At 58.5% G+C, this 236,219-nt stretch overlaps 19 protein-coding genes across 44 annotated transcripts; 9 read left to right on the top strand and 10 right to left on the bottom strand.

The window, feature by feature from the left end:
• The first annotated feature begins 585 nt into the window (after window positions 1-585).
• On the top strand, window positions 586-14,869 carry CRTAC1 (cartilage acidic protein 1). Of its 3 annotated transcripts, XM_075107710.1 has the most exons (16): window positions 600-716; window positions 4,730-4,926; window positions 6,246-6,442; window positions 7,358-7,488; window positions 8,129-8,285; window positions 8,890-9,024; window positions 9,323-9,468; window positions 9,659-9,795; window positions 10,468-10,550; window positions 11,080-11,180; window positions 11,265-11,433; window positions 11,939-12,084; window positions 12,208-12,250; window positions 12,740-12,883; window positions 14,098-14,223; window positions 14,630-14,869. In XM_075107710.1, exons 1-16 carry the CDS (start codon window positions 672-674, stop codon window positions 14,755-14,757), a joined length of 2,085 nt encoding a protein of 694 aa, XP_074963811.1. In that variant the 5' UTR covers window positions 600-671; the 3' UTR covers window positions 14,758-14,869. The 3 variants fall into 3 exon arrangements, with proteins under 3 accessions (XP_074963813.1, XP_074963811.1, XP_074963812.1); XM_075107712.1 differs by lacking the exons at window positions 14,098-14,223; window positions 14,630-14,869 and adding an exon at window positions 13,484-13,817 and having other exon boundaries at window positions 586-716; XM_075107711.1 differs by lacking the exons at window positions 14,098-14,223; window positions 14,630-14,869 and adding an exon at window positions 13,138-13,330.
• A 191-nt stretch (window positions 14,870-15,060) lies between these two features.
• Window positions 15,061-23,239, bottom strand: GOLGA7B (golgin A7 family member B). Its single transcript, XM_075107713.1, has 5 exons — window positions 23,155-23,239; window positions 17,485-17,610; window positions 16,945-17,097; window positions 16,682-16,783; window positions 15,061-16,553 (listed from the first exon to the last, which is right to left on the bottom strand). Exons 1-5 carry the CDS (start codon window positions 23,209-23,211, stop codon window positions 16,455-16,457), a joined length of 537 nt encoding a protein of 178 aa, XP_074963814.1. The 5' UTR covers window positions 23,212-23,239; the 3' UTR covers window positions 15,061-16,454.
• A 2,287-nt stretch (window positions 23,240-25,526) lies between these two features.
• Window positions 25,527-28,593, top strand: SFRP5 (secreted frizzled related protein 5). Of its 2 annotated transcripts, XM_075107749.1 has the most exons (3): window positions 25,527-26,122; window positions 26,946-27,023; window positions 27,461-28,593. In XM_075107749.1, the coding sequence occupies exons 1-3, from the start codon at window positions 25,591-25,593 to the stop codon at window positions 27,799-27,801; spliced, it is 951 nt and encodes a 316-aa protein (XP_074963850.1). In that variant the 5' UTR covers window positions 25,527-25,590; the 3' UTR covers window positions 27,802-28,593. The 2 variants fall into 2 exon arrangements, with proteins under 2 accessions (XP_074963850.1, XP_074963852.1); XM_075107751.1 differs by lacking the exon at window positions 26,946-27,023.
• Window positions 28,594-30,988: 2,395 nt separating this feature from the next.
• Window positions 30,989-36,529, bottom strand: ZFYVE27 (zinc finger FYVE-type containing 27). Of its 2 annotated transcripts, XM_075107500.1 has the most exons (12): window positions 36,145-36,453; window positions 35,963-36,033; window positions 35,705-35,891; window positions 35,443-35,538; window positions 35,140-35,252; window positions 34,269-34,399; window positions 33,835-33,906; window positions 33,672-33,692; window positions 33,321-33,465; window positions 32,974-33,020; window positions 32,025-32,106; window positions 30,989-31,829 (listed from the first exon to the last, which is right to left on the bottom strand). In XM_075107500.1, the coding sequence occupies exons 1-12, from the start codon at window positions 36,345-36,347 to the stop codon at window positions 31,765-31,767; spliced, it is 1,233 nt and encodes a 410-aa protein (XP_074963601.1). In that variant the 5' UTR covers window positions 36,348-36,453; the 3' UTR covers window positions 30,989-31,764. The 2 variants fall into 2 exon arrangements, with proteins under 2 accessions (XP_074963601.1, XP_074963600.1); XM_075107499.1 differs by lacking the exon at window positions 33,672-33,692 and having other exon boundaries at window positions 36,145-36,529.
• A 1,289-nt stretch (window positions 36,530-37,818) lies between these two features.
• On the bottom strand, window positions 37,819-40,370 carry MARVELD1 (MARVEL domain containing 1). The gene has a single exon (XM_075108322.1). The coding sequence runs from the start codon at window positions 40,223-40,225 to the stop codon at window positions 39,695-39,697; it is 531 nt and encodes a 176-aa protein (XP_074964423.1). The 5' UTR covers window positions 40,226-40,370; the 3' UTR covers window positions 37,819-39,694.
• A 350-nt stretch (window positions 40,371-40,720) lies between these two features.
• On the top strand, window positions 40,721-41,550 carry AVPI1 (arginine vasopressin induced 1). The gene is made up of 2 exons (XM_075108323.1): window positions 40,721-41,292; window positions 41,371-41,550. Exons 1-2 carry the CDS (start codon window positions 41,027-41,029, stop codon window positions 41,426-41,428), a joined length of 324 nt encoding a protein of 107 aa, XP_074964424.1. The 5' UTR covers window positions 40,721-41,026; the 3' UTR covers window positions 41,429-41,550.
• A 151-nt stretch (window positions 41,551-41,701) lies between these two features.
• Window positions 41,702-49,558, bottom strand: PI4K2A (phosphatidylinositol 4-kinase type 2 alpha). The gene is made up of 9 exons (XM_075108321.1): window positions 49,083-49,558; window positions 46,007-46,207; window positions 45,616-45,747; window positions 45,378-45,531; window positions 44,730-44,791; window positions 44,174-44,273; window positions 43,804-43,937; window positions 43,462-43,521; window positions 41,702-43,329 (listed from the first exon to the last, which is right to left on the bottom strand). The coding sequence occupies exons 1-9, from the start codon at window positions 49,482-49,484 to the stop codon at window positions 43,168-43,170; spliced, it is 1,407 nt and encodes a 468-aa protein (XP_074964422.1). The 5' UTR covers window positions 49,485-49,558; the 3' UTR covers window positions 41,702-43,167.
• Window positions 49,559-49,835: 277 nt separating this feature from the next.
• Window positions 49,836-53,722, top strand: MORN4 (MORN repeat containing 4). Of its 8 annotated transcripts, none has more exons than XM_075107426.1 (5): window positions 49,836-49,950; window positions 51,700-51,826; window positions 51,959-52,073; window positions 52,159-52,268; window positions 52,423-53,722. In XM_075107426.1, the coding sequence occupies exons 2-5, from the start codon at window positions 51,760-51,762 to the stop codon at window positions 52,569-52,571; spliced, it is 441 nt and encodes a 146-aa protein (XP_074963527.1). In that variant the 5' UTR covers window positions 49,836-49,950; window positions 51,700-51,759; the 3' UTR covers window positions 52,572-53,722. The 8 variants fall into 8 exon arrangements, with proteins under 8 accessions (XP_074963527.1, XP_074963524.1, XP_074963525.1 ...); XM_075107423.1 differs by having other exon boundaries at window positions 49,840-49,950; window positions 51,611-51,826; XM_075107424.1 differs by having other exon boundaries at window positions 49,844-49,950; window positions 51,729-51,826.
• Window positions 53,723-53,802: 80 nt separating this feature from the next.
• HOGA1 (4-hydroxy-2-oxoglutarate aldolase 1) lies at window positions 53,803-57,329 on the bottom strand. 2 transcript variants are annotated; one of them, XM_075107419.1, is made up of 7 exons: window positions 57,032-57,328; window positions 55,809-55,937; window positions 55,605-55,732; window positions 55,357-55,491; window positions 55,089-55,185; window positions 54,804-54,937; window positions 53,803-54,235 (listed from the first exon to the last, which is right to left on the bottom strand). In XM_075107419.1, exons 1-7 carry the CDS (start codon window positions 57,258-57,260, stop codon window positions 54,086-54,088), a joined length of 1,002 nt encoding a protein of 333 aa, XP_074963520.1. In that variant the 5' UTR covers window positions 57,261-57,328; the 3' UTR covers window positions 53,803-54,085. The 2 variants fall into 2 exon arrangements, with proteins under 2 accessions (XP_074963520.1, XP_074963521.1); XM_075107420.1 differs by lacking the exon at window positions 55,357-55,491 and having other exon boundaries at window positions 57,032-57,329.
• A 682-nt stretch (window positions 57,330-58,011) lies between these two features.
• On the bottom strand, window positions 58,012-61,259 carry ANKRD2 (ankyrin repeat domain 2). 4 transcript variants are annotated; one of them, XM_075108287.1, is made up of 9 exons: window positions 60,590-60,931; window positions 60,119-60,232; window positions 59,874-60,035; window positions 59,589-59,696; window positions 59,336-59,434; window positions 59,007-59,105; window positions 58,770-58,868; window positions 58,391-58,489; window positions 58,089-58,325 (listed from the first exon to the last, which is right to left on the bottom strand). In XM_075108287.1, exons 1-9 carry the CDS (start codon window positions 60,854-60,856, stop codon window positions 58,122-58,124), a joined length of 1,251 nt encoding a protein of 416 aa, XP_074964388.1. In that variant the 5' UTR covers window positions 60,857-60,931; the 3' UTR covers window positions 58,089-58,121. The 4 variants fall into 4 exon arrangements, with proteins under 4 accessions (XP_074964386.1, XP_074964388.1, XP_074964389.1 ...); XM_075108288.1 differs by having other exon boundaries at window positions 58,107-58,302; window positions 60,590-61,259; XM_075108285.1 differs by having other exon boundaries at window positions 58,012-58,325; window positions 58,770-59,105.
• A 781-nt stretch (window positions 61,260-62,040) lies between these two features.
• On the bottom strand, window positions 62,041-67,050 carry UBTD1 (ubiquitin domain containing 1). Its single transcript, XM_075108296.1, has 3 exons — window positions 66,889-67,050; window positions 63,057-63,284; window positions 62,041-62,826 (listed from the first exon to the last, which is right to left on the bottom strand). The coding sequence occupies exons 1-3, from the start codon at window positions 66,953-66,955 to the stop codon at window positions 62,441-62,443; spliced, it is 681 nt and encodes a 226-aa protein (XP_074964397.1). The 5' UTR covers window positions 66,956-67,050; the 3' UTR covers window positions 62,041-62,440.
• Window positions 67,051-67,216: 166 nt separating this feature from the next.
• Window positions 67,217-83,165, top strand: MMS19 (MMS19 cytosolic iron-sulfur assembly component). The gene is made up of 31 exons (XM_075108284.1): window positions 67,217-67,380; window positions 71,403-71,451; window positions 72,236-72,336; window positions 73,905-73,990; window positions 74,395-74,469; window positions 75,030-75,099; window positions 75,296-75,424; window positions 75,631-75,692; window positions 75,968-76,054; window positions 76,369-76,443; window positions 76,721-76,798; window positions 77,105-77,243; window positions 77,639-77,793; window positions 78,011-78,092; window positions 78,343-78,468; window positions 78,786-78,867; window positions 79,226-79,323; window positions 79,708-79,848; window positions 80,084-80,239; window positions 80,454-80,553; window positions 80,721-80,823; window positions 80,935-81,009; window positions 81,145-81,271; window positions 81,354-81,454; window positions 81,528-81,584; window positions 81,695-81,881; window positions 81,985-82,067; window positions 82,153-82,317; window positions 82,405-82,464; window positions 82,591-82,691; window positions 82,770-83,165. The coding sequence occupies exons 1-31, from the start codon at window positions 67,272-67,274 to the stop codon at window positions 82,795-82,797; spliced, it is 3,087 nt and encodes a 1,028-aa protein (XP_074964385.1). The 5' UTR covers window positions 67,217-67,271; the 3' UTR covers window positions 82,798-83,165.
• Window positions 83,166-83,810: 645 nt separating this feature from the next.
• On the bottom strand, window positions 83,811-90,275 carry ZDHHC16 (zDHHC palmitoyltransferase 16). 6 transcript variants are annotated; one of them, XM_075108293.1, is made up of 11 exons: window positions 90,171-90,265; window positions 88,053-88,305; window positions 87,379-87,573; window positions 87,098-87,186; window positions 86,874-86,902; window positions 86,550-86,683; window positions 86,274-86,321; window positions 85,635-85,720; window positions 84,782-84,905; window positions 84,638-84,708; window positions 83,811-84,298 (listed from the first exon to the last, which is right to left on the bottom strand). In XM_075108293.1, the coding sequence occupies exons 2-11, from the start codon at window positions 88,287-88,289 to the stop codon at window positions 84,184-84,186; spliced, it is 1,128 nt and encodes a 375-aa protein (XP_074964394.1). In that variant the 5' UTR covers window positions 88,290-88,305; window positions 90,171-90,265; the 3' UTR covers window positions 83,811-84,183. The 6 variants fall into 6 exon arrangements, with proteins under 6 accessions (XP_074964394.1, XP_074964392.1, XP_074964395.1 ...); XM_075108291.1 differs by lacking the exon at window positions 84,638-84,708 and having other exon boundaries at window positions 87,379-87,492; XM_075108294.1 differs by lacking the exon at window positions 86,274-86,321.
• Window positions 90,276-90,377: 102 nt separating this feature from the next.
• EXOSC1 (exosome component 1) lies at window positions 90,378-92,528 on the top strand. The gene is made up of 8 exons (XM_075107932.1): window positions 90,378-90,499; window positions 90,654-90,769; window positions 90,914-90,988; window positions 91,542-91,630; window positions 91,828-91,861; window positions 91,984-92,034; window positions 92,132-92,216; window positions 92,324-92,528. Exons 1-8 carry the CDS (start codon window positions 90,469-90,471, stop codon window positions 92,428-92,430), a joined length of 588 nt encoding a protein of 195 aa, XP_074964033.1. The 5' UTR covers window positions 90,378-90,468; the 3' UTR covers window positions 92,431-92,528.
• Window positions 92,529-92,938: 410 nt separating this feature from the next.
• Window positions 92,939-95,869, bottom strand: PGAM1 (phosphoglycerate mutase 1). The gene is made up of 4 exons (XM_075107931.1): window positions 95,364-95,869; window positions 94,696-94,970; window positions 94,016-94,196; window positions 92,939-93,918 (listed from the first exon to the last, which is right to left on the bottom strand). The coding sequence occupies exons 1-4, from the start codon at window positions 95,500-95,502 to the stop codon at window positions 93,749-93,751; spliced, it is 765 nt and encodes a 254-aa protein (XP_074964032.1). The 5' UTR covers window positions 95,503-95,869; the 3' UTR covers window positions 92,939-93,748.
• Window positions 95,870-95,948: 79 nt separating this feature from the next.
• RRP12 (ribosomal RNA processing 12 homolog) lies at window positions 95,949-107,572 on the top strand. 2 transcript variants are annotated; one of them, XM_075107930.1, is made up of 34 exons: window positions 95,949-96,131; window positions 97,144-97,382; window positions 97,479-97,562; window positions 97,802-97,878; window positions 98,063-98,168; window positions 98,341-98,457; window positions 98,572-98,710; window positions 99,014-99,141; window positions 99,441-99,539; window positions 99,619-99,710; window positions 99,788-99,899; window positions 100,063-100,160; window positions 100,289-100,403; window positions 100,661-100,803; window positions 101,232-101,353; window positions 101,508-101,572; window positions 101,683-101,845; window positions 101,946-102,100; window positions 102,446-102,513; window positions 102,705-102,798; window positions 102,999-103,157; window positions 103,271-103,351; window positions 103,435-103,540; window positions 103,678-103,785; window positions 103,905-104,062; window positions 104,420-104,511; window positions 104,625-104,783; window positions 104,937-105,100; window positions 105,233-105,349; window positions 105,690-105,739; window positions 106,027-106,105; window positions 106,362-106,429; window positions 106,856-106,938; window positions 107,143-107,572. In XM_075107930.1, the coding sequence occupies exons 1-34, from the start codon at window positions 95,993-95,995 to the stop codon at window positions 107,243-107,245; spliced, it is 3,882 nt and encodes a 1,293-aa protein (XP_074964031.1). In that variant the 5' UTR covers window positions 95,949-95,992; the 3' UTR covers window positions 107,246-107,572. The 2 variants fall into 2 exon arrangements, with proteins under 2 accessions (XP_074964031.1, XP_074964030.1); XM_075107929.1 differs by having other exon boundaries at window positions 95,960-96,131; window positions 97,147-97,382.
• A 5,127-nt stretch (window positions 107,573-112,699) lies between these two features.
• Window positions 112,700-139,381, top strand: ARHGAP19 (Rho GTPase activating protein 19). 3 transcript variants are annotated; one of them, XM_075107399.1, is made up of 12 exons: window positions 112,700-112,734; window positions 125,556-125,821; window positions 130,159-130,239; window positions 130,583-130,792; window positions 131,383-131,609; window positions 132,096-132,182; window positions 133,143-133,208; window positions 133,930-134,118; window positions 134,832-134,927; window positions 135,525-135,617; window positions 136,096-136,234; window positions 136,647-139,381. In XM_075107399.1, the coding sequence occupies exons 1-12, from the start codon at window positions 112,715-112,717 to the stop codon at window positions 136,655-136,657; spliced, it is 1,485 nt and encodes a 494-aa protein (XP_074963500.1). In that variant the 5' UTR covers window positions 112,700-112,714; the 3' UTR covers window positions 136,658-139,381. The 3 variants fall into 3 exon arrangements, with proteins under 3 accessions (XP_074963500.1, XP_074963498.1, XP_074963499.1); XM_075107397.1 differs by having other exon boundaries at window positions 112,711-112,785; XM_075107398.1 differs by having other exon boundaries at window positions 112,711-112,785; window positions 136,096-136,164.
• Window positions 139,382-148,641: 9,260 nt separating this feature from the next.
• Window positions 148,642-212,658, top strand: SLIT1 (slit guidance ligand 1). Of its 2 annotated transcripts, XM_075107927.1 has the most exons (37): window positions 148,642-148,986; window positions 161,471-161,542; window positions 161,856-161,927; window positions 162,572-162,643; window positions 194,765-194,836; window positions 194,973-195,044; window positions 195,456-195,527; window positions 195,760-195,923; window positions 196,328-196,475; window positions 196,972-197,043; window positions 197,312-197,383; window positions 197,485-197,556; window positions 197,687-197,830; window positions 197,960-198,123; window positions 198,236-198,259; window positions 198,715-198,859; window positions 198,998-199,072; window positions 199,304-199,447; window positions 199,750-199,893; window positions 200,015-200,181; window positions 201,296-201,428; window positions 202,481-202,549; window positions 202,942-203,013; window positions 203,220-203,291; window positions 203,602-203,673; window positions 205,240-205,403; window positions 205,759-205,883; window positions 206,101-206,198; window positions 207,004-207,143; window positions 207,514-207,607; window positions 207,773-207,910; window positions 208,274-208,511; window positions 208,601-208,731; window positions 208,823-208,977; window positions 209,043-209,331; window positions 210,004-210,215; window positions 210,295-212,658. In XM_075107927.1, the coding sequence occupies exons 1-37, from the start codon at window positions 148,787-148,789 to the stop codon at window positions 210,537-210,539; spliced, it is 4,614 nt and encodes a 1,537-aa protein (XP_074964028.1). In that variant the 5' UTR covers window positions 148,642-148,786; the 3' UTR covers window positions 210,540-212,658. The 2 variants fall into 2 exon arrangements, with proteins under 2 accessions (XP_074964028.1, XP_074964029.1); XM_075107928.1 differs by lacking the exons at window positions 148,642-148,986; window positions 161,471-161,542; window positions 161,856-161,927; window positions 162,572-162,643 and adding an exon at window positions 178,744-178,927.
• A 625-nt stretch (window positions 212,659-213,283) lies between these two features.
• LOC142063813 (uncharacterized) lies at window positions 213,284-231,411 on the bottom strand. 2 transcript variants are annotated; one of them, XM_075108030.1, is made up of 3 exons: window positions 231,258-231,411; window positions 230,373-230,510; window positions 213,284-226,336 (listed from the first exon to the last, which is right to left on the bottom strand). In XM_075108030.1, exon 3 carries the CDS (start codon window positions 226,267-226,269, stop codon window positions 221,833-221,835), a length of 4,437 nt encoding a protein of 1,478 aa, XP_074964131.1. In that variant the 5' UTR covers window positions 226,270-226,336; window positions 230,373-230,510; window positions 231,258-231,411; the 3' UTR covers window positions 213,284-221,832. The 2 variants fall into 2 exon arrangements, with proteins under 2 accessions (XP_074964131.1, XP_074964132.1); XM_075108031.1 differs by lacking the exon at window positions 230,373-230,510.
• Between the last annotated feature and the right edge of the window lie 4,808 nt (window positions 231,412-236,219).

Consider the following 236,219-nt stretch of genomic DNA (forward strand, 5'->3'; position numbering starts at 1 on the left):
GAGGGTGGCAGTGGGCAGGTGGGTGACCCGCAGGGCAATGGCACAGGGAGGGTGCTGAGCCCTCGGGGAGCAGCTGGATGTTGCACTATGCGGGCTGCCCAGCTCCACTCCCTCGTCCCCTCCCATGCCCACAGTTGCACTGCTCTGTGGGGCAAACCCCCACTGCACCGAGGCTGGGGCAGATCCCTGGCTCTGCTCCCCCCACCGCTCCAACTGTCCTTGCAGGAGGCGGGGAGGCGTACCCCGAGTACCACCCACGCCCCAGCACCCACGGGGTGACCGCGGAGGGGGTGCAGCTCCTCTTCTGCCAGCCGGGAGCCCCCCACAGTCAGCCAGCTCCCCCTCCGGCTGTCCGGGAAGGGACGGCGGGGCTTCTCCCGGAGCCCCCCACTCCACCCCACCCCCGGCGGGCTCAGTGCCCAGGGCGATGCTCCGGTGGGTCACCCCGCAGCATCCCGGCCGCTGCTGCCACTGCCTCGGGGACAGTAAATCAGGGCGGTGCAGCCCCACCTCCGCGCTCTCCATTGGCAGCAGCGCCCCTCACCCTGCTCATTGGCGCCGCCGCCGCCGCCCGCCCCTACATAAGGCGCCGTTCGGCCGGGCCGGCCCGTCGGAAGCCGGGTAGCGGCGGCGGAGGCGGCGGAGGCGGCGCGGGAGGCGGGCGGTGCGGGATGCGCTCCCGCCGCCGCGGGGCTGCCGGGCAGCCCCCCGGGCCCGTGAGTAGGGGGTGGTTTAATGTTCCGTGAAGTTTTCCGGAGACTTCGGTGTGGGGAGGGGGGTGGCTTTCAACTCCGGCACGGTCACCGGTCCGGAGAGAAGTTGGTAGCGGGCGGAGCGGGGCAGGGCACGCAGCTTGCCCCCGCAGCTTGGAGGGAATGCGGGGTGGCAAGGAGGCAGGGACGGAGGTGAGGGGTGGAGATGGAAGGATGCTGCTAGGCTGGGGGGGTCGGGGCTCAGGCGGATGGGGCGGTGATGGGGGGCGTGGGCTGGGACTGGGGGACAGCCACCAGGGTGGCAAGACGCAAGAGACAGAGGGAGAGAACGGGCAGCTCCTCTTTCTAGGGACATTTGTGCTTGGTTGTGGCTGAGCCCGCGGAGGGGCTGGGGGTTGCAGATAGAGGGGTCCATCTGTGCATCTGCCTGCATGGGAAGGTGCTGGTTGTACACTGGTGGGTCTGAGTGGGAGCAAGCGGCTGCATCTGAGCCCCCCAAGGACCTGGTGTCCCTTTGGGCTGAGCTCAGAGGCTAAGGTGACTGCTCATCTCCACACTGCATTAGCTGCTGCTGGCTGAGCCCCAGCATGCCAGGTCCGGCGCTGAGGAGCCCTGCACGGGAGGGGAGAGGGATGGGACAGCCAGCAGCTGGGGGCTTTGTGCCTGTTGGAAGCATCTGTGATGGGATGCATGCACAGGCCAGGGTCTGTGAGAGGGGTGTGGGAGGGAGCAGTGCTCAGCCCGCAGCAGCAGTGAGCAGCCGGGGCAGCGGGTCCAGGGCTCGTGGGCTTTGACCGGAGCAGAGGTACTGCAGGGGCTGAGCTGCTTGGGGCTGAAGTGCTATGGAGGGTGCACTGCTGGCATCCATGGGCATCCCCACTGTGGGGAGAGGACCGCTGGGTCTGCAGGACGTCCCCTGCCTGTCCTTTACCCTGGCGGGTACGGCTGTGCCAGGCTGGGAATGGCAGGAAGGGGAATATGATGTTACTGGGGCACATCCAGTGTGATGCCACCATGTTGTCACCACTCTGGGGTGCCTTTGGGGTGTGATCAGGCCCCTGCTGCACGATGCCGTGCAACGTCGTGGTGCTGGAGGTGGCTGCGGCCTGGGATGGGGTGATGCTGCAGTAGTGGAGCATGACATCACTGGGGTGTGTGGTGTGGTGGGTGGCAGTGTCATGGTGGCATGCTGGATGGGGTGGTCACACAGAGGGAGACAGCTCCCACCCCCCACCATGATGTGGGCTGAGGGCTGGGGATGTGCGTGTGGGTACATGAGGAGGCCTGGGGAAGGCATCTCCCCACCTGTGGTGAGGGGTCCGGGGCACAACCCCCTGCCTGCCCCACAGCTCCCTTCCCAGTCCCACCCTACCCTCCTCACAGGGCATTGCCAACTGCAGCCATGTGTGGGGACAGATGAGCCCTACATGCTGCATCCCTGCTGTGGAGCCAGCACCCTGTCCCTGTGCTGCCTGGGTGCCTGTGGGACCCCCTGCCTCAATTCCCTCCTCCTGCCACCTCTACCCCTGTCTGGCTCCTTGGCTTCATGTCACCAGGCTTAGCCATGCCTTGTGACCATAGCTCCTGGAGTGACCTTGCCACCAGATGCCATAACACAAGCCAGGATGTGGCTCTGCTGGGACTAGACTGGCTGGGCTCTGCCCTGCACACTAGGAGGACCCCACAGCTGCAGACCTCAGATGGAGCTTCATGCTGGGCCCTCGGTGCTATCAGCAGCACAATGGGAACCATGAGGCCTTTCCCATCTGCCATGCAGAGCCTGGGCATCCCTCCCTCCCCTTTCCCAAAATGGCCTGGATCTGGGCCGTGTGTCCTTTTCCCCATGGCACCAAGCACCGGATCTGCTGGGAAAAGCTTTTTGTCTCCAATCAGGAACATTGTTTTTTCCTGGAAAGGCTCCATCCAGCCTGGAGGGATTGTGGCTGCAGCTGGATGAGGCTGGGAGGGGTACCTAGGGAATGGGCCAAGCTGAGGGAAGCAGGAGCTGGAGGGGAGGCAGAGCATGGGGAGCTCTGCTGGTGGCCTGGGGACAGCCACCCATCACCTGGCTATGGCCCGAGTGAGGGGGCACCACTCTGCATTGGCAGGAGCTCATGTGCAGCCCTGTACCCATATGCCCATGTGGGTGGCTCTGCCCCACGCTTGCTTTGGTGAGCCCAGTGTGGGGGTGTGGCAAACGCTCCCTCTCCCTCACTGCCTGGCACTGCAGAGTGACCCTTGGAGACCGTCCCATTCCTGCGCAACCCAATGAAACCCTGTCCCCATCACATGTGCCTTGCATGGGCTACCTGCATCAGGGAAAGACCCAGGCTCCTGCCCCTGGAGAGCTGCTCCAGACAGGACGGCAGGGTGATGGGCACAGTGCCTGAAGTCTGGCTGGGTGGTGGAGAGCAGGGCTGTCTGCGCCTAAGGGTGTGGGTCAGGCCAGGGAGGGGATGGGAGCTGCATAGAGTAGATCTTGGGACACACACACATATACATATCCAACCTTGCAGCTGGGCAGGGGAACAGATGGGATTGGAGAGGGAAGGGGAGCTGGGCCTGTGCAGTGGGATGCAGGGCTCTAGGTGTGCTGGGCAGTGGGGCTCATGGTCTTCCCTGCAGCTGGAGGACAGCCCCTTCCTGTCCAGGCAGGTGGGAAAGAAAGCTCTTTGCTTGTGGCAGGGGAATCCTGGCCCTGCTGCCCTGAAGACCATTGGGAAAATTCCCATCCCTGGGGGAGGCAGCAGCAGGCTGCTCCCACAGCCCAGTGGGCCTGCCAGGATCTAAGCCATTGGGCATCTTCCCCTCTCTAAGCCAGGCACATGTGGCACCACACAGCTGCCACAGCTTCCTTTTCTCGCTGGCAGGATCCACGGGATGGGGAGAAGGGGTGACTCTCCCCTAACCCCATGACAGTGCTGGGGGCTGTTCCTAGCTCCCTGGGAAGCAGGGGCTGCCCTGCCCAGAGGGATGGCACAGCCACATAGAGCAGCATCTGCTGCCTTGGTAGCCAGGTGCCCCAGCCATCCCTCCAGGCTGCAAGAGTGGGACAGACTGATCTTGCTCCCACTGGAGCGCTGGCATGTGGGTTCATGACCATATCCCAGCGACACACAGCTCACTGCTGGGCTTTTCCCCTCTGGAGGGGGCTGCCTGGCCTGTGGCAAGGGCTGGCCATCCTGAGTGCCACCTTACTCATCACCCGTGCTACAACCAGGTCAGAGCCAGCTCCAAAATCTCTGCAACCTTGCCAGCAGTGCTGGCAGACACTGTTCTCCGCAGTCCAGGTTAATTGAGCCTCTCTTCCCAGTCTTCTGTTCCTCCCAGCATCTCCTTCCTGTGACCACATCCCAGTGCAGATACCTTCCCCGGCCAACCTGGGAGGAGCTCACCCCACAGAGCCTCTGGGAGAAACTGTGCCAGCAGGGTGGGGAAACAGAGGCACACAGGTGTCACCTGGCAGAGTATCCCCATGTTCTCCCCATGGCCTTCCCGAGATCCAGAGGATCAGCCAGAGAGGGGATGATCTTCCCCGGTCAGGCAACTGCCTGCTTCCTCTGGCCCTGCCAAGGGAGCAGTGATTGGTATCACGGTTTGCCAGGAGCTTGGGTGCCAGCAGCCCCTTGGGGCAGGGCGAGCTGGGGCTGAGCCCAGCTTTGTCAGCACCCTGCAGCACTCCTGTTGCCTCCTGGGTCCCTCCCATGGGATGGGCTCCCATAGTCCTGCTCCTGCTCAGCCCTGCCTCCCAGCTTGCTGAGTTACGGTCCTGTCCCAAGGAAGCCTTGAGGGTGAGCTGCAGCCGGGAGGGTCTGTGCATGGGTATGCCAGAGCTGTGGCAGTGCCCAAGGGTCTCAGGGCTGGTGGGGTGGCACAGGCTAGGGCGGGTGACAAGGGGTGGAAAGAAAGTGTGCAAGGGCGGAGCGGATGCTCGGGCACTGTGGAGTGGGATGTTGGGATCCCTGCTGGCTGGTAAAGCCATCTCCTGGAGCTGATGGGCTGCAGGTCTCTCCCAGGTGCCCAGGATGCTGGCGCTGTGCCTGCTGTCCCTGGCTTGGCTCAGTGAGGGCTCCCAGCGCAGCGAGCCCATGTTTGCAGCCGTCACCCACCGCCTCCTCCCGCCCGACTACGACAGTAACCCCACGCAGCTCAACTATGGCGTGGCTGTCACCGATCTGGATGCCGATGGTGACTTCGAGATCGTGGTGGCAGGGTGAGTGTTGCACCCAGCGCCTCGGTGACTGTGGGACCTGGTAGCCCTGCAGGGCCAGGAGCTCCTCACTCCTCCATGGGCATGTGGCTGGCTGGGAATTTGTGCACAAGGGTAGTGGGGTGGGGGTCTGCATGCACCCATTTGTGTGTGTGTGTACCCACGTAGGGTGGTGATGCCAGCTGAGCACCTGTGCAGGACAATATGGGTGCTCCCACCCCATCCCCGGGGCCAGGTCCCCCCTCTGCAGGGCAGCGGCAGCTGCCCAGCGGCCGGGGTCCACCCTGCAGTGCAGAGCCAGCATGTCCCCGAGCCAGCTCAGCTCCGCTGACAGGACTCAGCACTCTCCGGAGATTCAGTTAATTGGCTGGAGGTTTTTTTTATAGCCCTTTATTGGAGTGATGGCTTGGAAGGGCTGGCAGGAGCTGGGGAGGCAGGGAGCCGTGTGCTGCGCTGCTAGCGCCCGAGCAGGGCTGGACATGGAGCAGCTGCTGCCAGCGGGTCCAGCCCTGGCCGGGGACAGTGGAGACCACGGCGCGGTCTGCATGTGTGTGCTGGCATAGCTGTGAGCAGCCAGCGCAGCGTGTCTGGCTACACACCACCATGCTCACCCCTGAGGGAGGAGGCTTGTACACGCAGGTGTGCTCACCTGGAGGGAGCCCCTCACCCCCACAGATCCCATCTGGTGGGGCTGTGGGAGCTGGGGGCACCATTGTGGCAGGCAGAGTCTGGCCCTGCTGCTGCTCTGAGCATCACCTTGGGGCAGCAAACCACAGGCAGCACTGGGGACCCTGGAGGCGCCCAGGCCGCCACTCCCAGCTGGGCCCTGCCGAGTAGCTAGACGGCGTTTTGTAAGCAGCCATGGTGCCCGTTGTGTAACTTGTTTACTGGTGCACCAGACAGGAGTGGGCAGGGAGCCACTGGGCACCATGCTGAGAGGATTTGTCTTGCGTGCTAGTTTCCCTGCCCTGGGAAAGGGCTGCAAGCAGGGACCTGTGCCCCATCCTGCCCCACTGGCTGCCCAGACCCTGTCCCTGCCCTGGCGTTGCCCTGGGGTACCCAGGCCAAGTAGACGTGGAATGCCTGACATGGGCTGGAACAGGTCCAGGCTGAGCCCTCCCCATCTGCACCTGGGAGCCAGCCCCATGTTCAGGTGCTGAGGGCAGCCCAGGGTCCCTGGCCTCCATGGTCTGTGCAGGTCTCTGCAGTGCTCATCATGGGGAAAACCTGGTGTCATACCCGGTGTCCCCTCAGGGATGGGATAGGGGCTTTCATCCTGTCCCCAAGCCACAGGGGGCCATCGCCCCTGCTCACACCTGCAGGTACAATGGCCCCAACCTGGTGCTCAAGTACGACAAGATGCAGGGACGGCTGGTGAACGTGGCAGTGGATGAGCGGAGCTCTCCATACTACGCGCTGCGGGACCGGCAGGGCAACGCCATCGGCGTGACAGCCTGCGACATCGATGGGGATGGCCGCGAGGAGATCTACTTCCTCAACACCAACAACGCCTTCTCCGGTGAGCCCTGCCAGTGGCCGTGGCCTGAGCCCTGGGTGTGGGGGGAGCTCCCGGTATGGCCACCCGCGACCTTCGGCGCGTGAGGGATGTGTGCGGGCTGGAGTTAATTTCTCAGTTGAGTGGCTCCATTGATTGATGGCAGTGCGGGTGGGACGCTGAGCCCAGCCAGCCGCCGAGTCAGCACTCCCAGCTGCCCACTGCCCTCCCGGTGGCACCCTGAGCAGGATGGCAGCTTCTCCACCATCCGCAGGGCTGTACCACCACAGGGACCCTGCACTGAAAATCCCAGCTGTGCCATGCAGTGGCTGTGCCCCTCCATGCCATGGCTCTCCTGTGGCCACTGGACCAAACCAGGTCTAATCTTACCCTGCGTGTTCTCTCCCAGATCCTGGGGTGTCTGTCGTGGGGAGGAGACCCACGTGCCCCAGTCTGGCACTAGGCAACCCTGGAACTCCCTGGGTCATGCTCCAGCCCATCTCTGCCCCGTGTCCCTCTCCACAGCCCTGACCTCCAGGCAGTGAATCTGTCTTCCTGACACTCTGAATTACCCGGGCTAGCGGTGGCTGCCGGCACACCTGTCCCTAAATCAGGCGCTGCCATCGCCGCTGTCATGGGCAGCGCGGCTCGCTGCCTGTGCCTGGCACCGAATCGATTTTTTACCTTCCCAGGGATGATCTACGGGGCTGTGCCCCATTGGGACACATTTTACCTTAATGAGTTGATTCTTCTGTGTGTCTCCTGGCAGCCCTTTAAGGGTCACGGAGGCTTTTGCAGCAGCAGCCTGGCACCATGGGGCTGCAGGGGACGGAGCAGGGGTTTGGGATGCCCCTCCCCCAGCCTTCCCTTTCCACAAGGCACCCTCCTAAGGAGGAGGTGGGATGCTGCAGCCCCCTGATCTGTGCCACCCCCCCCCAGGCATGGCCACCTACACTGACAAACTCTTCAAGCTCCGCAACGGGCGCTGGGAGGACCTCCTGAGCGATGAGGTGAACCAGGACGTGGCCAGCCGCTTCGCTGGGCGCTCCGTTGCCTGTGTGGACCGGACGGTGAGGGGGCAGGGGGCACCTCCACTCCCTTCCCACCCCCCGTGCCCCTCCAGCCCTCCCCTGCAGTGTCCTGGGGAACCTCTCCCCTCGCCTGGGCACCAGCCCCATTGCGCCCCTCACTGGGGCCGGGGCTGCCCCCCAGCAGCCCGTGGCTGTCAGGGCTGGCAGCTCCCCCGGCCGTGGGGGCTGCAGGCGCCTGTCCGCACAGTTGCCGCCAGCTGATAAACGTGCCTGTCGAGGTGATTTATGTTCCTGTCACCTGCTCTTTCTTCTTCCCCCTCCCCCAGTGGTTTGTTTCCAAATGATTATCACTAAATCAGGGTCCAGCTGCTGCATGGGACAAGAGGGGGGGTGGGGCCGAGGGGGACGGGACCTGGCACAGTGGGGATGCTGGGGGAGCGAGGTGCACCATGGCAGCACCCTGAGCCTGGGGACCACAGAGGTTCTGGAGGCAATGGGGCACGTCCACACGCCTGGGTCCTTTTCACCATGGGCATTGCAGAGCCCTTGCTCAGCACATGATAGGGGTGCCTGGTCCCATGGAACCATGAGAGCATTCAGCCCCACAGCAGGGATCCTGTGGTCCCCGTGGAGTCTGGTTTTGGGTGGGTGGGTGCTGAGGATGTGCCGCCGGCCACAGGGCTCCGGCAGGTACTCCATCTACATCGCCAACTACGCCAGTGGCAACGTGGGCCCCCACGCCCTGATCGAGATGGACGTGGCTGCCAGTGACCCTGCCCGCGGTGTTGTGGTGCTGGTGGACGTGGCTGCCCAGGCTGGTGTCAGCAAATACACAGGTATCCGGCTTCTGCGGCCCCGTGGAGGGGACTGGGCGCTGCTGGGCACGGTGAGCGTGGGACCCCGTTGCAGGCAGGGTAACGCAGGCAGTGGCCCATGCCACGCGTTAGGCTGCCTGACTGCCCCATCTAGTGGTAGCCCCACGGCCCGTGGAAGGGACCACGGATGCTCACCGAGGACCTCCGTGCCCACCATTACCTTGCCTGGCAGCCAGGCTGATCCCTCCGGAACCCGCAGCATCTGCAGGGCCGGCAGCATGGCACGGGGACATGGGCACACGAGCGTGCCCGTGCCCACCTGTGCCCCACGCTGCCCCACCACCGCAGGGACCGCTGCCATGCCCTGTCTCCCCAGTGGCAAATTGTCACTAATTAGGAGTGTTGTCACCATGGCGATGGCAGTGATTAGGGTTGGGAGTGACACAAGCGGCTGCCAGGCCCAATTAGCTCCTGATGAGAGGGACTGAAGGCAGGAGGTGGGCAAGGAAGGGGCACTGGGGGTCTTGGGAGCACTGGGTGGGCAGCACCAAGGGGGCATGGGGGGTGTGTACTCTCCTGGGGCCTGGCATCAGCTGTCCCCTCACCCCTGGGCTGCTGTCTCCAGGCGGCCGTGGGGTGGCCGTGGGCCCCATCCTGAGTGACAGTGCCTCCGACATATTCTGCGGTAATGAGAACAGCCCCAATTTCCTCTTCCACAACCGGGGTGATGGGACGTACCGAGATGTGGCAGCTGCTGTGGGTGAGTAGGGGGAGCCGGGGGGAGTACCCAGGCATCAGGGACCTCAGGGCAGGGCTGGCTCTGCCTGCCTCTGCCTGCACGGGCTGGTTGAGTACAGGGCGAGGGACAGCCCTGGGGACTCAGAGCCCCACTGGCCGTCGGGTGGCTGAGGTGCACCAGGGCATGCCTCAGTGCAGGGATGCAGCCCTGCATCGGGAGGACCCATCTGGGGGTCACAGGGCACTTCCTGGGAGGCATCCTGGCGAGACAGAGGCAGGGAGGGGGTCCTGTCTCCCCCCATCCCCTTGCGGCTCCCCAGGGCTGGATGACCCCTACCAGCACGGACGTGGCGTGGCGCTGGCTGACTTCAACCGCGATGGACGGGTGGACATCGTCTATGGCAACTGGAATGGGCCACACCGCCTCTACCTGCAGAGTGGGGCCCCTGGGCGTGTCCGATTCCGGGTGAGGGCTGGAGCTGGGACCCCCCGACTGCAGGCTTTGCCACTGAGCATCCTTGGCCGGGGGGGCCGGCTTCACCCTGATTTGGCTTTGAGCCCCAGTTCCCAGCAAGGAGAGGAACTGAAGCACCAAAGTGTGACCCAGTGTCCTGCTCTCTGTGCCTGTTGTCACCCCATCCCCATCCCTCACACAGGACATTGCCACCCCCAAGTTCTCCATGCCGTCCCCTGTCCGCACTGTCATCGCAGCTGACTTTGACAACGACCAGGAGCTGGAGGTTTTCTTCAACAACATCGCTTACCGCGGCTCCTCTGCCAATCGCCTCTTCCGGTAGGAGCCCAGCAGGTACCGGGGGGCCAGGGCAGCTGGCACCTCACTTTGGGGGGCTGAGCAGCCCTCGTGGCACAGCCAGGCTCGCAGGACTCCTCTCCAGCAGTGGCACTGCTCAGGCTCGGTTAATAAAAGGCACCGTGACTGAGCCCTTCCCAGCGTCATTACCAGCTGCTGCAATCGTGCCTGCAGCAGCCCCCAGGGTCCCCGGCACCGCTGACTAGTGGCCGCATGGAAGCTTGTTTGTGGCTGCTGTTAATCGTGGGGGTCAATTCCTCATTACTGCTGTGTGGCACCTCCTTACCTGGTGTGTGGGGTGGTGGGAGCTGGTTGTCCACATGGTGCTGACACCCGTGGTGGGTAGAGGGCAGTGGCATGGCAGGGAGTCCCTGGGGGCAGTCTCCAGTCCCAGAGGGATGCAGCAATGTTTGGAGATGGTGTTGCTGGTCCGCGGTCAAACCCACAAGAGCCAGGCTCTCATGACATCCCTGTCATGGAGTGGGGACATGAGGTGCTAACAGGCAGGGGCCAGACCTGTCCCCCACCTACCCTGCATAGCCACCAGGGCTGTCACCTCTCTACCATGCTGCTGCAGGAGGGGACAGGCACTTCCCAGCAACATGCTGGGAACTGCAGGGGCTGGCACTAATGCACCCTGTCTGTGCTCGGCAGGCTCATCCGCAGGGAGCACTCAGATCCCATCATGGAAGAGCTGAATCCAGGGGACGCGCTGGAGCCCGAGGGACGGGGCACGGGTGGGTCCCTCTGGCCCTGGCGGTGGGGCCCTATGCTGGGAGAGTGTCACAGCGCTGCCTGGCACCCTTTATGCCTGGGGATGCTGCATGCCTGGCTGAGTCACCTGCCTGCTCCCCACCAGCATCCCAGAGCCCCCATCACCCAGGAGTGATGCTTTCTCCCTCCACCCATACCCAGCTAATGGTGCCATCTACAGTTGCCCCCCAGGGCTTTGCTCTCAGGGGGCTCCTTCCTAGATGACTACTGTTCAAAGCCAACCTCTGCATTTGGGAGGGGGCCAGACAGCTCCTGTGTTCCACAGCCCTCCAGGCACTGCCTGTTCCGCTGCCTGGGGAGCTAACCCACCTGACTGCAGGGTGCTACCCATACAGGGACCTTTACACCTGCACTGGGGTCACCCATCTTCCCTGTTGCCCCTGCGTTGCCGGGAGTGCTGCTCCTGGCTGTGGGAGCCCTCGCTGGGAGCAGGGTATAGTGCTGGGAGATGTGGGGCTGGGTCCTAGGCATGACATGATCCTACCCCTGCAGGCGGTGCAGTCACAGATTTTGATGGTGATGGGATGCTGGACCTCATCCTGTCCCATGGTGAGTCCATGGCACAGCCAATCTCCATCTTCAAGAGCACCCAGGTAAGTCTAGCAGGGGGTCCTCGCATTGTCACCATCCCTTCTGCCTCTCCTTGCTCAGTCTCCCTGCTGCCTCCTCTCTTGCAGGGCATCAGCAACAACTGGCTGCGCGTCATCCCCCGCACCCGCTTCGGGGCCTTTGCACGGGGGGCCAAAGTGGTGCTGTTCACACGGCGCAGCGGGGCCCACCTGCGCATCATCGATGGCGGATCCGGGTACCTCTGCGAGATGGAGCCTGTGGCGCACTTCGGACTGGGTGAGCGGTGGGGCAAGGGGCTGCCTCCATCCCGAGCCTTCCCTGGCAGCCCCCTGGGCAGGGGCCACCTTTGCTGCCCAGGCGCCCTGCAGCATGGTAGCCATCCATGCCCATTGCCCTAGCCACAGTGAGCTCTAGGAGAGTCTGCAGGCAGGGTGCCCAGTCACTGCAGCCCTGCTGCAAGGGGCAGCTGTCCACTTCCCCACCCCCTGCCTGCTCCTTTGCCCAGCCACCGGGGCTTTCCCTGCCCATTAACCCTCCCCTGGTTCAGCATGGCTGGCAGCCAAGCCTGCAGGTGTGTCCCTCCTCACTGGCAGGACATCCCATCATCCACATGTGCACCTTTCATGCTGCATCCTTGTACCTGGGCTGTCAGCACGGGCACCTGGGCCCAGCTCAGGGAGCAAGGGGAGGCTTTGCCCCTCCATCCCTACCACACCCCTGGCCTCCTTTCAGCCCCTGTCTGGCCTGGAGACCCCCCCTCTGATGGGCTGCCCACCTGCAGGGCATGACGAAGCCAGCAGCCTGGAGGTGACCTGGCCAGATGGCCGCGTCATCGCACGAGCGGTGGCCAGCAGTGAAACCAACTCTGTCCTAGAGGTCCCCTACCCCCTGGATGCAGAGGAGCCGCTCATGCCCGCTCCACTGGAGGTAAGGGCCAAGTGTAGGAGCAGGGTGGGAGGCAGGAACGAGGGGCTGAGCTCTGCTGGCTCGGTGGCTGCCCAGGGCTGATACCTCCCCATTCCGGCGGTCTTTGCTTCTCCCCAAATGCAGTGTGGGCAGGGATTCTCCCAGCACGAGAATGGACGCTGCGTAGGTGAGTGGCTGCTGGGGGCACTGGTGTGCCTGCACTTGGGATGCTGCAGCAAGGCCCCTCGAGGGGCACAAGGGCAGCACCCTGCTACAGGGAGGTGGTGGCTGGGGAGTCAGCTGGGCATGCAGGCAGGGCTGCTGCGTGGCTCAGTGTGGGGCCTGGCTGCCTGTCCCGGACGTGGTCTGGGAATGGGGGCAGCAGCCCTGCTCTGGAGGGGGACTGTGGCATAGTGGGGAGTTGGGAGAGCACTGTGCCGAGGGCAGGAGACATGGCTGGCATGTGGCAGGCATTGCACTAGGGCTGCAAGCAATGGAGGGGCAGCAGGGATGTGGCAGGGTGGCTGTGCCATGAGCCTTCTAGGTAGAGGCATAGCTTGTGCATGGCTATGTCTGCGGGGATCATCCAGCATGTGCGGGGGCAACAGAGCAGCTGTGGCCAGCAGCCCCATGCTTCTAGCCCAGCCTTCTCACACTGAGGACCCTCTGCTTGCAGACATAGATGAGTGCACAGAGTTCCCCTTCATCTGCCCCCGGGACAAGCCCATCTGCATCAACACCTATGGCGGCTACCGCTGCCGCAGCAACAAGCGTTGCAGCCGGGGTTTTGAGCCCAACGAGGATGGCACAGCTTGTGTGGGTGAGTGATGGCTGGGATGCCCTGACCCCATGCCACTGCAGCTTGGCCAAGCCAGTGGGCAGCAGCCCCAAAGTATCACCTTGGGATACTGTTGCACCCCTGCCAAAGGCCTGGCCGTATCCTGTAACCTGCCAGGTGGATGCCCAGCTACCTGCACCCTGGCTCCTTATCTGTTCATCCTGCACCTCCCTCTCAGCTGCCACTGACTCCCCTTCTCTCTTTCTCTTTTTCTTTCTTGCTCCTTCTCTGTGCAGCTCAAGTGGCCTTTTTTGGGGGATACCCCTCTGCTGGGAGCTGGCCTGGGCCACCCCACCGTGCCCTCCTCCCTCTAGTCCTTGGACTCTGCCTTTGCCTCTATGCACTTTAACCCCTGCCCATAACATGCCAGAGCAGCCTTGGCGGAAGGACTGGCCAGCCTCTGCCTGTCTCTCTTTCTCTCTCTCTCTCTCTTTCTCCATGTCAAACTGCCCTGGAAGTTCTGGCCGTGCCCTACCGGGGCGGCCTGCGGTGGGATGGGCACGGAGCCTGGCTGTCCCTTGCACCATGTCTGGGAAAGCAGCCTTGGGGCAGCACCCCTTCACCGGCACCTCCCCGCCCCAGCGCTGCTCCTGCCACGCCGGCGCCTCCCGGGCAGTCACTTGCTCCGTCGCCTCAATACCGTACCGTGTGCCTGCTGGTTTGGCCTGCGACGTGTGTGCTTCGCCTGCCCCCTCCTTGGTGATGGGGACCCCCCTCCCCAGCCCTGGCAGAGGAGGGTCTCCCCGGCCCTGCAGGGGAAGGACCCTCGTGATCTGTTTTTTAATGTATTGACCCCACTGTTTGGAGTCGGACCCTCCTCAGTCTTCCGGAGAACTCCCCCAATAAACTATATCCTGTCTATTAGCTCGGCCCACTGAGCTGTGCAGGGCAGGGCTGTGCCCATGCTTCTGCCCACCCTGCCCTGGGGCTGCATGGGATAGTGGGCTCAGGGGTGAGGAGCCATCCCCAGGACCCCCCAGCATTCCCTGCCCGGAGGCCAGGAGCTAGCTGGAGGGTGCACAGTGGTGCTGGGCAGCTCTGCCCATCCCTGCTCCCAGTCCTGGGAGCATGGCCAGATGTGCAGCAGTGGAGGCAATGGGGCGCAGCAGGCAACTCTGCCCACGCAGCAACACCAGGGCTGTGCTGCCTTCCCGCCGCGTGCTGTAACCCTGTGCTGCTCTCTTCCCCACCACCAGACATCGACGAGTGTGCCCGGGGCTTGCACAACTGCAGCCAGCTCTGCACCAACAACCCTGGGGCACACACCTGCCACTGCCATGCAGGCTTCCGCCCCCTTGATCCTGCTGCCAGCTACTGCCTGGGTGAGTACCTGCAGGCAGCGGGGCCGGCAGCCCACGGTGCCCACCCACCTGCCACTGTCAGGGGCAGCCATGCTGCCCATGCTGCCCTGGGAGCAGGGACACTGTTTCCTGGGGTCCTTGCAGCCCTGGTCCCAGCCAACCCAAAACATGGCGGGGCAGGATGGACAGACTGTGGCTATGCAGGGGTTGATGGCGTGAGGAGGCATCTGCCACCTGACAGCCTTGGGGACAAGCAGTCACAGGACCACAGCTGCATGGCTACAGGAACTGGAGATGCTATCATGTCCCAGCTTCACCCAGCCCCAGAGCTGTCCTCCCACCATGCCCCTTCCATCCCCTTCCCTGCCTGTGCCAGGCACCCTCCCTACCATTGGTGCAGCTTTGACCCTCTCCCCTTCTTTTCCAGACATAGATGAGTGCCAGGCACAGCCTGGCCCCTGCGACCATATCTGCCACAACAGCCACGGCTCCTTCCACTGCCACTGCCACCACGGCTTCTCCCTGGGCACGGGTGGACGCTGCTGGCGCAACTAGCCTGCCCTGGCATGGCCAGATGCCCCCTGCTCACCCCCAGCCCCATGCCAGTTGCACCCGGTGCCAACTGAATAAACCCTTTCCTGCACAGGTTTCCCTGTGGGTCCCTGCCACCAGGGCCACATGACTGCTACATGGGTCTGTCCCCATCACCCCATCAACTGCCCCATCCCTCCCCCTTATTTCCCCCACACTTGCCCTCCCTGTGGGGCTCCATGCACCCCAGTGTGCTCGGAGATGCCTAGCCCACTCTATGCCCCCCACCATCACCCTGCTCAGACACAGGAGGACATGGGCTATGGGGTGGGGGATGAAGCACAGAGTTTATTGAGGAAGGTCTCCACTTAGGGGGGCCCTAGTGCGAACAGCGGGGCCGGGGCCAGGGCCACCCTGCAAACACACCATGACCAAGGCAAAGGAAGCCCCACGGGGCAGGGTCCTCCCTCCAGGACCCCGGGAGAGCAACACAGGCTCCATTCAGCCCTGCACCCAGGCAGGGACTCATCTGCCCAGGGTGCTGGATGTCACAGAGACCCTCCTATCCGCCCCCCATCTGACCCTGGCCCATGAACTCCCACACCTTGCAGGTAGGCCCAGGTGCTCCTCGGGGTCCCTGCTGCAGGCCAGGCTGAGAAATAGGGTGCTGGTGGCAGATGTGTGCAGGATGTGTGGGCAGGGGAGGGCTCAGCAGGAGGAGAGGAAGGATGCTGGTGGAGCTGCTCCACCAGGCACGATCCCTGCATTGGGGTAGGTCACGGGGCAGAGGAGGCAAGGGGCTGCCAGCAGCCAGGTGCAGCAGGCTGGGCATGGAGCCTGGCTCACCCATGCCACAGCTCAGCCTTGGCTATGCTGGGCCATGCTCCAGCCCGGGGCATGCAGCACAAGGGCAGGAGCCTGCCCAGCACTGCATCTCCCACCCTAGACACAGGGCTCAGGGCTGGGGAGCTTTCTGGGTCTGGCTGGGGATGGAACCAGTTTGGGCAGGAAGCAGAAGCAAGTGCCCAGTGTAGTGAGCAGAGCTGGAGGATGCTACTGGCAAGGATGCTGCTGCCAGATGGGTCAGGACATCCGGACAAGGCTTGGGAGAAGCAAGGGGCAGCATGTGGGGCAAGGATGGCGTGAACACATGACACCATCATGCAGATGAAGTGGCATCAGGGCTCTGGCAGCACCCTGGGCAATGGGCACGCAGTAGCTGAGCCCACCCTGCAGCACTAAGAGCAGGACACCCCAGGGAAGGTGTCCAGCAAGGGCTGGCAGTGCCCATGGGCATGGGGCTAAGCCCCCCTCCCCTTAGCACTACCTGAGGCTTTGCTAGTCCCACTGCTCCCTGATGCATGGCATGCAGGGTGCTGCCAGCTGGGGCAGCCTGCAGCAGGGCAAGCTCCTTCGCTTGGGGCAGGGCAGCAGCGCAAAGCACCCGGAGGGCTGCGGGAGCACCTTGGCACCGGTTTGGCTCAGTGAGAAGCATCTGGGATGCCCCAGCACCAGCCCATGCCTGCAGTGGGTCTAAGCAGGGGCAGAGCCACTGTGGGGTGCACAGAGCAGAGGGGGGTGGGCAGCCCCACTGGGCAGCCCCTAGCCTCCCCCTCCCACCTGCCCTGGGCTCAGAAGCGGGTGCTCTGGTAGTGCAGCCTGCGGAGCTCGGAGATGCCACTGTCCCGGCAGTACGAGTCCCTGCAGGGACTCCCTGCCAGTCACCGGCCCCCCGCCCCGCCACCACCACTGCTGGTGCTGGAGCTGCCGCTGCTGGAGCTGCCACTGCTGCACCGGTCCTCGTAGATGGAGATCTCGATCTGGGCCCTGCTAAGGATCATCAGTGGGATGTGTCAGCCGCAAATCCAATTGCCCAGCACCCACTCCTGGTGTCCACCCACCTCTCACCCTTGTCCTCCCCCCCAGCACCCTGCTGCCCAGAGGATACAACCCTCATGCCACGCTCCAGAGGGTCGGTGAGCAGCAGCCCCCGTGGCGCATAGATCTTCTCATTCTGCTCCTGGATGTACTTGGAGATCTTCTTCAGGACCTGCCAGCCCACGGAGGGACACTCAGGGCTTGCCAGCCCTGATGTCCCCCTCTGTGAGCCCTGATGCCTACTCTGGCCTCCAGCCCCCCCCACTCCCTGTGCCATCCCTGTGCCCCCCAATAGCCATGTCCATCCCCAAGCCCTCCCCTGGACCTCAGCACCTTCTCGTAGTGTGTCTCCATGCAGAGGAAGATGAAATAGGCGGTGGCACAAGCCAGGCAGCCCTCCAGGTATGAGCTGCCCCCAATCTTCTCTGCCTCGGCATAGAAGCCATTAAGGGTTTTCACTGTTTCCTCGAAGAGCTGCCGCTCAATCTAGAGCAGAAACCAGGGTGAAGATGAGTCTGGCCAGAGGCTGACCCCCTGCACTGCCCTGTCCCCATCCCAGGGGGAACTTGTGGAGCACTTAACCCTCTTCTCCCTGCTCAGCTGATGCCTCAGCTCCCTGGACCCTGCCCACCACCTGTCCATGCCAAGACCTGCTGAGCCTGCTGAGACTCTAGCTTCACCAGAGCCTCCTAGTCCCCAGGAGCACCCAAGCCCTTGCACACTGGGCAAGGTGGCTGTGATGGCATGCACCCAGCAGCATCAGCTGGGCCAGGGTCATACAAAACCCTATGGGGGCCCCATGACTTCAGACCCCTCTCCCCATTCAGCCCCCATAGGGCACCCCCCAACCTGTCAGCTTGCCAGGCTCCCTACCCGGCTCTCCAGCTCAGGGGGGAACTTCGTCTGGAACTGGCACGTGGTCCCATCACTGTAATCCCGCTGCACAAAGACCTTGGTGGCCAGGGACGCGCTTCGCCGCAGCTCCTGCAGGCTGTGCACCTGGAGGGTGGCAGGGTGAGCTGGGGGGCTGCAGCCGTGGGGTGTCGGGCATCCCTGCTGGGGGCTGGGACCCTGGGATGAATGCCATTCCCCCAGCATCAGGGCATGGGGGCTGCAGGCTTGCACACCCCGAGGCAGGGAGCCCCCAGCATGGGCTGCATCATGCCGTGAGCGCAGCTCAGCACAGGAGATGCAAGGCCAAGGGTGAGGGGAGGACAGCAGCAAGGGGAGGATGCTGTGGGATGTGGGTGAGTGTGTGTGCTTGCTGCCCCAGGCTGGTGCCTGACCTCGCCTTCACTGGCTGCTGCGTGCTTGGGTGTGTGTCACCAGAGGGCCACATCCCGCGGAGAGGGACAGCCCTCCATCCCCAGCAGCACCCAGGCAGGAGGAGGGAAGCGAGTGGAGCAGGAGCAGGAGCTGGCTGGGCAGCAGGTCTGCAGCAGTTGCACAGTGAGTGGGCAGGCTGCAGTGGGGTGGCTGCACAAAAGGGATCGGCCCAGGCCAACTGGGTTTCACTCAGCCCGTCCCTGGCAGCCCCGGGGTTCAAGGGCCCACACCAGCCCTGTGGGGTCTGGGCCGTGAGGCAGCTGTGGGGGGCTGGAGAGGAGGATGAGAGAACAGAGGGGCCAGGCTGTGCCAAGGGCAGGTATCAGAGCTTTCCCTGCGCTTCCCCTTGGGTGACATGGGGCCAACTCCCACTGTGATCCCCACAGACTCTCATCCCCTATCCCGGGTCCCACCCACAGCACCTGGGAGAGGGACCCACAGCCCCCCCCCCCCCGCACCCCCCTCAGTCCTCCGACGCACCCCACCCCAGACCCACGCTGCTCCCTCCAACAAGGGCATCCTGAACCCCCCGCCCCTCCACGCACCGCACACACACTCTGTGCTTGCAGACCACGCACCCCTCCCAGCCCCCAGCCCCACACTGACCCGCTCCCCAGGGCACCCCACGCGGGGCCCAGCCCCACGCTGCCCTCCCACCCCGGGCAGCCCAGGGGGGCTAAAGCAAGGTGTGGGAGGAGGTCCACCGCAGCCCAGCGGTGCCCGCTGCCGGGGTGGCCCCCGCCGCCCCTCCGCGCACCCACCTCCGTGGCCATGGCGCGGCGTGAGCCCGGACCGGCCCGGGCTGGCCTGTACCGGGGGCTGGCGGGGGGACACCGGCGCTGCCACCGGGGCCGTGCCGAGCGGCGCCGGGGCGGGACGGGGACACCGGCGCTGTCCGCGGTGCTGCTGTGCCGATCGGCGGAGGCGGGCCCGGTCCGCCCTGTGTGCGCAGCCGCCCGGCCCGGCACGGCCCGCCCCGAGGCGGCGGGGATGGGCGCCCCGGCGCTACCGGCACCGAGCCCCTGGAGGACGCTGGTCCTTTGCTGGGGACGGCGGTACTGGGGTCCGGTTGCCTCGGGGATGGCTCAAGGGGGCTGCGAGGTGTAGGGGGGGCTGTTGTAGGTCCCGGGGTGTCCGGCCGGCATTGCGGGTACCGGGGCCGAGGGGATGCGGCTCCCGGGTGGGGGAACTGGCTGCCAAGGAGGTGCTGCTGGAGGTAACTGGAGCGGTGACCCGCTGGGGATTCGGGGGGGGGGGGGGGGGGGGGGCGGGCGTGGGGCTGGCGCCCTGCCATACCAAGGGGCCTCGTCTGAAACTGTTTGTGAAGGAACTGCAGCTGGTGTTGCGCTCTGGAGTGGGGGCTGCAATCGCAACGTGGGCAGACATCAAAGTGGGGAGCTAACGAATACCCTGTTATCTCTGCTCATTGACAGCTCAGTTAGAGCTGGAAAAATGCCAAACGGGGGGAACAGAGGCTCTCCCGAGAGTCCAAGGAGGGGGTGCTCACAGCTGGGGCCGGGGTGAGGCAGGAGGGATGCAGTGGCTGGATGCAGGGCCCTGGCCAGGCAGGAAAGCAGGCAGCCCTTCCATCAACACCTGGGCAATGCTGAAGGCAGCACAGTGCCCTGCCAGCCCGTCTGCTCAGGGTGCTAACACAACACGGCTGGCTGCCTGCAGCACAGGGGCCCTGGTGACACGGGCAGCTCCAGCTGACTCCCACTCCCTGCCCTGAGCAGCAGCCCAGCCTTCAGGCAGAGCAAACAGAGGCAGAGCCCTGGGGTGGCTGGTGGGCAGCCCCTGTATGCTGGAGTATGGCATGGTTCATGAACAAGGGACCAAGGGATACATGCAGGCAGGGACCACAGCCAGAGGGTACATCTCCCCCCACAAACACAAAGCTATGGATCCCATAGCTTTTGGGGGTAAAACCTGCTGTTCCTGGGCTCCAGAGCAGCCCTGCCAGCCCACACCCCAGAGCAGTGGGGTACACCCAGTGCCACAGACCCAAAGGTCCCCTCGGGGGTGTGTGGGGGGGTACGTACTCTCCCACATACACCCACACATGCATGCATGCAGACACAGGCATTTGTGCATGCACTAAGATGCACACATCTCCTTGCATCTCCCCGTGCACGCCCAGGCATATGTGCACATGCTTACACACCCATGAATGTCCCTAGATGCCCCCAAGACCAGGCCCTGCATCCTGGCTCCTTCCCGTGCTGCATGTCACTGCCAAGTCAGGGCTCGCCTGCCCGCCTGGCAGAGCCCTGCCAGTTGCCATGGCAATGCTGCGCCTGCCAGGAGATGAAGTTCGCTCTCCCACGCTGCAGCTAGGGGCCGAGAGCAGCCGGGGGACCCAGATGTCCCTGCTGCCCCAGGCTCTGCCCATCGGCCTGCGCCCTGCGGTGCTGCCCCAGGGATGTCCCTTCTCTGGCTGCACCAACCCAGCCCAGGCTCTGGACCCACAGTCCTGGGCTCCAGCTGCCTCACAAGCCACAGGACCAGAGCACGTTTGGTGGGATGTCTTCATTCCATCATGGGCAGCTGCCTTCCCCCAGACATACTAGCTAGGAGTAAGCCTTGCCCAGTGGTGGGCAGGACACGGACAGCCTGAACCTGCCCCACAGCGCTCCCCATCCCCGCACAGACCCTGCCTGTGGTGCTCTGCAGCCTCCAGTATCTCTGGAGCCCACTGGGGCCTGCCAGCACCCCTCTATGCAGGATGCACCATTGTAGGCTTTACAGTTTTAACCAGGGCAGGGACAGACCCTGCTGGTTCCCAGGCACAGGGGACAGATTGCTGCCATACTGTGTCATGTCATGCCGTGCCATTGCTCCCAGCAGGGCAGGGCAGAGGTGGAGGGGGCCTGATGTAGCTGACGGGATCCCAGGCAGTAGGACCAGGGGCAGGGAGGTCTCAGAGCAGCCCCAAAGCACTGTGTGACCCTGCTGTCCCCCCAGTACTGTGCAGGGACCTGGCAGGGTGCCTGCAGCAACAGGACTCCGGCCCCTCTGCTCCATTCTCTGAACCTCGAGGGGCTATTTCTAGGCTGCCTGGCAGCAGGGGTAGGCACCACACAAACTGCTGCTGCCAGAGCTGCCTTTACTCCCCTGTCTGTGTCCTCTCCGCCCCTGCAGCGAGGGGACTCTGACCTGTCTGGCAGACAGACCCGGCAGACCTCCCCTTGCCCCCATCTCTGGCTGACCACGCAGACCCCCCACCCCTTGTCCCACCAGACATGCGTGGGATGTGCTTGGGGCCCCTACAGACAGCCCCATGCAGTCAGTATGCCCATGCCCATCATGCTGTGGCAGCCATGCCCCAGCAATGCCCCTGGTCCAGCACCTGTGCTTGGCTCCCAGGCCAGGACTGGGGGTGCCGCAGTGTGTTCCCAGGTGCACGGTGCTGCACCCTGTCCCTGCACCCTGACCCTCCCTGCAGTCCTGGCATGGTGGCTGGGGGCTGTGGAGGAGAGCTGAAGCTCTGCAAGTCGGCCAGGACCAGCCCCCGGGGCCCCATCCTGCACCTGCTGCATGCAGAGACCCCTCCCCAGCCTGTCAGGGCTGTCAGCAGCTCCGGCTCCGCTTCAAAGGATCCCCAGCAGGGCCAGGCCCTGGCAGCTGCTTCACAAGGTGCTGGAGGGGGGCTTTTATTAATAGGATGGGGGAAGCATGAGCTCACTGCCCCAGCGAGGACAACGGTGACATTTGGGAGGTGCAGAGACAGTGAGGCAGGGTGATTATCTGATAACCTTTCCTGGGAGACACCAGATGTATACACCAGTATGGTGGGGGGGTAACACGTCCCCCACACTGGGAGCTGCTGGAGAACAGCTCCAAGTGCCCCAGCCTGCACCTTTGCACAGGATGGGGAGACTGCCCCAAACTGGAACCAACCAGCCCTACAGCCTGGGCACCCTGAGGATGGGCACCCCTCTGCAGTGGCCGCAGCACCACCATGTCTGGCTGTGCCCACCCCTATGGTGGTGCCAGGACCCCATGGCACTGGGAGCCCCTGCAGAGGGTGGGGGCAGCCCCCAGCACACGCCGCAGGACTGTGCAGCAGCGGGGGGACATGCAGCACCCTCCTGCAAAGAGGTGAGCAAGGGTGGGGGGGAGATGCAGTTTTGAAGGGAGGTGCCAAGGTCCAGCTTTGGCAAAGGTGCCGGCTGGGAGCCCAATCCGTGTGAGGATTGCTCCCATGCTGGGGACAAGGCTGTGCTGGGAGCAGATGTGAGTGGCCTTTCCCAGCTCCCTGGAAGGGCAGAGGGCCAGCAGCGCTCCGGAGAGGGTCCTCCATGTCCCGGTGTCCCCATGCACACTGCCATGCTGAGAGGCAAAGGAGCTCTTCCCCAGATGTGTCCCCATGCAGGACGTGCCCCCTGCCTGCCCTGCAAAGGGGGGCCAGGGGCCAGGGCTGGGGGCCAGCAGCAAACAGGGCGTCTGTGTGCAGGCTGGCGGGAGCCGGGCAGGGCCAGGAGCCGCCAAGGGGCTGGGAGGGTGCCAGGGCAGCCTCGGCCCTGCAGCTGGGCTGGGAGCACTGCCAGCTGCATTCCTGGGGCTGCTGGGTGAGTGGGAGCATGTGTGGGTGCAGGGCAAGTGCACGGCCACCGCTGCCCCTGCCCGCTGCCCGCCCTGCTGGCCCACGCCCCACGGGCCAGACCAGTCCCAGGGTGCCCCAGCTGTGCCCCAACCTCCCTCAGCCACCCCTAGGCAGGGCCACCCCCATGGAACCATGCTGCCAGCCCCGCATTGCCCCTTGTGCTGGGGTGCTCTCACCCAGAAGCTGCCAGACACCCTGGGACACCTGTCCGTGCATGGCCAGCCCCGGCATCCTCTCCCCTCCTGAGGGTCCCTGCTTCACGGTGGCTGCAGCCCGTGCCCAGCGTGGATGCATCCCAGAAGCCAGGGGTCCCCAGGAGCCTGGGATGGGGCTGAGGCAGGAGAAAAAGCTGTGGAAGATGGGAGGATGGGAGGGAGCCTGCCCAGGCCTGGAGGATGCATCTCTGCCCACAGCAGCACCCAAACCTGCGACAGAAGAGGGATGAGAGACAACAGGAGAGGACGGGAAGAGGTGACCAGGACCCTGCTCAGCATCTCATTTCCTGGGAGCCTCCTGCTCCCATGGCTCAGATCTCTGTGCTACAGCCAGGCACAGGACCCTGGGGAGGGCCCGGGGTGGTGAGGGGGCACCCCCAGGGCATATCCTCTTACCATGCCACCCTGGCTGGCCGTCCCAGAGGTCCCCACCATGGAGGGGGCAGCCCTCATGGCCCTGCTTCCAGTCTCGCTGCCGTGACAAGTGACACAGCCGGCGACACAGCCAGCTCCCCGGAGTGACAAGCGCAAGTGTCTGTCCCACAGCCGGATGTGTGGGCACAGGACGGGGACATGGGCACCGGAGCAGCCTGCATAGACATGACACAAGGAAGGGTGCCAGCTCCAGCTGCCCTGGGGCCATCCCCCTCCCCAGGGTACAGCCCAGATCTACCTCCCTGGGCTATGTCTCCTCCCAGCCCTGCAACACCCTGGGTGGGGAAGGGTTAAGGAAGCAATTCGGGTACAGCAGGGACCCCCACAGAGCAGAGGCACAGTCTTAGCTCAGGGACAAGGCTGCCAGGACACCTGGCAGAACAGGAGCAGAGGACAGACACCCCTCTCCTGGGGCCAGCCCTGCTCCCCCCAGCATGGCCAGACTGCCAAGAGGTGAGTCAGTGGCTCTAATGAAGGCATCATGACAGACAGGGGGGCCAGACCAGCTGGCAGGGAGCCCCTTGCTCCCCTCGCTGTCCCCCAGCCCCACCAGCCCCCCCACCTTCATCTGGTGGGGTGCCAGCTGGTGCAGACCGCTTGGCACCCCCAGCACCTTCATGGGAGGAACAGTGGGTGCTGGGGGCTGGACCGGGCTGGGGGACAGTGGGCTGAGAGCCAGGAACCATGACCAAAAGCAGGACAGCACCAGTGCTGGCAGTGCCATGGGGACAGCCTGGAGACACCACACACCCGTGGGGCAAGGTGTTTTCGGCATCCGGCACGCTGCCAGCTCCATCCCACACACACAGGCTCCTTCTGCCTCCACCTCTCTGCTCTGGCTCCCAGGCTTCGCCAGCCCCAGCCCAGCTCCCATGGCAATTAGCTGAGCTCCCCAGCTGCCCTGCCCTGGCCCATCCATCACGGATTAGCTATTTTCTATCAGCTTTTATCTCCAGGCAATCTCACTTCTCCTGTGACAGCCCGATGCCTCCAGCACCCTCCCTCCTGCTACCAGGCAGCCCTGATAAAGGGTGGCTCTATCTTATCGTGCTCCCCGGCAGCTGCACATTAATGGTGCCATCTCTGGGGCTTGGCCGGGGTGGGATGAGCTCAGCCCACCCTCAGTCCAGCAGCAAGCATCCCTGAGCGATGCAGTGATGGGTGCTATGCCCGGCACAGAGGGCACGGGGAGGGCAGGCAGGCCACAGGCAAGTGCAGGGCATGCAGGTGAGGATCCCAGCACAGCCCCAAAGCAGATGGATCCCACCGGGACTGGGGAGACAGTCCTTGCTCCCAGCCCAGGGCAAAGGGCAGCTGCTATCACCTGCCTGCACCAGGCTGTTTGCTCTGTCGCCCATTAACAGAGCCACCTTATCCGGTGGGCAGGGGCCGGAGGCGGCCCAGAGCCCGTTAGGCAGGCAGAGGCATCGATCACGGGAAGGGGACGGGGTGCCCCAGATAACCCCAGCAGACAAATGGGTTTCTAATGGGGTCTTGAGCCTTTCACCCCCCCCAGCCTAGTCCATCTCCAAGGGGATGGGGGAATGTGGCCCCAGTGCTGCCCTCCCTCACCCCACTTTGGCTTCAGATCTGCCCATTCCCCAGGCACTGGCAGCGCCTGGGTGCAAGCCCTTTGCTGGGAGGTGTAACCCCAGCTATGCCTGTGTCCAGCAGACCATGGGCTGCCCGAGGTGCATGCTGGCTGGGCCATTCACGAGGAATAAGGACCCTATGCCTATGGCATCGCCTTAGCATTGATGCCACACATGGCACATGAGTGCCCCAGCTGCCCCCCCAGTGCTGCAGCATGAAGCCTTTAGGGTGTCCTGCTCCTCCATCCCCTGCATGTCAAGCACCCCCAAACCCATACCCCATGGGGCACAGGCCACCATGGGGGGGGCATAGGGTAGGAACCCAGGCCCCTGCCCCATGCCAGGGCATAGCTGCGGGGTGCCAGGCAGAATGGGGGCAGAGGGGCTGGTGAATATCGGAGGCACCTTGTGCCCACAACACAACCCCATGGGGCAGGCAAGCCAGCCCTTCCAGAGGGCACAGAACCAGCGTGGGCTGGGGGGCTGCATGCAGGGGTCTCCCTGGGGGCGAAGGGGGCATGCAGCACCATGCTCCCACCTGGCTGCCCTGGGGAGGGAGGACTGGGGCAGTGGGGCGGGAGGGCAAGCGGCAGCGGGGTGGCAGGCGGAACAAGCTGGCGTGGGGCCGGGGGGTCGGCCCCGGGGGGGCCCAGCAGTCGGAGCAGATTGGCTGCCGGTGAGGCCTCCGCAGGCTCCTTAGAAAGGGCTGCAAGCGTGGGAGGCGCTAAGGGAGCAGGCAGCGTGCCGAGCCGTGCTCCCGTCCCGCTCAGCAGGCACAGCCAACGGCAGCAGGCGGGCAGCGGCGATGCCGCGGGCGGGCAGCCCCCCGGCGGGCTGGGGCATGGCACGGCTGGCCCTAGCACTGGCGCTGGCAGGGTCCCTGGGTGGCGGGCAGCACTATGACTACTATGGCTGGCAGCCCGAAAGCCTGTCCCACGGGCGCTTCTACGGACGGGAGCCACAGTGCCTCGACATCCCGCCTGACATGCAACTCTGCCACGACGTGGGCTACAAGCGCATGCGGCTGCCCAACCTACTGGAGCATGAAACCATGGCCGAAGCCAAGCAGCAGGCCAGCAGCTGGGTGCCCCTGCTTGCCAAGCAGTGCCACACCGACACCCAGCTCTTCCTCTGCTCCCTCTTTGCCCCCGTCTGCCTTGACCGACCCGTCTACCCTTGCCGCTCTCTCTGTGAGGTGGTGCGTGACTCCTGTGCCCCTGTCATGGAGTCCTATGGCTTCCCCTGGCCTGAGATGCTGCACTGTAGCAAGTTCCCCTCCGACCATGAGCTCTGCATCGCCGTTCAGTTTGGGAACAGCAAGGCCACCCCACCGCCAGGTAAGCAGGGAGGGCACTGTGATGGGATGGGGACGCACACAGGGCACCTGCCAGCAGCATGTCCCTGTGCAGCCAGGGACCCACATGTAGGGTCCCCCTGCGGAGCCCCTGCACACCCATTTCTGCACCCCTTGAAGCAGGGCCTGGGGTGCTGGCACTGGCTAAGGACCCTCTTTCTGCAGCAGGGCATGAGTGGGCACAGTACCAGTGGCACCAGCTGCTTTGGCTGGGCACCCCTCGCTGTGTGGGGGCCCAGGCACCCTGCCTCAAGGGAAGCCAGGCACTCAGCTGCCTGCACAGAGCTGCTCTCTTGCTGCAGGGGAGAGCAGAGCAGCCACAGGAGCAGCATTGGGGGTGAATATGGGACAAGGTGGGAGCTTCTGGCGACCCATGACAGAGCTGTATCCTTTGCCTCCTGCTGGGTCCCATCCTAGCAGCAAAAAGCATCCTGCGCCTGTGGGTATCGGCCCCACACTGCAGTCGCAGGGTGTCTGTCCCCTCAGGCAGGGGAGGAGACATCACCCAAAGGCAGACCAGGGTCAGGATCAGGGCTGTGACACCCTTCAGGCTGGGGCCACCCTTGCTGATGCTGCTGTGCCCCAAAGTGTTGGCAGCTGGACAAAGGTTGTCCCCATCCCCCATCCCTCCTGGGGAGTGCTGGGACGCCAGCCAGCAAGGTGTTCTGTGTCCCCCATCACCCTGGCACAGCTGCCCAGGGAGCAGAGGGGCTGCTAGGGCTCTCCCAGCATGTCCCTGCAGAGCTGGCCCAGGTGACAGGCATCAGCAGCAGGGAGCTGTGACAGCCGCTGGTCTCTCACTGCAGTGTCCAAGATCTGCACCCAGTGTGAGATGGAGCACAAAGCAGACGGCATGATGGAGCAGATGTGCTCCAGTGACTTTGGTGAGTGCTGGAGTTCCCTTCCCAGTCCCCCCAGACAAGGGGCTGTCCTGCCCCAGCTCTGACAGCCCAGACAGGCGTTGGCCAGAGGGCATGGTTTTCCAGGGACAGCTCCAGGGGAGGCCCCCGAGCCATTCCCTTGGACAAGCCCGTGTGCATGGGAGGGGTGCACCACAGGAGAAGACATTGGTGGGGGGGCGATAGGCAGAATGGGACATTTGGGAGGATCACTGAGGGCCTCTGCTGAACCCCACCCCCAGCAGCCCCTTCCCCTTCCCAGAGTAACTTCCCCAAAGACCCTTGTTCTGGGTCCCACCCCAGGGACAGGCTGCACTCTGTCCTGCACAGGTGCCTAGCCCAGACCCTCCTGAGCAGCACCCCAGCAGTGCCCCAGGGCAGTTCCCCCCCTCCCAACTATGCCCCACGGCTGCCCCACACAGTGGTGAAGATGCGCATCAAGGAGATGACAGAGGAGAACGGGGAGCGGCGGCTGGTGGCCGCCCAGAAGAAGAAGGTGCTGAAGCTGGGCCCACTCAAGCGCAAGGACACCAAGAAGATGGTGCTGTACATGAGGAACGCGAGCACCTGCCCATGCCCCCAGCTTGACAGCCTCAGCGGCAGCTTCCTGGTAATGGGCCGCAAGGTGGGCGGCCGCCTTCTCCTTCTCGCTGTCTACCCCTGGCAGAAGCACAACAAGGAGATGAAGTTCGCTGTCAAGTTCATGTTCTCCTACCCCTGCCCTCTCTACCACCCCCTGCTCTATGGGGCTGGGCAGCACTAGGGCTCTGCCCACCCTGCCCTACACTGGGACTCCCGCACTGACCTGACGCTGTACCCCTGGCACCCTGGCTGCACCCTTGGCAACCCTGGTTGCACCCCAGGACCCCAGCTGTGCTCCCCTCAGCCCCCTGACTGTGCCCCAGGACCCTGCTCTGCACCCCTAGGATTCCCAGCTGCATTCACGGGAGCCTTGATCCACAGCCAGGGCCCCTGTCCCATCATGAGAGCCCTGCTCTGCACCCCTGGGACCCCTGTTCTGCTCCCAGGACCCCTGCCCACACCCAGGAGCTTAAGCTGCACCCAGGACCATTGCTCTGCATGCTTATGAGCCCTGGCCTGTACCAGAGAGCCTCAGCTACTATAAAGCCCTCTGCCCGGCACCCCAGGGACCCTTGCCTGCATTTAGGAACCCTCCTTGGCCCTCTTGGGACCCCTTGGCTGCACCCGAGACCCCTACCCTGCACACCTGTGTCCCCTGCCCAGCTCCCTGCTGGCATGCCCCAGACCCTCAGCCCCGCAAATCCCTACTCCAGCCCACCAAAGCTTCCCATGCCCTCACGTTGAGCTCACACCCCAGCCCTGGATTATCCCACCTTTGCAGGGACCCACCCCAGTCGAAGCAGGTCCTTCCTGCCCCACTGCCCCACAAAGTGGTCTCCTCAAGACTAAGTGCCCAGAGCAGCACGGTCCACCCCAGACCAGCCCTGCTGCATCCCTCAGACACACTCCCACTAAGGCCCAGCCTAGGCTCCCTTTACCCATCCACACCACAGTAAATTATGTTGCCTCAGAGAAGCCTGTGTCCAGCTCCCTGTGGTTCTTGGGCAACTGCCCCTTGGGCCTCCCTCAGGGACCCCAGGAAGGATGGGAGGGGGCTCCTGGTCCTGCCCACTAAGTCATGTGACCCGAGGGAGCAGGGTCACCCTGGACTCCAGCTTTAGCCCCGCTCCAGGCACCATGCCCAGAGCCCGAGGCTGGGCAGCCTGGCCAGTTTGAGGGATGAGGTTCCCAGCAGTAAGAGGCATTACTGGACACTCAGGTATCCCTGCCACTTCAGGGAGCCTGGGAAGGCAGCAAGATGAGGAGGATGAGGGGGATGGGGAGCCCTGCAGCTAGGTCTGAGGGTTTTTGCCAGAGAGGTTTCTCCCATCACCCCTGGTGGACGGATCCACAGTCTGGGAGATGGAGGGGCATGTGAGGAGCCTGGCACTTAGTGTAGTGGGTGGGGGGCAGATCCTGGGCCAGGATCCCTTCCTCCATCCCTGGGCCCCCCACCTTCACACCAGCCAGCCCTGCCCTGCTGCCAGACCTCCCACCCCACAGCATACAGCCTCCTCCCAAAAGGTTCTCTGGGGACACACACCTGCACCAGCCAGGACCCCCCCAGCAGCACCAGGGCAGCCCTCAGCTGGGCCCCTCTGACAACAGCAGGGTACTTCCCCTTGGCTTGGCTCGCCCAGCCCTGGAGCAAGGGCTGCCTCTGCTCCAGCAGCCCCCCCAGTCCCAGCAAGCATGGGGGGCAGCACGCCTGCCCCGTCCCACTCCAGCCCTATTTATCCAGCGCATGCTTGTGTTCACCCGTCCCACCGGGTGAGGGAGGCACGAAGGTGGCTGCTGTGATATTTACCCAGTGCCTGGCTGCCTGACACTGCGGCTTCTCACCAGAGCTGGCCCCGCCACAGGGGAGCCTCCCAGGACAAGAGGGGAATTGAGGCTGAAGGACACCCGCGCCCACACTCCTCCTGGCTGACGAGGCCACCGGGCACCTGCCCCACACCAGGGTGATCCCTGCTCCCTCTGCACCCCTCGGGGACAGCCTTGGATCTACTGGCCCTCCCCCACAGCCCAAAAGGGCATTTGTACCCCACTCAAGCTGGGGGGATGTGCCCCTGCCCCACAGCCGGCCAGGGACACAGGGCAGCCGGCCCCGGCCGCAGCCTGACACTGGGGGCAGGCAGTTGCTGCCCCCACCCTCCACCCTGGCTCATATGGAAAAAAACTGGGGAAAATTCAAATATTGTTAGAAGGTATGTTCCAAGAGAGGCTGCTGAGCATGCCGCAATAGGAATAAACATCATCAATTATGTCATTTTACTGTGAAACTTAAAGTACGCAAAAACCCCCAAACATCTCCCACAGCCCAAGTTTATCTGTAGCCCTCTGTATTTTGCGTCATTAGCATCTTTCCAGGGAGCATTTAGACATACATGGCCATGGCTCAACACTTCAAGTGTTTTCTCTAGAAAGACAAGTAACTTCTCTCTGCCTCCCACCATTGGCTCTCTGAACTCTACAGCTGACCCGCCCAGCCCCTGGCAGACCAGTACTCACCCCATTTCAGATACACCCCCACCCACAAACACAACCCCACAGGTCTTGGGGTGCTACACAGCTCCCTCCCCAATGTTATAGCTACTCAGGCCTCTGCATGCCAGCCCCTCCCCCCGCACACGCTGGCCTTGGAGCACACCCAGCACAACTCAGACACCCTTATCATCACTGCCAAGTCCAGCTTTTCCTCAAATTTCCATAGGGCACAGCTTGAAGAATGGATTTATAAGCCCACACCAAGAGAAGGGCTCAGGCTGCCCCATGCAAGCCCAAACACTGGTGGTGTTTACAGTCAGCAGCAAAACTCGGGCCCCCAGCACCTTCTCAGGTCAGTGGGTGTCACAGCCTGGCGGGCACTGGGCAATGCCAGGCCAAGAGCATCAGCCCCCAGAGCTGCAGCTGGCTGGCAGGGACCCAGGCCATGACCTTTCCCAACTGCACAGCAGCCAGGGTCACATTCCTGGGATAGCTGGGAGCTTTGCTGTTCATGCAGGGAAAGGTCACCCTTGTGCACACAGCAGCTGCCGGGACTGCCACCTAGGCAGGGCAGGGGAAGGAACAGCCTCAGGAGGCAGGGAGGAAGCCCAGCAGCTCCTGCCAGGGCTGAGCTCCTCCCAGGCTGCAGCCTAGCAGGATCCAGCCTTGGCACAGCCAAGGAGGGATGGCCGCACACAGCCCTGAGCAGGGGGCAAACAAGGTCCCAGCAAGACAGAAGGCAGAAACCCCAGTAAGCAAGAGGTGACAAGAGACCCACCATTTCTCTGTGACCACCTGCAGGACAGCAGGGCCAAGGCCACAGAGGAGCTGGGGTCACCTGGGACTGGGACAGCTTTCAGTGGGACAAGACAAGAGCCAGCTGAGGGTAAGAGATTTATTGGTCATTCTCTATATATGTTTATATATTAATCTGTAGTAGAAAGCAGCAGTCACTAAGTGCACAGAGCACCACCAGCACATCTCTTCTCACACTGCAGCTGGAGACCTGGTCACACAGCTCTCTTTCTTCCTCTCCACTACAGCCAAATACAGGGCACAGTAGGGGGTGGTCAGGGGAAAGATTAAACCTGCAGGCAGTGAGGCTGAGGAGTGCAGGAGTGACAAGCAGGGTCACAGCTGAGCCAGGACCAAAGACCACATCCTCCTGGGGATGCAGGCAGAGCTTTGACTTGATCCCGAAAATACAGTCACCTAGCACAGTGCTGGGAAAGGTAGGGACAGAGCCCTGAGGTTGTTCTGCCCCAGCCAGGAGGTGAAGGTAGGACCACAAGTGGGAAGGGTGGCTCCTCCATCACTAAGCCAGGCTGCAGGGCCTGGGCAAGCATGGGACAGGGCATAGTGAGTGCCAGGGAGCACCCAGGGCTTGGAGCAGCTGCCGGGGCAGCCATAGGGATGGCAGCACAGCTGTGGGCAATGCTCTGCCACAGGGACCCTGCTGGTGTGGCAGACACTGCATGGCAAAAAGGGCTGGTCTGCCCCAGCCTGGTACTGGCAGGAGGAGCAATGAGTGCAAGTGTCCTCTGGCAGGGTGATGCCACACTGGGAACCAAGTGGCCCAGCCTCCTGGCTACAAGGATGTCCACTGGCCCGGCTGTCAGGCAGTGCAGGACCCAGGAGCTAGCTGGGCCTGTTTCAGTCACTTGACGAGCACCTGGTTGCACACAGCACACACAAACACTGTCTCCCTCTGAGCCTCCGGGGCTGGAAAGAAAAGCAGGTGTCAGAGATGGTCCCCTTCCCCACAACAGGCTAGGGACCCCAGCCATGGAGCCAGTATGAGAGCTGCGCTGGGCAGGTCCTGTCTACCCTCCCCACTAGGGCTGGGGCAAATCCCCACAGCAGACAGACAGCACAGGTGGAAGCCGGAGCTCTGCCCACCTCCACATTTCCACTCACCTGTGGCTCCCATCACAGCCTTGGGAACTTTGAAGGAACAACACCTGGAGCAAAAGCTGTTCCCACAGTTACTGCAGCTCCGCTGTGGAGAGAGATGGAGATAAAACACTACTCTGGGCCCACTCCCAGCCCTCCCCAGCAAACTCCAGTGCCAGAGCACTGCTAAGAGCAGTCCCTGCTGAAGGGGAGCAGGTGCAAGCCCTGAGCCCAGACAGCAGAGGGGTCACCTGCCAAGAACACCTTGACAGGCCACCCAGGCCTAACACTGGATCCACACTGAAGCATGCTCTAACATCAGCAGCAGCCTGTGCCCAGCCTGAGAAAGCACTGGGAGCACAGGCTCCCAGAGATTTAAGGACACTATCACTTCCTATGCTGTAACCCTGGAGGGATGCAAGCTCCAGAGTGTCCCAGACATAAATCACACTAAGCCGGGAGTAAGAGGAGGGGGCAATGAGTCTGGAGAATGGGAGGCAGCAGGAAGACAGCGATGTGAGTCTGGAGAGGAGAAGAGATACATCCTTCCCAGAACTGCCCAGAGCACTGTGCACCAAGCATCATGTGTAGGGGCTCAGATAAGACAACAGGGGTGGCCTTTACTCTTCTAGCTCCCACAAGCAGACCCGTGCTCTGCCTCACTGGAAAGCTCTCAGGCCACAGGAAAAGGGCTAAACCAGGGCAAAGAGCAGGTGCCTTCTACACTAGTGCACACAGGTTTGGCCTGAGGCAGCTTCCAAAGGAGCAAATAGACAAAGGCTCCACAGCACAAGGGATCCCTGGCACCATTAGGCATGTGACAACACCCAGAACTTAGCTGAGGTCATCTGCTGCCAGGTTGTGACTGAGGCCAGCCACCCAAGCTGCCAGAGAAAGCCAGGGCGAGCCACACACATGCAACACCTCTGTCCCAGGTACAGGCAGAAAGCTGGGGTAGAAGCTGAAGACTCACCCTCTTCTTCAGCACAGAGAAGGTGGCTGCACAGCCTGTACAGCTCCCTGGAAAAAAGAGAGCAGAGGTCAGCCTCTGCTGCCTGGGACTGCAAGAGGTACAGGAACACCCCTGGCTGTTGTAAAGGCTCAGCTCACAGATGACACTGCTGCACTTTCCCATCCTTGCCCTTCCTAGGAGGGCTGGAAACATCCTCCCCATGAAGAGGGGAGGTCATTGGAAGTGTCAGCACAGCCCTAGCAGGTACCACACCACTCTGTCAACTCCCAGTTCAGTGGTTGCTGCTGGGAGCAGCACAGACCTAGCTCTGCTGAGCTCCCCCAAGCAGCACCTGCTCCCAGCCTTACCAAAGTTGTTGCTGGGGTAGCGCTTGCGCAGACGCTCAGTCAGGCGTGACACCTTGCTGCGGATCACCTCATTTTTGCTCATAAAACCGTTGTCTGGGAGGCTGAGGTCAAAATCTGCTGAGCACTGAGAGCTCTCATCATCCTCCTGCAGAGAGCAGAGCCAGCTGAGCATGAAGGGGTGGTTGGGGGTATACCTGAGGGCTGCGGGGCAGCCCACCCCAGAGGTGGGCACCCAACAAGCAGAATGCTCCACTTGACATTGCCACAAGCCACTGGCAAACCAGGCAAAGGCTGCCAGCTCCAGCTGGGACGAGATGCCCCTCTTGCACACCTTGGCATGGCAGTACTCACCATGACCAGCAGCTGGTTCTCCTTCTCCCGCAGCATGGGACAGAGAAGAGAGGCAGTACAGATGGAGTCAGAGGCACCCAGCCCCACAGCCACCCTCCTTGATCATACAGCTTGCCCACCTCAGCTGCCCTGCAGGCACAGCCCACCCCCACCAGCCTCAAACCTCAATAGCATCTTTGAACTCTTCATCAGGCTCTGCCTCCTCAGCCTCTTCCACGCTGCCAGGGGTAAGGTCCTGCAAGAGATTCATAGAGCTAGTCCTGCTGTACCTCCACCTCTGTCCAAAGGTGGGCCCACACTTCTGCAGCAGGTTACAGGACAAAGGACCAGGCCCCCAGCAGCCCCATGAGAAGACACAAATCCCAGAAGGTGAGGCAAGCCCCTGCTTCCCCAAACTACATCCTTACATGCAGCCAAAAGGACAGAGCCAAGCCCCCAGCACAGCAGGACAACCCCCAGTAACTTAAGAAAGGCTCACAGACTTCCAGCAAAGCTGGCGGCTAGGATTTTGTGGGTAGAGGGACACAGGCACAGTCAGACCAAAGGGCTGACCCTGCAGCTCCCACGTGACAACAGCCAGCCCTGCCCCTAACTCACCTCTGTACTGGTGGGTGTGGGTGTCCGATCTGGGGGGGTGGTAGCTGGCAAGGGTTCGGCAGGTTCTGGCGTCTTCTCGAGGGGTTTGGTGCCCACACACTGCTCAATCGAGGCCTTGAGCTCCATTATCACTGGTAAGAGGGGAACGCAGCTGGAGTGGGGTGGCACTTCCCTTCTCCCAACCCTGCCACACAAAAGCCAGCTGCAAGAGCCAATCTCCAGGGCTCAGGGTAGGACATGGGCACATATAACCTTCACCCATCAGGTACCCCCAGCCCTCCTCTGCTCACACATCAAAATTAGGGGCAGTAAGGGACCCCCCACCACCTGCCCCAGCTCAGGACAGGGAACAGCAGGGGTTTTAGTCATGGCTCAGTGACACAAATCTCATCCAACTCTCCTCCAGCACGTGCTGCAAAACAGGGAGCGCCTCCAGCTCTCCTCCCCTCCGACAGCATGTTTTCAAGCCTACGTCATACATTACCACAGGCACCAAGAGTATTCCAAGTCCTGCAGAGCAGGGTCAGGGACTGAGGAGGGTGGCTACACTCACGCACGGGCTGCATTGCCAGGCCCCAGTTTGCCACAGTGCAGAGGAGAGCACGAAACAGCACCCAGGCCAGGACACACATCAGGAGAGACTTTCACCTTTCACAGCTGAGCCCTAGGACCCCACCAACCAACCTGGGCTGCTGAGCACCATCCCCAGGACATTGTTGCCCTCAGAGGGGTTCGGGTCCCATGGTAGAGCCCAACACAGGACACTGGACTCACACGAGGGTGCTGGGAGAGGTCCAGGGCAGAATCCCTGGCATCAGAGGGCCTTTTCCTAGCCCATCTCATACAGGCCACTTCTGGGAAGGTCTCCTACCTTGGTAGAACTGCATGTTGCCCAGGAAGAGGGTGCTGTTGAGGATCGCCAGGACCCAGCAGAGGGGCAGTAGGTAAAGGATGCAGACAGAGCCCAGCAACACCCCATAAAACCTGGGAAGGAGCAGCAGGACACTGCGGTCAAGACAGAGCAACTCGCACCACAGCACAAGTCCCCTTCCTTCACCTGGCCCTCCACCTGCCCTCTCCAAATACCAAACACGTCAAACGCAGCTCCATGGGCCCAGCTGGGTCCCCTTCCCCGCTGAGCCCGCCACAGGGTGCCTGACCTGGTACTACTCACTGGGAAGAGACAGTGGGGTTCTCCCAGTACAGTACACGGTATACTGCCTCGCAGCTGCAGCACATCCCACTCAGGAACCCCTCCAGCTGGATCAGGCTGCCAACGAGACATCACAGTCACAAAAAGGCCCCGCTCCCCCCACTCTCCTGTGCTTTATGGTGGCTGGGCTGGCACGAACGCAGGCCCCCTGCAGCCACAGGGAAGCCTTCCCAGCTGCAGAGGCCCCAGGAGCCCCACGGCCGGGAGGGTTCCAGGGACTCACAAGCTCTTGACCTGGGCGATGGCCTCCTGCCGCGAGAGCTGCACCTTGCGCAGGTCCTCCCGGCGGACGCTGTGGTACCGCCGGCGCACCAGCTCTGGCTCCGAGGGCCGGACCCGGCACGTCTCCTGCAGGTACCCCAGCAGGGCCGGCACCGCAACCAAGAGGGAGAGCACCCAGTACCAGGCCTCTGGAAGAGACGGGACGGCATCAGCCCCAGGGAGAAGGGTCCAGGGAAGGGACCGACCCCCCCACACGCACCTTGGCCGAGGGTGAGGAGGAGGAAGTTGACGCCGAAGCAGACGAGGAGGGAGCACACAGGCCGCTGCCACCTGCGAAAAGGAGGCCGAGGGGGTGTGTGGGACGTAAGGCCCCGGTTCCGATCTCGGGTCCGGGTCCCTGTCCTGGTCTCGGGTCCCGGCCCCAGCCCAGTCCGCACCTACCGAAGGAGGGCGCGGACGCCCTCGGCGGCGTCCCGCAGCGGCTCCAGGTAGAGCTCCAGCCGCCGGTAGCTCCGCACCAGCTCCAGCAGGTCGAAAGCAGCGGCGGCGGCGGCCTTGGGTGGGGAGGGCTCGGGAGGGGCCTCACCGCCCCCCGCCGCCCCCTCAGGGCCACCCGCCGCCCCGTCCCGCTCCACGGCCTGCATGTCGGGACGGGACGGGACGGGGAGCAGGACCGGCCGGGATGCGCCCGCCGCCAAGCTCAACCCCACGCTGCTGCTCCCCTTCCGGGAAGCGGACAGGTACGCCGTGACCTCACCCGCGGCCCAGGCACACAGCCAATCAGAAGAGCCGGGATAGGTAGCGCAGGCAGAAGCCCTGCCCCTGCGCGAGTAAAGGGGCGGAAGTGGCTTCAGACCCGGAAGCGGCGGGGAGTCGGACCCGCCCCGCTCGGCCAGTGGGGCCCCGGGCTGGGACCGGTGGGTTCGGTCTAGATATGCAGCTCAGCCCTGACGTGGGGCTAATCTGAGTCCTGGCCTGTCCTGATCTGGGTCTGGTCTGGTCTGGGACAGGGCACTGATCACAGGCTGACCCTAATCTGGGACTCTGTTCCAGCCTGAGTCTGACCCTGATCCGTGTCTAATCCTGGTCAAGGGCTCAGTCCCGGTCTGGGTCTCGGCATGGCCTGCTCCCAGCCATATCGGGGCACTGTGGGCTTGTCACTGGGGGCTCTATTACTGGCGCACTGCTGTGTGGGGAGAGACCAGAGATGAGCCTCACCTCAGGGGTCCCTGGGAGGGAGCGGGGAGTTTCCCCTGGGCCCACAAGCATGGCTGGCAGCTCATCCACCACGCCCCTGCACCTCCATGCCCAGCCCAACCCGGGCTATACCGGTGCTGCCCTGCACAAAAGCCAGCCATCCTGCTCCCACCACTCCAGGCACCGCAGGCTGTCCAGTGCAGTGCCAGTCTGGGGATGCTGGGCTGCATCCAATGCCAAAGTGAGGGTGACATCCCATAATACTCCATGCAACCTTGTCAGCCCTATGCTGGCTCTTGGGCTATGAAGGCAGCACAGGGCTCAGCGCTTCTGCCAGCTGCCTGCAGCCTCCAGTGAGCAGGGCATGTGTCCCGCAGGCAGAGGGCTGGGTGGCCCCGTGACACCCCGGCTGCAGGCAGAGATCCAAGGCTGATCCCTATCCTGAGAGCACAACCCAGGGCCAGATCCAGCCCTAGGACATGCTGGTGGACCCTCTGCGGTCCCAGCAGTACCCGGGCCCCAGGACAGAGAGCCCTTTCAGCCCGGGAGTGACGAAGTCTGTAGGAATGTAGCTCTGTCCTGTCCCAGTCGCATCCCTGTGGCCTCCCCCTGCACTGCTGGGCCACGGGAGGTGCCTGCACCCAGCACCCATGTGAACACCAGGCCTGCCATGGCTATGGAGGGGGCAGTGGGGCCAGGGACAGCACCTGTCCCCAAGGGCAGGGGTTTCTGCCTCTCTACTAGGGACTGGTGGCTCTGCAGCAACCTAGAGCATGCCAGGGTGTTGTGACCACAGCCAGAGGCTCCAGGCAGGGAGGCCACAGGGTGCAGGGCTACAGAGACGCATGTGAGCTCTGTTCAGCTCAACCCCCCATCCCCAGAAGGCCCCAGCCCTGGCACAAAACCCCAGACACCCGATGAGCGCCAACATTGCTTTATTTGGAAAATGAATCCATAGGCACTGGAGAGGGGGCTGGAGGGGTACAGAACCGGCGTGACAGGCAGGGCCGCAGGAAGCCGGAGAAAGGCACTTGTGGCAGCAGAAGCCCAGCCGGGCGTCTCAGGCAACCTGGTCCAGGGGCTGCACTGGAGCAGGCCAGGGCAGGCGGTGTCAGGGACCAGCCCTGACACAGGGTAGGGACAGCACGTCCTGCTCAGGGAAGGGGTAGATGGCCCAGGGGCTGGCAGGGCCCCAAACACAAGGCAGGATCATCTGGGACAGCACCCTGCAATGGAAGCAGTGACCCAGTGCCAACCCTGGACCCCTCTGTGCCTAGGGCAGATCATGCTGCTGCTCTTCACTCCAAAAAAGGCACCAGGGAGCCTGTAGCCGGCTGCTGGGGACACACATCCCACCGATCCGACCCCATGCAGGGACTGGGGCAGACCCTCCCTTGCACTGGGCGTGACAGAGAAAACCTGCCCCCAGGCAGGGCAAGGAGGGATCCTGGCAGGGCAGCCCCGGCGTGGTGCTCCTCCAAAAAGTCCCAGTCTCTGGCTGCCAATCACTCCAGTCAGCCCCACGCAGCCCCCTCAGGGCTCAGTGGGCTGCAGAGGCTGATCCAGGGCCACCGGCATCCTCTTCTCCTGTTCCCTGAGACAGGCTGTGTCCCTGTGACGCCTGGCCCCAGCTCCCCCAGGGCTACAGCGGCAGCGGCAGCCCAGAATAGCCACGCTGCCGTGCTCACCCTTCCTCTCCGCCTCGCCACAGTCTCTGGCAGCGCAGGACCCTGAGATGGAGCCAGAGAGTCCCGAGACAAGACTTTTCTGGGACGATAATCCCAGCACTGCAGTGCCAGGCAGGACTGCACATCAGTCTCCAGCGCCACCGGCAAGGCCGTGACTGTCCCTGCAAGAGCAGCCGGGCCCCAGGGCAAGCTTGGTGGCTCTGGATGGCTCAGAGCCACAACCCTCGCTGCAGGAGGGCAGGACCCAGAACCCCGCTCCCTTCTCCCCCAGGGGCACCTGACCCCGTCCCCAGGCAGTACAAGCCCCAAGGCAGGAGGAATTTACCCTCAGCCCAGGGTCACAGGACCAGGCTCTGGCCCCACTCACACTTCCCCTTGCCCTGCAGCGATGAGAGCCTCACCGCCCTGCGTGGGCTCAGCCCCCAGGTGGGACAGGGTGTCTGGGGTGATGCTGGGTCAGGCTGTCTGGGACCTGGGTGTCCCCACACCCCCAGAGCGTGAGGGAGGGAGAGGCTGAGCCCTATGGGGTTCCGGCAAGACGGCAGACCTGTTCAGGAGGGGCCCGGGCTGGGGAAGCTGAGATCAGAGCCTCTGTTAGGAAAGTGCAGAGGCACCGTGCAGCTGTGAACGGCAGGAGGGGGCTGCCAGCAGCTTGGGGGCGTTATGCCCACCCAACCCCACTACACACCACTTTCCCCTGCTCAGCTCCCCCAGGCCAATTCTCCTCCACCCCAGGGACAGGTCAGCACCCACCTGAGCACGCAGAACCTGCAAGGCCAGGGGCAGGGTGGTTGGGAGTTCTGGGGGGGGTCCCAGAAATTGGGGTCCCTCTTAGGGACTCTCTGATTGTGTCCTTCCATTTGCAATAGGCTACATCTGTCCAGGGGTGGGCGAAGGGCCTGCGTAGCGGCTGGGTGTCCACGCTGTCATGGTGGGATGAAGGGGAAGCCATACTTCTGTCTGTTCATCCATCTGCGCAGGAGTCTCCAGAGGAAGCGTGGTGCAGTCAGCCAGGAGGGGATGGGGTGGCAGGGTCGCTTTGTCCCAAAAGCGGGGCTGCACTCTGTCCATGGGTGAGGAGAAGGGTAGCTGAGTGTCGCAGGGTCTCAGATGATGTCGCGCTGGTCCCGGCAGCGCCGTGACAGGCAGTAGAGCCCAGAGAAGAGGTACAGGCAGGCAGCGATGCCCCCGCAGACAGAGGCACCCAGGTAGGCGCTGTAGAGGCAGTGCTGGCTGTAACCTGGCAGGTTACAATAGCTTTTCTGCCCAGCCTTGTAGCCCATAATGCCGGTGGCAGCGGCGTAGAGCCCCACGCCCAGTGCCAGGTCGTGGATCAGGTTGGTGAGGAGCCAGCGGGAGCCCAGCCAGGGCACCAGCGCCCAGCGTCCCAGCAGGCTCAGCCCAAAGAGGGCCAGGGTGAGGAGCCAGACCAGGACGGCAGCGAAGAGGGCGAAGTGGGCCGCTCCCTCGTACTTGTGAGCCGCCACCGTCACCCAGAAGGCAGCGCCCAGCGCCAGCTGCCCGAGGCGCAGCAGGCCCAGCGGGCTCCGCAGGTAGGCGTGGTGGAGGCTGAGGGAACCGCGGGCCGGTGGTCCCGGGGGCGGCGGGGGCGCTGCCGGTGGAACCGTGTGGGCCATGGCGGGGGCCCCTGCCTGACGCCGGCGCGGTTCGTGCGGGACTCAGGGCCCCGGCAGACACCTCCTCTCGCAACCGCTGCCAAACATCTGGCGCACGACGGTCCTCCCCGCGCGGGGCCTCTCTCCTCTCCTCCTCGCCCCGCCCCCGCACCCTACCGGACACCCGCGGATGCCCATCCGCCGTGGGGCGGCGGCCGCCGCCGCCCTACCCGCCCGCCGCCGCGGTACCGGTGCCGCGGTACCGGCACCGACGGCGGGGCGGGACTGCAGCGGGGCACCCCGCACGACGCCCGCCAGGGCTGCCCTCGACGTCACGCGGGATTCCCCCCCTCGGTGTGACGCGGCCCTGGGGCTCCGCCCCTCGACTATGGCGTCACTCGCGCCACGTGTCGTCCCACCACCCTCTCTGAGAGGCGTTTCGGCCGCGCCCCTCGGCGCCGATTGGTCCCAGTGGCGGAAGGCGGAAGGGGATTGGCGGCGGGCGCGGGGCGTGGCGTGGCGGGTGAGTGAATGAACGACCCCGGTGTGGCTGCGGCGCAGAGCGACCCCGGCAGGGGAGCGGACCCCGGGCGGCCCCGCCCCGGCCGCCACCGCCGGGTCCCGGCGAGGGACCGACCGACGGAAAGGCGGTTTCTCGACCAGGACCAGCGCCCCGGACACTAGTGGGACGGGACCGGAGTGCTCCAGCCGACCTTTCCTCACCGGGCATCTGCGCCGCAATCCGGCGGGCGGGGGAAGCCGGGCCGCGATCTGGAGCAGAGCCTGACACCATCTTTCTGGTGTCCCGCAGTGACCGGGGCCATGGGCACACCAGCCTCGGTGGTGAGCGGCCCTCGGGTGCGGGTGGCACCTGCGACCCGCCACCGCAAACGGGGATCAGCCAACATCTTCCAGGACGTGGGGTTACCGGAGCTGCGGCGCCTGTTCCGGAGCGGCAGGGCCCAACAGCCCGAGGAGCGCGCCCTCCTCGTCTGGCGATACGCAGGGCAGCGGCGCATGGCACGGGCCTTGCGGCGGCTCCGGCACAGTGGTGGGGTGGCAGGGCTGCGGCGCTCTGGCCACCTGCGGTAGGTGCTGGCATGGGGGGGAGGGAAGCGGGGAAGCATGGCCGGGCCGCACCTCTAACACCCACCTCTTCCCCACAGGGTGACAGAGGAGCCAGAGGGCAGCCGCAGGCCTGAGGCACCCTTGGGGTCAGTGTAGCAGCACTGAGCAGCTGGGCCGTGGAGGAGCAGGGCTGGAGAGCAGGCACGAGGACAGCCAGGCTCTCCGAGGACACTAAGCATGCTGGAGAGGGTGCAACAGTTAATAAAAAGAGAACAGTGGTGGCTGCGTGAGGCTGTGGCTGCATCCCGCCAATGCCTGGCCTTCCCCCCAGGCGGCAGAGGCTCGGTCTGGGCTGTTGTACCAGACCCAGTGCAAAGGGAACTACCTTGACCCACTCTAGGGCGCTGCACAGACACAGAGGCGGCTGGCTGAAGGGCAGCTCTGTTATTCAGACAGTTGCATGGTTTAAATACATTACATACATTTCTACAGTGCGTTATAACAATATATTTTGGGGCAGTTGGAGATGCAGCTGGGCCTGGCCAAGGAGCTGGGGTCTCACCGCTGCCCACCCTGTACTTGCACAGCCAGCGCTGAGCCCCCTCCCTGCATGGGAGATAAGGGAGCCGCTCTCCACTCCTAGGCCCAAGCAGTAGAGCCCCAATCCCTATTCATTTCCCCCCACCCCTCCCCCAAAGGTGGGGTAACAGGACAGTGAGACCCAACACCGGCTTCCCCCAGCAGCAGGAGAAGCTGCAGCTCAAGGCAAGCGGATGCAGGTGGCAGCCCTGGTACTGTTTTATACAACACAAGCTCAGCAGCTTCTGGGGAGAGGGGGGCTCACTGCCTCACCCACCCCCAGCAGGCCAGTGAGATTGTCAGCACCAGGGCAACCAGGAGCCCATGCTGGCCCCCCGCTGTGCTCCCCCATCACACCTCCCACCCATGCAGTAGAAGAGCCCCCCTGGCCCTTCCCCGGCAGCCCCCTGCCCCTTGGGGGTCCCTAGGCACAGGCAAGGCTGGCACCACACTGGCTGCACAGCAGCCAGGGAGCTTGCTGGGAGCAGGGGCAAAAGCCAAGCAAGAGCAGCCATGGAGACCTGGCAGGAGGGATGGACTGGGGCAGGAGAGAGGGAGAGGGCACTCACACCCACCCTCAGCCCTCTCCAGCTGAGAGGGGGGCTCCCCCGCAGGGGTACTAAGCTACAGCCCCTCTCAGAGCCACCTGCATTTCACAAGAACAAGGCAAAACCTTTCTCCCCTCAGTGTCTGAACTTCACCCAACGCCAGCTCCATGAGTTGTCCCTCATACGTCCCCTCCTCGAGCCTCCAGCCAGAGAACAGCCGTTCATTGCGGTCCCCGCTGCACCAGCGGGAACTCCCCCTGAGGAAAGCAGCGTGCACGGGGTTGGGGCAGAGGAGGGACACTGGAGTACAGCACACCCTTGGGGAAAGGGAGGGGGTGTAACCCACTACAGGCCTTCCCAGCTTGACAGCTGGCACGGCAGGGAAGAAAAGGGCCGGTGGCTGGTGTAAAGGGGTGGACAGATCCTGGCCCATGCAGGCTGCTCATCCCAACCCCAAGCACGGGTGCTCAGAACCGCATGCAGGCCAAGGAAAGGCGGCAGGGTCAGGGTCCCCGCCATGCCACAGCTCCCAGCAGATTCCCACACCTCCCCCTGGGCTCTGCCCCAGGCAGGGCACTGAGCTCCAACGGAGCTGGGGAGGGACTGTGCCCAACCTGCCTGGCTCCTCCAGTTCAGCTGCAGGTTCCTCTAGCCACACCTGCTCGCTCCACCCAGAGGGTCGAGTCCCAGCCACAGGAGCCGGCGGTGGCCCGGCTCCTCTCGCAGTGCTAGTCCGAGGCAGCCAAGCCCTGCCTGTGGCTCCAACAGCTACCACCATGAGAAGAAAGGCTTCCGGCTCTGGAAGCTTTGCGTGTAGGACTCGCTGGCAGTGCGCTGGTGGGAGCGCGCCATTTCCACAATCACAGGTGGCATCTGAACCAGGTGCAGGGGGCTCTTCCCATCTTTCAGTGCCTGAGTCAGGTTCAGGATCTGTGTGGCACAACAGAGCAATGCCAGAGCTGCCCCACCGGAGTAATGGAGAGCATCCACCCCAGCACCCCTCCTGCCATGGGCAGGACGAAGCTCCACACCTCACCCATCTGGCTTCCCTACACATCTTACCTGGCCTCTCATGACAGCAATCTGCTTGTGAAACTGTCCCCGGTCAAAGCCAGGGTCTTTCTGCAAGAGAGCAGAGAACACAGTGGTATCCACCCGCTGCCCACACCACGCAAGGATGCCTATTCCCCAAGCAAGCCTCTCTCCTCCTGTCCCAGGGGTTTTCTGCTTCTCCCAAGCTGAATCTTCAGCTCCTGGCAGAGGGATAACCCTGCTATGCCTCAGCCCGGAAACAGTCAGGAGCTTGGCCACCTTTCTGTCCCCTGCAGCCTTGATGGGGAGCTCCCCAACACCACCACCGCATTTCTTCTTCCCAAGCCATCCTCACCCGCTCCCCCAGCTCACCTTGAAGAGTTCATATAGATCTTCCTCCAGGTCCTTGACAAAGTTGGGGTCCGAGATCTTGGGAAGAATCAGGTCCTTGATCTCCTGTGAAAATGGGATTTTGGCCTGAGGCAGCCATGCCCAGTAGAATGGATCTGTGGGAAGAAGCAGGAGACTTTAGAGCTGGGGAAGGCAAAGGATGGTAGCACATGCCCCTAGGCACACAGGGTCCAGCACCCACTTCCTAAAGCCTCAGCTGAGGCGGAACTGTCCATGAACCCAGAAGGTTTGCAGAGGGACAGCCCTAGCCCTCTCTAGCCCTTGAGGGGGATGCCCAAGCATGGAGTTGTATGGCTCGCCAGGGTGCCCTGGCACAGCCTGAGGGACTCACAGGCTCTCCAGGAGTCCGGATGTTTCAAGGGAAAGGCCAAACCATTGTCTATAGCAGCCAGCTTGATGATGGGCTCCTTCACTACCACCCAGTCACTGTCCTGGAAAGAAGCAGAGCATTTCACAAAGAGAGGACCCCCAGTAGAAACAGTCCCTCTCTTACTCCCTGCAGCCCCAGCAAAGCCAGGACCTTTGCCCTGGCTACCACAGAGGCACAGCAGCCTCTCGCCCATGGCGCAGCCCCTTGCCTACAGGGAAACACTCTGTGCTTTGGGTAAGAGGCAACAAAGCTGCTCCCCCTGCCCCAGGCCTCACCCCAAGGATGCACAGGTCTGGCAACACCAGTTTCCCACACAGAGCCCAGCTGCATCCTCACAAAGTCCCACTAGGTCACAAACCACTGACGCAGAGGGCAACGAAAGGCCCAGGAGACAAGACCAGGCATCTGCACGCTCGGAAACCCAAGCCAGCTGGGAAATGACCAGCCTGCCTGCCAGGCAGGCAGCTTGCAGGAGCAGAGCCCCCTGCAGAACCCCTGCCCAGGAAGAGACGCTCACCCGCACGCCTGCGCTGTCCAGGGGACAGTCATACTTGATGAGCCAGTTGTCGTTGCCCCGATCTGCAGGGAGATAAAGCAGCTGTGTTAGCACCAGGGCCTGTCTGCACCATGCTGGGCAGAAGATTACTCATCCTCTGACCCAGAAGTGAGACAGACCAGTTTTAGGCCCAAACTCTACTCCAGAGCCCTCGAGCTTGCTGCAGGCCTGAGAAGCCATGTCAACCCACACACAACCAGCTTTGGAGAGTAGCTCGCAAGAGAAAGGTCAGCCTGCAAGTCCCAGAGTGCTACCTCGACCCCCTTCCAGCCTGGCAGGAACTCAGAAGGCCAGTGTGAGATGGCACAGTCAGGTGATGAATTTCCAAATGTCCCTGAATCCTGACAGCTGGCAGACTTTCACCCCAGCACCGTGGTGGATCCAGATCTCTCAGAATGCAGGCCAGCAGCCAGAGCATGGCCATGGTGGTGGGCAGCCACAGCAGCTGTGCTCCACCCAGAGGCAGCTGCCACCTGGCAGCAACCAAGTGGTGCAAAGAGGGATTTTGGGTGCCAGGAAGAGATGCCAAGCCCCTGCCATCCCCCCCTTTCTCCATCTGGCAGGACATGAAGGAGCAGGCAGCATCCCACACCAGGCACCCGGTCCTACCTGTGTTCCTGATGATGTAGTCCAGCACCACCAGCCGCTCAAACTGCAGCAGCAGCTGCCGGTTGGTGTTCTCTGGGAGTGGCTCAGCTTCGAACCGCCGCAGCCAGTAGTCAGCATCCTTGTAGCCTTCCACAAAGAGCTGGAAAGAGCCCACCTGAAGGACGGAGAGGCTGCATTACAGGAGGCTGCAGAGGCCGGAGAAGTGGCAACAGGTGGGTGCAGTGGCTGACAGCCCTACCTTGGGCGGCAGACCAATGCGGTTGAAGCGCTGGCCAACTTTCGGCACCTTCTCCAGGGCCAGCCTCTTTCCTCGGGACTTCACCCTGTCGATGGCACTGTAGTTAAAGGTCTCGCTGGCCAGATACACCACCTGGGGGGACAGGAGCACAGACATCAGCAGGGGCACCTGGCAATTGTCACAGGTCTGGCTGATAAAACCAAGACACAGCATTTCCCATGGCTCTGCCCAGCACGAGGATCCCCATAGCTTGAGCAGGAACAGTCCCTGTCCAGAGCTCTCAACACAGTGACTCCAAGGTCAGCAGTGCCACAAGACAAGGCGCAAGCAGAGCTCTGCAGAAGCACACAAAAAGCTCCTTGAGACAAGATCCCAGCAGCTGTCCCCTCACCTTTGTGCGGGGAACAATGTTGAGTTCCAGCTTCTGGTCCACCAGGCTGGCGCCCGCCTCCGACAGATAGCCCTGGTTGAGGACAAGGCAGTCTCTCCCAAAGCAGCATGGGCAGCACAACTTCTGCAGCCACTTGGTCCACTTGGGGTTCAGCTGTCCGTACGGCTCCTCATTCTTGGGCTTGAAGACACCAATGATTTTCTGTGAGTGGGAGAGAAGAGGGCTGACTCAAGGCAGTTGGCAGAGTTGGGACACTCCCCGCCCCAAGCCAGCCCATGGTAGGGACACTCAGGAACAGGCCCTCACTGGGGCAATAACCAGCCCCTGGAACCAGGCAGGTGGCTCCTGGGATGCAGGCAGGCAGGGTCTGGGAGGGACCCTTCCCGGCCAGTGCCCCATCCCACAAGAGCAGAGTGCTGCCTGAAGACCTTCATACCTGGCTTATGCACCTGGAAACAACTGTCCTTGGCGCAAAAGACACCAGTGACAATGCTGTCCCGTGGTAAACATCCCTCTCCCATTGCAGTGACCTTTGGATGGCTGGGGAGAGCTACGGCTCACCACTGCTCATTATGTCCACAGAGGAGAGGGAAGGGGATAGCGATACCTGTCCTGGCTCCAAAATCCATTGAACAGAGCTGATCCCAAACTGACAAGAGGAAATGGAACCAGAACAGCTGAGCGGCTGGCGGATCCTCAAGAAGCCCAGGGCTCTGTGCTGGGGGGCCCAGCTAGAGGCAGCAGAGGGGCTGGCTCTCTGCGTACACTGTGGGCAAGAGGGCACAGGCCACTCCAAACTGGCCACCGGCTGGTACTGGCAGCACCCCCAGCCCCTCAATCCAGCCTCACACACATCGACCCAACAGCAGGGACAGCAGCACAGGTACCTCACCTACTGCAGAGGGCACAGAAGCCTTGTGCTGCACCATCACCCAGCCAGTGTTGCCAAGCCACACAGCTGGGACAAGGGCGGGGGCAGGAGCAAGGCCACCTGCCCCTGCAAGCCTGGCAGCCCCTGCTCTGGGGTGACTCAGCAGCACACGTGACCAGCCCTCATCCCCATCGCTTGTACTGGCCCCAGCCTGAGTGGGTGGCACTTCCCCAAGCCGAGCTCCTGCCATGATGTAATAGTGGGACATTAGTCCCAGCACCTCAGCAAGGGACCACAGCACAATCCCAGTCTGCCAGGGGCCAGAAGCCAGTCCAGGGCAGACAGGAGCAAGGTTTTGACCACCAGAAAGAGACAGAGGAAGGGTTTGGGGAAACAGGACCACTTCAGCCATCCCCAGATCACATGGAGGAGCCACTTCCCCTGAGCAGGCAGGAGGGCAATCTCCTTATCAGGCCCACGTGAAGGCACATGACTGCCAACATGTCCTTGGATTTTAGCCTGCAAAAGGCTTGTCGGGAGCACTGGCAGCATGGAGCCCTGTACTCTATGGAGCCAGTTCAGTAAAGCAAGGCCCAGCCAGGCAGGGACAGTGTGGGAGCAGAGGCCTAGGACCACAGTGTCCCCTTCCAGACAGGCCTGTGCCAGAGGCAGTGCTGGCAGCAAAACCAGGTCTGCCTGGCACCAGCAGCAGGGCAGAGGGAGTTGGGCCAGCCCAGAGATGCAGCCAGCAGTTGAGGTAACCACAGCCACTGGGGCTGGGGAAGTACATTCTGGCTGGGACAGCTCAGGCTCTGGCAGCCCAGAGGGAAGCAGATGCAAAAGTTTTTTCCCCAATGCCCTCATGCCCTGCCCACAACAGCAACGTGCTACACTCCCTCCTGTGTCAGCAGCAGGGAGGTTTCAGTGACCCTGGGCAGCAAGCCACAGAAACCAGACACCCACCACTTTCACCGACAGTGGGGCAATCCAGGGGGGGCAATCCTGCCAGGTGACACAGCCAGGAACACATAGACTTTGGCTCCTTGCACGCATCCTCTGCCAGCCATCACCAAGCTCCAGTCTCCTACAGCCAGGCAGCCTCCACCCTGCCACCCCCAGCTGCCCACCCCAGCCACGCCACTTCTTGTATTGGGCAACAGGAGGGATTGGGAGGGCAGCAGGGCTGTGGCAGGAGGAAGTTTGTATTGCCCCACAGCCCCCAGCTCAGCCAGGATCTGCCTGCCACAGCTCCCAGGAGCCAGGCTCCACCCGGGGCAGGAAAAGTAGGGCACACCAGAAACTGGCAAGCCTAGTCCTGCTTCCCAGAAAGCATCCCGGCATGCATGCAGCAAGGGAGTCACGGGAAGCAGCAACAGCTCAAGTAATTGGGCTGGGTGCTGCAGGTCACAAAATGAGCTGCCCTGTGCTGTGTACACATCCAGTCAGTGGTGCGGAGGTGGCTGCCACGCAGCTGAGCAGAGCTATAGAACCATAGATTGTCCTGAGTTGGAAGGCACCCACAAGGGTCATCAAGTCCAACTCCTGTCCTTACATGGGACAACCCCAAAATTCACACCATGTGTCTGAGGCCGTTGTCCAAGTGCCTCTTGAATATCATCAGCCTTGGCGCTGTGACTGCCTCCCTGGGGAGCCTGTTCCAGTGCTCCACCTCCCTCTGGGGGAACAGCCTTTTCCTAATATCCAGCCTAAACCTCCCCCGGCACATCTTCCTGCCATTCCCTCGGGTCCTAAAGGCACCTATAGGGGAGGACCTACACAGGGATCTATAGGGGAGCAGCTGTATGCTGACAACTTTGCCATGAATGTATGTGCATGCAGCCAGAGGAAACACCTCGCTCCAGTCTCGTGGGCAAAAAAACTGCTCAGCTCTAGCAGTCACAGACCTAGGGCTGGAGTCACAGCAGTCAGGAGATACTGGCCACGGTCAGGAGATGCCAACGCACAGGCCTGGGGGAGAGGGTGACCCTCCCTCCACGGACAGGAGGGCTGCAGAAGGGGCGGAAGCAGCTGCCCCACTCCTGCTGCTGGTCCCACCACGTTTCTCCCCGGAGAAGCCCAGGGCGGCTCTGGCCGCCCCTACCAGCACCCCACGGCCGGTCAACGGGGCCGGCATCACCGGCTCCCCGGGGCGCGCCCTCCTCCCGGCCACCCCGGGCGGGACACGCGGGGCCGGGGCCGGCTCACCCCCTGCGGGTCCTTGACGAAGTAGCTGCCGCTGGAGCCCTGCGAGATGCGCTCGGGGAAGATGCCGCGCTCGCTGGCCAGCTCGGCCCGCCGCACCACCTCAGCGAACTCGGGGTCCTCGGGGAAGTCGTTACGCTCCCGTTGAGCCTGGGCCTGGGCCTGGGCTTGGGCTTGGGCCTGCGCCTGGGCCTGCACCTGGGCCTGCGCCGCCGCCGCCGGGCCCCGCGCCCCGCGCTCCAGCAGCGGTTGCCGTTCGCGGTCGCGGCCGCCGGGGGAGGCGGGAGGGGATGGAGGGGGCGGCGGGAGGGCGGCGGGTGGGGGGGCGCGGACGGCTCCCCCCGGCAGCCCATAGTCGGGAGCCTGGGCCCGCTCCGGCGACACCAGCGGGCTCGTCTCGTCCATCGCCCCGGCCCCGCCGCGCCGCGCCGCGCCGCTCCGCACCACCCGCCACCGCCGCTTCCGCTGGCGTCACTGCGCCGCCACGCCCCATTAGCTGCCACGCCCCCGCCACGCCCCATTAGCTGCCACGCCCAACCGCTCCACCCCCCCCCCCCCGCCGCCATCGTCACCGCAGCGCTGCCCTTCATAAAGATGGCGGCAGGGCGGAGGCGCTGCCCTTCTGCCGACACCCCGGGAAGGGGGGAGCCTTGCCCCACACAAAGATGGCGGCCGGTGAGGGCGTGCTTGTGAGGCTAACCAATGAGCAGCCGCGTTGCTAGCGGTTGCTGTGGAGACAGCCAACGACGGGCGGGGATGGAGGCTGGGCGGCGTGGCACCGCCCGGAGGGACTGCCAGGGGAGGTGGCTGTGCCACCGCCCCACGGCGGGACCCCCGTGGGGAACGGTGCGGGCGGCGAGCGCGGAGCCAGGTGAGCGAGGGCCGCGGGTCCCCGCGCCCCCCGCACCGCCCGCACCGCCCTGGTCAGGCACCGGGCCCGCGGGCATCGCCACAGCTGCCCCGGTGGGGCGTGCGTGCACCGCCCGTGGGTGCGTGGACCCGGTGGGGCGTGCGTGCATCAGCCATGGGTGCGTGGACCCGGTGGGGCGTGCGTGCATCAGCCATGGGTGCGTGGACCCGGTGGGGCGTGTGTGCATCAGCCATGGGTGCATGGGCAGAGCAGGGTGTGCACACAACCGTGGGTCCGTGGACAGAGCGGGCGTGCATGCACCGCCCGTGGGCGCGTGGATGCAGCAGGGCGCGCGTGCATCAGCCGTGGGCGCGTGGACGCAGCAGGGCGCGCGTGCATCAGCCGTGGGCGCGTGGACGCAGCAGGGCGCGCGTGCATCAGCCGTGGGCGCGTGGACGCAGCAGGGCGCGCGTGCATCAGCCGTGGGCGCGTGGACGCAGCGGGGCGCGCGTGCATCAGCCGTGGGTGCATGGACACAGCGGGGCGTGCGTGCATCAGCCGTGGGTGCAGTCGCCACATCTGGGCACACCACCCAGGCGGCATGTGCGTGTGTCTCCCCTGTGGGCGTGGCGTGGGCAGGGTGTGCCTCCATTGCCCAGGGGTCTGTGGTCAAGCTGGGTCGTGCACCCCTCGCCCCGTGCGTGGCTCCATGCATCAGCTGTGGGTGCATAGCCTGGGCAGGTGGTGGGCTCAGAGCCAAGGTCTGCATGGCATCACCCCTGCTTGCTTGCTGAGCTCCCAGTCTCTGCTGTCAGCAGGGCGCACTGTTCAGTTGCTGCTCCGCTTGGGTGGGGGCCATTTCTCCTCGGGACACAAAGCCCTTGGAAGTTCCCTGCGGTGCTCCTGGGAGCTGTGTGTGCCCGGGTAGCATGGGTCAGCACCCCTCTCTCCAGGGGTGCGCGGCGTGGTGCAAGCAGCGATACCCCTTTTTGAAGCAAGGAGCTCCTTCCCATCACAGGCACCACCTGAGCTGCACCAGGAGGCGCTGGATGGGCAGCACCCAGCCTGCCTGTGGGGCCAGCTCCATGCCAGTGCCTTCCCCAGGTGCTAGGGAAAGCTGTGTTGTGCAGGAGCGGCTCTGGGGGTGTGCAGGGCTCTGGGGACTGCTCTCTGTCAGCAGGCAGGTTTGCAAACCCCCAGTAGCTGAGCAAGGCCCTGGAGCCCCAGGGTCCTCTCTTCACTGTCCCTCTTAGGAGGAGCGGCTGCTCCATTGCTGGGGGCAAGCCAGGTCTGCCCATCCTCCATGCTGGAGCTGGAAGCTCCACAAGCTCTCTGCTCCCTCTCCTGAAGAGCTGGCACTGAGCATAACCCAGCAAGTGTCTCCTCTCCAAATGCCTGTTTCTTCCCAGAGCCTGCCCCAGCCCCTGGACTGAGCCTGCCGTGGAGCAGGACCCCCTTGGGTCCCACCAGGGGCCTGTGCCGGAGGCAGCCAGCTCCTGCCGGGTTCCTATTCCTGCGGCTCACTTATGTTTCACAGGGCTGTGACCCCTGTGGGCCCACATCGCCCTGAGCCCTGCAGGTGGGTGGGCAGCAACCTGAACCTGCCGGCTGGGGTTTCAGGGGCAGGGCAGGGCGGCTGAGCTCCTGGGGTAACCTCCTCTTCATCTGTGGTGTGTCCCAGCAGAGCCACCCTTGGGGCAGACACCTGCCACTCCGTGAGCTGAGGGGACGTGGGGCCTCTGGGTGAGCCTGGCTCTTCCTCCCACCCAGCAGCCACCCTCCACACGTCTCCCTGCCAGCTCTCGCCCTGTGCTGCCAGAGGCTGTCACCATGACCCTCACCAAAGGCTCCTTCACCTACTCCAATGGGGAGGAGTACCGTGGCGAGTGGAAGGAAGGTGAGACGGGGCGGGAGGTGATGGCACTGCCTGTGCTGGGGGCTAAGCAGCCCCTGCGTCCCTGCCCAGCACCATGCTGGGGCAGGTCCTGCCTCCATCTGTCCAGCACTGCCTGTTCCTGCCCTCACCTAGGTCGCAGGCATGGTGTCGGGCAGCTGACGTTTGCCGACGGGACTGCTTACGTGGGGCACTTCGAGAACGGGCTCTTCCACGGCTGCGGCATGCTCACTTTCCCTGACGGCTCCAGGTGAGCATGGCACCCCCATGTCTACCCCTCCGAGCATCCCTGCTTGCTTCAGGGAACTGCTGCCTCAGGAGTTCCTCCCACGCAGGTACGAGGGGGAGTTTGTGCAGGGCAAGTTCAACGGCGTTGGCGTCTTCACCCGCTGCGACAACATGACCTTTGAGGGCGAGTTCAAAGGCGGGCGTGTGTATGGCTTTGGTGAGTGCCTGTCGGCATGGTGTGGGCAGCTGCAGCTCCGCACGGCCCCAGCTCAGCACGGCCCATCCAGCATTTCCCCCTCCATCCCCAGCCCCAGCCCCAGCATGTGCTGCGCCCTGCCCCATCACTCCCAGCCCTTCCCTCCCCATCCCAGGTCTCCTGACCTTCCCCGACGGCTCCCACGGGGTGCCCCGCAACGAGGGCTTCTTCGAGAACAACAAGCTGCTGCGGCGGGAGAAGTGCCCAGCTGTCATCCAGAGGGCCCAGGGCGCCTCCAAGTCTGCCCACAACCTGACGGCGTGACGGTGCCCCGCGCACCGCTCCCACTGCGGTGGGGACCCCCATACCGGGCATTGGCTGGCCCCGCCATCCCCAGAGCAGGGATGCAGCACTCTGGGTGTCCGCCCTGCCCTCCGCTCACCGGCCTCCCAGCCTTGGCAGAGCCAGGGGTCTGCACCAAGCCCCCTTGCTGAACCCCTGCCAGTGGGGGGACGGGGCCCCCTGCTCTCCACCCAAGTGCCCTGGGGGGGCCATGGTGCCTTCTCCCTCTGGCTGTAGCCCTGGCACCCGCCAGAGCAGCTGGGGCCCAGCCCCCTCAGGAAGGCTGCAGACCACTGGGGCAGCCAGCCTGCCGCAGGGGATGGAGCAGGGCTGTATGGGCCGGGGCTGGGCCCTGACCCCACTGCCAGGGTGCCTTGGCCATGGGCTGCTGGCCGGACCACATGCCTGCAGAGGGGCAGTTCCTTGCCTGCTTCGCTAACCTGATCCTGAGGCAGGGTGGGCACCCTGGGCACCCTGTGGCCTGCACCCACAGCTGTGGGTGACCAGCCATCCCACTGTGTTCCCTGGGTGTCCCCCCACATGCCCTGGGCAGGGTGACATGGTGCCCCTGAAGGACCCAGCCTGTTCACAGGGCCGGCCAGTGGGCTGTGTCCCCCGCACCCCTGTGCCAATCCAGACCACCCACTGCCTTGGGACATCAGCAGCAGCACCCCCACCAAGGGGGACTGGGAGACGTCCAGCCTGGCCCATGCCTGCTGCACTCTGCGGGAGGGCAGGAGCAATGGTGAGCAGGAGCAGGGTCAGCCAGATCCTGGGGTGAGGGGCACGAGCAGGGCTGTGTGGGGTGCCAGGGCTGGAGCAGGGAGCCTGGGCAGGGTGGGTGGCGACAGGGGCATGGTGAAGGGGCAGGCGGGGTGGGCAGGGAGCACAGAGCTCCCTGTCTTGGCCCCCGCACGCATCCTTCATCTCCCCGCTGCGTGCTCACCTTCACCCCTGGTGTGGTCTGGCTGGCCACGGTGCGGGGGTCCTGGCAGCCCTTGCAGCCCAGTGGTGAGCTGCAGGGGCCGTGCCCTCCTGGCCAGTCTCTGCCCGCACCGGTCCCGTGCCTTGCCGTGACCCTGCCTTGTGCTGCTGCCTGCATGGGCCTCAGCTGAGTAAACCATGTTGCCAAATGGCTAGGCTCTGTGTCCTTTTTGCCAGGAGCAGGGACCGAGTGGTGGGCTGCTTGCATGGGCAGGACTGCAGACACAGAGCGGGGGCAACAGGTTTATTCCCAGTGCACAACGTGGGGATCCATCACTTCCCAGGTTGGGACAGCAGGACCCCAGGGGCTGGTCGGGGTGCAAGGGTGGCCAGGGGTACTGTGTGTCCCCCCTACCCACTATTCCCAGGGCAGGCCTGTCCAGCAGGAAGGAGTGAGATGGATGGGTGGCTTTCTCCTGACCATGTCCCAGTATCCCTAACCAAGTCCCCAGCCACTAGGGTCACTGGCTCCCGTGCCTTACTGGTGCGGAAAGGAATGGGGGGGGGACCCCTCACAACCAGCCATTGGTGCTGAAGGTCCCCCTCAGTTCCTCTACCTGGGGGGGGCTCAGTGGGGCCAGGGGTGCGCGGCAGGGGCCCCCATAGTAGCCGAACCACTCCATGGCCTTCTTCAGCCCCGGGATCCCAAACCGGCGGGTGACCTGTGAGAGGGAGGGCGCAGGGGCTTGTTGGCTCCTGTGGAACAGGGCAGCATGCTCTGTGCGCCCTGCTCCTGCCAACCCTGCTCGTTGCTTGCCATCATTCCTGCCCTCATCTGTAAGGCTGGGCAGGAGTGGGGTGGCTGCAGCACCCCCATGAAGTCCGCACTGTGGGTGGGGGTGCAGAGCATGGCCATACAAGGGAGCATCCCTGTAGCACAGGGGGCTTTTTGCAGCAGGGATGGGCCACCCCAATGGGGTGGGGGACCTGGGGAGGAGCAGCTCTTCCCCCATTGCTGCCTATAAATAACCAGCAAGGCTCCCATGAGGGGTCAGGCAGGTGCCTGCTGCCAGCAGACATGCTGTTCCTGGCACGGCAGGGCTGGCATTTCCCACCCTACCACCTCCAGCCTGGCTCAGCTCGCTGGATGAGTGCTGTGCCACCCTGTCCCCTCTGGACCACTGTTCCACTCCCTGTAGCCCCAGGGACCTCCATCCTTTGCTGCCCCCCAGCTCTGCCGTGGCCTGGCACCCCCACCCTTAAGCATCCCAGGGGGTGCTGCCCACTCACCGCCATGTTGGGTTCGATGAGCCGGTGCTGCAGGTCACGGGCCTCCTGCCAGCGGCCCTCGCGGCACAGGCAGTCCAGCTGGCACAGTGGTGCCCCCAGGACATTGGCAAGGGCGCAGACACCCCCAGAGGCACCTGGGGACACCAGGACTTGTTGGCAGCCAGCTCAGCACACCGTGCCCTGCCAGCACCTCCCAGGCATCACTGCCCCTTGCCAGCCTCCCCCTGCCAGTGCCCCCAGGGCAGCACCCCATGCCCCAAGCTGAGCAGTGGCAGCACCACCTACCCAGGGCATAGCTCGCCAGCAGGAAGCTGGCTGATCCTGCCAGCACCTGGAAATCCTCCTGCCGTGTCTTGTGGACCATCAGTCCCATGCGGGTGATCTGGGAGAGACATGCCGTGCTGTGGGGTAGGCATCACCTTTTCCCCCCAGTGCAGGGCTCCTGCTGGCACCCACCATGTCCAGGGAAGGACTGTGAGTCCCAGCTCCCCAGTCCCTGCTTTGGGGCCAGGTTTGGTGTCAGCCATCCCTGGGACAGCCCTGCCCCACTCACGTCCCCACCGCTGTCCTTGATCCCAAGGATGTTGGGGTGCTGAGCCAGGGTGAGGACAGCTTCCAGGGGCAGGTCCAGGCCGGTGTTGGCAGGGACGCTGTAGAGCACCATGGGGATGGGGGATGCGTCAGCGACCTGCAGGCAGCCAGGCAGAGCTCAGCAGCTGGGGCGGGTTGGAGATGTGCGGGACACGCTCCCCATCCCACTGACCCAGCCAGGGATGCCAATGGGCATGGGACACAGCTCACCTCCGTGTAGTGCTGGATCAGGGCAGCGCTGGTCATGGCCCCCCGGTAGTAGCAGGGTGTCACGACAAGTGCCACGTCAGCCCCTGCCTCTGCCATGCTGACTGTCATCTCGATGGTGGCCTGGGTGGCTGGGGAGGAGGTAGAAGGGTGAAGGGTGGCCATGGGGACATCCATGGCCCCTGCGCTGCCCAGGCAGGCACTTACATTCACAGCCTGAGCCAGCCAGCAGTAGACGGTCCCTGGGCAGAGCCCGGCGCACGCACCTCACCACCTCCAGCCGCTCGTGGGGTGCCAGGTAGGGGTACTCCCCATTGGACCCCAGCACCACCAGGCCTGAAACACAAGTGTGGGGAGGGCAGGGCTCAGGCACAGGAGCAGGGTGCCCCTGGGGTGGCTCTTCCTGCCCTCTCCACACCCCACTCTTGGGTGGAAAGCAGGCACCCGGAGCAGCCCAACGCTCACATCCAGCAGGACCTTTGGGCCAGGAGGCTCCCACAGGTGTCCCGCAAAGCCCTGGACTCCCCCCGAAAGGGCACATGTGGGTATGTGCCCCCCAGGTGGCAGTGCCCACCTGCACCACGCTGAGCACCTTTACCCACCCACCCCCATGCGTGCCATGCCTGCACCCTGTGGGCTGAACACACCGCTGGCCCACCTCCATCCCCAGAAACTGCCCCACACAGCACTGCTAGAGAGGCATTTATTGGCGCCTGCAGCCAGGCTGTGCCACCCTGTCCCCAGCTGGGGCACACGGACCCCTTCCTTGGAACTCTGCTCGCACGACAGGCACAGGCAGGCCAGCTCCAGCCCAGTGCTGCCAGGCTCTGCCACAGCATCGAGGGCTCTATGATGCTAGGATGGTTGGGTGTCCCCACTATCCTCTCCCTTCCTTGCCCCTGGACACCCAGACAGCGCTCTGCAGCCCACAGTGTGCCCTCTCCTGGCCCCATCCTAGCAGCTCTGGACTCACAGCCTGGTCAGAAGAGGGGATACCCTGGGGCACATCCCTGCAACCCCAGCCTCTTTCTGTGGCCCCTCTCCTCCCATCCATCCATCCTGGGCAATCAACAGATACGCATCGCATGGTGCTGAATCTGTGTGAGTGTGCACTGGTGTGCAGACGGTAGGGGCAAGTCTGCAGCTGTGTGGAGGATGTGTGCAAGCCTGCACACCTCTGGAGCGTGCATGCAAGCATGCACCGCAGTGTGGTGGGGGCATGCAAGGACACATGCTTGTGCCCGGGCAATTCCTGCTCAAAGGGACCCAGGTGGGTCACCTGAGGGGTTGCCAGCCCCAGAGCAAAGTCCAGTTGGTGGCTGAGCACCCTTGGGAAGCCGGCAGGCTGCCTGCATGCTGCTGCACAGCCCCTGCGTCAGGCAGGGATCTGGCAGGAGCCTGCACAGAGAGGGGCAGCAGGCAGCACTTACCTCGGAAGGGGATGCTGGCGTAGCGGCAGAGATTCCCCTCCAGCTGGGCATAGTCTACCTCCTGCGTGGGTGAGAAGGGGGTGGCGAGCGGCGGGAAGATACCCCTGAGATCGAGTGTGTGCCCCGGTCCTGGGAGAGCAGTGAGCCCCCGGTGCTGCCCAGGGGCTGCCCGGCGCAGAGCTGCCAGGGCAGGCCGGAGGGGTGAGGCGAAGCGGGTACTGAGTGCCATGGTGGCTGGGTGCTGCCGCCGGCTGTGCTGCCTGCCCTGTTAAGGGGCTGTTAATGTTTGACGGGGCACGTGAGGGACCTGCAACCCAGCAGGGCAGACAACGTGGGGGTGGTACCAGCTGAGCCCAGGATGCTCTCCTCCCCTCCAGGAGCTGGCCGCAGGAGCCCAGCACCCCTCCAGGTGAGCCCAGACACCCCAGCTGCGCTTTCCCTTCTGCTTGTCAGCCCTAGCACCCATCCTTCTGCCACCTATGGGGACGGGCTGTAGGGCCAGGGAGGGACCGGGCATTGCAGGTAGTCCTGGGGCTGTGGGCAGGGTTTGCCTGCTCTGGGTGTTGGTGTAGGGTCTCCTGTAAATGGGCAAGTGGGAGCATTTCTGGGTAGGGAGCAACGAGCACTACACTCAGCAGAGGTGACCCAGACTGCGAAGGGCTGCCGTGCTCCCCCAGGGATGGCTCCATCAGGGAAGGCAGGAGAACAAGCATACTCCAACCCTGTGGAGTGGCTGCCTGGCAGGGGTACAACTGCTGCTCCCCGGCACAACCCTAGCCTCCAGCACATCATGGACCCGGGCTGAGCTGCCCTCAATGTAATTTTCCTCCCTGAGCTTGCCCAAGTGGGACTTTGAAGCACTGGAAGCAAGCAGGGCATCCCACAGCGAGGAGAACCACCCTTGAACCACTCGTGTCCTGGCCTCGTGGTACCATTGACACTCAAGTCCCGGTGCTAGCAGGCAGGGCACCTCTGTGCTGCTGGACAAACCAGTTTCCCAGATAACCCAGCTTCCCCAGCCCCATCACAACTGGTGCAGGCTGCCCAGCCCCACAGCCCCCTGGAGCCAAACGCTACTCTTTGATGGATTTTATTGACATGGACAAGTCTCAGCTGGATCTTGCTTCTTGGAGCTGAGCCTGGTCCCTGGTCCCTGCCCAGTACCATCATGCAGGGACCTCCGTCTCTCCCTGTGGTTGCTCCTTGGTCTCCAGCGCCTGGCGTGTGTCCACCTGCCACTGCTGCACCAGGTCCGTCGGGGTCTTGCCAGCCTGCAAGAGTGGGCAGAGAGAGGCTGGGGCCAGGTTGGCATGACATGGTGGGGCAGCAAATGGCCCCGGTGCTGATCCCTGCACTCACCTGGTTCTTGGCCATCATGTCAGCCCCGTGCAGGATCAGCATTTTGATGATCTTGTAGCGGCTGAGCCGCGTGGCATCATGCAGTGCTGTGTCGCCTTCCTGTGAGACACAGAGCCTGGCTGGGGGTCATGGTTCAACTCCAGGCACGGGGCACCCTGCCTGTCCCCAACACCGCTCCCCGCACACCTGCCTCCCCATGAGGACAAGGGGGACGGTGCCTGCCCCAGCCCTGGCTGTGGCTGCCAGCACCCTGGGGCAGGGATGCATGTGTGTGTCCAGGCGTGTCCCGCTGCAGGTGCTGGTAGACCCCAGAAGGGTCAGCCAAGGGAGGGGGATCAGTGTTGCCCCCCAGTGCTGGCTGCACGGCTGCAGCACTCACCCTGTCCGGAGAGTTGATGTCCACCCCACAGTGGATGAGGTGCTCCACAATGTCGAGGTGCCCAGTCCGGGTGGCCACGTGGAGGGGGGTGCTGAGCAGCTTGATGTGGGGAGGAGGTAGACACCAGAGGGGATCAGGACCTGCCCCTGCTAACCCAACACAGGGCCAGCCCTGGTCCCCTGGGGCATGCCTGTGCCCCTGGTCCAGCTCTGTGCCTGCAGGCTCTGCCCTACACACCTTGTCCTTCAGGTTGAGGTCTGCCCCGTGGTCCTGCAGCAGCTTGACAGCATCCAGGTGCCCGCCCCGGCAGGCCCAGTGCACAGCAGTGCAGTCCAGCTGGGTGCACAGAGCCACACCACATCAGGGGACACCTACACCCTGTGCCTGTTCCCCCACCCCAGCCGGTCCCTCTGCCAGGGCTGAGCCAGAAGAACCCTGGCCGTGGCCACCTCGGCGGCAGGGACAGCACTGCCCTGCTGCGGAGACCCCAACCCTGCTGTTGCTCTGGCTGTGCCATGCCTGGAGGCTCAGAGCAGCATAGAGCCAGGGGCAGGACCCAGTCTCACCCGGTCCCTGAAGTCAACGGTGGCCCCGCTGTCCAGCAGCTTCTGCAGGATGTCCGTGTGTCCCTCCAGTGAGGAGCGGTGCAGGGCAGTGCGGTGGAACTGGGGGGATGAGGAGTTGTGTTGGCAGACAGATCTATCACCCCTGGCCCAGCCTGGCCGTATCCATATCCCCAGCCCCAGCATGGTGGCGCATGGTGGCACATGGTGGCAGGGTGCAGGCGGGGGGCGGCCAGCAGCCATGGGGGGACGCTACCTCGTCACACGTGTCAGGAGAGCCACCGTCTGCCAGAAACTTCTCGATGACACGCATCTTGCCCTGGACGGCAGCTCGCAGGAAGGTCTCCGGCTCCACGGGACCCTCCTGGTGGCAGGACAGGCTCAGGGCTAGGGCATCACAGGGGACAGGGCACAACAAGGCCCTGCCCTGCTTCCCCAGGGAGGTTGCTGGCTAGAAGGGTGACCCAGGGGCTGGCCCGTGGGTGCTCCAGCCCCTGTCCCAGCAGTCCCTCTCCCACACCCCAGGACCCCCCTGACATACGATCTCCAGGGGCTCTGGTGGTGGTGGGGGCTCAGGGGTGGCTGCCCGCTCCTCCCGGCGCTGCCGGCGCTGCTTGCGGAGCTCAATGAGGCGTTGGATACTCCCCACATCGATGATCTCCCGCCGTAGGTCCACCGAGCTCTTCCTCACCCGGTCCTGGCCCTGAGGCGAAACATGCAGCACCCCATTCGTCTTCTCCACATCCAGCCACTCCCCAGCCTCCCCCAGATCCTGACCTGCCTCACCTTGACGGCCTCAAGGCCCCAGTTTCTGGGGCCACGGTGTTTCTCCTCCTCCAGCTCAGGCGTGTTCATCCGCTCCACAGCAGGCGGCTCCCGGTAGCCACCCCCTTTGAGTCGCTGCACGGGCACAGAGGGGCTGCATAGTCCTGGCTGGGCACAAAGCAGCCCCGCTGCCTCTGTCCCCAGCCTGCCATTGGAGGTGGCTCTGGCCATGGCTCACAGCTCACTGCTGAGGTCTCTGGGATGCCCAGCAGCCCCTGGGCTTGCGCTTGCCCTGCTCAGCAAGCTGGGCACCTGCCTGCTGCTCGGCAAGGGCTCCCAAGTCGGGAACCTGATGCCCCTGAGAGCCCTTGGCTACCTTGCTGCATCCCCTGGGACAGCAGGATGGGTGCCAGCTGCCTCATGCTCAGGGCCCTAAGGATGGGCATGGCACACAGCAGGTCCCTGCCACATCCCCCTGCCCTATGGACCCACCTTCTCCTCCTCCTCCTCCGCCAGCTTCTGCTCAATGAGCTCCTTGGCCCTTTGCACATCCAGCTCCATGTCTGCCTGCGGTGCGCAGCCCCTGCCGGATGCAGCCTCTCCTCCTTGCCACAATGGGCAGGGAGCGCCCAGCCCTGGTTCCTGGTGCTGCCGGCGGTTCCGCTGGCTGTGGGGCTTTATGCTGCCGTCCCCTCCGTTCCACTGCCCAAGGGCACTGACAGCTGTGACTGCTCCACATGACTGGGGCAGCTTTGCCATGAGCTCACCCTCCTGCTTTCTGGTGGCCCTGGCTCACCTCGCTGGCCCCGCACCCTCTTAAAGAGACCCACTGCCCCTCCCACGGGATGCCCAGGACCCCCGTGCCGGGAGCAGGGAGCTGGGGTGTGCACAGCCCACAGTAGCCGGTCCAGAGAGGCTCGGTGGAGTGGGGACACAGTCTGGGCTCAGCCTGTGGGTCCTGTGCCAGTGCCACCTACTCTGGGCATGTAGGATGCTTCCCATGGCTCCCATCACCTCATCCCTATGCAACCAGATGCTGCACACCCACTGGCATCACCCGAGGGTCCCTGGTACTCGGGGGGGGTGGGGGGGGTTTGCTGCCTGCCCCAAAGGGAGGCAATGGGCCCCCCGAAACCCCTCAGCCAGCAGCACATGATGCTGGGAGCCACAGCCCCTTTGCACCACTTTGGAGGATGACCTCAAGTGCGGAGCATTCTGAGCAGCCCCACCAGGGTCCCCGTGGCTGCCCAGCCTTCCCCACCACACACAGGCAGCCTAGCAGAGGGACCAGCCTCAAGTGGGGCCAGTGGGCAGAGCCAGCAGCTATTCCTGGCAGCAGGAACATTGTTCAGCCCTGCTGAGCTTCGCTCTCCCACTTTTGTAAGATGAGGCCACCGCTGCCCTGTGCTGGGACAGTTAATGCGCTGGGCACCGGACCCAGCACAGGACCTGAGGGAAGGACAGATGGAGACACCTTACCGTCATCCTCCTGGTCAGTTCCCAGCAGCACTCTTGGGTGCCCTGTCCCATGGGTGCCACAGCCTTCGGCTGCAGAAAGTCACCATTTTCACCAGGACAGGCAACAGTGGCCACAAAGGTGATCCTGGGACCAGACCCCTCTGTGTACTGTGCTGCCTGGCCCCAGGGCAGACAGAGGCTGAAACCTCCAGAGGGTAGCACCAGGAAATGGAGGTGGTGGCCCCACACCGGCAAGCAGCCAGGATGGCAATGGGATTACGGCAGCAGCACTGGGGAAAGGTCCAGGTAGGTAAACAGCCAGGGGTGGTGGGACAGGGTCAGGGTGGCACTGGGGTACAAATCTGGGGCAGCCAGGCTCTCCCTGGACACCCTGTGCCATGAGCTCACCCTCCTGCTTCATGGGAATGAACGTAGGACAGGCACAGGGACCTCCCACGGCTGCAGGTGACAGCCTCCCCCAGGGGCCAGAGGAAGGATGAGAAGGCTTTATTGATAAATACAGACTATGTACAGAGGGGAGACATCTCCACCCAGCCCAGCACCCCGGGACCTCCTGGCCAGGGGGAGACAGAGCCCAGCAGGTCACTGCCTCTCCCCGCCAGCACAGCCTGGCAGCAGGGCCCTGGCCATGTTGACCGCCCCAGAGACATTTGGTCTCGAACCTCCTGCAGCAAATGCAGCTTGTGCCCATGTCCCCAGCCAAGAGGGGCCCCCATGGTAGCACAGCCCTACGTGGACCTTCCCAGCTCAGGGGGCAGCCTCAGGGCTGCTCCGGCAGGGCTGGCACACAGCATGGGGCATCCCCACACGTGCCACTGCTCCCCAGCCCCCTGCTCTCTCCCCGCAACCAGTGCGGGGGGCAGCTCAGTTCCTGGGCGGCAGGGGCTGGTTGACAATCACTTGCACAACAAAATCTTTCTGGATCTTGGTCTCTTGCAGCCGCATGCGGTCGGTGAGCAGCTTGCCCGAGAAGAACCAGCGCTGCCAGGCCAGGTCAATGCCCTCCTGCGCCTGCAGCTGCTTCTTCAGCTGCCCAATGGTGTCGCCCATGCTGGCGCTGAGCCGCAGGTCCTTGCCGGTGGAGAGCCGCACCTTGAGGGCAAACTCCCGCCGGGTGTTGGGCAGGGGCTCAGCTGGCTCCGCCGCCTCCTCCTCACTCCGCTCCAGAATCAGGTTGACAGGAGGTGCCAAGCAGTAGACAGGAAGCTGGTATCGGTTGCCCAGCTCGTCATAGCACTCCGTCAGGGACCCTGGGGACGGCAGGGTAAGATGCTGTGGGTGGGCATCCCCATGGACCCCCCAAATGGGGATGGAGCCACCCCAGGCAGCATGGCAGAGCCCATCTTGCCCCACCCTTGGCTGGGCTGAGCTGGGTGGATAGCAGCTGGGAATCCCTCTCCTCTCCAACCTGGGACCCGATGTGCTAGGACATGGGGCACTCAGCACCCACCCCACCTGCACCCCCGGTGCCATCCCTCACCATGGGGCAGGGTGATGCTGGCTCCATCGAGGATCGCCTGGGCCAGGCTGTGGTCGTTGGCCTCCACAGCGTAGGCAGCTGCCTTCAGGGCATCCCAGATCTCCTTGCGGCCCTCAAAGGCAGGTGCCGTGTCCCAGAACTCGTCCCGCTTGCTGCGTAGCTGCCCATCCGTCATGGGGTAGTCACTCTTCCACTTGGGACGCTCCTTCTTCAGGGGCTCATTGCGGGCTGGGGAGGGGGGGATGCTCAGCCAAAGGACAGGGCTCCCCCTTGGGCCCCAAGCCCCCCACCTCCCCATCCCTGCTGGCTCCCCGGGACCCCTCGCACAGCAGTGTCTGAGAGACCTCCCTGCCCGGCACAGGACAGTCACCAATGCAGCCAGGGAGAACTTGGCTAAAGCTAGCCATGCCCAAGGTCCCACTAGCCCCATAGCAGCTGCCCTGACTCTCCCCCCCCAGGTGACATTCTTTGCCCACAGGAGGGACAAGGGCTCTTGTCCCCCTGCTAGGGGGACCAACCCCTACCCTGCAGGATGGTCATGGGGCCTCAGGGCCCTGTGAAGCAGAGCAGTATTTATAGCTTGGGGAATTAGCCAGGAAATAAGCTGGTGAAGGGAAGGGGATTACAGGGGTTGAGCTGCAGCCCTGGTGGGGCGGGCAGGACTTCTCCATCCTCTCTGCCCACCCCAAGGTGGCAGGGAGCAGCTCCAGGCAAGACAGCAGGCACACAGCATCCAAGGCATTGGGGGGCAGAGGGCAGCACCAGGGTGGGGGGCTGCCAGCCTGCAGCAGCCCCAGCAATGGGCTGAACTGAGCAGGCTCTCCATGAAACAGCCCCCAACCACCTCCCCAGGGACCCCCCCGCAGCCAACACTGCCCAGGGCACAGCAGCAGGGGTCTGAGCTGTCCCCCGTGCCAGCCCCACACCGCCCTGCCCTCCCCACACCAGACTGTGACCCCGTGGGAACAGCCCCATCCTGTTGGCCCCACGGCTGGGCCAGAAGCATGGGGCAGGAAGGAGCTGTTGTCACTCCCAGCTGAGCAGGGGACAATAAGTGACAACAGCTCCTTCCTGCCTCCCCTCTCCCTGGGGCAGCCAGCCGGCACCCTTCCTGTGGGGACGGAACATGGGGGATGTGGAGTCCCAGCCAGGCAGGAAGGATGCCGGTGCCCGCACAGCAAAGGTGATGCCACACACCCCAGCTGCTGGGCACAGCCACCACTGCCAGCTGCAGGCTGAGCCACATCCCCCAGGAGGCTTTTCCTGGACGAGTGTGTGGTTACAAGGCACTACATGACCTTCTTTTTGTACCAGTCCTGCCCCACCCTGTCCAAGACCACTGGCGCCGGCAAGGCACCTGCTTTCCCAGCAAGCGCCCAGCCCACAGCTGGACACAACATGTGGCACCCAGCCTGGCAGTCCCCATAGGGCACAGGAGCTCAGCTATGCTGAGCATCCCTGATGGGCACCATCCTGCCTGCACCCGCATCCCTGGAGGAGCGAGGGCAGCCAACTGCAGCCAGTGCTGCCGATTCAGCAGTCACGGTGCTGGGGAAGGAGGGATTTGCAGCACTGCAGGACAGAGCAAGGTCGGAGGTGGCACCTGCCCCGGGAGGGTGGTGGAGCAGCAGTCACAGCCAGCCTGAAGGACATGGCCTGGACCGTGTCTCCATGCTGCTGCAGCCACCTGGCTGGGGCATGCATCCTTACAGCCAGGACCATCATGCATGGCAGGACTCGGGGCCAGCAGTGTCCCCCCAGCTTTGCTCACGGCAAAGGGAAGAGGCTGGCCCAGGTGAGGCAGCAGGATCAGAGCCACCGGGCCTCGTTGCAGCTGCCCCATGTGGGCAGGCGTGCCTGGCAGCCTTGCCCAGGTAGGCAGGGGCTAAGCCTCGTCTATTTATTGCTGCCACCCAGCCAGGCCCCAAAGACTCTAATCACCTCTTGCCACTCTATTCCTGGCCCCTTATGCAACACTCCACCCCTGCCTGCCACGGCAGCACCGCCGGACAGGTCCGGCCGCTCGCTGCACCCGGACTCGAGCCAACAGGATCTGGCCAGCAGCCTGCCTGCCTCCTGCCCTCTGCCTGCAGTGCTCAAACCCCCAAGTGGTGCCCCGGGGCAGGGACCCCCAGGCAGAAGGCTGTGCTCCTGAGGCTCCCCTGCCCCTGGGCTCACTCCCTGCCCAGCTGGAGCCCCAGGGAGAGTTGGGCACCCCCAGCCAACGGGTTCTGGAGGCCACTTCGGCCCTGGGGGAGATGCCAGCCAGATGGTACATGACTCCGCTTCCAGCAGTGCTGGCTGGTCCCCTCTTGAGCCAGGCAGGGTTGGGATGCTGTGTGGCACCAGCATCCCCTGCTCCTCCTGCTGCGGCAAGCTGGCCACCACGCAGACAACGTTGTCACCTGCTGCAGGGAGCCCCAGCCAGGGCAGGAGCCGGCCAGACAGGCAGGCTGCTTAGCAGGGTCCCCACAGCAGCAGAGGCAGGCAGGCAGAGCACGCCTATTGTGCTGGGACCTGCTGGCCGAGGGCAGCATCCCTGTACCGCAGGTGAGGGCAGCAGCAGCCTTGCTTCATCCCCCACTACATGCTGAGTGGCTCCCAGGGGCTGGTGGCACCACACAAGTGAGGGCAGGAGGCAGCCTGGGCACCCCGACATCAGGGGCTGCTCCCCTGGGAAGCGACATGCTGTAAGAAAGCAGCAGCAGCTACAAGGGGCACCAGGAGGGGACCATGACCCATCCAAGGAGAGCCTGGCAGGGTGATGGAGTAGTGCTGATGGAGACACAGGCTCTGCCTGGCACAGGAGGGGAGCAGACGGATCCAGGCTTTGGGATCTGACCCCGCCAGCCACAGCAGCCCCGAGTTACGAGGTCACTGACACCTGGAAGAAGGCACCTGCACCCCTGGGTGCCGGAGTGTGCCAGAGTGGGGGGTGTGTCCCCAGGAGAGCAGGGCTGCCGGCTCCATAGGGGGCCATCACCCCAACCCAAGCCAGCAGGGCCGCCCCGGGGCAGGCTGGCATGCGTGGAGCCCTGCACGGTCGGGACGGCTCCCCACGGGCACAAGTGGACCCGGTAGCCACAGCACCCTGGGTGTGTTGCCGGAGCGGTGGGCACCATCCCACGGGAAAACCTCCCTCCCGCTGGCACCCCAGCTGTGGGCGAGGGCCGGGGGCACCCAGTCCCCGGGCACACGCTTCCTGCTCCTCCTCTCCCGCCGCCTACCACCGCTTTGCCATAAACACGGTAATTACTGGCTCCGATTGCACCGGGCGAGGGGAAGGTAGGCGTGATTCACCCTGCCGGCAGGTAGCTGTGCCCACCCCCGTGGCCTCCGGGACCCTGCGGGGCAGCACCCCGAGGAGGCACCGGATCCCCACACCCTCTCCCCGACGGGCCCCCGGCACCTTCCGGGCCCCCAGGGGAGCGAGGACGGGGCTGTGCCCGCCGGCAGCACCCCAGTGTACCGGCAGCACCGACCCGGGACAAAGCAGGACACGTCGTGCCGGGGGGGTGACGACTTCGCACCGGCACCGCCGAGCCCAAACCGCGGCCGCTCACCACGCTGCAGCCCCTTCGGGACACCCCCTACCTCAGGACTGCCGCCCTAGGAGGAGCCGGGGCCCGGCAGGACGCACCGTGCACCCCGATCCCGCAACGCCCGCGAAGGTACCAGGACGCCTCCTGCCCGCTCCTGGGGCCGCGCACCGGACCGGGAGCCCCGGTGCCCGGGGATCCCGAGCTACACCCCTGCACCCCCCCGGACTGCGCCGCTCTAGTGCCCGCCACTCTCATGGGTGCCGAGGCGGGACGGCCGGGACCCCGCTCACCTGCTCGCTTGCGGGGGTTGCCGGCGGCGGGCCGCTCCCGGCGCTGCCGCCCCACGCAGCCGCCCATGGCGGGGCTCAGCGACGGCGCTCGGCATGGGGCCGGGCCGGCTCCACGCTGCGCCCTACAGCGGGGCCCGGCTCTGACGGACGGGCCCGCCCCGCCGCTGGAGACACCACACCCCCCGCTCCGCCCCGGTGCGCACGTGACCACCGGCACCGGCACCGCCCACGTGCGCGCGCCCGCTCCCGCAGGGCTTTTGTCCCCTCCGCCCTACCGTACCGTGCTGTGTCTCCCCTCGCCCTGAGAGGGGCCCGCGGCGCGGCGGCTCGGCGCATGCGCACGGTGGGAGGGCCGGCGGCCGCGGCCCTGGGCGCGGGGTGTCATGGCGGCGGCCGGGGCCGGGGCAGGGGCCGGGCTTGTGGCGCTTGCCGCCGCTGTCCAGGACTTCATAGCCGGGCAGCAGGACAGCCGTGCGGTGGAGGTGGCGGCAGGTAACGGGCGGGAGCGGCTGTAGGGCGGTGCCGGGTGCGGGCATGGGCATGGCTGAGGGGCGATGGGGCGGGATGGAGGGTGCGGGGCGGAAGGTGGGGGTGTGGGGCAGGGTTTAGGGTGCAGAGTGGGGCGGGGCACAGGCCGAAGTATGGGGCAGGGTACAGGCCCGGCTGTGGGGCAGGGCATGGCATGGCAGGGCGTGGGGGTGTGGCACAGAGCGTGGCCACGGGTTGTGGGGCTGGGGCATGAGGCTGCGGCGCGGAGTGTGGCAGGGCATGGGGGAGTGGGCAGGGCCTGCAGCCGTGAGCTGGGCATGGCGTTGGAAGGGGGGGCGAGGACTAGGGAGGCGTGGGCAGCAGCTTCAGTGAGGGCCTGTAGGGGTGAGGCTGTGGCGAGTGTGGGTAGATGCGGGGCCGTTGGGAGCTGGGGTGAAGGCAGAGTTATGGGGTCTGCGGGGTGGGTCGGGGTTTCGGAGGGCTGGTCTAGAGCACGGGGTGGGATTGAGGGTGTTGGCCCACGGACTGGCCTGGAGCAGGGAACAGGGCTCCGAGGTGGGGGAAATAGCATGAGATGTGTGAGCTGACGGGAGCACGAGGCTGTGGGCCCCGGCACTGGAGGTGTGGGGCGCAGTGGGACCTGCTGTGGGGGCTACAGGGTATGACTGGCCAGGGGTTGGCCATGGCTGGGCAGCAGAGAAGGTGACAGTGGTAAGGGAGCTCCTGGCCTTGCCAAGATGCTGTGGAAAGATGACTGATGCCCTGACTTCGCTAGCCCCTGCTTCTGGGGCCCAGGCTCTGACTGCCCTCTTTGTGGTTTCTCCTCCTTTCCTGGCAGACTTGAGGCATTTGGTTTCCCTGGATAATTTGTCTTTAGGCTTGGAGCAGCGATTTGGTGACTTTGTTACTTAAGGGAATTTGCAGCTTCAGGAACGTGGCTTTTCAAGGCTAAGGCAGCACATTTTAATTCTAGGTAGTGGCTTCAGCATGTTTTGGAAGGGAGTTGAGAGAGCAGAGCAGGACTACATAGGCTACAATACAGGGAGGAGTAGCTCATAGACCTTTCCAAGACTGACGGGTTGTGAACTGATCTGTGGTATCTTGGTGATGAGATGAGCTGGCAAAACAGGAAGATAACCTGGGGGTCCATGTAATGCAGAGTGAAGAAATGCCAACAGAATTTGGAGGAATTCACTAAACTGTGACATGCGAGGTATTGCAGAAGAGCTGCACAAAGCCTCCCATATGTTTGGGATACAGGGGGGTAAAGATAGCCTTACAACTACTGTTGTCATCTGCGGCCATGTTACAGAAGTGCACTCAGAAAGCTTTGTCACTTAGGAGATTTACAAAGAGAAAAGCTGCCCGCCTCTCTCCCCTGTTCTCATCAGCCATGTGGCACTTGTCACAAACCTGCCTCAACAAGCGAGGGAGCTGGCAAGTGTCCTTTGGCCCCCCTGACCTCGTATAGAATCAGACATCAGAAAGTACTAAATTGCATCACATATCCTTGAGTGAAAGGGGAGGTTTTTCCTAACCTTGTGGCTGTTGTGCAACTGGAAGAAACGTGTTGAGCTTCTCCCATGTGTTTCTGAGTACTAAACTGAGTGTAACTTGGCAAGCAGAGGAAAGGCCACGGTCCTGTTGCAGGTAGCTCAGGCCAGCGGGTGGCAGGAGGAAGCTGAACCCATTTTTATTAAAAGATGGGGAGAGAAGGATACTGCTGTTGCAGAAACCCCATAAATGCTGTGCTCACGTTTTGAGGGTGTGGGGGAGACAAGAATGGAAAGCGTGCGGAAGGGGTTAATGTCTAGAAGGACACTGCAGGAGTCAGGAAAGGGAGCAAGTTGAATCTGGGTAGTAATGTAGCAAAGGGTAATCAGCTTGTTTCTGTATATTCTCTCAGACTACAGGAACACCAGAATAGGAAGGCAGCCCCTTCTGGTAAAGGGAGTGCTGGGATTTAGGGTGTGTTATTAACTTTGGGAACTTGCCGCTGCCAGATGTGGAGGCAGAGTTTCACAGGCTCGCCACTGTGCCTGCTGTGCTGATGAGGGAAGTCCAATTATAGCTGCGCTTGCACTTAAGCCGTGTCCTATGCAGCTCCACCTGTGAGCAGGAGGCAGCTCTCACACATCGCACTGTCAGGGCTGGCGTGGCCACTCCATTCAAGGCGAAGCCGGTCGCACCCCTGAGTCCCTGAGAACAGAGCGAGTTCTCTCGCCGCAGCTGAGCAAAAGGGCTGCTTACTGCTAACCATGGGGAGCATCAGCAGCTGGTTGTGGTTTGATCATTACACTTCAGCTCTGTCATGTTGATGAGGAAAACCAGCAGTGTTGTGTAGGTGCTGCTTTCGGTGTCTGAAAACACAGAGAGGTGAGTGCTTGGTTGTGGAGACAGTGTTTGCCTTGGACCTTCTCTGGTGGTTCAGAGGCAGGAGGGCTTTTCCTGAGCCTGCAGAGCAGGGTGTTGGTTTGCTGGGTGGGAAGGAACTCTCCTGGCAGCCCACTCCACTTTGTGCCAGCGCACAGCACCCGCTTGCTGTTGCACTGTTGTTCTTCTATGAAAAATTTTTGGCAGCACCTTATGGCTTTTGCTGAAGGCCCCCCTGTTCAGTCTGTACCTGCCAGCTCTGCGACCTGCTGGGCTCCTCTTCATCCTCACAGCTCCCTTTATCTGTCCTGTCCCTCAGCCCAGGCTCTCTCTCCCCGCTGTGCCAAGCAGGATTGGAAGCTCTCTCTCTGGACCTGGGGCTGCCTGCTGTCAGAAAACACTGTCATCCCTTCTCCCATCCCCAGAGACCCTTCTCTGATGAACAGCATGACGTAATACTGGAATTAACTGCTTAGGAAGAGCCAGTAAATGCTTGCAACAGCAGTAGGCACTAGCTGAGACAAGGCTTGGAAAGCCCCAAATGAAACCTTTGGGCTTCTGAGGGAGTAGGTACATTGTCAGTTGTGTAGGCAAGACTTCAGCAGGGCAGAGGGATGAACTGGGCCCTCGAGTGCCCAGAAGTGCTCCTGGGCAAAGAGGCAAAGGCAGTGAGGTTTGGTGTCTGGAAGGTGTCTTTTTTTGTGGAGGAAAGCTGTTTTTGTCTGAGTGGAGAGTGAGGGGCGCTGCTAGTTTCCCAGCAATGTCCCTTGCCACCCGAGCTATGGGCTAGAAGGCTGAAGGCAAGGCAGTCCCTTGCCTCCCGCCCCATGTGTGGCCACAGGGCACACACAGAGCTTTCCTGCTGGGAAGGTGTCATGTGGGTGGTGGGAGTGGAGAGCCTACCCATCTGCCAAGGCTCTTGTAGGATGTAGCAGGTCCTTACCAAAGCCTTCCAAGGAGTGACTCTTTCCCCAGTTGAGTTGCAAGAATATTGAGGCAGTAGGCGAGTGAGGCAACCTGGTAGGGTGTCTGAGTCAGAGCTGGAAATAGGCTCTGGGATTCCCAACGTTTTGTCTTCCTCTGACCACAAAGCTGCCTTTCTCCTTGCCCTCCATCTTGGAGGGGGTTTGTGCAGGTCTTGCTCAGCATAGCATGGAGCTGGCAGGGCCAAGGTGGGAGGCTGCATGAATGCTAGCATCTGGCCTGTTTGCTTGGCCAGTTCTCCCTCGGGAAACACCTGGGGAGCTGCTCTCTCTCTCCTTCTGGCTTGCTCACATTAGAGAAGTTTTTTTGGCATCTCAGCAAAGTGGAGCATAGCAAGGATGCTTCTCTTGGGAGCCACGTGTCGGTCATGGATGCAGACAGGCTGTGAGGAGAGGGTAGAGGCAAAGTGCAGGCAAGTTCACCTTGCTGCCTGCTCTGAGCTCTGATCCAGTTAAGGCAGCTAAGTCCCAGACATGTTCTCAGACAGGGCTGGAGGCAGCTCCACCAACTGCGTGAACATGGTTCCTTTCGTGCTTAGCAGGTACAAGCACCCAGCCAGCCTTTCCTGCTGTGGTGCCAGGGCCCTTCCCAGCATCTATCTCCAGTGCTGCTCCTGACTGACAGTGTGGGAGTCTCTTTGGTTCACTCTCTTTTCCTCCTTTCTCCAGGGGTGAAAGATGGAAGCTGGACTGTGCTGCAGCTTGTGGAAGCCCTTGGGTAAGAAAAGCCTTACACATGTTATACTTCAAGTAAGGGCCTTGCAGGGGAGATTCCCACAAGGAGGGACAGTGAGAAGGAAGCGTGCATCTTTGTCCAGGATGAGCTAGCTTCAGCGCTGGTAGACACACCACAGCACAGAGGCCTGCAAGGATGTTGTCCGTTTACAGCATGGTGCATGAGCAGTTCTTTTGGGAGCTGTTTGGGAAAGAACAAGGCAAAGCAGGTCTTGATGCACTCCCAGGACTGAGGAGAGGTGTTGCGGCAGGCAGCGAGCCACAGGGCACTTCTCAGTTGGGACTGTCCCCAGCAGGAGCTTCCTGAGCACACAGCTGCACATCACCATGTCACGAGTTGGCTGGTACTCAGCTTTTGCTTCTGTCTCGGAGCTGTCGTAGCCTGAGAATCAGGGAGGCTCATCTCTCCAAAGCTGGAGGCTGGGTTTGCCTCATTGTAAGAGGCTTTGCTATTTTTTGGCCCCTGTGGTCTTGAGAGCCTGAGTTTCAGGTGTGCAGCGTGGTGCAAGAGCAATTTATTTGGTCTGACTTGAGAACTTGGATTTATTGCTGCATGGCTCTCTGGCCGGGCACATGTGTGCAGCATAGTCAGGAGAAGACGAGTCTGCTCCCACCCTGGCTGCTAGTCAGGCAGAACTGGGCCACCATCCTCCTGCCCGGAGAGCAGCACCTCTTTGTTTTTATAATGTGTCTGCTCAGGATGTGCTTCCTGCTTGGGTGTCCCTGCTCACAGCAGGCCTCTTGGGCTTTCTCCCCACTTGGGCTAGGTCTTGCCTGGAGAGCACAGATCCTCGGACACGAGGGCGAGGCATCCAGCTGCTGTCACAAGTCCTGCTCCAGTGTTACTCCCTGCTCCAGGAGAAGGAAGGTAAGGGCTGCTCTGGGCCCTCAAGGTTGGGGGCAAAGCCTGTGCCACCCAGGTGTCTGTCCTTTAGTTGGCAAAGGGACTGATTTAGCACCATGACAACTTTGAACATGTATTTCAAGTCAAAGTACAAGGATAGCACAGGGCCTCATGCTGCAGCCTTTTTGCCAACCTCATCACACAATTCTGGTCACTCCCTGAACACGCCAAAGCCCTGGCGCTGCAGCTGGTGCCTCCAGCAGTGCGTGGGTGTTGCACGCCCAGGCGTGCTCAGTGCCACGTGGGACACCTTGGGGACACATCTGCATGTCAAAATCCTTCAGTGGTGATTCAGTGCAGGAAAACCATCCTTCACAAAGCGAGTGACGCTGCAGCCCTGCGGCCTGCCCGGATTAACTCTGGGGGAATCCTGGGGCCTGGGGAGGAGGGGGGGGATCAGCCTAAGGATGAGAATGGAGTGGGGAGAGGAAGATGCCCCATTCGAGGAGGCAAGGAGAATGTTTGGCTGTGTTAAGTGCCCCGTAGCAAGTGGCTGGCAGCAGGGGAAGCCAATAAGTGCTGCCAAACTTTGACACTTCTGGGGTCTCGCTGATGGGTACCTGAACCTGTCAGCAGGCTGGCAAGGCAGCGGGGCCCAGCTAGTCAGTGAAGTGGAGGAAGGGAAGGATGGAAGTAAAAGGTGCTTAGTCCTTGGCATTTGGCTCTCTGCAAGTTTCAGACTGGTGCCAGGCAGGACCAAGAGCAGCTGTGCAGCTGGAGTCAGGTGTGATGACTCTGATATGGGGACCGGGGTGCTCTGGAGGGATGGCTGGGGGTGGGGGGTGTTCAGTGGGGTAGCCTGACAGAGTTGGGGCAGCTGGGTGAGGGGAGTGAACTGGGTTAGCGACAAGTCACCAGGGGTTCTGGAGGAGGTTGGGCAGAGCCAGTGTACCAGGAGGGCACAGGGAGCTGCTGTGACACCCCCAGCTGGCCCCAGCTCCCTTCCTGTCCCTCCTCACGAAGTTCATTTCTCAAGCACTGCGTCAGGCTGCCTCCTGGGGGGGTGAGTTTCTGCAGCAGCTGTGGGCGCAGGATGCTGCTAGCCGGCTCTTCCAGTCTGCTTCCTGCTGCCACTCCCCAGGGCTGGGGTGTGCAGGCACCCGTGGCCATGACTCAGGGGCCGGGAACGTGTTGTGGAGCCAGTGCAGGGAAGCTGGAGCTCTTGCTCTGGGCCTGCGTGCCACCCCACGACATCCTCCAGCCTCGGCTGAGCAGGCATCTGCCGCTTCACTGCTGGTGTCTGCACCCACATGTCTGGACAGGCCCAGGCAAATGCCTCTCGGGTAGCTCCAGTACCTCTGCAGCAGCCGGGGTGGGTGCTGCCCCGCTGCGGTCAGAAGTGAGTTGCTCACAGGGGAGAGGGTGAAGGCATTGGAGCCAGGTGGATGCACCCAACAGTGGCAGTTAATCCCATTCACCAGTGCAAAATATGCTTGCAGTTCATCTGGCAGCTGCTTTTGGCAGAGCTGGGGCTGGCGCCCAGCAGCTGCATTTCATGGGATTCATGCACATTGGTGTCTTGTTTCTGACAGTGCTGCATCTGGTTGTGTTCTATGAGAATCGGCTGCAAGATCATCACCTCGTGATTCCCTCGGTGCTCCAGGGACTCCGAGCACTGGTGAGCTCGCGCCCCGTGGCCTGCAGTGCCAGGATGTGCTCTGTAGTGGTGCCAGGGAGGTGCAACACCTGGGCATAGGTTGGAGCAGCACATTGAGCAGGGCCTGCCTGGGCTGTCAGCTCCTGCCTGGTGGCATTGCCCTGTCTCCTCTGCTCCTGCTGTGCCCCTTGCAGAGGGGCAGGAGAGAGGGGGCTGCCTTGATTTCCTGCCCTGTGCTGGTATTGGGGCAAAGATTCCCTGGCCACCCTGGGAAGCAGCGTAGGCGGTAGTATCCTGTCCTGTGCTGTGGAGGTGGTGAGCTTTCCCCAGGGAAGGAGAGGGTCCTGCTGTACAGAAGCAGGAGCTCTGTTCTGTGTCTGCCATCATGGTTTTCTCTTCTTGCTTTTCTCTTTTCCTGTCCCCAGAGCATGTGTGAGGTGCTTTCCCCGGGGCTAGCGGTGTCTGTGCTCAAAGCTATCTTCCAGGAGGTACACGTGCAGGTGAGCAGTGTGATTTCCCATCCTCCTGTTCCCGCTCTCTGCATGTCTGGGGATGGCCCATCTGCCCTGAGGACTAAGCGCAGTCAGTAGCAGTGCAGTGTAGCACATCCTTCAGCAGCACTATAGAGCTCCTGTGGAGCTCAGAGACAGCATGTCTCACTGCAGAGCGAGAGGCAGACAACAGCTGAGGGTCCTGTTTGGCCCTTGTCCTCTCTTCTTTCGGCCCTGTTATTTCCTTTGTTCAGTTCTCCAGGCTGTGTTTAAGTGCTCCCAGCCCCCAAATTCTCCTCCAGTTTAAGGCTGTTATGCTGGCAGGGCCTTGGGCAGGATGTGTGGCCCTGGTGTGACTGTGATGGTGCATTCATGCAGTGATGGACAGTCAGCATGTGCACACTTTGCATGTGGTAGATGGGACCCGCGGGGACCCGCATGCCAGGAAGCAGCAGCTGAGCTGCTGGGGGTCCTGCCCTCTTCTCAACGGCACGTGCTGCCCCTGGGTGGTGGGTGGCAGTGCTGCCATGTGTGGAGGCTTGTTTTGAGTGCTCTGCTCCTCCCTCCAGTCCCTGCTGCAGCTGGACCGCCACACAGTCTACAGCATCATCACCAACTTCATGGGCACCAGGGAGGAAGGTGAGGAGGCAGATGCCAGAACCACTATGGGGTTGTCCAGGCTGGGAGAATGGCTTGCTTTTGCCTTTTCTGAGGGCTCTGTGGCTCTGCCTGGGGAGAACTGGAAGGGCTGTGGGGCTGGGGAAGCTGGGCTGGTTTCATACCGTGTTGGTGAGGTCTGGCATCCTGCACCCCCTCACACTCCTTCTTTCTGCAGAGCTGAAGGGCCTGGGTGCCGACTTCACCTTCGGCTTCATCCAGGTGATGGACGGGGAGAAGGATCCCCGCAACCTGCTGGTGGCCTTCCAGATCGTGCATGATCTCATTACCAAGAACTATGCCCTGGGTGAGCCTATGCCTGCAGTGCAGAGCTGATTGGGGAACATGTCACTTTTTTTTGAGCTGTTGGAGGGATGGCCCTTGAGTCTGACCAGGGCTGGGTTTGTCCCTGATGTGCTTTAGGAGCTGCAGAGCCAGCCAGTCATGGGTGCTAGGCGTGGCTGCTATGCCTCATTTGTTCAGCATCTCTGCTTATTCCTTCTCTCCCTGCAGGTCCCTTTGTGGAGGAGCTGTTTGAAGTGACGTCCTGCTACTTCCCCATTGATTTTACTCCAGTAAGTGAGTCTGCCCCATGCTGCAGTCTGTTCCTTCTGGTGTTTTCTCAGGGGTCAGGTCTCCTCCAGGGAATGGGAGGAGGGGGTGGGCAAGAGTCCTGGCTGGGCAGTGTTGAGCTGCAAGCTGTGGTACCCAGGCTGACAGACCAGGGCCAGGCTGGCTGCAGTGACTAGCATCACTGCTACCTTGCTAGAGATGAGGTGCTGCAGCCTGGCTGATGGCTGGGTTGGGAGATTTCCTGACCAGCATCCCGTTCTCTGTGCTTGCCTTCCAGCCCCCCAATGACCCTCATGGCATCCAGAGGGAAGACCTGATCCTGAGCCTCCGGGCTGTACTGGCCTCCACGCCCCAATTTGCTGAGGTAGGAAGCTCCCAAGGGGTTATTGAGTACCCTGCTGTTCCCTGAGCACAAGCTGCATTTCACAGCACTGTGGTTCCTGCTGTGGCTCTGTGGGACGTGAACAACTGGGACCAGGAGTCTGCACTAGGGCAGCTGTGTCTCCTGCTGGGGCTGGGCACGGGCAGGGTGCTGTCCCTGATACCTGGGGAAGGGGCTGCCTGTTGCAGGTGTCCATTCACCTCTGCTCTCCTGACAGAGGCTGAGCTTGCAGCCCTGCAGGGCCGTGGACAAGGTAGTGCAAAGGTGGGCCGAGTCTTAAGTACCTCTCTCTGCAGTTCCTGCTGCCTCTGCTCATTGAGAAGATGGACTCAGACCTGCAAAGTGCCAAGCTTGACTCCCTGCAGACTCTGGTAAGGAGGGATCTCCTACTCCCTTCAGCCCACAGATGGCCTATGGCAGCAGCAGCCACCCACCTCTGAGCTCTTTTCCCTGCCAGCTAGAGACTCTCCTTTGCAGAGCCACAATTTCCAGGGTCTTCGTTTGGCCTGCATCACTCTTTCCTCTTTTTCTTTCCCTTGAGTGGTATGTGCAGTTCAGCATGAGCCTGCCAGAGTGGGCAGTGTCCCTGTTTTGTATCCTCTTGGTACTGACTTCTCTCTGATGCTTTCTCCTGGCTCCCTCTTGCAGACTGCCTGCTGTGCTGTCTACGGGCAGAAGGAGCTGCAGGAGTTCCTCCCCAGCCTCTGGTCATCCCTGCGCAGGGAGGTGAGTACTGCAGGGTCCCGTACAAACGTTCCACCACAGTTGGGGTCCTGCTGAGCAGGAGCTCACAGCCAGATCAGGCAGGACCCATATGTCCTAGCAGCCCCCACCTTGGACAGTCCCAGCTGGAAAGTGTGGGAACAGGCCAGCCCTGTCAGCATGTCCCTGGGGCTGGGATGTGCCACACTCCGTGTTTGAAGCACATGGGAAGCGAGGTGGGAGCCTGAGCTCTTTAGCTTGCATTGGGAGCGTGAAGTCTGCAGTTGGGGTCAGCACAGAGCTTAGCTCATCCTGTGGCCTCTCCTGCAGGTGTTCCAGACAGCAAGTGAGAAGGTCGAGGCAGAGTGCCTGGCTGCGCTGCACGCCCTCTCTGCCTGCCTTTCCCGCTCCGTGCTCAGCTCTGACACTGAGGACCTGCTGGCTTCCTTCCTCAGCAGCATCCTGCAAGGTAGCTAGCAGAGAGAGCTACCCTGCCCCAAGCAGGCAGGCCTGCAAGCATCCTCCTAGCTACAGATCTGCCCTCCTGTTCTCTTTGAAGCCTCTTTCTTCTCTTTCTAGCTCTCACAGCTGCTGTTGATTTCTCCAAGGGAATTGGCTGCAGGGAGGGAGGAGGGGACACAGTAGGAAATGCCTATTGAATTGAGTTGCTTTCCTTTCTGCTGGGGTTGGGGTGTCCAAGGCTGTACTGTGCGCTTGGAGCTGGGGGAAGCAGCTCCGCTAGGGAGGCTGTGCAGCAGCTCAGAGCTGCGCCCCAGCTGCACGTCCCAGCTCAGATATCAGCTGCATCCCTGCACGTGAGGCAGAGGATCTGTGCTGGTGCAGCTGACACCCAGCCTATCTCAGATTGCAGGCACCATCTGTGCGAGCCAGACATGAAGCTAGTATGGCCAAGTGCCAAACTCCTGCAGGCAGCAGCGGGTGCCTCCCTCCGCGCCTACCACTGCGTCACCCGCAGCGTCCTGCCCCTGCTGCTGGAGCAGTACACCAAGCACCCGCAGGTGAGGAGCCTGCCGGGCTCTGCGGTCACAGGCAGCAGGGCTGAGTGCACCTGCTGGCTCTGCAGGGTTTGGTGGGAGCAGGGTGTCAAAGTGGATGTCCTTCCCTGGCTGTGGGTGAGGGCCCTGGGGGTGCCCTCTGGCCTCGCAGTGCTGGGCCGAGGCATAGTTGTGTCCCAGCAGTGATGGTGATCTGGGTTACGCCTTTGTGTCCCTGCAGAGCAGCCAGAGGAGGACAATCTTGGAAATGCTGCTGGGCTTCCTGGAGTTGCAGCAGAAGTGGGGAGACATGGAAGAAGAAGGTGAGGCTGGCTGGACCCTCTGGAGGCACCCACGTCCCACGGGGCTGCTGGCTCTGACCTCACCTTCCCGTATGCTGACAGAGAAGGGAAGCTCACTGACCTGTGTGGCTGCGTGTGCAACTCCCTGCCATGTCCCAGGGACCCTGCATGGTTGGGTGTCAACTGGCAGGGCCCCAGAAAGGGTCTGTCAGGTGCTGTGGTGGTGGCTGTGCAGTGACAGCAGGCAGTAACTCTGTGCCTCCCTCTCTAGATGAGAGCAGTCTGCTGTTGCTCCGAGCCCCGGTTTGCTCTGTGGTGTTCTCGGCACTGACGGATGCCAGTGTGCAGCTGCAGCTGGTTGGGATCAGGGCACTGACTGTCCTGGGCTCCCTGCAAGGTTGGTGCCTCATTTTCCTTGGGGAGGCAGAGGGAGGTTTTACCCTGTTCTGGGAGACACAGTGCCACGTGGTTGCTGGTACATCCTTGCCTGCTGCCTGTAGGTGCACAGGAACAGTGGCAGCATGTCCTACCTAGGCCATGAGCTCCAGGGACACTTGGTCTCTCTCTCTTGCTTGTTTGTGCTGGACACCTTGTACCTCTGGCATTTTGGCATGCTGCTGCATTGCTGCTAGCCTGGGCACGGGGGAAGGATGCTGGTCAGAACACTGGCATCTTTTGGCTGAGGGCAGGATTCCTCTACGGCTCTTGTTGCAGGCTTCCTGTCTCCTTCTGACCTGGAGCTGGTTGTGGATCACCTCATCCGTCTTGCTCTGTGTGAGGAGGATTCCCAGAGCAGGTGAGGGGCAGGCTGGTGCCACTTCAGACACCCATGCTCTGGGGAGAGGAACAAAGCCTGGCATTGCTGCAGAGAGTGGCTGTAGGCTGGGGGAAGGCACAGGAACTGTCTGAACTAAAAGACTGTGTGGGTGTAAGAGCAAAGGGATAAACCAGGCATATTCTGGGCTGGAAATTAGAAAGCCTGGGCCTGGTAAACTAGGGGGCTCTGCTCTGCCTGCCAGTAGGGTGAAAAAGGCAGATTGCCAAGAAACGTGTTTCTGGAGCATCTTCTGGCCCAAATCTTTGCAGCTCACATACAAGCAGCCCAGGGTTTGCAGTGCTCACATCACCCCTCCTGTTCTCTTCCTCCCTGGCAGCGAAGCAGCAATGGAGGCAGCCGGATCTCTGGCCCCCATCTACCCAAAGGTTTTCTCTGGATGCATGGTACCCAGGCTTGAGGCAGAGCTGCAGTCAGGTGAGGCTGGCGGCCTTGGGGAAGGGAGTGATATCTGGGTTTGGGGTGAAGCCTGTTCCATCCCTGTTTGACTCCTACCAGGCAGTGGGGCTGTACCACGTGGCATAGGTTGGTGGCTCTTCTTCTTGGGGGATTACTGCCATAGGCACTGTGGTGCTGGCACAGGGAAGGCTATACCTGGTGCTGGAAACCAGCCTGTGCAGCATGCATCACCCTTGCGGTGAGGAGCTGCCCGGCCACAGAGCAGGCAGAGTGCCTTTACCCTGGCACGGGCTGGTTCTGCTTTCCTGCATCTGCCCTGGCAGGGTCTGGGCCCTGAATGCCCTTGGGTGAGGGGGACCTGGGGTCACCCCAGCACCCCTCTGAGGTGTGTTTTCTCTTCAGCGTGGGAGGAGGAGAGCTCCCGCGACCACTGTTCCCTGCGGCAGCGCTGCCTGCAGGCCCTGGCAGCCGTGTCCATCCACAGCAGCATTGTCCAGGAGACCGTGCCTGTCCTGCTGCAGTACCTCCGGAAGGTGCAGAAAGGTAACGCAGCCCACAATGGGTAGCTCCACGGAGCGTGTCTGGGCAGGAGCTGCCTCTGTTACCAGGGATGGCTGGGGGAGACTGGGGGTGGCAGTGGGGCAAGGAGTCCAGGGCTGGGCTGTGAATCCCACCGGCAGAGGGGGAGTAGGGACGGCTGCATTGCATCGGGATCCCAGTGAAGATCAGTGGCATGGGTGCTGTGTCTGTTTGATGCAACAGTGACTGTGCCCTGCAGGGAACGAGGCTGGGAACACCCAGGATGTGATCTCTGTGTGCCAGAGCCTGCACCGTGTGGCTCTGCAGTGCCAGCAGGACACGGAGGGCTGCTGGTACTACCACCAGACAGTGGTGCCCTGCCTGCTGGCCATGGCTGTGCAGGCTGCCATGCAAGGTAGGTGCGGGGCTGGAGCGGGAGAAGGGGAGAGCAGGCAGTTCCCCGGGCTTTCTGGGGTCCCTGAGCCTACAGCCAACGCTGCTGCTGCCGCCCTATGGCGACCGCGGGCACTGCGGGCCCACTGCCCCCGGCCCGAGGCAGAGTAGCTCTGCCCCACGGCAGGCGTGGGTCAGGGGGCTCCAGCATGTCCCTTTCCTCCCACTGCCTGCAGAGAGCACCCACCCGCTGCTGGGCAAGGCGCTGCTGGAGGAAGAGGTGCTGGCTGCCATGGTGCCAGTCATCAGTGCTGCCACCACTCACCTGAGCCCTGAGTGAGTGATGCTGGGGCAGGATGTTGGGCACCCTATTGTGGGGAGGGGGCAGGCTGCGTCACCCCCACTGCTGTCTGTACAGGGGGACCCTGCATGTCCTGGGAGGTACCCAGGAACTCTCTTGTGACTCTCCAGAGCAGCACATTGCAATGTCTCCTTTCTCCTAGGCTGGCTGCCCAGAGCGTGTCTCGCATCGTGCCCCTCTTCCTGGATGGAGAAGTCTCCTTCTTGCCCCAGAACAGTTTTCCCTGCTCCTTCAAGCCCTTTGAGGTATGTTGGGTGCTTGGGGCTGGGGTGCCAGAGCAGGGGCAGGGAATGAGGATGTTGGTGCACGCTGGCAGCAAGGACCATGATGACATGGGTGCTGTTCTTCCCCTTCAGGATGGGGAGTGCTTGGAGGCACAGAGACGCCTGGTCATCCTCCTCATGGCCTTTGTCTGCTCCTTGCCCTGCAGCGTAAGTTGGTGGGGAGGAAGGCAGAGAAGGGGCCCTGACCAAGCACTCTCTGGCCCGGGTCCACAGCAAGCTCCCCAGGTAGAAGAAGGGAGCAGCTGTAGTCCTGAGCTGTAACACACCCTGTGTCTTCTCCAGGTGGCAATTCCTCAGCAGGAACGGCTTCTCCGGGAGCTGCTGGCACTGAGCTGCTCCTGTAACTGCCCCTTCACGGCCACCACAGCTGCCAAGTGTTTCGCAGGACTGGTGAACAAGCACCCGGCGGGTAAGGGTGGGCAGGATGCTGTGGGTCCCTCTGCCCATGGCTGGCAGGGGAATGGCTCAGCTTGTCCCTTCTGTGTCCCCAGGGCAGCAGCTGGATGAGATCCTGCAGCTTGCAGTGAATAGGATGGAGCCCAGCCTTGCAGAGGGGCCCCGCCGAATGCAGGCGCTCACCCTGCTGCTCTGGGTAAGCCTGCCCTGGATGCAGGGGCTGAGCCGGCAGGGTCCGGCCAGGTGCTGACTCTGCTCTGCCTGCACAGGTGACCAAAGCCCTGGTGCTGCGCTACCACCCCTTGAGCTCCCGCCTAACGGACAAGGTAGGCAGCAGTGGGGCTTGGGTGATGTCCAAGGAGCCTGCCTGCTCCCCAAGGCTAGCTGGGGACCCCCAGCTGCAGGGTGCCCCAGCTCAGGGCTCTCTCCCTCACAGCTGCTGGGCCTGCTGGGTGACGCGGAGCTGGGCCCCACTGCGGCCGACGGCTTCTCCCTGCTTATGGCCGAGTGCCCGGACGTGCTGCACAAGGGCTGCCACGCCGATGTGCGCATCATGTTCCGCCAGCGCTTCTTCACTGACAACGTCCCCAAGCTGGTACAGGGCTTCCACGGGGCTGGTCCCGGTGAGTAGCCACCCCAGCCTGGCCTCGCCACCCTGTGACCCCTTAACTGGGGGACTTGAGCTGGCGTCCCCTGGCTGCCTGTAACCATCTCTGCTCTCCACAGATGTGAAGGCCAATTACCTGAAGGGCCTATCCCATGTGCTCAACCACCTCCCCAAGCCTGTGCTGGTGACAGAGCTGCCCACGGTGAGAGCCAGCCTTGGCAAGGGGGCATTGTGGCAGCACAGAGGGCACAAGTGGGAGTTACTCTGGTCTCCTGTGTCGTCTACAGCTGCTTTCCCTCCTGCTCGAGGCTTTGTCCTGCTCAGACCGTGTGGTGCAGCTCTCCACACTGAGCTGCCTCCAGCCGCTGCTGCTTGAAGCTCCCCAGATCATGAGCCTGCACGTTGACACCCTAGTCACCAAGTTCCTCGGCCTCACCTCCAGCCCCACCATGGTGCGTGCACCCCCTCCTTCCGCCCCCACACCCCTTTACTCTGCCCCTACCCCTTCCACTGCCCTTACCCCTGTCTGTCTGTCCTAGGCTGTCCGCATCGCTGCCCTTCGCTGTGCCCACGCACTTACCAGCCTCCCCACAACAGTGGTAAGTGCTCCTGCAGCAGCCTCCTGCCTGCTCCTCTGTGTAGAGGGGCAAGGGCGGGTCCCAAACCTCCTCCTGGGGGGCAGCTACTACCCAGCTCTCTCACTATGAGCCCTTTCTGTCCTACAGCTGCTCCCATACAAGGCCCGAGTTATCCGGGCGCTGGCCAAGCCTTTGGATGACAAGAAGAGGCTGGTGCGGAAGGAGGCAGTGGCAGCACGGGGCGAATGGTGAGTGCACGGGGCTGGAGCTGCTGGGGCGCTGGTGTGGTGCGGATACGGCTGATGGCATCATCTCTTTCCCCACAGGTTCCTGCTGGGCAGCCCGGGCAGGTGAGTGCCCCACGTCCCATCCCTGTGCTGACTGACAATCTGGCCAGGCGCCCGCTAACCCGCCAAGCCATCCAACCACTGCCACGGACCCTCAGAGCCCGGTACTGCCCCGAGTGCTGGGGCTGGAGCGTGGGGGGCCGGCAGAGAGCACCCCTCACCGCAGCATCTTCCCTGCACCCCCGCCCTCTTCCCGGCACCTGCCGGAGGGAAGGAGCTGTGCTGCTCGTGGCTTGCCCAGCCTCTGTGGCAGGCAGCAACAGTGACGGACAGACTCAGTGTGTGTGGGTGGAGAGGGCAGGCCTGTGCACACACATATGGTGTGTGGCAACCCACATGCCAGAGGAATAAATGTATCTGTTTTTGTAACGCTGAGGAGGTCTGCTTGCAGCCTGGGCTGGACCCCCAGTGCCCTTCCATATGTCAAGTAGCTAAAGGTGCTGCTGGCTCTTTCCATGTTCAGGAATTACAGCAGGTCCCTCTTCTGCCCTGCCCCCAGAGATCTGTGCCCCCTGCCAGGGAAAATCATAGAATCATTAAAGTTGGAAAAGACCCCTAGGATCATCAAGTCCAACTGCCAACCCAACACCACCATGCCTCCTAAACTGTGTCCCCAAGGGCCATGTCTACATGGTTTTTTTTAACACCTCCAGGGATGGCAACTCTACCACCTCTCTGGGCAGCCTGTTCCCTCTTTTAGTGAAGACATTTTTCCTAATACCCAATCTAAACTGCCCCTGGTGCAGCTTGAGCCCATTTCCTCTCATCCTATCACTTGTTACTTTGGAGAAGAGACCAACACCCACCTCGCTATAACCTCCTTTCAGGTAGCTGTAGAGAGCAATAACGTCTCTCCTCATCAAACCTGCTCTCCAGACCCTTCATCAGCTTCGTTGCCCTTCTCTGGACACACTCCAGCACTTCAGTGTCCTTGTAGTGAGGGGCCCAAACCTGAACACAGTATTTAAGGTGTGGCCTCACCAGTGTCAAGTACAGGGGACAAAGAAGAGCCAGGCTTCCTTAAAAAAAAAAAAAATTTATTGGAGGGTCTTAAAAAGGGTGCCCTGGGGAGTGCCTGGGGGCATGAGTGCTGTCCTCTGTGCCCAGCCCTGCCAGAGAGCCGAGCAGGGCCACGTGCTGGCTTGCACCTGTGCTAGCGAGGGCAGCACCTTCAGTTAGAGCAGGGAGCAGCTGCAGCTCTGTTGTGTTCCCCCAGGGCTGCCTGCAGCCCCCAAGGAGCCAAGAGCAGGCATCCAGGCACTAGCTCTGGCTCTGGTCAGTGATGCGTACCGGCACCTGCCTCCCACCAGGGCCAGCAGGGGCGGCCGGTGGCGGAGCGGGTCCCCTGTGTGCTCCCCTGCCTGCAGGGAGGCACGTCTGCAGCACCTGGGCCTCATATGGCCAGGAGTGGGGTGCGCTGCTTGGTCACGCAGGGCGGCAGGTCCCAGCTCAGGCCCGTCCCGTGGGGCAGGTGAGGAGAGGGCAGCAGGACGCGGGTGAGCCAGTGCCTGTGGGGAGAGGAGCAAGGCTACAGCAAAAAGCAGAATCTCAGTGCTGCTCAGCTCTGCAGAGCCAGGGCTGTGAGCCCCCATCCCTCAACCCCTCCAACGGCTGAACTCCTCAGCCAGGACTCTTCCTGGCAAAGGGTGCTGTGTAGGCCAGAGCTTGCTACCAGGCAGGGCTGAGGAGCCACAGGGCAGCGGGCACCCAGATCCTCTCTGCCTTGCAACGCCCAGAGCAGCACACAGTGTGGGATGTTCACTCTGCTGCTCTGCCCCAGGAAAGCCCCAGTGTCCCAGCATCCCCACGTGCTGCTGCGCCGCCCCCTTCCCGGGCAGGGGCTTTACCTTGGCATGTCCACACCCAGGAACACCTTCCAGTTATCCCAGCTGCCATAACTGTAGGGGTTCCTGAAGACCTGAGGCCAGGGAGATGCACATCACATCCGGCTCTGCCCCGGCCAGCCCTCTCCCCCTGTGGGTGACACTCACCTTGCCTTTCTTCTGCAGTCTCTGCCTCTCCTTCTTGTTGATGTGCCGCTCGATGCTGGTTTCCCCACGGGTAATGAGGGCAGCGTGCCACAGTGTAAGGGCACCCAGGGCCAAGGCAACCGAGCTGGGGACAGCACAGAGTCACAGAATCATAGAATCATTGAATCATTGAAGTTAGAAAAGACCTCCAGGATAATCCAAGTCTAACTGTCAACCCAACAGTCCCATAACTCCTAAACCATGCCCTGAAGTGCCACGTCTACATGTTTTTTTTAACACCTCCAGGGATGGCAACTCCACCACCTCTCTGGGCAGCCTGTTCCAATGCCTGACCACTCTTTCAGCAAAGGCTTTTTCCTAATACCCACTCTAAACCTCCCCTAACGCAGCTTGAAGCCATTTCCTCTTGTCCTATTACTCATTACTTGGGAGAAGAGACCAACACCCACCTCACTACAACCTCCTTTCAGGTAGTTGTAGAGAGCGGTAAGGTCTCCCCTCAGCCTCCTCCAAACTAAACACCCCCAGCTCCCTCAGCTGCTCCTCATAAGACTTGTGCTCCAGCAGGCTGCACACAGGCCTTCCTTCCCTGGTGCTGCAGCTGTGGGGTGCTGAGGCTGCCTCCCTGCACTCACGGCTGCGTAGGTGGGTGGGCTCATCTAATCCCCCCTGACAGAGAGCCAAAACCTCTCCCCTGTGGCCCAAGAGCCGGGCAGGGCAGGGACGTCTGTGCTAGAGCAAGCCAGTCCAGCCCCAGGGAGGTAGAGGGTGAGCAACATCGCCTGCAGGGAAGGCAGGGGGCTGCACACTGCTTCCCCCAGCACCCTTCCTCCCAGCCCCTGGGCCCCGTTACCTGCACAAGACCCAGAGGTAGACCACGCTCTTGTGAAAAGCTCGCTGGCGGAAGGAGAAGGTGGGCGGTGGGGTCTGGTAGTAGGTCTGAAAAAGGACCATAGGGGGACAGGGATTACACAAGCTGCTTTATAGCTTGAAGCCAGACAGGAACTGCTGCACCCCTCACTGATGCAGAGCTCTGACATCTAGAAAGGACAGTGGCTGGAACAAAAACAAGAGCCAGGGTGATGGGGAGGCAGCCTGAGACAGACAAACACCTGAGCGCCGGCACACGGGTGAGAAGCGGTGGGCTGGAGGTAAGGGGGCAGGGAGCAGCCACGGTCAGGACACCGCACCACACCGCAGCTGATGCTCAGGGTGAGACGTGTATGCGCTGTGGCAGCTTCCCCAGGGGAGCATGGCCTGAGCAGTGCATGCCAAGCAGCTGCCCGCAACCAAAGCCCCCGGAAGCTGGGTGCGCAGGGAAGCGGACCCCAAGTGCTGGAGTCGGTGCCAGTAGCAGAGCTGCTCGGCCAGCCTCAGCTCTCTGACACAGAAGATGAGCCCGGAGGCTGGTTCTGGCTGCGGGGGGTCCCCTGAGAGCAGGGCGGCTCTGCTCCACGCTGCCTGGAGCAGCTGGGGGGCAGTGATGTCCCACCTGGTTGGCAGCCACCTGCAGTCTCTCCTTCTCAAGCAGTTTCATTCTCTAGGGGGATGGAAAACAGGGCACCAGTTACGTGTTTCAGAGGAGGGGGCCCTTTCCCCTGACCACCCCGCAGGACCAGGGCAGCTGGAGACCTCGCAGGAGGAGGGAGAGGGGAAGCAAAGTCACTGCAAGGCCAGACCTAGGCCAGGCTTGCTCTGCAAGCTCAGCCCAGGGAGCCCAGGCAGCCTCGTTGCACAGCAGGGCGAGGGCTGGGGCCTGCCTGCTCACCTCGATGGCTGCATAGGCATCCCGGAACATCTCCCAGCTGCTGATGGTGCAGTAGATGCAGCCCATGGTCATGAACAGGCAGAAGGAGAAGAAGTAGCGGTGGTTGTAATGTCCCACGCAGTTGTTTAGCCAGGCTGCATCTGGCGTTAAAGGTGTGTAACCATGACGGGTCCAAACCCACCCCAGGGACCAGGGTGGTTCTTCTGGGCCTGGCCCCAGCACCCTTCCCCCGTGCTGGCTGACTCGGGAGTGAGGCTGGGAGAGGAGGGAAGCAGGCCCAGCCCCCCTGGGAGAGTGACGTGGGTTAGTACTGCAGAAGGATACGGCAGTGGTGGTCCATCTTCAGCACGCACCTGGGAGGGAGCAGAGCAGCATCAGCATCAGCACAAGCACCATGTTTGGGAGGGGGCAGCCAGCCCCCCCAACCCCGCGTGCTGTGCTAGAGATGAGGCAAGGAGCCAACAGAGCAGAGGGGAAGGGGTCCCAGTCTCGCAGTATGGCAGGGGGCAAGGAGAGGGGTCCCTCCTTGCAGAGGTGGGGAGCCCTACCTGTTGCAGATGCTGCAGTGGTGGGTGCGAGCCGGCTTGGGGGCGATGCATTTCCTGCAGATGGAGACGCCAGTGAGATCCTCCTTGGCCTGTGCATAGGTCAGAAGAGATTTGTGCACCCAAGCCCTGCACCCGGCCCCTGCTCCCCATGGTCCTCACCTCCCCTGTGACCCCCTGCCTCCCCTCCCCACACCGCCCAGCCCAGCCGCCCCAGTGCCCCTCCATAGCTGGTCCCCAGTGCCCAGCAGGCACACTGGCTGTGCTGCCAGTTGGTGCCTCACCTGTGGCGGGTGCCCGGGTGAGGTGGTGATGGCCATGTAGTAGTGGAAGACGATCATGATGAGGTTCCAGTGTCCATAGGCAAGGTGCCAGCAGATCCAGGCAGGTGTGTAGGTCTGCAGGATGAGGGGCAGCAGGCAGATGTACACAATGGCCACAATGGAGCTCGTCAGCCCAATCACCAGTGCCACAAACACCTGTGGGAAAGGGGCTTGGGTCACTGGAGTAGGCAGTGCCCGCCCCTCGCTGCCAGCGGAGAGGCACAGGCAGGATATGGCCACAGGAAACCAATCTGAACCACAGAATCATAGAATCATTAAAGCTGGAAAAGACCTCTAGGATCAAGTCCAACTGTCAATGCAACACCCCCAGGCCTCCTAAACCGTGTCCCCAGGTGCCACATCTACATGTTTTTGAACACCCCCAGGGATGGTAACTCCACCACCTCTCTGGGCAGCCTGTTCCAATGCCTGACCACTCTTTCAGTGAAGACATTTTTCCTAATATCCACCTAAACCTCCCCTGATGGCTTGAGGCCATTTCCTCTCCTCTACAGGCTGAGGTCCCCGCTCTCTCGCTGCCCAGAGCACAGGCAGCCCAGACATCCCGTTGCCCCAGGAGCATGCTTGCCCCAGTCCCCAGAGCCAGGTGCCCCCTGCCCGGTGAGGGTACTCACCACACCAAACCACCGGGTGACGTGGTCCACCAGCCAGTAGATGGGCTCGAAGAGGGAGTCGAGCACCACATCACCGTTGGTGAAGGAGTTGTAGAGCAGGGAGTGGAGGCAGAGCTGCCCGTAGCGCCACAGCTGCTCCACCTGCCGCACCAGCTTAAACCGCCGCCGCCGGCCCAGCCGCAGGCACTTGAGGAGCAGGCGCATCACCGCTGCAAACATCCGCTGCCGGCTCCTCATCCCTGCCACGCCACGCCTGGGGGGAGAGGAGCTCAGCATGGGCAGGCTGCCCTGCTGCCCCTCAGTAAGGGTCTCCCCTCCTGGATATGCCGATGCTGGTCACGGTGGTCCCTGCACCGACTCCACCAGACACCCGCCTGTGCAGCAGGGCAGGGGCCCTCCTTCACCCTGCACAAGAAGGCAGAGCCGCGGGAGCTGTGCCCAGACTCCTGGAGGCTGTAGGACCGCTGTCACTGGGACGGCTCTCTATGTAGAGCGGGGGGCACAGGCCCCTTTGGCGTCTGGGCTCAGATGCTCTCTGCTCCCATCTCATCTTTCCTGGCAGGGAGGGGGCCGGGGGAGCAACACCGAGAGTCTGACTCGGAGGAAACCAGAGAAGGCACAAGCATGCAGGATGCTGGGCCAGTTCCAGGGACAACCCCAGGTCCAGCCCTTCCCAACAGGTTTGGGAATAGGGGAACCTGCACAAGATGTGTGTGGAGGAGATGGACCAGGATTACCCCTCCTCCCCTAGTCCCTCTTCTCACCACCAAAAAGCAGGGCCTGGGCGCTACTTCCCTTCACCTCAACGTCTGACCAAGCTGTGGAGGCCACCCTGCACCTTTCCCAACCTCATAGCCCCACTCCAAGAGTCCCAACGTTTTCCCCCTTTCCCTTGCCTGGATTCACCTTGACCACACCACATGCCAGCAAAGGAGCGGCCCACGGGCAGCTCCAGGCCAGGGAATGCCGTGAAGTCCTCCCCTGCCCACTGTGCCCCTCGTCCAACCTGAGAGCCGTGCTGGGAGCAAGGAGGAACCTGAGCCGGCCCAACACCTGGGAAAATGATCTGCAGGGCTGGGGCCCCCAGACCTTTGTGAAGGGCAGGCCCATCAATATTAAGCAGCAAGGCTGCCCCGGGGTCCTGCCAAGGCGTGTTCTGAGCCTGGGCCAAGCGCTCACCTCAGCACGGTGCCAGGTGACAGTGCCATGCCACAGAGCCTGTCCAGCAGGGACTGGCTCCCTCTGCTGCTGTGCCTGCCGCACAGCCCTCAGGGAGCAGCAGGGAGGGTGAGGGCAGGAGCTGCAGCATCCAGGCAGGGTGTTCAAAGGAGCCAGGGACTCCCCTCTGCCCTGCCAGATGAGTGTGTGGCTGACCCCAAAGCTGGGAGCAGCTGGACACAAGGATACCAGACCCACCCCAAGTCACAGGCATGGCTCTTGCCCAGTCAGGCACTGGGGCTCCAGCCCTCACCCTCCCCACATGCTGGTGGGGCACTGAGCCTGCAGGGCTGGGACAGCAGCCACAGCACAGCCCTGGACCACAAGCAACATCAGAGCCCAGGGCAGGGGAACCGTAGATTTGGCCCTACCCCGGGCACAGCCAGGGCCCTGCTCCTGCCGGGTCCAGCCGCACAGCCCCAGCCCTGTGGCACGAGCTCCACAATGCCCGGTTCCCCCACTTCAGTAGCACCCAGCCCCACAGCGCCAAGACGCCCTCTGGCACCCAGCCCCATCATACAAGGCTGCCGTGCCAACAGCAAAAAGCCCTCAGCCCCACTGCACCTAGCCCCATAACACCCGGGCTCCCCTGCCTCACAGCACCTCCAGCACCACAGCACCCCCCCTTCGCCTCCCGGCCCCACAGCATCCCCAGACCCAAAGCACCCCAAGCTCCTCAAGGCCCACAGCACCCCTCTATCACCTCCCAGCCCCACAGTACCCCCAGAGGGATGGCACACCACCCACTGCCTCCAGGCCTACGACGCTCCCAGGCCCCCAACACCCCAAGCCCCTCCAGCCGCACATCACCCCCATACTGCCTCCCGGGCCCTCCAGGCCCACAGCACCCCCAACCTCCCAGAGGCCCATGCAACCCCACAACAACAGCCCGCTCCGGACCTGCCCCTGCTGCTCCTGCTGTCGCCGCCGCCCGCTCGCCGCCGCCCGCCGCCTCCATGCCCGGCGTCCCGCCGCTCTGACGGCCCGACGGGCGGCGCCCACACTGCGCCTGCGCGCCTCCCGCGCGGAGCACGCTGGGAAGTCTCCCTCCGCCACCTCCTAGACTACAACTCCCAGCGAGCAGCGCGCCCGCGCTCCGCGCCGGAGTAAAACCAATAGCCGCGTCGCTTACAACGCCGTTTTACTGCCAGGGACCAATAGAGGAAGGGTTTGCACGGGCGGCCTCTTGGTGGGGCAGATGGCGCCTCCCGCTCGGTACTGCGTCCCCGGTGAGTGCGGGCCCTGGCGGCGCGGGGGTGCCCAGGGTCGGGCGAGGGGAGTGGGCGGCCCGGGGCCGGCGGGAGGGCGCGAGCGCTGTGCCCGGGCTGGTACCGGAGCCCCACAGTGGGCCCTGGCCGCAGCCCCTGAGCACCCGTCCCGCAGGCGAGCGGCTATGCAGCGCGGAGGAGGCCAGGGCCGGCAGCGGCACCTACACCAGGCATGGCTTCATCTTCTCCTCGCTGGCCGGCTGCCTGGAGCGGAGGGGCGACGACAGTGGGGTGAGCACGGCCGCGGCGGGCACCGCCGGGCACTGGGGCCACGAACCCCTTATCGGCCGTGGGGCCGGGCTGTGAGCCTGGTGCCGCGTCCCCCCGCACATGGGGCCGCGCTCCGAGCCGACCCCCCCGCCTGCCGCCCCGCAGCTGCCTGTCGTGTCGGTGGTGAGAGACGCTGAGTCCCAGCTCCTGCCCGGCGTGGGAGCCGTGGTGACCTGCAAGGTAAGGCACCATGGCACGCACTGCACCGCTCCACCACACGGCAAACCGGCCAGGCTCAGCTCGCTCCCACTCTGCCCAGCGCTGCCCTGTGGTCCTGCGCACATCTGGGTTGGGATGACGAGCCCTGGGGCTTGGTCGTACCCTCGGGATGGCTCCCGGTGGGGCAGAGGTGGCCCAGTGGCTCACAAAGAAGCTGGATACTGGCATGGGCATCCCCTGCCCCGGGCTGGGGGGTTTTCCTTGTTCTCCCCTTCCAGAACTCACCCTAGGGCGGGGCATGTGGAGGGAGGGTGGCACAGACTGGGATTAGTTCCCTTATGGCCCCGATGGCAGGAGCAGGTCTGGGGTCACACCAGGTCTCGGCCATATTCCTGTGTCTCAAGTTGCACAAGTATCACCTTCCTCGCCTGGCTCGCTGCTGCGTGTACCCCCGCTGCTGCTGCCACATTGGTCAGGCAGAGGAGGCCGAGGGAGACACACGAGCTGCCCGCACACAGCCCTTTCCCTGCCCACACGCGGCCCCGCTGGCACTGATTCCCCCTCCCCCGGGCAGGTTTGCAGCATTAACTCCCGCTTCGCCAAGGTGCACATCCTGTACGTCGGCTCCACGCCGCTGAAGTCTGCCTTCCGGGGGACCATACGGTAGGAGAGGGCTGGGTTCTCTGTGGGACAGGGTGCCCGAGCACCCTAATTCTCACAGCGGGGGGAGGAAGGCTTCCCTGGCTGGAGCTCTACCCTGAGCAGTGGGCAGGTGCCCAGCAAGCCCTGGCAAGCACCCAGGGAGGCTGGGGAGTCGCCTTCCCTCACCAGCGCTTGGATCCCTCTGTCTCCTTTTTCAGAAGAGAAGATATTCGAGCCACAGAGAAAGATAAGGTCAGTGAGGCACCGCTGGTGACTCCCACCAGCCCCGCTCCCTTCTGCTGGCAGTGGGCACATCCAGCTGCTGGCGAGTGCCCTGCCATGCTGTGCGGCTTTGCCCCCTCTCTCCTGTGCAGGTAGAGGTGTACAAGAGTTTCCGCCCCGGTGATATAGTCCTGGCTAAAGTCGTATCCTTTCCCATTGTGCTGGGAGGGTTTGCTCGAGGGACAGCGGGGTTTGCTGAGTCCGTTTGGGAGGCCTTTCCCTTAATCCCTGCCTAACCAGATCTCGCTGGGGGACGCGCAGTCCAACTACCTGCTGAGCACAGCGGAGAATGAGCTGGGCGTGGTGGTGGCGCGCAGCGAGGCAGGTAGGGATGGGCTGTTCCACCTCTCCCAAGGGCTGCGGCCTCCTCCCCTTCTGCGTGGAGGGAGGCAATTTTCAGGAAGGGGAATCCCTGACGTGTGGTGTCCCCAGGGGTGCAGATGGTGCCCATCAGCTGGTGTGAGATGCAGTGCCCACGGACCCACACAAAGGACTTCCGGAAGGTGGCCCGTGTCCAGCCTCAGTTCCTGCAGACCTAGCAGCCCCTGGGGCAGCGCAGGGACCCTGCAGGGGTGGATTGGCCCTCGCTGCCAGGATCAGTCTTCTATTTTTGGATAATAAAAATATTTTTTTGAGAGCTCCCTTCTCTGGTTATGTCCCTGAGGGGCTGCTGTAGCAGAGCTGTTGAGGGGCCGGTTTCCCCAGCCCCACAGCTGGGAGGAAGCACATGTTCCCAGCCTCGCTGCCAGTGACAGGGAACCTCCCAACGGCTTTGCTGCGGTGAGGCGGGTTGGCTTCCTCCACATCAGAGTCAAGCAGGGAGAACAGCTCATCTCCCACACTGATAACACAGGGCCCTGAGGTTCCATATCTCCTCCAGCCACATGGACCCTGCCTGCCTCCAGGGATGAGGGCACACCACGCCCTGAGCCAGCAAACGGCCCAGTGCAGGGATTGCGGAGTGTGATTTGCACCAGCGCACCGTCCGCACCCAGCAGCTGCCTCTTTCCTCACCCACTTGCTGCAGAGGAAAGCACTGACACCTCATTATTGCGCGTTACTCTTTATTTATTGAACTGGAACAAGACAGCTGCTATTGTCGGACAGTTGAAATGACCCGGCACAAGCCTGGGCTCGCAGTACCAGCAGTGGGGGAGGCCGCAGTGGCAGGGCCGTGTATATGCACGTGGGATGGGGGTGCAACGGCACCTGCTGCACCGGTGCAACTGGGATGGGCTTCAGCTGGGGGGGATGTGGCAGACACGGACCTCCAGAAGACAGGGTCCCTCCCTCGCCCTTGTCCAGAGGCAATAAGTTAAAGCAGGGGCTGGCAGAGCTAGGTCCAGAGTCACAAGTACCACATACAACAAAACCCTTGCAGCACCAATGCATCCCAGTCCTTGTGCCATGCAGCCCCCGCCCAGGGGATGGGGTACCCATCTTGGCTACTGGCTGTGCTGCGCTCACCCCCGGGGTGACTAAACAAAGCAACAAAACAACAGTACCCAGGCAAGGAGAGCTGCCAGGGAAGCAAAGCAGAGAAGGAGCCCGGCACAGGGAGGGACCACTCGGCACATCCCCCTGCAGACAGGGCCTGAGGGCTGGGATCTTGGCGGGGAGAGGTGCGCAGTCACGCCCCAGCAGAGCTGGGGCTCCCTTTCACACCACATCTCCACGCACGTGGCCCCTCGCCCCTGGGCTGTCTGCAGAGGGGAGCCTGGTCCTAGGGGAAGGGGCCTAAATCCTGGGGAGCCGCTCCAGCTCTGCAGCTCCAGGTTCCTACAGCTGTGGAGGGTGTGCACAGAGGGGTGGGGGATGGTGGGGGGGCTCTACTACATACTAGCCCACTGCCCACCCTCACTTCTTGACCTTGCCCTGAGCAGCAACAGCCTCCATGGCCTTGCGCACCGTCTCCTCATCCCCCAGGAACTGCATGGGCTTGATGGGTTTCAGGTTCTTGTCCAGCTCGTAGACAATAGGGATGCCAGTGGGCAGGTTCAGCTCCATGATGGCCTCTTCCGACATGCCTGTGGACCCAGAGACAGTGTCACTCACAGTCCTGCTTGTGCAGCGGCAGCGGGAAGACCCCCATGACCCCACGATGTTCCTGCAGGGCTGACATACCTTCCAGGTGTTTGACAATCCCACGTAGGCTGTTGCCATGAGCAGCAATAAGGACTCGCTTTCCCTCTTTGATCTGTGGGACGATTTCCTCGTTCCAGAATGGCAGAGCACGGGCAATGGTGTCCTTCAGGCTCTCGCACGTTGGCAGCTGGTCCTCTGTCAGGTCAGCGTAGCGACGGTCCTGAGAGAACAGCCACACTCACGCAGCTGCTCCATGTGGTGTGGGGAGGTGGTGGAAGGGCCTTCATCCCCCACACACACCCCAAACTCTGCCTGGGGAGCTGCTACACATGGGCAAAGCCAGGCTTAGAAGCAAGGACGCGCCTCTGAGGTTGAGCCTGTGCTCAGGGCTCTGAGTCTCTACTAGGAAAAGCCGCATGTTGCTTGCTCAGGGCAAAGAGACCAGAGCAAACATCTATGCACAGGTCATAGGACTAATGATTAACAAAGGTATCATCCCTTCCACTTTGACTCTGTCTGTACAATGCCCAGGGGTTCAACTCCCCAGGCAGGGAGAGGGGCAAACTCAGCCTAATGCCAACCAGCGCCATGCACGACAGTCCTGGCTGTTGCAACAGAGACAGAGGAGACGTTGCAGAGAAAGCCAGACCACATCAGAGGGACCTAAGGTGGCTTTTAGGAGCCTCCCAGCTGGGTGGATGGAGAGCAACAGGTCTTACCTTGCTGATGGTGCTGTAGAAGGGGTGATCAGACTGCATGGGAGGCGGAGGGATGTCGTATGAACGCCTCCAGATCTTCACCTGTGCCTCGCCATGCTTTGCTGCCGTCTCAGCCTTATTCAAACCCGTGAGTGCCCCATAATGCCTCTCGTTCAGACGCCAGGTTCGGATAACGGGTAACCACATCTGATCAATGACATCCAAAACGGTCCAGAGGGTACGGATTGCACGTTTCTGTACCGAAGTGAAGCAAATATCGAACTCGTAGCCTGCATCTGGAAAAGACCGGGAAAAAGAAGGACGGGGAGGAGAAACGGGGGAAGTGAATACCGGGCCTTACGCAACCGGTGAGGGGCCAAGGGCGGCGGCCTCACTGCGCCAGTACCGGTCGCATCCCCACAGCCGCCGCGGCAACCCCAAGGGCGAGCCGGCGGCGACGGGGACGCGACCGGTACCGGAAAACCCGCCGCCCGGTACCTGAGGCTCTCCCCCCGGTGCCGGAGAACACCGACCCCGCCCGGTGCCTGAGGCTCTCCCCCTGCTACCGGAGGACATCCCCCGGTACTGGAGTCCCCCCCCCCACCCCAGCACCCTTAAGCCTGAGGTGGCCGCACTCTCCCCCTCACGGCCTAACTCTCCCCCCCCCGCCCGTTACCGGTCATCCGTACCTCGGAGAGCCTCACCGCCGCGCCGAGCCTCTTGCTGACCGGCGGGGCTGAGATCGGCGTCGTACCAACCGCTGAAGCGGTTTTCCAGGTTCCAGGCGCTCTCGCCGTGGCGGACGAGGACGAGGCGGTAGGCAGCCATGGCGGAGGAGCGGAGCTGAGAGGGTAGACCGATGCGCGCGCGCGAGCTCTCTCCTCACGCCGCCCCGTGACCCACCCCAAAGGGAAGCCGGCGCGCACGCGCATTGCGGCGGGCGGGCGGAGGCGCACGTAGCGCATGGCGGAGTCGCGAAGGGCGGTGCGACCTTCAGGGTGTGACGTTGCCGCGCAGTTAGGCACATGCGAGTGACGAGCGGCGGTTCGGTGCCGGTGGTCGGTGTGAATGGGTTCCATACAGGTGCGGTACCGGCGGTGCCGCTTTTCACCCCTCCCGCTGACGCTGCCCCTCAGATCTTCCCTCCAAACCCCGACCGGGCACGACACTGCTTAGCTTCCCCGACACCGATCCCCACCTGCCCTGCTGGGAGGCGGGCCAGCCCTGAGGGCAGCCGTGCCCTCACTCAAGATGGCGGCTGGCGCCGGAAGCGGAAAGGGAGGGGCGCGGCGCCACGGCGCGTGGAGCCGGTTCCAGCATGGCGCGGAGCGGGCGGCTCCGTTCGGGCGCCGCCGCCAAATTGAAGCGGTGGCGGAAGGGCCACAGCAGCGACTGCAACCCTGAGACACGCCAGCACCGCCTGGCCGCCCGCAGCCGCTTCTGCAGCCGGCCCGCGGGTGAGGGCAGGGGGGCACCGGTGCGGGCGGGGGGGGCCCTGGTGCGGGCAGTGTTCGGTGCGGGCAGCTCCCTGCCTGTGCCCGGCCCTTCCCGGCGGGGGCTACAGGGGCGCGGGGTGGGGACTGCGGGGCGAGACTTTGGGTTCCCGGCTCCGAAAATCTGGGGCGGGAGGGCCCGGAGCCGCCGACCCCCGAGCTGCAGCCCCAGGAGGCGGAGGCAGCAAAGCGGGGAGGAGGCCGACCCCGTGGCGTCGCGAGTGTGTCCTCGTTACCTTCACCGGGACACCGTGGACGTGACATGGGGCACAGCCTACAGCAGTGCCTGTCGCCCTACCCGCAGCCGCCGGGATCTGTGCTCTCCCAGCAGCGTGACCTCATGGCAGGAGCGATTCGGGCTCCCAAAAGCTCATGGCCGTGCCTGTAAGTGCTGCCGTGGTGTCTGGTACGGAGGGGAGCACAACAGAGACTCTGGTCTAGAAGGATGCGTGATGGAGAAGACAATCCCAAGAGCGTTGCGGTCTGTGAGGGGTTGGAGTTTCATGGCCCTGCCTGCTGTTGGCTAAGGAGATCTTTTTCCTGATGATGAAATGCCTCTTGCAGCACGCGCTGTCCTCTTGCAGCTGTTTGCAAGCTGGTGTCTGTGACTTAGAGGGACGCGAAGCCTGTGCCTTGGCTGTCTGGTTGCCAGGGCAGAAGATAAGCAGAGCAGAGTACATGGAGCATCTCAGCCTTGGTGTACCAGGATGTGTTTGTGAGGGCGTGATGCTCTCCTCCCTCAAAGGAGGTGGCTGGACTGTGCACTGGTTTCTTTTCACAGGAATCATGAGCTCTCTCCAGTTATTGCTGTGCTTTCTCCCATCGGGAGGAAGCAGCATCCACATCCCCTGTGCTAGACATGAGCTCCAGCCAAGCCAGACTGGCTGGGAGGGGAAGGAGTGGGGGCGTAGGGTGTTTCAGGGTGAATAGCAGAGTAATGCAACTTCACAGTTCTGAGCATACCCGTTCACCCTAGCAGAGAAAAGCAACTTGACGGTGGATGCGGTAAAGCTGCACAATGAGCTGCAGTCGGGGTCCCTGCGTTTGGAGCGCCCAAGTGACAGCGCTCAGCTCTGTATGGAGGAGGATGATGCTGGGGAGGCTGTCACAGAGAAGTCATCTGGCACCTTCCTGAGTGGGCTGAGTGACTGTACCAATATCACCTTCAGCAAGGTGCAGCGCTTCTGGGAGTCCAACTCTGCTGCTCACAAAGAGGTATGGGGAGGAGCAGGGCTAGGTGGGTGTCCAGTGGGAATGGCCACCCTGGACATGAGCCTGAGGATGCTGACCTGCTCTGCTTGCTGCTTGTAGATCTGTGCCGTGCTGGCAGCTGTGACAGAGGTGATCCGCTCGCAGGGGGGTAAGGAGAGTGAGACGGAGTACTTTGCCACGCTGGTGAGTGATGGTCCTGGGGAGGAGGTGAGAGGGGAGCTGCTGTTGGCACCCTGCTCTCTGGACAGGTGGTGGTCGAATGTGCTGTGCTCATAGACAAGGCCCTGGGCTTCCTTCTCCAGCAGAGATGTTCTTGGGCTGTTCCTGATCTCTCTGCTCCCCTCCCCAAGGTTTGGGGATGGGAAAGGGCTGGTCTGGTGTGAACCCCTGGTTCCTCTCAGTCACCCCTTCTCTGTTCCCAGATGACCACGCTGGAGGTAGTGGAGTCCCCTGAGTCTCTGGCTGCTGTCGCCTACCTGCTCAACCTCGTCCTAAAGAGGTGAGTGGCTGGCAAAGCAATGGGGAGAGCTACCTGACCCCATCGTGGAAGAGGGGCTGGCACTGTCCCCCTTGTCAGGCTGGGGAAATGGCCCAACCAGGGCAGGCTGGGGATGTGGTTCCCTGTGAGACTGCCACCAGCTGCCTGCTCCTTGCACTGCTGACACACCCCCTTCTGCCGGCAGGGTCCCAAGCCCTGTGCTCATAAAAAAGTTCTCAGATGCCTCAAAAGTCTTCATGGGCATTGTGTCGTCGCAGGCCTGCAGCAGTTCCACCTCTGCCCTGCGATGGGTGAGTAGCCAAGAGGCACCCAGCCATGCCAGCTCTGTCTGAGCATCTGCTGAGAGCTGGGGTCAAGGTTGCTGCTGTAGGGTGGCACTGGGTGGTTGGCCTGAGGCCGTTCCAATGGCAGGGGAGGTCTCTGTGGGGTGATGCTGACGACCCTGCTGCTCCTTTGGCATAGGTCCTGTCTTGCCTGGCCACACTGCTACGGAAGCAGGATTTGGCAGCCTGGAGTTACCCAGTCACCCTCCAGGTCTATCACGGCTTGCTGAGCTTCTGTGTTCATACCAAGCCGAAGGTGAGCTCCTGGTGCCCCTGGTGAGGGATGATGCTGTCTTTGGGGCTCATTTCTGGGGCTGGATGTGCCCCCAGCATCCATGGCTTCTACCCACCTGCGTTCTCCTTCCCCTAGGTGCGGAAAGCGGCACAGTACGGTGTGTGCTCTGTCCTGAGGGGCAGTGAGTTCATGTTTGGAGATGTGGCCCCAGATCATCACCCTGCGGCACCCTCCACTGCCAAGTTCTGCGTGCAGGAGATTGAAAAAGCTGGAGGTGTGGGATGCTGAAGCAAGGGATCTGCAGCTGAGTGCTGGGGGGATCCTGCAGCCATGGGAGAATAAGGACTTGAAGGGAAAAGGGGAGGGTGCAGCACCCTGGATTCTGGGGAGGATATGAGATGCCTCTGGGACACTTAAGGTGTTTTGGAGGGTCCCCAGCCATCTGTCTGTTGCTCTGCTCTTCCCAGAAGCCAGAGGGCCAGCCCTGTGTGTAAGCCCCAGCTTTCACGGGGGCTTTGCCTCAGGCAGGGTTTTGCCATGGGGTGCTACGGGCTCAGGTGTTGCTCTGCCCTTGTAGGCACCAAGGAGGCGACCACCACCCTGCACATCCTTGCCCTGCTGCGGGACCTGCTGCCCTGCTTCCCCGCGGCCGTGGTGAAGACCTGCTGCGAGACCTTGCTCCGAGTCATGACCCTTAGCCATGTGGTGAGTGTCCCTGCATCAGGGATGGCGAGGGCAGGCCTCTTGGCTGCCCCCTGGAAGGGCTTGAACCCCCTTGGCTGCTGGCTGGGAGCCTGGAAATGCATGATGCAAACACGAAGTAGCCTGGGGCAGCTGGACTTCCTGGCCTGCCTGGTGCGCAAGAGGGAGGCTGAAGATGGGGCACAGTCGCAGCAGTGCTGGGTTTACCTGGGCAGAGCCTTATTTGGGATGGGGGGGGAGGAGGGTGTGAAGGGGTGCTGCCTGCCATAGAGCCTCCGCTCCTGACACCATGTCCTTTGCAGCTGGTGACAGCGTGTGCCATGCAAGCCTTCCACAGTCTCTTCAGTGCCCAGGCCAGCGTGGTCTGCCTGCCAGCTGAGCTCAACGCCCAAATCATCACCGTGAGTGTGGGCGCCAATGCAGGGAGGGATGGGGATGATGATCCTGTGGCACCCACCTACCCAGCCTCTGCTTCTCCAGGCCCTCTACGACTACGTGCCCAGCACAAGTGACCTGCAGCCGCTGCTGACCTGGCTGTCCACCATGGAGCAGGCACACATCAACCTGGGCAGGTGCGGGCAGGGGCCATGGCTGGGCAGGGGGAGAGGTGGTGGATCGGTCTCTCACCCCTTTGGTCTCCCTTCTCCAGGCTGCAGAAGGACCTGTGCTGGGCTCACCTGCCCCGGCTTTTCTCAACTGCCATGAACTGCTTCCTCTCCCCGCACTCCCAGGTTGTGGCAGCAGCGGCACAGACCCTGGAGGTACTCTGCCTGGGTGCTTCTCCCTGCCTGGCTACCGTGGGCCTAGCAGGGGCCTCTGCCTGGGGGTCTGGGGCTTGTCAGGGGGTGGTGTGTTGTTCTGTGCCTGCCAGGGTGGGGCGTCTGCAGTCCACTGCTGCCCTGTTTTCCCTGTTTATCCTTGCAGAGCCTCCTGAGCGAGTGTGTCGCTCCTCACACAGATGACCTGGGCATGATCTCTGCATCTGCCCCAGCCCCTGCTGCCTACCTGTGCAAGATGTTCAGGTGAGGAGCGATGGTGTGGGAGATTCTGTCCCTATGGGTCTGGCTGAGCTCTGAGCAGCCTCTGCCCAGTCCCTGATCAGTGCTGGGTCAGTTCCTGCCAGCGTGACCATCTCCTCTCTCCTCCCCAGATCAGTGGAGGAGGGCCTGACGTATCGTTTCCATGCGGCATGGGACAAGGTGCTGCGGGTGCTGGAGGTCTTCTTTGAGACATGTGGGAAGCAGTGCCACCCTGTCATGAGGAAGGTGAGCCAGGCTGGGAGGATGCCAGGTTGATCTGTGGAGTCAGGTGGGGTGGCCAAGCTGCTACCTGGGCTGCGTTGCCCTCTCCAGCTGTGGAGCGGGACTGTCCCAGTGCTCTGTGCATGGGCACGGTCTGGCAGCTCTAGGGCTTGGCACAGGGACATGCAGGGCATCCAGCATCCCTGGGCAGGAACAATGAGCGGCACATGCCGGACCTGTCTCTGTAGCTCCTCTGTGATCGTCCTGCCCTTTCCCCACAGTGTCTCCAGTCCCTGTGTGACTTACGTCTGTCCCCACACTTCCCCTACACCGCTGAAGTGGACCAGGCGGTGGGGGCTGCCGTGAGTGCCATGGGCCCCGAGGTGCTGTTGGAAGCTGTGCCCCTGGAGATTGATGGCAAGGAGTGAGTACAGCTCTGTGGTAGCAGGTCCTGCACTTGCCTCCCAGCAGCAGGGGTCACTGGTCTCCACCTGAGAAACCATTTTCCTGTTGCACCTTCCTCATCTGCACCTTCTCTGACCTCTCCATGAGCCAGTGCAAATGACCCATGCGCCCAGCACCCTTAGCAGAGTGCTATCCCTTTGCTTTCAGTGGCTCATACTTTCTCTGTTTCCACCCCACCCCATATTGGGAGATGACCAGCTGCCAGCCTGTCAGTGGTGGCGGCAATTTTGCAGCTGTTTGTTATATTCTTGTTCAGTCTCTGTGTGGTGCTGGAGGTGTTTGGCTCTGCTGAGCCTCCTTGTGCCCAGTTTTAGGGCTGGGTGGAGGTGCCCAGGGGCTGATGCCGGCAGTGCCCCCGCTCCCCTGACCTGTGCCTTCTCTCCCCAGGGAGACACTGGACTTCCCCCGTAGCTGGCTCCTGCCAGTGCTGCGGGACTACGTGGAGGGCGCGCGGCTTGGCTTCTTCACCAGCTACTTCTTGCCCTTGGCAGCTGCCCTGAAAAGCAGAGGTGAGGAGGGTGGCATGGCAGAGGTCCCAGCAGGTGTGGTTCTAGGCTCCTGGGAGCCACAGGGTGTTCCATGGGACCTCCCTTCCCTCCCCTGGGGTGGAGCGGGGCTTTGCCACCTCTGCTGCTGTGCTCATCTCCCCCTTCTCTTCTGCAGCCCTGGAGTTTACGAAGGCTGGGAAGAGCATGGAGGCCAAGATCTATGACACTCTGCAGTGGCAGGTAACAAGGAGTGTCCAGGAGCCCCGCCGCGGTGTATCTGCGATGCCAGGCTGGGGAGAGGTGACTCAGGTGAAGGGTACTGGCCTGCCACTTCTCTCTTTGCCTTCCAGGTCTGGACCCTGCTGCCTGGCTTCTGCACCCACCCCACAGACGTGCTGGGGGCCTTCAAGGGGCTGGCCCGCACCCTGGGCATGGCCATCAGTGAGCGCCCGGATCTGCGCCCCACTGTGTGTCAGGCCTTGCGCACCCTCATCCACAAAGGATGCGAGACAGGTTGCAGGGGGCTACAGATGCTTGTGGTGGGTCCCTGCCCCCTGCGGTGACCCAGAGAGGGGAGATGCTGATCTGCACCCCTTTGTCATCCTCTCCCTAGATGCGGAGCGGGCAGAAGTGGGTCGCTTTGCCAAAAACTTCTTGCCAATCCTGTTCAACATGTACAGTCAGCCCGAGGAGGACGGGGGTAGCAGTGCTCAGCGCCGCTCTGTGCTGGACACTGTCCGTGCTTACCTGACCATCACTGACCCCCAGGTGAGGGGAGCCTGGGGCAGTGGGGCAGGCTGTGCTGGCTCAGGCCAACATCTCCCAGCTGGACCCAGTTTGATGGGGCTATGGTTGGGTGCCTGACTGGAGAGGACAGCAGCTGGGCAAAGGGAGCCTTTCCCAGTCAGCAGTCTGGGATTTCCCAGTCTTGCAGCCACACCTGGTGCATTGTGCACGAGCCCTTTGGGAATTTGTCCAGCTCTTTTTGGACCTGTTGGTGCTTCTGGTCTCCACAAAGTCCTGTGGCAAGGCATTCGCCAGATGGATTGCAAACTCCTGAAAAAGCGCTCCCTTCAGTCAGTTTTAATTGTGCTTTGTGTGCCTGCCCTGCAGATGGTGTGTGGGTTCCTGCAGAAAGCCAGTGAGAAGCTGACCAGTCCCGACAGCTCCGAGTTTGCCAGGTAAGACGGGCTGGTGCTAATGGGTAAAGCTACTGGTATCCTCCTGGTGAGCAGCGCTAAGGCGCTTGTACTGCCCTATTTGGGATGTGCCACTCTTGTGGATCCAATGAGACTCACAGCTGGAGTCCCAGCTTGGTCAGGCAGTGTTAGTGATGCTGCAGTTACCCACTTGCATGTCCTCTCTGCTGCAGACTCTCCATCCTGGACCTCGTGGTGGCAATGGCACCCTATGCTGATGAGCAGTCCCTCAGCTCCCTGTACCGCACCATCCAGCCTTCCCTCCAGGTGAGTCGGCCCCCAGCCCCGACAGGTGCAGGGGGTGCTGTGGGCACCTTCTGCTTGCTGCCAGCTTGGACCCGTGCTCTGTGGGGCTGAGCAGCTGCTATGGAGGACAGGTCTCTGCTGGGTGGCGTGGGGCGCTGCGGGGTTCCCTTCAGACACCGTGGCATGCCCTGACAGCAGAGCTCTGTTGGCTATCCCCGCAGAGCAAGGAGCGCAGCATGCAGAAGAAGGCATACCGTGTGCTGGAGGAGGTGTGTGCTGCTCCCCATGCTCCCTGCCAGGCCTTTGTCCGCTCCCACCTGCAGGATCTGCAGGCAGCACTGCTGGACTCACTCAAGAGCGCGGCATCCCCGGCCAAGAGGGTGAGAGCAAGGGCTGCGGTGGGCGAGCTTGGCCTCTGCTAGGAGGGGATGGGGTGGGGGCAGCCAGGTGTGCACCCCTGGGTGTACCAGCACTGGGCTGTTTCTTTCCCCAGCCCCGGCTGAAGTGCCTGTTCCACATCGTGAAGCAGCTCTCCGCAGAGCACGAGCGCTTTGTCACTGCCCTGGTCCCAGAGGTGAGTGTGGACCTTGGGGGGACCTGTCTGATTCTGGCCATGGAGAGGGACAGCAGGGTTGTGATGTGTCCATGTGCTTCCAGGTCATCCTCTGCACCAAGGAGGTGTCAGTGGGGGCCCGCAAGAACGCCTTCATGCTGCTGGTGGAGATGGGGCATGCCTTCATTCGCTTCGGGCCCACCCCACAAGGTGAGCTCCTGTTCCACTTACTGAGCCCCATGGCCGCTCTAGCCCCAAGGGGATCAGACCCAGCACCCTGCTGAAACGAGCCAGGATTGCTGCTGGGCAGGGGACGAGTGGGGGCCTGAGTCATTCCCCTCCTTTAGAAGCCATGCAGCGGTTCCTGCTCCTGGTGTACGCGGGGCTCACGGGCTCGGTCACCATGATCAGCTGCACAGTGCTGGCGCTGACCCGCCTGTTCTTTGAGTTCAAAGGTGAGTGGGAGCAGGAGGGCTGGGGGGACGGGGGCAGCACAGGGTATGAGGGAGCACCCTGCGGTGAAGGCAGGTGCTGGGAGGAGGCCAGCTGTAGCTAAGCCCTGCCACGGTTGCAGATCACCTGGAGCTGAGCGTGGTGGAGCAGCTCCTGCAGAACATCTGTCTGCTGTTGGCCTCCCGCACACGGGACGTAGTGAAGGCAGCGCTGGGATTCCTCAAGGTCACACTGCTGCTGGTGGACACCAAGCTGCTGGCCAAGCATGTCCAGACAATGGTGAGATCCCATGCAGGGTGCCCTGAAAGGAGGGTGGTGGGGCAGAGCTGGGGTTGCCTTGGGCACCCAGGGACATCTCCAGCTGCACCCTGCTTCTGCCCAGGAGCCAGGGCCACAACCTTGATCTCGGTGGCTGAGAAGGCAGTGAGGAGTTCCCTCTCCTGAATGCTGGCATGGACCTGCCAGAGAACCCTGATGAACCAGCCCTGCCAAGCAGGGAGACCTCCCCATGGCCCTGCCTGGGGCGGGTGTGGGGAGATGGTAGCAGAGGGAGCAAGGTGTCCATGCAGGGAAGGGGTGGGAGGCTGGGTGCCCAGGGCAGAGGTGCTTTGGTCTTGAGGGTCTCTGTCCTGGCAGCTGGAGGCCGTGGGGAACCTTTCAGATGACATGAGACGCCACTTCCGTATGAAGCTGCGAAACCTCTTCACCAAGTTCATCCGCAAGTTTGGGTGAGCTGGAGGCTCCTGGGTCGTGCTGGAGCCAGGCAGGGGCAGCAATGGAGCTCTCTGGGAAGTGGTGCCGGGAGGAGATGGGCACTGACCGCTTTCTGGGTGCTCCTCAGCTTTGATCTGGTGAAGGGGCTGCTACCAGCTGAGTACCACAAGGTGCTGGTGAACATCCGCAAGGCAGAAGCCCGGAGCCGCAAGCAGCGTGCCATGAGGAAGGCAGCTGCAGATACAGACGAAGAGGAGGTACCACTGGCACAGCCCAAAGGGGACAGGTAAAGATGGGTTGAGGTGAAGAAGGAGCAGCCCCGTCAGATGTGGGGATGGGGACATCTCCAGCACTGGCGTTGCTGTGTGCTGTGGGGCAGGCTGGGGTCTGCACCCCTGAGCTTATTCCATATTCATCATCCTCTCTACTTTTTGACCAGCATGGAGGAGATCCTGGCTGACTCAGAGGACGAGGAGGAGGAACGACAGCAGAGCAAGGAGTGGAGGAAGCAAGCACAGCAGAAGGGCCAGGCCTGGCTGAAGGAAGGGGAAGACGATGAGCCTCTCAATTTCCTGGACCCCAACGTGTCCCAGCGGGTGCTGGGTGAGGAGCGGAGCTTTGGATGGGTGGGGATGGACGGGGTGAGAGCTGGTGTGATGCACAGGGGTCCTGGGGGTATGACTGCCCCTGGGAGCGGGTCCTTCCCCAGGCCCTGATGCAACTCTCTGTGAGCAGCCACCAAGCCAGGCCCCAAACGGTCCAGAGGAGTGAGCCATGACTTCCAGGTGTCTGAGGATGGGCGCCTGATCATCCATGAAGAGGAGGAGGAGGTGAACGATGATGAAGCCAAAGGTACTGCCTGCACTGGCAGTGGGGGGCCACACTAGACTTGCTCTGGTACTCCAAATGGTTTTTGTCCTGCCACCCCTATGTGGGAGCTTGGGGAGAGATGTGGGTGGAAGCGGCAGGGGTTGGCGTGGCCTTGTCTCACAGCCAGTGGCTCTCTCCTGGACCACTGCCACCCAGGGGAGGCACTGCCCTCCATTGCCAGGAGGGGGCTGGAAGGGGACATGGCTAGCAGTGCCAGTTTGGCAGGGGCATCTTGCTCCTGCAACCTGCTCTGGGGGCTGGCACAGTACAGGAGCTCTCCTGCACCTGCATCCCACGCTGACCCTCTTGTCCTGTGCTGCAGGAGCAGATGAGGAGATGGCAGACGTGCTGCAAGATGTTGGTCTCCGCAGTGTGAGTATTGAGCTCATGGTCCTGAGGAGATGCTGGGGGAGCTCAGCTGTGCCAGACCCCTGCCTGTGCTGCAGCAGCTGCAGCTCTGCCCAAGAGGCCAGTGGGGACACCAGGCATGCACCAGCTTCTTGGAGGGATGTGGGAGGCTGGCTGGGGCAGGGGACATGCACAGGTACTCTGGAAGTTCTCTGGGCCCCTGTGGGAGGAGGCGGGAGGTCAGGGGTCCAGGGGATAGCAGAACTGTAAGGACAAGCCAGCTGCAGGGTCGCCACTACCTTCTTCTGCAGAAGAAAAGCCAGAAGCGTCGGTTCAGAGAGGAGCCGGATGATGAGGAACCCGAGGTTGGGACCTACAATCAGTACAGACGTAAGTCCTTTGCCTGTGCCCAGTCTGGGACTCCCCAGGGGGAAAGAAGCATGTACCTATCTTACTGGGCTGCTCTAGGGCAGCTGGAGCCAGAGATCTTTGCTCATGGGAAATGGTCACCCTTCTGTGCTGTCCTCACACCCAAGAACTGTAGGAAAAAACAGGAACAGCTTCCTCAGCCCTTGTGCATTGTAGCATAGGAAATGGGAACGGGGACTCCTGGGACCCCTTTCATCACACATTCCCTGTTTTCCAGCTGGAGGCTCTGGGATCCACCGGCAGCTGGACAAGAAGCCAGCCTTTGGTGCAGAGTACAGATCCAAGGTGAGGGACTCAGGGGGTCACAGTGTTTGGGTGGCGAGATGCCTGGGGCTCTGCTGGGGCAGGATTGCTGCTGGCCTGGGGGGCAGGAAGCACTGGGTGTTTGCTGAGGGTCTTGTCCAGCAGTGCTGAGGCCAGGGGTATAAATCTCTGCTCCAGGAGGGGTTGCCAAACACTCAGTACCTGTGAACATTTCCAGCCCATCTTGGAGTCCTGGCCTGCCCTTGCCATGTCCAGTTGCTGCTTACTGCTCAAAGCAGGTGTCTGTAGCATCATCTGGGTGGGAAGTCAGCTGCAAGGGCCATGTGCTCAGCTGGCACCCCGCAACAACATAGTCTTTAGGGTCACCAGGCGCCAGGGTTGCACCAGAACAGGACACACATATCTCCCCTGGTGCTGCACCTTCTCCCATGTCACTGTCTCCCACAGAAAGGCAAAGGTGACGTGAAGAAGAAGGGCCAGCTCGACCCCTATGCCTACATCCCCCTGAACAGAGCGAGACTCAACAGAAGGTGAGACTAGCTGGGAAGGGCATGGGGTGGGAAACAGGGCCAAAACACGGATTTGATCCTGCTTTCTGTTGTTATGGTTTTTTGTGGGTCTGGGAACTCCCTGCCAGCCTCTGTACCGCTCCTTGCAAAGCTTGGAGCACCCTTGTGCATCGGCTGTGCTTGGTGCCTGTGCTAACCCAGCCTCCTGCTCCTTCCTCCCTACAGGAAGCGGGCGAAAATGCAGGGCCAGTTCAAGGGCCTGATGAAGGGTGCTCAGCGCGGGGCTAAGGCCGGACGCAAGAACCATCTGAAGGCCCAGCGCCCCTGAGGAGCCTCAGGTGCTCTGCCTGCACCTGCCTAAGGATGGACAGCACCCTGTGGCCTCTGGCAGCGGGGCACAGGGGCTTCACAAGAGGAGTAGGGGGATGCAGAGTGGATGCAGAGCATCCTCCTCTGCAGGAGATGGTCTGCATCTCTTTGAGACTTTCTGGGAAGCCACCCCATCATGTTACAGACTCTTGGCCCAAACCCTGCCCTTCTGTGCCTGGAGGAAGGTGCTGGGTGCCTGGTGCAGGGGTATGTGTTCATGTGTGTGTGAGAGCAAGTAATGTGTAATGAATTCTCTATATTGATAAATACCCACTGTTCCTACCCAGCCCAGATTCCTCCTCTCCTCCCCTTAAGAGTTCTGCCCACCGCGTCCCCTGTGCTCTGCCTGCTGCCCTGGTGCAGTGAGTCCTCCTGCTGCTGCAGCACTGCGCCCCATGGAGCTCACATCTGCATCAGCCTGGGAGCTGGGGCTGGAGCCCTCTCTTCCACATGGGGTTTGCTTGGGGGAGCAGCGAGGCACTGCCTGTGTCCCACGTCCTTCTGGCAGACATGCAGTAGCACTGAGTCATTGGGTTGGCTAAAGAGAGAAGCCAGAGATTGTGATACGTCCTTTACTACAACCAGCTGCTTCTACAAACTCCCTCTTGGCAGCAGCTTCTCCTGGATGAACAGGGTCTCAGCCTGGGGAGCTGTGCCACGGGGGGATCGTCTGCCATTTGGCCACCGCTGGCTTCAGTTCTGCCTCTTGCTTTTCTTGTATCAGCCATGCCTGGTTTTACAGCAGAAGTGTTTCCTGCAAATCTCTTCAAATTGTCTGGAAAACTGCTACTGCAATCCTCCATGCCTTGCCCTTTCCCTTACCCGTGAGAGCTGAGAAAAAGCCCTTTGCTCTGACCACCTCCTGCCAGCCAGGCCTGAGTAGCACAAATAATCCTTGACCTTTTTAGCTGCCCAGCCATCTCTGGTTGCCCTAGGCATCTGGTTGTGCCTGGTTACTTCTGCACTGAGCCCAAAATACGGTGTTTGGCCAAAGCTGAGGGCATGGATACAGGTCCTATTGCTCACACCGCAAAGAACATGTATTTGCGAACGTAGCTGGCTTTCCCTTCCTCTTCTGTGTTACAAAGACTTTAGTCCTTTGTCATTTCCTACCATGGTAGCTTACATGCTGGAATTGCAACGCTTCTCGGTCCCCTAATAAGCTAAAAGGATTGTGCTTGTTCACCCTCTTACTGCAGGCTTTTTTCTGGAGGCTGCAAATCCAGTTTTGTGGCTCTCATGCTTTTTGGGTTTTTTTTTCTAAGATCCTTTTAAAAGCCTGGGGGTGGAGGAGGAGCCCTTGTACTGATATTGGTCCTGCCTTGTCAGGAGCACTGTACCCTTCCTGCTTCCCCACCCAGGGCTCTCACTTGGACCCTTGAGCCCCAGAGCTATGCTGAGGTGCTGCTGCTCTAATCCTGTGAGAAGGGAGCCCACAGCCTGGCTTGCAGGACAGGCACCTCCAGCAGCACCTCCTGACCCTGTTCTGTCAGGAGGAGCTACGTCCATTTTCCTCCACTGCCTGCAGCCTTGGCGTGATGCCCTCCCTCCCCTGAGGGTGGGACAGAGGGAGACAGGCAGCTATCACCTTCCAAGCCCCCGACACCTGTAACGTGCAGCTCCAGGCCCACCAGAGTTATCTGTCTTTCTGCTTTCTCCCCTTGGAGCCAGGGCCTGGAGAAGGCTGTAGATAGTTCATTTAAAAGCTCCAGATTACTCACTGTATTGTTCTTCATTTGCATGTTGTTGCTTAAATTAGTGTATGCCTACATGGAACAGAAGAGTTTCATTAGCACAGAGGATGGTGTTTGCCTGAGCTGGTGTCCAGAGAACAGATTCTTCTGCAACAATATCTTGTTAATCAGCTAATTAATCATGTAACGTAATAGAAACCCTTGGAGAGGAGACGTCATCCTGCCCAGGGAGGCTGGCTGTGAGTCAAGCCTGCTCCCTAGCAGCAGCTGTCCCTGGCAGGGAGCAGAGCTGCATCTCAGGAGCCTGCAGGAGGCTAAGTGCAGCTCTCCACCATGGGGCAGGGCGAGGGTGATGTGGGGTCCTGCCTCCCGCAGATGCCAGCCACTAATATTTTGCAGTTACCTGCAGAGAAATGCAAGATGGGGACCTGGAGCAATGCTTGGCAGTCGTTGCTCAAGCTGGGGGGTGGCTGGAGGCTATTTCTTCACCCAGCACGCCATTAAACCAGGCACCTCCCTTCTGCAGGGTACAGTGGGCGCTGACAGTGCACCTGTGTTCACCTATACATGTGCAGGAAATGGTCATGAAGGACTCTTAACCTTGCAGATACCAACTGCAAAGCAGGAGGTCTCCAGGTTTTGGGCTGCCCCCAGTTGAGGAGAGGCTGACAGGACTAACATGCTCCCCCTAGCACTGGCTGGGTGACCCCTGGACTGGCTGGAACAGTTGCAGATATCCACATTGAGTTTTAAGGCTTAAAATCAGGAGGAGAATGAAAACATCCTTGTTTCCTTACCCTAGAAGGTACCTGCCTGAGTTGGTTCCCTGTGGCATGCTGCTGAGACGGGCAGATGCATCCCGTGAGGCTGTCCCCATGCAGCCTTCCACTGGACCACCACCTTCTCCGAGCATGCTGCAGCGCCTTTGGGGCTCCCCAAAGGCACACCCGGGGCTCCCCAGTTCAAAGTCAGGATTTGGCACATACCTAGGTGCAGAGATGGGAAACCCTCCCTGGAGGCAGCAGTATAAGATGAACCTTGGTGTTGATGCTAAAATGATTGGCAGTAAGATAATTAAGTGTTGAGGTTTAAAATGCCAAGAGATCACCCCAGCTGAAATCTAGTAAATTAAAAAAAAAGTCAGATGAATTCCTAGTCCCCCTCAGCACTCTGATCTACAGTTTTATTTATTGTTTCTGAAAAGTTGTCTTTCTTTTCTTGGTTGCTGCCTGAAAGCTCTGCAAACCCAGGTACAGCCAGCGTACAGGGCCACAGGGACAGCTAAGGGCAAGGCAGGTACTTCCATGCACAAATTTTAAAAAAATGAACAGGAAAGAAAGAAAACTGCTTTTCCAGTGCCGCTGTTCCTTTGATTTCTCTTTGATGGATAAAAAAACATTCAAACTGAGATGTGAGTTGGGATTTATGGTGTAAATTGTGCTTCTTGGAGCAATTTATGTGGTTGCTACAGGCCCAGGCAGACCCTGCTGCATTGGTTACACATGAGCCACATTTTAAAAGTTTCCTTGAAATAAAATGGCTGCAACTTTCCTTTTTCTATTCAGTATTAAGGCTTAGGGTGTCAGGAGTGCACAAGACAGCACTGCAAGGCCCGCGTGTGTTGGTCATGCAGGCGTTAGCTATTCTTTTCTTCCCTACCAGGAGCTGTGGTGGCTCCCACCACATGAAGGATCATAGAATCATAGAATGCTTTGGGTTGGAAGAGACCTTTAGAGGTCATCTAGTCCAAGCCCCTTGCAGTGAACAGGGACATCTTCAACTAGATCAGGTTGCTCAGAGCCTGTCCAGCCTGACCTTGAATGTTTCCAGGGATGGGGCATCTACCACCTCTCTGAGCAACCTGTTCCAGTGCTTTACCACCATCACTGTAAAAAAAATGTTTTCCTTATGTCCAGTCTAAATCTACCCTCCTTTAGTTTAAAACCATTACCCTTTGTCCTGTCACAACAGGCCTTGCTAAAGGATTTGTCCCCATCCTTCCTATAGTTCCCCTTTAATTACTGAAAGGCAACAATAAGGTCCCCCAAAGTCTTCTCTGCTCCAGGCCGAACAACCCCAACTCTCTCAGCTTGCCCTTGTAGGAGAGGTGCTCCAGCCCTCAGGATTGTTTTTGTGGCTTCCTCTGGACCTGCCCCAACAGTTCCATGTCCTTGTGCTTAGGGTTCCAGAGCTGGACGCAGCACTGCAGGTGGGGTCTCACCAGAGTGGAGTAGAGGGGCAGAATCACCTCCTTCAACCTGCTGGCCACACTTCTTTTGATGCAGCCCGGGATATGGTTGGCTTTCTGGGATGTAAGTGTACATGACTGGTTCAGGTCCAACTCTTCACTCTTCACACACCAGCGGTCCCAAGTCCTCTGCAGGGCTGCTCTCAATCCCTTCATCCCCAGCCTGTACTGATATTGGGAGTTGCCCTGACCCAGGTGCAGGACCTTGCCCTTGGCCTTATTGAACCTCATGAGCGTCTCACAGGCCCACCTCTTCAGCTTGTCCAGGTCTCTTTGGATGGCATGACGTCCTTCTGGCATGTCAACTGCACTGCTCAGCTTGGTATCCGTACTAGGTCCAGTCCTGTTCAATATATTCATCAATGACCTGGGTGAAAGGATAGAGTGTACCGTCAGCAAGTTCACTGATGATACCAAGCTGTGAGGAGTGGCTGACACACCAGAAGGCCCTGCTGCCATCCAGCAAGAGCTGGTCAGGCTGGAGAGCTGGGCTGAGGGGAACCTGGTGAAATTCAACAAGAGCAAGTGCAAGGTCCTGCCTCTGGGGAGGAACAACCCCCCGCACCAGCACAGGCTGGGGGCTGATCTACTGGAAAGCAGCTCTGTTGAGAAGGACCTGGGAGTGCTGGGGGGCAGCGAGGTGACCCTAAGGCAGCAATGTGCCCTTGTGGCCAGGAAGGCCAACGGTGTCCTGGGGTGCATTAAAAGGAGTGTGGCCAGGAGGTTGAGGGAGGTTATCCTCCCCCTCGACTCTGCCCTAGTGAGGCCACATCTGGAGTGCTGTGTCCAGTTTTGGGCCCCCCAGTTTAAGAAGGACAGGGAACTGCTTGAGCAAGTCCAGCGGAGAGCTACTAAGATGATCAGGGGACTGGAGCACCTCCCTTATGAGGAAAGGCTGAGAGACTTAGGTGTGTTCAGCACGGAGAAGACTGAGGGGGGATCTTGTCAATGCTTATAAATGTCTAAAGGGTGGGTGTCAAGAGGATGGGGCCGGACTCTTCCATAGCTCCCAATGACAGGACAAGGGGCAACGGGCACAAGCTGGAACACAGAAAGTTCCACCTGAACGTGAAAAAAAAACCCTTCCCTGTGCGGGTGCCAGAGCAGGGGCACAGGCTGCCCAGGGAGGCTGTGAGGTCCCTTCCCTGGAGACATTCACACCCCGCCTGGACGCGTCCCTGTGCCCCTGCTCTGGGGGTGCCTGCTCAAGCAGGGGGGTTGGATGAGATGATCTCCAGAGGCCCCTGCCAACCCCCACCATTCTGTGATTCAGTGTCACCTGCAGACGCGCTGGGGCTGCGCGCGCCCCGCTGCCCGAGTCACTGAGGGAGATGTTAACCCTCCCGCACACCCTCTCACGCCGTTTGCGCGGACCCGCCGTTGCGCGTTCGAACCGACCAATGGCGACGGGGCGGTGCGGGTTGCGCCCAATAGCGACGCGCGTCCCGGGCGGGGCGGGGCCGAGGAGGGGAGGTGCGGCGGACCAATGGGGAGGCGGAGCGGCAGGTATGAGATGGCGGCGGGAGCGCCGGCGCCCGGCGGGCGGAGCGGCGGCAGGTAGGAGCGGGGCTCACCGGGGTCCGGTGCGCCCCCCCCCTCATCGGGGACCGCCACTCCCTTCCCGGGGCGCCCGAGCACCCCCACGGCCCCGCGCTGCGGGCGGTGACTCGGTACCGCCCGGCCCGTTGCGGGCGCCCCGCGCCAGCCGCCGGTCGGTGCGCCGCGGCCCCGGCCCGCCCGTTGCGGTGATTCCGCTGCTAGCCGGGCTCTCGCTGTCCCCGCCGCGGCTGGGCACCAGCTCCGCCGGCTGGGGGTCCCCTACACTCCCCCGGCGCTCGGTCGTGCCGCCCCCTCGCCCCGCGGGACCGGGGCGGGGGGTGGTGGAGGTGCCACCCTGCGGTCCCCACCACCCGTGTCCCCGCGGGTTCCGCCCGAGCGGCCGGGGAACGCTCCCTGCAGCCTGCCGGTGCTGCATTGCAGGGGCAGCACCGCCCGCTCCTCCTACCGGGGGTGGGGGGGCGGAACCCTGCGGTAGCCCGCTCGCCCGGGGCCGGGGACTGCTCCCTGCCCCCGAATTAGCGCAGGTAAGTGCCCACCTTGCCGCCTGCCCCTGCTCGGGCCCGGCGCGGGGCTGCGGGGCCAGACCTGGCACGGTTCTCCCGCAGCCGCAGTCAGACTCAGCGCTTGGCAGTTGCAGGGTTTGGTAGGGTGATGGCACTATATAGACTCGCTGTGCATCCAGCCCTTCCTCCCTTGCTTTGTCCGCTCCGCACGCGTTATTCTTGCTTTCTAAATATGCATATGCTGTAAGTGTCACATAATAATCTTTAGCAATTAATCTTTTATATGGATACCCGTTCTGTGACTGCTGCCAATGAAATAGTGGAGGTAGTATAAACACCTACCCGGAACAGTATTTTTTGGTTTACTGCTAAAAAACTGTGGTATCTCTTCCTTTTTTCCCTTTTTTCTTTTTTCTTTTTCTTTTTTCCCCTCCTTCCCCCAGCATATGTGGCGTGGAACTACAAACTGCCGTCCTTTTGAGTGGTAATTCTTGTGGACTTGCAAAATAAATATAGTCGAGGGCTGCTGCCTTATACCCAGCCTGATTCACAGCGGTGCTGTCCCGTTCTCTGCTGAGCGGGGCCCGTCCTGATGGTGCTGCTGTGCTTGTCTGGGGGAACTGCTGTGGTGCCTGGGTTGGGGCAGAGCCTCGCTCTGGAAGGAGGGATGAAGAGATGATGCTCAGTGTGGCACGTCTGAGCAGGGAGTGCCTAAAACGCTGGACCTGGTAGAGGGATGAGAATGCTCTGTGCACCTTATACTTCCAACACTCTTTTAGATAAAACATTTTAAACGTGTCCTGGATCAGTCTAAATGGCTGAATTTATTTGTCACATGCTGATGGTTGTCCTTAGGATGTAATCCCCCCAGCTTTTTATGCACCCCACTGCTCCCCCCGCAAGTGATTGTGTTAAAGCAGAGCCTCAAGTGTAAGTTTTATTCCAGCACTTCCTGTCACCCACAGGTAGCGCTAGCAAATCGATCTCTTGCTTTGCAGGCCTATCACCACAAAGACCACAAAGCTTGCTTTTTTTTTAAAGTATGCTCCACAACCGTGCTTTTTTCCCTATTCCCGCTCCTCTGGAGAGACGTGCAAGTTTGCTAGTAAAGCTTGCATGCAGCACATGTGGTCTTACAGCATGCTGACTTAAAGATTGGAAATGAAAGCTGGTTGTCTTAACCTCCTTACCAAATGTTACTGAACATGACAAAAGATTATTTGTGTGGGTCTCTCTTCTGTTTGTGGTCTCTCTAACCCTCTGCCTGGCTCTTCATAACTGAGAATGATGATTGCAGTGTGCCTGAGTGTTCAATTTCAAAAGAGAAACACCTGTCTGTTTAACGAATGCATTTAATGTTCGATTCGAGCAGTCCGTAAATGCTTTGCAGGCATTCAGTGTTCGTGTTGGCCACTTGATATGGCAGGGGTGGAATGAGTGGAAGGGAAAAAGCCATGGGCCTGGAAGGCAGGATGCACTGAAAGAAGGTATAAGGCATCTTGCTAAAATAGCTTGATAGAGTGTTGCTGCACAACTGGATAAGAGCTCATGTTGTAAACAGGCCATGAAAGGAGACACAATTTCTATGTATGTTTTACTGCAAATAGGAAAACATTCACTGTAAGCATGAGTTAATGGCAAAAAGTAAAAGTGACTTGCTGAGAGTCATGCAGAAAAAATGGTTGATTTCAGAGTTAAAGCCAAGTCTGAACGCATGGCTACTTTTCTCTGAAGACAGCCTAGAGCAGAGAACAACCTTATTCAAACATTCCTTTCTCCACAGCTCTCACTAAAATCTTTGAGACCCAGACTTGCCTTTAACCCCCTACTCAGGCCAAGCCCCATCAGGCACACATCCAGACCCAAATTCAAGGCTGTGTTGCATTTGCAGTATTTTTGTATGCTTGCATGTAACACTCTGTCCTGTTCTCATCTGGGGCCTGGGATGGACTTGGACAACAGGATCCTTGTTCTGCTACGCTTCAGTTTATTGTCTGTTTGCATGAAGGGGGAGCATTGCTTGCCCACAGAGCCCAAAGCAGCATCTGAGTCTCCTTGCCAGCCTAGGCATTGCCTTGTTGCTGTGTGCATATTTATGTGCATATGAAAATGTCACAGGGTGTCGTTAATGCTGCTTTAAAGGTGTCTGGGCACTCATTCAGTCTGAAACTGAAGCACTGAAGTACTGGGTGCTGTGCTGGGAAATCAAATTCCTTGTCCTAAAGGTCAATGGTCTTCAGTGTGTTTAATAAGTGGCATGAACAGATGGGAAGGAGACAGGGCGGCATGGAAATGTTGGCTAATATCTAATGGTTGCACTGAAGTCAAGTTCCTCTAGGAAATGGTGTCCCTCTGTAAGCTGGATTTGGCTCCTGGTCACAGCTGAGGCCCTGTGTTTTCCACTTGTTTCAGAGTTAGCTCTTTCTGTAGGGTCTCATTTTCACTTGATGCCTAGCTGGAGGCAAGAAGAGGGAGCTGAGGCCTGTTCTTTAGCTTGTGCTCTGCTGGGTTCAGGCACAGACCTGCTGTGCTGCTTTTGTGCAGAAGTAGCAGGATCTCGCCAAACCTGCGCTGTGATCCTGGGGACGGACACCGGGGGTTCCTGTGGTACCAAGTCACAGGGGTCTTGCAGCCAGCTTGGGGAGAGAAATGGGAGGAACCACGGCCCCATGGTGTGATGAATTTGGACACCTCTTTGTTTCAGCGCTTCACGGGTCTGGTGTGCTCCTGGCCTCTCATCCCGGCAATGCATTACCCTTACCATTGTGTTTGACGAGAGCATTGGGCCCTCTTCTCCGAGGTGCAACAGCCTCACTCCCTGCTCTCGGCCTTTCTCACCTCTGCGCTAGGTAATTGCAATTAAGCTATCTAGAGTTTCCTCAAAAATTTTTTCAGAAACTGTAGATAATGGGGAATGTGATAAGCTGCTTAAATAATTGCCTGCCAGCTGGCTTACGAGATCTTTTAATGTGTTTGCTTTGGGCCTATAAAGCTCTAACGTTTTGGCTGGGCTCCAAAATATCCTTTCTTCTTGAGTGGTGGTGTAGCAGCTCTGATTTTTCAGAGGCCAGAAGTTCTCAGGGGAGCCAGCACTAGTTTCCCCTTTTTGTTTTGCTGGAGTTCAGACTCAATGTTGAAATGTGGCTTTATGGTTTGGGAGTTCCATATGGGTATTCCTACAGCCCTGCCTGCGAGCTGTCCTACGGCAGGAGACGTGTGCTATGGCTGGCAGTGCCTTGGAGAGCGGGAAGCCGTTTAGGGAACATCCTTCACAGATGAATCCAGACAGACATGACCTGTCAGGTGGGATGGGAAGAGAAACAATTTTTTATCAGTATAGGAGAGTTGTATAAAGTGACAGTATATGTTATTGTCATATGAATTCTGGTATCGGTATAAAATATTCCAGTTTTTGACATCCTAGCTTGCCCAAATCCCCTTCAAAAGTACTAGGCCCCCATTCCATTCAATTTGGTGAGTTAGTTGGGCTGCTTTGTGCACCTCTGTCTCTCTGGTACTGCATGCTGTGCTACTCTGTGGCTGGCCTAGCCTGTTTATCTGTGTGCCTCAGCAGCCCTGATCAGATGTCACCAGCTTATTTAAATGCTGGCATGCATCCAGGTGTGCCTCATTGCAATTCCAGCTTGTGAGAGTTTACACATCTGGAACGTGGGATGTGGCCTCTGACATACTCGGTGGTATCTGCAGAGGATTGCTGATGAGAAGGGATCTGATGTGCTCTCGCCCTTTGCGCACGCCACCATGATACAAAATACAGATGCAAGCATGCAGCTTGCCCACTGCAGCTCCAGAGCTAAGAAGTGTTGTGGAGTTACAAAAGTGTAAGGAACAAAAACAAGAGCTGTGGCTTCCCAAGTGCCTTTGTTCTCTGTATTTGCTAGCCTATGACTGCAAAATCTCACCCAGCAGCACCACTGGGAGCTGGCTGTCGGTCCTGACCCAGGTCTTGGTATCTCCTTGGCCCAGAAAAAACAACAGCAGTCAAGCGAACCTGTGAGTGCTACAGCACACTATACTCAAATTGCAATGCTTTGTTCAAATGCTGACAGTTGATGGTGAGATGGGATTCCTGAATGTGTTCTGGGCACCAGCTGGTGCTACCAATTTTGGGGGATTATCATCCTGTGGGAGGGCTGGAGGAAAACATCTTTCCTTCCTTGCTAGGTTGCTCCAAGTTCCCAGACTCGTTCCTACCACAGCCTGTTAATTCTGCTGTGCTTTTACTTTTCTGTGATTGCTTGACTTTTCATGTCAGAAGTAAACCTGATTGTTGTGGGGCTCCTCTTCATAGATGTTAATTCTGCTCTGACCTGGACACTGGCTTGGAGCTACCGGACTGAGAAGCATCTACATGGTGTATCTTTGCTAGTCTCTGAACTGCATTTTTCCCTGCCCTGAAGGATGCCTTAGGGCTTTTATCTTTAAGTGTCAGGGTGACAATCAGGTGCATGCAGCAATTTCTGAGTGCTAGAGGCCAAGAAAGTAAAGTCAGGACTGGGCCATACTTCTTATTGACTTTTAGTACACTCAAAATGGGGCAGTAAAGAAGTTAAAGACATTTTAAAATGAGGAGAGTAAGGGAATGATATCATTGTTGGCAACTGGGAAGTACCCCCACACACTTTGAGGATGCAGCAGACATGCATGGACTTTGCAGTCTGCCCAGCTAAGGACCAAACAGACAAATGTGAGAAGAAACTTCCTACCTGGGGTATGAATGAAGCTGAAGAGCAGTCAGTTGGTGAGAGTCCATGGACAGATGTTCAGTAAAGAATTTTACATTACACAAAAAGATGTTAGGGCTCATGGAAAGAGGAAGTATCCTTGCAGTTCGTTAGTTTGACTTGTAGTCAAAGGTTGTGGTGGGTAATTCTGCAGTGCATGGCAAGAAAAGGCCCAGAATCCCTGTTGTAGACATGGGACACAGCATTCAGGGCAGATACCACCTGGCCCCACAGTGTACCTCAGATCTGTAGTATGTTATTCACAAAGCAAATGGCTCAAATTAGTAAAATAAAGCAAAAAAGATGCATTGCTTTGTCATGATAACTGTATGACTGGGGCAGGGAAAACCCCATCAATGCATTTTCTATACGGGCTAGCTCCAGGCCCTGGTGACCTTACCTGAGGAAGGCAGCATGCCTGCCCAGCATGTTCTGGGTGGTGGGAAGTGGCTGCAGGGCTTCCTCAGGCTTTGACCCTCCACCCTGCTGCAAGGGTCTGGGTGCAGCCACGCAATGCCCTGGGGTGCTGCCAGGCTCTGATGGCTCCTGGCCAGGGCTTGGAGCTCAGCTCTTGCCTCCTCAGCCCTGCATCCCAGCTGTCCCTGTCTGATAGCTTTCAAACCAGCTCCTTTGTGCTCAGTCCCATGTTGTCCCTTGTGCAAGAGCTGGATTTCTTCTAAATGTCTGCAGTGTGACCTGATTATTTTTCCTGTCCTTCCTTGCCCTCCTTTTTAATAGCATCTACAGAAAGGCTGGCAGGGTTCAGTTATATCAGTCATACTGACTGATAGCGCTGGCTCTTCTCTTGGGATTCCTCCTCTTTTCTGTCTCTCCAGCATTCATTTCAGATTTCACTATCAGCCCTCTAAAGACCGGGTATTGCCTTTGTTCTGTGTTTGTACAGCATGGAACACAGTGGAGTCCCCAGCTGTGACCGAGGTTCCCAATGCCACAGTGATAAAAGTGAATAGATCAGTAATGAGAAGAGGCAGCTGCTGCCTTCTAAAAGGATTCAGTTTTGGTTCTGGTTTCAGTGAAATCAGGATTGGATCTAAGGCTCCTCTTCTACTGCTGCTTCCAGTAGGGGTTTGTATTAAAATAAAGACACAAACTTTAGACTGCATTGAAAGTCATGAACGTTGGAATGGCATTGCTATTAAATGCTGTTAGATTGTTATTCTGATGTTAAGGCAGATGTATGAGCTTGCAGATCTTTAATGTGAAATTACAAGGCTTCTGGCAGTAGCTGTGTTTCTGCATTTTTTTAAAAGAGCCTTGGTTAGGAAGCTGAGCCATCGCACACCATGGGTTCATCCAGAGCTGTGGTGGTGGTGCTGGGAAGGGGACTTGCTGAGGAGCACTGCAGTGAACATGCGGTTCCTCTCTAAGGCACCTCTTAGTTCTTTTCCTCCTTCTAGCACTAGAAGGCATCTGGATACTCAGTCATGGTGATGGCTGATAGAAGTACTGCTTTGCTGACTTGAAAATATTCCAGTGACTATTAGTAAAGATATCACAAAAGAATTCACTGAGGTCAAACTTGAGAAATCTCATGCTGAAATGCAAATTTCTTGATGTTTCACCTATATCAAGCTGTCTTGCTACTGCACTTTTCTTTGACACTGGTAATATGTTGCGTTTTGCATTTCTTCCAAAACGTACTTCCCCCCGACCCCTTCCAAACATTTTATCTTCCCAGATAGGTCTGCCTCCAGGTTCACATCACAGATCTGTAGCTGATGTTGCAGAGGTCTGCTTTGCATCCTCTGTTGAGACAGAATTTGAATTCTTATAGGGTAGCAGTGACTTGGCTATCCTGTTTACCCATTGTCCAAAAGATGGCCAGGTGTTACGGTTGTCCAGCACAGGCTGCTGTAATATAAAGCACATAATAGCTTTCTTCCCTGGCTCCTTGCTGTTAAAATTGCATATTATTATCTGGTTCCCATAGCCAAAAGCCTGAATCACTCTGTTAGCTGCTTAAATGTGAAGAAAACAAAGCAAAAATTAAAAAGGCAGTGTTACCTAGTATGGCTTACTTATGTTTAGAGACATTGGTCAAGGATTGGCACCCACTGTGCTCTGCACTGTGTACTCGTCACAAAAGGATTCTCTCTGCCCCTAAAGACCTTATCAGTATAACTCTAGGCAAAAATTGATGCATGTTTTTCTCGACATTTTTCAGAGCCAAGTCAGTCATTCTATGAAGAGTTACTGTGCGAAATCGGAGTCCTGAATGTGATCTTTGTTATGCTGTCTTATAAGAATGTCAGTCTGAAGTACAGTTCTCAAAGCAGCCTTAACTGTGAAGTCACTTCTAATGTCTCTACAGTCCTTTCCCAATAGACTTCTGTTAAATCTTTTTTTTTTTTCAATCTAGGAAATAATTTGTCTTCTAGTCCTTTTGTACTTAAAATGATTCCACATAATTCCACTACAGTTCTTTCATCTCTTTGCAAAATCTGGGATGGCTCCTATCTGGCTCTGGAAATACTGTCTTCAGACATCCTCATTAATTGATTCCTTACTCTGGCACAACATAGAAAACGATGCTACTTCTGTCTCCCTGGGGAAATACGAGCCTGTGTGCATCTGTCCCGTCTCCCTTTGTGCTTAGCCAGGCAAAGAATTGCTCATGTTTTGTGTTCTATAGCGCTGCCTGCTTATCGCCTTGCTCTTGGTATTTGGTAGTAGCCTGGCTGTTTTTCACAGTCTAAAGATTTTCTTGTTATGAAGGGAGATTTTCTTCTATTATCTGCCTTATTGTCAAAAGCTCTTTAATCTTTTTACTCCTGTATGGTAAGACTCATCTACTGTGGTGTGTCTGAAGTGTTAGCTCTGAAGTGACAACATCCAAAGTGTATAAAATGGCACCAGGGATGGATTTTGCTCACTGAATTTGGTACATCAGGCTCCTCTGAAATCTGCAGCTTCCAGTTTTTCCACTCTCCCAGCTAGACAAACACAGCTAAAGCCTTGCCCCAGCGGTACCTCTTCCTTCGCCTTCTTGGCTTACTTGTGTTCTCCTTATGCTCTATTTCATGTTGCTTGAACCTATTTCTGCCTTCACAGGGATGGAGTTAGAACAATGTAACGTGTAAAAGCTGCTAAAACAGTTAAGTCTCACCTATCTGGATGCAAGCTTTCTGCCACGTGAGCTGATCTGCCTCTTTGCACAGCTCTTGCACCACAGTTTCAATCACCAGGTTTTCCAGTTAAAGGCTCACTTTTGCCCTAGTTTCCGATGCATTTCCCTGGCCTGGATCTAGTTACCTTAGGGATTAATTGATCCATCATGATTTTGACCTCCTGCACCATCCACTCCCCATGAAATGATGGGGCTGTCATGCCTGAAGCAAGAACGTTGTGTGTGACAGACAGCTTTCTTTGTGACTTGGCTGGGATCACAGGCTTTCCTCCTAAAAGATACTAGAATGGCAAGAATCTCAGCACAATATAAGACCCATTTTTTTAATCTGCTGTCTTAATCACAATCCTATTAGTACAAGGTTTTATTATTCATTGGGATGTGATTTTATTCATGGGATCGGAGAGGGAGCTATTTATTCCTTTATGTTATTGTCTTTTGATGTGTCGTAAAGCAATCTGAGATCACAGCATATAGGAAATATAACTCTGTAATTGCAAGCAAAGAAAAAAAAAGGCAATAAACTCCCTGAATACACGTTTGTCTCCCCGTTGCTGCTGTTATATAAACTGTGAGTGTAGGTAGAGTACATCCATCTTCCTTTTTTAACATGAAAACAGCAGATGGGGCACATGGCTTTTTCTGAAGGTTATAGTGTGTGCAGCAGTGAGGATTGGCAGGGTTATTGTGTGTAAAGCCAGTGGGGGCTTTATCTTTGCTCAGAAATAGGGGTTTGCTTCACATTTCCATTTTGATTAGCAATAATGATACAAAGGCAAATTTTCTGTGCAAGGAAGAGCTGCTAATAAAGTGACCTTTCAAAATTAAGTAGCTCATTGAAGTGCCATATCACAATAAGAGTATACAAGGCTGGTCTCAGCTGCAGCAGGCAAGGAAACTGGACAGGAATCCAGAGAAATGTGGAACGGGAAGCCTGAAGTGGATGAACGGCACATGGTGGCACAGTAACAGCAGCAAAGAGCAGCGGCTAGGTGCTTTTTCCAGCTCTGGGGAGGCTGATCTATGTGCTTTGTCTTTGAAAGGATCTAAAAGTGTGATAGGCAGGGGCACACAGCATTTCTAGCAAGGTTTCTGGGCATGGGGTTGTGCAGTTAAGGGGCTCTGTTATTGTCTTGCCAGTGCCGTAACATTGGTTGTGCTTGGATGCTGTTGGGAATGTGTTTGCATGGATTTACTCATGGTAAACATAGGGTAGATTTGGGGCTATTTTGTGGATTCCTCTTGGATACAGGTGGAGAGCACTTAATACCACGCTGGTCCTAATTCAAAACCCCGGTTTCTATGTAGGAATTATTTGCTGTTAAACTCCAGCTACGCAGCCTTTGGCAAGAGACATGAATCAATTTGTCCAGCTTTTCTTTTCTGTTTTGTCTCTGTGTGAAGGCTGATGCCCAGTGTGTGCCAAGGGGGCCTTTCAGACCCAATAATACGCCCTTGTGTCTCGTAGCATGCATGGAATTTGCATAGGCTGTGCTGGGACAGGCAGGTTTCTTTTGTTGCTGGAAACAAGGAGCAAGTTCTTTTCCCTGTCTCTGCTTCCTAATGCCTCTCCAAAAGCTCTCAGCACTCATGTAAGAAATTTACTTTTTTCTATTTTTGCATTAAATGTTGTTAAACTTTGTGCAACTTGTAACGCTGGCTGTGCGGAGAAGTCGTGTCAGTCAGTTCTAGTTGACAAAATTGTTTAATTTTCTTTCTCTGTATCTAGGTATCTAATTGTCAGATGGAGCAGATAATCTGTGATGCTTGATGTAACTGCTGCAAAGTATTTGCATATCTTCTCTGTGGGGAAACAAAACTGCTAGTGAGTGAATAACAGTGCACGGATCATTGCAGGCAGGGTCACTGGGCCTATACACTTGCTATTAACCCTTCTCAGGATCTGTATTGCCACCAAATGAGTTGTCATGGTTTTCAGGGAAAGCGCTTGCTCCACTCTACGGGCAGAGCTGGCACTTGTTTGTGCATTGTAGCCCTGTGCAATGAAATGTGAATATGATCAGATCCATTGGCAGTTGCTTTTTGGCAGCTGATACCGGGTTGTTGCATTTTGGTTTTGATTTATTGCAGATAACAAACTGCTGAAAAACAGACTGGGAGGTAGTCAGAAAAATATGGCCCCCATTTGGAGTCAGCAGTGTGCTTGCTAGGCCACTCTGAGCTATGCAGCTGGGAGCCTTTAAGAGCATTCTAAAATTTTAGATGACCTGGCAGATTGCCTTGCAGTCTGCCTTGCAGACCTTCTTCCTCTCCATCCTCTTGAAGCTCTTGGAGACTGACATCTATGGAGAGCAGTGGCAGGGGGAGAGGCTTTTGTATGGATTCTCACAGTGCCAATGTTGCTGAGAGCCTGGTTTCCTCTGACTTCAGCAAGTATTTTCTTATGGAGGTTGAGTCCCAGCTTTTAGTCTATTTTATTGATCATGAATCTTGGAAATCATGCCAAGATGGTCTTTCAGGTCAAAGATGTACAGAAGAAGCTCGGATAACTGTGGGTTCACAGATACTGCATGGAAGCAGGCTGGAGTTCAGGTGACTTGCCAGTATGTGCTCTGATGTCCTCCCCTTTGTTAGCTACTGTCGATTTACATCAGGACATTAAGTTGCTGAGATCTCAGAGCTAGTAGCTGAAGTGCTCTGTTACTGGAACCAAGGGATGTGAGGTCCAGCGGGTTGTAAACACTTTTGGTGGCAGGCGTGATGAGGAGTGAGCACAGATGCCCAGCGTGGTCTGAACACAGTGACCCTCCTCGTCAGAATGGAGAGGAAGGTCAAGGTGCTCTGGTCTTCTGTGGGAAAGCCTGCTTTGGAGGGAAGCCTTTGGAGGCCTCGGGGGTGATTGGCAGAGCCACACCACACCTAAGGGACTGACATGACCCCTGGTGCACAAACACAGCCTTTCTATTACCTGTGCGCTTGGCAGCTGCAGCTGGAAAAAGGTTTTCGGTGGGAGCTCACAGCTGAGGAGGGGTGTTGAAACAGTAGAAAGCAAAGTATTATCTAAGAGCCCAAGAATGGTTAATGGTTTGGGGAATGTGACACAGTGAAAGCACACAGTGTGTGTGAGCTGGGTGGGTAGACGGCCTCCACCCAGGGCCCTAGAAGGACCGGCACAACTTGCAGGGCTGGGCCAGCACTTCATAGCTGAGTATGACATCAGGGTAGTAGCTTGTGATAGGAGAATAAGACACTAATGCTCACATTTAAGTAAAAGAGGGACAGGAGGCAACTCTTGCCTGTGGGCTTGACTTCAGAAGCGTGCAAGTGTTTGAAACAGTGGTGGGAAGATGGTAATAGAAGACCTAGAGGTAGATGGAGATTGGGATAAGCTTTAAGTGTGAGCATTAAGTGTGCTGGTTAACTTGAGATAGCTCTTTAAGTCTTTTATTTTGATTTCAGACATGGTAAATGTAGCTTACTTAACCTGTGGTAGGGCTAAGTGTCTGTTACAGATAGCCCTTAGCAGAGCAGTGTCTCAGATGCATCCCTTTTCCCATGCCACCTGAGAAGCTATGAAATGGAGAAAGTAGGTGTCAGTAGAGAATAGGGAGGTTGGATAAAGGACAGCCTGAAGAAGTGGCAGGAGCTGGATGAGCTGGAAAGATGTTCTAGGAAAAAGGTTACTAGAGGTTCTTCAGGGACTGATCTTACGAGGCTTGTGCTAATACCGATGAGTTCACACTCGCTCCAGACTTGAAGTGCATAGCTGGGCAGTTACTATAGCTGGCAGAGAGCGGTAATCAGAGTTGTCAGCTTGTCACCTTGGGAGGGTTTGACCACATTCCTAACAGAACTGTCGGTCAGTGTTATTGTATGTTTATGATCTTAAAAGTGAAGTCCCAGGGCATGGGAACTATCTATTTGATGATAGAAAGGTAGGGATGATGGAATGGCAATGGGAACTGGTAGTATAAGATGGCCATAAAAAAATTTACATTGGAATTTAGCCTTTTAGGCCACTGGGAGTGAATTTCTGAGGAGGAAAGGAGACAGAACCAAACTTATTTATGACTGAGGGTAGTAAGCCAATGTAAAATATTGGGTGTCGTATCTGCCTGAGCTAGTAGGATGTGAAAGTTTTGGATGTTGCCATGTGTTGCATGTGCTACCATCACGTTATGGAGTGCTAGTCTTGAGTTGTACAAACAGGCCAGAAATGTGTTTGCTCCAAAGGGAAATGTAACTGCACTGTGCTGAACACTCACCGAAGACAGACACTGCTGATGTAGACTGGTAGCTCCGGTGTCAGCAGATGTCTCCTTCAGGGCAGACCAGCTGGCTGTAAAAACAAAACAAAAAAAAAAGCAACGAGGAGTTACTGGATATTTGTCTCCTTCCCTTTTTTTCCAGTGATGCCATCTGCAATTTTGTCATTTGCAATGACTCCTCCCTCCGCAGCCAGCCGATCATCTTCAATCCTGACTTCTTTGTGGAAAAGCTGCGCCATGAAAAACCAGAGGTGTTCACAGAGCTAGTTGTCAGCAACATTACCAGGCTCATTGACTTGCCTGGGGCAGAGCTGGCCCAGCTAATGGGAGAGGAGGACCCAAAGCTGCCTGGGGCAAACAGCACAGCCTCTGGATTTTTTCGTTCTTTGATGTCTCTGAAGCGCAAGGGTGAGTAAGGCATCATGTCTGGTGCCCACCTTTAGGGTGATGCTGACTGTCAACTGTTACACACAGCTTATAAAACTTTCAGTGTAGGCCTGTTGTTTTGAGCTTGTGTTGAATGCTTAATACTGTAGGTTTGTAATCTCTGGGGATGTCAGCTCTGGAAAGGAGCAAAAGAGAGGCCAGGAGGTTCATCCAGAAAACGCCTTGCCACTAGAGTACCCTTCTTCTGGGGGTTATTGCTGTGGGGTTTTATGTCAGGTTGGCCTTGGTGGGTCTGTGCAGCACAAGCCACAGAGGTATAGCTTTAGTCCCTGAGTGTTTGTGGTCTTGCTCTGTGGATAGCACTGAGCTGGAGAGGGGTGCCTGAACAAGCTGCAGGTTCTTCTGGTTCACACCACGGTGTCTGTCTCTCTGCTTGTTTGTGTCCACGGTAGTCCATGCTCTGTTTTCCTTAGCTCATTAGCTTTCCTCATAAGTGATGGAATATCAGTAAAGGCTGAGAGCATCAGGTTCCATAAAGAACAATAATGCCCAGGTTTTTCAGGCCACTGAGTGAAGTCAGTGCCCACTGTCTCTTACAGTAGCTGTCCTAGCTCTCTGGAAGGTTTTGTCTGTGCAGCTCAGAAATCTGTAAGCATCTCCCATCCAAATGCCAGTGCCACTCTGATCCACATCCCAATCCAGTGAGTCAGTGGCAAAGCTCTGCAGACTGGCTTGGCTCAATCCCAGATTCAACCCCGGGAGGTGACGTACTTCTCTTTTTGAGACAACCATTCAGCTGGAGTTTTCTTCTGGTAAACTGACAAGTCTTTTCTTTGAAGTTCAGCTGTCTTGGTTATGAAACATTAGCCCCAGGTCCTTTCTCAGAAGTCTGAGATTTGCTTTTGAGCACAGTTGTGTTCAGATCCTCTCCTCTTCGCTGGCTGGCATTTACCACTTTGTTTTGTCAGAACTAAAAGGGTATTCTAGGTGTGCGTATGTGTGTGCCTTCTCCCACCCTGCCCACGTTCAGGGGGAGCCTGGTTCTCCTGATAAGTTCAGTTAAACCTTCTACTCCCCTAGACAGAAACTGCCTCCATCTGGGCACCTCTGACATCCCTCAACTGCTCTAGCTTCCTAGTTAGACTGGCTGTCTGCTGGCAGAGAAGCTGTGGGTTGCTGCCTTCAGGTGTTGGCAGCCTGAGGTTGAACAATTCTAATTAATCTTCCCCTTCCTTTGTGCAATTCTGCTATTCTACCTCTGAGAAGGGAGCTATCTCTATGTCCGAGTTTGGATTCCACCCCCCCTTCATCCTTTATATCGTTTCTCCGAGTGTTTTTGATTCTACCAAACCTATTGCTCCATTGTGTTTCACAAGGACAAGCTCTGCAGCCCCATTGCTCAGGCTGAGTTTTCTGGTGCTGGCTTCAGCCCTCCACTCCTGACTCACCCAGTGGGAACCCTGCTAGATACACTCACTCTGGGCTGGACGGCACTGCAGGGGAGAATCAAGTACTGCAGATCAAGTCCTTTAGCATCCTTGGGTGAGAATTTTTCAATGCTGCCGTGACTTACCTTGCTGCTCCATAATAACAGGCCTTCGCACTGCCCCCAAACTGCAGTTAGACTGTGCCCATACCTGTTATTGCTCCTGCCTCTGTTCCAGGAGAGTAGCAGGACACCTTAAATTCAGACTCTTGCCACCTGACAAACAGAAGCGAGTGAGTAACCAAGTTGAAAGTGTTTTCTTAGCGTGTATGGAAACTTCTCTCTTCTTGTCAAAACCTTCTAGCAGGGGCTTGGGAGCCTTCTCTAGCTAATTTTTTTAAATTATCTGTACTGTGCTGGAACACTGCTTTTGTCAGACCTGACATCTCCTGCTAGCTCTCTTCCCCAAGAGCTCCGCCTTCCCCCATTCAGACATCTCCTGGCCATGTGTCTCACGACAGCTACAGCTAGCAGATGTTTCCAAGTCTGCTGGCTGTACTCCCAGGCTGCAATGGCAGTGTCTCCCTGCATTCACAGGCACTGTCTGTGAACTACTTGGCCAAACTCTGAGGAAAAAGTAGTTTGTGCCTACAGAGAAAATCCGTTTCATGTCCTATGTGTTTCATCTTGGAGCCATCATTTGTTTTTCTTCATGTTATAGACCAGCTAGAACAAACAGGTTTTATTTCTTCAAAGCCAGAGGCCAAGGACCATAGCGCTCAGAGCTGATCAAACTGTAAATACTTGCAACTCCTTTGAGCGTTAGGAGACTCAATCTCATGCTGCTTCTTGGTTTCGGAAGCAATCTTACAATAACATCTAAGCCTTCATAACTCAGGATCCATTCTCCAGACACTTCTTTCAAGTTTCTTTGAGAATCAAATTCTCATTCAGATATCAAGTTCTGACCTCAAAAGCAAATAGAATTTGTCAGGCCCTGCATGTCTCAAGAAAATGTATTTTCCTTTTCCCTTCCTGGCCACCATTGATTCTATCTGTTGAATATCTAATAAGTTTAATTTTCTTCAAGGACAAGAATCTTTTGCCAACTGTTCTCTCTCTTTACACTCAAGCCTTTCAGATCTTCCATGTGGATCAAGAGGTCACATTGCCCTCCTTCTTGCCACAAGACTGAATCATGCGCTTTATCAGAGGGAGGTCAGAAAGTTCTTGATTTAACAGGAGGCTGGAGTTCCTGGTGGCTTACCATGTATTTCAGAAGTCCTGGAAGAAAGTGGAACATTCTTTAGGAGGAATAAATTTAGTTGTACAGAAGGCTGCTAGTGAAGTGCACAGGGTTAACTAGGTCTTTCCCACATGCTGTGAGGATCAATACCACAGAACAGTAAGATCTGTAGTCCAACAGACCAAAAACTAGTAAATACAGAATGTGCTATGAGGGGGGAAGAAAAAAGCAAGAGCAGGCTGTGGGTGAGAACTTTTATCAGACCAGCCAATGCACTGCTTGGATTGCTGGGCTATCAGCTGTAACAATACGGAGGGAAATCTTCAGCCACAGAAAGCTGGGGTGCATGTGTCCAGCTTGCCCTCAAAGTGGCCCATGCTACTGGCAGTCTGGTCATACAGGAGGGAGGAATAGTCTTTTCTTAAACCTGTTGGCTCTTTGAAGCCTAAGAGCAAGGGCAGGACAAACCAGCTCTGTACCTGGTTCCAGTTCTCAGTCCCAGTCAGCAAGTTGCAGTATGGTCTATCCAGCATCTTGTCTCTAGCTGCAGTCAAAACCTACATGCATCTGAGGGAAGAAGTGGTGCTCAGGGTGCTGGTTGCTGCCAGTGAAGCCCCTTGGAAGTTGCCTCAGCTTTCTGAGGGACAGAGTTTGGCTCTGTGTAGCTGATGGAAAAAGCCACTCGCCAGCAAGACTCCTGTCCTGCTGGATAAACATTCTTTCTACCTGGGAAGTCCCTCTCTAGACAAGAATAGTTTTCAGCATTTGTTCAACAAGTGTCTTTCAGCTAAATAAGCCTTTCATCTAATGTGTCCTTCCATGCGAGGATCTCCTTCCTTTCAGCTCAGGTACTTGTGTTGAATTGAGTTCTGGAGCTGGCAGCTCATGCCTGATCTGTAACAGCCCCATGAGATGAAAGCAAACTCCAGGAGTGAGAGGAGCTGTCACTGCTCCGTATGGAGAAGGCGCCGGCTCATTGCTTCACTACTTTTATTTTTTTCTAGCTCTTCCTTGTTCAGCTTTCTGATACTTCATACACTACTGTACTCAGGCCAAGGCAGCTGACATGGAAGAGAGATTCACTGGAATTAGGGAATTCCAGGGATTACCCATCACTGAAAAGGAGGCCAGCACAAGCCAGTTGGATCATGTATGCTCTCCCCGTTCGTGCTTGTTTCCCTCTCCCATAGCATCACAGCTGCACCTATTATTTCTGCTTCTCTCCATGTCAAGCCACAGTGAGGGTTAATCTGGATGTTCCTTATCAGGTGTGGGGTGTGCCAATGTGACAGGCATCTGGGCAGTCTAGGCTGTCACATCTGCCCTTCTCACTTTGCTGTTTCCATAAGGTCCAGGCTTGCATATGATATGCCCTTTAAAACTGAAGCATCTGTTCCGATGTTGTATTTTCAGGAGCTAGAGTGTTTGCTTTAGCTGGTAAAAACTGTAATTTAGCTGAGGTAAGAAGCAGGATGATGAAGCCCTTGTAAGTACAGAATTGTGAGATGAAGTGATTTATTTGGGAGCGCTTGTGAGATCTCATGTCTGTGGGGGTCCTTGTGACCTTCACCCTTAGCGTTTTGGGGCTGTGGCCTTTGCATGCGGACATCCTGTTCTTTGGGGACCACTAATCTCTGTGGCTGTTGGGGTCTGAGCTGCCTAAACATGTTATCTTCTGTTTTGCAGAGAAAGGGGTGGTGTTTGGCTCACCGCTGACAGAAGAAGGCATTGCACAGGTCTCCCAGCTAATTGAGTATCTGCACAAAAGTAAGTGACTCTGTCTTGCTGTCTTCCTATCCCACAGGGTATCTGTCTGGCCCACCTCAGGTCTCTGGTGCAGACAGCGTGAAAAGCCCTGAGCTTTCCAGCAGCAGGAGTTTGGGGCTGGACTAAGCAACTGTTCCTCAGAACTGCCTAGCAGATGTTAATCTCTTTCTCTCTGTGCATGGACTTTTTCTGCTGATGTGAGCCAGCTTGAAGTCATGTCTCTGAGTGCAGCTCACTGAGCTTTGCTGTCAAGCTCTGGAAATGGGAGGGAATTGCTTTAGTAAGAAGATGGGAATCGTCCTCTGATTAATCAGTGGCCTTTTTTCTCCCCTCTGCCGAGCAGATCTAAGAGCAGAAGGCTTGTTTCGGGTGCCAGGTAACAGCATCAGGCAACAGATCCTAAAGGATGCTCTGAACAGTGGTACAGATATTGACCTGGACTCTGGGGAGTTTCATTCCAATGATGTGGCCACCCTGCTTAAGATGTTCTTGGGCGAATTACCAGAGCCGCTGCTGACACACAAGCACTTCCATGCCCACCTCAAAATTGCAGGTGAGTGAGCAACAAGACGCAGTGATGAGTGGAGGGAATGGAGCCAGCCTCCTAGAAAGCTGGTAATGCTACAGAGCTGCACACTAGGCTGCAGAAGTATAATCCTTAATGGCAGGGTAAGAAGGAATCTTCCTGCTATCTCAGCCTAGTTGTGGAAAGACTGGACCCAAAAATCCTAAGGAATCAGACCAAGTCTGTCTAGCCCAGTCTTGTCTCCAGCAATAAGCAGACACCTGCAGGAGTAGAGTCCACATTGGTAACCTGGGTCTCCATCTGTTTTAAGTCTGGGGGTCTCCTGAGCAAGGTGGTTTCTATGTGCTTAATAACTGTTATTCATGTGAACATTGTCCATCTTGCCTTCAACCTATCACAACTCTTAGCAACTTTGTTGTCCTGTGGGAGGAGTATCACATCAGATTAATGCATCAGGTGGGGAGCTTGGGAGCTGGTGGGAGAGAGGTGGAGGGCCAAGAACTATGCTGGAGTTTGAAGGAGATCTGCATGTGAAGAGGGAAGGGTAACCAGTTGCAATGGGCCTGCTGTTAGGGAAGGTAATGTATGTCCTCATGTTCTGTCTTGTGATTTGGCAGACTTGATGCTGTTTGATGAGAAGGGGAATAAGACCAGCACTCCAGACAAAGAACGCCAAATTGAAGCCCTCCAGCTGCTGTTTTTGATCCTTCCCGCACCCAACCGCAGTCTGCTCAAACTGCTGCTGGACTTGCTCTACCAGACCGCCAAGAAGCAGGACAAGAACAAGATGTCTGCCCACAATCTTGCCCTCATGTTTGCACCCCACATCCTATGGCCCAGAAATGTGAGCCATGCCTCAGTATCTGCGGGTGGGATATTGCAAGGTAGAAAGCAGAGGCTTGGCAGGCTTACAGGGGAAATACTGGTACAGTAATGTGAGGGTTGGAGTCTGGAGCTTCATGGCAGGACTCAGTCCTAGTGTTCAGTTCAGACCTGCCATAGGTCTAACTTGCAACTGGTGATTCATCTTTTTCAGTAAAATCGAAATCACAGCACAGTCCTGGTTCTTTTAAGAATGACAGCCCCAGACAAATCTTGCAGATCTCTGTGCTGCTGGTGAACTGCCACAGAGTTGCCTAGTTCTCCTCCTCTCAGAGCAGCTTTGGCTCCATGAGCTCTGCTTGTTGGTGTGCTGTGATCCCTGCCTGCCTCAGAGCAGGTCTCCTGCTGAGGCACTGTGGGTGTCTAAGTCCCAGAGACAGCAAGGGCAGCAGAGACCCTGCTTCCTCCCCTTCTAACTGCTGCGCCTTTGGCGGTGTCTCCTTGCCAGGTGACAGCAAATGACCTTCAGGAGAATATCACGAAGCTAAACAATGGAGTGACCTTCATGATCAAACACTCTCAGAAACTTTTCAAGGTAAGCATGCTTTGGGGTCTTGCTCTTTCTGGCCCTTCAGCAGGAGACTGAATGCCCCTTGTGCAGACAGATCCCAGGTGTCAACTGTATATTCTGGGTGTTCTTTCCTGCGGTACAAAAAGGAGGATTTCTACAAGAAACGGTTCCTTTAGTGACTAGAGAGGAGGTCTTTGCTGGGCAGGCAGCCCAGGAGGAGGAGAACAGCCCCGGAGGTGGCTTTGCCTGGGCAGGTCAGAAGCACGGTGCAGTGTAACACCACCCTCTGCTGGACACCCAGCACCCGCTGCCCGGCTGGGAAACCTGGTTCTCGGGGGCAGGTAGCAACCCGGCACCCCTGGGGTTCTGGCAGGATAAGGAAACTGAAGGGGCTTGTCCTGGATGAGTGCTGCCATGAGCTGAATCCCTAATGCAGCAGGCCATTTTGTTGTGAACTTCTCTGCAAGTGGTAGTCAACCCACTGCTGTTGCAAGCACAGCCTGCAGTCTTGGGCCTCTGTTTAGCTCAGAGCAGAGTGCTGTCAGGACTGTGGGGCGGTCAGCAGGTCCCCCCAAGGAAGTGTTTCTGCAACAGGCAGTCTCTTGACTTCTCAGGACCTTCCTCTTCACTCTAGGTGTCTGTACTTTTTGCAAAGAGTCCTCCCATAGAAAGTTGCGCTCTGCCCTCTTCGTCAGGCCCCTGTTTGGCCAGCTCAGAGCTGGGAGAATTTATTGGAAAAATCTTCTGTGGAACCCTGCTCTTACTGTGTTCCACTTGTGCTGGTTGCCTGCATCAAAGGGAAACTGTGAACAGGGACTGCACTGGGGACATGATGTTCCATTGCTTTGTCTGCCCTAAAGAGATGAGTCTTGATGGAAGTGGCTGTGTGGTATGGTTAAAGAATAGCTCTTGCTGGAGCCACTCTGGCTCCAGGGCCAAACGCACTAAACATACGTTTGGCCTTTTCTCTGCTCATCATCACAGGCCCCAGCATACATCCGGGAGTGTGCCAGGCTGCACTATCTGGGATCCAGAGCCCACACATCAAAGGTAAGGCCAGCAAATGCAGCACCTGCCCTCCATGAAAAGGCAGAGACTGTGATACTATGAAGGGATCCTTGTGAGTGAAAGAAGCCAAAACCAAACCAAGTCATGAAAGAGGATCTGTTAGAGAGCAGGAGTGATGGAACCATATGGTGTGGTAGTGCAGGCAGCTGCATTAGGGAAATTGGGCAGAGTTGAAGCATCTGTTAATCAAGTACAGGGAAATCTACCAGCCCCTGTTTAGCAGCAAACCTGCTTCCTGTGCCCAGTACCTGATCCTTCCTGGGGTTGTGCCTTCCAGACAGACATATGTGCCTGGTGCTGTGGCCAGGCTGCTTGGAAGAGTGCTGGGATAAAGGCTACTTGCTGCCACTGGGACAAGATTTGTCTGTGTCTTGCCAGCAGATGCTTCCCTGCCTCATATAGCTGCAGAAGAGGGAAGATGCATTGCAAGGAGCTGCACTGACCCTTCTCAAGCCTGGAAGGGCTTCTGCATCTGGTATCCAGGAGGGGAGGGAAGAAGCAATGGGGTCACCTTTGTATTGCTGTCACCTCTTCCTGGCACAGGGCCTTGCTGGTGCAGTGCTGCTGCAGAAGGGTAGGGAAAACACAGCCGTGTGCACTCACTGGAGTTGAGGCAGCTCACAAGACACTTCCCAGCCTGGCTCAGATGGGTGGCTCATTTGGATTAAAGCATGGCAAGCAACTGCTGTCTCCACTTTCACAGGACGACCTGGATTTGCTGACGTCTCCTGGCTCCAAGGAGCTGCAGCCCCTCAAGTCTCAGAAGCGAAGCAGGCTGGACACTTGCCATCAGGAGGAGACCCAGCAGCGCACAGAGGAGGCACTGAAGGAGCTCTTCCGCCACGTCCACAATATGCCTGACTCTGCAAAGAAGAAGAAGCTTATCCGGCAGGTAGTGTGGGGAGGAAAGATGTCTTTGGGGAGTGTGCTTGTCGGCACAATCCTGGGCACGGGTCTAAAGGCAGGGCCTTCTTGAGAGCTGCTCCTAATCCTGGGGAGAGTGGGCTCTGGGCTGTGTGAAGGGGCAGAGCTGTAAGAAGGCAGGGGAGGAGGCTGTATAGCTTGGATGTGGCTGACCATGGAGCTTGCTGCACGAAGCTGTACTTTGAGCTCTCTCTTTTCCAAGCCAGGGACTGGCAGGCCAGCAGTTCCCCAGTCCTGATCATGGCCTTGTGGAGCTTCCTCCCTCAGAAAGGGAAGTCTTGTCCCCTCTTGCCTTGAGGGAGTGGACTAACTGGTCTCCTCTTGGTCCCGTGAGCATTCCCAGGCAACCTGCTGCTCCAGAGAGACTGGTTAATATGGTCAGCACCAGTTCTAGCTGCCAGCCTCCAGATGCTGCCCAACACCGTTTCTGCTCCAACAGCTGCTGTTTTGGCTAATCTGGTAGACAGCACAAAGCAGCCTCACACCCAAGCTCCCTGTAATCCTGGGTGGGAGATGTGGCCTTCCCCTGCTTTCTTCTCCCTGCAGCTCTGAGCTGCTCCTCCATTTCGGGGTGCGGAAGAGACAAACTGAATTTAGGCAGAGGGCAGCAGGTAGAGCAGCACAAAGCAGCAAGGGGCTGGTGTAACTGTGCTAACATACTGCCCTCATATTTCCTCCTAGTTTAATAAGCATCCTACAGCTCTCACTCCTGGCTCTGTACCCACATCCCCAGCACCACGACGCACCCGCTCGCGTTCCTTCAGCGGCCTCATTAAGGTAAAGGCAGCCTCTGACCCATGCTCTCTGCTGTGTGTTTCTGATGTTGCTCTCTGCTTCTGCCTTGCCCTGGCTTGAATGAGGCCCTCAAAGGGTAGGGACTGTTCAAAATATTGGCTGCCAAAGAACACAGATCCACTGGGGACAGAAAAGGCAGCACAGTGACAATAAGCCTTATTGTTATAAAGTGTAATTATCTATGAAACGAATGGCTGTAGGATCTATGAATCTTTCTGAAGGACCAGTTGCTTCCCAAGATGAGACAAGGACTGACAGGGTCGCGTAGTCTAGCCTGTTAACACAGGTGTCAGCACACTGTAGGCTGCCAGGCCTGCCCCATAGCACCATGTACCTGCTTCTGACAGGCTGGGCCCCTGGCCAGGCCTCAGGTCAGCTCCCAAACCCTTTACGATCAGGCAGGCTCAGCCTAGTGGCATGATATTTCAGGTGGTTCTGCTTTGCAATCTTTGTCCCAGCTTGGCTTCCTTTTTTCTTTCCCAGCATCCAACTGCTTACCAGCAACGCATCCTGCTCCTTCCCTTTCTTTTTCACTTTGCACTCTAAGCACTAGCCAACAGCCCTCTCTTCTTATGGCAGCGGAAAGTTTTGGGAACCCCGGTTATCCTGGAGAGGAAGAGCAGGGATGCCACACCGGAGCCCGAGCGAGTCAGCAAAGAGAATGTCCACCTGGTAAGGGCTGCTCCCAGCACTGCTGAAGCTGCTGGCGGGGGAGTTTGAGTGCAACTTGGGCACTTGTTTCAGCAATATGAGGGGAGGAGGTGCTGCTTGCTGTTCTCTGCCCAAGAGGAGGTTTCCAAGTTTCTTCTGTATGATCAAATAAGATCTTGAAGCTGCTGTGATGAGAGCAGATGGCAAGGGCAGCATTGGGACAGGGGTGGCAGCACTGGGCCTCCATTCCAGTCTTGTCCCTCTGGCTGTGGTCCTGCCCTGGGGCATTTGTTTCTGCTCCCTTACCTCTCTCCCATCCTCCTCCACAAGTTGTACAGAGCCTGCTACCTGTGGATAGCAGGGCTGTCCCATGGCCCAGACAAACCAGGAGTGGATTTGGGTGATAGCTGCTCTCTGGTGGCACAGGCTGCTCCCAGGGAAGACTGTGGATGCCACTTCATTCTCCTGCTCTCTAGTCCAATTCCCCTCTCTTGTCCAGTTACAGAAATGTGGATCTCCAGCTCACATGTCCCAAGCAAAGCTGAAATCTCTGGAGGGCCGGAAAGAGGTGAGACACAGAGATGCCCGTTCTCCTTCCTGTGGGGAACCTGGCCTGCTGGGCTCTGACACCTGCAGAGGTGAGAGCATGCACACAAGGCTCTGACAGCTGCTGTCCCTGGCTTGTAGCAATCTGCAGGCACTGGGTATGCTGGAAGCTGGGCCTTGAAGGGTTTCACCCAAGTGGGTGTGTACAGCCCTTCTACCTGTGAGCTGGCAGGCTGGCTGTCACAGGAGGCAGAGGGGAGCTGGCACCACAGGGTAGTGCTAACAGGCTGTCAGGGTGGCGGTGGGACAAGAGGTTGGTACAGTCCAAGGCCGACTGCTGTGTTTGTCCCCCTTGGCTCTCTGCCTCTTGTCTACTACTTTGGTAAAAGGTGTGGGAGGCAGACTCCAGGGGGCTGCCCTTGTAGTGGGAGGACAGTATGTCAACCTTTTCGTGCTCGGCATTCTGTGTCTCAGGTATTCAGTTGCTCTAATTCTCTGCTCCAGGAATCCTGTAGACGCATGCGAGCCCACCTGATTTCCAAGGATTCGTCATCCCTCTGAATCGCCTTGCACCAACGCATGGGTGGGGAATGCCCAGCCTCACAAGCTGTGAATAATGCGCTGCACTGAGAGGGGAATGCTACAGGCTCATGGCAACCCTCAGCAACATAGCAGTGCACTTGAAACTGGACCTTTGCAAAGACTGCAGGGACTTGTTTCTTTCTGTATATAAATTATATTTCGTTCTACTTTGGGGCAAACCACTATCTAACCAAAATTTGTGCAGCATGTCTGACCTGCTGGCTCTGGGAAGAGCTGGAGTGCTTGCTTTCAAGAAGAGTCCTATGCGTTACAGGGCCCTGCGTGCACTCCCAGCTTTCTCTGCAGTGTTGCTAGGCTGTATTTTGCTTTTCTGAGTTTTTAACACGGTGGCTTGTTTTTGCTCCCTCCCCTCTGTTAGCAGTGAGAACAATGGACTCCAACCTTCATGCATGTCCTTTCAGCTAGCTTTATCTCCAGGCCTCCTCTGGAGCCATGCCCTCCTCTGCTTCCTCTGGGCTCCTTTTTGCCCTCCTGTCCCTGAAGGGCTGGAGTGCACAAACGGTACAGAGCACAGGACAGGCCTGGGAGAAGAGGAGGGGCTCTGGGTGCCATCACTTCAAGTGGGGCCAGGGGAAAGCAGCTTCCCCAGTAAACTCATCCCTCTGTTTCAGCTTGAGCTGGAGGCATCCCTTGCTCACTGCCTTCATGCTTCTGTGGCACAGCTCTGCCTGGCGAGCAAGGAGTGTCTCTGCTTTGTATTCCCCCAGGGAGGCTAAGCTGAGCAGGGCAGGAGGCTGGCAAAAGCTGCCTGGGGCAGGACAGCCCAGTCTTTGGAAGCTGGGGTGTCTGGGGCAGGCAGAGCCTGGCATCTGTGGGTGCAGCATAGGAACAGCAGCATGAGAGGTGAGGGAGGGCTCTGGCCACTTGTGATTTGCTGCAAATGGTGCCAAAGGCTTTAGCTCAAGATATCTGGATGGCTGATCAGGCAACTAGCTGATTAGTCATTAAACTGGGGGAAAGGGCTGGAGCTGGGTTCAGCTCTTTGGCCTAAGCTGCAGAAATGAGATGAAACCATCTAGATACGGGATAAACCCCCATCACATCTGGCCAGTGTCAGCTGCTGCGTTAAGCTAAAGTGCTCCACTAAGGCAATCTTGCCAAGTACCTGTCTGCAAGTGCTCTGGGGTAGGAAACACAGGGTCATTACTGTGAAATAAAGATTTAATCAGCTGGGGAACCATTTAAACTCTTCTCAGCCCTTCTTGGTGAAGCAAATAATCTCTGGAATCCAATTATAATTGTCTTCTAATCTTTAAGAACCAGCAGCTGGCAGGAGCTATAGCTCTGTCCTTGACAGCTTTCTGAGACAACTTGTGGCAGGAGGTGTGAATATCGGGATGTGAGCAGGGAGTTCAGTCTGACTGGCTAGAGCTGTCAAAACAGGGCATCGGAGCCCTGTGCAGCTTAGCTGGAATTTGTCAGGGCTTTTTAACTGTGGGTTGGGTTTGTGCCTAATGCTGTTCTATCTAAAGGGATGTTTCTGGTACTTTATCAGGGGTGCCTGTCCCCACTCTGACCCCAAATTGGAGGGGCTGCCTTGAAAATGTTGAGGGTAGTTGAACTGTAGGTGTGAGTTGGGGGTTGCTGGTGTTAGGAGCCTCTGTCGCAGCCAAGAGCGAGCTCTGGTTCTTCAGGGACTGGGCAGGCGAGGATGCTGTTAGGAAGAGCAGAGGCTGTTTGCTGTAGTAGTAGTATGTGCTTTTTGGATGTGTCTATAATCATTCCCTCCAGAGGCTGAAGCTGTCTGTGTGCCCTTCTCCAAAGGGCACGGCATATTTTGCTGATTGCACTTCTACCCTGCCCCTGCAGTCTGCTGTTAGTGGAGACCTGGGGATCTCAGCTTTGCCTCTGAACAGAGATAGGGCAGAGCCGAAGATCAAGCAGCAGCACACAGAGCTGGGTCTGGTCCTGCTACCTCTGCTTTTACTTGCATCAGGGCGATTGCTGGGTGAAGTGTTTGTTCGTCCCATCCCTCCTCTCCCCATTGCCTATAGCTTACCCAGGCATACATCTCTGTACGTGCGTCTGCTTGGCAAGGCAATCTTCTTCCTAAGACTAAATACACTGCTCCTGAACATATGAGAGGAATATAACTCTTCTTTCCCCTGTCCCCCCTTACTGATGGCTCTAGCTCAGTGACTCTGGCTTCTGGCACAGCTGAGACTTGCTTAGCTCTAAGAAAAAATATCTATGGGGTATCAGCCCGGCATTCTGCATGCCTCAGATTTCTTCCCTACCAAAGGGGCAGATGCAGTCTCCAGACAGGGCAGTCTCAGGAGGGGTTGGGTGCCCTGGACTTTTAGCCCTTTGTGCTGTCCTCCCAGTGCTGAGGATGGTGGTGGCTAATGGATTTGGCATCTAGGACACTTGGCTGTTGCAGTCCCAATGTGTTCACACTGTCTCACAGGCACAGGGGAATTTTAGTCATGCTTGAATGTGTCTCATTTTTCTGCCCTGTGCAATGACTCACAAGGATACTTCCTCACAGAGCAGCCACTAACTGTTCCCAGAGTCTGTCATTTCCAAAGTATTTTTAATCTTTGTCCTTATTTATATATGCTATGTATGTACTGTTTCAGACTGTTGCCTTTCTGTGTGTTCATGTGAAAACCCCATATTAAATGCTTTTATTTTTAGTGGTTTTGCTCAGTGGCTTAAGCAGTTTCATTTGGACAGTGAGAACTTGGTGTGCGTCCACCTTCAAAAGGAAGGAAAAGTCTTCTCAGAACCCTAGAGCTCCTACCCTTAAGTGTGGGGGTGCTCGGTGAGGCATGGCCCGCCTACAAGGGACAGCACTGCCCTCCCTTGGCACTGGGGCTTGTTCTCTCTCTGGCATCCTAGTGTGATGCAGGGTGCCCAGATGGGCTCTTTTCCTTGGAGGTATGAAGTTGGACCTCTTCATTTCCTGTCTTCCCCCGCTGTCATCCAGGGTGATGGGAAATCAGCTTTAAAGAACACTTTATATAAATAATGGATCAAATGAATACATTTCTCTCTGTAGAACCATTCTTCTCTTGCTGCTCTTGGCTGCCGAGGGAGGGTGGTTTCTGCTTGCATTTTCTTTTCTTCCTCCTTAATAATGGCATCTCAGATTTTATGCAGATTATTTCTCTGTGAAGTTCTTCCACATTTGAAACGCCCTGGGCTTGCCTGCCATGGCTCAGACACTCATTAACAACCTCGCCATGCAATTGAAAAACAAGCACGAGAAGCAAGCGGTGCGGTACGTTTGAAACCAGCGCTGCCTTCCTGCAGGGTGAGCTTCAAGCGGGTGTCAGTTGGGTGTCATGGGACTGGTGCGCCCAATCTCCCCGGAGCTCAGGGAGCGGGAGGGGACAGACCTCTGTGCACTTGAAAGTCGGCATGGGAATCCAGAGAGACATTTCTGTTCTTGAAAATGTTGAACAAAGGAAGGCAAAAACTCACAATAGCTGTTTTGAATACCGCAAACCCAAATATCACCTCCCTGATAAGCTGTGATTCAAAGTGACAGCTTTATATGGCTTACATAATTTAAAAAACGAATAGTTTTTAGCCCCCGAAGCCACAACCCAAGCACTTATGCTTGGCTGCAAGTGAAAGGGCAGCAGTCACTGGGACCAAACACTGGGTGAAGATACATATTTAGAAGGGGATCTCTCAGCTTTTGGTGTGTTTGCTCTGGCCTGTTGGTATTCCTGCACAGCACTGGCATTGCAAAGCAAACAAGTAGTGCTCCTCCTTCATTTCAATAAACAGCTTTTATCTCAAATTGCACGGTGCAGACTTGCAAATAAGTTCTGCAGAGTGTCACTGCTATCTAAATAAATTTTTGCAAGTTGTCTTGATTTTTTTTTTTTTAAGTTCTGCCCTGGCTTGGAGTTGAAGTAAGATATTTTTTCCTCTCTTAAATTATCATGTGTGGCTGGGAGCTGTCATGCTGCTGCAGCATCTCACTGCCCAGGGCAACAGTGTAGACAAAAACCATGAGTACTGCTAGCGATAGATGTTGGCGCCGGCCAGACCAGTTATCAGGCTTTACAATCTCATTGGCTTGGATTAACTAATATTTTTTCATGGAGTGAATAAATTAACATGTTTAGTTCTGTTTGGTAATCCCCCCAGCGAAAGTTTTGTGTAGAAGCTCATAAATTGTGCAGGCATGTAGATGCCAAGGTTTCCATGCTGGGTCCTGCGCTGACCTTCCCCTTGTGCTGTGGACCAGGGTGGGATATTTTCTGGCACCAGCTCCATGGCCCCATCCTGCTCCAGACCAGCTTTGTTCCCCAGTGTACTGGGTTTGCATGGCAAGGTTTTGGTAGCTGGGGGCTGCAGGGGCGGCTTCTGTGAGAAGCTGCCAGAAGCTTCCCTGATGTCCGACAGAGCCGGTGCCAGCCAGCTCCAGGATAGACCCACTGCTGGCCAAGGCCATCAGCAACAGTGGTAGTGCCTCTGGGATAACATATTTAAGAAGGGAGAAATAAAAACCCTGCACAATTGCAGCTGGAGAGAGGAGTGAGAATATGAGAGAGGAACAGCCCTGCAGGCACCAAGGTCAGTGAAGAAGGAGGGGCGGAGGTGTTCCAGGTGCTGGGGCAGAGGTTCCCCTGCAGCCCGTGGGGAAGACCATGGTGAGGCAGGCTGAGCCCCTGCAGCCCGTGGAGGTTAGCGGTGGAGCAGATATCCCCCTGCAGCCCGTGGAGGACCCCACACCAGGGCAGGTGGATGTGCCCGAAGGAGGCTGTGGCCCCACGGGAAGCGCACGCTGGAGCAGGTTTGCTGGCAGGAGCTGTGACCCCGCAGGGGACCCAGGCTGGAGCAGTCTGTTCCTGAAGGAGCACCCATGGAAGGGACCCACACTGGAGCAGTTTGTGAAGAACTGCAGCCCGTGGGAAGGACCCACGTTGGAGAAGTTTGGGGGAGCTGCCTCCGATGGGAGGGACCCCATGCTGGAGCAGGGGAAGAGTGTTGAGGAGTCCTCCCCCTGAGGGGCAAGGAGCGGCAGAGACAGCGTGTGATGAACTGACCGCAACCCCCATACCTGGTCCCCCTGCCTCACTTGGGGGGAGGAGGTAGAGAAAATTGGGAGTAAAGTTAAGCCTGGGAAGAAGGGAGGGGTGGGGGAAGGTGTTTTTAGACTTAGGTTTTTTTATTACCCTACTCTGCTTTGACTGTTAATAAATTAAGCTGATTTCCCCAAGTTGAGTCTGTTGTGCCCATGACAGTAACTGGCGAGTGATCTCTCCCTGTCCTTATCTTGACCCATGAGCCTTTCATTATATTTTTCTCTCCCCGTCCAGCTGAGGAGGGGAGTGACAGAGGGGCTTTGGTGGGCACCTGACATCCAGCCAGGGTCAACCCACCACGCTGGGAAGTGCTCACTCATGAGGAATGGGATGGAGTTGTTTCTGGGCTCCTGTCTTGATGCGAGGAGAAGCTACCCCTGGCTGTACATCATGGGGTGATGTTCAGATACTTACCAGCACCGGCCTTGGAGGTGCTGATTTCATTCTGGGTTGGGAGGAGCAGAGCTTTCCTTTCCCAGCTGAGTCCCAGCTGGAGTGGGTATTACTGGGCTCCCAGTCTCTGGGTTAAACCAGGCTCCCCTCACAGGCTAAACTAACCTCCCCTGCTGTGCTGCTGATTGTTAAATCCACCATGCAGCCCTCTCATGGGCTGTCTTACATGATTTTAAGCCTGGCTTCTTCTGCACCAGAGGACTGGGGCCCATTTCCCCTTTGCTTCTGGCTGAAGCTCCTGTGCTGCTGGGGCTGAGAGGTGGGATGAAGAGAAGACAAACCCACCTTGGCCATTGTGTCTGCATGTAGCTGGGTGCATGTGCAGGTCTACGATGTGTGGGTGTCTGCCTGAGGATGCTTTAGGGTTTGTTTCTTCCAACCTTTCTGCTTACAAAGCCTGAGCAAAGCTCCTGGTCCAACTTCCTGCCTGTCCTTCCACCCCAGGGGAGCAGGATCTCAGCAACTCCTTGCACAAAAGCCTTCAGTTCCATTGTGCCTCGCCAAGGCCATTCTGCAGCAGCAGCGCAAGAGGGGGCTGGCAGCACGCGCTCTGGGACAGGACCCCCTGCCTGCCCCGCAGTGCTGGGGGGCCCGAGGGCCAGGTGTGCTGTGGAGATGCCTGGGTCTTCCTCCCTGGCTGCATCTGGGGCTGGAGGGTTTAGGAAGCCGGAGTTAAAGACAAGGCGAAGGACATAGCACAGAGAAGGTTGTTGGAAGGGGCTCGGAAGGATGCCCCCTTACAAAAGACACAAACCAGCTCTGCAGGTAGCCCCTAGCATGGTCCTTCAGCTCCAGCACGAGTCTCTGCCCATATCTGGGGCTGAGCAGAGCTGTCACAAGGCAAGCTAAACCCTTTCCCTCTCGTTTTCAAGCTATTTGTGGCTACTGGCATCCTTTTGCCATCCTCAGAGCCAGACCCTGGTAGCCAGTCACTTGGACTCATGCCTCTGGGGCTGATCCTCCTTCCTGCAGCACCTGCACCCTGCAAGTGCCTCCTTTACTGTGTGGGAATTTGGATGATGGAGGCAAAGAGGGGCTGGCACCAGCTCCCCCATCCCACATCGTGCAGAATCTTTCTTCCAGTCTCTAGTAGCTTGTAAGTCTGTAATGGCTGGGGGAGAAGCAGAAAGGATGTGGAGACACAATTGTAGGACCAGCAAGGCACAGAAAAGCCACCTGTGACTGCTGAAGCACAATGAGCCCAAGAAGGCACACAGCTTATTGATTACATCCCAGCATGGGACCAGCCACCAGGTAGCCATAAATATGGAGCAGAGGCAAGCTTGTCTGCACCCAGAGCATCTTCATTAATAAAATCAGGACAGAGTTGCTGCCTTCCTCATTCATCAGGCTGAAACACTCCTTGTTTCTCAGGTTAGATGGTTTCCCAGCTCAGGGGTGTCAGTACAATAGGGATTGTGATAAGGCAGAAAGGGTGGGTGGGAACAAGCCTTGTTCCTCCAAAACCAAAGCCTGGTGTCTCTGCTCACCCTGCAGCCAAGGTCATCAGCTGAATCCTGAAAACCCACCTGCTCCTACTGGAAGGCAGGGTTTTATGGCAGAGGAGCTGCAGTTTATGGCACCATGGAGAAATATGTTGGATATGCTTGGTAACAGCAAATGGAAAGTTAGTCTATTAAACAGTAAATTATCCCTCCAATGCGCCTTCATTGAGGAGGGTTAATGAGTGGCTCCAGGCAGAGCAAGCGGGGAAAAGCATGTGTGTATGCGCAGCACGGATGTGGAACAATTGCTACATCTGTGGACCCCTGAGTCCCCGATCCCACGCTGCACCAACAATAGCGTTCCCATGTGCGAGGAGCTTCACACACACCTCCTTGCGTGTGGTTTATTCAAACCAGCTTGCACTGCACTGCAGAGCTCCCAGGCGGTTGGTGTGTCCAGCCGCGCTGGGAATGGCATCTTCCCATCTGCATCTGGGCTGCTCGGCACAAATGTTTTCCTTGTGGACTGGTTTTGGGAACTCAGTGTGCAGGGTTTGGCCCCTCTGCTCAGCCACACCATGAAACAGGGATGCAGCACCTTGCAACTGTCCCCCTCCTGCTGTTCTGCAATTGTTCAAGGCAGCGGGACAGGCTGGGCTCCCCCAGCTCAGACAGTCCCTGTTGTGTGAGGCTGGGGCCAAATCCACCTGCTTGGGAGCCTCAGCATCTCCCATGTCATCCTGGAGAACCTGATGGATGCTGTTCCCTTCGCTCAGTCCCGGTGGTGAGGTCCCCAGGCAGTGGAGCTGCCCGTCCTCTGCTGCAGTCAATGGGGCCATGCTCACAGAGTGACGCTGGCCATGTTTGCAGGGTGATGCTGGCACAGGATGATGCTGGCCATGTTCATGGGGTGATGCTGGCAGTGTTCACAGGGCAACACTGGCAGCGTTTGCAGGGCGATGCTGGCAGTGTTCAGAGGGTGATGCTGGCCATGTTCACAGAGCAATGCTGGCAGTGTTTGCAGGGTGATGCTGGCAGCATTTGCAGGGCGATATTGGCAGTGTCTAGAGGGTGATGCTGGCCACGTTTGCAGGGCAACACTGGCAGTGTTTGTAGAGTGATGCTGGCAGTTTGCAGGACGATGCTGGCCATGTTCACAGTGCAATGCTAGCCACGTTTGCAGGGCAATGCTTTTGCTGTTCGCCAGCGATGTAGGGCTTGTCCCTGGAGAGATGCCAGAAAGAGCGCATCCCAGCCCTGCCTGCTGCTGCTGCTAACCAGGAGAGATTTACTGTGATCTCGCCTCCAGCCGCCCACACCACTCCATAATAGATCCATCAAGGGCATTGTCACGCGGCACAAGCCCAACAGGTGCCCTAACGGGGCCGACAAGCCGGCCTGCTCCCACACAATGCCTCACCCTCTGAAACCGAGTGTGTCCAGCGGGACAAAGGCAGCCTGGCCTCCCAGCACGAGCCGAGCCGGCCAGGCGTGACAGATGTGGCCCCAGCCAGTGGAGGGGCAGCACGGCAGCCCTCCCCACGAGGGTTCTCTGGGGGACGCCAGGCAGTCTGAGGTCATGGCCGCTCTTCTCCCAGCGCATTTCCAGCTGGGTCTTGTGGCCTCCGCTCCCAAACTGGGTGTGTTTAGCAGTGTTGCTAGTGGGAGGAAGAGTTCGAAGCACAGCCCTGGTGCAAGGGGAGCCAGATCCTGCCATTGGCAATGATCCTTAGCAGGGGGTTTGGAGCAGGCACTATGCATGTATACTTTTGCCTGTGTTATACACACTTCTGCTCTGCACCAGTGCTTGGTCCTACCCTGAGAAGCGCTGAGCACTGCTGTGTGCCAGTGACAGCTGTGGCATGGCTTTGAAGCACAGCGTAAATGCTGTAGCAAGCATGGGTTGGGACACGCCACCTCCTCCCCTGCACGCTGAGGCATGGGGTGCAGTGGTACAGCGCAGCTGACTTGAAGCCCAGGCATGCTGGAAGGTGCTTTTGGCCACCGGCGGCTCCAGCAGGGACCCAGCACCAGCCTAGACTGCGGGAGAGCTAACGGGGGCGGGCTGTGACCCGTCCCAGGGTGGGTGGAAGTGCCCGGATGCTGCCCTGAGGGACTTGGCTTAAAACTGGCAGCAATTTTTGTTTGAAGCTTTGTAGCTGCTTCGCATCTCTTTGCACGACAGGTCTGGCGCATACCCTGGAATCCTTCCCTGGATCTTCCCATGAAAACTCCTCTCCTGCAAAAAAAAAAGCTTCTGCTTCATTTTAACCAAACCCAGAGCCCATCAGACAATCCAGATGGTCTCTCTCTCTATCAAGCAGTTTGGCCCAAATCCCAGTGGCAGACGGCAGGACCAGGCCTCCCCTATAAAGAAAAGTTTGGGTTTTATTTTTCTCCCTGCTCCTCATCCATATTCAGAGGCTCACTGGGCCTTTCCCAGGCAGCTGTTTCTCTCCCAGGCCTGCATCACACCGTGCAGGATGCATGGGCAATTTAGGATCACCCAAATGCACCAGGGGCTGAGGTATGGGAGGAGGGTCTCCGCACACAGCCCCTGACCCCAGCCCTGCCTTCCTGCCTCGCCAGGCTCCCTCGGCCCTCACTGTGCTGGCAGCCCTGGAAGGGGGTTGCTTTTGCAACCATTTGCTTTTGCGGAGGGGTCAGCTGCGGCTGGCAACCCAGCTCAGTGGGATGCTCTGTGATGATGGGACACGGGGCGCTGGCTGTGTGGCAGGCCGTGGCAATAAGCTCCCACAGGAGAGCAGGAGTCGAGATACCCACAGGAGAAAATGTAGATGTTGGCCTGAAATGGGGTTTTCAGCGACCCAGCCCTGTACTCCCACTGGAACTGGGGCAGGTGATGGTGGCCTCCAGGCAGGCCCCCGCCAGCTACTCCCTCTGCTGAGACCACCGCCTGGCTGTAAAGTGACCTGGTGTTGCTGCAGCTGGATACAGAGATGGAGAGAGCCTATTTATTCTGCAGATCATGAGGATTTGCCTGGGGCAAGTGCCTGCAAAAGGGAGGAAACAAGATCCCTCACCCCCCTCCTGCCTTCCTGCCAAAGGTAAAGGGCAGGTTAGGAAGACCTGGCTCTGCTCTGCCGGCCAAGGGAGGGTTTGGGAGGGAGGGAGGGAGGGAGGGAGGAAGGGAAGGGGGTCACTGGCATCGCACTGGTAATGGCCAGCTTTTGGCAACATTGAGCTGCTAGGAAACAACCTTCACCCCCTCAGCAAGTGTTTGGTACAGGGCACCGTTGGATGCTCTGTGGTGCCACTGCCACCAGGGTGTCCCTGGGGAGCCCCAGGGCGGGCTGCGGGGCCACCTCTGCTGAAGTCATGCCAGTGAGCGATCGGGTCCCAGGGTCCTGGGAAGCAGCTCATCTTCCTCGCTGTCAGGGCTGCTGGGTAGCAACGAGGAACAAACCCCTTTCATCCATCTCAGGCATAGCTTCCTCCTGGGATTGGGGCCAGAGGAAGGAGATGTCACAAAAATGCAGACAGATGATGGGAGCCTGCATTCGGGATGGGAAAGGGCTGCTGATCTGGGCCAAGCTGGTGCAGCCTTGTGCGTGCGTGTGTGTGCGTGTGTGAGGTGTCCCTTGCCAGAGTGAGACCCTCTGCAGACACCTGCCTCTCACCCTGATTAAGGCGCTTGTGGAGAACCGTAAGCAAGGGACATTGATTTAAGAGGGACTCCTGCCCCCGGGGACCTGTCACTGTCCCTGCAAATACCCTGCTGGCTGCGGGAATGAATGTGCGGTGGGATGTCTGTGCTCACACACCCCTCCTGCTGCTGCCAGAGCAATGTGGCAGGCTCCCACCTCCCCTCCTTCCATGGGTTTCCTCTCCGAGGAGGACATTTGCGGTGGTTGTTGCTGGCAGCCAGGGCTCTGCTGGGCATCTCAAAATGCCTGTTGTTTTTCTTAAGGAGCCCATTCTTGGAGCCATGGGGTTACAAGTGTTTCAGGTGTCATTAATAAAATGGATGACCAGCCCTCCTGGTTACACCATCCTGCTTTGCATCTGCAGACCTCAGGAAAGAAAATGGAAGGTAATAAAATGAATGCAATGTTCACATTTCTGAGATGTCAACCGTTTGGGGCCAAGTTCACAAGATTTCTTGGCATCACTTCCTTTTGCATTGAAATAGGTATATTTTGGCTCTTTCTTCCTGGCAGGTTGGCCACAAAGACATTTTGGTTACTTTATTTCTTAAGACATTCCCCTGGAGGGGCAAGGGACATAGCTAATGCCACAGCCAGGAGTTTTAAGATTTGCTGTGCGAGTGCAGGGCAAAGAGCACAGCGGAGGTGCATGCCCCAGTCCCTGCTGCGTGCCGGGGAGCTTGGCCACAGGATTCCCATGAGCAGACCGGGTACCATCCTGGCTGAGGAGCTCCAGGCTGCCCTGTGATCCCTGCAGGCTGCCAGGTCCCCACGCCCTGTCTGGGCTCTGGATAATGGGGATGGATGGGGCTCCGGGCTGCCCGGTGCAAGACAGGCCAAGGGTGCCTGGAGCACACCGGGGGACGCAAACCCTTTTGGCACCCCTTGAGGAGCAGTGGGAACGCTCTGTCTGCCGCCGCACGGTTCGCAGACTGTTCCTCCGGTCTCTGCCAGACCCCGGGGTGCCTCTGCCCACACGCCCCCCACCTCGCCTTGTTGCACCCCGGCCAGCTCACGGGGGGGGCGCGGTGTGGGGGATGCGGCTGCCCCGCGGGCCAACCCCGCCGTCCTGGGTGGGGGGACCAAGCCGGAGCCCACCTTGCTGCACGGCCGGGGCGTTGCAGAGCCCTGACGGCTCCGGGTACCGGAGTCCCGGGCAGGATCGGCGGTGTCGGTGCCGGGGGCGCGGGGAGGGGCGGGGGCGGCGGCGGCGGCGGGAGGGGGGGGGGCCCGTCGGGGCGGGCAGGGCGGGAGGGAGGAGCCAGCGCGGAGGCTGTGCCGGGGCTGCGGGATGGGGCAGCAGTGAGGGCGGGCGGGCGTGCACCGACGGGGCTCTAGCCCCGGAGCTTAGCCGTACCGAGCCTTGCCGAGCCCAGCCTAACCCCGCTGCCCGGTGATGCGCAGCGGCCCCGCCGCCTGACCCCGCTGCCATGGCGGTCCCGGTCCCCGGGGCGGGGGGGGTCCCGGGGGGGCTGCGCGCCGCTGCCTGGCTGCTGGCGTGTGCCGCGCTGTGCCGGGGCCGCGCCGCCGCCTGCCCGCCGCTCTGCGCCTGCAGCGGCACCACCGTGGACTGTCACGGCACGGCCCTGCGCGCCGTGCCCAAGAGCATCCCCCGCGGCACCGAGCGCCTGTGAGTACCGCGGGGCTTTGTCCGGCCCGGCGCGGGTGGGAGCGGCCGGCGCGGGTGGGCGGGCATGCAACGGCCCGGGTCGGGGTTCGGGGCAGGGTGTTTGTCCTGAGGGGTGCGTGTGCAAGATCCCAGCGGGGGGCACGAGTGTTCAGGAGCCCGTCAGGAGCCCGTCAGAGGATGCATGTGCAAGAGTCTGTCCGTGAGGGGTGTGTGCAACAGCATGTCTGGGTGTGGGGGTTGTTTGTGTGTGTAAGAGCCCATCCAAGGGGGATGCAGGGATGTGTATGACTGCTCAGGGGAGTGCTTGTGCAGATGCCCGGGGGTATGTGCGAAAGCTTGCCCAGAAGGGGGGTGTGTGTTAGAACCTGGTGGGGTGGGCGCGTGTGTAGCGTCCCGTTCGGGGGGTGTGTGTGTGTGTGTGTGTGTGTGTGTGTGTAAAAGTGCCTGTTCAAGAGATATGTGTGCAAGAGCCTGTTCAGTGGGTGAGTGTGCATCATCCCCTCCTTGAGGTGGGGTACAGTAGCCCGGAGAGGTGGGGAACGGTGTGTGTGCAAGAGCCCGCTGGGGTGGGGTGCAAGTGCAACCCTTCGTCTGTGGGAGGGATGTGCAAGAGCCGGTGTGTGCCAGTGCGCGTGCAAGCACGCGGAGGGGAGTTGGGATGAGAGCTGTGCCTGGGGACCTGGGTCGCTCCACGAGGGACATTGCTCTGGGGCAGCCCGGAATGGACTGCGTGTGTGAGGCTGCATGCCCCATGGCACCCACATGCAGGTGTGTGGCCGCTCCTGCTGTGACTTGTCATGGGGCACCTGCACAACCGGAGGGGTTGCCTGCAGGTCCCCACCACCCCAAGCCCCTACCCGTGCTGGGCACCCCTTTGTCCCTGGGGAGCCCTCCTGGGGACATCGTGCTGGGGATCAGGCCCTGCTCCCCTGATCTCCTCTCAGGACCCTGCCAGTGTGACCAGCCTACAGCTGTGCACACAGCTCACCCAGCCCTGCCAGTCCTCTGTGCCCACATATCCCTGCTCATCAAAGCTCCTGCCACATCTCCAGGGGTGCCAGGGCTGGTCCCTGGGTCTCTTGGCTGGACCACATAAGGAAACCTTTTCTCCCATGGAGCATAGTCACGGTCCAGCCAGCTGTGGGGCTCCTGCAGTGCCCTGAGCAGGGTGTCCCTTCGCTGCTGTGCCTGGCACAGGTTTCAGCGCCCGGTGGCCCTGTGGCTGCAGCAGGTTCCCACTCCAGGGTGAGGGGCATCAGCTGAGTGTGTCCAACCTGCTGCTGGTGGCAGGTTCCCAGTGTGCAGGTGTCCCCAGTCCCGGCAGGAAAGCAGGGCTGTCCCCAGCCTCTCCCCTCCACTCAGGGGCAGCGGGTACCCCATCCCAGGGGCTGTGGTGGAGCCTAGAGGCATAGCAGCACCCCCCCACCCCCCCGCCCTCAGCTTCGGCTGTGGGGCCAGGCTGCCCCAACATCCCCCTTGCAGTGCAGGGAAGTGTCTGGCTGCCGCCTCCTCAGGGCAGGATGCGTCCCGGGACAGCCACACACACGGGGCTCCTCCCGTCCCAGTGCTGCACTGCCTCTGGTTACCGGAGTGTGAATGTGCCCTTTGCCTGCAGCTGGGGAGAGACCCCGCAGGCAGGGACTGCTGGCAACCTGGCAGCTGCCAGGGCTGCACCCAGCGTGCAGCACTGGGAGCTCTGCGGGACACCGCTTTAGTGGAGTTTTCTCTTCTCCTGCTGTAATTACCCTCATACAAATGATTATTACCCAGCCCAGCAACCAGGCTCCTTCGAGCTGCAGTCCCACAGAGCCAGTTTATGAGCTCCGAGACAGGATCCCCTTTTCATCTATGCCTGGGTCTTGGGAGAAGGTTTGCACACAGCCTCTCCTGCCTGCAGCAGCCCTTTCCACCCCTCGGGGAACTCAGTGGGCTCCACAGCATCTGCTCTCCATGCACCTGGCTGCAGGGTGCTGGGGGAACGCCAACAGTGAGCCCCTGCCTCTGCCCACCCGGCAGGTGCTCAGCACCACTCAGACGAGACGATGCTGGAGTGGGCCGATGGAGGATGCCCTTGGGTGGGTGTTGCTTCTGCCCCACAGGGCATCTGTCCCCCTCTGGCAGCGGGTCCTGCTTGCTGTCTCATGTTCTGCCTCCACTGACCTGGTCCTCTGTGGCTGTTGCTGCTCGGCGACATTGGGTTTTCTGTATATTCATGCAGCTGCCGGTTCCGGATCTGCTGGCTGGGTTGAGCTAGACATGCTGCTATCTCGTGGGTGTTGTCTGCTGGATAACTACTTCCCACTGTGCTGCACACCCTTGCAGGTGCTTGAGGGTGTCTGTGCCGAGCAGGTCTATCTCTAAGCAGTGAATTCCTGCTGTAACAGATCGTAAATGAGTCCAAGTTCCCTGTAAAGAGACTGAAACCTTGCAGTCTCCAGCTTCTCACTGCTTGATGGAGTGGGGTCAGCCAGCAAGCGCAGGGGAGCCTGCAGCAGGGTCTGTGCTTGGGACTCGCTGTCTCCAGGGGCTGGCTTTCTTTGGGAAGCCAGCAACACCCTACCAGTGCCCTCCGCTGCCTGCTTCTTTTCCCAAGCCCTGGGATGCGCAGTGTGAGTGATGCCGACCTTGCCATGCATCCCACAGTGCCGGCGAGCAGTGGTGTCCCTGCTGTCATGTTGTCTACCTGTTGCATGCCCACAGTCTTGCAGGGCAGCCTGGCATGGTGTTTGGAGGCTTCAGGCTTTCTCCAGCCTCCCAGCTGGCTGAGCCCCACGGTGGCATGGGTCAAACCTCTGGACAGGGCAGTGCTGCCCCTGCAGCCACATGTGCTGGCACTGCCAAAGCCATCGTGGGGACTCAGCAGCATCCTGTGGTAAGGTCTGAGCTCCATCGCTTTTGAAACACACCCTTTTCCTTTGAAGAAGAGGGAATTATTTGCCTCGCAGAGTCACTGCAACTTTGGGGAATCACAGGCTGGGGAGAAATCATCCTGACTGCTGCTTGAAGGTTTCCCATGATGTCTGCCCCGTGGCAGTGCCATGTTGTTGGTGCAGGGTAAGGACTGGAGATGTGATGAGGAAGGATTATGAGTCGTGGCTGCATGGGGGGACAGGGGACCCCTCTTTCCTGGCACCAGGGCATGCAGCACATTGCTCCCTAAGTGCCTTCTAGTCTGCAACCCAACATAAACAGCAAGCGGTGCCCCTGCCTGGATCAGGCACCAAGCGGAGAGGCTTATCTGCAGCAAGCGGGGAAGCAGCAAAATCTCTGGGCGCTTTGCATGTCTGCCTGTGCTCCTGCCTACGCCTCTGGCAAGCATGATAGAACGGGTCCTGGAGGCAGTGTAGGCAGGATGGGGCGATAATCCTCCAGCACTACTGTGTTATCTGCTCCCAGGAGTCCCTTGGGTCTCAGCTACTGGAGGAGAGCTGTGGGAGAAGGGCACGGTTCCATTCCCTGTTTGCTTGCTTTTCTTTCTGTCTTTCCTTGAAAGCGCCTCTGAAACGCAGCTTGCCTTGTTGGCTGTTGGGGAGCTGGGTCACCCTCACTGTGCCAGCAGGATCAGTGCAAATTTGCTGCTGTCAAATGGTTGCTTCCAGCCCAGCTCTTTGCTCATGGGGGTTGAGTTGAGCCTCATGGCGTTGCACTTGCTCCTGCTTTTGAAGTTTTCAGCTGACAGTTGACAATTGCCCCACTCACCCCTTTTGCCTCCTCTCCGGTGGGCTGAACGCTCCCCATCTCACTGTCGGCTGTGCTGTGCCCCTCTACCCCAATGTGGGGGGCAGCAGAACTGGGTTTGGGGGTCCCCATCACTGCATCCCCCTTGGCTCCCTCTTCTCTCTCCCAGGGTCCCCGTCCTCAAAACTGCATGGGGCTCCCATTTGCCTTGTTCCCCCATCTTGGGATTTGCCTGTGCTGAAGTGGGCCCCATCCAGACTACAGCGAGCTATGCTGCCTCCCCTGTCTGTGTGCTCTTCCACCCAGCTTGCTGGCGGAGGGAAGGGGTGCTGAGCTCCAGTCCTTGGGTACAGGAGCTCAATGCCAGCCTGGCCACACCTGAGGCACCCTCATGCACTGCCTAACCGTCCCCTGCCGAAATTAGAGCAGCAAGCTCTTGTTCAGCGTGTGCTTAATTCATGCACGCATATCTCCCTGTAGCCGGTTAATCAAAATGTCTTGCAGCAGCAAGGCCGGTGTATCGCAGCAGCACTCGTGTATTCGACACCAGTTGTCGTGCTGTGTCTCCTTGGGGTGCTTTGGGGAACGTTAATTCTTAGGAAGCACCTTGGGAGGGTCAACTTCTCCCTTTCCTGGAGTGCCCGGGCAAGTTTTTGGTGGTGCAGCTGAGCAGGCTGGTTGCAGGGGCAGCGAAGGAGCGCACAGGCTCTGCAGAGCTCTGAGGTGGGATGCCGGAGCAATTTCCAGCTGGGGCAGTGCTCGGCCGGTGCCGCTGCCCTCAGCTCTCGGGAAAGCCAGTGCTGGGCACTGGAAGGATGCGGGCCAGCTGGGGAAGGCAGCCTGCTCAGCCCACTGTGGTGGCTTCCTTGGGAGCCTTCCTGGACAGAGGAAATTTGCAATTCTATTCCAATTTCTCCCTTCAGCTACGTCCAAGGCAGATGCTGTCTATATATTGCCATGGTAACGCTGCGTTCTCACTCTCCATGGAATTGCATGCTGGAAAAATATTAGTTTAAAAAACTATGTCGTGTTTGTATTGACTGGAGCCAAGGCTGATAGCGGAGGATCTATTGTCCCCTGGTTGGGAAAAGTCACTGGTAACAGGCAATAAAGCCAGGCAGATTGGCCTCTGGTGACCACTTCTCACCCTGCACAGCAATTTCTTCCCTATAAACCCTTCCCTGGCTCTGTTTTATTGCATCCTTTAAAACAGATATTTTTGCCTTAAATGTGCTGCCACTTTGCTCCTCTGGGGTGATGCATTGTGCTGCTGGCAATTCCTCACTGCTGAGGTGGGAGCGAGGAGGGGGAGTTGTGCTTGGCTTTAATTGTGGGTCTCTTGTGTGCACCTTCAAATGCTGTGGCTGCTGTGTGCTGGGCACGGCGGCAGTGGCGCTGGTGCAGGATAGCACCCCCTGCACACGCATGCGCTGGAACTGTCTAGCTGGCTCATTGTGGGACGTGCATTTGTTTTGAGTTTCATGCTCCCCTACTTCATTGTTTCCAAACGAACCTCTGGCCACCAAAAGAGCGAGGCAGCTATAAAATGCAAAGGATGCTTGGGAGAATCCTGCTGGGAGCAGACCCCGCAACCCAGAGGAACAGAGGGGACTCGGGGTGCCACTGAGGCAGTGCAGGCAGGGAAAGGGTGACCTGTCTGGGGAAGGGTGTGTGAGCCCGTGACCCTGTGTTGAGAGGGGATTTTCCTCCATCCTTGCTCAGGTTTGCTCCCTGGGAGCCGGCACAGGCGGGTGAGGTGAGCGCTGGAGCAGGACGCGTAAATGTGTGCATGCACAGGAGGGTGAGGTGGGCAACCAAGGAGCCTTTGTCTCTCACCCAAGTCCTTCATGGTTCCCTGCCTGCTCCAGAGGTACTTAGTGCTGCAGATGCATCCCCTTTATCTTTATTGCTACTGAAACAACCTTTCATAAAACTTGAAAGGCAAAGCAATGTTTCTGTGTGTGTTTTTCTGAAACACAATAAAAACCAGTTGTGCATTAGCAAATGGCCCCATCCCAGGGGATGTCAGACCCAGCTCACTGCTCCCCGGCAGGCTTCCAGCACGAGTAGCTCCAAGGCCAGCTCCAGCAGCTGGCCCCTGTGCTCTGTCCCCACTCGGGGGACAGCCAGGGATGGCTGCAGTGGCAGCATCAGCGAGCAGAGGTTTTCCTGCTGTACAGAGACAGGCTGCAATTAGCAATGTGGGCAAAGAGAGGGGATGATGTTTTGGAGCCTGGTCATTAGGGTTGTGGTGCTGCTGGGAGCAGGAAGGGAATGAAGTGGGATGAAGGGAACCTCTCTGTGGTGTTGGTGCAGGGTCGGTCCCAGGCTGTCCCCTCTGGGACCATCTCAGGCCTCCGTGCCATATACAGGCTCTGAAGCTGTGCTGAGTATCGGCTTTCCTGTTGTGCATTTTGGATGCACTTGCTGCTCAGAATAGCAGAGGCAAGTGTCCTATGGGGGAGAGAGGCTGCTAGGAGGAGGAAGATCAGAAAAAAGAGAAGATTAATTTTTCAAGCGATGCAGCCGAGGAGCAGCCCTGGGCACCAAGAGTGGGAGAGATGCAAGCTCCTGGCCCTGGATATTTCTCAGTAGAAGGAAGCCCCAGCTTCAAAACGGATGCTCCAGGAGAGCCAGCTGGTCTGGGGCTGAGCAGGCATTCATAACCGAGCAGTTTGGGTGCATTTGTCCTCCTGTCCCTGCTGTGAGCTGCTGCAGGAGGGATGAGCAAAGGGGGTTTGCTGAGGGAGATGCAGGGTGGATGGGACCTTCATCTGCTGAGTGGCAGGACGAAGCCTGAGGGCTGGGCTGCCTCCTCTGCCCTGGGAAGCAGAGGATCCATGGGAACAGCGATACTCCTCGCCAGGCTAGTTAGCACAGCACAAAAAGATGAATTTTGAGGGTATCCAGGTGAATCTGAGCCTCAGTTTCCCTGTTTATGAAACAAAAACGGCTTGCTGCCTTTTCTGTTTCACACTGGGGTTGAGTGAGGTTATTTATTTATTTTTAACCTGAAGGTGACATGCCACGATGCTGCATGAGCGTAAAGCATTCCCTGACTGCGAGCAGCTAATGGCTGTGGCATGAAAACCCCAGAGAGAAGTTAGGAGAAGCAGAAAGCCTTCCGGATCCTCACCATTTCTCACACAATCAATGCTGTTTGTAATGCTTAAAAATTTATTGCGATGCTAACCTGCTTTAGTACCTCATAAAAGCTTACAGAGCCTTCCGTGCATGCTCTGGGGGCCAACGCCATGCTTGGGGTTGGGTTCCTCTTCGGCTAAGGGCAGTTATTCTGGGATGAGCCCAAATAGCGCATAGCTGCTCTTGGAGCTCTCCTCTTTGGGCACATCACCCTGCAGGCATCTGGTAGTGGGGATGCTGGCAAAGCATTCACCCGGGGGTGTATGGCACTCTTAAAGGGATTTTGTTGAACACTGTGGGCACCCTTGCTCTTCCTTGAGGGGTCTGGTCAGGGCAGGGATGGGAAGGAAAAGGAGGAGAATGTGCTGAGCCCCTTGTACAGCTGTGTCAGCCCAGTGCGTGGGTGCCCAGTGCACCCTCCCTGAGCAGCGGGCAGCAGTACCACATACCCGTGTTGGAGGGGATGGAGTTAGCAGCCAGCCATGCACCCATGGGCTGCAGGGAGCTGGTGGATGCGGTGGGCATCCCTCTGTGCTGGCGCTGGAAGGGACCAGCTCTCCCGAGGCTGGGAAGGGCTCTGCCCTGCCTTTCAGTGCTTGGGCAGCTCAGCGAGCCTGTGCTCAGGCTCAGTTATGTTCAAGCAGCCAGGTGAAATCTTGAGAAGACTTGAAAAGTGCAATAAAAGTGTAAGATGAAAGGTTGCAGCTGCTCTGTCCCCCAGTGCTGAGTGCAGGGGTCAGTCTGGGGTCTGAGCCTTGTCCATGTTTCCATTAGCAGTCTGCGTGATGGGACACAAGCTAGTTATGACATTTGCAGATGCCTCCAGGCTGGGAGACACGCAAGAGGGCTGGAGGGCAGGCTGAGATTTCTAAGTGGGCTTGGCAAACAGGAGGAATGGACTGACGAAAAGGATGCTGTTGCCTGGTGACTCGAGGAGGGTGTTTGGTGGGAGGTGATCACCAACAGCACAGATGTGGGATGGGAGCAGAGTTGAGCGGGTCCTGCCCCAGCAAGGCAGAGAGACCTGGAGGGAGGCTGTGCCTGTAGGGCTGGGGGCTTACTGGGGGGAATGGGTTTGGGAAGGGGGACATGTGTGGGCAGGGGAGCAGCTTGGTCTCTGCAGTGTGGTAGCTGGGGCAGGCAGGGAGGGGGTTCATCTGCAGCAAGAGGGCTTCAGGAAAGAGTTTTGGAAATGGTCCTTTATGCAGGAACAGTGACTTGCTGGAATAGGGCACAGGGGAGCGTCAGTCCCTGTCCCTGAAGGAGCCGCGTACGTGTCTGTCAGGATTGATGAAGGGCTGCAGGGATACTGCTGTGGGGTGCATGACCTTGCAGCCTTAATTTCTGCGCTTCCCTGATTATTACGTGGCACTGCTGTTTCCAGCTGGGGTCAGGGCTTGGGGATGGGGGCTATGGAGCCACTGGGAGGGAGCCAGGACCCCAGGGACCAGTACTCTGAGCCAAGGGCAGAAATGGCAGGGTGACGAGGACTATGGTTGCATCACACCAACAAAGCAAATGCCAGCCTCGTTGGGCAGCGGGGTGGTGGTAGTCCTTGGAGCGGGGACTGCAGGAGCCCAGCTGGCTGCAGGCGTTGCTGGCACAGCCAGGCGCTGTGTGTGCCCGCTCTGTGCTGGTGCTGACAGGGCTGGGACACATTTCTCTGCTTGTGGGTGCAAATGCAGAGTTTCGTGTCACAGACTTTCCCTCTGCCTGCTTAAAAGCAGGAGTCTGGGGAGCACAGCAGTTAGGATTTCTGCCTCAGTGGGAAAGCTGAGCTGAGCGGAGCACAAGGACAGGAGTCGTGCGTGCTGAATAGCTGATGCTTTGCAACGGAGTATGGATAGTGGGATTGTGCTGTCGCTCCTTCCCCTTCCCGCTCCTGATAAATCAGTGCCCAGGGAAATATCACTCATGTTGGCTGTATTTAATAAATTACCTCTCAGCATTTGCACTCTCTGAGGTTGTTACCGAGTTAGTGTAGCTCCAAACCCTGCAAAGGGAAAAAACACATCATACCCCCTGGGAGTGGAATAAGCCATTCAAAGCTAGAAACCAAATATAAACCCAGACTATGCAAATCCAGTCTAACGAACCCTGCTGCAACACAGACATCCCATCTGGGAGTGGGATGATCCACAAGCAACATAGCAGAGGGACTGCTTGTTTTAATGACTTTCCTCTTCCCAGGGAGAAATGGGAAGGAGGTTCTGAAACTTGAAGGTTGCAAATAAAAATTCGTTGCCTCTCCAGTTGCAGTGTGAGATTTGGGGTGCTGGGAGGGAGAGGAGGGCAGCCTGGATGAACACGATGATGCTTTCTGGCATTAAACCCTATGGATTAACAGCAAAAGCGCATATCCCGCATCTCTTCTTTCAAATCGTAGTCCAGAGATGCAACCAATCTGCCAGGCAGCTCCCCAGACACATCAGTCCTCATCGAAGCTGTGCTGCATGGGGCAGGGCAGGGTGTTTTGCTTCACTAGGAAAGGGCACGGAGGCAGCGGGTGAGCAGCTGAGCAGCGGGGATCCAGCTTTCTGGGCACAGCAGACTGTAATTTATCTCCATGAGGAACTGAAGGGGATTTAGAGGGTAAAAAATGGCATGAAGTTAAATAACAGTGTTGCCTCGGCATCCTTACAAATAAGCCTTACCTGTTTTTCATTCCCATCTTGGTTGCAAAGGCCATCATTTAACCGAACAAAGGCAAGGGGGGATGCTGAGAGCAGTTGTCAGGGAGCACACAGGGCCAGTCTCCGAGGGAGTGGGGCTGTGAAGGGGCCCTGGGACACTGCCCCGCTCGGGGACTGCCACCAGTCCCAGTCCTGGGGCACCCTGAAGATGCTCAGTGAGCACGCAGGGAGCGGAGGCGGATGTGGGCTGGGTGGGCAGCACAGTTGCCCCCCAGGAAGGCATGTCCCCAGTCACTGCCCCAGGGTAGTGCATCCTGCCTGTGCCGACTTGTGCCAAAAAGTCTTTGGGTTCAGGCTGTGCTATCCTGGAAGGTGCCTGGGAGAGAGGGCAGAGCCTGATTTTGGCATGTGGAGGGACTGGCTGTGACCAGTCCGTGGCTCTTTGGTGTTTCCACATGTCTCCGTGCTGCTTTGACTGTGCTCTGCCTCTGGCTAAGGCTCTGGGGTGCTGGTGCTCAAAGGACCCCAGAGGTGTCTGAGCCCTCCTTGGGCTTTGCAGGATGAGGTGTAAGTATTGGCTTTCAGATTGAGCAGTTTTAAAATCAAGCCCCTCTGCTCTCTCTGCAGTACCGGGGATTTCCTAACTTCCACTTACACACTGCAGCCAGATTAATGGTAGGTATGTTTAAAAGAAGGCGACATGGGAGTGCTGCTGGGGACCCTCCCTTGCCAGGAGCTGGGACAGGCGCCGTTACCTCCAGCTTGGCCTCCAGCCTGGCCTCAGGGAGCTTCCCAAGTGATCTGCTTTGGCAAGGACCTTTAGACATTTAGAGAAAATCACACCTGAAGCTGGAATTTCTCTGTGCCCTTAGCTGGCTCCAGAGCTGTGGTCAATCAGAAGGTGGGCACACACATCTGCACGTACTGAGCCACCCCTCCTGCGGTGACAGATGTCCCTAAAACGCATGACCCACCCTAGTGCCTCATGCCCAGGATTTACAGGCTGGTGTGGGTTTTGCTGCTGGGAGAGGGGCAGGGCTGAGCCCCACAGGGTGTGCCACCTTGCAGGCTGGAGCCCCATCCCCAGGAGCCAGATGTGCGCGCTGCATGCTGGTGGACGTGAAGCTGGGCGAGACAGGGGTGGGTTTCAGTTTAATCGCAGGGGCTGGGGAACCTCTATTCATTCCCCGCTTACATTCATCTGTGTCCTAGTAACTGCTCTCTCCACCTCCTTCCCAACACAGGCACACACGGCTGGATAATGGCAGGAGCCCGGCAATCTCGCCTGCTGAATAGCGGTGTAATTATGAGGCTATAATGGCGAGCTGGAACTCATTAGCCATTATCAGCCGTTTCAGCAGGACAATGGCAGCACCCCAGGGTGCGTGGCTGTGCTGGCTGTACCCGATGGCTGTACACGGCTGTACATGCTGCTCGGTGGCTCTTGGGCCAGCCTGCCACTGACCTCAGCCCCTTGCCTGGCCGCAGAGCCTGGTGGAGGATGGCCTTGGCTCTGGATGGAAATTGTGGACTTTGTATACAGTCCCTTGTGTGAGGTGGGGCATTCCTGCTCCCCAGCCCTGCTGCTGGGGCTGGATAATTATAGAGCCCTGGGTGCTAGAGTCCTGCCCAGGCACCGCAACCTGCTGTGGGGTGGCACCCTCCTGCCTCTACCATGCCCTGGCTCCAGCAGCTCATCCTCCCCTTGACTGCCTCCCCCTCCTGTAGTTTATTTGTTTCCTCTTTACTTCTGCATTTGCATTCAGTGCAGGCAGTGGGTGTCCAGCGTGGGAGCCTTCCCCGGGCTGCGCATTCACATGGACATCCTCCATCCCCAGGGCATGCCGTGGGAGGATTGGCCTCATGGCAAGGAGCAAACACTGCCATGCTCTGTGCTGCCAAGGGGAAGACTCTTCTGCCCATGGGGTGCTGTGCAGGGACCCCCAGCTCTGCAGGCCGTGAGTCCCAGGGCCAATGGACCCTCTCTCTCCATGCAGTGCTTACAACCCATAATGCAGAAAGGCACTGCAAAGCTGAGACTGCAAGGTGAAAATATCTGCAAGTTCCAGCTCAATATATTTTAAAGCAAGATAATCCTAGCAGGGGCATGCTGGAGAGCGTGGTGGAGAGAGCCAGGGAGGCACAGCTGGCAGCCTGGGAGCAGAGTCCCTGCTTTGTGTGGGTCTGGCAGTGGGGCACACCTTGCCCATGTGCTGAGCAGAACCTGGGCAGGACAGAAGCCATGAGGTGGGTGCAGGCACCCCATGGGCAACTTCCCACCCTTATTGCCACCAACAGGGTGAGAAAGCCAGGATGGCATCTCCCCTCTGGCTGGGGTGCCTGTCCCTGTGCTTGCCCAGGGCTTTTGCACGTGGGAGCAATGCCAGGAGAAACAGCTGGTCCCATGCAGGTGTTTCTCGAAGTGTGGCTTATTCTCCAGGCAGGTGTTTCAGAGGTGGCACAGGGCAGAGGAAGGTGTAAGGTTCCAAGCTGAACCAGATACGATGTATGTGAGTAACCTGCAGCTGGGTGTTTGGAGGGGTCCTGCTTTTCTGGGGACAGTTGTTTGCTTTCTTATTAACCCTGCCCTCTCTAAGGGGCTCTGTGTGTTTGGGATGGCCTTACCAGGTGTTTGCTGCATTTCCAGAGTGGGGTGATGTATGTCCAGCCAGGTGGCTGCTGGCATCGCTGGCCTGCTTATTACATTGCTGATGGCTTTAGGGCTTCTGTCCTGAGGAGGACATCCAGTGTGGGGACAGGTAGATGGGGGAAGCTGGGCAGCCCCTGCCAGCTTACACGCTCCTGGCCAGCCAGTCTTCTGTGCACCCAGCACTGCTGGCCATTGAGGTTGAGGGTCCTCTCTGGAGCCAGCAGCCAGCCCTGCTGTTCCCAGCAGAGATCACAGAAATGCAGTGGCCGGTGCTGTCCTTTGGGTCTTCCCTGCCCTTTTTAGGGAGCCACTGGGGAACCCAGGTGCCTGGCTGCCTCCTGACTGCTTCCCTGCTGACCTCTGCCTCTTCTCTCTGCAGGGAGCTCAATGGCAACAACATCACACGGATCAACAAGAATGACTTTGCTGGGCTGAAGCAGCTCCGCGTCCTGTGAGTTCCAAGCAAGAGGCCAGCTGCCCCGGCCTTGGCGGGTGCCGTGCTCAGCTTATGACCCCTCCAGGGGCTGGTAGAGATAATGCTGAGCCCTTTGGTGGGCATCTGCTGGTGGGGCTGGAGGGCATCTGTGTTGAGCTGAGCATGGTGGGCTTCCAGCTGGGAGGGTGTGCGGAGAGAGAGGCCAGGTTTTGTTGAGGGGATGGTGGGCACAAGGTGGCCCTGGGTCCCAAGGAGCACTGGGGACCCCGCCAGTGAGACTGGTGGCTGGGGACCACATTTCTGGAAAGCCAACCCCTTCTCTCCACAGGCAGCTGATGGAAAACCAGATCAGCACGGTGGAGCGTGGGGCGTTCGATGACATGAAGGAGCTGGAGCGGCTGTGAGTGTCCAGGCGCAGAGGCGGGTCTGTGAGGGGCCGTGGGATTTAGCTGCAGAGAGCATCCTTTCCTTTTTGCCTTAAACCATAATATATCAGAGCCACCTGACTTCAAAGAGCTTCTCTGCTGCATGGTGGCAGTATTTTACAGTGTGGGAAGCAAACCTGTTCCTATAGATCTTAAAGTCCTTTCTGATGCTTTGGAGGTGAGGGACAGGTAAAACACAAATCACTCTCACTGTTATCAGTTGTGTCCTGTGTGTTAGCAAGGGAACCATAAGTTCCAGTCCAGTACTCAGTAAAATAGCTCAGCAGTTTAAAAATCCTGAGCTACTCAAGCAGATATGAGGAGCTGAGCGAGCAGCAGGTTAACAGCGCAGTTAAGTAGCAATCAGCAGTTAACAGCTCGGAGTCCTGTCTGCATGTAATTACAATATCATGAGTAAGTCTATTAATGCCCCGTTGGTCGCCCTTGCCTGGGAGCGCTGTGAGCAGACCAGTGGTGTCCTCACCGAGTGGGATGCTCAGCTCTAATGGCTGTTCTGAATGAGCCAAAGCACCCCAGCTGTGCCCAGAGCTGCCAGCTGGGTGCAGGGAAGGTGATGGTTTTGCCCCTGAAACCCTGACCCTTTCCTCTTTCCCTGCAGACGGCTGAACCGCAACCAGCTGCACACCCTGCCCGAGCTCCTCTTCCAGAACAACCAGGCACTGTCACGGCTGTAAGTACCCTCTGTGCCAGCAGGGCTCCCCTGCTCGGCCGTGGTGCAGGTTCATTTGCAGAGCTGCTCAGGGCTACCATGGGGTTTGGAGGGGCACTGATGTCCTGGGAGGGTGCTGCTTCTGGCGGGTTGTGCTGGTGATTACTGGTGTCTTGTCCCAGTGAGCACCTAGCATGTGTCAGGGGAATGCACCCCGAGCATGCAGCATGGCAGCGAATTGGCTTTGCCTTGCAGAAGACCTGAGGCTGGCGCTGTTAAAGACTGTGTTGAAGGTCCTTGCAGCGCATGTGGATGTGGAAGGAGGTGCTGGCAGTTTGGGCTGGCGTGGCCGAGCTGGGCTGTGCCTGCATGGTGCCAGTTGCAGACGTGCTACAAGCCCTGCAGCCTCCTCTCTGGGTGCGGAAGGCTCTGTAGCGGGGTGCCCTTGGTCATGAAGGGAGGGTGAAAGAGGATGTCCCTAAGGCGGTTGCATCCTGCCCAGAGACCTCTTTGGGGCATAGAGATCCCCACGGCCCTGCTCAAGAGCTGCCTTTCTGCTGGTGTCTGGAGCAGCCTGGGGAAGGAAGGGGAGGCCCTGCCTGGGGCAAATCCAGCCCCTTGTGCCTGCTGCCCCCTGCCTGCCCCCATCCCTGCCTGCCCCCATCCCTGCCTGCCCCTATCCCTGCCTGCCCCTCTGCACCTGCAGAAACTCCCCCAGGGACTGTCTGTTGTGCAGGCCCCAGCTCTGCAGACCCCTCTGCTCTTCCTCCCTCTGTGCAGCAGCAGGCCGCCTGGGGAGGGCTGCTGGGGTTTTGGTACATATTCTTTTTTCTGTATTGGCTTTCCCTTGCCTGGGGCTGCTTTGCTTGGGCAGTGGTGCCATTGGCAGTGCCAGCATTGTTCAAACTGCAGGAAATCCTCTTAACAAAGCATTTACTGGCTTTCAGCTATGTCAGGCACCACAAACATTGGGAAGGGGGCTGTGAGGAGGAGAGGGTGTGTGCCAAACTGGGGCTGGGTGCTCCCCATCTCTCAGAGAAGATGCTTACACCCTGTGGCTGATTTGCCGTGTGTAGGAGCAGGGTTGTTGTGGCCAGGACACGAGCTCTCTGTTTACTGCACCTTGTATCTCCATTTCTCAGCTGTGAAATGAAGATGCCAGGTCCCTGCTGGGGCAGGGTAGGAGTGGATGAAACAACTGAATGGGCTGAGACATTGCCAGGGGAGGCACGGCCATCTCTGGGGCCAGGCAGCCCTGCCCATGCAGGCAGGCTGCGGCTGAGCCGTTTTGCTCAGCGGTGATGCCAGTTTCTTCCGCCAGTGCCAGGGAGTCGGTCCTGGAGTCCAGCCGGAGGCGGTGTAATGAAGGGTTAAAACGCTGTGTGGGTTGCCAGCGTGGGATGTGTGAAATGGTGGACCTGTGCCAAAGATGGGCCTAGGTAATGGCAGCTGATAGCACAGGCGTTCAATTAATTATCAAATGGCATTTGTTGAGCTCAGCTGTGCTGTATCGTGGTGCCAGCAAGGGCCCATCCTCCTCCAGTCACCCATTGCATAGCAAAAACATGGTTGAGATAATTATTTTACAGACATTAATGTTTCCTTTTTAATATTCCCTAGATTTTAATACCAGGCTCTTTCAAAAAGCAAACCCCAACGGTTCACTGGGGAGATGCAGAAGGACAGGCTCCCAGGCAGGCTGTGCAGTGTGCCCGGCCATGGCTCCTGGGCTCACGAGGAGCCGGGGCCGTGCCACGGTGTGCACGGGGCTGTACGTGCCCTTGAACAATGTGCACAGGGCTGTACATGCTGCCACAAGTGAGGAGGGGTGTGCAAGACAGATGCTCCTTGCAGTCACGTCATGTACAGGTGCATTTCAGCTTCTGCCTGTTGCTTAACTGTTTCAAACTTCTTCCTGCTCACCCTGCCTTGAAGCTGTTTTCTGACCAGCTCTGCTGTGACAACCGCTGCCTGGACACCAGCACCTGGAGATTTTCTTGTGCAATATGGGGTTTTGTGAGTGGGCTCAGATTTTTGCAGCCCCTCAGCTATAGGCAGTGGCATGTCTTGGGGAGCTTTGATGCATGCTTGGAGCAGAGGGTCCCTGTGACGTGCTGCAGGACCGGGGAGCGGGACGCACTGAGCCACCTGCTGTCTCTCTCTGCAGCACGTTACCCATGCGCTGCCTGCATTAGTGAGGGCAGGGGTGCAGTGCTAGGGTCTGCCCGGGGAGCACATCAGGAGCCGCTGCCCTGGAAAAGCCTCGGGTGCTGCGTTTGGGCAGCAAAGCCCTGTGCGCTGGAGGACCCGCTGCTTCCTCTTCTTGCAGCTGCCCATTGCTGAGATGTCCCAGGATGGTTTGGGGGGGGTTGGGGGGGACAGCAGAGCAGGGGGTGCCCAGGTCAGAGCTTGTCTAGACACACTGTCATGCTGGCTTAGCAGGAGGTGGGATCTGCACCGTTGCTAGTCTGTCAGCGTGGGAGGTCATAAGGATGCTCTTAAATTGCTGCAAACCTGGCTCAGGCTACAGGAATATGGGTTGGTGGGGAGCAGGTTTAAGCTAAATTGAAATTGGCTTCCGTTGAACTGAAATCAGAGCCTCTCTGCCAGGCTTATTTAGCTGCTGAAATGGATCTGGGGTAACCCTGTGGCTCGGTGCCCCCTCCCTGCCCTGGAGGCAGGCTGGGATCCATGCTGGTCAGGATGGGGTGGGAAGAGAGGGCTCTTGCTGGCACCGTGCTTTTGCACATCCTGGTCTCCAGACCATTTCCAGCAAGCAGTGCCTGTGCAGGCTTTCCCATGCCCTGCCTGCTGTGGCTACACACAGCATGCTCCTCGAGCTCCCAGGGTACCTGCTAGGTCCTTATGTCCTCGCACCTTGATACTAGGAGGTCTTGAATTAGCAGAAATAGGCTGAATTAGTTGGGCTGAGATCTGTTTAGCTGGGAAATGAGGCTGCTAGGTCTGCCAGGTGGGTGGCAGCTGAAGCAGATAGCCAGGGGTGGATGCTGGATGCAGGAACCAGTGGGGGTTGCTTTCTAAGGGTACCTGGGTGCTGGGCTGGATGGTCCAGCCTCTTCTAGCCTTAGCCTTGGTGCATCTTCAGCAACATATCAGTAACACAGCAGCAGGTTAAGGCAAGTGTGTTGAATGTGAGGTATGTGATACCCATAGAGCAGTTTTCCACTGTACCTCAAGCCTCATGGAAATATCTCACAAGCACAGAGAGGAGGACCTTGGGCTCGGGTCGGGATGGAGAGCTGTTTGTCCTCCTCCTGAGTCTGAGTCAAAGCCTAATCTACGTCAGTTGTGCTCTGTGGTCTCTCCCAGCCTGGCTTGAGCTGCAATTAGTTACTTGGAGCTGGGCTATAAAGAGCATTTGTTCATTGGGATAATGGAATGGGTTTGAGTTAAACCTGATCCGTCGGGGCTTAAATAAACTGGGGAATGGCAGGAAAGGGCCAGTGGAAAGCAAATCTCAAATGAGGGCACGGGGAGGTGAGATGCCTGGAGAGGAATGTTCTCCCCTTGGTATTTGGGAATATTGAGCTGACGCCTGCCCAGAGCCTGTCTTGGTCTGAGATGGTGGGGCAGAGGGGCTGTGCCAGCACCTCGGCAGCGGGGCTGGGAGGCAGGAGGACTCTCCACATGGCCTCCCTTATTTATATCCACTGTAACGAGCAGATAACTCATTAAGCAGTCCTGGTGGCTGGAAATGGTGCTGATCTGAGGTTTTGCTGGAGAGCACCTGACCCCAGTGGCCCCATCTCAAACTGGGTTTAATTAAACTGTCAGCACTGGATGGAAGAACAAAGCGTCGTGGGTGTGGGGGAGTCGGTGTCCCCCCCCAGCTTGCTGGGGAAGAGCAGGTCTCCTGCGAGGCGGAGAGCTTATAAAAAATGGATCTTTCTCTCCATCGAGGAAAATTACCCATGCAAGAAGGTGACCTCTGATATTGCACTGCCCAGTGTGGGTCCCCGGTGTCCCACAGCCATGCACATCTTGGGTCAGCACCGGTGCCAGCAGACCTCACTTCAGCATCAATCCTGAGCTGGCAGGGCCCCCGCCCTTGGATTGCCTTGGGAGGGGGGACCAAAGCCCTTGAGTTTCTCTCTGCTCCCTTGGGAGGGATGGGGGAAGGATGGGAGAGGAGTTTTGTAGCCCTGACTCCCTTCTCTTCCCACCTCCCCCCTGATGGAGGGAAGGTTTTAACCTCCTCCTGAAGTTGTTTCTAAGCCCCTTTGGGGGTCCTGGGTGGGGGATATGAGGAGGCTGGGATGGCCATAGCAGCAGGGTGAGAACAGAAACACTGCTGGCACATCGTCAGGGAGGCAAAGACGTGGGCTGTCGAAATGTGCTAAAGGCAGCCAGGATGGCTATAAATAAACAGTTTTCTCCAAGGGAAGCTGAGCTGGTGTGAGGGAAGAGAGGATCAGTGGGTGCTCAGCCACGGGGAGCTCTGGGGAGATGCTCACACAGGGGAGGAGCAATCTGGGCTGGATGTACCCCCCGGGAGCAGCCGCCCAGAGGTTTCCCTCACTGAAAGCTGCAGCAGCCGCTCCATGCTCAGCAGAGTAGGAGCTGAGAGAGGGCGAACAGAGAGTGGGTGAAAAAGGTCTTGTCTCCATAAGGAGGAAGATTTAGGACACGGGCTGTAGCCTGTTGGTTCCTGTCGGACCCATGCCAGCAAAAATGGTGGAGGAGACGGTGCGGTGTCTGAGCTGGCAGCCAAGCCCAGGGGGAAGGGCCGTCGGTGCTGCCCTCCCATCTGTAAGGGCAGGGGCTCCCTGGAAAGAGCGTTAATGTCTCAATCAGGACCAGTGGCTTTCTGAGCTGGTGACATGTGAAATGCTGTAAGAGCTGTGGGGATTGTCACTCTCTTATGAGACTCTCCTCCTGTGGCCGGAGCCTGCAGAGGAGTAGTAATGTCGAGACAGACACTGGCGCTGATCCAAACCCTTCTGGACCAGGGGTATTTAAAGATCTGGGTGATGAGGGAGTTTTGAGCTGAGTTGCAGAGCACTGCAGCTGGGTGTGCTGCCCAGGCAGGAGAGGTTACGTTCCGGTGAGCTCTGGGGCAGGTTCCTCGCACCATCCCTGCATCTGGCCAAACCAACCCTAATTTGCCTTTAGAAAAGCAGGCAGAGGAGAACGGAGCAGTGCTAAATAACATGAGAAAATGCAAACGACGTCCTTCAAGGAGAGGACCACATCCATGCGGGAGGAAGCTGTGAGCTGAGTAGTAGCAAAACAGGGTGACAAGTGAAAAAGGAGCTGTCGGAGAAAAGAATAACAAAACAGGCCCCGCTCGGATGGGGCCGGCTGTGCGTGGGAGGTGTTGCCTGCGAGACTGTACCAGTGACCGTTCCTCTTGGCACTGCACCGGGAAAACCCCCAGATAGGAAAGGGAGAGGAGATGGAGAAACGTCGGTACAAAAACTGCGTGCTTGGTGGTGGCTGGGTAGAGGAGTGATCCTGCACCTCCGCAGCGGTGGCTGTGCTGGTGCCAGATGGGAGGTGCGGGGGTGATGCTCACCAGGGGATGTGGGTGCCGCAGCTCTGCTCCCCTCGCAGCCGGGGGGACTCACCTGCCTGAACCCTAGTTTCGATCTGGCAGAGGATTTTTAGTGCCTGCCTGTGCGTTGGTTCCCTGGAAATCGTGCTGCAGTGGTGGGCTGGCTCTGGCTGCATGCCGGCTCTCCTGTGCCAGACAGCTGCCCCATCTTCCCATGGCCGCTCCTGTTGGGGCTTTGGCTGATGTTCGCTACCTCCAGTGAGGTTTTGTGTTCGTTCTGCAGCCAGCGAGGTCGGTGCGCACCTGGTACCTGCAGCTGCTGTGTGGGAAGGAGCCTATGGGCACAGTGTTGTGTTTTCATCTTCCCATGCTGGAGCATGGTCGCTTCGGCTCCCCGGGTGCGTGCTCCTTTGCTGCTTTGCTCTTTGCATAGATGTGTACGTGCTGCTTCTTGGTGTCTCTGCACGGAGGTCTGCGGTCCAAGAGCAAGGTGCCCAGGTCGGGAGCAGAGAGCAGCCCCCCTGGAGCAAACCTCCCCTTCCCCAGCATCCATCCCCTGTTTCTGTGCCAGCTGCCCCCTCTAGCAGCATCCTCCTCCCCTCATCAGGCGAGGGCCAAGTGTCCCCGCTGTCACCATGCCCACGTTTCGACTCCGGGTGCCCTACCCCCTTGCACTCCCTGACAAAGCCCCTTCTGTTGGGGACAGAGTGGGGCTGGGGGCACCAGGCTGGGATGCGTCCCCCCGAATACCAATCAGGAGGGGGAGAATGTTTACACCACTGGCTGGGGGGCTGCTGCGGGGTCTTTATGCTGCAAGACACCCCCCCACCACCACCACCACCAGCTGGGGGGATGGGGAGGGGGAAGGGAGGCCTCGCTGCAGCCCCCGAGAACAAAGAGTCAGTGTGGCTCGTGACAGCTCTAAGGAGACGCAGGGAAACAAATGTGCCACTAATAGGTGGGGAGGTTACCTAGGAAAAGATGCTGCCAGGCGGGCGGGCAGCCAGCCCTCTCCCCGGCAGGCTGGCAGGCGGCGAGGGGCTGGGGCTGGCACTCCCAGCCTCGGGGAGGGCTTGGGGGGCTGCAGTAGGGCCAAGCCAAGGCAGGTTTGTGGTCCATGGCTGGCAGAGCATGCCCTCATGCTGCTGTCCCCGTGGGGACAGCGCCTTTATGGGCACAGTCAGAGTATCTCTGTGTTTTTGTGCGGGGTGTTGTGCTGCTCGCTGCCTGCTTGCTCTCCCCTTCCTCCATCGTTAACGTGTCACAGACCTCAGCTTTTTTTGGGGGGGGGCCCAAAAAGACTCCCTGGGGGATCCTGAGAACAGCCAAGCCTCAAAGCCTCACGAATTAAACAATTGTTTGAGACTTTTTAATATTTAAGCACTTCCATAAGCTTTTTGGGACCTGATTCATGGTGTGCAGGGGCACAGGAGTGCCAGAGTGAAGGTCACGGCTGTGCCCTGACCTGCTGCTGAGCAGCCTCCCCCTTTGCTTCCCACCAGCCTTGGCGCCCTCCCACCAGGGAGGTGGTGCAGACCCTGCATGGGGGTGCCCCGGCCCCCATCTCTGTTCCGCTACATTATCCTGCCAGCAAGCCAGGGCTTCCAGGAGCGGGCATTGCCAGCCGGCTGCCTGGAGATAATCTGCCCCCTCCCTCCATGCACCCTGTTGTGCTCCTGACCCACGGCTGGCTCTGGCTTTCTGGGTCTTGAGCTGCTTCCAGGGTTTCCCTGGCAATGCGTGGGGTTGAGCCCCACTCCCAAGGCTCCCTCCTCAAGACACTGACTCCACAGGGCGCACCCTCGGTCTTGCTTTGGGTGCAGGCTTGGATTTGGCTTTCTTAACGTTGTTAAAGCAAAGGGGTCTGGGTCTGTAGTGAGGTACAGCTTCCAGCCCCCTACCCCTTTTGGCAAAGTGCCCCTTCCACGTGCCATCGCCCCATGTGGGTCATCTCAGACCACCTCTCTGGTGATTCCTACCATGCTGGCAAACGAGAGTTTGCAACCTACAGGAGAAAATGATGGAAAATCAAGTCTTCCTAATGCTGGGCAGCAGTGCTAATTACACAGCTCTTAAAACACATGGGAATTATTTATTCCCTACCCGCCTTGCAGCTCATTGCCTGCCTTGTGCCCCATTCACCCCTCAGCCACCCCTTGGTCCCCTGAAAGAGTTAAATGAGCACTTGGAGGAGCTGGTCCCTTTGTCTGTACATTTTGGGAGCAGAATAAAAGCATTTCCTTCCTCCTGTTTTCACAGCTCAGACAGTAGAAAGGTTCAAAGTAATTTTAAAAAATCGTGAGCAGAATTAGCCTTTGGTAATTTGACTTCCAGGATGTCAAATTCCTCCAGGATGTGGAAGAAAAAAGTTTTATGTGGTGATTTTAGGGTAAGTTATAACTTCATACCCTGCATATGTATCCCACAGACGTGTTAATGTGCAGAACCAGATAATTAACCTGCATTTGCCTGGTTGATTCTCCCGCGGGTGGGTGCCGGACCCCTTTGTCTCTCCTGCTGGGACTGCCATGAAAACAAGCTGTCAGCAGTTTCCAGCACTGCTTCCGACAGCTGCCTATAAGGGTCCCTGTGCTGTGTCCCTTCTCTGCTGCTCCGGAGGGGCCCGTGGTGCCATCAGCGTCAGTGCCGGAGCATGCAGCCTGCAGACCTGACACCAGCAGCTTGGCTCGCTGGGCACCAGCACTGGCTTCTTGCCCAAGCAGGCTGCGTGGGGCACCAGGATTCTTTACCCACATTTTTCTCATGCTAAAGTGCCGAAAAGACCAAACAGATGAGTGTGATTGGGGAGGATGTCCCTTCTTGCACCCAGGGGGTTTCCTGGTGTGGCAGGCTTGTAGGTGTTGCCAAGGGGAAGCTGTGCCCAGCCCGCTGGGATGGGCTGGGAGCATGCTGGTTTGGAGAGCCCGTGTCCCTCTGCGTGCCAGTCGACATCCGGACACAAGCACAGGGCAGCTGCCTGCACAAAGAAACCTGGCCGGCAGCGTGTTGGGGTGGATTTGGGGAGGGAATAATTTCCCAGATTCTCATCTGTGTTAAATTAATTATCATCCCAGGCTTATCCTCACTTAACTAGCAAGGCGCAGACGTCTGTGGTTGGGACCCCCACTGCCCTGCCAGAGCTAAGCAGCACATGGATGAGGGGGTCTTACTGGCTGCCTCCCCCAGCCCCTCCATGGTTCTTGCACCCCCTTTTGTCCCCAGAGGCTTCGGTCCCCATTTGTGTTTACATTTTCCTTCAGGACAGGAAAAGCTGGATTAATTTTTACTGCTCCCAAGGGAGCTGTTGGCAACCAGACATCTTGCTGTCTTGTTTTCTGTTAACTGTGAGGCAGAAAACTGCAGGGATGGTTTAAAATGGTTTCCTCGACCCCCCCTTTTCCCTGTCTGGCCCTCACCATCACTCCAGTGGGGGATGGCGTTTGGGGCAGAGCTGCTTGGAGAGATATACAGTTGCTCACATTTTCCAGGCCCTGGGGCTGAAGGAGAGAGGTTTCTCTGGGAGGTGCAGGTGGGAAGGGCTTGACCAACCTCTTGAGTGTTTGGGAAATTATAATTTTGGGATCTTACGGAGGAGGAGTGAGGGGCATTAGCCCTGTTGCACAGACAGAGTATGAAATGTAGAAAGCATAGGAAAAGCTCCCATAAAGTGCCTTTCACCCTGGAGCTGGGAAGTCCTCCATCCTCAGACTCCTCCCATGGCAGAACTGGGAAGAGGACCCAGGAGTCCTGGCCCTGCATCCCCCCGCCTTCCCATCCCCAGTACGGTGCTCAAAGGGGCTTTTGTCCGGCTCCGAACCCCACAGGTGGGTGGGCGCCTCATCCCCCCCACCCCCGCTTTACCCCTGGGCTGGGATGCCTTTTCCCAGGGACTGTCGTTGTCCCGTTGCTACGCGACGCGGGCTTGCAGGTCACCTCGGCAACGGGAGCCTGGGGATGCGGGTTGGGGGTCGACCCCATCATGGGACACTTTTGGGATGTTTGCCTGGGGGCTTGCCGCATGTTTTGCTGGGCAAGCATGGTGGAAATACAAAATCAGTGCACGCCGTGCTGGTGCGCGCATAGCACGGGGTGTAGGGTCAGGGTGCAGGTACCTGGCATCAGGGTTTCACCCCAGGGGTGCTCCATTGCAGCTCCTCTCCACTGCACAGCCAGGCTGTTACTGCCCAGCAATTGCTGCCGGTGCTATTAATTACTAATCATAAGGATGAAGCTGCGACAGCGTAGTGGGGGAGGGATCTGTGCTCGTGGGGCAAACGGGAACAAGCAAGCAAGGAGCAAGCAGGGGAGCTGGCTGCATTCCCAGGACTTGGTGGTGTTTCCAGCTTTTGCTGTCCAACTGGAGGCATTTCCACCTCCAGGCGTTGCTGTCCCGCTCTGGCTCACTTGTTCTCTTCCCCACGGGCACAGCGTGTTGCTCATTCCTGCATCCTACGATTTCACAGCATCCCCACAGCCGGGTGTTAATGAGATTAGACCCAAGCTTTAAGATGTCTCTCTCTATCCTTTGCCATCCAATTACACAGCCCGCATGGTATCTGATTGCCTGCGAGAGGGGAGGACTGGGGCTGGCTGGGATGGGAGGATGCAGCTGGTCTTTCTGGGTATCAGCCCTGCCGTGCTGAGTGGTTTTCTTTCTTTTCTTTCTTTTTTTCTTTTTACTCCCCCCTTGGCTTTGAGCTGCTTCGTTTGGCTTTTTCATCACTTCTCGACGTGGCGGCTGGGCAGAATTTGTTTAAATTAACTGCTTGAATGGCAGCGTTTGTGTGTGTTGGTAGGGGGGAGCTCAGACAGCACCAGAATGGATGAGGGGGATTAAAGGTGCCTAATGGGCTCCAGATGGGCATCCTGGACCGGGGAACACCCCCGCAACCCTAACACCAGCCAGGGGCCACCAGGCAAGGAACTTGGGGCTGGGAGCTGGGATGCTATAGCAGGCGGCTGCCTGGATCTCCCACAGCATGGTGGCTGCTTCAAGCATGTGCCTGTGGGACCGGAGTGCCCTGAGGCTCCCCGGGGTGCTGGCTGCTTCTGTGCCGCCCGGCCATGCCTGAGGTGAGCAGGCAGATGCACTGCAGGAGGCACCTTCCCTGGCTGGCCCGGAGCATGGGGTGCAGCAGGCTCTGCTCTCGCCACTGCAGGCTCTGGGGACAACCACTGCGGGCAAGTCTGGCTTTCGAAGGTGCCTCAGCTCCGTCGTTAGCTGACATTGCAAAACAGCCTGCCGCAGCAGCACCACTGGAGTGGCAGTTTCTGCTCAGCAGTCTTGGATGCAAAGCAGGGAATAATACTATTTAGTCTCTGATGCCCTCCCCCTGGGCTCTAGGGTACCTCGGCGCACTCGCTCAGTCTGATGTCCCCACCGCTGCAGACATCAGCATTATTTTTCTTATTTATGGATGGAAAACTGAGGACCCGAGACAGGAGCTTGCATGGCCCTGCCAGTTGCATTTCCCAGACCTGTAGGGACTAGAGACACGGTGACAGCCCTCCCCAGCTCTCCAAGGGCTGTGCCTCCCACTGATGGACAGATTTCTCCTCCAGACACAGTATGTGGTGCCAGGGCTGCATGTTTGCAGCCTGTCTGGTGGCAGCGCGTAGTTGGAAGCATGTCAGTTCCAAGCAAGATGGAGCATGCAGGAGCAAAGGGCTGCTAGGGAGCGGTGTCACTGGCAGGACTGGAGGGTTGCGGGCAGGGTCACTGCTTTTGAATTTTATTAATGGCTGAGAGCAGGAGCGGGACATAAGCCGCAAGCCAGCCAGCTGCTGGGAATATCACTTGTGCTGTAGAACGGCTCATCATTTTGTGGGGGATTTAAGCTTCTTAGAGGAACAGGCTGCAGAAGAGGCCATCAGGTCTAATGGGAGTGAGCACTGAGTGGTACCTTTTGCTACTGAAAGCTGGAAAAGCCCCATTCTCTGCAGGAACAAGGCCACTCACCCTGCAGCGGCTTTTTATGAAGGCAGTGGTTTGCTCCAGTGTGTCTGGCTGCATCCAAGCAGATCGCTGAGCCAGGGCATGAGGCAAGGCACAGGAGGAGAGACCCATGGCAGCGCTCCGGATCCAGAAGGCTGTAGCAGAAGGTGGAGGCTGAGGAGGGTCAGGCAGGGTGGCAGGAGTGCACGCAGGGCGGTTGGGAAGCACTGGCTGGTCTCCCTCACCTACTGACCCTCAGGCAACACTCCATCTGCCAGCCCTCGCGGCCCACCCTTGGCCCCACGTTCCCCCCTGGCTCTCGTTTCCTTCCACAAATACTGAGAAAATAAACAGTGTGGCTGAAAGGGGACATCCCTGCATCCCTCTGCACACAACTGCCTCCTCAGGGAGCTGTGCAGGTGGTGACCTCGCATTCCTCAGCCCCAGGGTTAAGGGTTAACCAGAGAGAAAGCAAATATTGGCTTCTCTGGGGGCCACCCCAGCCCATGCCTGTGGCCAGGGCTGCCCCTTGCCTGAGGAAAGGGGCTCCTGGGGCAGGTAGGTGTCCATCCCTGGCAGGGGTGGTTGTACAAGCCTGGCTCTTTGCCCAGGTAGCGCGAGGTCCCCACCGTGGTCTGAGCCCACTCCTTGGGGCAGGAGGTGCCCTGGCATGGGGGGGACAGGCAAAGCCACAGAGGTGATGAGGTGGGGAGCCGACTGTGCGGGGCCCTGGCTGCAGTGGGCTGGGGGTATGGCTGGTGTGCTGCCAGAGCTGCCTATCACTGCGTCTGCACTCGGGTGCGCTTCTGTGCTTTGGGGAGTTGAAGGCATGCAGCTGGAAAGGACTCATGGCTGGCCCACCAGCAGCTCGTGCGTGCAGTGCCTATGGCGTGAGCCCGGCACTGCCAGCTCCTGGTGCCTGCCCCTCTCGGCTGGGCTCCTCCCATCCTCCTTCTGCCATGTACATGGTTCTGTGGCCCAGGAGTTGCTTTACAAAGCGTGGGACCCATGTTGATGCCAGGAGCCTTTGCAAGTCCGCTGCTTCCCAGGGCAGGATCTGACCTCAGCAGGGTCCAGCAAAGCGTATCTTCCCTCTTCCCCATCCTTCTTTACTCCCTCCATCTCACTCTTGTCTCTTAGCAACTGCCCCTGGCCAGGACACGGGCTGTGCGGGGAGGGGTGCGACACTTGCCATGCATCAGTCACTGTGCTACCTCGAGAGTGACAGCGAGTGATGTCATTAACCCCCGCAGCACTGGTTGGGCCGAGGCATGGCAAACGATGATAGAGCATCCCCGCGACACCTCCACCCGGGCAGCAGCCAGCTGCTCTGCCTCCAGCTTGACACCGATCCCCGCTACAATAATGATACGGGCGGCAATCAGGGAGGAATTAAAGGATAATTAATGCCAATCCACATGGAAAATTGCTCTCGTCAAACAAACCTGATATCATTTTTTTTGATGAGCTGACAAATTGGGTTGATAAGTAGCGACTGTGCTGACATGATATACCGAGACTTCGGCAAGTCATTTTACTCTTGCCTGGAGTATATTGTGATGAAAACATTAATATTCTGTAAAAATCAGTGTAGCGTTTCTGACAATGTGCTTCAGTAGTAGACTTCCTTGGAGAATTGCAGTGGTCACATTTCTGGCAGGGTGCAGAAGGGCTCTGATGATGATGAACTGATGTTCACCATCTCTGCAGAGCTGCAGTGGTATTGGGATCTTCAGTGGCAATACTGACTTTTGCCAGCCTCCCTCTGAGTCTCCTGGCCTCTTCTTGCCTCCACCTTCAGCCCTGCACCAGCCGAGGGTGTGCGGTGAGCTGGGTGGTGTAGGTGATGTAGCTGGGGAGAAAGCCACCTGCACCGTGAATGGAGCTTCGTGTTTGGAAGGAAACATGAACCGATAGGTGAAAGGAGCAGGGCTGGTTCTGTCAGTGGGATACCGGTCTGGCGGGATGCTCTGCCTGAAACACCTGCACTGGAAAATATCCTCATGCAAGGTCACGCAGCTGGGGAAAAAAATAATGTAGGTCACAGCTACAAGATGGGGAACAGCATCTGGGGACGCAGTTACACTGAAAACGACTTAGCAGCCGTCACGGCAGCCCGCTTTGGGATGTGGGCTTCCAGCACTGCAGCTTGGGGAGTGATGGATGAGCAGAGCTGTTCCGGGTACCAGGGGCTGGGGGGGGTGTTGCTGTTTTGGGGGGCAGTGGGAGGCCTCTGCTGAGCATCGTTGCTGCTTTGGGGCCCACAGGTTAGAGAGATGTTGGGAAATTAGAAAGTGCCAGAGAGGAAGTGCAAGATAATTGGAGGTCTGGAAAACCTGCCTTCCAGTGAAAAAAATTAAAAAGCTCAGCCTATTTAGTGTATGCAAGAGGAGGTTAGGAGGGGATTTTATCACCATCTCTGCATACCTGCATGGGGAGAAGCCTGATTGTAGGCACCTCATTAATTCTGTGAAAAAAATAAAAGAAAAAGAGAAAAAGTATAAAAATAATTCAATAGCTGGAGGATGAAACCAGACAAATTCAGATTAGAAATAAATTTGGCTTTTTCGCCACAGAGAGCAGTTAACCATTGAACACTCAGCTGGGAAGACATGGATTGGATGTCATTGAAAGTTGAAAAGGAGAGCATACTTCTTCCCTGATGGTGAAAGTGGGAAGGGACAGGGTTGGAGCAAGAATCCCAGGGAGGGCTCTGTGTCTGGGCCGGGTGCACGGAGGCATCCCAGTGATAAAGTGTCCCCTTCTGGGTGATGGGTGGCATCCCATCCGCTCTCCCTCTCTGGTCACTGGGGACATCAACCCAGCACCTCCATCCCAGGCCAGGACCCTAATTGCTTACAAAGCCCCTGTGCATCCCTGCTCTGTGGGGCTGGTTGAGCAAAGCTGGCTGTGGAGGCTCTTGTCCATCTGGGACGATGCAAGGGGACGTGTGAGCGGGCACATCTGCTGGTGGGGACAGGGCTGCTGCAGCCGGGGGCTGCTGTGGGGGGCTCCCAGGCTGCTACTGCTGCTCTCAGCTGGGCTGGGAGAGATCCTCTGGTGCTGGTCTTCCCACGCTCTCCCCAGGGGATGCTCAGCTGCAGCCTTCCCGACCCCTGTGCTGCAGTCCTGTCTGAGCATCTTAGGCAGATCATATTTTATTAGTGCGGTAAAAAGGAAAGATGGCTTTGCTTTAATTTTATGAGCTACAAAGTCCCTTGCCTGGTTAGGTGTTGGCTGAGCTTTGCAAGAGTTCACAGGGCAAATTGCGGCTGTGGTTGAAGATGTTGTCTCTCCCCTATGCTGCTCCCTTGCCCATCACAACTGCTCTTCCTCCAGTGCTCCCATCTCCACAGTGCTGGGCAGGATCTGCTCCGCTGCTGTTCCCATCCCTTTGTAGAGACATGCCAGCAGCGACCGTGACAGCAAGGCCAAACGGAGCGCTCCCAGGTTGTCCAGCTGTGGGGTTTTCCTGGCTGCTGGTCCCTGAAATTGTGCCTGGGACAGTGAGAAGGCAAAAGCTGGCTATAGCTGGGGACATGGCTCTGGGAGAGTCCCACCCTGTCTGCATGTTTGGGCACAATGTGTGCAGAGTGGTGGGATGTTGCAGGGAGCCATCGGTGCCCCCCACGAGCAGGGTGGTTTGTGCAAATGCCCGTGTGCCCTTGCAGCCTGCCGACCCCTGATCCCCGGGTTGTAGGAATGTCTTTACATGCTCTGGGAATCTTTGTGCTCCTGTCCTTGCAGCCTGCCACTGCCGGGCCTGGGTTTTGTGCTTTTGCTTCTCTTTTTTTTTCCTTTTTTTCCAGCCTCTTTCACAAAGACACCTATTCTCCCCCTGCGCCCCAGGGATTTACACAGAAAGCTCACCCTCAACACAGCAAAAGAAAGGCCCGGGTGCCCGGGAGAGGAAGCTCACACAAAATGCGGTGTGTGGCTCTTTGTGTCCCCTTTGTAATTCCTCAGCACAATGAACTGCCCCGGCCACCCACCAGCCCTGGGGTACCCCCAGGTGCCCTATCCCCCATGCCCCCCGATGTGGTTGTGGGCAGAGCTGGGGATGCTCCTCGCTGGGCGGTGGGGAGCACAGCCTTTGTGCTCGGGAGAGGGGAAATTTGGGCAGGATGGAGATCACTATGTTCCCGCAGCAGCAAAAAGCGTCCTCACATCCCCACTGGCCCCTGGGCAGAGTGCTGGGGGGGTCCCTCCGGCAGAGCCCTTCCATCAGCCCTGCTCTGACGGCTTTTAACATGCTAATGACCCTCTCAAGGGCAGGAGCAGCTCCGTGTAAAACCCATGTTCAGCCCTCGGTCATGGACATTTGCTCGGAGACAGTGTTAAATATTTATCTTCCCCCCCCCGCCCCCGCCCCGACTCCGCAGGCATTAACAATAGCGATTGGCAACCAGCCCCTTCCCCCTCACCGGGAACATGTGGCTCCCGGACCATGACAGCGAACGTTATCGTTTGTACCTGTGAATTATTGATAAAGTATAAGATAGTTCTTGCAGTGAAAAAATAATGAGGGGGAGAGGCTGGTTGCAGCCTGGTGGGGCGGGTGCTGCTTCAAATCCTCTTCTCTCGGGGCAAAATGGGAGGTGGGACCCCATTCCTGCTGGGCTCCATCCACCAGCTGACCGTGCTGGCCCCTAGCAGCGTGCAGCCGGCACTGGGCTGCCTTTGTGCATGGTGGCTTCTCTCTCTGCATGGGTCTGGCTGGCGCCTGTCCCCTCCTGGCTGCCCACTGCCTTCCCCAGGGAAGGTGGGCAGCTGCCCGACTTCCCCAGCCCCACGCTGCCTGCAGCCTCCTGCGAGCTGGGGATGCTCGCTCAGGCAGCTGCCTGCAGGTCACGAGGTGAGTGGGGATGTCCCAGCTCTGCGGGTTGGCTGCCCACCCTGCGGTGCCTTGGCGGGGAAGGGGCAGGTATAGCTTGGCCCCGCAGATGCTGTGGCTCCAGTGAGCAGATGGGGTTTAGCCTGGGAGAGCCTTTCAGCTGGCAGGGATGGGGGGCTTGAGAGGTCTGCAGGGGCTGGAGGAGGGAGAGGTCCTTGGCTTTATGGCTACCAATGTATGCTGTCCCTGTGCCCTAATCTGTCCCTGGAAAAAGGGTGATGAGGCTGCTGAGTCCCTGGAAAGCAGATGGCAGCCCTGGAATGGGGTCTGTTCCCTGACTTAGGGCTGTCCTTTGGCTGGGAACTGAACTCGGTGCATCCACTTCCTAAGCTATGGAGGTGAGAGCCTGTCCCAGAGAGCCACCGGGTCCACCAGCTCTCTGGTGGGTCTGAGCTTTGACTGCGCTTTGCCAGGCTCTGGGATGCCACATGGGAGGGTGCAGATGGCTCACGGGGATCCTGTTGTCAATGGCATGGGCAGTCCGATTAAAATCAGGGTGCCTCTTCAAGCCAGTTCAAAGCCCAGCTTTGATGTACTTAGACCCTCAATCCCACTGTTTTGTGAGGAGAGCATCAGCAGGAGAGCCAGGGCATTAGTGTGCGGAGCCTGGCCCAATCTGGGGTTACACATCTGTGTCCCTTGGCTGGGTGACGGGACACCAGGGTGCTGCACCCACACCAGGGACAGTGAGGGTCTGGGGGGAGCATAGCTGAGATGAGGCAACCTCCCTTGCACAGAGTCCCCTGTCATGCTCCGGCAGCACCAACCCTGTCCAGGAAGAGGCTGCCCAGACCTGCTGTGCACCTACATCAGGTGTTGCTTTCCCCAAAATGTGGCTGAATCTGGTGTCCTGGACTCCAGGGATGCAGGACGTGCTGTTATTTCTGAAGATGCAGGAATGCCTGGGAGGCAGAGCAGCCCCCGTGCATCCTGCTGCATCCTGGGCTACAGCCAGGGGCCACCTGAGAAGCACTACTCCCCACCTCCTGCCCCATTAGTGGCTCCCAGTAGTGGCCATGGGGCTGGGAGGATTCCCATGAGCCACCTGCCTCTGTGGCTCCCTCACTGGGTCTCCTGGGGAAGGTGGAGGTGTGGGGTGCTTGTGAGCACTGCGGGGCAAGGTGGATGTCTCATGCTGTTCCTTGGCATTGGCACTGCTGCGGTTTCTGTCTGGCCTGAGTGGCTTGGATACTGATTTTTAATTGCACACTGCAGTGGACTCCTGGAGGGGCTGTGTCCCCACCTCTGCTGCTCCCCAGGGTGCTGCTTTTCCAGGTGTGCTAGTGTAAGGGTGGATAAAAAAATAACACTACTGGGGCAAAGGCTTGAAAGCGAGAATTAAGGAGTGATTAAGAGAGCATGCATGTGTGCAGCGTGTCTGCGCACTGGTGGATGTGTGGATGTGATGTGGTCAGTGATGGGTTGCAGTACGTGTGCCGCAGCGTGCGTGGGCGCAACGGGAGATGCTCCCAGGCAGTGAGTGTGGCAGCGTGCAGAGAGCCCCTGGTCTGAGGTTCTAGGAAGAGGCAGCGTTACCCCGAGTACAAGCTGCAGCATGGGAGCTGTAGCAAAGAACAGGCTGAGTACGGCTCTTCGCTCCTGCTGTGGCAGAGCATCCCTGAGCGAGTGATTGATCCTAGATCCTAGCATTAAAGGGTTTGGGAACGTGAGCCCTCATCTCCCTGCTCACCCTTCTGCTCCCTGACTTGCCTCCAGTTGTGCAGCAAATGAAGCCCAGGCCACTCATATCAACTTTGAAGTGTGAATTTCAAACGCTCCCTCTGCATCATCCCCTCTCCGGTGTCTGATGGGGGACGCGGAGAGCGGCAGGAGCACCAGGCACATGAAACAGCCCTGTTCAAAGCCCAGCACTGTGGCTCCCACTTGCAAGCTGAGTTAAATTTGCAGGCAATTACCAATGGAGTTCCCTGCTTTCGCTCTTGGCCTTTTCCCTTGCAAACCGCCTGCTCTTTGCTTTGCTTTTAGGGGAAGAGCCTGGCACCAGAGCAGATATGAGCTGCATCAGGCTGGGCTCCTGCCTGCAGGTTACAGTGGGGGATGCTGCAGCCCTCCTGTGCCCCATCCCATGGTCCCCACAGCTCCATCTCAGCACTGAATTGGGCTCACACCGAGCTGGCGTTGAGGATCGAGGCACAGAAGCTTTCTGTGGAAGGTGCAAAGCAAGGCAGCAGTGCTTTGGCCTCGTTCAGAGCTGACACATGAGGATGAGACAAAACCCAAGCCTTTTTGTCTCCAGCTGCTTTCGGGCTAGAGGGTTGCAATGGGGATGGCTCATTCCGTGCTGGATCCCAGGCTGCTGCAGGATGCTCGCGTGCTTGGCTGGAGCTGGGGCTGTATATGTGCGGGGAGAATCCAGCCCCACCCCTGTGCGAGGCAGAAGCAAGACGGCACGTGTGAACTCGCCTTCACAAGGCATCAGATCTGCTGCAGTTGGATGGAAATTGGAGCTCCTTTCTTCTGGCACGGAGCAGCTCCCCGCTCCTGCTCCCCCCTCAGAGGGTGGATGGGCTGATAATCTGAGGAAGCTCCTGCTACCCTCCAAGCTGCAGTGCCTGGGATCTCATCTACAGGCTCACTGACAATTTGCATTAATGTTTACTTAACTTACTGGGAGCCCTCTTACATCCCAACTACCTTTGCTGGGGGCTGACACGGCTCGTGGGGGCGGCGGGACTAGCACAGTTCCTTTCTGGCTGCCTTCTTTGTGCTCCGGGAATCTCCAACCCTCAGAAAAAAAAACAAACCTCTTTGCCAGAAGAATGGGCCCTTCTCCTAATTTACTTGAAAAGGTGTCCCATATTTCTGCCCAGCCAGGACCCTGCATTGTTCCCAGGGAGGATTTCAGTGGGGAAGCTGGCTAATTTGCAGTGTTTTACATATCTAATATGTTGTCAGAAATGCTTTTAAATCCCTATAATATTTAATTAGGAGGCAGCTTTCGGCGTATTAGGCAGGAATGGGGCTGTCTAATGAGTTATGGGCAATTTTATACCTGTGAAGGTAATTAAGTAAAAGCTGGAGGCAAGCTCCTGTGCACGCATCCGCCCCATTTTGGAGCTGCTGTGGGATGCAGTGGGGTTGATGCCGGTTGTCTGGCCTCGGAGCAGTGTGTACCCATCCAGGGCTGCTGCTGGGCTTTCCCCCTCCGTGGGGTGAGGGACAGCCATTTCCCATGGCGGGGACCATGCCCAGCCCGCTGTCCTGGCTGGAACAGGACATGTCCCACCACGGTCGGGTCTCCAGCCACCTCCTGTGGGGCTCTGACACCTTGGGGCCTGTGACGTGCTTGTCTCCCAAACCTGGTATTTTTAATCTTGAAACTGAGCTGGGATCTGACAAAATATGAATCATCCAAGAGATGCAAAAGCGGGCCGAGTCCCTGGCAGACTGGGATGTATTTTTAGCCCGCACGTGTTGGAATTTGACTGTTTCTTTGGGAAAAAAGAGGTTTTAAGATCTGAGTGCCTAGCTCTGGCCATGCTGGGAGCCCTTCTGCTGGCTCCACGTTGGACTGCTGCCTTAAAAATAACAGTTTGTGGCAGCGTGGGAAGGAGGATGAGGGTCAGGCAGTGCTGCACAGCTCCTGCTCGCCTCTCCCCTTGCAGAGGTCCGAGCCCTGCCCTGTGCCCACCACTGGGAGCTCAGGGGTGCTGGCATGGGCACATGTATGTGCCCGGGGGTTGGCCACTCGCCCTTCTGCTGTCCCAAGCCAGCAGCCATGGCTCAGGGTAGGAACACCTGGAGCTGGTCACGGCTGGGGCACTCCCAGGAGCATGGGTGTCTCTGGGGGCACCAGCACCCAAAGCTGCACCTGTATCCTGGCCATGCTGCCATGTTCTTGCACACGTGCCAGTGTTGGATTGCATGTATTCCTCCCTGGGCTGCCCTGAGATGGTTCCCACTGCATTCCGTGGTGGGGTCCCATCCCACGATGGCCCTGCTGTGAGATAGGGCTCCCTGGCCACTCACCTGCCTCCGAGAGGGCTGATATCTGGCTGTGTCAGCATGGGGGTCTCCCCCTCTGTGGGGTTTGCAGCCAGGACCCCACTGTTCAGGAGATTTCATCCCCCTTTAATCTTGGCGGTTGGAAGCCAGGGAGCCGATAATGATGAAGGAGTGTAAATGTCAGCAGGAAACTAGCTTCAATCAGAACTCTTAAAAATAAACCCACCAGGCCTGCTCTGGCAGGGGTAATCAGCCTCGTCGGCTCCTCTCCCCGGGTCCTAGAGCACGAGCAGCAGCCGTGCCGAGCAGCCTCAGGCCACCCAGACTGCTGTGCGGGAGGCTGGCTGCAGCACTAGCAGACCTGGCCCCAGCCATTGGAGCTAGGAGGAGTGACCCCCTGAGCCGGCTGGGGTGCAGGGTCCTGTCCCCTTTCCCTGGATGCACCCTGGCTCTCCTCTTAGCAGGAATCCCCACTGCAATCCCATCTGGGTTTGAACTACGTTTTAAATGGGAGTGTATCTAGGGAGAGGGTTGCAGAGGTGATCTGCTTCTGGCATGTGTTTTTTTCTTAGGGACCCCTGGAGCTGCGTGCTCTGGTGTAGCACGTGTGGTGGCAGTGAGGTACTCAGCCTTCATGAAAACACCCGTGACTGTAGCTACCTCCTGGGAAATGCACAGCCTCCCCTTCCCAGCTCAGTCCGGCTGTGGCAGCAGATGTGAACACGTGTGTAACAGCCCCTGGCTATTCAGGCACATCTGCAGGGCAGAGTCACCCATGGGCTCTTGGGGTCACAGAGCTGGTGTCTCCACCTGAAGTGAGATGCGCTTGGAGCAGAGACAGGAGGTGCATTGTTAACCTCAAAGATAATTAACCTTGGGACAGCTTGCAAAGGCATGTGGGGCTGCTCCATCCCTGAGCTTTAATACGGAGGCTGAAGGTCTGTGCGAGACCCTCAGGTGCCCATAGGCTCGGGGCTGGGGCTCCCTGCTCTGTGCCTTGCGGTTGGGCGCTGCTGCCAGGCTCCCTGCTCCTCCAAGGCTCCATGCATGCGTGGATCCAAGAGAGGCAGGAGGAGCACCCAGATGTGCCTCTGGCAACTCATTTCTGCCTCCCCAAAACAGCGAGGAGCTGTTGATCCCCAGCACAGGCGAAGTCTGTGGATGGCAGTGTCTTATGTCCGTGGGGGCTGCAGCTGTACTAACTGCCTGCAGGCAGAGGCTTCCCCAGACTCGTGGTGGTGTTTTGTGCCAGGGGCTCTTCCAAGAGCTGCTCCATGGAGGGAAGCCCTGTGGGCTGGGGTGCAGCTCCCTGTCCCCTGTGTCAAGGCCATGACTGGGTGCTGCACTCCCAAACCCTCTCAAGAGTGACATTCCTGGGGCAAGGGCAGCCCCAGTTTGGGCCCAGCTTTGTGGCAGGACTTTGCTACCCTGCCAGCAGTTTTTATCCTGGCTTTAATGTGTGAGTGCCATACAGGATAGGTCTCTTTATCTGCCTGTTGGGTTTTTCCTGCTGTGCGCCCCTGCGCTCGGTTCCCATGCTCACGTGCTCTCACAGCCCCACACTTGCTTTGCCCCATTTCCCACCCTCCTTTCCCGTAGGACCCTTCTCCTATCAGGGCTGTTTCCTCCCAGCCCTGTGTAAAATCACAACTCTTTTTCCAGCTGCTAGACTGGATTTGAGATGTCCCACTGGCTCCACCCTAGCTGCCAGTGGGGGCTGATGCTTTTCACCCTGCAATGCATCTCCCACTTTGCATGCCACCGCTGGCTCTGTGGTCGCTCCCAGGAAGCCAGGCTATGAGATGCAACAGCTGCTGGGGCAAGACTTTTGCCTGTCTTAGTGCTAGGGCTGAGTGTGAGGAGCCTGAAGGACCCTTGGTCACGCCAGGGCATCTTGGCAAGTAACTCCAGCTGGGTCTTGCAAGGTTCAGCATCAGTTTCAGAGCATCCTCCAGGCCAGAGGGAGTTTGCTTTAGCCCTTCTCAAAGCTGGGACCAGGGCTTAGAGTTGCTATCCCAAGATCTGCAAAGCTGAGGAGTAGTGTCGCAGATCCACAGCATCGCTCCTTGGCTCACTAGCCTGTGCCAGATCTGGGACAGGCTGGAGGCAATTTTCAGCTTGGCTCAGCCTCATTCACACCTCGGAGGAATCCAGGAGGGCCGGCAGGGCTGGCTTCACACTTATTAGCAATTAAAAGCCTCAGAGCCTGGAGTCAATTAGCTCTGAGCTCAGCAGTGCCGCAAACCCAGGGGATGAGCCTGCCAACAAGAGCCACAGCCAGCTCCCCACAGGGCTCAGGGCTGGATTGCTAGAAGAGCTGTTTGCTTTTTCATTTACACCTTGGATTAGTGTTGCTGCATGGAGTTTGGGGTGTCTTCTCGAGCGTGAGCTGCTGCGCAGGGAGCACATGCTGTGTGCTGGAGGGTGCGAGGCTTCCCGGCGTGCAGGGCTGGAGCCTGGCACGGCACAGCACTGTCACCCAGCAGGGCCCTCTGTGCATGGGGTTGTGGTGGGGTGAGGGGGGATTGACCTTGTCCTAACCACCATGGGGCTGTGCGGGAGGGTCTCGCTGCAGCACGCTGCTGTCTGCCAGAGGTAGAGATGGAGCAAATCCCCACCACTACCCACTCTGCCCCGAGCTCTGGAGCTGCTGGGCTGCGGTTCCTTCATTTTCCAGGCACTTTGGGATGTGTTAGGTCTGTGAGCACAGGCATGATGCTCTGCCACAGGCATGATGCTCTGCCACAGGCATGATGCTCTGCCACAGGCAGTGGTTTCTCTCTGCAGCAGGAGAGCAGTGGGGTGGTGAGCTGAGGGCGGGTTTGAGGGGAGGCTGGCAGGGCTGTGCAGCCCCGGGGAAAAGGGCTTTGTGCCTTTGATTCGCACCATGTTGGGACATGCAAATGTGAAGCAGGTAGGTACGCAAGCTAGAGGGTAGCATGGGTACTGGAAAGAAAACATGCTTTGGTGGAGGGTTTTTTAGAGATTTCCTGCTACTAGACGGTGAGACAGCAGCAAAAACATGAAAGGAAGGAGGAGAGCAAGCTTGCTGAACACCAGGGCGGAGGGGACTTGGAGGTGGTGAGAAGCAGGAGGCCATGCCGCAATGGGGCCACTGGCTGGGTGCAGCTGGGTGCCTCAGCTCTCGGTGGCAGTGGGACATGGAGGCTGTGAGTTGGGCAGGTGTGGTTTAATAGCCGGTGTCCAGCCAGACACTTACTGGAGGGGACAAGCGCTCATCTAGCGGTCAGCATGAGCTGGGGAAGATGTATCAGCCACACAGCAGGTCCCTTTGCAGAGAGCGGCAGGTTTGCTGCTCCCAGGTGTGTGCTGCAGGGCAACCCCTGCCCGTCCGGGCCTCTGCCAGACCATGGGGCGGTGGGCACAGCGGGTGCTGTGGCTCTCGTGAGGCGCTTCAGGATGCTGGGGAGCTGGTGGTGATGCCTTAGCTTCCCGTTGGCTCCCCTTCCTGCAGATAACGAGGTTGCAGGAACAAAGGGGCAGTGTGGGGAGGGGGCGGAGACAGCCACGCAGGGTTTGCGGCTTGTTATTTCACTTGTGTTTCCATAAAAGCTGTTGCTTTTAACTTGTTTCAATCTCTGAAGAGGCTCCAGGGTGGATGGCAGATGCTTTATTCCCCCTCCCTCCCACCCTTCCCTCTTTTCCTTGGCCAGCTCCCCATGTTCCAGTTGCATCCCCCTTCCCGCGGAAGAGTCCCATGGCTCTGGCTTTGCAACACAACCCACGTGGGAGCCGCTCCTTGCTGGAGCTGGACCAGAGCCACCGCGCAGGTGCTGCCCTGAGCAGAGAGCTGCTCAGCAAAGCCCACCTTGTGCAAATGCCTTCCCTGTGCAGATCATCCAGCTCGCAACAGACGTTGCATGTCCCCAACTTCCCCCATACCCAAACACTGGGCTGCCTGTGTCATCTGTGGTGTGTGCACCCATGCACCTTGGCGTCCCCGGTGCCCCCCCTCAGCATATGCAGGCACCGTGGTGGCACAGCCGGGTGATACCAGCTGGTGTCTGTTGCTGGTGCTCTGGTAAGTAGAGAGGCCTGGATCATGGCACGGGTCAACAGCAGTGCACCCTTTGAAGCCGCTGAGATTTATGCATGCCCTGAAATGTTTTGCTAAATCAGCACCACCATGCTGGGGCTGGGACTCTTCTCACTAACTGTTGCCATGAGCATATGTTGCATTTTACACATGGTCTGCTTGGCTGTCCAAGCAACAAACCTCTCCAGCTTTAATGTTTTGGGAAGCATCTGCATCTCCTGGGAGAGAAGGGGCTGGGGCCAGGGCCAGAGCCTGGGGTCAGCTCAGCACTTTGGGAAGCCAGTCCCGGCAGAGGAGTGGTGTGAAGCATTGCTCCCTGGCCTGGCAGCGTTCACCTTTGCCATGTGTACGTGGTGGACAGGCAGAATTGGTAATTTGGCTTGTGTCACTGAGGTCTGTGGTCTGAGACACTCAGCACAACATGATGATGTCTAGCAGTGTGTTGCCTTGTTCCAGTAAAGGACTGTTTTGCCCTTAGATATATGGGCCTGGCAAGCATGAGCTCTGATCCATCGCTTTAGCTGGTGCTGAGATAACAGGAACATTACTGCAGCAAACGCAGGTGGGGGTGGGGGCAGCTCTCCTAAGGAATTAATTATTTATGGTTGCTTGGACCTTGGTGGACATGACCTACTGTGTCATCCTGCCTGCCAAGGGGTGCTGAGGATTCTGGTCCCTTCAGGAGGACCATCCCACATAGCCCTGCCATGGGTGGTGTGCAAAGAGGCGATGGACGTGATGAGTACATGGCCCTTACACAGAAGGGACCCCCAGGGCCAGGCAGCCTGTGCGACTCAGGGCATGGGGACCCTGCAACTTGCAGGTGGGGACATGAGCCCCGCTTTCCAGCTGGGCTGGAGTAGAGGCATGCATGAAAGTGATATAAAAGCCAAACTCCCCATGCCACCCAGGAGCAATGAGCCCTGCACAGTGCAGGAGAGGCCAGCGGTGGCTTTCAGGCTGTTGTGGTGGCTAGAAGGATGTCTGGACCTCTTCATCTCTAGGGCCCCTGTAGGGACACCCTACCTTTGCACAGTGCTTCACTGTGCCACAGAGGTATCTCTTGTGCTGCATACAGGTTCCTGCCACCATCCTTGTCCCCTCTGGCTGGACCATCCCTGCTCTGTGCACCTTGTCCCGAGTACCCATTAAGGCCTCTTGGGTTGGGAGGCAGTTTCTGTGGCTGCAGGTTGCGGTATCCCCCAGTGCACTGTAGGCTGCAGCACCCGGAGCCAGGAGGATAATGAGCTCTTAATAGTCCAATTATATCCCATCGATTTACTCAGCTCGTAATTGTTGGCGGCTGGGGCTGCCTGACGAAGTGCTCGCTCCGGCTGCCAGCGAGGAGGGCTGTGCCGTGCCGCCCAGCCTGGGATGTCCCTCGCAGCAACCAGCTGTTCCCCCTTGAAGACCACAGAAGCAGCCCCCCCCAACTCTCTGTTCCCCGCCCCGGGAGGCTCAGGGACAAGAGTGGGAGGCAGAGACTGGAGTGGGGACCCTGGCACCCCTCGCTGGGGCGGGGGTGCTGACATCGGGCTGACCCCAGGTTGACATCCCCAGTGGGGAGCAGAAGGGTTGTACATCTCCACCTCCCGCTAAAACAGTCTGACGGGAGAAGTGACTCCTGCTGGGTGACAGTCCCTGCTGGCTGAGCGGCAGCTGAGCCATCGGCTATGCCTGGCAGCCTGCACCGGGCAGCGTGGTGGCTACCAGAGGTGTGCCCAGCTGGTCTCCTGGCAGCAGAAGCCACCTACAGAGCATCTGCCTGCAGGTGTTCCTCGCTGCAACACGGCATTGCAGATACATCTCTCTGCTTTTCTTCTATTCATTTTCCCTTTGAGCTGGCTGTGGCTGGGCATCCCACAGACTAACACCACCTAATTTGGAGGAGTGATCCTCAGCTGTGATTTTAAACCTGCCTTTGTGTTTATGCTGGTCATGCCTTGTTCTGGTGTTGTGAAAAGCAGCAAATCATGTTCCCTTTCCCCCTTGCCGTGCTGCTTTGGACCCTGTTCCATCCCCTCCTGTTTCCCTTTCTGGTCCCTGTCAAGGTGCCATTTCCAGAGACCCCGTGATCTCTTTCCTAAGTGTCAGGGGCTCGTGCTGAGCCCACCATGCTGCACCCTGGCTTGTCTGCACCCATGCATCAGGCTCTGCCATCCCACCTTGTCCTGAGGAAACACCATCAGCCCCGGGGACTGGGGTTGCAGCAGGTAGCAGGCAGCGCGCAGGATCCCTGTGGCTTTGGGGCTGGTAGAGTGAGGCAGGTTATGGAGGTGGTGGGAGCTCTGTCTCGTCCCCCTTGGCCAGGATGGAGCAGTGCTGGCAGCTGGGCTGCTGGAGTCCATTAAAAATCAAGCAGCCTGACATAATGCTGGGGGCATGCCATGGGAGTCTGAACCTGAGATGGGGTTGCAGGCCCTGCTCACGCCGGCGCTGGGGACCTGGGCAGGTAAAGTGACATGGTGGACAACTCTGCCTTGTTTCCCTGGCACCCTGCTAATGCAGCAGTGGGGCAGCTGCCCCCAGCCTCTGGCAAGTAGCTCCCCTTTGGGACACCCATCCTTGGGTGCTGGGTCGTTGCAGCACTGGGGACTCACGTCCATCACCTCATATGGATTGTGCGGCTGGGACACGTGGGTGATGCTTGTTTCCCCCAGCATGGGGTTCTGGGTGCAGATGCCAGCCCAAGCATTGAGTGCAGCCACTCCTCTCCTGGCGTGAGAAATGGGGGTGTAAAACCCCTGGGGGGACTCTGGGCTGTCGGCCGCTAATGCGAGCACTGATTAGTCTATTGATCTTGTGTAATGCAGGAGTCTTTCTGTGCCTTCACACTCACCCTTGTCACCTGTCAGGTGGTGGAGTGGTAGTGTGAGCACCTGTGCCGGTGGGGCAGCCCGGTTCTGCCCATGCCCCTGCCCTGGGCAGGCTCTGCTGGGACAAACATCATGTGTGGGGTGACCTGAGGGACACCGGGCTGCTTAATGGCTGCTGGTACCATGGTCCTTGCTGGTTAGTCCCTGGCAGGCCCTTTGGCTTGGGGACATGCCGGCTGCACCCTGGCACAACCTCCTCCAGCACAGCACCAGCAAGGCAGGACTGGGATCCAGGGAGCACCTATTCCAGCCCAAAATGCTGGTGCTGCCCAGAGCTGCGTGGCTCTGGTTGCAAGGGCAGCTGCCTTGTCTGCTCGAGACTTGGTAGACAGTTTCTATGGCTGAGCTGGTGCCTGGAGCAGCTGGTCCCGGTGCCGGTGGAGTGGAGCTGCTGTGGGAAGTGCCTGGCCCGTGAGCAAGGACCTGTTATGCATTTTTGTCGTGGGAGCAGCAGCCTGGCAGCAGCTGAAGGGTTAATGCCTTTGATCTGCCCCACTGAGGGGGAGAGGGTCTGGGAGACCACTGGATGCTAATGAGTTTCCAGTGTGGAAGATGGGGAGGAAACAAAGAGGAGACCAACACCCTGCACTTCATCTGCCTGGAGCCAGCAGCCGGTCCTGGGCATGTGGGTGCTGCTGGGGCGGAAAGCTGCTCACCTGCCATGGTGTGCCTCCGCAGCCCTCGCTTGGCATGGCTGGGATGTGACACGGGCTGCAGCTTTCACCTGGACAGAAGTGCCCCGGTGTCTGCCGATGCCGGGCAAGACAGACCTCTGCACGGCCGGCTGAGCCAGCTCTGGCCGACGCTGCCAAGCGGGGCTGCCTGGCGAGGGAGCGCCGTGCCAGAGGGCTGCCAGGCCGCCCCAGCGCTCTTGGCAGGCGACGGGGGGCTCGGAGGACGCAGGGCCAGCGCTGCTGGGAAGCAATTACCTCCCTGCTGCGTCCGGCCCTAATCCCCTCACACAGCATGTGAGGAGCCGGCTCGCCAAACAAGGCTCAATCAGGTTAAAGTGTGAAGTCAGGATTAACCGAAAGAATGAGAGCATGGTAATAGCCCTGGCCTCCCTGCCCGGCCGCCGCAGCCCCGCTGTGGCCCCCTCCCTCCCACCCGCCCTCCGGCCCGCCGGGCTCTTGCTGGGGAGATTAAGGCTGCCGGGGTTTGTTTGCCTGAGTGGGCTCCCCACTGGGAAGCCATGTCGAACAGTTTTGCTTGGGCACCCCGCTAAGTGCTGGGCAGGGCGGCGCACTGGGGGGTTGGCTCCCGCCACAGAGCCCCTGCCAGCCCCGAGGGAGCTGTGCCCCCGAGCCTGGCTCCTCGCCGAGGCTCCCTGGGGACAAACAGTGGTGGGGGGCTGCCTGCTCCCAGAAGAGCCAGTGACAGGGGCACCTCCTGACCTGTCACACGTATGGCACTGGCAGCCATTGTGCACACAGTGGGGCAGGGCGGTGGGGCACAAGATCTGGGGAGGGAAATCTCCAAAATCCCAGTCCTTAATGACTGCCATCCTCCACGCTGCCCAGCCAAGGGGTAATTGTGTGGATGTAGCTTAGTCATGAGGCTTTTGGGGGACATGGAAGCAAAGCAGGTGCCCTCCTTCTCCCCATGGCAGAGCTGTGGGCTGGGTCTGGCTGCTGCTGCTGAACAGGCATCTGCTGGGTCAGAAACCCTTGTGGGAGGTGAGCCTGGGGACAGAAGGGGTCTGGGATGGGGTTGGACCAGGAAGGGGTAGAAATGCAGTGGGTTCCCAGGGAGCAAGCGGGGGCCCTGCTTTGCAGACAGGCTTCTGAGAGCTTTCCATTGGGGCATGCACATGTGCTACAGCCTCCCCGCAAGGTCTGCCTGAGCGCAGGCATCTGGCTGTCGCCACCACTCCAGGGCGGAGGTTGTGTGTCCCCCATCACCTGCTCACCCCTCTTCATCCTTCCCCCTTTGCAGCCCCTGGGACTACTGGAGCCCTCTGTGTGGTGCGGGGAGAAAGTCCAGCTGCATGGTCCCTGTGGCATGGGGATGCAAGGATAGTGGTGCTGTGGATGGCCCGGCTCCTTGGGCATCCCCTGGATTTCAATGACCAGGAGCTTTAAACTTGAGCTTTAGGAAAATATCTGGAAGTGAAACCAGAAAAGGCAAAAAGGGCAGCTGTGACAATGGGCAGAGGTGTCTTTCTTTCCCCCTTCCCTGACTGTGCCTGTCTGCTGGCCAGTCCCCAGTGGGGCTGTCGGACATGTCAGCGTTTGTGGTCACTGCTGGCACTCTGCACCAGATGGCAGCGACGTGCTTGTATTTGGCAGGGTGTGAGGTGGCACCGGCACAGCCACTGAGGGTGCCACAAGCCGCGCAGCGGAGTGAGGAGAAGCCGTGCCATCTGCTGTTTCTTCAGTGCTAAAGTGTAAAGCAAACATAGCTGGGAGCTATGAAACACCAGGAGGAAAGGGGCCGTGCCTTGTTCCAACACTGGGGCCCGAGGATCCCGCAGGCAAAGCATGTGTTTGTCCTGGTGTCGTCAGCTGTGTAACCATGCCGGCAATGTAAGCCCTGCGCCAGGGCCTTGCTGAAACCCTCACATCCAGCGTCTGTCCATCTTGGCTTCAGTACCCCCAATGGCAGCACTTCATTGGTGACTGTCACAAAAAGCTGTGAAGGGGAGAAGCCTCACAGAGTCAGCTGCAACCTTCTAGGAGCGTTTCCCTCGCGAGCTGCAAGTGAGCAGCTTGCAGGCAGATGCTTGGGTTTACTCCCTGGGTGTACTGGGACTCCTGGGTGCTGTGAGCGGAGGAACACGAGCAAGGTTTCCATGGGGGAACCAAACAAGCTGCAGGCAGGAGCTGTCTGGGCAGACAGTGCCGGAGCTGCGAGGGGGTTGCTCCGTGCTTGGCCCTGCTGCAACTGGTTTAATGTTGGAGGCCAGGCAGCTGCCAAGAGGGAATGTGTTGCATTGAATGCATTTGCTAGGAAGAGTGGGAAACTTCTGGGGGTTTCCAGAGGATTTTCTAGGGGATTCCATCTGCTAGGACCCAAAGGGAAAAGGGGATTTGGGGTGATGCTGTGCTTTCCTGAAAGGTCGTTGCAATTCCTGGAGGCCCCGGGGCTCATCGCGGTCCCAGCAGAGGATGGGGAGGAGTTTGCATCTAAGGGGTGCTGGGGTTTGCTGCCTTGGGAAGGGCTGGCGCATCCTGGGCGGGACGAGGCAGCGCAGGCAGGGCAGGCAGCGCAGGCAGGGCAGGCAGGGCAGGCAGGGCAGGCAGGGCAGGCAGGGCAGCCTGGCAGTGCCGCCGCGCGGGTAGCGGTGAAACTGCGCCTGCTGCGCGCCCGGCTGCTGGCAGGGGAGCCAGGACTTACCCCGCCCAGGAGCCCGGGCCCTTCCAGGGGTGGCATCTCCCTTCTTCTGCCCCAGCAATGGTATTTTGCCAGCCGGGTTTGGTCCCCCAGGATCAACCCAGAGCAAAGCACCAGTCCCTGCTCCCTGCATACGGTGCCAGAGTGATGCACCAGCCCCTGCTCTGCACGAAGTGTGCAGTGGGCAGGGGCTGGTGCATTGCTCTGACACCGTATGGCAGCTCCTTGGTGGCTGGGCACCTCACCAGAAGGCTGGGCAAGCCCACTGCCCTTGGATTTTTCTTCTCCACATACATCTGTGCAAGCAATGCTGGTGCTTCCCTCTGGCAATCTTTCCCTGTTGTGCCAGTGAAGCTTTCGACTGCGGTGAAGTCCCAGTTTGGAGACCTCCAGGTCTTTTGTAAGCAGATGGTGGGCCACACTGAGTCCATTTTCTGGAGGAAATGGGAGCATGGGGAGGAGTGTGGATGCTATGCATCCATCCTGAACCAGCCCAAGTGCCCTGGGACATCAGTAGTGAACAGGCTTTGTTATGTTGAAGCAGAGCTGGTGAGCACTGAGTGTGAAATGCTGGCATCCAGGGACACCCCAAACCACCCCTTGGGGCTGGGATGGGGGCATGTCTCTGTGGCCTGTGTAATGCTGGGGGGAGCTGAATCCATGTGGGATGCCCTGGTCCTGCTCCTCACTCACCCATGCACTTGCTGAATAGGACAAACGCCATGCTATGCCTCAGTTTCCCTGTGCCAGGAGGGAGCTGGGGACTTGGCCTCCTGCCCTGTGAGCGGCTGGAGCGGGGCTGTGCTGGCATGGGGCTGGGGGCAGGCAATGCAGGCACCTGCTGAGCTCAGAGGAGCTCCTGGCCTTGGGGGTGGGAGAGGGAATGGCAGCATAGGCACTGTGGGGCACAAATATGATAGGCAGGTCCCCCTGAGAATGGGGTGAGCTGAGCCAGTCCACCCAGACCCTACTTTGCAGTGGGATTTTTGGCATTCATAGTTGTTAAAAGCCAGCCCAGGCATGGCAGGGGATCTGACCTGCTGCCAGCCCTGCAAACACAGAGCCCGTGCTGGCCCGGCACACCCCGGCACTGCAGAGTGGGTGATTACAAGGACAGTGCCATGTAGTGATGAAGTAATTAATGACCTGATTATTTGTGCCCTCTAAAGTGCGGGGCAGGCGCCATGGGAATGCCTGCTGGAGCCACTAAGTATAATTACCAGTTAATCAGCAGGGACCCGTACTTACAGCAGTCACAGGGTATTTAAGTACGGAGTGTTTTCCCAGAGCTCTGCCCTGCTGCTCTGCTTGTCAGAGCTGGGGACAGCAGTGCCCCAGGAGCCCCAGCCACTTGGCAGCCACCATGGATGGAGCAAGACTCGCCTTGGGATGGACAGCAGGGCGGTGGGCAACCAAGGACCTGAAGCCAGATTATAGTTTCCCAGAGCTCCTCAGGGATCACTGAGTGCCGGGGCATGCCCCTGCCTGCGGATGCCCTGGTCCCACAGGGCATCATGCTTTTTTGCAGGCACTGCTCATTTTCCATCCTGCCTCTTTCTTCTGCAGGGACCTGAGCGAGAACTTCATCCAGGCCATCCCCAGGAAAGCTTTCCGTGGGGCCACCGACCTCAAGAACCTGTGAGTCCTGGCGGGGATGGGCACAGGTGGCGCGGGGGAGTTTGGGGTCAGGTCTGGTGGCAGGAGGCATCAGGAGCCACCAGTTGCTCTCTGCATGGGCTGTCCCAGCAATGCTCCCTCCATCTTTCTCCCACAGGCAACTGGACAAGAACCAGATCAGCTGCATTGAGGATGGGGCTTTCCGCGCCCTGCGGGGGCTGGAGGTCCTGTAAGTGGCCAGGGGCCGGCTGGAGCCTCCAGCCCACAAGCCCTGTGTAGATTGAGGGTGTGCCCAGGTACTCCCTGCTCACCGAGGCGCTGCAGGGACACCCCCAGCGTGCCATTTCTCCCTGGCCCTGAGGAGGGACTGAGCAGGGGTCTGGTACGTTGGGCTGTGCATCGGGGCCTGATCCTGCCCCGGGGAGTCCACCTGCCTGCAGCTGGCTGTGGAGGGGAGAAGCCTGGAAAGGGCAGCAAGCCCTGCCTGGGATTTGGGCTGTCCCCCTCCCTCACCTCTCCATCCACCCACGCTGTGCTGGGGGTGGGCGGGTGCTGTTGCTCCCAGGGGTTTGGTGCCACCTGGACCATCTCATGCTCCTGGCCTGGCTGCCCTGACCTGCCCCCCTCTGCCTTCCTGCAGGACCCTGAATAACAACAATATCACTTCCATCCCCGTGTCCAGCTTCAACCACATGCCCAAGCTGCGGACATTGTGAGTGCAGGGGCCATGAAGGTGGGACAGCTCTGTGGGGAGGGGATAGAGGGGACACCCCCGCAGAACATCACCAAGCACTGTCGAGCAAGGTGGCCTTGGCAGCCAGCGCAGATGCTCTCGGGCTCCTCCATGTCCTACTCTGTATGCTCCCAGCCTTTGGGATGAGCCAGGCTGGGGCAGCTGGAGGGCAGGTGGGTGGGCAGGAGCTGACAGCCTCATCTACCCACAGCCGCCTGCACTCCAACCACCTCTTCTGTGACTGCCACCTGGCCTGGCTCTCACAGTGGCTGCGCCAGCGTCCCACCATTGGGCTCTTCACTCAGTGTGCTGCTCCAGCCCAGCTCCGTGGCCTCAATGTGGCTGAGATCCAGAAGAATGAGTTCAGCTGCTCTGGTGAGGGCGATGGGGAGCCGGTGGGTGCCAGGGCAGAGACATGGGCGGGGGGACAAAGCCTGTCTCATCAATGCAGCCCACCACCACTCCCTGCCACATGCCCCAGCCCAAAGACTGGATGCACGCTGTGGGGTCAGCTCAGGTCAGCACCATCCCTGGTGTGGGGACAACATGGGGGCAACACCACCCTGTCAGTGTGACAAAGGGTGCATCAGTCTGTGCCCTTGGAGCTGAGTGCCTTTTGCACGGGGTTGGGGCGCACCAGGACCTTGTGCATCTGCTCAAGGGTGCCATGAGCTGTCCCAGCATGCTGAGCTGTCACCAGGGCTCCTTCCTTGGGATGCCACCATCCACTCTCCTGGCCCAGCTCTTTGTGACTCCTATGCTGGCTGCTTCTCCGGCAGGACAAACGGACCCAGCGCGTGCCCAGCTCTGCAGCTTGTCCTCTGGATCCTGCCCGGCCATGTGTACTTGCAGCAATGGCATCGTGGACTGTCGGGGCAAGGGGCTGACGGCCATCCCCGCCAACCTGCCCGAGACCATGACGGAGATGTGAGTACGGCCCCGTGCCAGGCTCTGGGTGGCTTGAGGCATTAGGGACATGAGGGCAAGTCCTAAGGCTCAGCCACTGCATGGGGCAGCAGGCCTTGCCTTTCTCCCATGCTGCCCAGATTTAGCCCTGGATTTAGCTGCATTAAAAATGTAAATAGAGAAATAATCTCCTTAGGGGAATCCAATTATGGAGCAAAGCCCCCATTGGCATGGCACACAGAACACATGGGAGGCAGCAGGCACCCCCAGACCTTGGCTGATGGGGGGGTGGAGGTGCTCCTTCTGCCCCAGCCAGCACAGTGCCCCCACAGATGGCACCCCGCCCAATGGAGAAAGCCCTGACCACAGGCTGCAAGTGGTTCTTGGAGTGCATGGTGCCACACTGGTGGGGTAACTTACTGCAAGCCTGGGGGTGTTTCAGTCCTCCAGCCCTGCCAATGGGGTGTTGGGGCTCAGCCAGCCCTACAGCCTTCATGTCTCCCCCTTCTCTTTGCAGACGCCTGGAGCTCAATGGCATCAAGTCCATCCCCCCAGGCGCCTTCTCTCCCTACAAGAAGCTGCGGAGGATGTAAGTGTACGGCCTCCACCAGCCTATCCTGAACCCCAGCCACCCTTCACCCTGCTGTCCACTGCTGTGAGCCCACAGCCCCCCACTCCAGCAGGCATGGGGCACTTGCTGTAACATGGGTGCACCACATGGCAGCACTGGGATGGGGTCTCAGATACACCCAGCTCTGTATGTAGGTGCTGCGGGTGGTCCCCTGGACCCAGCAGGACGATGGGGGCATGGGGTGAGAGAAGAGGGGTCCAGGCCACCTTTCCCCTTTGGGTTTCAGAGACCTGAGCAACAACCAGATCTCAGAGATCGCCCCCGATGCCTTCCAAGGACTGCGCTCACTGAACTCCCTGTAAGTACCCACGCTGGGGTGTGTGGGGCAGATGCTCTGCCGGCAGAACCGTGCCCCCCACTGCTGCCCCCATCCCTCTCACACCAGCCTTCCTCTCCTAGGGTGCTGTACGGCAACAAGATCATGGACCTCCCCAAGGGCGTCTTCGGGGGACTTTTTGCCCTGCAGCTGCTGTAAGGCACTGGTGGCTGGGTGGGACGCTCTGCAGGGACACCGGGAAGCAGGGCTGAGATCTCTAACACCTGTGGTGCAGGGAAGGGGGTCCCTAGCCTCCCCAGCCTCACCTCCCTCCCTCCGTGCCAGGCTCCTCAACGCCAACAAGATCAACTGCGTGCGGGCAGATGCCTTCCAGGACCTGCAGAACCTCTCGCTGCTCTCACTCTATGACAACAAGATCCAGAGCCTGGCCAAGGGCACCTTCACCTCCCTGCGGGCCATCCAGACCCTGTGAGTGCCCACACTGGCTCCGACACCTGTGTGGGGGGTGCCTGGGGAGGAGCATCTCGGTGGGTAGCTGGGACTGGAGCTGGTCGCCTGCTGTCCCCAGCGGTATGTCACCTACTGTCCCTGGCACAGGCATCTGGCCCAGAACCCCTTCGTCTGTGACTGCAACCTGAAGTGGCTGGCAGACTTCCTCCGCGCCAACCCCATCGAGACCAGCGGCGCCCGCTGTGCCAGTCCCCGGCGCCTGGCCAACAAGCGCATTGGCCAGATCAAGAGCAAAAAGTTCCGCTGCTCAGGTGAGAGCTGTCCCCGTCCCTGCCACAGGTGTCCTGTGGCATGGCTGTCCGCAGCCCTGCCCCAGCCTGGTGTCCATGTGCTCAGGGTGCTGATGTGCTTTTTTCTCCGCAGCCAAAGAGCAGTACTTCATCCCAGGTAAGGGGAAGAGCCACACGCGGGTGTTTGTGGGTGCATGTGCAGTGCCCGTTCAGCCAGGCTGCCTGTGGGTGTGGTTGTGCCAGAGCCCCACGGTCTAGCCTGGCAGGGCCACGCTGCATTTCCCATAGTTTCTGCTTGTTGAGTGCCCAGGTGCTGCGGTAACAAAAGTGCTGGGTACCGGGATGTGTTGCAGCATCTCCCATTGTGCCCCCATGAAAGGGATCCGCCTCTCATTGCAGGAAGGCGGAGGGTGGTGGGCAGCACAGCACCCTGTGTACCCAGGGCAAGTATCCCTGCAAATAAGCTGCTTTGGGCATGGAGAGGAATAACATGTGTGCAGCAGCTGGGATGAGGGGAGCTGGGGAAGAGATGGAGCATGGCTGGGGTGTGGGAGGATCAGAGGAGGGAAGGGCAGGCGCAGCCCCCATGCCTCTGTCTGTGTTGTCGTGCAGGGACGGAGAATTACCAGCTGAACAGTGAGTGCAACAGCGATGTGATCTGCCCCCCGAAGTGCCGCTGTGAATCCAGTGTGGTCGAGTGCTCCAACCTGAAGCTCACCAAGATCCCGGAACGCATCCCTCAGTCCACGGCTGAGCTGTAAGAGCCTCCTCTCTCCCACTCCGCTTTTCCTCCTGCAGCCAGAGCATCACCGGTGCTGGCTTTGGCTCAGGGTTTGGTCTGTGCCAGGCCCTTCACAATTATCTCCTGAGCTGTTTTCCCTGTCACCCACCCCAGGCGCCTGAACAACAATGAAATCTCTGTCCTGGAGGCCACTGGCATCTTCAAGAAACTCCCGCATCTGAAGAAAATGTGAGTATTGGGCAGGCACAGCTCCGTCAGGAGTGCCCAGGGGCTGGGAAGGCACATGGGGGTCCTGGTGCCAGAGTAGCCTGGGGTGTAAAATGGGGGGGCACATCCCAACCCAAGGGTCCCCTGAGGACCTGGGCATCACAGGGTGCTCAGTGGGACCTGGGGAAGTCAGGGTTCAGGATGAGGTTGAGGCAGAGCCCCCTGTTGCAGCCTGCTTTCCCCTCTCCACAGCAACCTCAGCAACAACAAGGTGTCGGAGATTGAGGATGGGGCATTCGAGGGGGCATCCTCCGTCAGTGAGCTGCACCTGACCGTCAACCAGTTGGAGTCAGTGCGGAGCGGCATGTTCAGGGGCCTGGATGGGCTGAGGACCCTGTGAGTCCCCACTCTGCTGTGGGCATGGGGATGGGCATGTCCCTGCTCCTTGCTCCCCTGCTCTGCCTATGCTGCCAGGCTGGTGCTGTCTGCATGACTGCGGGTCCAGCTTGGGAGCACCTTACCCATCCTCTGGCCATATCCAGAGCTGGGGAAGGGCTGAGTTTTGCTGCTCAGGGTCTGGCTCAAGCTCATCCTGCTGCCTGACAGCAAGGCGGGCACAGCCCAGGCACTGCTGAGGTGGGTTTCCTCCAAGGTGCCCACCCGGTTCATTAGATGCCCTTGTCCCCTTCCCTCTGCAGGATGCTGAGGAACAACCGCATCAGCTGCATCCACAACGACAGTTTCACGGGGCTGCGCAATGTCCGCCTGCTGTCCCTGTATGACAACCAGATCAGCACCATTGCTCCGGGTGCCTTCGACACGCTGCAGTCCCTCTCCACACTGTATGTCTTGGGCCCCAGGGGGAATGCTCCCAGGCTGTCCCCATCACGGCAGAGGGCTGAAGCAGGTCCCCTTGCCTGATGGCTGCTCAGGTGATGCCTTCATGCTCCCTCCCGCGTGCAGGAACCTACTCGCCAACCCCTTCAACTGCAACTGCCAGCTGGCCTGGCTCGGGGACTGGCTGCGCAAGAGGAAGATTGTGACAGGGAACCCACGGTGCCAAAACCCTGACTTCCTCCGGCAGATCCCGCTCCAGGACGTGGCTTTCCCCGACTTCAGGTGTGAGGAAGGTAACTCATGGGCCCTGTGGTGTTGGGGGTGAGGGAGAACCAGGCTGCTCCTCCCGGGCTGGCACCATGCTCCCTGTCCTAGAACCATCCCTGTTCCCACGATGTCCGGCAGTGTCCCGTAGCAAGCTGGTAGCTCAAGGGGTCCCTCACCCCTTTAACACCCTCCCCTAAAGATGCGTGCATTTCCTTTCCTGGTACCCAGCCCTCAGGGCTGCACTTAAATACCCATGGGCTGCTCTGAAGCCCGGAGAGGAGTTTGCACCCACCAAACCGCGTGGCCCTTGTACATAGGCAGGTCTGTGCTGGAAAACACTGTGACCTGGGTGCTGGCAGGAGCAGATGTGTAGGCAAAGCCCACAAGCATCCGTCCTACTCCTCCCCTCCTTCCCCTCCCAGCCCCGCATACATGCCAGAGCCGGGCAGACGGAGCAGGCAAAGAGCGTGCATGTCAAGAGAAAAGCCTTTATTTGTTTATTTATTTTAGTTTAGAACATCTTTTTGAGCCTTCAGGAAAATATTTACAAACAAATCATCATTTCTTCTGCTTTCCTTTCTCCACCATGTCAAAGACTGAAGGGTTGCATCCTGCACCTTTCCTAGTGGTGCGAGATAACATACGGTCGTCCTGGGGATGCACCTCCCACAGGAGCCCAGGGCTACGGCGGGGAAGGGGGAGCAATGCCAGCTCCTCTGGGTGCTCGGCACAGGCACCTCGCCCTCTGGTCTGTGTCTGGGAGATGGGTGAAGTGTTATTTCAAGAGGATCTGCAGGGCTGAGCTCCTTCCTCTGTGCCCTCCTCTCTGCCCTTCCTGAGGCTGCATTTTTGCTCGAAAATGGTGAAAATCAGGGCAGCCTTGAGCTGGCTGGTTGAATCCATCCTGGTGGGGCAGGTGATTTCTGGGCACAGGAGAGGTTCCTGCTCCACTGACTCTCAGCCAGGCTGGGGCTATTCCCTGCAAGTGGGCTGCCTGCAGCACCCTGCTTTGGGGGTGAGGGGAGATGGTCAGCATGGGAGGGGAGCAGTCCTAGGCAGGCAAAAGGCACCGAGTCCAGCCTCACATGGTGCCTGAAGGCTGGGCCTCAGTGACTTTGTGGCTCTTTGTGCCCCGTGCAGGTCAGGAGGAGACCAGCTGCATCCCCCGGCCCCAGTGCCCGCAGGAGTGCACCTGCCTCGACACCGTCGTCCGCTGCAGCAACAAGCACCTCAAGGCCCTGCCCAAGGGGATCCCCAAGAACGTCACGGAGCTGTGAGTGGTGGGCGAGTGCCCAGGCTCTCCCCCCCACCTCCAGTGACTTTGTGGCTCTGGGTGGGGGGGCTCAGCTGTGGGGTTGCAGGTGTCGGGGCAGAGATGCTCCCTCCCACACCCCCATCCTGGACTGGTAGTGGGAGCAGGGCCCCCACCCAGCCAAGGAACCCTGTCCAGCCCCAGCCCCAGTGAGGGGCTCAGCAAGAGCCTCTCTGCCAACTCAGGGAGACCAAAGGAGATGTGTAAGGGGTGTTGTCACAGCAGCTGGGTCTGTGGGAGGAGGAAGTGTGGGACAGCTGCCCCCTGCATCTGCAGTCCCCGTGCTGCCATGAACCCCAGGGCTCTAGGTCCCCAGCAGCCTGCCATCAGCAACAGGATGGGGCCACCCTGCCTCTGCCAGCTCCCTGGTCCTGCTCTGCCGCCGCGTCTCCCCACGGCTGCAGGGGTGGTCTTGGCAGCGCCAGCTCCGAGCACACAGGGGTGCGATTTGCTTGGGGTCAGCCACCCATCAGCATGGTGTCAGGGAGATACCCAGGCAGCCATGCCAGGTCTGGATGTGCGGGGATTGTGGTGCTCATTGCACCTCTGCACCTGTCTGGGATGCAGCAAGTCCTGTGTGCAGGGGTGTAGGCACTGTTTGTGCACATGCATATGTATACACCCCCTTACACCCCTGCGCTGTCTCGCACACCCCTTCTCCTTTTCACATCCTCCATTCTCTCTCACACATGCCTTGGGAATGGTTACAGCCGCCCACGCTCACATCGGGTGTGTAAACGCAGCACGTGGCTGGCCGTGCTCACACACACAGACTGCTGGGAGACTGCCCCCAGGGACCCATGTGCAGAGCCCCCAGGTGTGCTAATGTGCTTGCACGCTGGCTCCCCGACCAGCCCAGGGGTGTGGGCCCCAGGTGCCAGGAGGGTGATATGCTGGAGACTCTCCTCACAGCCCAAAGTCTATAGGGGTGTCTCCTCAGGAGAAATGGGAGGGTGGAGAGAGGGACCTCCTGCTTTTTCACCACTCCAAGGTGCTTTCATTCTCCCTTGCAGCTACCTGGATGGAAACCAGTTCACCCAAGTCCCGGGGCAGCTCTCCACCTTCAAGTACCTGCAGCTTGTGTAAGTAGCCAGGAGGAGGAGCCCAGGCAGCCGGTCCCGCTGCTGGGACTTGTGGGCAAGGACAGGGGCTGTCCCCATGATGCATGATCCCAAGGAGGGGCCCGACAGTGTGCAGGGACCCCCGACAGCCCTCTGTGTCCCCCCTCTGCACTGGGACACAGCCGGCTGGCAGCAATGTTCAGCCCCTGGGTACTTACAGCCTCTGCTGGGGCTGCGCACGGGGCAGAGCAGTGACAGCAGCATTGCTGCCGGCACCCTGTGTGACAGCCCTGCTGCTCCCTTGGAGGCTGTGCCATGCTGCTGTTTGCACCCCATTGCAGATGTGCTAGTGGGGGAGCAGTGAGGGGGGATGGGACCCAGCTGGCTCCAACCCTGGGGTTTCTGTTTTCCAGTGATCTGAGCAACAACAAGATTAGCTCCCTGAGCAACTCCTCCTTCACCAACATGAGCCAGCTCACCACCCTGTAAGTGTGGTCCCTGCCGTGTTGTTCCTTGGGGACCCCAAAGACGGGGGTTGCTGGGGACACCAGGGTCTCCCTGCTTCCGCCTGGGTGAAGCTGTGGTTTGAGCTGGAGCGGACGTGTCGGGTGGCAGGGGGTGGCTGGGGGAGCACACAGCAATGCCCACAGCGGTGCCCACGGCGCTGTTACCTCCTCCTTCCCTTCCGCAGGATCCTCAGCTACAACTCCCTGCAGTGCATCCCTCCGCTGGCCTTTGAGGGCCTCCGCTCCCTCCGGCTGCTGTAAGTACCTGCCTGTAGCCCTGCTCACAGCCCCGCTCAGCCCCTTCTCTGCTGCTGACTGTGTCCCCATGTCCCCCGTGCCTGCCTGGAGGTGGGTGTAGGCAGGCGGGCCCGGTACAGGCTGCAGGAGGAGCAAGGGAAGATGTATCAGCCTCTGGCAGCAGATGGTACATTCACAACAGTGACAATGCGGTGGGGTCTGGCTCTGCCACCCATGCCTGGACCACGGGGTGGGGGGAGCCCAGCTGGTCACAGTCCTTGCTGCCCACCCTGGAGCCATGGGGATCGCAGGACCCTCTGTTCTCTGCAGGTCTCTCCATGGCAATGACATCTCCAGCCTCCCTGAGGGCATCTTCGCAGATGTCACCTCCCTGTCCCACCTGTGAGTATCTCCCTGTCTGCAGGGTGCAGGGCTGGAGGCAGGCTAAGAAGACCTTTAAAAACCGTGGGGGTGAGCCCAGCTTCTCTGAGGGCTGAGCTGCCTCCTCTCTTCTCTGGGCTGGTACTTGGGACAGTGTTTGCAGAGCAGTGCCATGCCGTGCCTGGTGTCCCTGTGCTCAGCTCCCAGGTCTGGGCATGCAGCTGAGCCTCCCAGTGCTGCTGGGATAGCCTTATGGTCCTTGCTGAACCTGCCGGGTTCCTGGGGTCCCCTAGCATGCAGGTCAAGCCAAGCAAGGTGCTGGCATGGCTGTGGGTTGGCAGGGGCTGCTCTGACCCATGCCAGCAAGTCGTTTTAGCCTCCTGCCAGGGTGCTTCCCTGTAGCAGCCCCCCCAAATCCATCATCAAGCATCCTCCTGCCAGTGGCGATGTTTCAGCCCCTCTTTGCAGGAGCCCATAGCCCAGGAACACAGCCCTGTACCCACCACCCAGGGCAGGGGCTCACAGTGACTTTTTGGTCCCTTCCCTGCCCCTGCTAAGCCATTCTCACCCACCTGCTGGTGGCTGGTCCAGCTCCTGGCATCCTGGGGGTGTCAGGCTGTTCCTCCAGCCTGGGGAGAGCATCTTGATTTTCAGTCCTGGCCTCCCTGTGTTTTCTGGGAGCAGCACTGCTTGGTCTGGTCTTCCTGACTCTTCACCAATTTCCCTTGCCGAAGCGTGGTGCTGCCTTTGCCTTTGCACTGTCAGCCAGCGCTGACAGCTCCCGCAGGGCTGAGCTGTGTCAGCAGCCGGCGCTGTTGGTGCTGTAGGACTGGGTTTGTCAGCGGCAGCAGATCAGCTGTCCCTACTGCCTGCCTTCTGGGCTGCCATCTCCTTCCTTCGTCACAGGTGTCAGTCGCACCAGCCCTCCGTCACTGCTGGCCTTTGCAGTGAAGGAGGATGCAGAGAGGCATCCAACGGCTCAGCCTCCCATGCTGCTCCCTACCCAGCTCTGCTGTGGAGCAAAGCAACTCTCCCTCCTCCTTCTCCTCTCTCAGAGCAATTCCTTCCTATCCCCCGACGCTGTCCCCACAAGCTCCAGCCGTGACCCACTGCTTGTCCCCAGCCGCTCACTCCCATGTCCCTGCCCTGCAGGCTTGTGCAGCAGAGCCCAGGTTGGCCCTGTGGCTCCCATGCAATGGTCCTGTGGTTTCTGCACAGCCTCAAGGTGCTTTGCCTGGTTTGCGCTGAGCCCAGGCAGCTTTGCCCAAGTGCTGGAGAGGGACCCCGAGCGTTTCTGTGTGGGCAGCCAGAGGAGAGCCCCAGCAGGGAGCCACAGGGCACTGCGTGGGCTGTGGGGCTGGCAGGAAGGTCGTCTAACTGGGCAGCAGTGTGGGGCTGAGTGGGCGCCCCAGTCCTCCCACTGCAGTCAGTATCTCGCTCTGGTTGGTCTGGAAATGGAGGAGCACCAGGTCCTCCCATCACATGGCAGCCCAGCCAAGTGACCAAGTCCTGTCCAGTCCCAAGGTCTCTGAGCCCAGCTCCCTGCTGAGGGCTGTGGGTTCAGTTTTGCCTTTCCTTCCGCTGCAGAGCCATTGGGGCCAACCCCCTGTACTGCAGCTGCAACCTGCGCTGGCTCTCCAGCTGGGTCAAGACAGGGTACAAGGAGCCAGGCATCGCCCGCTGCGCTGGGCCCCCTGACATGGAAGGCAAGCTGCTGCTCACCACCCCTGCCAAGAAGTTTGAGTGCCAAGGTGAGAAGCGCCCGTGCTGCCCGTCTGTCCACCCATGCCCTCCTCAGGCAGGGCAGCAGGCATCACAGGGAGACAGGCTGACTCCTGCCCTGCACCCAGACTCCAACATTTCATCCACTGAGCTGCCTTGAGGAGGGGGACTGGGATGCTTCTGTCCCCTTACCTGACAGGTGGCACATACCTGGTGACTGGGCATGCACGTGGCTGTCCCATTGCCTGGTGCACAGCTCCATGGCAGGGCAGGCTCTGCGCCCAGAAATGGCTGGGGCTCTGCCCGCCATGTGGATGCCCACAAATGAACACCTCTCCATCACTCCCTGCACTGACGGTCATCTCTGCGCCTCCCATCCCGCAGGCCCACCCTCCCTGAGCGTCCAGGCCAAGTGCAATCCCTGCCTCTCCAGCCCCTGCCAGAACCAGGGCACCTGCCATAATGACCCCCTCGGCTCCTACCGCTGCACCTGCCCCAGTGGCTACAAGGTACCCTGGTCCCAGGGGTCCCAAGCGCAGGGGGATGTCTCCCTGCGGAGGGGAATGCTGTAGCGCTGGGGCTCTGCCGTGCCCCCGGGGCTCGCTGCCTGCAGGACCGTTCCCCTTCTCTGCAAACCGCAGTGCCCTGCCGAGTGGGATGGGGCAGGGAGAGCTGGGCATGCTGCTGTGGCACCCTCCTCACTCCCACCTCTCCCTCCTTTCCCAGGGCAAGGACTGTGAGGTAGCACTCAGCGGCTGCTCCTCCAACCCCTGCGGCAACAGGGGGACCTGCCAGCCTCAGGAAGGGGAAGGAGCCGGGTTCAGGTGAGTGCTGGACCCACAAAAGATGGGTGTTTGGGCAGTGGTGTGGAGTGGTGGCATCCCACAGAGATAAAGTGATGCTTCCTTCCCATCCTGCATGCTCACTTGGCCATATAGCTGGGATATTGCATTCACCCAGCAGCTCCGGCCCATGCTGCCTGCTCTCCGCAGCCCTTTCTGCACCTCCTGCCAGCGCAGCATCAGCAGGGCAGCATGCTGGCTTTGCTCCCCTGTGCCCCCAGCTCTGCAGGCTCCTGGGCTGAGGGCGTGGGGAGAAGAGGGGAGTCCCACCACCACAGGAGGTATGGGGAGGCAAAGGGCAGCAGGATTTGGGGCTGGGATCTGGCTGCTGCAGCAGGGCTGACTGTGAGATGGGGCAGGGTGCAGCTCTGGGGTTGCTGCTGCTCCCTGCCGAGCTGCTGTGCCCCCATGCAGCCGTCACTACCCTGAACGCTTCAGGCCATTCTGGGAACTGGGGTGCAATTAGCAGCTAAAAATAGACAGCAGGGTGGGGGTGAGGAGGTGGGCTGCGCAGCCACTGGGCCCCCCTCCCCGTGCTGAGTGGCCTCTCAGCCCGTTGTCGTGGCAACTCAGCATCCTCACTGTGGGCTCTGTGTGGGGCTGCGTGCTGCCACCGTCCCCTGTGCCTGGTGTTCGGCAGGGGGCACCGAACCCTGCCCCCCCCGGAGCTTCTTGGCATGCATGCATGCATGCTCTACAACCAAGATCCTGTGCTGCCATTCTGGGGGGAACCACCCCAAAACAGTCCATTTTCTGCCCCCTGACGCTGCCCCGTGCTCCACGGCAGGTGTCTGTGCCCAGTGGGCTTCGAGGGCCCGAGTTGCCACACCGCCAGTGACCCCTGCAAGGAGCACAACTGCGAGAACGGGGGCTCCTGCGTACCCAGTGCCACCAACTACACCTGCCTGTGCCCTGCCCACTACACAGGTACCTGGCATGAGGGCTGGCTGGCCCCAAACCTCATGGGCCTGGCAGGGTGATGTGCCCAGCGCTCCCCCCTTCCCAGCAATGAGGGCCGATAGCTCCTCTGCCTGCTGTCGCAGTGCCCGTCACTGGCCTCTGGGCTCCCCTGGGCCCAGCTGCCTCGAGTTTGGCTATGCCCAGCTGAGGCCCTGTACCCTCGGATGGCCTCACTACCTGGCTGGGGCGAGAGCTGCCTCTGGCAGATCACAGCCCTGTGTCTGCGGCAGTGCAAGCTGCAGGCTCAGCAGCTCCCTGCCTTGAGCTGGGCTCTGCCTGCCCCACGGGGTCCTGGAGCTGCTGGGCACCCCCTGGCACCCCCTATTCTGCCCTGCAGGGGATTTCTGTGAGCAGCCGCCGGATTTCTGCTCGGCTGAGCTCAGCCCGTGCCAACACGGCTCCACCTGCATCTCCACCAGCCAGGGGCCCAGGTGAGCCCCTCCTGCCCCAAACCAGTTTCTCCTGGCTACCTCGCAGGGGAGATTTGCTTTTTTGGGGCTGCAGCTTGCAGGCTGGCAAGGGGGCGTGGGGAGGGGGCCGCCGGGAGGAGCAGGTGGGAAGGGAAGGGGTAGCCACGAGCCCCCTGCCTGCCCCAGGTGCGAGTGCATGCCCGGCTATGTGGGGAGCAACTGCAGTGAGGACTTCAATGACTGCCAGGACCACCGGTGCCAGAACAACGCCCGCTGCCTGGACGAAGTGAATGGCTACTCCTGCCTCTGCACCGAGGGCTACAGGTACTGTCAGGGAGACAGGGGCACCAGGGGATAACGGGCATGGTTACATGTTACTGTGCAGCAGGGACCAGTCCTGGCTACTACATCCATCCATCCATCCATCCATCCATCCATCCCAGTGCAAGAGGATGGAGTGGGCCTGGGGCTGTGGGTCCCCAGGGATGGAGGTGGAGGGGACCCAGCATTCCTGGATAGGGACCCCAGGATGAGGCTCAGAATCCAGGCATCCCTCTGATGCTGCTGACTGGAGAGCCTCCCCAGGGACCCCAAAACAGAGGGGTGCTGTCAGAGACCGATGGCATGGTGGGCATGTGGGAGGGTATTTTGCCAGCCCTGTGCCCAGCAGCACCCTTGGCCCTGCAGCGGCCAGCTCTGCGAGATGCCACCCCGCACCGCCAGCCAGCCCGGCCTCTGCGAGCGAGCTGAGTGCCAGAACGGGGCCCCGTGCGTGGAGCGGGGTGCCCGTGCCCTCTGCCAGTGCCTGCCCGGCTTTGGTGGCCCCAAGTGTGAGAAGCTGCTGAGCGTTAACTTTGTGGACCGTGACACGTACCTGCAGTTCACCGACCTGCAGGACTGGCCCCGGGCCAATATCACTCTGCAGGTGAGGTCTGGGGGAGGTGTGGGGCATCAGGGGGGTGGCATTGGGGGTGCTGCCAGAGGGATGTGGGCTCCCACCTCTCCATCTGCCAGGTCTCCACAGCTGAAGGCAACGGCATCCTGCTGTACAATGGTGACAGCGACCACATGGCAGTGGAGCTGTACCAGGGCCACGTCAGGGTCAGCTATGACCCTGGCACCCACCCCAGCTCAGCCATCTACAGGTACCTGCCACCCCTTCCCCACTCGCTGGGGGGTGCCACCCCCATTCCATGGGCTTGGGGAGGTCCCCAGTGACCCAGCCCTCCCCCCTAGTGCCGAGACCATCAACGACGGGCAGTTCCACACCGTGGAGCTGGTGACCTTCGACCAGATGGTGAACCTCTCCATTGACGGTGGCAGCCCCATGACCATGGACAACTCGGGCAAGCACTACACGCTGAACAGCGAGGCTCCCCTCTACGTGGGAGGTAGGACAGGGGCTGGGAGGATGGCGGGGGGCAGCCAGGCATGCTGACAGCCCTGTTCTCCCCAGGGATGCCCGTGGACGTCAACTCGGCCGCCTTCCGCCTCTGGCAGCTCCTCAACGGCACCAGCTTCCACGGGTGCATCCGCAACCTTTACATCAACAACGAGCTGCAGGACTTCACCAAGACGCGGATGACGCCAGGGGTGGTGCCGGGCTGTGAGCCCTGCCGCAAGCTCTACTGCCTGCACGGCATCTGCCAGCCTGCCGGTGCCCAGGGCCCCGTCTGCCACTGCGAGCCCGGCTGGGACGGGCCCCACTGTGACCAGCCCCACGGCGGCCCCTGCCAGGGCCACAAGTGAGTGCCCCCGCCCTGACGGCTGCCCCGCAGCAATGGCTCTGCCCCACTGGCTGTCCCAGAGTGACCCATCTGTCCCATTGGCTGTCCCGAAGCAACAGCACTGCCCCATTGGCTGTCCCACAGCAATGGTCCTGCCCCATTGGCTGCCCCACAGTGATCCACCTGTCCCATTGGGTCTTCGGCTACCCCACTTCATTGGCTGCCCCACCGCAACTGCCATTGGCTCATTGGCAGCACCTTCCTCATTGGCTGCCTTGTCACTGTCATTGGCCGCCCCTCAGTGGCCACCCCTCTCATCCCTGCCCTCTCCATTGGCTGTCCCTCCTCACTGCCTGCCCTGCCCACCCCCCCCATTGGCTGCCAGTCGCCCTCCCCTGGGACTGGGTCGCGCCGTGGTGCCGTGCTGTGCCGCTGGCACTGAGATGTGCCAGGGCCATACTGTGCCGGTGGTGCCGTGCCAGAGCCACACCAGTGCTGTGGCAGTGCCGTGCCACGATGGCTGTGCCGTACAAGTGCCGTGCTGCGGCAGTGCCGTGTCGTTCCCTGTGCAACACCGTGCTGGTGCTATGCCGGTGCCGAGCCATGCCACGCTCCGTGCCGGTGGGCCGTGCGTGCTGGTGCTGTGCCGTGCCGTGCTGGCGGGTGCCTGACGGCACCGGCTGCCCACAGGTGTGTGCACGGGCTGTGCCTGCCCCTCGACGCCCTCTCCTACAGCTGCCAGTGCCACGAGGGCTACCAGGGGGCCCTCTGCAACCAGCCTGCCGAGCCGCCTGACCCCTGCCGCCGCTGGCCCTGCGTCCACGGCCGCTGCCACCTCACCCCAGGCAGCCAGCCCACCTGTGAGTGCCACAGTGGCTATGCCGGAGCTCTCTGTGACCAAGGTAGGCGCCGGGGAGGTGGATGCCCGGCGGGGGGGCAGCCCCACGCTGGAACGCCAGGCTGAGCATCGCTTTCCTGCAGAGCTGGAGTGCCGCGGGGAACCGGTGCGGGACTACCACCAGGTGCAGCGGGGCTATGCCATCTGCCAGACGACGCGGCCGGTGGCCTGGGTGGAGTGCCGGGGGGCCTGCGGCAGCCCCGGTGCTGGCTGCTGCACCGGGCTGCGGCTCCGGCGCAGGAAATACGCCTTCGAGTGCAGCAACGGTGCGACCTTCGTGGAGGAGGTGGAGAAGCCCAGCAAGTGTGGCTGCAGCCAGTGCCTGTGAGCGGCCACCGGCCCCGGAGAGCTGGGGGGCCAGCAAGGAGCCCCACCCAGAGCCAAGGACCTCGCTTTGCCCTGTGGCGGCGGCACCACCATCCAGGTGCTCCTGAACCACAGCTGCACTGGAGGAGCCCAGCGGAGGGGTAGAGCTGTTGCATCTAGAGGGTTGGAAAAAAAAAAAAAAAGAAAAGAAAAAAAATACCCCACAAACAAAGCAAATGTGTAGATAGAGAATTTTTTAAGAACTGCAGCTACACAGATGTGTGGATACGGGGTGGGCACTCTGCCCAGCTGCTCCCTGTCTGCTCCCTGCGGCACTCTGCCTTCCCCCCGGCACAGCCCCGCAGCCACGGAGGGCAGTGCCTGTGTCCCCCGTGTGTCCCATTCCTGGCAGCCCTGTCCCTTCCATCCAGCCAGGTGAGCCAGGGCCTTTTCCATCACCTGGGGCTGGAGCACTGGGGCCTGGGCCGTGGCAAGCCAGGACTGGCAGAGGGCTGTGTAGTGTAGCCATCATCCCATGGTCCTGGTGAGCCCAGAGCCCAGCTCCCCGTCCTCTGCCAGCCTTGGCCTCCCTGCTGAGGACCTGCCACCCCTCCAACGGCAGGAAGCAGCTCCCTGCTGCTGTAGCTGGGGTGCTGGAGCCCAGAGCACCCCAAGTAATGCCACCGGCTCCGTGGCTGCAGCCTAACCCGCTGGTGGCACCCCCGGGGCTGTGCTTGCTGGCTGGGCTCTGGGGAGCATCCCACCGTGCCCAGAGATGGGGCATGGCTCCAGCCCATTGCAGTGGCATCAGGGCTACGCTGGGTGGAGCAGGACCAGGGTGATCCCAGGTGTGCTGAGTGGGTCATGGGCAGTGGGGTGCAGATGTCTGTGGGGAACCTAGCGCCAGCCCCACCCTGTGCTGTGGGGGCCAGCACTGTGCTGTTAATGTGGAGGGGGCCCCAAACAGCCCTGGCCCGGCCAGGTGGCTCTGCACAGAGGTAGGAGCCATGTGGGGCAGCACGGGAACCCCTTTCCTCCAGGCTCAGCTCCAGGGCGGCTCTGCAGCTGGGCAGGGGTGCCCCGTGTCCCGCTGGCCCAGCCAGCCAGGGCAGGAGGCTGCTGGAACAGCTGGGGTGCAGGTTTGCCATGCCTATCACCGGGTCTTCGGTCTCATGGGTGCCAAGGCCAGCTGAAGAGGCTGAAGATGCCCAAGCCTACAAGCCTGGAGCTGACACCACTGCCAAGGCAGGTCCCACCAGCTCCCGGGCTCAGGTGCTGCGCCTGGGCGGCACCTCTCTAAAGCCTGCAGTGCCAGGGGATGTGCAGGGCTGGCGTGGGAGCAGGGGCAGTGCCGCTGCAGCACAGGGAGCCTGTACCAGGGGAAGCACATCTGCCCAACCTCCTCAGCAGCAGCGCTTCTATGCCCATGGGGGCCAAGGATGGTGGGGGCCTGACCTGAGACACCACACGCAGCTGGACAACGCGTCACCATGTCACCTGGGTAAACAAACATCCCAGGACTGCAGCCCCAGGTCCCGCATTGCACTGCTCCAGCACATCGGCTTCCAGGTCTGCACCACTGGCTGCAGCTGGGCTCCGGACATCTTCGCCGGGTACAGCCAGCTCCATGGGGGCTGTCACCATCCCTGCTCACCACGAGTATCCAGGATGTTCCCACTACCACAGGGACGTGTTTCTGCCACAAACGCCCTCTCCACAGGAGCCCCTCTGCCCTACGGAGGAGCCGGGATGCGTCTCATTTTGCCCGTGGCCTGGCCAGGGCTTGGTTGTGTTGTGTTTCTGTTCTCGCTGTAAGCTAACCGCTAAAGTATCTCTTTATACAGAATACTTACAGATTCTAATATATATTTGTATTTCATTTTGTTATAGTATTTTTATATGTTTGGGGTCAACAAATGATGTTTTCTTTTTGTTTACAGATGCTACTGGGCAGGAACATGACGGTGGCTTTGTTTGGCCCGTGGGGTTTGTGTGTGTGTCACTGTTGAAGACGCTGGTTTGTTACTAGGCTGGCGAGGGAGGCACTGAGCATCCTTCCGCTGGCAGAGGCTGTATTGTTTTAGGAGATGTTTGGTATTGTCTATGTTGTCTTCCATGTGAACATGACATTTATTCATTCAGAGGCTTGGCCTCTTCTTTCCTGGGGTGAGGAAGGGGACAGCTGGTGCTTGGGAGCTGCTGGGCATACAAGGAGGTGGCACAGGCTGGGGAGAGTTGGTCGTGCCATGGGTGATGATTTGCTGCTCCTGGAGCAGCCCTGGCCACCTCTTCTGGCCAGAGCATTGCCCACAGGGTGCAGGGACACGTGGCCCCGGGCTGCGGGCTCATCGCTGGGGAGAGCCGGGGTTATTGGTTCAATGACTTGCAAAAGGAGCCATCGCTGCCTGGATCGTGCATGGGGAAGCATGAGAAGCCAAAAGGCCCGGAGTCTGCTGTGGCGATGGGGTGGGCTGCAGGGGATGCTGGGCACCAGTAACTCTTCAGGGAAGGGGAGAGGGGCCTGGGAAGCAGTCCCTGGGAGCACTGAGGGGTTGCACTGTTCAGACCGCAAATACAAATCTGCCGCAGAAGGAGGCACCACCAGCTCAGGCACAGGTGTGGGAGCAAGCAAATCCCACCCAGGCATTTATATCCCCCTCTCCGGGGGCGGGGGCGGTCCCAGCCAGAGGGTGCCAGCCTGCTGCCCCACCTTGTGCACTCACTCACCTTTGCCCTTCCCCAGTTATCACACCAAACAAACGTTGATATCAAAGAGACGTTTAATAAGCTGCAATAAAATACGGACCTTTAGAAAGCTCATAGGGTGAATATCAACAATGGAGAAAGAAAAGAAACCAAAGAGGTGGGAATCCTTGAGGAGTTCAGATCTGAGTCAGGGACCTTTACCTGGAACAAGAACACAACTTCTTCCATAGGCTAGGATGAAATAAAAGACAGGAGCACAGAGTTCACAAAATGTCAACATTTAGAAAGTTGATACATAGTCAAAGTTCAAATGACCCAGCTCTTATAGCTATACATATTGATTTAAAGCAACTTAATATAATTTTATTTTCTTTTTTTTTTATATACACTTTCAAAGGTTCGTCAGGTGAGGTATGTAAACATTATCTAATGGAAACCCCTCTCCACATTTCCAACCAAGAATTCACAGCAGACAGTTCATTTTCCCAACTCGCGATGCAGTACTTCCCGCTCCCCAGAGCAACCGGGAATGCCGTCCCAAGCCACGGCTCTCCCAGGCGCAGCCACCTGCTCCTATTTCCCACCGCTGGTCTGTACAGTTCACATTGCTTAGGCTCAAACATACAGTACCGGACAGGAGGACTTTTCAGCTCAGTGTCTTAAATTCATATAGAAACAAACAGAGAAACAAAACTCTCCCAGGGACGCAGACACAGATGAAGGAAAAAGCATTTGCCATCAGGCTGGAGATAATATTTAAACATTTTCTTAAGGAAAAAATTACTGGGTTGTTGCTGTTTTTGACTTTTCTTTTTTCTTTTATAACACACCTGTTCCAAAGGCAAAGGAAGCATGGGGCTGGCGAGAGGTCCTGCAGGGATGGAACCTGGCAGCACATCCCGTTACACCCTCCAAAGTCAGGGACGCAGCACCATAAAAGCAGCAACGATCCTGCTGACGCTGCCCCACACAGACAGTGGGCTGGGCGGGAAGCAGCCAGCAAACTCTTCCAGGCAAAAGGGGTTAAAAAAAAAAAAAAAGAAGAAAAATCCAAACCCACTTAGGAAGAAACAACCCAATGACCTCAAACCCCCTAGAAGGTGAATAAAAATAGCAGAACAGCAAGCAAATAAGCAAACGACCTTCCAGAGCCGGCACTGGGATTGTAGCGGCAACAGCAGTGCGCTCCCTTGGGTCACCCATCCCCGCAGGAAGCCCAGGAGCCCCGGAGGCAGCTGCTCACTGCAGGAATTTGCTAGCAGGAGTTTGCTATAGGTCACTAACTACCCTACCCCGGCCATTTTGGGGGTGTTCCCTGGGGGTGACAGCAGCCCCCACCTCCTGCACCCCTGTGGACTCCTCCTTGGGTGTCCCCAGGCCAAGAGACAACCCCCCCAATCCCATGCTGGACCAAGCCCCTGCCAGGAGCAGGGTCATTCCCACCCGGCCCTGAGTCCCGAGAGCCCCTGCCATTGAAGCAGACATTATTACTACAAATCTTATTGCTTGCAGTGCCGCCCACCCCGGGGAACGGCCGTCCCGGCTGGCCACGGGAGCTCATCGTCCCCTGGGGACCGTGGCCATCAACCAGGTCTGACATTATCAAAATGAGATGAAGAGAAAGAGTTAATGCTTCAACTTTGATGCGACATAAAAAACCCAAACCAACCACCACCACCACCCACCCCGTCCCATCCCCCCCACGCAATAGCCAGCCCTTTGGTTGCGGCACACTGGGCAATAAAGCCCCACCAACCGACACACCAGTCAGAACAAGAACCTGTGGAAAGCCCATGAAATAAATATTTTAAAAAACTATTTACAACATTAGATCTGTAAGCATGAAGTGAGAGAAAAATGATTTTTCCTGCCCCAAAAAAGCTTAAAAAGTAGGTTAGCATCCTGCCGCCTAGCACAACACTATCTTACATGGCACCTACACATAATATATATTCACATTTCATTTTAAAATTAGGTACTCTTACAAACAGACTTAGAAAACATTGGCTAGCAACACAGCCCAAGGGACTGCCTGGCCTCCGGACCCATGTGGCCAAAGCTGGCCGGCTGCATCCCAGCTCCTCCGGCTGCCCCCAAGCTGCCAACGTGCCCTGAATCAAAACCGCCAGCTGCCCCCCCCGCCGCCCTTCGGGGAGGGGGTGGAAGTGCTCGTGAGAGAGAGGGCTTGTCCGCAGGGAGGGGAGGAGGGAGGATGGGGACCGTGATTTCTGCTAAGCCTAAGGGTGAGCTTAATACAAACAAGAACTCCTGAGAACATCTTAGAACAGATGGATTCATTTCACAACCACCAAGCTAAGGGATGGGCCAAACGGAAGCTACAACACACGGGGAGGGGGGACGCGCGCGATGCGGGGACATTGTAGCCTTCTGGGTTGCTCAAAAAACCTACCGCTACAAGAAAAGCTGCAGTGGTGTTCCCTGGCAGGGGGGAGCCTACACCCGCCTTGCTCCCAGGCCCTCCAGGCATACAGCCCAAGGATGCGGACCTGAGGATGCCTTGGCTGGGGCTCAGACCTCTTCCCCCAGCACGACCACCAGAAGCGGAAAGGCGAGAGCATGAGCCGGATAGCAGCACACGCCTCCCTGCTGCCCCAGGCACTGCTCATGCCTTCGGGAGGCTGGGAACCGCGGCTTTCCCAGTCGCCTTCAACTGGGAATGCAGTTGTCAGGCTGAAAGAACATGAGCTGGAGAGAGAAACTGTCCATCAGTTAAAGTAGGGCAGCAGTACGTCTGTGTCCATCTGAGATTGCGTCTCTATTTCCCGGGAGGTTACTAGAGGCTGGCAGAGCTTTCGGAAACACTGGCACGTCCAGCGGTACCACGTGAATGGCTGGGACATGAGCTGGGCTGCAGCTTTGCTCATCTTCACGCTGGCAAAAAGCGTCTCGGGCAGCTCGCCAGCCCGCTCGGTCCAGTGCTGTGCGGCTCCCCCCGGCACAGGGGGGACAGGGATGTGGAGAGCAGCGGGGACGAGCTCTCCGTGCTCTCCCAGCTCACAGAGGATGACTGGCAACACGGCAGAAAGTTTGCTGAAAGCGTTAGTGCCAGCTAAACGGCTCTTTGGAGGTTTGCTGCAAATGCGTCTCACTGATGTGTTGGCAGTCGAACACAGAAACACCACTGCACGCAGCAAACACGAGTGAAAAGGACCTCATTAGTGATGAATTAGTGGTGAATATAAACACATGCACACCTTGGATGTACTGCGCACACCGTCAGCAGAGGAACCCATTCCAGGGTTAGCATTACTAGACAATGCCCTAACAGCTACAGATAGAAGGAGCCATCCTGGGCTCAAACTGCTTTTGATGCAGCCCTCAAGTCCCCGACACATACATTCTGACTCTGAGCTCGGCAAACCCAGCCCCTCCAGGAGGCTAGGTAAGATGGTTGAGTTCCAGACTAGGTGAAGTGTGAAGACCTGGAGATGCCAATGACAAGGTGAGAGGGGAAAAGGTAACCGCGCAAGTGAGAGAGGGGGGCTGGCAGCAGAGCAGCGGCAAGGACATCTGTGGCAGTGCAGAGCTAAGAAGACGCTGCTTCTGCTACATGGACCAGGGAGCTGGGGTGGAGACTAGTTTCAAGACTAGGATGAGAAACTGGCCAGCAAGGAAAGCCAAAGTAACAGAAAGAGAGGTCTGTTTTGTGGGACACAGCACTTGTGCTGAAATCGGGGCTGAGAATGCAGAGCAGAGAGCTGCGGGTGGCCCAGAGGAGGAGGAGCGCAATGAGGCTGTGGAGCTGAGGATGGCACTGTGGTAGTGCCAGTGGGCAGCTCTGCACCGTAGCAAACAGGAACGCACTCAATGCCAGTACGGAATAAGGTGATAAATCACGTTGCTTATTTCCTCGCATTCATTCGGATGGTCTGCAGCTCCCTGTGCATCCCTTGCATCGCACAGAAGCTGCACTGATTGGAAACAGGCTGCTCTAAAGCAGGGGCCATGCCTCAGCAGCGCGCCACGGTTGCCTCGCTGCTGGATAAAGAGAAATGAGTAATGCATGTCCCAAGTCATTAACAAAGAGCAACAGGTTATACATATAGCATTACCTCTACTTATTTTTTTTTAATCTCCTGTGCACCATTATAGCTGAAACGTGGCTGAGTGGAGAGAGGAAATCAGGAAGTATATTGGGAACAGAGCAATGCAACATGAGGACCGATAGGGAAAAAAAGAAAAGGGTTAAAAATTCAAACATCTGAGCACTGATGAAGAAAATGGAGCTACCCAGGCAATGCCACCCATGCATCTCACATGCAGACCCTTTAATTTACTAGCAAATTAAATTGAAATTTAATTTTCTAGCAAATTACAGCATTCCTTCTTCCTGCCCCAAAATAAAGCACTTACAAAAGCAAGTGCGAAGCACATTAAAAGCAGGTCTTGTAGTCAGCAAGACCTGGAAGCTACTACTGGTGTCAAGTGGAGAACACACACAGGAGAGGCAGAAGGGCCAAAGATGGCATCTCCTGGAGCAGTGTCAGCAGGGAAAGGAGCCCGGCAAGGAGCTGGGGTTTCCTCACAGCAAAAGGCTTCAATGCTTTTCTAGAGATGATGATGAGCCCTGGCCTACCTCACCCCTGGGGCACCCTTCCCTGGGGTATCTCAAAGGATTGCACAAATCTGTCATTCAGAGAACTTTTATTAACGCACTGACATTCCCACCTCGAGGTGGGCTGGAGAGGTCATGCCCCAAGTGCCTGCTGCAATAACTGAGCCACAGGGGATGGCTTCACCCTACCCATCCCTTGGCAAACAAGCCTGCTCTCCGTAAAAGCTACCTGTGTGAGTTACACCCACCACTCAGGGCAGCAGCTGTGGGAGGAAACACTCCCGCCAGCTCCTCACAAACAGCATGATGTAGAGAACAATCACCCTGGTTTTCCTCAAAACTGTAATTTTTAAATAAGGTGGAGTTGTTGGGGTGAAAGGAGGAGGCAGAGGGCAGAGCAGCTCTGAGCAGGGTTTATGTGCCCAGCCAGGAAGAGCCCTGCAGGGGTTGCAGCGCCAGGGACCGGACCCACAGGGAGTGGAGCCGGGAGCCAGGAGGGTCTCTGCTGACAAGACCCCAGGCCATCTCACCCCTGGCCTAGCTGAGCATATCCTGCAAAACCACTGCTCCCTGCCCCCAGCTGGGCCAACTCTATTTAAAATGGTTTTCCTTGAAAAAACCTCAAAGTTATTTGCTTTCTCTTCATTCATTTTTTGAAGACAAGAATAACAATCCACAGCCCAGTCTGGAATCCCCTTTTCAGCCCCATCCTGGGAAAAAACACACCCCCTACCTTTTCTCATTAAAGGGAGCAGAAATTCAGATTTACACCTACAAGGCACAGCCCAGCTTCTATTAAAAGTCAGTAGGATCTTTGCGCAGATTTCATGAGCGTTGCTCTTTGTGCAGGACATGCTGGATCTAATGTGGGAAAGCCAGGACTCACCCAGGGAGGGACAGAACTGCTGGCTGAAGGCGATGGGAGCCCAGGACAAGCTGTAGGCACACAGGCCACACAGGCCACGTTGCCTGCATACTGCCCAGCATGGCCAATGTCATCTCGCTCCTTCCCAGAGCCCTGCGACTCCTACAGCATCTTGCTGACAAGGCTTTGTCCCATGGGGACCTGCTGTCAGCACAGAAAAGCTCCATCAAACCAAGCCAAAATACGACGTGACGGAAAGCTACAGATCAAGAATGGAAGTTCAAAGGGGAGGGGTGGAAGGAATATGATTTTCCTTTTAGCATCTCTGATTTCTTCCCATGACGGGTCCTGGCCATTCCTCTCCAGAGTTGACACCTGGCAGGGACACTGCCGGGAACCTCGGCGTGCTGATCCCACCACCACCTAAGCCAAGCAGTGTGCACCGAACTGGGACAGACACCCAGACGCTGCTCCGCTCCCGCACCACTGTGACGCCTGCCATCTCCCACCCTTGCCATGCTGAGCCAGCTGGCGCTGGTGGAGCCCCAGGGCGCAGGAAGGCAGCCGGGAGGCTGGCACAGCAGCACCCCATCTAGAAAGACTCTTTCCACTTGCTTTGTTGAGGTTTTTATCCTAATGAGGATGCCACTCCCAGAAGCACAGAAGATGGAGAGCAGGACAGCCTGCATTGACTAGCAGCTAAAAAATGAGAGAGAACAAAAGAGGGGGAAAGCCCTGAGGAGTGCTCGGCATGTGGTGCCCTGCACGGCTCTGCGTGCACAGCCCAGCGCAGGCGCTCTGGGAGTGACGGCGAAGGATGGGGAAAGGGGGTTTTGCTGCAGGGGAGTGGTGTGAGGAGTGGAGGTAAGAGGGGTGCTCACACACACACTTGGCCCAGGGGAAGGAGGGGAAATCCTGGGCCTGTGCGCCTGCAGAGAGGCTGCCCCAGGCGGAGGGAAGAGGAGGGCTGTAAGTACAGATGGAGAAGCAAGAGGGAAAGACAATCTGTAAGAAAGGTACAGACAGTCATTTAACTGCCATCAGTGCCCTCCTGCCTCACACCTCTCTTGAAACGCTTTTAAATCCTTTCTGATGGAATGTTTGACATATTTAATGCATGCAGTAAAAATTAAAGTAATAGATAACTTCATATTAATCTGTACAGGGACTGACAGGCTAGATTTAATCACTTCCTAGCTGTTCAGAGAGTTAACTTATTCTGGCATGATTCAAAGGAAAGGTAAAGAAATTTTTTTTTTTTTTTTAAATCAGCCATTTCATAGTAAGAGAAAAATGTGCCGCAGCCTCATATGCGTCAGTGCTGGGGGAAGGGAATACCTGCAATAGAGCCAGAGGTGCCCTGCGAAGGACATGCAAATCTCAAACGCCTTGTTTGATCCTCTACACTAAATGGGTACAATGAAAGATTTCAAGATGATTATCTGCTTTCCACCTCCAGTCCACAGGCTTTGGGATCTGGGGTTCAATGCCAACCGTGAAAAGCAATTCCCATTGCAGCCGAGCCCCCTCTAGCCTCTGCCACCAAGGCAGGCATCTCTAACGTGTGGCCTGCCCCGGAGCCTTGCTCTCAGCAGGGACAAGGAGCTTAAGCAAGGACCAGCAAGGCTGTTAAAGGTCAGGCAACCCCAGGGCCCGTGCAGTGCCCTCTCAGGCATCGCTGCTTTCTGCACGGGAGGAGGCTTGCATCGGGATTCATGCAAACAGACTTTGTGCAGCAACATACAAGTGAAACCCTGGAGATGCAATGGCTGAGCCGGGTCCTCTCCTCAAGCGCAGACTGCAGCAGTCCCTTCTCAGCCACTGAGCATCCCTGCCCGGCAGAGCCAGCACAGCCATGCACTCTGCACTTCTAGCAGGTTTTTCTCAGAGGTGCTAGGCATCGTGACCCTGTTCTGCCACTGCAGACTCCCCCGTCGACTTTCAAACGTGCTGCAGAGGCTTGCAAAAGAGCCCTGCAAAGGTGTCATGCAGGACAGGGCAGAGTCTTGGCTGCCTTCAGACTCCACAGCACCAGACACAGGCAAGGACAAACCAACTGCACCTTGCTAGTAAAAGGATGAAATGCAAATTACGGTAAAAAATAAACTTAAGTTAGTTCCTTCTCTCAACCCTATTCCAGCTGCAAATCCTGGCTTAGGAGGGTGCTAGGCAAGATGTGCACAAGAGCACAGGGCGAGGGCCAGGTCTCCCCTGCTGCAGAGCACCAACGTCAGGAGGGTGTTGAGCTCGTATAAAGAGAGAGATTCAACCTTTACCGAAGTGCTGCAGAAACTGCTTTACTGTCAGACACTACAGAAATCACCATGAGCGCAGCAAAATGGGAGACAGAGGTCTGTCCAAAAGCAGGGCATGGCAGGACTGATTCATCCCTGAAGCCAGCAAGAAATAAAGATGGATATAGCCCAGCGCGCCTGCCCGGCAGCAGGGGATGCGGCAACCTGGTACCCGCAGCACCTCCTCTGCTGCCTCCGCCTGAGCGGGACCTCCCCACCCCATGGGCTGTGCAATGGGGGAGCAAGGCAGCCATCAGCAGTACACACAGCAGTAGCTAATTAATACTTTTATGCAGGTAACAGTATGGGACGCCAGCAGCCACTACTGAACAAACTGACAAAGGGTAGATTCGCCTTTCTCTCCCTCAGTGATGGGAAATGGTTTTGGTTTTGCTTTAAATGCCACTAAGAAGACAGACATTAGAAGGACTCTGAAGGAAAAGGAAATGTTTGCGTGCACCCAAAGGCTGCCGAAAGCTACTTCATGTGCACAAAGGTGGTTTTTCTTTCTGCTACAGTACAAGTGCTTGTGCCTCAAGTATAAAACGCAAGCCTCCAAATCACACAGACGAGCTTCTTATTTTTATTTTTAAAGTGATAAATAAGGCACTGTACTTTTAACTAAAACTGCCTGGTTCCAAGTTTAAAAAAAAAACCCAAGGAACGTTCAAACTGCAGAAACTTCCTTATGAACAGCAGAGCCAGACAGGCCAACCTCTTCTCTGTCCGAGACACATCTGCCGATGCCTCAAATCATTATCCTTTAACTGCGGATTTTTAAAGGCTTGCTACAGCTTATAAAAGCAGCTTTAGTTAATGCATGGTAAAGGGTTACTACTATACATCAGTTTTGTACATGGCTACCAGTTCTTCACTATTTCGGATCCAGTCGCGAGCGCTTGCTGTGAGAACAGTCCACTTTTGCCCTCAGCTTCCTCTTGCCCTGCGACCCGCTGCTCTCCTGCAACTTCTTCATGGACCTCGTCAGGGTCTTCCCACTGCTGGGCTTCTTGTTGGCCATCTTCTGCGACCGTGTGGAGGACTCCCCCAGGGGCTTTTGCTTTGGGGACTTGGCCAGCTCCTCAAAGCTGGGGGGCAGCACAGCCCGTCTGCTCGTGTTCTCCTTGCCCTTCCGCATGGGGAGTCGCACCTTCTCCAGCTGCCTTTTCGGGGCTCTCTTCTCTTTCAAAGACATTTTTCTAGCCAGCTTACTGCTCCTTTCCATGGCAGCCTGCTTTCGGGTGGCAGGAGCTTTCGTGCTGACCTCCGAATGCTTTATTTTACTGGCCTTCTTGGCAGGCAGCTTGTCCTTGGTGGAGGAGCCTGACCGCTCCTGGGTGCTCCCACTCTCCTTCAGCATCCTCTTCTTCCTGCTGAGCTGGAGATCAGCTTTGGGTGAGGGGTCCTCCTGGGACCTGCTCTTCCCCTTCCGCCCCTTCCCCGACCCATCCACTGACAGAGATTTAGCAGGAAAGGCGTCTGCTTTGATCTGCAAGGCCAACTTTGGAGACATCAGTGGGTTGATGCACACGCTCTTCCTGCTTTGCTTGCTCTCCAGGGATGGGTGGTCCCCCGGGCCATCACTTTTCTTCTCTGCCTTCACCATGCGGTGCTGGGCTCGCAGCTTGCCCCGCAGGTTGGAGTACTTGCGCAGGATCCTGGTGCTAGCCTGCGTGGGCAAGCTGGGGGCAGGCTGGATGGTTTTGTCTTCGCTCAGGTCCTCGGCGCCGGTGCCAGTGGGAGACGTCTGGCTGGGAGCAGTGGCTTCTTCAGCCTCCGCTTTATCAGCATTCTCCCGAATTTTGGCCCAAAGCTTTTGGTTCTTCAGGTTATTCCGAGCCGGGGTAGTGGCGGCAAACTTCTTGAGGTGTTTTTTCAACCGTTCGGCTTGCAGTGAGCTGGGGTAGAGACTGGAAGAGGAATATTTCTGCATGGGGACTTTGATGGGGGGAATCTCCCCTGGGAGACGAGTGTTGAGTTTCTTCACGATCACTAGAGACCTGGTTTCAGTTGTCTCCAGAAACCACTGACAGATGTCGGACAGCTTGAAGGCCTTCATAAACAGCATCTGGACAGGAGAAAGCTTCTGCACTTCCAGAGAGCCCCTACTTTTCCGTGTCCTTTTCTTGCTTTTCCAAATCTCTTTTAGTTTGTCAGCTTTGTTCTTTACCTTGGGGGTTGGCTGCACCTCCTTCTCCAGCTGAATCCAGCCCTTCTGAACTTTCATGTACTGGGTGTTGAACTGAGCAATGAGTTCCTGGGTCTCCTCTTCAGCACACCACTCCATGAACTTTGGTTTGCTGTCAGCCATGTCTGTGTCCTCCAATGCCAGGGAGTCGTCATTCCCTGAACTGCATTCGTCCCTTGATTTCGGGATCGCTTGCATAGACTCCTTCCCTGGTGTGATCTTTTTTGCTGTGTCTATGGGTGTGGGTGCGTGCCTTAAGTTATAAAACTGGAGGGCAACCTTTTTATGTGTTGCAGCCTTTGCTGGAAGATGCTTGCTCCCACCTCTGCTGCCGGGACATGGAGATGAACTGGCCACTGGCTTGAAGCTCTCCAGCTTGCCTGTGTTCATGGCACTGTTGGAGCTCTCCTCGTCCTTTGTGCTGGCATCGTCCGGTTTCACATCCACTTGCTTGGCATCATTTGCAGGCATGCTGCTCTCTGGAGGGAGGAGAGTGCTTTGCCTCTCAGAGTCGGTGTGGACGCTGATTTCCAGCATCTCACCCAGTTGATTTTGGCTGCAATTAGCAGGGGGGTTGTCTTTAGAGAAATTTTCTCCCTCTGCCACAGTTTCTTTTGCTAAGATGCTTTTATAAGTTTGTCTGGTAGTGACACCATTCTCCTCGCCTGGCTGCTGCTCAGCGATGCTCTCTGGGGCCTGACCAGTGCCCAGCCCCTCACTGGTTTTGAGCAGCGTGTTGGGGAAGCAGTCATTTGGGAAGTGCATGGATGCTGCCCCATCCAGGTGCGCTTCTCTCTTGAACCGCTTAGCGCCAGGGCTCTTGGAGAGTTTGACCTGAAGGCAAGGAAGCTGCACAGAGCTGGAAGAACCAGTATCCTCAGCACTGCCCTCGGTGGGTGACTGGAATTGCTGGCTTCGGAGACGCCGGTCTGATGCCACAAGGACTCTCCTGCCTTTCTTTCGTTTCTTGTCTAGACTGTCTTTGGAAGAGACAGAGTCTTTCCCTGCAGTGTCTGAGCCATCAGGTTCAGGTGGCATCTCCCCTTCAGTGGGCTCTTTTTCACCTGCTGGGCTGTTATTTGTCACTGCATCCCCTTCTGAGATTTCAGGGAGGGCTGTGATGGCAAGCACAGCCTCCGTTTGCTCAAGGGAGCTGTCACCCGCCATGCCCGATGATTCGGCTTCTGGTTCAGGATCAATGCTTTTGTTCACATCCACACACTGCAAGGTGGCAGGGGGCTCTGGGGGGCTCACCCCTTCCATGGTGGCAGGGGCCTCATCAGGAGCATGCTGGCCTGGAGAGCATGGGGAGGGCTCTGCCGGACACAGCCCGCAGGGCTCTGCATCTCCCACACCTGGAAGCTGGGCAGGATCGCTGGCACCATCGTGGGCCAGGGGTGCTGTGCCTGCAGCAGCGGAGGGCTGCAAGGGGAACTTTGGCTCCGGGCTGGCAGGGACGTCCAGATCAGTTTGTACGTCAGAGCCTGGGCAACCTTTCTCGCCACTGGATGCTTCTGAGACAGGAGGGGCAGCAAAATTGGCAGCCTGCCCGCCGCTGCTGCCATCCCCGGAGGAGCCCAGGCTGCTGCCAGCCTCCATGGGGACGGTGCCTCCCGCTCTCGTCCCTGCTCCTCCAGTGGGAGGGGAGCCAGGGGGTGGCGAGCCGGCCAAGCTGTCCTCTTTCTGGGGGCTGGGTGGAGCAGAGAGGGAGAAGAAGGGCAGGGCCATAGCGGCTTCCCTCGACCGCAGTGCCCGGGTATCCCGGGGTTGCACGGAGCCTGGCTCAGCTCTCTCTTTCGTTTCTCGGTTGGTTGGTGCCCCTTTAGCCAGGAGCCTCAGGGAAACCCTTTTCTCGCCTTCCCGTCCTGCCCCTGCAGACCCCCCCACTGAGAGCACCAGGGACGGCTTAGCGCTTACAAGGGTCTCTGTTCGCAGCGCTGGGCTGCTCCCCTTCTCCTCCGCCCGGGAGCTCTTAACCAGTGTGCGGACAGTCGGGAGCTCACAGCACTCCCCGTTGAAGTAGTACCCCCGTGTGCTCTTCCTCGCTGTCTTGCGGGATGACACCGACCGCTGGCTCTCGAAATGGCACTCGGTGATGGGCTGGCTGATGTAGACCACGTCGCACTGGTTGTCGTAGTCATTGATCCTCAGCCCTGACGCTTTCTTGCTCTTCCGAGTGGATCTGAGGGAGGCTGCCTTGGCGCGGGGGTGCCCGCCGGGGGTCCGGTGGGTGGCTGGCGCGGCGCCAGCAGGCAGCCAGCCCTCTTTGGACTTGTCAAGCGGGCTCTTGTCGGCCGGGTGCAGGTGGCAGCCTGCCTTGACCTTGGCCATGGCATGCAGGTGGTTTTCTTGCTTTGGTCTTGCATCTTGTTCTTTTGCGTCTAAGTCCTGGTGCAAAGATGCTTTTGAGCTGCATTGCAAAGTGTTTTCTTTGTCAGCTCTGCGAGGAGAGGTCACCGCAAAGCTGGGATCCCACGACTCTTCCGGCAGAGCTCTGAAAGAGCTCTTTTGGGACCCCAGACAGCTGTCTAAGCTGTCCTCGCTGCCGTTCACATTTGCCATTTTGACCGAGATATAACCTTCCATGAGAGTCTTACCTGCTAGCTGCTCTTTATTGTCCTCACACTTTCTGACACTGGATTCTTGTTCGTGTCCAGCAGCTTGCTGCCCTTCCAGGCTCTTTGCGGCATGATGGAAATTCAAAGAGGAAGAGTTCAACGTGCTGAGGTATCCTTGGGTGGAGCTATCCTTTGGACTAGCAGAATGAAGCCTGGTGACGGGGAGCTCGGAAAAGTCCCTTCTCAAAGCAAGACTGGAGCTCTCTGCTCTGTCCAGAGACTTCAGCTCCACCGGCTGCTTCGGGGCTTGTCCTGTAACATGCAGGAGGCCATCGGACCCCGACTGTCCTGGGTCTGAGGAATAAGGGGGCTTTGATTCAGTACAAATAGCACCCTTATCTTGATTTTCAGTGCTTTGCTGGCTACAACCCGAACCACAAGTGGAGGCCTCCATGCTCTCCGATTCAGACAACTGCTGGCCTTCAGAGTCTGGTTGTACTTCAGTGTAGATGTCGTTTAGCACACGAATGAATTGCTTCTGGTGATGTGTACACAGTCTGACCATAAACTTTTCCAGTGGAGACTTCGGCTGATTGTTAGAGTCTATTGCTATTGTCTCTGCTGCATCCTCACTAGAGAGACAAAGAAAGAAGCAATCAGTAATATGTCCCAGGGAATACAAGTTTATGCTGCAAAACTGGAATAACCCTTCTCCTCCCACTCGGGCATATCGCTTGCCTGACCTCCAGGCGAGATCAAGCACCCTGTTGTCATGGGGCTGGCAGGTATCCCTTCTGTCCCCAGCATGCACTCTTATGCATGCACACAGCTGGCAGGACACGGACTGCACTTTCATTTGCCTCCCACTGCCAGAGCACCCATAATTACACTTATGCCTAGGACATCCTGCTGTGTAGGCACCATGTGACATGTTCAAAACAAACCTAAATTTCTCAGTGAGAATCAGATTTAGCATCTGCATGGTCCCAGCAGTTCTGGGACCCACCAGGACGATTGCACACCTCTGCTAGGCTGCGTGGGAGCAGAGCAGCATCCCAATTAGGTAGCCAGATGCCAGAAATCTTGAACTACTCTAAGTCTTCCAATTCTACTTATGTCTCAGTGGCAGAAGAGGGGTCTAGGGCAAACTAAGCAGATCCAAGCCTCCTCTATAATAGGCGCAGAAATTCTGGCGAGCTCCCAGCCTGCAGGACATGCAGGCAGCAATGCACCCTTGTGTGTTGCAGTGCCTTGCCATTTGCACTGACCTTTGATTTACTGCTGTTTAATAAAGTGGCTCTGCAGCTGATGAGCTGTCTGTCAACGTGCAGTGGTCGCTCAGAAAGTTGGGCTTCTACAGCACAGGATCACTGCCACTAGCTAGCTCTCAAACCAAGGCGATTATCATTTAACTGCTTGGCAGAGGCAATTAATTAGGACTTATCAGTGGAGATGTTCAGGGGTAATTACCCCGTGTTTGCATGAACATGTTAGAAGTGCAACGCCAGGCGCTGTTACAGAGACTATTTGCTCCTAACGGCAGCACAGGCGATGCCAAGCCAGTCCCTGCCATGCCGAGGGGGCTGCACGTCTTGGCGCCCATGCTGTTTGGCACAGGAACTTTGCCAGCAACGCCAGGTTGCTTTGCAGTAACGGTTGCACTTTGTACCTCCTGGCCTTGTACCAGAGGAGTGAAAGTCGTTTCCCTGCCTACAGCCTTGCTCTTCCCCCACAGCATCGGATGCCGACCTCGCTCACTCATGTGGGTCAAGGAGGGCAACGCTTATCACAGGGTTTGGGGTCAGGTGGGGAAAAGCGGCTTTATCTAGAGTGGGGTTTTCCCTCCCCATGCTGCCAGGCACAGGGCTTGACAAGCAGACAGGGAGGAAAAGCCCCAGGTCAGAGGACCCATCCAGGGACAGGGACTGTCCATGCTTGGTGGCAGCCAGCGTGCTGGAGCCGGCCCCAGGCAGCCCTCACCTGCTGCTTACTTACTGCTTGCTGGCTGCTTCCTTTTTTTAAACTGACAAGCACCAGGGAGACACCTCCAGCAACCCGCTTCCCCAGGTTCGTGGGGTCTGCTCCCAAACTCAGTGAAGGGCAGGGAAAGGTGCTCAGGGGCCACTTCGGGCTCCGGGCTGTCTGTGTGGCACCTGGTCTCCTCTTCACCCAGAAATGCTAGGCTGCAGCCAAGCCTGCCCTGAGCATCTGCTAGCCAGCCCTTTGCTTTCCAGTTTCCCCAAATTTTTAAGCATATCAAGGGTTTGCCTCTCAATCACAGCCACTCAGTTTCCTTAAAGGCTTCTTGGGCAAGGTTTTCCCAAAACCACCTGGAAAGGCTGAGCAAGCTAGGCTCACCGAATGTGGTCCAGCATCTCCAGAACATACTCCCAGGGTTAGCGATAAACAACATACCTCAAGACTGCTTTACTACACCCAGACGAGAAAAACGCCTTCCAGCTACCATCTCAACTGGTTCTACCTGGTGCTGCGATGACTTTCAATTTGCAACGCCTGGGATTAGTTCAAATAAAAATGCTCAGGTACAACCTGGCCCCTCTCCAGAGCCCTGCATGGGAAGGGTTATGTCAGTCAGGATCTCTTACACAGCCCAGCTCCTCCCCTTGCCTTGCTGAATAACAAAGGGGATAAAAAACCTTTTGCCTGCTGTAAGAGGAGGGCTTGGAGCAGGGGGGCTTTGCAAACAGGCAGAGCTCAGCACAACTTTTTTTCTACCTGTGCAAAGAGGGCAGTTGCTTTCCTCTTACCTGCTTGCAAGCCCAGCTCCTAAAAGCAACAGCCATCTCCCCCAGTGAGCCTGAATTTGTGGGGCAGCAGCAGAGGTGTGCCCCTGCCCCAGCCCACGCCGCTGCCACGCTCCTGGGGCAGCCTTGGGAAGCAGTTACGGTGGCAAAACAACCAAGTCCCTCCTTGCCCAGGCACCTTTGGGTGCTACGCGCAAACGGCTGTGAAGAAAGAGTCCATGGCATAAGCAAAGTGGTTGCTTGGGTGGGTGGCAAGGAAGAAAAGGCGAGATACCAGCTGGGCGATGCCTGGTGAGGGAGGAGATTGTGGGTCTGTGTATGGAGTCCCTATTTTGGGAGAGAGGACCAAAGTGGCCAGGCACGGTCCTTCTTCGCCTGGCAGTAGCAATGCTGAATGCAGCCAGTCGCAGGTCATGCTTGCTTTGCATCGGCATGCAGGGCTGGGAAAGACCTACGTCCTGCTCGTACGGCAGTGGCAACTTGGGCTCCCTAGTCCTAAAGCCCGTGGGAGGCATTTCTGCCTTGCCTTCACCTAGTTTCTTCCTCTGAAGTGTGGCTGAGGCCATGGTGCTCTTTTTCACCTTATTTGCCTCACTGTACTCCAAGGAGTCAAACTGAGATATATACTGCTTGTCAAGCTGTAAACCTAAAAAACAGATAAATATTTTCCCTGCTTGATAAAGGAAATAAATCCATTCAGCCTCAATGCCCTTTGTCCTTAGAAGACCCATCTCACACTCAGAAACACAGTTCCCCTGCTTTTGCGGGTGCGTTGCATTCAGGTTCCTCTGCTTTCACATCACTCTAGCTCAAAGATAGGCTGCTACTTCTCGCCTTGAACTCATCTGCTCCTTCCCCAGCCCACTCCTGTTTGGGTACTGCAGGCGGTATCCCCTTTTTCTCAGTTTCAGAGGATAACCTTGAAGCAGAGCTCTTTCTGTCACCTGCAGATGGGCTCTGAGCGTGGCTGGATACCACCTCAGTCCTTCCTCTCTCCATTCCTCTGGGGCAGTGAGCCTGTGCTTCTCCATCCCCAGATCTCCCAGACACAGCCCTGTGCTCCCTGGGATCTGCTAATCTGTGCGCCTTGGTAGCTGCTCAGCAGTTCCCACCATTCCTGTCTGTTCCGGCTGTTACTACTAAATAAAATGTGCCCATGGCCGTTCTCCTCCCAGTGGCCGATGGACGCAGGATTGCTCACATCCTCACTACTTAAGTCAGTTTCAGAGAAGAGCTTATTTCATGTTCAGTTGTAATACAAGAGTTTATTTCAAGTGCCCCACAGCTTCAGGCAGGGTTGCTTACGGTCTGTGTAAACTGTAACAGAGAAACTATTTATTCACGTGGCTTATCAGAGAGGAGAGGAGAGGTCAGCTGACTGCAGAGCTGAAGTGCCTTGCCGGGGGAAGGTGCCAGCTACTAACAGGTTCCTCAGCCCTGCTGGCAAAGGCACAGTGGGAGCTGAAGGCTCACTGGCAAATGCAGAGGATGGGAATTGGCTATGTGGCTTTAAACAGGAGGAAAAATTGTTCTCAGGAGGCAGACACCCCTGTCTCTGAAAAGCCTGCCTTTCAGGAGGCACAGGTCAGCCCGGCAGAAACTGCTGGGCTCAGCAGACAAGCAAGGGAGCCCAGGGCTGCCCATACCATATGCAGCCTTCTCCTCGGTGCCTGTGCTCACCCCTTCTCATGGGGCTTGGTCTGAGGCTCTCTTAGCTTTGGGTGTGCATGAAGAATGTGTCATCACTCTCAAGGGCTGGAGAAGCTACAAGCCTACTGCAGTTCTGTGGCCGGGAGGGGTGACTTACTGGGGACCCTCTATTCCCATCGCCAAGCTGCAAGCGCAGTCACAAACCAGTATGGGGTACCCAGAAGGATTCACTGTGATGGGAGAGACAACCCACCTGCCAGCGTGCTTTCCTGCAGAGCCTGGGAGATGGCAGGTGTTCCCTTTCTGGCCACCAACCTTGAAAGCTGCCTACACAAGGCTGCGGCTGCTGGGGGCTCCTCTTCCAGCTTCCAGCACCGCCGCATGTGTCACCCTGTGCCAGCAGAAGACACCCGGGTGTCTCAAGCAAATCTTGTCACCTGAGCCCCTCGCTACCTCCTGGCCCTTCTAGTTTTCCCAGGGCAGCCCTGTTCTCTCCTCCTTCCCCGCCTGCCGCAGAAGGTGTCAGAGGCATCAAGGGGCAGGAGCTGTCAGAGACACAAACGGAGCTGTTGCTACGCAACCCTGGTGCTGCAGCAATTAGCGCCGGGGAAAACGTGCTGTGCTCTAAAGCTATTTGCATAGCTGCGTGCTGCAATACATTTGTTTGCATTGTGCCTCTACTGTTCAGTGGAGTTTGAAATCTACCCTCCCCCAGCTCTTGCTGGGGGGGGACCCGGGGCTTTCAACAAAGGCCACGGTGGTTGGGGATGACGGGGTTGAGGGAAGGCAGGGGTTTGTCTGTCCGTAAGACCTATAGACTGCACAGGTATAGGATTTACAGTATAGTGGGGGGAAAGGACACGTTATCTGCATTTCATCCTGTGCAGCCCAAGGAGCTTTGCCCACCTTGCAGAGCTAGCTCCAGCCGTGCCCCCGACCTGCTGGTGGGGCTGTCACATCTCCCCCCTTCTATGGGTGCACCGGGGTGACACTGCACTTGTTCTGCTTGTGAATGCCAGAAACAGAGCTTTAGGGGCAGCCCAGCCTACCTCTGGTTCAACAGTGTATTTCTGGGGGGGAGCAAAGGGAGAAAAAAAAAGAGAGGAAGAAAGAAATCAACTGGTTCATACCAACCTACCTGGGAAGCCGGTCTCCGAAAACCTGCCAATTGCCAACTGCAATCTTCTGGTTTGCCCACCCCAAGTTTCTCACTATTGAACATGAAGCCTGTGCCCTTTTTGGGTTTCTTTTTTTTAGCCCTTGAACATCGGTTTGATTGTTATAAGTTTACAGGTATGTTTTGTACCTCAGAGGCACAAGAAGCAGCAGCAGAACAAAAGTTCAAGGCTAAGTGTTTCTGTTCCTTTCAGACCACTCTAAGCACCAGGATTATAGTTCTGTAAAAGAAACAAAACATAGCTATAAACTTATAAAATCCAATTTAGTATTTTTATGGGGACGACCTCTCCCCTCCCTCTCCTGCTGCCACACAGTGGACTTCGTGCCAGCTGGTGGAGCACTGCCTTGCACCACCCAAAACCAGAGGTACCACTGGAGTACCCCATCGAGCTGAAGGGTGCCTTGGAAACCTGGCTAAAAGTGGAGATTTGAGAAATGTGGATGACTAAAAAGAAAGTGTAACTCATGAATGATGCTCTCCATCAGCTGAACTCAAAGCACTGACCATGCCCACTTTGACACAAGGTTCAAGGCAGTGTGTCTCGCTGGCCTCAGACAATTTATTTTTCAGGGCAAATGGAAATGCCATTTTGAGGGATTGCAAAGGAAAAGCAGCCTCTTAAAAGGAGCTTGCTCACCACTGGCAATCAGGTGAGCTGACCCCAGCCCCAGGGGCATTATGAATCCTTCGTGCTACATCTGCACTTGAAAGCAGCTGTGGCTGTGGGTTGCCAAAGGTGGGCTTGCTTTCCCCGGTGCCGGGGGAGCTGCATGCAGAGCCACACGAAGCTCTTGCCCAGCGGAAGGGGGAAATGAGTTCTCTGCCGGCCCTGGTTCGGCTTGCTGGAGAGGCTGTGCAAAAGCAAACACCTGTGGGGAAAGTCACTGGACCGAGGCAGGAGGAGGCACTGCATCTTGTAGCAGCTGCCCACACCAATGTCACCACAGCGAACCCAGAGCCGTGCATACTGCCACTTCTCCATCAGAAACTATTACCCCAGGGCAGCAGAAGGCAACCCATGTTGCAACTTCCCTGCCCAATCACTTGACACACGGTATCGTGCTCAAACCCATCTTCACTCATAGCTGCAGCAAAGACCTTGTGTTCTGAGAGGTGGAGGGACATGTTCTCTCCTGCCGGCACCGCTCTGGGATGCGGCAATCCCTTGCAGGGGATGGGCAAAACAGCCATGTAAGCCACTGCAGCAAGATTTCCTGGAGCTCATCTCTCAAAGCCCCAGTTAAAGGCTGACACTGGATGTACCAGTTTAAATGCCTGTATTTCAAACCTCAGAAATATGCCTGGCACCTAACACTCCCCACACAGATGAATGAGTCCCTTCACACCTCTGTGGGTGCTACCGTAATTCTCTCTTGTTGCACTGAAAAAAAATAGAAAAGCAGTGCTGAAAGAGCTGAGGCTCCACACGACAGCTACAAAAGAGAAAATGCATTTTTCTCTAAATTAAAAGCTGAAGTTGTGCAAGGCACAGCCAAAATAACTATGGAAATATTGTTCCTGGGTTCTCAAGGCCCCTGAATTTACGCCGTCCTTGGTGACATGTGTGGGGATAGACTGAGCTTGCATTTCAAGCATGAAAAGCAGGAAGAAACAAGTTATAGATGGGTTTTGTTTCATTGGGGTTTTTGTCAGCTGCATGTATTTGTCAAGGTATCTAGGTTGTACAATAAGCCAACTGACTGGATAAACAACAGACATCCATTACAGAATCAGACTTTTAACCCTTCAGAGTAGTGTCTTTTGTTTGTTTATTTATTTTTAAAGTAGTTAAACATTAAAAATCACCTTCTCCCCACCTGTAGCCAAATAAAAATCAAACAAACCAAAGTTGGTTTTACATTAAAAAAATCAATAGCAACCTCAAATAAGTTTCTTTTTTATATTCCTGTCATAGCTTCCTCCACTCCCACCTTCCCCAAGTAACTAACCCAACTGTATTATATAGTAGTTTATCATCATTTGTGATACTTCTAATGCAATATTTAATGACTAATTAAAAATCTTACCACTGAACTATTGCTTTAAAACCAAGGGAAATTTATCATGTTGGAAACATTATTCTACATAGTAGCTTTCAAAGCCTTTCCAGAATTGTCCTTGCTAATTTTTCTAATTATCAAGGACATCTGGGATCTTCCCTTTAAGGAAAAAAAAAAATTACCATGAGTGTTTCTCTCTGAGGCAGTACTCAGCATCTTCCCTGAGCTAGGTGCTCCAAAAGAATAGATATCACCAGAAGACCAGAACAGATAGAAAAGCAGATAGCACCAGAAGACAGATAACAAAAGCACGCAGGGGGGGAAAAAAAAGTTCTTAAAATTATTTTCACAGCTTTACATGTTTTAATAAAAGCAGCACCCAGTTAAGGCAAGGGAGAACAAACCACAGGGACCAGTCCTACGGAGTAGGGAGGGATGCCCTGAGTATCTTTAACAGCCCCAGGTATGAGGTGGGAATGCAGGCTGGCTCTGGACCAAGGTGAGGCAGGCATGTGGCCTCTTCCCCGCTCCCGAGCCCATCGCTGCCGGCTTCCCGTCCGTCCTGCAGAAAACCAGGGGAAAAAGCTCTCCCCACCCAGCCCGAGTGCAACCGCAGAGATTCAACAACAGGCAAACCCCCCACCGAAGGTACACTCGCCTGCAGTAGATTAAGGCTTGCGACCAGGATACGCTGCGCTGTGATAAATCCCACCGTCCCCTCCTACACTGCACCTATACCGTGGGGCTACACCTGAGGGGTGGAAGAAAACCCGAACACACCAGATGCCCTGTCTGCAGGCATTGCTGGTCCCAGCTCAGACAGGCACATTGCCGCGCACAGCCACTGTCTGCTTCTAGAAGTCTTCAAGGATTTTAAAGTCTGCAAACATCCAGGATTTTTTTTTTTTCCCCAACATAAATATGAAAAACCAAATGCGGCAACTAGGTAGAGCACTCGCTAGAGCTAAACACATGCAGCACAACCCGGTCGCCAAAGCTTGGGAGGGGCCAGTGGAAGACGTGGAGAGCAGAGGGTATCTGGGGTGTAATTAACAGACATTGGAGGATATGACCCCATTTCAGATAACCTGGAGATTCAGATAATTGGGCCTCAGATAATCAAGGCCATACTGTTAATAGAAGCTCTATCACAACTCCTAATGGCAACATTCCCCACGTGCTGATGCTATACCTCCTTGCATGGAAATGCCTAGTGAAATATGAATTAGCAGTTTGATACGTGTCCATATTCTCTGTCAACTGCCAGGCTGAGCAGCAAACCCTGTTTCTGATGTACCACTTTGGCTGGCTGCTTGGGAAATAGGTTAAGGCAGAGAAGTGGATTGCAGCCCCGGATGCCTGGGGACGAGGCTGTCTCAGAGCTGACGGGCTAGGTAAGCTCTATTTTGAAAGTGGGTTAATTTAGCTGCCATTCAACTACCGTTAAATGATGTAGGTTAATTTTATAGTCAGATAACTATTAAGAAACCAAAACATAAGGCAGGAAATGTCTCTATGCATGCCAGTGGGGAGAGGTTTCCTCTGCGCTAATGCACACCCCTCCCCTTCAGCTCAAACCTCTCATCCTTCCATTTCTGCACATCCCTCACATCACCTCTTTTTTTTAACCCTTGTCATCACACACTATTGTCCTTCCTCCCCCTCTTAAGAGAGTCTCTTCTCCTCTCAAAAATTCACCTTGGTATCCCAGCCCACAATTCTTTTTCCCCTTTGTTTATATTGTCACACATCTCTATGCTAAAGGAACCCTAACAAATAACCTCATCCGACCACGACTATAAAAGGTCCCATCACCCCCACTCATCGAGTATCTGTCCAGCTACGTGGCAATCTGAGGCAGGGAATTACACCTTGCTTAGCATGTAAGATGCCATCACCACTAATACACCCAGTTTTCTTTAGGGTTATTTACCATATTGAAAGGCTCCTCGATTTTGGCAGTTTACCCTTTATAATTAGATGCCGCAGTTAAAACGCACTTCATCTCTGTGCAATTTTCCTTCCCTCAGCATAATGATATGTATTATTTGTTTCTTTATACTGGGGACAAAACACATCAATTGCTGGTTTGCCATAAAGGGAAAAATAAAAGGAAAAAATTTACCAGCAACAGCTTATGCCTGCAAAGGAACAGATCCTTTGGAAAAAGCCGAAGTGACTCATCACTCCTCATGCACAGTGAGGAAGGAGTGAGCGCCACAGCCAGGGAGAAACCCCCTGAGATGCCTTCACAGATTGCCTCCCTCTGACTTCTGCACCTCTCTGGTCCCACTGCTCCCACCAGCAGGAAATGAGTCCCTAACCTTCGCAGAGGAAACTCAAGTGATGATGACCCATTAGCACATGCAGCCCATCAAGCACTCACGGATCTCCTCTACCACAGACGTTTTCTATCGTATTAACAGTAAGTGCACTACACAAACCCTGAAAGCTCAGAGGAATGAACTCACACTTAACCGCACGGTGGTAATGAGACCACAGCGCTAACGGGATGTTGGCATTTTTACTGCTGTATATAACCTGAGAAACACAGAATGGGACCATCCCCAGAAATTGCAGCAAAACCACCTCTGAAAAATCCTTCTTGCAGTGACTTGCACATTCAGACGGTAACGCCAGAGCCCAAACCACATATGCTGTGGGCATTTTTGACCCAAAAAAGGCTGAGTGCCAGGTTCCCTGTTGTCCTGTTGAGGCCTCACTACACTTATTAATCTTGCAAGTAAAGTCCTTTCTTTCACTCGGGAGCTATAAAAGAACAGACGAAAACAGCCAAAACCCAAATCTCGTCAAGCTGCTCTTTGCCAGCACTAAGCCACTACCTTTGTCACTTAGTGCTAGGTTACACTGATTTTAAACTTTGTTACTACACTATTATTCCTAATTTAATAATAAGATA

The sequence above is a fragment of the Phalacrocorax aristotelis genome, chromosome 12 (genome assembly GCF_949628215.1).
Source record: "Phalacrocorax aristotelis chromosome 12, bGulAri2.1, whole genome shotgun sequence".
Lineage (NCBI taxonomy): Eukaryota > Metazoa > Chordata > Aves > Suliformes > Phalacrocoracidae > Phalacrocorax > Phalacrocorax aristotelis.

What these genes read in the sequence shown, in the direction of transcription:
- PI4K2A (XM_075108321.1), bottom strand. Translation starts at nt 49,484, where the DNA reads ATGGACGAGACGAGCCCGCTGGTGTCGCCGGAGCGGGCCCAGGCTCCC. An exon ending in TCGTCAAGGACCCGCAGGGG is followed by an intron (nt 46,208 to 49,082) that starts GTGAGCCGGCCC and finishes TCCCACTCACAG; the next exon opens with AAAATCATTGGTGTCTTCAA. An exon ending in ACATTGTTCCCCGCACAAAG is followed by an intron (nt 45,748 to 46,006) that starts GTGAGGGGACAG and finishes CTGTCCCCCCAG; the next exon opens with GTGGTGTATCTGGCCAGCGA.
- EXOSC1 (XM_075107932.1), top strand. Translation starts at nt 90,469, where the DNA reads ATGGCGCCTCCCGCTCGGTACTGCGTCCCCG. An exon ending in ATATAGTCCTGGCTAAAGTC is followed by an intron (nt 92,035 to 92,131) that starts GTATCCTTTCCC and finishes CTGCCTAACCAG; the next exon opens with ATCTCGCTGGGGGACGCGCA. An exon ending in GGTGGCGCGCAGCGAGGCAG is followed by an intron (nt 92,217 to 92,323) that starts GTAGGGATGGGC and finishes TGGTGTCCCCAG; the next exon opens with GGGTGCAGATGGTGCCCATC.
- UBTD1 (XM_075108296.1), bottom strand. Translation starts at nt 66,955, where the DNA reads ATGGGCGGCTGCGTGGGGCGGCAGCGCCGGGAGCGGCCCGCCGCCGGC. An exon ending in CAACCCCCGCAAGCGAGCAG is followed by an intron (nt 63,285 to 66,888) that starts GTGAGCGGGGTC and finishes CCCCCTCCCCAG; the next exon opens with CCCGCAATGAGCCCCTGAAG. An exon ending in CAGCATCACCCTGCCCCATG is followed by an intron (nt 62,827 to 63,056) that starts GTGAGGGATGGC and finishes TGCCGTCCCCAG; the next exon opens with GGTCCCTGACGGAGTGCTAT.
- SLIT1 (XM_075107927.1), top strand. Translation starts at nt 148,787, where the DNA reads ATGGCGGTCCCGGTCCCCGGGGCGGGGGGGGTCCCGGGGGGGCTGCGC. An exon ending in CTGCGGGCCATCCAGACCCT is followed by an intron (nt 197,831 to 197,959) that starts GTGAGTGCCCAC and finishes TCCCTGGCACAG; the next exon opens with GCATCTGGCCCAGAACCCCT. An exon ending in CAAGAAGTTTGAGTGCCAAG is followed by an intron (nt 205,404 to 205,758) that starts GTGAGAAGCGCC and finishes CCCATCCCGCAG; the next exon opens with GCCCACCCTCCCTGAGCGTC.
- SFRP5 (XM_075107749.1), top strand. Translation starts at nt 25,591, where the DNA reads ATGCCGCGGGCGGGCAGCCCCCCGGCGGGCTGGGGCATGGCACGGCTG. An exon ending in CAAGGCCACCCCACCGCCAG is followed by an intron (nt 26,123 to 26,945) that starts GTAAGCAGGGAG and finishes CTCTCACTGCAG; the next exon opens with TGTCCAAGATCTGCACCCAG. An exon ending in GATGTGCTCCAGTGACTTTG is followed by an intron (nt 27,024 to 27,460) that starts GTGAGTGCTGGA and finishes TGCCCCACACAG; the next exon opens with TGGTGAAGATGCGCATCAAG.
- ANKRD2 (XM_075108285.1), bottom strand. Translation starts at nt 60,856, where the DNA reads ATGGCAAAGCTGCCCCAGTCATGTGGAGCAGTCACAGCTGTCAGTGCC. An exon ending in GGGGCCTTGAGGCCGTCAAG is followed by an intron (nt 60,036 to 60,118) that starts GTGAGGCAGGTC and finishes GTTTCGCCTCAG; the next exon opens with GGCCAGGACCGGGTGAGGAA. An exon ending in ACATCAACTCTCCGGACAGG is followed by an intron (nt 58,490 to 58,769) that starts GTGAGTGCTGCA and finishes TGTGTCTCACAG; the next exon opens with GAAGGCGACACAGCACTGCA.
- HOGA1 (XM_075107419.1), bottom strand. Translation starts at nt 57,260, where the DNA reads ATGGCACTCAGTACCCGCTTCGCCTCACCCCTCCGGCCTGCCCTGGCA. An exon ending in CGCCAGCATCCCCTTCCGAG is followed by an intron (nt 55,938 to 57,031) that starts GTAAGTGCTGCC and finishes CTTGTGTTTCAG; the next exon opens with GCCTGGTGGTGCTGGGGTCC. An exon ending in GCTGGCGAGCTATGCCCTGG is followed by an intron (nt 54,938 to 55,088) that starts GTAGGTGGTGCT and finishes TGGTGTCCCCAG; the next exon opens with GTGCCTCTGGGGGTGTCTGC.
- LOC142063813 (XM_075108031.1), bottom strand. Translation starts at nt 226,269, where the DNA reads ATGGTCAGACTGTGTACACATCACCAGAAGCAATTCATTCGTGTGCTA.
- AVPI1 (XM_075108323.1), top strand. Translation starts at nt 41,027, where the DNA reads ATGGGCACACCAGCCTCGGTGGTGAGCGGCCCTCGGGTGCGGGTGGCA. An exon ending in CGGCGCTCTGGCCACCTGCG is followed by an intron (nt 41,293 to 41,370) that starts GTAGGTGCTGGC and finishes TCTTCCCCACAG; the next exon opens with GGTGACAGAGGAGCCAGAGG.
- MMS19 (XM_075108284.1), top strand. Translation starts at nt 67,272, where the DNA reads ATGGCGGCGGCCGGGGCCGGGGCAGGGGCCGGGCTTGTGGCGCTTGCC. An exon ending in CCTCAGCAGCATCCTGCAAG is followed by an intron (nt 77,244 to 77,638) that starts GTAGCTAGCAGA and finishes AGCCTATCTCAG; the next exon opens with ATTGCAGGCACCATCTGTGC. An exon ending in GCTCCCGCCTAACGGACAAG is followed by an intron (nt 81,585 to 81,694) that starts GTAGGCAGCAGT and finishes TCTCCCTCACAG; the next exon opens with CTGCTGGGCCTGCTGGGTGA.
- MORN4 (XM_075107426.1), top strand. Translation starts at nt 51,760, where the DNA reads ATGACCCTCACCAAAGGCTCCTTCACCTACTCCAATGGGGAGGAGTAC. An exon ending in ACTTTCCCTGACGGCTCCAG is followed by an intron (nt 52,074 to 52,158) that starts GTGAGCATGGCA and finishes CCTCCCACGCAG; the next exon opens with GTACGAGGGGGAGTTTGTGC. An exon ending in CGGGCGTGTGTATGGCTTTG is followed by an intron (nt 52,269 to 52,422) that starts GTGAGTGCCTGT and finishes TCCCCATCCCAG; the next exon opens with GTCTCCTGACCTTCCCCGAC.
- MARVELD1 (XM_075108322.1), bottom strand. Translation starts at nt 40,225, where the DNA reads ATGGCCCACACGGTTCCACCGGCAGCGCCCCCGCCGCCCCCGGGACCA.
- CRTAC1 (XM_075107712.1), top strand. Translation starts at nt 672, where the DNA reads ATGCGCTCCCGCCGCCGCGGGGCTGCCGGGCAGCCCCCCGGGCCC. An exon ending in CTGGGCGTGTCCGATTCCGG is followed by an intron (nt 9,469 to 9,658) that starts GTGAGGGCTGGA and finishes TCCCTCACACAG; the next exon opens with GACATTGCCACCCCCAAGTT. An exon ending in TGTGGCGCACTTCGGACTGG is followed by an intron (nt 11,434 to 11,938) that starts GTGAGCGGTGGG and finishes GCCCACCTGCAG; the next exon opens with GGCATGACGAAGCCAGCAGC.
- ZFYVE27 (XM_075107500.1), bottom strand. Translation starts at nt 36,347, where the DNA reads ATGCAGGCCGTGGAGCGGGACGGGGCGGCGGGTGGCCCTGAGGGGGCG. An exon ending in GGCGTCCGCGCCCTCCTTCG is followed by an intron (nt 36,034 to 36,144) that starts GTAGGTGCGGAC and finishes TCCTTTTCGCAG; the next exon opens with GTGGCAGCGGCCTGTGTGCT. An exon ending in AGTTCAAAGATGCTATTGAG is followed by an intron (nt 33,693 to 33,834) that starts GTTTGAGGCTGG and finishes CTGCGGGAGAAG; the next exon opens with GAGAACCAGCTGCTGGTCAT.
- GOLGA7B (XM_075107713.1), bottom strand. Translation starts at nt 23,211, where the DNA reads ATGAGGGCTGCCCCCTCCATGGTGGGGACCTCTGGGACGGCCAGCCAG. An exon ending in CGGCCAGCCAGGGTGGCATG is followed by an intron (nt 17,611 to 23,154) that starts GTAAGAGGATAT and finishes GCCACCCTCCAG; the next exon opens with GTGCACAGCCTGCAGGAGCT. An exon ending in TGGAGACACACTACGAGAAG is followed by an intron (nt 16,784 to 16,944) that starts GTGCTGAGGTCC and finishes GTGGGCTGGCAG; the next exon opens with GTCCTGAAGAAGATCTCCAA.
- RRP12 (XM_075107930.1), top strand. Translation starts at nt 95,993, where the DNA reads ATGGCGCGGAGCGGGCGGCTCCGTTCGGGCGCCGCCGCCAAATTGAAG. An exon ending in TCATGACCCTTAGCCATGTG is followed by an intron (nt 99,142 to 99,440) that starts GTGAGTGTCCCT and finishes TGTCCTTTGCAG; the next exon opens with CTGGTGACAGCGTGTGCCAT. An exon ending in TACCTGTGCAAGATGTTCAG is followed by an intron (nt 100,161 to 100,288) that starts GTGAGGAGCGAT and finishes TCTCCTCCCCAG; the next exon opens with ATCAGTGGAGGAGGGCCTGA.
- ZDHHC16 (XM_075108290.1), bottom strand. Translation starts at nt 88,289, where the DNA reads ATGAGGAGCCGGCAGCGGATGTTTGCAGCGGTGATGCGCCTGCTCCTC. An exon ending in CACCCGGGCACCCGCCACAG is followed by an intron (nt 87,187 to 87,378) that starts GTGAGGCACCAA and finishes ACCTATGCACAG; the next exon opens with GCCAAGGAGGATCTCACTGG. An exon ending in CACTGCAGCATCTGCAACAG is followed by an intron (nt 86,903 to 87,097) that starts GTAGGGCTCCCC and finishes GCTCCCTCCCAG; the next exon opens with GTGCGTGCTGAAGATGGACC.
- ARHGAP19 (XM_075107397.1), top strand. Translation starts at nt 112,715, where the DNA reads ATGGGGAGGCGGAGCGGCAGGTATGAGATGGCGGCGGGAGCGCCGGCG. An exon ending in GGCGGGCGGAGCGGCGGCAG is followed by an intron (nt 112,786 to 125,555) that starts GTAGGAGCGGGG and finishes CTTTTTTTCCAG; the next exon opens with TGATGCCATCTGCAATTTTG. An exon ending in GATGTCTCTGAAGCGCAAGG is followed by an intron (nt 125,822 to 130,158) that starts GTGAGTAAGGCA and finishes TCTGTTTTGCAG; the next exon opens with AGAAAGGGGTGGTGTTTGGC.
- PGAM1 (XM_075107931.1), bottom strand. Translation starts at nt 95,502, where the DNA reads ATGGCTGCCTACCGCCTCGTCCTCGTCCGCCACGGCGAGAGCGCCTGG. An exon ending in TCTACAGCACCATCAGCAAG is followed by an intron (nt 94,197 to 94,695) that starts GTAAGACCTGTT and finishes CTGTTCTCTCAG; the next exon opens with GACCGTCGCTACGCTGACCT. An exon ending in GATTGTCAAACACCTGGAAG is followed by an intron (nt 93,919 to 94,015) that starts GTATGTCAGCCC and finishes CTGGGTCCACAG; the next exon opens with GCATGTCGGAAGAGGCCATC.